This window comes from Clarias gariepinus, chromosome 15 (assembly GCF_024256425.1).
Source record: "Clarias gariepinus isolate MV-2021 ecotype Netherlands chromosome 15, CGAR_prim_01v2, whole genome shotgun sequence".
Taxonomy (NCBI): Eukaryota; Metazoa; Chordata; class Actinopteri; order Siluriformes; family Clariidae; genus Clarias; species Clarias gariepinus.
This window is the reverse complement of record NC_071114.1, coordinates 23,063,646-23,302,319: the sequence shown is the minus strand read 5'-3', so window position 1 is coordinate 23,302,319 and position 238,674 is coordinate 23,063,646. Positions and strand designations below refer to the sequence as shown.

The 238,674-nt window shown below is 38.4% G+C and overlaps 7 protein-coding genes across 15 annotated transcripts; 1 reads left to right on the top strand and 6 right to left on the bottom strand.

Moving 5' to 3' along the window:
- The first annotated feature begins 7,773 nt into the window (after positions 1-7,773).
- On the top strand, positions 7,774-15,803 carry gpr137bb (G protein-coupled receptor 137Bb). Its single transcript, XM_053512441.1, has 7 exons — positions 7,774-8,426; positions 10,867-10,916; positions 11,638-11,860; positions 12,131-12,280; positions 12,437-12,565; positions 13,390-13,511; positions 14,912-15,803. Exons 1-7 carry the CDS (start codon positions 8,025-8,027, stop codon positions 15,009-15,011), a joined length of 1,176 nt encoding a protein of 391 aa, XP_053368416.1. The 5' UTR covers positions 7,774-8,024; the 3' UTR covers positions 15,012-15,803.
- A 1,490-nt stretch (positions 15,804-17,293) lies between these two features.
- Positions 17,294-33,456, bottom strand: ero1b (endoplasmic reticulum oxidoreductase 1 beta). Of its 2 annotated transcripts, none has more exons than XM_053513315.1 (16): positions 33,062-33,456; positions 30,813-30,932; positions 30,108-30,191; positions 29,928-29,969; positions 28,061-28,137; positions 27,849-27,922; positions 27,577-27,697; positions 26,943-26,989; positions 26,782-26,793; positions 26,515-26,541; positions 25,046-25,138; positions 24,476-24,722; positions 22,376-22,445; positions 21,854-21,940; positions 20,420-20,553; positions 17,294-19,411 (listed from the first exon to the last, which is right to left on the bottom strand). In XM_053513315.1, the coding sequence occupies exons 1-16, from the start codon at positions 33,236-33,238 to the stop codon at positions 19,351-19,353; spliced, it is 1,473 nt and encodes a 490-aa protein (XP_053369290.1). In that variant the 5' UTR covers positions 33,239-33,456; the 3' UTR covers positions 17,294-19,350. The 2 variants fall into 2 exon arrangements, with proteins under 2 accessions (XP_053369290.1, XP_053369291.1); XM_053513316.1 differs by lacking the exon at positions 33,062-33,456 and adding an exon at positions 31,907-32,903.
- A 985-nt stretch (positions 33,457-34,441) lies between these two features.
- Positions 34,442-38,838, bottom strand: si:ch1073-365p7.2 (GTPase IMAP family member 8). The gene is made up of 6 exons (XM_053513524.1): positions 38,782-38,838; positions 37,271-37,951; positions 36,390-37,187; positions 35,884-35,967; positions 35,141-35,281; positions 34,442-35,040 (listed from the first exon to the last, which is right to left on the bottom strand). Exons 2-6 carry the CDS (start codon positions 37,920-37,922, stop codon positions 34,925-34,927), a joined length of 1,791 nt encoding a protein of 596 aa, XP_053369499.1. The 5' UTR covers positions 37,923-37,951; positions 38,782-38,838; the 3' UTR covers positions 34,442-34,924.
- A 3,493-nt stretch (positions 38,839-42,331) lies between these two features.
- Positions 42,332-77,381, bottom strand: mctp2b (multiple C2 domains, transmembrane 2b). Of its 4 annotated transcripts, none has more exons than XM_053513440.1 (23): positions 77,313-77,381; positions 61,821-62,299; positions 60,909-60,965; positions 59,957-60,077; positions 56,990-57,132; positions 56,806-56,882; positions 56,606-56,717; positions 56,444-56,476; positions 56,186-56,353; positions 55,175-55,305; positions 54,688-54,874; positions 53,691-53,784; positions 53,509-53,611; positions 53,178-53,280; positions 51,794-51,895; positions 51,615-51,689; positions 51,407-51,526; positions 49,331-49,444; positions 48,546-48,584; positions 47,440-47,549; positions 47,216-47,325; positions 45,101-45,198; positions 42,332-44,012 (listed from the first exon to the last, which is right to left on the bottom strand). In XM_053513440.1, the coding sequence occupies exons 2-23, from the start codon at positions 62,208-62,210 to the stop codon at positions 43,962-43,964; spliced, it is 2,538 nt and encodes an 845-aa protein (XP_053369415.1). In that variant the 5' UTR covers positions 62,211-62,299; positions 77,313-77,381; the 3' UTR covers positions 42,332-43,961. The 4 variants fall into 4 exon arrangements, with proteins under 4 accessions (XP_053369415.1, XP_053369414.1, XP_053369416.1 ...); XM_053513439.1 differs by having other exon boundaries at positions 77,278-77,370; XM_053513441.1 differs by having other exon boundaries at positions 56,444-56,473; positions 77,278-77,370.
- A 5,105-nt stretch (positions 77,382-82,486) lies between these two features.
- LOC128543449 (myocyte-specific enhancer factor 2A-like) lies at positions 82,487-117,260 on the bottom strand. 3 transcript variants are annotated; one of them, XM_053513879.1, is made up of 12 exons: positions 117,117-117,260; positions 113,767-113,847; positions 99,037-99,211; positions 94,965-95,168; positions 91,289-91,426; positions 89,212-89,371; positions 87,486-87,542; positions 86,245-86,399; positions 85,736-85,756; positions 84,663-84,780; positions 84,454-84,562; positions 82,487-84,347 (listed from the first exon to the last, which is right to left on the bottom strand). In XM_053513879.1, the coding sequence occupies exons 3-12, from the start codon at positions 99,088-99,090 to the stop codon at positions 84,047-84,049; spliced, it is 1,317 nt and encodes a 438-aa protein (XP_053369854.1). In that variant the 5' UTR covers positions 99,091-99,211; positions 113,767-113,847; positions 117,117-117,260; the 3' UTR covers positions 82,487-84,046. The 3 variants fall into 3 exon arrangements, with proteins under 3 accessions (XP_053369854.1, XP_053369853.1, XP_053369855.1); XM_053513878.1 differs by having other exon boundaries at positions 117,126-117,260; XM_053513880.1 differs by lacking the exon at positions 85,736-85,756 and having other exon boundaries at positions 117,126-117,260.
- A 3,780-nt stretch (positions 117,261-121,040) lies between these two features.
- Positions 121,041-136,786, bottom strand: lrrc28 (leucine rich repeat containing 28). 3 transcript variants are annotated; one of them, XM_053513507.1, is made up of 11 exons: positions 136,710-136,786; positions 135,711-135,818; positions 134,412-134,612; positions 134,296-134,336; positions 133,980-134,017; positions 133,744-133,881; positions 130,176-130,382; positions 129,399-129,501; positions 127,624-127,799; positions 126,528-126,687; positions 121,041-121,485 (listed from the first exon to the last, which is right to left on the bottom strand). In XM_053513507.1, the coding sequence occupies exons 3-11, from the start codon at positions 134,577-134,579 to the stop codon at positions 121,416-121,418; spliced, it is 1,101 nt and encodes a 366-aa protein (XP_053369482.1). In that variant the 5' UTR covers positions 134,580-134,612; positions 135,711-135,818; positions 136,710-136,786; the 3' UTR covers positions 121,041-121,415. The 3 variants fall into 3 exon arrangements, with proteins under 3 accessions (XP_053369482.1, XP_053369483.1, XP_053369484.1); XM_053513508.1 differs by lacking the exon at positions 136,710-136,786 and adding an exon at positions 136,415-136,459; XM_053513509.1 differs by lacking the exon at positions 136,710-136,786 and adding an exon at positions 136,296-136,411.
- Positions 136,787-139,295: 2,509 nt separating this feature from the next.
- igf1rb (insulin-like growth factor 1b receptor) lies at positions 139,296-229,328 on the bottom strand. Its single transcript, XM_053512742.1, has 21 exons — positions 228,239-229,328; positions 218,294-218,848; positions 169,189-169,492; positions 166,911-167,047; positions 166,680-166,824; positions 164,675-164,883; positions 164,457-164,583; positions 163,633-163,874; positions 163,378-163,545; positions 160,641-160,845; positions 156,725-156,990; positions 155,909-156,042; positions 154,895-155,060; positions 154,649-154,739; positions 154,244-154,314; positions 152,910-153,139; positions 152,696-152,803; positions 151,769-151,928; positions 151,324-151,453; positions 149,589-149,723; positions 139,296-145,231 (listed from the first exon to the last, which is right to left on the bottom strand). Exons 1-21 carry the CDS (start codon positions 228,336-228,338, stop codon positions 144,844-144,846), a joined length of 4,071 nt encoding a protein of 1,356 aa, XP_053368717.1. The 5' UTR covers positions 228,339-229,328; the 3' UTR covers positions 139,296-144,843.
- Positions 229,329-238,674: the final 9,346 nt, after the last annotated feature.

The window sequence follows — 238,674 nt, the reverse complement described above, 5'->3', positions numbered from 1 at the left end:
ATGGCTTATAAAAACTCAAACCTTGACCTTGACTATGATCTTAAACAGTGTTAAACCATTAGCCTACATTATGTCATAGCCATGTCATAGCCGAATTATGAACATTTGTCAAAGCTTAGTCCCCCACTTTAAAAATCTCTCCATTCCCCTGACACACGCATGCAGACACACACTCCACTGTTTGTTGTTTGTCCTTTTAATCTTTCCAAGTAAGTAACTTCCTAAGTAACTTCCCACCACCAAACAGGTGTGAGCTTTGTAAAATTATCATTGCTTTATAAATGAGCACCAACTGTCACCACTTGCCAGGCAACATGGCAACCCAAACAAAAAACATGAAGGGTGGCTTAGCACTGTCATATTGCTCCTCCAAGTTCTGGGATTGATTCCTGCCTCAGCATCTGTGTGCTTGGAGTTTACATGTTCCCCCTGTGCTTGGTGGGTTTCCTCTGGGTACTTCAGTTTCCGCCCACAGACCAAAGACATGCTGATTAGGTAAACTGGCATCTCCAAATTGCCCATAGTGTGTGAATGAGCATGTGAGTGTGTGCCCTGCGATGTTATGGAAGCTAACACATGCTTACTTTGCAAGAATTGTTGGTGTAACTGTAACTGTTATCCTTTTTCCAGTGTGTTCACTGCAACTGGAATTGGAGGAAATGACAGCTCTAGCTCCACATCAGCAACATACTAATGAGGATGCTGGTCTGTGGGATTTTCTTCGTAAGAGGGGTGTTCCTGAAGAACATATTGACCAAATGCAACAGGACAGGGTAATTTTATGACAAAAATAGTCCCAAAGTATTATGTATTAAAAACACTAGTAATTATTATTGTATATTGTACGTACAATTACATAATCCACTAAAAAGAATCAATCAACTGTCCTATACATTGACATCGGCACTGCCTGTGTTCTCAGTAATAAGGTTCTCAAGACTCAAATTTAGATAAATACATAGTGTACATACTGTCAGTATTAAAGAAACAATACAATTTAATAAGGGCTGTGTTTAGTTTTACAATTCATTTACCTTTTTTTTGGTTTTTTGCTAAAGAATATGAAATTTTATGTTTTACTTTTCCTTTTGGTTTACTTACATGTAAATTTCTAAGGTATCTCATGTTACATAGGCTTCTTTTTTTGGTAAAATTGTGAAATGTAATTGTAGAAAAAAAAATAGCAAAAGCCATTATTATAAACATTGTAAAGTATACTTCAAAACAAACTGACACATTCCTTTAAAACTAACTTTGCTAAGTTTTTAATTTACAGATTGATACATCAGTTGTCAGAGAACTAGATGACGCCTGCCTTGCACGCTACATACCACTGTATGGTGTAGCAGTGCCCTTCCTATTTTCTACTTCATCAATGAAATAACCAGCAATAACTTTCGGATTGCTATTTGTGGAGTAAGCATGGAGCCATATGATCATGCGTGAAAACCCATCAATTGCGCCATTAATACATATTCCATATGGTTTGAGTTTATCATAGGAATCTAGGTGCCACAAAAAGTTGGGGCCTGGGTTTCTGTAAAGACGTCGTCTTAGACGATTTCGGCGCCTCAGGTGAACTCCACGAGGATCCAGAATTTTCAGCAAGTGCCTGATAGTTCTCTGAGATACCACAAAGCCAGCTTGGATGCATTTCAAATGCATGATTTTGTATCCATAAAGCATTCCATATTGGTTTAGCTGCTCCTGAAGGAAGAGAGCCTGTTCGAGAAGGTCAGAATGTGCTTTCCTCCTGAACAGTCCTAAGCACTTTAGATACCTACGCAGTGTTGACATACTAATGATAATATCATCCAAATTACTCAATGACATTAATATCTCCCAGTGTCTCAATCCAAGAAAGAAATAAAAGCGAATTAAATTTGGCAATATTTGCTCCATTGTCTCTGTCTTTTCAGAAGCAATGACCTAACCCCAATAATTATATGTGATAATAAGTCATAATTATGAGATACTAAGTCATAATTATGAGATATTAAGTCATATTATGAATTAGTAAGTCATAATTATGAGATCAGGATGTCATAATTATGAGATATTAAGTCATAATTATGAGATAGTAAGTCATAATTATGAGATAGTAAGTCATAATTATGAGATCAGGATGTCATAATTATGAGATATTAAGTCATAATTATGAGATAGTAAGTCATAATTATGAGATAGTAAGTCATAATTATGAGATCAGGATGTCATAATTATGAGATAGTAAGTCATAATTATGAGATATTAAGTCATAATTATGACATAAGTCCCGTGATTTTTTTTTTCTTTTATGAATGCAATGAGCTTCCGTAAAAAACAGACTGATTAGTGACTTCAACTGCTGACTGAACCGTTATTTTTAGTAACTGGCGTTTAGTACAAACAAATCATGACTTTTGATGATTAGTATTACTGTTGTTATTTTTATTTCTATATACACTTATTTTTAGAGTGACGCTAATTAAAAGGGCGTGGTTGATCACAATCTTATTAACTAAGGCTGTGTGTATGGAGTATGAAGGTCCCTAGTGTGTAAATAAGCGTGTGTGTGTGCGTATGTGTGTGTGTGTGCCCTGCAATGGATTGGCACCCCGTCCAGGGTCACCCCGTCTCGTGCCCTGAGTCTCCTGGGACAGGCCCCAGGCCCCCGCGAGCCTGTACACAGGATAAAGCGGGAGAGACGATGAGTGAGAGAGAGAGAGAGAGAGAGAGATGATCAGTGTTCTGCACTTTGCTCAGTGTGAGGAAAAAGTGCACCACATGTCTGATTAGTGTGTTTACTGTGAGACGAAGCAAAGATACATTTAAAAACAAATACAGCCATTCTGCATGTATGAATGCTATTCTTTATCTTTATCTGTTGTTTACCTTTTACTGTTTATCAATTTGTGTGTGTGTTTTGAGATATATCCCAATTACTGAGTACAATTACACAACTACAATCAATAAGTATCTATATTTATAGGCCGGTTGAGGGTTTCTTTCCCTTTTAAAAATCAAAGTATTTGACCCCCTAACATTTTTGTGTAAACTGTGCATTAATAATACACATACATTTGTGGGGTTTTTTTTGTTTGTTTGTTTTTTTTTTTGGGGGGGGGAGCCTGTATAAAATAGGCTATGAAATAGGTATGAAACAACATTCAAAATTTAGATATTAATCTCAAATTGTGCAAAGTGTGCTCAAAACCGGGTGCATTGCCAAAAAAAAATTCTGCAAATTTATGCAAGGTGCAAGGTATTTTCCCTCTGGAAGTGTTGTCCCCTGGAAACGTTTGTTGTTGTTTTTGCTTTTTCAGGTGCTAATGTTGAGGGTCGCCACAGCAGTCCAGCTTTTATGCCAGATGCAACCCTCCCATTTTATTCAGGCTTGGGACCAGCATTGCACAGACTGGGGTTTGGGCATGGGTTGGAATTGCACCTGGGCCTTTCACATGGCTGCTTGCCTTTGAGCTGTCCCATGTAAACTGTATTTCTATTAAATAGTATTTACATCTCTTATTTGATGAATCTTTTATCATTATCGTGTGTCTCGTTTTCATATCTGTGCCAGCCAAATTTCATCCTCAAACACAGACACTTTAAGCCTATGCCATGATTACCTCACAGTGTTCTCCAGAGGCAAAACAATAAAAATGTGGAGGAGCTATAGAAGATTTCATCTTGATGCATTGTTGGGCATCAGAATTGAATAAGTAATGGCTCTAATATTCAGGTTTTACTGCTTACCAGTTATTAATCCCAGTAAAAATAAATCAACATATAGACTAAATACACAATATGAGAAAAATAACTGAGGTGTTCATCAGAAGTAGTTTGTAGTGCACTTTTTATATCAGGTACTGTAATAAATAAGATATTGTACAGTCTTATACAATCTAATAAGTATCTTAACCAGGGGTTCTCAATCCTAATGGTAAAAGATCCAGATGTGATTTCTATTCAAAGGTCTAGAACAGTTCATGATAAGGAAATGACTTTTATTAAACTTATAACTTATAACTTATAACTTACAGTAACGTACATTCATGTTAAGATAATCTGAGACAAAGTAAATTCAAACATGTAGAAAATGTCACTGTTTGACTCTGATCAGATGTTGAAACCAAAACAACTCTAACTTTAATCAAAATGCATAAATGTCAGAAAGATGTAAACTATAGTCTGTGTTAGTGCAAAATCAATGGCACTATTTGCTTGCAAATTGTTGCTTGTGAACTAAAACTTTCCACTGCCAATATAAAATACATTGTACATTAGTGTAATTAGAAGACAGCCTTCTTCATAGCGATGTACACGTTTATCTAATCATACATCAGAGCTGTTGAGGGTTAAGGGCCTTGCTCAAGGGCCCAACAGTGGTAAGTTCCTGGTGGTGGGGTTACCTGGAACCTTCCGGTCAGTAGTCCAACACCTTAAATGGTTTAATATCTAATGTAATATAATATCTAAATGATTTTTAGTAAAAGCTACACGATGCCCTAAGGAGCCGTTTACACATCACGTCTATAAACGTGTGGAAAACGCCAGGCAGATCTCTTCCTCTTTCCATAGCCCTTGTGAGCCGGCCTTAATGCTTCAAGCAGGAAAAAAGAGTTCAAGAGTGAAGCTGATTCTGAATAACTGGGATTTTTAATCGTGGAAAACGCACGAGCACCGCAACGGAGTCGCGCCCTAGTGTGAGCGTGCTTGTCGCGCGGCTAAACCTTGGCACATAAAAAGATGTGGCCGCTAGAGGGAGACACTGAGCTGTTCTTTGCACGTGTGGATCGTTGCCATGACAATGATGTCAAACAAGAACCATTTAGTCTTAATCTCGGGCCGGGAGCGCAATAACGACCCACACAAAAGTTTTCCCCCCCAAGGTACGAATCATACACTTTGTTACATTCTATTATAGCATTGCTACTTTGATGAGGTGGGCCTTGATCTAAATTTTAGTCATGCTCTCCTAATGTTAATCAGAAAGAATTGGCGTATGCTCACTCACTCTCATCTTCTATACCGCTTTATCCGGTATTTAGAGTCGCGGGGACCTGGAGCCTATCCCAGGAGGCACAAGGCGGGGTATACCCTGGACAGGGTGCCGATCCATCGCAGGGCACACACACATACACACACTCATTCATAGATTACGGGCAATATGGTAATGTCAATTAGCCTAACCTACATGTCTTTGGACTGTGGGAGGAAACCGGAGTACCCAGAGGAAACCCACCAAGCACGGGCAGACTCCATGCACACATGCAAACTCCATGCACACAGAGACGGGAATCGAACCTAGACCCTGGAGGTGCAAGGCGACAGTGCTTATTATTAATATAAAAGAATCAATACAATTTTAACTCACCAACAGAAGAATGAAATTAAATCATCTTCCATATAATAACCTTATGTGATTTCTCTCATAACTGATTGGTGATGTGTATCATAATAACATTGCTCTACTACTAGTATTAATAATAGTGGCATACAGTTAACAATGGTCATTGTCTCAAAGCAGCTTTACAGAATCCAAAGAAAATTATGGAAGTGTGTATGAAATGTGAGAAAATGTGTATGATGAGCAAGCCGAGGGCGACGGTGGCAAGGAAAAACTCCCTGAGATGACAATAAGAAGAAGCCTTGAGAGGAAACAGACTCAACAGGGAACCCATCCTCATTTGGGTCATAACAGATAGCAGGGATTGATCTGCAGTTATACTGTGTGTTAAGCAGCTGGAAGTTCAATATAACAGAAGATGTGTTTAAGTTAATATGGAGTCCAGTTTGTTATTAGAGGCTTGGGTACGTTACTAGCTCAGGTTTCTACCTTAATCAGCTATCTAGATAACAAAAGCGAACGCAGCCAAACTAGAAAGCGAAAATAAGGATGTATCATCGTTTAAAAAATTTAGCCCTTAAAAATATCACACATTTATTGTGATGCTTTGAAGTAAAATGTACAGTAAGCTGAACGGCATGTCTAATCTTATATTAGTCAATTAAATGATTTTTTTTGTGGGAAGCCAATAAACATGCAGTTAATGTAATTATACATAAGAATTATGCAGTTCTTAACATCACACCATCCTATAACCAATTCATCATTATTTATATTTATATCAATTAAGTTTTTGTGCTTTTTTTACAAATTAATGTCAGGCATCACTTTTTTACAAATTTTTACTCTCACAATGAAATGACACTTAAATCCAAAAATCACTAATCGTTCATAACTAGACAGCTATTATTGTTGTGAGGTGATATACACATTATGTATAAGTGCAAGAAAATGTGACAAACAACTCAGAGGCAAAAAAAAAAAACAGCAAGAATGCAAGAAAGATAAAATACCCTTGCTCTTGAAAGGACGTTTGATGTAACGTTGGCGTCAGGTGTCTGCAGGCAAACACACACTTTTCTTTGGTGCTAATCAGTGATTTATATCTTTACTTGTGAAGAAAACCAGATGTAGAGCTGAACGTCTCACCACCAGTCTAAACTTCTCTGTGATCTACACAGTGCTGGTATTTAAACCCAGAGGATCTAACAGTGCTGGTATCTCACTTCTATGCATAAGAAAAAAAAATACAACTAAAAACAAGTTTAATCGCATTGCTGTTGCTGTGAAATCTCTAAACTAGTTTGGAAATCTATTAAATCTGTTAAATTAGCTGTAACGGCACATTGCTTTCACAATTCACATAATCAACTGAATGGAGTCCAACAGCATCTAAGTAAAGTCTAATGTGTCCTCATTGTAAATACACCAATTCTTGCAATGCCCCAGGGTTTGTTGGAGAACTTAGCTAAACAAACAGCATTGAGAAGACCAAGAAACTATCAAAACAAGCATGGGACAGAGATCTGGGATTTATGGAAGAATGGTGAGAAGAACTCCAATATGAAATTCCATTCTGCGATCTCAGCTCACATATGGGAAATATAATGTGGGAAAAGGTTTTCTGCTCTAAATAGGACCAAAATGTCATTTTTATTTGGTTGAACCCTATATTTGCTGCTCACGTGTTTCTGAGTGAAGCATGGTGGTGGTAGCGTAATGATAATTGGAGTCGTGGGCGTGCTTTACATCACCAGGGATTGAGAACCTGGTGGACGTTGAAGCCAAGATGGATAGACTGCAATACTAAAAGAGAAACAGTTCAAGGTCAGTCTCCAAAGAGGTTCACCTTCTAACAGAATGGTGGTCTGAATTACACTTCCAAAGCTACACTGTATTGGGTAAATACCAATAACCTAAATGTGTTATAATGGCCTGATTAAAGCGCACACCTTAATGCTATATCTGTCCATGCAATCTGTGCTATTTTACTAAGAATATTGGGCAAAAGTGTTAGGTACATCCTTGTACTGTGGCATTTAATTTCTAGACTGTGCATGTATAGTTCTAGCATTATCGAGATCCTTCCCAAAGGACTTATGAGTGGCCCAGGACTACAGTAATGGCTCATTGCTGACGCTTGAAAAGCACAACATCGCCATCTGATGGTTTTATATTGTCATTAAAATGTGCGCTGCAACCATTGGAGGCTTAGTATCCTTTGATGTGGAAAATAATCAAAGGCAGCCCCCATCCCTAGAGAAATAAAGCCATAGCAGCAGGGAATGATGTGAATCCTGTCACATCTTAACAGTTGCGCACACTTAGACACACACACACACACACACACTGGTGGTGTGTCTACTTTCTCTCTCGCTCTCTTTGCATAGCTCCACCAATGAAAGAGCCCTACCCAGATCACATGCTCCTGGTCCTCTCTCTTCCCGGCTGCAGGAAGCCATGCTTATCCCTTTCATGTCTCCTCCTCCTTCCTGCCTCATCCTTTCTCCCTGTTCTTCCCCTGCCTTTCTCTCACACATTTATAGGTCTTGGGCAGGTGCGTGAACATGGACATAGAAACAGACGAATGCAACAGCAGTGAGAAGAACAGCTCCGGAGCTGTGATTTTTTCGGGGTGAGACCAGACCTTAACCAGCAGCCAGGAGAGAAAGACAGGGAGTGAGAGTGGAGAAAGATGGAGGACACTCAGCCGACAGAGTATGGGAAGGCGGATGGTTCGAGGGCATCAGGATCCAATGCATCCCTCTCCCCGGCAACCTTAAGCCCAGCTGTTCCTCCATACGTGAAACTGGGTTTGACGGTGGCCTACACGGCTTTCTACTCATTGCTCTTCGCCTTCGTCTATGCCCAGCTGTGGCTGGTGCTACGCTACCGGCACAAGCGTTTCAGCTACAAGACGGTGTTCCTGTTCCTGTGCCTGCTGTGGGCTGCTCTGCGTGCTCTGCTCTTCTCCTTTTACTTCAGGGACTGTGTGACGGCCAACGCTCTTGGGCCCTTCGCCTTCTGGCTGCTCTACTGCTTCCCAGTGTGCCTGCAGTTTTTCACGCTCAGCCTGATGAACCTCTACTGTGCACAGGTGAGACGACAAGGAATAAGGGGTGGACCTTTCTCAGAAATGCTAGAAGAAGAATATAATATATAATCAAAGCATTACGATAATGCAGGATCAGTTAGGACAGAATTAAGCCTGTTAATGTTTAAGTTATTATTCAGTTATTCAGTAACATGCTTATTACTCAGTAGCTAAAGGGAAAGGGCTGTAATTATATGGGCGAGTAATATCCTGGAACTTAAAGGCTGTAAAAGTGGAAGAATGACCAAAAACAGCCTTCTAGATTATTCAGGAGCTGAGTATACTGTATGTTGCTTTTTGATTGGCCTACTTTTCAGAGCAAACCTACATGAAATATTAATGACATCACTAGGATTATGCTGAAGTACAGTGTTGGCTTCAGCCAGCATCAGTCACAATTTCCAGAAAGAGTCATCTGTAAATAAGGGACGTGCATCTATCACAGTACAGGCCTTGAAATAGAGTATGGGACTACAGTACAAGTAAATCGCAGCGTAGTTTGGCTAAAACGTTGTGCCAAAAAAAAAAAATCATGCAAATTTTTAGTTATCTATTTAGAGATTTGGATGTTCAACCAGAAATTGTCAATGGCCTAAAGATCACTGTTTTTAGTTTTGTACTGGAACTATGAGCCTCATTTAGCAACCACCTGAAGGAACCTTTACGATATTTACGATCATGCAACCTACAATTTTAAGCCATCACACACTTGCATTATTTTGCTCATTGATTTCGCTGAGGGGAAACAGAACAATATTTTTGATTAACATTATTGTTTCATCAACCCTGTGACACACATCTTAAGTACTGTAGATGATTAGAGGAAATCCAGGACATTGAAATATTGACAAGGACATTGAAATACTGCCCATATTAAACCGCTGCACTGCTTTGGTAGGATAAATATTTCACTTAGCATTGATGAGCGGAATGAATAATGATGATTGGATTTTACCCTTCAATATGGTAGACAAGGAAATAGCTGGAGCTAGAAAAAGAAGACAAATGTCTGCAGCAGCATTGATGGGTGAAGGTATTACTGAAGAAAGTGGTAAATGCCATGGTTGTTTCCATTTAGATTTACTTCTCATCGTCTTTGCCATATTGTTAGGTCAATGGTAAGATGAGCTCTAACCTTCCCACTGACATTACACTGTAAAATCCCCAGTATTGATTTAACACTGAGCAGGAGATATACACCACCAATCAGCCATAATAACATTAAGACATTCATTTTTATTATTAATTATATACAGCAAATTGTCAACAGAATTATGGACACCCAAGGCTTACCCATGCCTGTTGGGCCCAAAGGTCAGCGTACAGTATCTAATCCCACAGAAAAGCCAATGCAGCCCAAATCACAAAAGAAAAGTCAATGCTGCAGTGCACCACAGCCCCCCGTGCATGAGTCACAGGCGACCAAGAGCCCCAAACTGCCAGACCCAGCCTACAAACTCCCAGACCCCAATCCAATCAAGCTCCCATGGAATGTGCCAGACAAATAAGTCTAATCCACAGAGGCCCGACATGCACAATCCACAGCACCCAAAGGATCAGCTGCCAACATCCTGTGCCAGACACTGCATTATAATATTATGGCTGATCAGTGTATAAACATTGTAGGGTCTTAATCTAGCACTCTAGTTCTATCAAACTCCTATGGAGTCAAACTGGATCCAGAAATGGCCATGTGGTTGCAGGCTTTCATTCCAACCAAGCAGACGCTACACCTGTTTAAATGGTCATTTTTGGCTTTTAACAGACTAGCAGGTGTAGCCCCTGCTTGGTTGGAATGAAAGCCTGGATCCACATGGCCCTTTCTGGATCCAGTTGAACATCCCTGCTCTAGTTGGTAGTTCAAATCATGTGATTTTGCCCTGTACCACTGTCAGTCGAAAGAAGGAAAGGTTCAAACCTGTTTTCAGTTAGGACTCCTTGGACCTGTCAAATTTTGAAAGGAGTGAGTTTTGATCTCAGGTTGTCTTTTAGAAATCTCAAATTGGCCTGCTTATATGGTTTATGAGACTAACACACTGTCATCCATAAAAATGGACATCGGCCATCTGGAAGTCATGGGGAATCATGATCTTCCTCAGCATGTAGTTTTGGTATCACTCCAACACAGGAATAAGACTCAGGTTGGAGGTGTGGCCCGTGGCCAAGTTTGTCGAGTTGTCCATTCTCCAGCTTACTGACTGCTACGCTAGACTCCATCAGCTTCCACTGCATGATCACGATATTTAGAGTTAGCATAATATTCTAAATTTGCTAATAAATTATCATTTTACTGTTGGTAACTGAAAATAAATCGATTCTACTGTTAATGAGGCGTAGCAAACATGTTTTCATGCTTATACGGGAGACTGAATGAGGTATTGTATAGAGTGGTTACTTTCTCCCTCCCCCCAATGATACATTTTCTCATTAATGTAATTCACAGGTTTTCTTTAAGGCCAAGTCAAAGTATTCTCCTCATCTGCTCAAGTACAAGTAAGTGCCCATTAGAATGGCAATGCTCTTTATTTTCTATACACTAGTCCTCGGCTTCCATGATTACCCACACTACAGAGGACAGATCTCTTTAACCAATTCATTCATAGTACTCGTCATGGTACCTTGCACTTTTAACTTTATCTGTGCTTTTAAAATATTTATTATGTATACACGCTTTAAGAAAAATTATTAGCCTAGATTTAATAATTATTATTTATTATTAGCCTAGATATATTAATCCAAATCCCTTTAAAGAGCACTTTAATTAACCCTAACAAATTGGCAAAAATACAAAATCGATCAATAAATAAATACTATCCACTGAAGATATCAAATGTGTCATGAAATTATGAATTTCCAAGTACTGTATTTCAATGATATGTTAGATGATTTGCTTATATGTTTTCTCATAGAGCCACAATTAATGTTTAATTATATTAATCGCAGAGTGTTCACATAATATTTATATGAATTTTTATAAAATATCTATTCTTCTCGTCTTACGGTTTAGAAGGTAAAAAAAAAATCAATAAGGAAAGCCAAATAAATACTTAACTTATTCTAAGGGTATAATTAACATAATATTTTTATGTTTTATTACAATGCATGTAGAATATGTTGAGCAAGTCCACAGCTTGTTCAGCCTAATACAGTATACTGAGGGATTGTATAGAGTGGTTACCTTCTCTCACTCTCTCGCTCTATGTCTCTCTGTCAGGTTCCCTTTGTACCTGGTCTTTGTGGGTGCTAGTCTGCTCTTCCTCTTGGTGAATCTGGCTTGTGCTCTGCTGGTTAAAATGTCGGATGCGCAAGTTAAGACTATCGTCTTGGTGCGCGTCACCATTAACGACTCCCTTTTCGTGCTCTGTGCCATCTCTCTCTCCGTCTGTCTCTACAAGGTGGCCAAGATGTCACTTGCCAGTATTTATCTAGAGTCCAAGGTACAGTATGTGTCTCAAGAGAGACGATTAACACAATCAGGGAAATGCATTTACTGTATGTAAAAAAGTGGTATTGCAAGAGTTTGCATCTCATTATATTGCAATATACAGAATATTAAAAATGTAATGAAATATCAGAATGACAAATGCTTGTACATACATTTCACAAAATCATAAATTATATCTTAAGCCAACTTATAAACATACACGTATATTCTTCCTAATTGGTTATTATGTGTAACATCATCTTCCCATTATTGCTGGTTACAGGGGACCTCTGTGTGTCAGGTGACCCTGATCGGCATCATGGTGATTCTCCTGTATACATCACGCGCCTGCTACAATCTCGTCGTCCTAGCTTTAACGAATATCGAAAATATCAATTCCTTCGATTATGACTGGTACAACGTGTCTGACCAGGTGAGTATCACTTTGTTATCAATCCTGTCCTCCTCCCTCTTTTAAAACACACAGGATTGTGTAAGTACACACAAAACAATGACTTTAATGCCTCCTTTTGAGAATGAAACACACTCATAAACAGTACCTTCTGTTGTCTTGTCTCGGATCCTGCAGGCAGACCTGCGGTCCAATCTGGGTGATGCTGGATATGTGGTGTTCGGGGTGATTCTCTTCGTCTGGGAACTTCTGCCCACCTCGCTGGTGGTTTTCTTCTTCAGGGTTCGCAAGCCAGCACAGGACAGGGTGAGACATAAAGGCTAGACGTGTCAGAGAAAAAGCAGAAATGCAGTCAGTTATATTAATACGATTTAAAGTTCACCCATAAACACGTTTGATGTTTGTATTTTGTTTTCTTGAGGCTAAAAATGTGTGTTATAGCTACTAATGTAGCATTTTAGAAACATTAAAGTAAGAATAAGTTGAGTAAATCAGTTGGGGTGTGCTGTTATAGGATAAGAATCAACAACAAGGTGAGGTGAGACCACTCACTAATCTAAAGTAAACTCATTATTTATATTTACATTGTGTTTTTATGGTTCAAGTTAAACTGGGACTGGTGATGAAATTTCTCATGAATGAAGGTATAAAACCGACATTTATAGAAGCACAGTACTATGGAAAGATTAGACTCTTAGCTGCAGTTAAACATAAACATTAAAAAGAAGCCCATACGTCCATGAATGAGGATCCCAGACGAGGTGGCTTAGAGTGCACTGCAGACGTTCTCGTGAACATTCAGCGAGTGGAACGCGTGATCCTTAAAAATCGATAGATACCGTGCAGAAGAGATACATCTGTGTGTCTGTCTTTTTCCCTGACCACAAAGTTGATGGTTCCGCACTCGTCTTGCAGGTTTTCATAACATGTTAAAGGGTTCTTAACCTCATATAAGTAATTTCAAATCTCCCTAATTGTTTTCTTTGCTTGATGCAGCCCAATAATTCGACCCTTCTTAAATAGTGACCTTTTTGGCCAGACGGTGTTTATACTGTATACAGTATATTGTTTTTCCATGAAATTGAAGGACTAATATCATACTTACTTTGTGTCTCTTAACTCCTGTCTAGAGTGCATCTGCCATCCCCAGTCACGTCTTCTCCACCAAACGCTACTTTTTTGACAATCCTCGACGATATGACAGTGATGATGATCTGGCCTGGGGATCCTATCCTCAGAATTCGTCAACAAGGTAAATACAGCAAATAGATCACATCACATTCATATCAGATTCAACATCCTACAGGGAAATTGCTGTGATTTTGAAGAGATGTTGGTGCTGATACCTGATCGGGTGTTATGGGGTTCCTCCCCGAACTGTTGCTACAAAGTTGGAAGCAATCAATTTACTAGAATGTCTTTATATGCTAGTAGCATTGCATTTTCCATTCACTCTACAAAGAAGCTTAAACCAGTACCCAGTTCCAGTATGACGATGCAACTTTGCACAATGCAGACTCTTTGATGTCATGGTTTGCCAAGGATAGAGTGGAAGAACTCAACAGCCTGCTCACAGCCCTGACCCTAACCCCCACTTGAACTCTGACTGGCCTTCTTGTACAACACCAGTGCCTGACCAAACTAATGATCCTGGAGCTGAACAAGCTCAAATCCCCATAGCCTGCAAGAACATTTCAGGTGTCTGCTTACTGTAAATTAAATCTTAGTTTTGGCAAATTGTTGTAATTGTATATAAGGAATAAAAGCATGAATGCAGTTTAAATCAGAAGAAATCGTTTGCCAAGTACATTTTAACTCAGTGTTTTACAATTCCTGACTTAATTAAAAGAGGTTACAGTACACTGCCAGTGGGTCAGACAAGCTTCTTACAATATGGTGCCTCATATCGTATCTCACTTCTCCTGACAGAACTGAATCAGGTTTGTAGGTCTCCTCGCTTGCACAGGCCTTTTCAGTTCTGCCCACAAATTACCTGTTGGATTGAGGTCAGGGCCACTCCAATAAATTGACTTCATTGTGCTTAAGCCTTTTTTGCCACAACTTTGTAAGTATGCTCGGTCATTATTTATTTGTAAGATCCATTTCCAATCAAGCTTGAACTTCCTTGCTTATGTCTTGAGTTAACTGCTTGCTTCAAGATACTCACGTAATCGTCCTGCCTTATGATGCCATCTTATTTGTGAATTGTGCCAGTCCCTCTTGCAGCAAAACACACCTAAAACATGATGCTGCCACCCCCATAGTTCACGGTTGGGATGGTGTTCTACAGCTTGCAATCCTGCAATTTTTTTCCCTCCAGACAAAACCACAACATAATTTTCTGGAATTTCCCAAGCTGTTTAAAGGCACTGTCAACAGAGTGTATGTAGACTTTTGACCCACTGGAATTGTGATATAGTAAATTCTAAGTGAAATAATCTATGTGAAAAATACTGTATTAGGAATATTACTTGTGCCATGCATAAGGATGTCCTATGTCCATGTCCTACCCAACTTGCCAAAAGTATAGTTTGTTAACATAAATTCTGTGAAGAAAAAAATATTTTTTTTTAAATGACTTCAACCTAAGAATATGTAAACTTTCAACCGTATATGTATATACTGTACTAAAAAAACCCTTCTGTTTCTTAGTTTGTCGTCAGACTGCTATGATTGGGGCAGCCGAAGCAGCAGCTTCCTCATAAACCTGGGTGGAGAAAATCAACGATCATCACCAGGCCTAAACCATTAGCCCAAGAGCGCAGAATATTGCTATTTGTACATCCCTTGATGCACTGCACTTTAACATGTACATCCACATAAATGGATCTTTACGGCTGACTTACTCTTCCCGGTCACACACCAGCCAGAAAGAGGGTTCGCGCTAAGTGAATTGTAAGGAAGGCATACAGTATGTTACCATGGTGATCACGCCTAAGCGATGCATAGGTTACCATGGTAACCCGGACCGACTGCATCGTAATCTCTCACATTGTAACTAATGTAAAAAGGTACACTAATCAAGATTTCAGGTGTCACGGCTTCAATCAAAAAGCCACAAACGTCACATGTAAGTTGTAGTTTGTTACCGTAGTACACACTTGTAGCCAAACCTAGTAGAAATCTGTATGCACTGTAATTATTCTCGCTTGCACACACACACACACACACACACACACACAGGATACACATAGTTCAGTTTCGATTATCTTATGGAATCAAAGAAATCATAAAAAAATCTTAATTGGAGTACCTTTAACTCTGCCAACTCTAAATTCACTTTACTATCATATACATGAGTAAAAATATCCACCGTAAAATAAGCTATTATTTACAGCATGAACACGTAATTTGCTATATTTGTGTTGACAGTAAACAATAGAAAAAGACCCGCTCATGTTCCAGGAATAAACGTCTTCATTTCTTCTGCAGTATTTCAGGCCTTTTATTCATACGCTATTTGTGAAAATAAGCTTTCAGTTGGTTTGTTGGTTAAAAGTATTTTGTTGAGCACAAGATTGTAAAGATTCACCAATAAAGAAATATTTTGATGTTTGAAACGGAAATCTGTCATTTGTCACCAAAGAAATCTAATAGCGATGCTGTTGGGTGTAATGAAAAGAGGATATCTTTATGGCCTGGCCAAAAAAAAAAAGGTCATTGTTTTAGAAGGGTCAAATTATTGCATCAAGCAAAGAGAACATTAAAGTGACTGGAATTGGGTTAAGAACTGTCTAACACGTTATTAAAACCTGGAAGGATAGTGCTAAAGGCAACCCTTTGTGTGTGTGTGTGTGTGTGTGTTTATATTTTATTAGTTTACCCAAAGCAAAAAAATGTTAATGCAAGCAGTAACACTTCACTGTGGAACATTTTTAAAAGGCATGATCAAACACTCGATTCTGGTTGGTCAGAAAGTGTTGGTTAATTTTCCATATGAGCAGCTCTGACTATCTCAGGGTGCAATGTTTACTGTACATTAACGTGCTCACTGTAATAGTGTTCTATTTTTAACAACTTGCACAGGGATGGTTGATAGGGCTGATGAAGCTTTCTGGTAGATGTTTATTTATATAACATTTTGGGAAGGAGTTTCCAATGTCAATGCTTCGTACCTATTTGAGTAAGTATTGCTGTAACTGTTTAGAAACATGAAAGTCTTTGAGAGAGCGTGAGAAACAGGGAAAGAGAATGCAAGAGAGAGAGAGTGAGTGGGAGAGAGTAAGCGAGAGTGCGAGAGAGAGAGAGAGAGCGAGAGAGAAAGGGAGGTGGGGAAACCACTGAAGCAGCTATAACTGAAAACAGGAACTAACTTGTTTAACAGATGTTTCACAACATACACCATTAAACAAAACTGCAAATTAATAAAATGTTTAAATGTTTAACATCCCTTTTTTGGGGAGGGGCTGACTATTAATCCACAAGATCTGGCACAGGTTTTACGTCGGATGCGCTACCGGTTGTAACCTTCCCTTTTTTTTTTTTAACTGGGCTTGAGTTCAGCACTGCATGCAGTGGCTGAGTTCTATGGGGTATGGATCTTGCCCAAGGAACCAACAGTTGTGACCTGGCAGTGGTGAGGTTCAAACCCTAGGACCATTTGATCTGCACCCCAGAACCCCAACCGCCTGAGGCAGCTCGGCCCCCAAAGTTCTTTAATTAATTAAAAATGTAATCACTGGCAAACAGAAAAAGTAAAGCAATTCGAGAAACATTGTTTTTGGAATATAATGTCATTAATTATTTTCCTCAAACATGATGCTGTGGAAATGCATTTTTTTTAAGTTTACCCCTAAAATACACCATTTCAGTTCTTTCACATCAAAATGTATGCATTATTAATATTTCCAGAGCATTTAACCCTTTTTTTTTATTTCCATGAGTTATCCATGACTAGACTATAAATGATAAATAATTGAGAATTCTAAAAACCTATGTGCAGTTTTGTAATTATAAAGAGTGATTTCAGACTGTTTTACGTTATTTCTGATTTTGTACAAAACTAATCACAATCAGAGGGCAAACACAGAGACGTCCAATGACCGAAAGATTTATTCCTCTTTTAAAATAAATAGATTCGACAAGTTCACAAATAAACCAATCAGTCATTATAATGCACATAGACAGGAAGGAAATCTGGAAAACAAAATATTTATTTAACAAATGGTGCATATTTAGGACCGATAAGAAAAAAAAGCATTAGATACCACATCACACACTCATTCTAAAGGAGCATATTTGCGGACTCTGCAGACTGGCTTGAGATGACCTTTGATGCTCTCAGGTCAATGTGTAAATGTTTAGTCAGATCCTAAGTGCTAAAAAAAAACTTTTATGTCCTTTAGCTGGGTTCTTCCTATTTTAAAGTGAGAATTATAATCCTTTCTTTAACACTTAAAAAAACGGCCAGTATCGCTAATTTCAAGCACAGAAGACAGAAATCAGAAAATGGGAAGGGATCACATTTTGAGTTGTTGTTTTTTAAAATTATTTTATTGAAGAAAACGTAGGAACTCTAAAAGACGCGATCTGTTTAGTAGAGAGGTTTCCTGTATGTAAGCTTTTTACAAATTGTAATCGCTTAGTAATGTTAAGGCAAACGAGTGGAACACGCAGGACGCTGTGGTGCTCTACGATCATGCAACACTACACACTCACACATACACACACACACACACACACACACAGCTGATCTCCTCTTAGTCTTATGTTGATTAGGTAGAGTGATTAAGCTGCCAGTCTATTAGACATACCTGGTGTCTACATTACTTCTTTTGGTTGTAATAGACAACCTAAAAAAAATAATATTGTTAGGGAAGGTACTATTGTGCCCCGTGTTGACGGACAGGACAGGGTACAAGTAGCTGACACACTGCAACAAATGAGTAATGAAAGTATATAAAATAAACTGGCTCAGTGTAAGAACAAGGATTCAAGTAGGTTAATCACCCTTCATGAAAAGTCAAAGTCAAATTGACTATAGAAACTAAACAACATTATAATTAACAGTTTTGCTTTTTATTGCATTTTTTTTTTGTACTTCGGTTTTATTCCATACATTACTTCTTGATGAATTTTTATGAAGGGTGACTATAGGTTTTGAGCTGACTGTATTGTATCTATGTGTACAGAAAATATTTGGCAGCTTGCACTCACACTTACAATGTGCTGAAATCACCAGAGAACCAACATGGGAAACGTGTTTGGTCCAAATTCCCCGTAATAAGAAAGAAAAAGAACTTTCTCTCTCTCTCTCTCTCACTCACAAACATACACACTCCTTCACAGATGAGTCTTTAAAAAAATAATAATAATAATAATAATGAAACACAAATAAAGAGAAAATATCTGACACAAATATAACTTTTTTTTTAAACTTAAAACTCTCAAACGAACCAAGCAAGTGTTTAACATTAACACTGAAGTTTTCACTGCAGACAATTTAAAGACAATTTAATAGACTGTAAGCATATTGCTTGTTATGAGTTGCTCCGAGTTGTAACATATGCTACATTTCCTCATTTTAAGACAGAAAAAGCCTATGGAACTATTTGGCAGCACTGCAAGTAAATATGAAAGACAATTATTAACCTGCCTGTCTCTAGAGATAGGAAACACATTAAAAAAAAAAAAAAAAAAAAAAGTAAAATTCCAAAAAAGCCTCATGTGTGTACATGTTCTTACTGACATACAAACATATTACATTCATACCTGCTCTCTTACACAACACACATACAGACACCCTAAAAACAGAAACAAAAACAACTACTTTTTGAGGAGCAAATTAGAAAGAGCTGTGAGGTCTGGGTCATCGATTAGGAAACGTGGTGCGTGCACTCTGGTCCTGCCTCTGATTCCTGTTTCCATCAGAAGCTGGCGGTTTGCCACGCTTGAGCTGCAGTGTTTTTATTTCCTGTTAGTCAGGCAGCAGAGAAAAGCAGAAGAGAGCAGAGGGATTTGGCAAGCTCAGCTGGGGGAGTTCCTGTTGGCCACATTCAACTCTACAGTTCCTGATAAAGGTCTCAGATTGTGGAAGTTGAGACTACTGCAGGGTCCTCTGGGTTAGCACCACCTGGTGGTCGAGGTGTGTGTTACCTTTGGTCCTTTAGAAGCGTTCTGAAGTTGTGTAGCTCTTTTATACTGGTGGAGAGTCTATGGTAAAGAGAGAGGGTGTGAAAGGGAGATAGAAACAGAGAGAGGAACAGAAAGAAATTTTTTTTTTCTTAAACAAAATCATACATGAAAAGCCTGACAGGAAATCCAGGACAGGGCCAGAGTGAGCCCTCAACTTGCACTCGCCTATAATTCCCATAACTATAGCAAAAGAGGAATTCTTAGCCTGGCTCTAAATTGTGACCATTTTGTTTACTTTTGCAACCATTGTTGGAGACTAGGCACATCAGCGCGACTTGCAAATATTCACAAATTCATACACGTCATAGATGTGCTCTTGTACTTAAACAAATATCACTATAGCTCTGCTCCTATGCCACTACAGACACAAGGAAATCAGTAGGTTAGCAGGAGGGGGGAAAAAAATAGACTTTTTTCCTTTTAAATAAAACAGCATATTGTTTTTTTCTGTAAAATTAGCTATTTATTATAAAATATTTATAACAATACAATTAATCATTAAATGACTAGAATTATTTTGCTGTGCATTTTAAATTAAATGGTGTGCCAAAATGATGTGCTGGTGCTCAGAACATTTTCAGTAAGAAACACAAGTGTGGATAGGGGTGCTCCGGTCAGGTTTTTTGGGGTCAGGTTTTTTTCCTCGATCACACAATTCAGAATCGGCCGATATCGATACCAATTGTTGGTCACAGGTTTGTGCGCAGTTTTGGGATCTGCCATTTAAAGGGTTCTATTTATTGTGTAGTATCATTTAATTAATAAATCTATTTATTTTTTAACTATTCTATACAGCAGTGCACAAATATAGTTAGGATTTAAGAAAGTATCATCTTAGACCCTCCTCCGCTTTCCCCCACTCATGCTTCTGTTAGGTTAAAGATGACTGATTTTTAGAACAAAGCTAAAACAAAGCTGGAACAAGGTCTCATGGGATTTTGTGTGCTGATAAAAATACACAGTGAGGCAGATAGACAGCATTACAGCATTTAATCCGCGTTTTATGAGACACCCTTTAACCCTTACCTCCCAAAGCCGTTAAGCAGTGCTACAATTTCCTGGCGTGTGAGCTGGAAGCCTTTCGAGGGACTGTTTTCTGAAAGATTCTTGATCTCTTTCTCAGAGAAGAGAATCCTGAGGGCCGTGCCCAGTCCTTGGGTCTGAGAAAAGAGAAACCACATCTGAGACTTAAGGGTGTGTTTAAAAGTTTGTATAAAGATTACCTAACTATTTTCCATAGAATGCAACTATTTGTAGACTAAAAACAGGGTTTAGTACGGCATCATTACTGACAATTTTAAGTACAGTACTGAAAAATCTTGAGCCACTTCTTAAATTTTGCTTCCAGAGACCCAGGCATTTAGCTTTTTTTTATGTAGTCTTGAGGAATTTTTCTCTAGGCCTCCAAGTTTTTTTGGCTCTCAGTCCAGTCCCTGTACCCGACCAGTTTCACAAGAATTTTTTTTACATTTTGATAAGCCACACAGTGACCTATGGATCATTAAAGTATAAAACATCTAAGTTAAGGCATGAACCAGTGAGAAACAGGTACGGATGATGACAGAAGATCAGGATGGTGATTAATATACTGGTGATGCTGGAACAGGTAAAAGGGGAAATGAGGCTGCTGCTGAGGTTGTTACATACTATATATACTCAGCAAAAAAAGAAACGTCCCTTTTTCAGGACTGTGTATTTTAACAATAATGTTGTAAAAATCCAAATAACTTTACAGATCTTCATTGTAAAGGGTTTAAACAATGTTTTCCATGCATGTTCAATTAACCATAACCAATTAATTAACATGCACCTGTGGAATGGTCGTTAAGACATTAACAGCTTACAGAAAGTAGGCATTTAAGGTCACAGTTCTAAAAATGCAGGACACTAAAAAATCTACCGACTGTAAAAAACACCCAAAGAAAGATGAAAGGGTCCCTGCTCATCTGTGTGAACGTGCATTAGGCATGCTGCAGGGAGGCATGAGGACTGCTGATGTGGCTAGGGCAATAAATTGCCATGTCCGCACTGTGAGACGCCTAAGACAGCGCTACAGGGAGACAGGACAACTGATCATCCTCGCAGTGGAAGACCATGTGTAACAACACCTGCCCAGGATTGGTACATCCGAATATCCAAGTACTTTTGATTTTGAGCCTCCCTTCATTCAGGGACACATTGTGAAACATTTTTAGTTTATGTCTTATGGTGTTTACTCTTTTAGTGTTTATAAAAATATTTACACATTAAGTTTACTGAAAGTAAAAACAGTTGAAAGTCAGAGGACGTTTCTTTTTGTGCTGAGTATATATATTGTTACATATAAAAAATACTTACTTCCCTTATACATTCTTTAAAAAAAATACATCTAAGATATTAAAATATAGATTTCTGAGGTTGGCATGAATGATGATCAAAAAGAGGGGCTTTCCAGAGGGAGAGCAACACTTGTACACAAACCTGCAACTTCCCCCACAGTCGACATTTACTACAGCCCACGCAGTCCATTATACGAGAAATGTTCTTAAAATGGAGCCTGAACTCTTCCTGGTGATGGAAAGATAAAACAACATGATGCTGAGCGTGTACAAAAACAAAACACTCTAAAATGATATTCAATAACTTGAAAAGTTTGCATATTTGAAACAAAAAACAGTCATGGTAAAACATCATCTTAAATTTTGTTAAATCATGTGAAGCAGGCTATCTAAAACTAAATAAACCAGATACAGAGTAAAAACCGTGGCGTATTTAAAGCCTCTCTAGTCAGAGAAACTGCGGCTTAATTCTGCCCATATTAAAACAGAAACAAGCAGCGTTCTTGAAAAGAGGAACTTCTACGTTCCTCTTATTAACATGTTCAGCATTAAAAATAAGTGACACTGACAAAATTCCCTCTATACATTACTTGTACAGCAGTCTGCACGTGTTTTGCAAGGAAAATTAAGTGTGTGTGTGTGTTGACAAAGAGTACCTACTCACCTTTAACCTTTTAGCTTCCAGTTCGTGGCCTGCAAACATGGAGCTCTCATCAAAGTGCATGGGGAAAGCTCTACACAGCGACAAAAAGAAAAACAGTACAGAGCAGTTTATTGCAAATTCATTCCATATCAATCCTAAATATCACAATTCATACATACTACCCTATGCTTAAATTAAATTTTGACAATAAGAAGGTGGATATGACAGTATCACAGCTTTTTTTAAAATACATTACCACTTCTAAATAAGTAGAGCATTTGTAGAGCAGAGACTATGGCATAAATTTCAGATAATACAAGACTAATAAAACATAAAAAATAAAATAAAATAAAAAATAAATAAATCTGTATTAAAGTAAAATGCATACATGTTGATATTGTGACGCTTTTCATAAGGAGACATTTATTTAACATTTATTGAGGAGACTCTAATATCAGTAAAAGTCAAGTTACTATGCCACTAACATTCCACTTTCTTGACAGCATGACAAAGTGCTTACCTAAACATTATTATCTTTAATAGTGGGGAAAGTAAGGACTGGTAAGGGACTATTAATAACAGTTAACATCTGCTATAACAAACATTGTTCCACGATATTAAACATAACTCTAAACATATAAAATACAAAAGGAATAAAATATTTAAAGATGTATAATTGCTGCAAAATGATCAAATGATTGTAGTTGTAATATAGCTCATGACCCAAGTAATGGTTATCTTCTTATAATAGCCAAGCATGTTTTATTACTTATTATATGTACTCTGATCAGCCATAACAATACCACCATAGAACAATAACAAATTAACACTGGTTATATACTAGTAAACTGGTGACAGGCTCATGGGTACCCAGGCACCCTGTGCCTGTCAGGCGATCCCACAAAAAATGGCTAATGCAGCGCAACTCGCTAAAAAAAAGTCAATCCTGGCCAGGAAACTTGCAAAGAACACAAGGCTGTTGAACAGGCCTAAAATTTCCCAGAGCCCAATCCGATTGAGCACCCATGGGATGCGCCGGGCAAACATATCTGATCCATGGAGACCACACACCACAACTCACAGTTCCATAAAAGATCTGCTGTCAAATCCCTGGTGCCACACACCACAGCAAACCCTGAGGGGCCGAAGCTGCTGGCCCAGAGGCACACACAATAACCAACACAAAACTGCTTTTGCAATGTTATGGCTGTTTTGTATATAATGTTTTATGATAATCTCAAATCTGATTATTACTCCTGCATATTCTTAAAGATTTTTATGATAGCAGCGTTTATTAGGGCAGCTCTGGCCTACAATTCTAACCAAGCTAAAGTTGTCAACCACTTGTAGTCCCAGTTTATTATTCACTACATTACCTTAAAGCATATTATTTAGGACTAAATACATTGATTTATTTTCATTACTTTATATAAAAATGTATGTATAAGAAGGAGAAACAAGTGGTTTTGGATCCTGGGAGTGTAATAATGATGAGTCATTTTTGAACGAATCTTTAACATGACTCAGAAGAATGAGTCATCTTGGAGAGTGATTCGTTTATTTTCTACTAGGCGCGTGGGCACAAGGCATCGCAAAACCTCCGTAGTTTATGTACAGGAAACAGAAACTAGTAGTTACCTTTGAAACTTTGGCCCAATTCGTTCGGTCTTTTGTCATGCGACTCCCAAAGACGCTATGCAATGCAGTACACAAAAAACTGAATTGAACAGTTCTCAACGAGTCTTTAAGTCCTAGTCATTAGTTCTTTTGTCACATATGCAGTGCAATAGATATAAAAGACTGAACGACTCAGACTGGAAGATATGAGAGGTGAGCAGCTCATTCTGTTTATCATAATATGTCCTTAGCTGCATTGTAATATCATTAGTGGAACAAAATATAGCCGAAATTTGTGTATGTAGACGTGTTGGAGGCCTGATTATTAAAAATTTAAGTTTTTATTTTATTTCTGAACAAAAGAACGAAATGAACTAAATGACTCAAAAAAAAGATTCGTTCATTTTGATAAACAAGATTTAAAGAACCGAGTCACTAAAATTATTTAAACTTTCCATCAATAGAGTGTAAAGCGGTAATCATGCTCTTTAATCATGCTCTCACTTGGTCTCGTTGAAGATCTGCAGGAGTAGCTCTTTGGTAGTTGAGTCTTCCTGTGAGTTGCCCGTGTACAGGTTAATAAACGAACGCCCGAAATATGGCGCCACTTTGGACAGCGCTCTCAGCTCAATCAGGTACAGGAAGTAAAGGTTCTTCAGCCTGCGTGTTCCCTCGCCCTTGGTTTCAGCAGAGTCGAACCTCCGACGAAACTCGTGCACATTGGGTCCCCACAGAGCCTTCCCCCAGCGCTCTGTACATGCACACACACATACACACACATACATACACACACGGAAAAGTGAGAAAACAGAAAACCAGGTCAGCAGCAGCAGTCGCATATAAAAATGCATAGCAATGAGTTTAGCTTCACCTCAAAGTAAATCATGCAAAGAAAATATGTAAATAAAAACTTTGCATTAAAATTATTACAAGAGTTTAATCTGCAATATCAAGTTTCGACATCATACATTCAATAAACATATCATTTCTTTTAAAACATCTTGATAACACTATACAGTTGAAGCATATAAGCGAATCAGCAGTATTATTAAGAGACTGTTCTTTGCCTCTCACCATCCAGCAGGTATTCAGCACACAGGTGGATATTAATGCTGCTGTGGAGGCCAGAAATGAGCCGGTAGAACACTCTCTTCTCCAAACACAATCCTACAACAGAGAACCAACCACGTTTTATTATACCAATGCATCTTTTAAAAGCATGATCACAGTCACCATTATAAAAAAAAACAAGCCCAATGATCTCAAACTAATCTTACAGATAATCCAAGTGTAGAGAGATTAGTGGTCGGTTGCAACTTGCCTTTAAGACACTTTAAATGTAAATCGCTAGTCTTAAAATTTTTACAGGGTTGCATGAAATAAACACTCCTTTCTTATAAACAGCTCTGCTACGTTGACTTGAAAAAGAAAATACATGAAACGGCACTTCTGTGCGACATAATACAGCCTGGCATGAGGAGGAATAACTGTTTCCACTTCACGTCATGTGTGTTACGCTTCCTCTTGCACCAAAAAAATGTTGAAATAATTACAATTTGTTAGTTTTAATTACTTTTTGTGAAACAAGTTATGAATTAGTTTATAACAAGGGTGCGTTGTTGTTTCTTTGCTAACCTCTTTTTCTCCCCCTTGCTCAGCATGTTACTGAGAAACCTGTTTTGTCTAGTTTCTGAGTGCTGATACAGGAGACTTTTTCTACAAATGATAAATAAAAGACCATTTAACAAATAACTATTACAATTATAATTTTTTTTCTTAGTTAAATAACATTTTGTTTGTTTCAACTGTTTATTACTAGATTTTGTGGAAATTATGTGGAGTCACTTCTATTGAGTCCTTGTGAATCCTGGTTACTATATTAGAAATACTTAGAAACAATACTACAAATTGAAGAAAAACCTTTCGGCCAATCCGATTTAACATTCTGTATAAACTTCTTCAATAAATGCGTAGTGGAGATATAAAGTTAAACCATGAAGTGTCTATGTTCATTCATCAGTCCAAAACATATAAAATGCATTTTTAAAAAATGTAGTGTTTCTCTTTATTACCTGGTCAAATAATATTCTCACTAAATACAAGTTACTTAATTTAAAAAGTAAGCAGTTCTTATATTTTCTGATCTGTTATGAAAGCACAGGAAAACTCAGTTCTTAAAACCTTTACTGTTCTCCACGCTCTTCACTACAAGAGTGTGTGTGTCTGCCTTTGAGAATACGGGTAATTTTAGTAACCCAGCTGCACTGTGTACTAGAGCGCTACACAAAATCTCTATGAATAAGGTCTAAATTGATGCTGCTTAGAACAAGAAAATAAAATACCCTCTTTGGGAATACGCTTAGACAAACTTGTCTAAATATTTAGCAGGGTGTTGAGTGAGTGGGAACAGTGAGGTTTATTATATGCAAGGTTCATAATATCTGATCCGTCCAGTGGTTTGAGGTGTGTGTGTGTGTGTGTGTTTAGCTGTGGTATATATTTGTCTGCTGGAAATCTGCTGATAATGAGAAAGATCCAATTACCTTCCAGCCAGTTGTAAAAGCCTTCACCTGCGTGAATAAAGCAAACACAAACTGTATGTCAAATCTCCTCAGACAGAGCCAGCAGGTCAAGATAAGTGTTTTTTTAAGGATTTGATCTCTTCTGTCCATAAAACGGACTTAATCCTGGGTCTAAATACACTGTCAAGTCTACAAGTTTACAATCAAATGGCAGCTGAAATTCTGCCACACACATGATCCAGAGGATCTAAACAGAAATGTTTTAAATATCTGCAGATTTGTACTCACCATCATCATCGCCTAGAAAAAAAAGAAATATAAGAATTTAAAAAGCAGAATTTTAATTATATTGTCTTTAAACAAGAAATATTCTGACAGTCCATTTTCTTTAAAAATGTAAAAACAATTCAGATCTGAGGTCTTAGCGCAAAAGCAAACAGGAAACTCACCACGACTTGGGGCCAAGGGGTTAAGAGGCCGATACACAGACCGTGGCCTAAAAATAGACAACAGATAATTAAAGTGAATAAAGCTAAATTAATAATTAATATGAACACATGGAATGTATGTGAAATAACAGAATATTTACACTGGTGTACCATAAAGTTGGTATTATTTCTCATTGTTGTTATTGTAATTGTTATAATTATTATGTAAAATAATGACTTCAAAGCTTTTACTTAATTATTTCTATTTTCACCATTATCAGACATAAAGGGTGATATTTCAGTACATTTTACAAAGGGTAATAAGACATGATGTGTTTTTTCTAAACCTGACTCAGCCTGTTTTGTTTAATATTTAAACATTTTTGTTACGCATGTATGCTGTTGATAAATTTGTCCCGTTTAAATAAAAGAGCACGTTACTTCTGGCCCACTGTGCAAGTTTTTATGAGATCGGAAACGGAGACTTACCATTAAACCACTGGGTTAAATTATGGTTATGATGTCTCTACCATGAATAACTGGTATAATATCATATTTGGTGATATGGGCCATAATTCTGAATTGAGGCTGGATTATTAGATTTAATTTGATTATTACGACTCAAATCTTATATTTAATGCGTAATTTATCTCACTTGAAGCAGTTCTCCTCATAGATGCTGTTCCACACTCTCCAAGCAGAGGGTCCTTTGTACCCTGTGTACCGTTCGGGATTCAACAGCAGATCCACATACTCGGCATCGGGAGATGTCTCATCTACAAACAGCCCAGAACAAGAAATAAGAGTGTGTCTAGGTGTTAAGAGCAAACCAGGCAGATTAACTTTTTTATGTAATACCACAAATATAATAACTCAAACTTTTATCTGTATGAAAAAATTTGTAATACAAAACTTGTGAAACATTACCATCCAGGCCACAGAAGTGATCCTGAGCATCGTCATGGTGAGCCCAGTCCTCAAAAGCCTCTTTACTTTGATTACTACAGACAAAGAAATAAGGTTTGTCTAGAGCCACAAAGATTCCTAATATGAAGCTGTAATGATGTAGTAACATATACAACAAGACAAGATAGAAACAGCAAGGTATGTTATGTGTGTTTTGTGGGTTAACTACATACCTCAGTGTGCTGTTAATGGCACCCAGTTCATGGGCCTGTTCACATTCCTCAATGTCTCTGTTCGCAACGATAGAATACTGTCAGGACAAGAGACAAATGTCAGAGCTACATGTATGACTGCAGGTAAGATTTAGATCCATAAATAACATTACACAACGTTTCCTATGATTACAGCTGTGATTCAATATCATGCTTGGATTGCATGGGAGTGGTTAGAAGTGGGTGCTGGTCCACGTGTTGAATTTGAATGGGTTGTTAACGTTGTTGGTAAGGCTGGGTTGCAAGTGCTGGAGACTTGAACCAAGCTGTTGAGACTTCTGTGTATGTTTTGCCATTGCTGTTTCCAAGTAACGAGAAACCCTGCATGCGCTCAGTGTTTTTTAGTTTAGTTAAGCAACAACTTGCAAGGTGGGAAAATATGTGTCATCATTAGTGTGTTTTCTCCCCTTGTTTATTAACGTGATTTATCGGTCAGTATACTACATTTGTAGTTCTTTTATATAGAATCCACAATGCAATGGTCTGAAACAGATACAAAAAAGATTTGCATGGCACAAGCCTCACCCTGGGCTCGGTGTATAATTTTAACATGGATACTGTAGATCACGTATAACTGCTGCAAGTTTCACACTGTACTGTTTTTATTATTTCTATCAGTGTTATTTTGTATCATTTGCAGTCAGATCTATTGATGATTAATCTGTGCCTTATCTGAGCTACACTGTTCTCTTTTTGGTAACAATGCAGTCTTTTGCAGTTTGGGAAAAAATTGTATTGTCTTGCACTTTGTGCACACATTTGCACACGTACATTTAGGCAGCTCTGTTGTCTGTAAATTTGGTTACGCATATTCTCGTGAACTCCTGTGTTGTTTGACGCAACTGTGATCCTGGGAGATTGTGGTTTCAATTTTACTGTGTACCACACCAAATGTAAAGTATAAGGTTAAAATGCTCATAAAAAGCTGCTCAGATTGTACCAAAGAACTGCTGCTTTGTCTTAAGAGTAAAGAGTCTATTCATTATTAGCATTCCTTCTTCATGCCATCTCACAGAGTTTTCTAACATCTCTAGCAAGGTTAAGTTGAAATCAAACTGTACATCTACAGCTCGATTTTCCGGTAAGGCTGCTTCATGACAATGTCTGCAAATAAAATGAAATGATCTATACGGACAATTCACAACCTCACTTTAACAACCCAGTCGCTGCAAAACATGTAAACGGTCAGCAGTGAAAATTCCCAGATTGGTCTAAATGCTTTGAACTCAATATAAGTGACCTTGACTGTTATCAAAGAAGCAGAAGCACTCTGGACACACACACACACGCACACACACTACAGGACAAACAGTGAGAGCTCTCTAAAAGAGTGCTGTGTGCTGACGTGACACTAAGTGCTACAAAGAGTACACCTATCCTTAGGGTTTTGCTCCATTACACAAATCTGGAGGCTTTTAGCAAACAAAACACACTTACTGTCCCAGTTGACCGTAAGACAGAAACACGTCACTTTTGTTTTATTTTCCACTGACTACGAATGACAACTTTTTTTTAAATATGCCAAAACATACATAACAAAACATATGCATGTATTATGTGTAATTATGTATATATTATACACGTAGAATTAAGAAAATCATCTGAATATGATATGCAATGTGATCATGATGATAATCACAGCCATTGAAAACTGAGTTAAACAAACAGAAAGTTTCAAAAGTCCTAAAAAAACAATTTCTAGGTAAATTAAAGAGCTATACCAGTTCTTAATAGATTGTGTCTCTATTGCATGCATTCAATTGTGTCATCATTCCCATCTACACTTTGTTAACTAAAAGTAGCATTTTTACTCCAGAATTTCTCTCACCTTATTATAGTTGCCCGATTTAATTCCCACTGGGATCTTGCTCTGTATAAAGAAACATAAAATATTTACCAGGTCTACCGCAGCAAAAAATAAACTTAGCCCCATGCAAATTAAAAAGAGACAGACAAAAACCCAGAGAAAGAGGCAAATAACCCAAAAATGGGTTTATTTAACCCTAACCTCTGGGCAGGGCTCCACGTGGCAGTCCTTGATAGCGCAGTGGCTGTCGTCGGGCCAGAATGGGCATGGGCGCTTCAGGTTCACCTGTCAGGAGAGAATCCATATGAAATGACGACAGCTTTTTCTGTTCTATCACAGTGCCCCAGCATAACTTGGGAAAAAATTAACATGGAGAAAATTAATGATAGATTCGACCCGGATTACCGTTATTGAGATATTTAAGCTGGTATCTTTTACTGATCTCTGAAACTTTGCCACTTCCTGTTAAGCATCTCTGCCGTGAGGTTGCTTTTTCTGCACTGCACCCTATATTCTTACCTACACCCATACCCATGCATCTACCAGCCTTTTTAAATTACTTCTCTCTGCTGTGGCTAAATTAGATCAATCGTTTAACATCTGGAGACTTTCTGATGATGGAAAGAACAGAGGAAGGAAATCAACCGGTGTAAACTTGTGTGAAGTTGCAACATGTTGGTTTTAATTCTGCGAAAGTATAGCCAGGTCTGGGATGTTGGCATTAAAGTAGTTCATATTAATTGAACAGATCTTCTGTTTTAGTTTGTCCCTTTCCTTCATTCCAGAAACACTACCCGATCGACACAAGGAGTGGGAATCAGAACCTGTCTTTATGTGAAAAAACAAACAACAACGCTATAATAATGCCGTTACAAAACTGAGGTCCGGTTAGTCCGTTCGACTTACCCTGTAATATCTAAAGTAGTCTCTTTCAATGAGCTTGCGTATGAGAGGAAAAATCTTGAAGTTGTTGAAGACATCGATGCTCTCGATGTCGCAGAAGCAGTCGTCCAGAACACCTGTCAACTTCAGGCAAAACACAAAGAATTACTTTCTTTTAAAACAAGGAAGAGAAACAGATGTTCATATCCACCGTATACATTTAAAATACGTAAACTAGATTATGCGTAATTAAGCTGATAGATTCAGAGAACCCTGAACCCTGACAAACACCCTTTCCCTTTTTACATCTGATACCAACTGCACATGCATTATACATAGACAACTGCTTGCTGTTAGACAGGCGTGGTATTCGATAAGCACCTAAATAATTTACATCTTCATCTAATCAAAGTAACAGGCTTAAACGCATCTTATCCTGCCTGAACAAGAGCATATATAATATAATAATTATAAGCATATAATAATTACATATATGATCTGAAGCAACTGTTAAAATGTAAAAGAAAACAAGGTGATGCCAAATACGAATAAAAAACTGCACAGCAAAATAATAACATTAATATATCCTCTTGAGACCCGTGACGGCTTTGCCTCGTCTGCTTATTAGCACTTTATAACTATGACAGCTGGTCAACGTGTTCAAACAGGAAAGCATATGGGAGAAGATTAAGACGCAGCTGAACACAAACTTAGGTCTTTAATGCGAAATCTACAGCATGTCAAAGGTGTGACTGCACAGGCATTTTTCATTTATTTATTTTTCCCTCAGACCTAAAATGACTTAAAACAGAACATCAAACAGAACTTCGAATCATCTAAAGTCAGGATCGTCCCAGAACGGTCGCTTTCAGACATTTGGGTCACCCTGTAAGATATACAAAAACATACAAAGCAGTTACGAAATAGAAAGTGTTCTCATCCACTCACATTACCACCTGAGAAACTCTTAAAACATGTAAAGAATTTAGATAAAACTTTGTACAGTACAACTCATCACTATATATCACCGTCACCACAGACCCATTCCCCATGCCCTGGACTTTCTTCTCACAGTGTACACAGGTGTCAGGTGCAAATGTTTCTGTGTGTCGCCTTACACCGTATGTGATCTGGCACAGTTTTAAAAGTCCAACCAGGCTGACAGTCAGCACGCTTGTCCTCCATGAGATGCGCCTCGTGTCCGGCATTCCGTTATTATCATTAACGCGTCCTGTCCTCTCTCTTATATGAGCGCGAGCTTCCCAGCTGTCATCACCCCGTACAGGAGTCATGCACACACGCGACGCGCGCGGCCGCTTTAACAATCAACCACCGCGTGCGTATCAAGCCACGCCTACAAACAAGGAGCTGCCCCCGCCCTCCTACTGTAGTTTTCACAGTTCGGTATGAAACAGCAAAGATCAGCGAGTAAGTGAGGTTTGCGGAACTACATATCCCAGAAGGGTGCGCGCTACCGAGTCTGTGCTCAACCAATCAGACGACTACACGCTTAGTAAGCGCCACTACAGACCTCTGAGTGCACTGCTGTTAGTGAAATATTTCCTTTTTAGTTAAAAAAAAAATCCGAATGCATTCGTTTGACATTTATTCTCTTAAAAAAGCAAGAATTTAAAATAAACAGAGATTTAGGTATGAGCAAATTAGATTTTGTTATAAGAGAGATTTAGTTATGAGCAAATGTTTAGAATTTGCAGATTTTCTATAAATTGAACTGTTTTAGCACAGTAAAATGTTCAGCTCTTCTCTTTAAACAAATTATGAATAAAACCTCTCAGATAGATAGATAGATGAATAGATAGATAAAAATAGAGACAGACAGACAGAGATAGACAGATAGATAAATAGAGGGAGAGACAGACAGAGGGATACAGATAGAGAGACATACAGACAGACAGATAAATAGATAGCTAGATAGATACCAACAACAATTGTTATTTAGCAGAATGTAAATGCTAGTTAGATGTTAGATGTATTGTTATTACAATTATTATTGTTAATTATTATTATAGCACAAATAATTATTTCTTTCATAAAATAAACGCAAACGAAAAGGTTTAGAGGACAAAACAGAGCTAGCTAACTTGTGTACGTGCACCAATCAAAGGAGTGATGACGTCACATGCAAGCGGCGATGGAAAGTGCGAGAAGGATGCGCTGAGTGACAGCAGCACTAGCCAAACACCACCAAAATAAACCTCAATAAAGTGAATAAAACTCCTGTATATATCTTAATTCATAGCACATGTACTCACATGACATAAACAGTTCTGGTCCACGCTGTCCGGTGTCACTTTACTGACACGCTTCTGTTGTTGTGTTTTGTCTTGAATGTTGTTGTTGTTGTTGTGAAACCATCCCCACACAAAGTCTCCGAGGAACAAACAGAGAAACAGTAAAATCCCAACAGTGCGCACTGTGCGCTTTACCATTGCTAATGCCGAGATCCTATTATCACTGCTCGGTACTCAAGTTGCAGGATGCTAAACTAGCTAGCGAAATAGCTAATCAGTATTCGCAAATATTAGCGAGTATATGTCCAAATACTCCCAATTATTCTACTTTAGATTTTTTAGCAAAGGAAAAACATGGACTGAAGTCCTTTAATCGGAAATTCAACTGTAAGAATAATAGGCGACTGTTTCCGCAATGCTACACACTCAGTACGGAAAGCGAGAAAGTTCATTTCTTAAGCGTTTGGAAAAAAAACCATCCTATTGGTCAGACTTGCAACCTACTCTGTGGTGTAAACCAGTTATTAATCCAAACCCTTTTTTTTGTTGCCAGAATCATGTTCTAAATTATACTGGAAAATATCCTCTATTTCCCAGTGGGACTACAAAGCTTGCTATTTGGATGGATAGATGGTTGTTGTTGGTCTTTCGGTTCCTTCTGTCAAGGGGACCATCGCCACAGGAGATCATCCGATCCACACACAACTTTTACGCTAGACCAGTTCCTGATGCAACCCTCCTATTTTATCTAGGCTCGGGACAGGCACTGCAACCAGTGGCTGGGAATTGAACCTTCTACATGGCAAGCATGACTGAGCCACCAACACCCCCAGACGGATGGACGATACTGAATTAAAATTTCCATGGTATTTCGATAATATTTATCTGCAATATCAGACACAATGCCTCTGTTTTAATCCTTAAATACTTGTTTGTTCAGGTGGCTCTCTACTAATCGTACCCATGTACTGGTCCACTTGCTATAACCATTGCCATGACGTCGACATCTACGTGGTCTTTCCATTACTCTGTGATGAAATTTACACTGCCAACCAATTCGATTTTTTTGTTCGAAAACTACTTGTAAATAAACATTTATATAAATAAATTAGCCATAACATCAACACTACTAAACAATAATGATCACTAGTTATACACCAGTAAACTGGTGACAGGATCATGGGTACCCAAGGTTCACCCATGCTCAATTAATAAAAAAGAAAATACTTGTTCTACATTGTCAAAGGTTCTCACTAAACAAACTTTCTAACCTCCTTAGCTTTCTCTCAAGTTAGTGTCTGGGTCATTGAGCTATCCTTAGCTAAAACATTGATGTAAATGCTTCAAGATTAGATAAATAGCAACAGAAGATCACATCACAACTGGCTCCTCAGAGGCTCCTAGAAATCCATTTTTTATTTTTGTTTCCAATTTTAAAACATTAGTCTAATTAATGAAATAATAAAATGCTGTTTAGTAAAAACTGAATGATTTTTAACTGATTAGATGCTTTGCAGAAAGTATACAAAACTTACAGGTATTTAATAAAACAACAATTATTTCACCACTTATATCTAATCCTTCTGTTATGTTCAGGGTCAACAAACATTAATGTCTTTTTTAAACAGCTGGATTTAGTAACACAAGTATAAAAAAGCATTGGCAAAGTATACAGTTACAATCAAAGAGGCATATGAGCTGAACTATTTTTCTACTTTGTCATTTCTCTTTATTTATTGCATCTATGAATAAAATCTACAATGATTTTAGCAACAAAAAAAGTATCATTATTTGGGACATTTTACCCAGTTTGAAAGCTTATTTTGAAATGTTTCTGATTGCTTTGGTTTTCTTTTCCCTCATTTTTTCAGACACATCATTCAATTAATCTATATAAGCCATTTCTGATGCTTTTCCAGATAGTGGTGAAACATCAAACCACTTTAACACCTTCTGCTTGGAGCATTCTAGCTCATCTTGATCTGGAATGGAACCTGTTTCTGCAAAAACAATAAAAGGTTTAAGTGACCCTGGCAGGTAATGGCATTTGTATGCACATTGGTTCATGGTTGTGTTTCTAATCAGATATACTTCTTTTACCACATTTGCGATCCTTTAACATTTCCTGAAGTGTTCCCAGCAGGGTCTCCTCTCGCCTGCTCCATTCTCGATCAAACATCTCTCTAAACTTATCTTTGAGTTTTAGAGCATGTTTCTCTTCTTCTTTAGGTTCACCGTGCCCTATTTATGAAAATGTATGTTAATATAATACCATTATTATATATTATAATACTATAATATTATGTCATGACATGTGTATTCGGTAAAAGGAACCAGCATTAATTTTTTTTTCTCAATTTGAGTTACAGTGTCTCTTCTATTGAATCGGACTACACTGGCCTGCCTTCACTTTCCATGTGCATCAGTAAACCTGGGCCACCCATGACCCTGTTGCCAGTTCATTGGTTTTCCTTCCTTGGATCACTTTTGGTATGGTTTGACCACTGCAGCCTGAGAACATCCAACAAGAGCTGCAGTTTTGGAGTTGCAGGTCTTGTTGGATGTTCCTGGTCTGCAGTGGTCAGGACATACAGTACCAAACGTAGTACTTAGTGGTGGTACTTCATTTGTTACTGATGTTTGTATAAAAACACGTGTGCTTGCTGATGTATTGAATTTCACAAAGGAGAAATGTAATTTTAGAGGCATGCTACATGTGTGCTTACTAGCATATTTAGACAAAGAACATAATATAATAATATAAGAAATAACATAATAATATAAAAAATATATAACATAATAATATAAAAAATACAATCTAACAGTGGAAACGGTTTACTTACTGTTAGACGTCAGCTCTGTGTCTGATGTAGCGCCTTGATTGCCATATGTGATTTTTCTGTCAAGGTCTGGATGCATCATGCTTACTGTAAAAGTATATATAAGTTAAAGTATATATTATGTACTAGATGTGCCCGTGACTTTGTTTGCATGAAATTTAATTGCACACTCATGAGCGTATATTAAATTATGTACAATTAAAATCAGCACATCTTCTCTTTCTGTAGGCCAATTGCAATGAAACAAAGCCTATATGTTACCTCAAGCTCAGACAAATACATCTGTGGAAACCCCATTAAAATTAATTTAGTAGTTTTTATGTAATGCATGCACAAACAAACAGAGAAAAATTTTAAAAAGCATCTTGATAATATTTTTTTGCAAATATCTTTAATGTAAAGATATGTTTTACAAAAAACTTTACAGTTTCATTAAATGTTTAGATAAGTTAACATCAACAAAAATATATTAAGTTAGTATAAAGCAGAAAAAAGAAACAGACACGTACAGTTGCCTGGTAAATCTATGCTCTTATCGCCTCTGACATGAGCACCTCTCCAGTAATCCTTGCTTAACTGCAACAGCTTTTTCAGAAATTCGTTATCCTTTCTTTTCCATTCTTCATCTATTAATAAGACAACTTCTTTCACGTCTCCTTTATCATCACTGACTTCTTTTGACTGCGTGTCCATTTTGCCATCTCTCTCTTTGATTTTTTTGTTCTTAGCACTCAGGTGAAATAAGGTAAAGTTCCTGAACACCATTTCATCAATTTTCTCCAGCAGTTCCTTGACCTGAGCGTGATTGTCTTTTTTCTCATTGTCAAAGACATGATATCTGTTCCCACATTTCTCAACTAGCACCTGTAGGTCCTCGCCTTCGCTCTCAATGTGCTGTTCTATGGTCATGTCTCCAAGCATATCACCTGATGTGAACAGTATTATGGTGTGTCTCCACACTTGTTCACCCAGTAGCTTCATGTTCTCCTCAATGACATTCCTCTGCTCTTCTTTGAAAGACGTGTCTGCTGGAATAACTAAAAGTACAGCATGTGGGGTGTTGTGCTTCTGGAACGCACCGTCCAAAATCTCAGACTTGATCCAATCTGGGGTGTATTGAGGTGGAAAGTACTTCCACCAGCTTGGTGTATCAATCACAGTTACTGGCCTTCCAGAAACGTCTCCATGTCCTATTTGATATTTAGACGTGCTTTTGCCAGTAACAGCAAACACCTCTTTATTTAGGATCATGTTTCCAGATGCACTCTTTCCAGACATCATCCAACCCACCAGCATTATTCTTATCTCTATTGAAAAATGAAAGATTTGCACTTATAAATATATTGTTATTAAGCTTGTCCCATTAAAGACACAAAATATAAGGACTTACCTTCTTTATTGTATTTTTTTAGTTGTTCTTGAACGCCCAACTGCCTGTCTCTTGCTCTCTTCTTTACACTCTCTCTCCACTCCTCTGACTCCTGCAGTGTTTTTGGATCAATTTCAAAACAAGCTGCGTTGTTTTTTCGGAGCAGGTCTTCAATCTTGCCCAGTAATAAGCAGACTTGTGAGACATCATGTGGAACTGTAATATCAAAGAAATGAAATCTGTGCCCGCATTTTTCTTTCACCCACTGTAAGGCTTCTCCCATATATTCTTCTGCTTCTTGAGTTCTGGCACCTGTGGAGTGACCTTTGGCGAACAACACAAGGACATGTGCCCAGATTGTGTCACCAAGAAGGCTAAGGTGTTCCTCAACAGATTTTCTGTGTCTTTCATTAAACTCAAGGCTAACGTCTATGACAAGAAGGATTGCATGGGGTCCAGGTTTGCACAAAGACACCCCATACACCAGCTCGTTTTTAAGAAAGGTTGCAGTGTCACTAAGTGGGAAATCCTTCCACCAGCCAGGAGTGTCAACCAACATCAGCTCTCTTCCCTGCACATTGCCCTGAGATGATTTGCAGTAAACTGTCCTTTCATTCGTCGCAAGCAAGTCTTTTCCGAACACAATGTTTATCACAGAGCTTTTCCCAGACATCTTTGGTCCATACAGCAGAACTCTAAGTTCTATAAGTGAGAAAGACAGACAGATGGAGAAGTGTACTGATTAGCAGAACGGATTACTTATTTGAATCTATAGATTAGATTTTGTTGCACTTGGATAGAGCAGATTGGACTGAAAATACCAGATTGGTCATTTTGAGTGGCAAACTTTCAGACTGTTTATGTAAATCTCTATGTAAATCTGTCTTTAGGGGCAAAGTACCTATTTTTAAATAATTCAAACAGAGGCCCAGAGATATCATTTCTCTCCCAGGTGTGCTTTGGACCCATATCCAAAAATCAAAATTTTTATATTTTGGAAGTGATCCATTGGAATTGATGCTAATCTCATCTGACATTAGCACTTCATTTTAAACAGGTTTGTGCATACTCAGGAATATTAAAACATTTTACTGTGTTAAACAAATATGGCAGGTGTTTAAAATAAAAACAAGTGGTGTTTATTGATTGAAAGTAGTTTTTTATCTGCATTGTGAAGATGGAAAGTACAGATTTTTGATTTGCGTGTTTCTTCATGCGAAACAGATTTGTGGTGCAAAATTTAATGGAGATTTTAAGAAGGGCGGAGTATCAGGAACGTAAAGCATTATGCAGCAGGCTGTTATTTATTATTGATTTTAAAACCTCATGTTAAAAAATCATGTTTTAATCATGCCATTGATAATGAATATTAATTAAACAATAGATGCACTTTGCTATTAGGTTAGATGCTTAATAACATGCAATAAGAGTTACTCTGAAAAGATCATTCTGCAGACAATAAAAAAGTTAATATGGTCATTTCTAATGCGAAAAATTCTAAACGCAAAGAAAATTGCGTTCGCCGTTCTTACTGTCGTCATGTTTTCTTCCATCTTGTTCTTGTTGTTTTTCTCCTTTGTTTCCTCTTCCAGACGGTTTATTTCGTTTCATTCTGTGTTTCAGATCAAAGCAAGATTACTACTGCTACTGCACTACTGCTCTTTACAGAACAACAGAGACCTTGCTGGAATAAGACCACATTGACCAGATTAGATTTACAAAAGAAATGTCTAAATTAGTTCATTTCCAAAATGCATGCATGTAAACACCACGCAAAGCTTCCTTATTATTATTGTCCTGCTTTCACTTCACCTTCTGTTATGGTGATATTTAATTGCTTTAGCACACTCGGTGCAAAGTGCAGAATTAAATTATTGCAGAAGACAAAGTGCAGAAACAAAATTTACACTACAAAACAAACCGTGTTACATAACTGACGCAATGAAGCTTAAAGGACTTTAAACTGTGCTTATGTTTTATTGTATACAGGATACTGTTCCTAAGCACTAACCACTTCCATAGTAAGTTTATATGAACTTACCCCAGTTTGTCGGTCCCTTTAATTTCTGCTTGGCAATTTACTCTCAGCAAATTACACAGGTGCAACATGCACGGTTCACATTTGGCACTGAACCCTATAACAGTTTGTTATGTACAGTATTGTGCCAATGAAGGAACCACCGAATTTGGAGTGGATAAGAGAAATCATGGTTGTTCAAGCCACCATAAGCACGATCCGTAAGCACGATCCGTAAGCATCTTACTTACTTTTACTTTGCTTACCAGCCTGCCACTGGAGTAGAGGATGCCATCGTTCACTTACTGCACCGTTCCCTCTCTCACCTGGAGACTGCTGGGAGCACTGTGAGAATTATGTTCTTTGATTTCTCCAGTGCCTTCAACACCATCCTTCCCACAATCCTGAAGGACAATCTGGGGTACACAGGAGTGAATCATCACCTCACAACATGGATACTGGACTACCTCACCAACCGACCACAGTACGTGAGAACTCAGGGTTGTGTGTCGGACATGGTGGTCTGCAGTACGAGGGCTCCACAGGGAACGGTTTTGGCCCCGTTCCTCTTCACCATATACACTGCAGACTTCACTCACAACTCCAGCAACTGCTTCCTGCAGAAGTTCTCCGATGACTCTGCAATAGTCGGCCTCATCACTGACGGCGATGACAAGGGTACGGGGAACTTAACAAGAACTTTGTGGACTGGTGCCAAAGGAACTGCCTCCATATCAACACTGGAAAAACCAAATAGCTGGTGGTAGACTTCCGCAGGCACCTTGGTGTTCAGAAAGAGACTGAACAGACTGATTCGGAGGGCCAGCTTTGTTCTAAGATGCCCTCTGGACCCAGTGGAGGTGGTGAGTGACAGGAGAATGGTGGCTAAGCTGTCATCCCTGTTGGATAACATCTCCCACCCCTTGCAGGAGTATCTGACAGCACTGAGCAGCTCCTTCAGTGGCAGGCTGCTGCACCCACGATGTGGGAAGGAGAGATTCCGCAAGTCTTTCTTACCAACTGCTGTCAGACTGTACAACTTAGACTCTGACCACATACACACAAGCAAACACACAAACGAAGAAACACACAAAGTCAAATACACCATTGTAGTTATGTGCAATATTATGACGGAACATTTTAAACTTGATAGTGATGTGCAATATCTTTAGTCATGTGCAATACTATGGTGGAACCTGCCATTTTTTCTTTCTGTCTCGGGGAACCACCATAACTGGGCAGAGTGCAATTTAAAACAGTTAAAACATTTAGAATATTATTGTACTGTAAATGCCTGTCATTCACTCTATGTATACAAATACTAATTGGGTACAAACATATTACTTAGTCAGCTGTGTTTACTTATGGTCTAAATATATATTTATGTAAATATTTTTTACTACACAGATGTCCATATTCTATAGACAGTTTGTATAGTATACATTTATACTGTTAGTATTTTTTATTTTATTTTAGTTCCCCTACTTTTATTTTATTTTATTCAGTTGTTTCTTCATTTTTACCTGTGTACTGTCCACTTGCTGCCTTGGCAAAAAAATTTCCCACTTGTGGGACTAATAAAGGTTTATCTTATCTTATAAACAAGCACTAACAGAAGTATTTTTATTAAGGATCAGGACATGCGGAAGTCGAATTGTGAGACAAGCCTGCTTGCCACCTAAAATGTAGAAGCAGCTGGGAAGTGCACCTCCTTAATAATGCATTGCATGTTTGAAACACAACCATCACAGTTCCCCTCCGAGCGGGCCAAAAATGACTTACTGTATATAATTCCTCCTCTGACTGGGGGGAGGCTTTATAATGGGCCCCTGAGATGCGCTGCATGAGGTCCATGCTTGACTCTTTTATTACAGCTTTAAAGCGATCCTATTATGCAAAATTATTTTTTTGATCATTTAGAACATTAAGTCATTTAAGTCTCTTTTGTGTATGAGAAAAAAATAAATCCTCTCCCTTTTTCTTATTTAAATTTGCTTTGTCTTTTGTATATCTTTATTAAAATTCCTGCTGTTTTAACAGTGACATTTATAACGTTCCTAATAAAAAAGCTGGTAAGGCCCGCTTCTGGCTCGGGGCTCAGCCCTACCCAGGGGTCGCCATTTTTTGCAGCAGTGGGCATTGTTTATTTATGGTGGAAATGTTCTGCCAGCTATGGTACATTTTACATAGAACTGCTTTCTCAGTCCAATTTGGTTTTACGAACGTTGGGTTTACTAAAGGTCAGATGAGGATTCTAAAGCTGTAAGTATTTATATTTTTAATGTTATTGTGGTTAAGCTCACTCACTCACTCACTGTCTCTACCACTTTATCCTGTATACAGGGCCGCAGGGGGCCTGGAGCCTATCCCAGGAGACTTAAAGCACGAGGAGGGGAACACCCTGGAAGGGGTGCCAATCCATCGCAGGGCACACACACACTATGGGCAATTTGGGAATGGCAATTAACCTAATCTGCATGTCTTTGGACGGTGGGAGGAATCTGATGTACCCAGAGGAAACCCACCAATGCATGCCATGCACACACCCTGAGGCGGAAATCAAACCCAGACCCTAAAGGTGCAAGCTTGTATGTTGAATTTAGACACAGAGTGAGGCAATATTGCTAATTGTAGCTTATATTGGGCTTTAGTAGGAGTGTATCCATTGTGTGTGATTACACAGTAACTGGGCAGGGGTAGCTCAGTGATTAAGGCATTGCCCAACCTCCCAAACCCACACCACCAAATTGCCACTGTTGGGCCCTTGAACAAGGCCCTTAACCCTCAACTGCTCAGATTTATAATGAGATGAACATTTGATGGCAATGTGCTCTGAGCCACGTTACTCATGGCAGCATACTGCGCTTAGAGTCTTCAGTAAATGTCACTCAGTGTTACACCATCATTCACGAGAAAGTTAATTACCAGTCCCAGTTTGACTCGAACGTCCCTTTCAATGATTTGGAAAAAGCATCACTATTTAAACAATTTATCATTTGCGATCTGTGATTCATGTAAACATTAATTGTAAAACATATTCAATGTCCACAAGGAATTTGTGCAGCTTGACTTTGAGTTTATTGTGCTCTGGACTCCGTACAGCGAACAGTGAGTCAAATTTAGTGAACTTCCTTTGTGCAAAAGATCAAGGTTTACATTACATACATTCATCCTGTATATACCCAGATAATAAAGAAAAGTGAGTCTGTAATGTGTTGTAGATGTTGTTACATACAAAACAAAATGATTGAAAAGTATGATCAATGGTAAACAAGGAAAACAAATGGCAATGTCCTCAGTAATCCAGAACACAACTCTGTAATACATAGAAATGTAATTGTTTTGGAAAGTGCAGCCTAAAATCACTTTTATTTACAATTATACAGCATACAGTACACATAAGGCACTGCTTCTTAAAGTTTCGTATAGATCTGGAATACATACTGTATATGTACACGTATATATTTTACAATCAGAATCATAATGACACATGCTCATTAAAAATCCATAAAAGTACAAAAATATACAAATATCTGAAGTGTAAATCTCTTATAAGTTACAATAATCTATAGATCATTGATGAATAGTTTAAAACACCACCACGAAGGCCTTACGGTGAAATCCACATACATTAGCCACATGTACTGCTACACCACAGAATGCATCCTGGCCCGACAGACATCAGGTATTGCAGTATATTGCACTCTATATTCTATTTTTAGAATCATTAAAAATCAAAGCACACTTAAACCAAGGCTGTATCTACAGCACATGTTATACACTTTGCAGTTTAGGATGTAGCCCATAGAGTCTAGCAAACTTAGATCAGTGTTTACTGACTATACAAATAATACACTGTAATAATAATAATAATAATAATAATAAAACACAAAAACATAATAAAAGTCTGCTTAGATCATTACAAATCCTTCTCAGAATTAGTTTCTTTGGTATTAACCTACTAGTAGACATACCAGTAGGAATATGTTTCAAAACGTTGCACAGCAAGCAGAATACTAGACAAATTTATATACAGTGGTACCTCAGCATATGAATTTATTTCGTTCCGGAGGCGAGTTCTTAATGCTATTTTTTTCTTTTTTTTTTTGCAAAACACATTTTCCCATAGGAAATAATGTAAATGCAGATCATCTATTCCAGCCGCCTAAAATATTACCAATATTAACCATTTCCAACACTATAATCATATTTTTGCATCTAAAAACAAAATATTTAGAAAAGACATAAAAATAAAATTAAATAAGTATATTTTAAACCTAATTTAATCTTAATTTATAATTAAAAAACAAAATTGAAATTGCCTCCGTTTTCTTCTTCCTTTCATCCTTGATAAAATTTTTGGGACAAACATGGTGCTATGTCTCTACTAAATCTTGCACAAAATGCAAAAAGTTCCAGAACTAAATGTGCGTGTAACCGAATGCCAAAAAAGCTCCGCCTGCCGAGAGAATTTCTTGCTAAATTTGAGTTCTTAGGGCGAAAATTTGCATTCATATGCCGAGCTACCACTGTAAATGTAACATCTGATTTCAAAATGAACAAATCATTGAAGCTGTTTTAAGATAAAACACTCTGGGATTTATATAATTATACATTTAAATAAGCAGGGAGAATCGATGGGGATTTTAGTGTCACTGATACTAACTGTCTCTGAAGATGAGCTCGGATCCGGATCTACTGGACAGCTCGCTTTCTTCTGACGTGTTTCGGCTCAAAATACTGTTCCTAAAAAATGACAACGAAACAAACAAACAAACAAACAAACAAACAAAATAAAAAAAAAAAAAATTAAACAGAAGACAAAAATAATAAGAAGGTGACTGTAGAGTGAAAATAATTCAATCAAACTGAACACCTTCACAGTCGTGTCTGTGAAATCCACAATGACAATTCAGAGCAGTTTATGTGAATGCTTCACAAATAATTCTGTTTTCACTTTATAATTGTCATATTTTATGTCCTAGAAATTTACATGACAATAAATTTGCTTCTAGATAAATCCTCACTAAGCATTCAGCTGGCGTTTACCTGGAATTTCTTCGGTTCTTACCGTCTTATCATAACTAACATCAGTAAGATTTTTGGTATCACAGTCGCAAAATGTACATGAATTTGACAAATTTAGCTACAATGATTAAATGCACAGTGTATATACAGTATAACAATTGAGAAAGCATACACTAGCACTTAAGAGTTTGGGATGAAAGTGTGAAAATGCCTGGTACCCTCATCACTATACTCACCATGATGCCATAATACAATTTATATGTTTTATGTTAGATCACTAAACATGTGTGATCATGTGTAAACATGAAAAGGAACCTTTTAAGCACAATATACAGTAAGCTGGATTACAACATGTAAAAACACAAATTTTTCCAAGCTGTAATGTGTCAAAACAGGCATAACAGAGCACAAGTAGTCCTGAGCCCGAGGTGGTGGAATGAACTTCCTCCAGGTGTCTGTACAATCAAATCAATGGCAATCTTTAAGGCTTTAATCTGTTTCTTAGGAATTTGGGTTAATACCAAATATAATTGCCCACAGCATTTTTTTCCCCACAAAGCACTTTTTGTAAGTCGCTCTGAAAATAAGCATCTGCCAAATGCATAAATGTAAATGTAAATTTAAAAGACAAAGCAGTTTTTAGTGAATTGGAAAAAAACAAAAGAAGAATATATTAAAAGTGTATGATGAGGAATCTGGAGTCAGTCATTCTGAGCTACTGTATGTGACATGGCTTCAGGCAGATGAGAGAGAGAGAGAGAGAGAGAGAGAGAGAGAGAGAGAGAGTGATACACTGAAGGCCTTACCTTTTGGACATCTGAAGGCACCCTGGAGAGGAAATCCATCACTTCATTGTTATCAACAGCATATGGATTCCGCAGTTTCTTCGTGAATTTATTTATACCTACAACGCGGCAACAAAACAAAGCAGCACAGATCGGCATAAATTGAGCCTCTTGGCCATATGGTTTCATGGTATATGATGATCAATAAATTATCAATAGTTGTTTAATGTAGTGTATAAAATTGTGCAAAACTCTTAGACACCTTAACCCTGTTAGATTTTTTTTTTTTTTTTTTTGTGGGGCATTTTAGCATTATTGGGCCCAGTGTTTATGGCGCCCTCAGCAAACTTCTCAATAGGGCCTCGGCCAAAATTTAATAAATAAATTAACATAATTAATAAATAAAGAATTTTGCTGTCATATACAATACATACACATAAATAACATTATACTCATAAATTGATGACTTTAAACTTTTGTCTTTTGTCCATTTGTCCTTTTCTTTCCCTTTTTTCTAATCTGGTCAACTAATTGGTTTGACTTCATTTATTTTTATACAATGAGCATCAGGACATGATCCACCCCCAATTATGAGTCAGGACTAAACCCTTGCAACATGAGTGTGTAGACTGGTTATATATTATTATGAATGATTTTGCTTCTGTGAAACTATACAGTATGAAACTATACAGTGTGAAACTATAAAGTACAACAAATGCATGTATGTATTCACAGTGTTATGAATGAACTGTAATTTATTATTTTCTTTTCACGCCTTGCGCTCTGTGCCGCCCCTGCACGATCCTTTACTGTGGTACCGCCCATGTCGCCCATATCTAAATACACCACTGACTGGGTCGATAAAAAAATGTTATAGTAATATTGTTATAAATATCCGTATGGGTAAAGGAAGTAAAATACATTACATTTCAGAGTAAAGATAAAGCCTGTGTGTTAGAGATTTCCTGCCAGAATATTATGAAACACAACAATTCAGGCCTTTTTAAGGCACAAAACAGACCTGCGACCACTGAAGCATTTTTAAACAATAAGTCATCATATGAAATATTGACTTTTTTCTATTATTTATTGTTGCTCTTAGATGTTTTTTTATAGACGCATTATTTCTGAACGCACCTTTACTTTAAAATACTGCCCAGATTATACAATACTGTACAATACTGTCCAAATGATCATTTATTTGTAGTTAAAAGCTACAAACAGTCTGTACTTTCATGACTGTACTAAAAGGTCGTCAGTTCACATACTGATGATCAAATCCCCAGCACTGTAACCATCTCATTAAAACGGCTAGTGATAGAAAGGCAGAATAGAAAACAAAGACTGTGAGTGACTTACTGATTACTTTACTGACTGATTGAGTTTATAGAACCATGAGACCATGTGGGGTGCATGTTAAAACTCATTTCCATATAATGATAGATTTTTTTATATCAATTATTTTACAGTTCCAGGTGTAGATTGGGATAATCGGAACAGGACTGATAAGTGCAACTTTACTGAATGAAAATTAAATAAACAGGAGACAGAACTCTTCATCACTGCGGCATATTCAAATCATATCTACTGTATAAAGTAATAAAATGCAACATACAGCTTTACTTGTGCAAAAGGGGCTGAGTAAACAGGAAATAAGTCACAAGTTTCTGTCCTTGTGGTAAAGGTGGGGGATGAGTTAAGCAGATTGTTAGTTCTGATTATTACAATCCATCCAACTTTAATTGGGTAGAAGCAGTAAATAAATAAAAAACACCAATAAATAAATAGATAAAATTGTTCTTATTTTGTTTACGGTAGTAAAGTCAGCATAAGAAACAAAACCATCTACACTTAAAATGTGCTACAAACTTCACATCCATGTAATGTGAACTGTCTGTTTATTTTCCATTATTAAGAAGGATATTGTGCGTTTTTCCAAATGACAATGTTTGAAAATTTAAATCCCCTTTGGTTTAACCTAAAACTGAAAGCAGTGCGCTGTAATTCACCAGCGCTGCCCTGACTTGCAGCGACACTCATACTGAAACCGCCCCAGGCTTTATTACCACACACACCGCTAAGTCATGCAGCAGAAACTACAGGAAGCATTGAATTTCTTTATGTGTCTTATCTTACCCCAAATCAGTATAATGTAGCGCAGTGGGATGATGTATGTGATCACTGTGACAAAGACGAGAACCAGGAAGGCCAGGTTTGATAAGAACGGCACTGACCAATTAAACATGCTGGGGGAAAAAAAGAGAAGGAATACAGTAAGGAAACGAGAAATATGCTATGCGATTGCAAAAATATCGGAATTTATTCACACGTGGTCGAAGAGGAAGAGACTCATTACTCACTTTTTAATTCTCTCAACAAAGCTTGCGATTTCCTCCAACAAGTTTTGGACAGTGACGACTATATCCTGGACCATGTGGATCTTCTCTATTAAACCTCTTCTCTCGGATTCCTGTCCAAAAATAACGTTAAACAGCTTTGTTAAATGATCCCTTCTGATTGGTCAGATGGAGTTGGGGAATTTTTCTAAAAACAGCAAGACTGACAATAATACTGCTTGTATTGTATCTCATGTCACAGGTTTATATTAACACATTTGTTCTATTATGGGATGGCTTTTATAGTAACAGTTCATTCACATGTGACAAACCATACACATACAGTACCCTGATGTGAATTTCTAAAAAGCTAATGTACAGTACCAGTTAAAAGTCTAGACGCACGTTTTAATTCAATGTTTTTTCTTTAATTGCAATTGTCATTTTAATGCATGAAGCCCCTTCTGGAATATTTCTTGCAAGAACATGTTTGTCAAGTGCATTTGCAAAAACCATCAAGCACCATGAGGAAACTGGCTCTCATGAAGTCCGTCCCAGGAAAGCAAGAACTAAACATCATTAAGAGTTACCAGCCTCGGAAATCACCAATTAACGAACAGCACCTCAGATTAGAGCCGTTATGAAGGCTTTACAGAGCATAAGAGTCAGACAATGTAAAACAATGCTAAAGGCATTCAATAATCTTTGAAGCATTGTTTTACATTGAGGAAGGAAATAACAATCAGGAAAAGCCACTGAATTAAAAGGCGTGTCCGATCATTTAATTACTGGTAGTGTAATTCAAGAGTGTGCTGTTATTGAACAATGACACATCATAATTCATACACTTACTCACTGATACAAAGAGTAATATTTAAGGAAGGAGTCTCCAGTGTCAGTGTTTTATAATGGACAATTTTTTTTTTTGCCTTCACAGTTATCAGAAGAAAGGTTGTTGCTGCATTTTTTTATTTTATACGTTTATATAAGATATCCTATAGTTTAAAAAAAAATTTTTTTTTTTAGAATTACTTGTATTGCAGAAAACATATGTTAAACATAACTTAAACAGATTAAAAGTATGTAAGTATTATAAGTATAATATATAATAAAGGAGGAAACTAGCCTACCCTCTCGTCTTCATCTTCGTCATCACTTTCCATAGTGTCCTGAAATGAAAAGGGGAAACATTACATGTGTTAAATAACATTTTGCGCCACATTTTTAAATCAATGTGAAAATAAACTTGGAAACAGTTCCTGAACTGAAGTCTAGGGGGCAGCAGCAGCTCAGTGGTTTTTAAAAGCTCAAGGATTTTTATAATTTTTTTTAACCCCTTAACCTTTAACCAAGCATTTTTAATTCACATTAGAAATTGCTTGTAATACAACTACGAGCCAAATATAGCAATTTAGCTGTTAGAATGCACATGCTATATAAGTATTCAGTATAGAATTGTGGTTGAAATGTCAGAAGATAGATTAATTTTGGGTTTCATTGGTTTTAGAGTGTATTTCATATAGCGACATTCTATAATGCTTAGTCACATTTCACTGTGCATGGAAAAGGTGTAAGCCTTTTATTATAGGCAAGACACAATAACATAAAAAGCTGAGTCAAGAACCAGGGAAACCAGTAGGACATGTGTACACAAGAGCTCTCTGTTAAACCCACCAGCACACTACAACATGCTGAAACCTCCACCAGTGGCATACACAAGGCAATTATGTGGTTACAGAAAAAAAGATGAACAATCTTGTAAAAAGTATTTATTATATTCCGTTCTCTTCTCCTCTATATCTCTTACATAATGTGCATTATTTCATTTTTTATAACCCTATGAGAAATGCTTAATAAGCAAGAAAGATTCGAATCATTAAACAGTGAGTGTAGTGGCGTTGATATTGGCACACACCATTTCCTGGCTGCCTCTCTCAGAGGCGGCGTGAGCATAGTTCCATATGAACAATATGACCAGGAACAGAGGCAGCATGTAGAACTCCCAGTACCACACTGTGAGCACGAAGATCTGAAAGAGAAGACAGGCTACGTGAGTGAACGAGCGATTATTCCATTCGTTTATTCCTCCTTAGCCTTTGGCATAATGACCGACATCCTGACCAAGTAACTACGTCTTAGCATGAAAAACATCTCTTCCTGTTTGAACGGATCGTGATCACGTATAGAACTCCATCAGGTGGAGGTGGCCTTGCTGTAAAATGAAAGACGACAAACAGTGACTGGATTCGCTATCACAGGTGATGAGTTGGTGTTTTCACTGCTGTCTGTATGCGTGTACGTGAACAAACACAGCCAGGCTGGAGCACAATGACGGCAAATGACGCAACAACAAACCTGGCAGCCAACTCGTAATTCTGTAATTTCCGGATAATCTCTGTGAATAATTACAACGTGACAAGTGATTATATAAGTAGGGTGACGTGTCTTCATTTCTTTTCTATACGATGCAAGTATGAAAAGTTTGATCACCTGCCGATACCCAATTCTGTTGCCATGTTATGTAAAAGTCATCCAAATAAATAAGTTTGACTGTTATTAAATAATGTCCTGTACGCTTTCATTAAAATCAGTGACTAGGGATGTTTATAGGGTAAAAAAAGCATAAATCAGCAATGTTTGTTTTGTACAATAATGCTCCGTGGCTCACAGATCTATCTCTTTATGTACACAAGGGGGCGTAGTTGTAGTTCAAAGTTTGAAATGAAGTTATTGACCTTCTGGAAAAGAAAGAGCCAATCAGAATATATCTTGTCAGGATGCGCAATGTTGAGTGAGTAGTGTTGCCAGATTGTGTAGTTTTGTATTTTTGGAAAAATGTCTGTTGGGCTAGTAATGAATATGAGCTTAATTCTTTTAAAGATAGTATAATACTGTGTTTAGCTGGAGTAGCTCAGGGGGTAAAGTGTTGGACTACTGATCGGATGAAACCCCGGCATCGGCAAGTCGCCACCATTTGCTTTTAAATAGCCAGATTTTCAGTTTTTCTAATGAAGTCTTGAGAAACAGTTCGTTCAGAAACACATTTGACGCTCGTCTATAGCCAGTTTTTGGCTCTCGTTTTTTAGGCCAGTCCCTGACCAGTTTCAGAGAAATGTGTTGGTTTGTTAGGCCACACAGTCATCTATGAATCATTCCAGCATTCAAAAATCCATCTTAAAACATGAACCTGTAAAAGACACGTGCAGATGATGACAGATAATCAGGCCGGTGATTAGTATACTGGTGATGCTGAATGGTTGGAACAGACGAGAGGGGAAATGAGGCTGCTGCTGAGGTTGTTACATAAGCAACTAATTTTCATATTGTTAAAATACTTAGCAGCCTGTTACAGTAGAACATTCTGTCATTGGGTAGATCCTTACCTATCTCCTAGGTGACTAACTGCGTATAAGTACCTTTATTCCACTCAGGGTGAAGACTTTTATAAACTGTATAAGTCTCAGTCAAACACAGTTGGGAAGGTTTTAATGAGTATGTACTGATAATGTTTGGCTGGTTTTCAGCTCTGGCTAGCCATTGTGTACATCATGATCTGAACACCTTGGAGCAAAAACTATGCAAGCGTGCTTGGACAAAATGGTCCAAATGAATAATGCCATAGTCCATGCCATTGGCCCTTTTGTCTGATTTTTTTAAACGACAAATGACCGCAACAAATAATATTAACTATAGAATTACAGTACAGTGCTGTTCACTAAGAAGTCAAAAGGTTTTGGTGAATTTTTTATAACAGCAGATCTGACTGTACTAGCACCCATAAATCTAATAAGAAATGTATTTACATAAACGTATCTGTTTTAATATATGAATTTCTCTATTGCTAAAGAAGTCTTCAGTGTCAGGGGAGTCTCCAGGCAAAGACTTCTAGTTTCTCTAAAACATGACAAGATTCTTTTATTTTGTCTCATAAACTTCAAGAGAGAGAAAACCAAGAAAATTCTTCTTCTTTCCCGATAACGTTTGGACTCACCACAAATGCAAAGATACTCCGCTGGACGCTCTCCCACTGGAAACAGCTCTTAATATACTGCAAGATTTGACTCAACGTTCTATAGATGTTCCTCACACGGAGGACATTTCTTGCCAGGACCTGAACAGAAATGAAAGGTTTGTAAATAGTTTTCAGAGACAGAAGCACTGAGGTCTTAAGGCCTCTAATGATATCACTAATATTGCACCTTTTTGGAAAACTTTGGATTGTCATCAAGGAATTTCCTCTCCTTTGGGTTGAAGGTCCTGATGCTTGCTTTAATCTAATTAATGAATAAATGCGGAAAGGAAACATCAGTCTGCACAGAAGTAAATGAACCGGCACAAATATGGTAGAGATGCAGGACTTGGAGCAAATGAGGCTTACTGGATTAAAGATGATCTCAAGCTCTAAGAAAATGCTTCCTTTGGATAATCCCCCCAGGTCCTCTTTCTTCAATGGGTAAGAATTCAGGTGATTGTTACGTATCTGTTACAGAGACAAACACGTTTTCAGTCCACTATTATAAACGGCCAAAATGTGGTATTGATGCTAAAAAGTGTCTCACCGAGGTGAAAAACTGAATTTTCCACATAGGATCATATAACACCATTTTTAACAACACGTAATGGTTCTTATCTCCCGATCCATGCTTCATTTTTTGTAAAAAAATACAATTTCATGCTCTTTTATGTAGTGTCTGTTCAGTTTTTGAATTAAAAACTTTCAATCATCTTAACAGTCATTCAGATAAAACTTGGCCAATTTAAATTTCACACAAAAAGACATAAATCTGAAAATTATTCTAAAATGCAAAAGTATTCAGATATTGTTTAAGTCTTTACCTAATACCGAATTAAGCAACAATTTTTACAGGTTATTTGCCTCTAGAAGCTTACGCCAATTTTAGTATCAATACTTATAAAGAAATATGAATAATTCGCATTTTAAATGATTATTGTTTGAAGCGGGGCAGTATAACACTGAAAAATGACTATTTTTGGGACACATATAAAATCATATCTTCAAAATGGCGGAAGTTTAGCATTTTGAAATTTTTTGCGGAGCAAGATTGGTCACTTCCATTTCGTGACGAAATCAGCGTGCAATACTGTAGATGAAAAAAGACGAGAATAAAACGTGGTTTTAAAAAAATGTAAACATGTGTCATTATTTCCGTCAACATATAATTTTGGCCCCGATCCGCTGCGATTTAAAATAAAAAATAAATATAATTAGCTGAAAACATCAGATAAAAAGATACATCTTAAATGAGAAGATAATTAATTTTGTGTTTTTGGTTTTGGCTAGACTGGCTTGACTGTAGTGTTAATTAATAATAATTTTATTGCTAAAATGTCTAAATTTGACTAAAACTAGACTAAAATGTCCAAGACTTTTAGTCGACTAAAACTTTACTAAACAAAAACAGGATAAGATTGACTAAATATGATAAAAACTAACAGGGAAATTTATTCCGGGACTAAGACTAAGACTGAAATTGAAAATAGCTGATGAAATAAACACTATTTGGCAGACACATTTTTGGTATAACATTAAAAAAAAGCTCCAATACTGCGTTTTAACTGAAACCTTTTGCTCTTTGAGTCACTCCAAACTGTCTCCAAACCTCTAAATAAAACAAAGCTGCTGCATTCATACACACATGATGTCATTTATTGTGGTCCACCTAATCCGGTCTTCACTTCTTGACAACTGTGCTCATTTAGCAAGACTGTAAAATAAACTGAAAGAGATTTCCCCTACTTACCGAGAGTAAAGGAATGGCCACTTTCCCCAGGAAGTCTGGGGGCTTGTCTCCATCCTCATCAAACACTGTAACTTCCAGCACATCGTGAACGTCTTTGACCGGACTAAACACAAAGACAGATACGTTAACGGATTTCCGAACAGACGAGGATTGAAGCACTCGGAGTGATTGTGTTATCAGAAAAATAATCATCTTCATCAGTACCACACCACCCAGTTGTTGATTATCTTCTTATACCATCGCTCCCAGCACTTCTTGTTACGTACATACTCTACACTTACGCTTGATCCGGTGTTTAACAGCTGATGAAAGCATGAATGGTGCTACTCACAACGTGAAGACTTTATTCCACTCAGGGTGAAGACTTTTATAAACTGTATGAGTCTGCAGTCGGTCGTTTCCCAACTCCAGCACGCAGAACGGATCGCTCTTCCCTACGAGCGCAGATATTTAGTTTCCGGGACAAGACAGTCGATCAAAGAAAGTGTGTGTCTGCATCGCGACTGGACATACCGTTTAAATCTGCAGCCAGGAGATCCAAAGCCTTAATCACTTTGACCTGAAGGAAGCCGATGTCCTTTAAGTTCTTTAAGGAGTTCCTGAAGCTCTAAGAAACAAATCGATTCAGAGTTAAAGTGTGAATATAGAATTATAAAGCGTAGAAATAATAGAGGTATTAAATAAATAATGGTAGACATCCTCATAGTGAGATCATTTGTGCCACTATTTGGTGTTCGCCTAAATAAATACATTTGATTACAACATGGTACATTTAATAGTTAAATATCGCAATCGGCCAAAACATGATATTGGTGCAAAAAAATGTCTTACCTACTGTAGGAGAAAAAGTGAATCTTTAGACAGGAACAGCATTTGTCATAATACTCAATGCTTCTTATCTCCTCATCCATGCTTTGTTTTTTGTAAATATGCATACGCATTTTTAAATGTTTTATAAAAAAAAACGCATTTGCTAAATATAATTTCATGCCATTTTATGTAGTGTCCGTAACCTTCTTGAATTTTAACTGTCATTCAGATGAAACTTTTTAGAAGCCAATTTAGATTTCACATGAACAGACATAAATCTGAAAAAGTGTATTATTCTAAAATGCAATTTGACATGGTTACGGACACTACAGATTTTTTTAGGTGGAAAAAAATCCTTAAATATCGCTTCTAGCAGCTTACACCAATTTTAGTATCAATAGCTAAAGAAATATGGATCATTTGCAATAAAAATTATTACTATTTGAAGCGAGACAGTATAACGTTGAAAAATGGCCATTTTGGGGGAAGGATTGGTTACTTCGATGTTTGCATAAACTTTAGAAATAGCTTCTTGGGCACAAACATTTTCTGCATTACTGTATAACATTAAAATAAATAAAATCAGCACCAACACTGTGTTTTGGCCGAATGTGATTTTTTTTGCCCAGTAAATCATGTGGCCCTGGTTTTTTTTTATGTACGCTATTTAAAGCGAAGGAAGAGCTGTATGGAAACTCACATATTTGTTTAACATGTTCTCTCTCTCGCAGGGCTCGTCCAGTGGGGGCGCACACAGGTCAGTAATGGACACGCCGCTGCAACTCGTCAGAGTGATGAGGAAAACCACTTTGCCTCGACTGTGGTCCAGGCTACATGTAAACAACTGGCGTTTGTCCACCTTCAGCGCGGATATGTCGACTTCACACCTGAACACATCACACACACATACACACATGATCGATAATGCTGCCAAGTCATATCTAAATCTTACTTAACAAAAATTTAAAACTGAGCAAGAATACGCAACATTTACCAACTTTTCCCCATAAAAAGCCAAAACAACTTACACAAGCTCTTTGAAAAACAAATGACTCCTCGCTAATTTAATAAAGTCCTGAAAACATGAACCCCTCAATCTCCAAAGGACATAATCTAAACAACGATCCGCACTTTATTTGCAGAACAGTTTACAGAACAGCCATCTTCAGCACATTTACAGCACTTACTGTCCGTAGCATTCCTCGCATCTCCGGCCATCTTTTCCCCAGACGCTTATCTCCAAAAAGTTTGGCCCATCCAAGAACTGGTTGAAGTCAAACCTCTCTCTCCACTGAGGGTTGGCCTTTTTGCACTGATACTGTAACGATGAGATACAGTATAAGATGCAGTTAGGAATGAAAAAATCTTCATGTAGTTCTATTTGTAAATTGAAGTAACAGTACTATTGTGCAAATTACATAATAAAACCCTTAATATGTCATTTAACATAACTTTACAAAAGTTCTTGTTAAATTCCATAATTGAATGGGTAAATTGGTCCAAATCCCAAACATTCCCCAGTAAGTGCTCCACCTACGTGCTATACGGTACATATCATACATCATACTCACACAAAAAAAGGTGCGGAAAAATATAACAAGCCAGAAATATGTAGAGTACTGTGCAAACGTCTTGAGTCAGACTTCTTTTATTCATCATTTGCTTCCAAAGACCCAGACTGTCTTATATTATTAATGCAGACTTGAGATACAGACTTTTTGCCCTTCATTTTTAGCAAGTTTCGCCATTCATATTCAGTCCTGTCCCTGTACCAGAGGATTATTCTTTCTTTGTTAAGCATGAAAACATTCTCAGATGATCAGGCCTGTGATTAGTGCAGTATACTGCTGATGCTGAATGCTGAGCAGTCGGAACAGACGAGACAGGAAATGGGGTTGCTGCTGAGGTTGTTACATAAACAACCCATTTTAAATGGTATCTGTAGGCACTTTGTAGCTTGTCGCTGTAAATTTTTATTATTTCATTTCATTTCATTTGATATGGAGAAATGAGGGATGGCTCAAGACTGACTTTTGTATAGTACTGTATGTCTTTGCGCATGAAAAACATCTCTACGGTTCATTTAGTGACTGATCGTGCACATGCTTGTCGCTTCAACCTCGACATGCAACTTCCTCCATCTTTATGCCAAGGCATGTGAACCAGATAAAAAGTATTAATAACACTTCTACTAATACCTTGCTCTTGTATTTCTGTTCTCCGAGTTTGAAACGAACAAACACGTCTCCGGATCCGTCGTCAGGTAGATTGCGTCCCTCCACCAGCGTGATGCTCAGGACTTCAGACCACAGTTGGCTCTTCTTCATAGATTCGGCCAGACGCCGCGTCTGCGGGGACGAGCTCGACTGCAATACAACGACAAACGTCATGCAGCGTTTAAGGGAGTTTTTTGCTTTTCTTATATTCTAAAACAAATCAGCTTTCAGGATTCTCACCTTCATACTTCGCTTTTTCTTCTGAACCCACTTCTTTACCAGAGGGAGGAGAAAAACAAACAATATGCATAAGTAACATCGGTTCAAACGTTTCACTGATAAAGTCCATTAACATGAAGGCAGCCAGAATAAAAAAAACTATCATGTTTTGTAACCGCTTACATTTTTCTTGTTTTCTCCGTCTCTTACTGAAAGACTAATGTCAATGATAATCACACCCATATCAGTTTCCAGGCTGTTAGGATCAGTGAGCTGTAACACCATTTCTATTGTCCTGTGAAAAGACAAACACACAGGCATAAATTTGTGTTCTGAATCATGTAGGAGCACACCAAATAGTCCCGATATTTTTATCTGCTTACTTCTCAAATTCAAGTTCACTCAGGAGCACGCTGCTGGAGCCCATGAAGTCATCCGTGGTCAGATCTCGGTCATAGACCTAAAAAATCCCGATACTAAACCGTTAATAAGGCAAAATATAACTCTATTAAAAAAAAAAAAAAAAAACCTTACTCTAATGCATACAAAGACAAAAGTTGTGGATACCTTGATGTGCAGTTTCTTCTGTAGGTCACGGATGGGGAAGGAGAAAAACTCATTCCAGGTTGGGTTGAGATTCTTGTAAATCACTTTGCTTTTATATAACGTCTTTCCCTCCAGCTTGAATTTGACATATGGGTCACTTGTACCTAAAAAACAGGCAGTTTGCACCAATCAAGACTTTCATAAGAGAAGCAGTGGTTAGTGGAAAGAGAGCTGTAGTGGTAAAATTTCAGGACTGCTAAAGAACTAGTAATTTGTGTTAAGACTGTGGGTTACTGATCAGAAGGACCGCCAGGTTGCCGCTGTTGGGCCCTTAAGCAAGGCCCTTAAACCTTGTAGGCTCCAGGGTGCAATCGAATAGATGAGCCAGTGCTCTGACGTTATGTATGCCGATAATGTGCCATCGTCTCCCCTCACTCCTTAGATAGAACCGTCTCGTCTCAGGGAAACAAGCTTGGAACTCCTGCTGATTCTGTGTTTTGGTATGTTGTATTCATTATGCACTTGATTAGGCTTTGTTACAAGTGTGGGATAGCCAGTCCGTGTAAAATAGTCTTGCATAAAACTGGTGCAAAAAAGGTCGGAGACAACTGGTCTAGGCTATAATGGCTAACTAATTCCCTATGTTATAAAAGCTCTTACTGATTCCATATGCTATAACAGCTACACATTATGCCTTATGCTATAACAGCTATAACCCGATTCTCCAGCCGTCTCTCTTGGGGGGGATATTACTGAGTATTCCCCAAAGACACAAACTGCCCAAAAGTCTAAAAGTACCACTTCATCTCTAACTGCATGTGCTACGCCTGGAGACTCCTTCCAAACATTCTACATAAACACAAATAAATGATTTTGTGTTTGATTTTGTGTGTGATTTGTCTCGCAGCTGGCACCGATTTCAATCTGACTATTCAAAGTGTTGTGGTGTAAGGCAGTTTATACGATTTGTTTTACTACCGAGAGAAGCTAGAATGTTAGCATTCAGTGGAAATTCCTTACTAAAGCACGTACAACGAATGTGATGCACAGAAGGATGTGGTCATGAGCCCGAGGTCGCTAGTGCTAAAAACTATCTATGATGCAATATTACACATACAACTATTATACCAGCACAATAAACACATAAACACAATGTGATATTAAAATCAGAATGAGTGCATGAGCAATAATGGAAATGCCCATAAATATGATGCCAAATTTATCGACACATTTCTCAGCCGTGTTTAGTGACTCTGGCGTGTTCATGCTAAATGTATACACAAATGCAGGACGTTCCAGGTTCGAAGCTAAAGGCCAGACATCTTATGATGATGAGGAACGAATTGCATTTAATTTCTAATGCCGCTTGTCTTCATTTTCAATGCTGCTTTTGATTTCTTGAAAGGCTTCCCAGTCCAGTCAGCACGCAAACAGCCAGATCACCCACTCAAACCAGGAGCACTTTAAACATGCAAAGATGACTTATCTCTAAATCCTGGATCCGTTCAGGAAAAGAGAGCAAACAATTCGGCCCGGGTTGTTTGCCTCACTAATTTAAACAAGCCGTTCATGTGAAACCAGCTTCCTTTTACAGAGCAAACTAGGCAAGGTAAATAAAAAAGGAAGGATAAGCACATAAACCACATGCTAGAACCACAATAGATTACACAGAGCAGATGAAGCATATGTGGGAAAAACCTTATTATGAGAAAATCCGTCACAGGTTAAAAGGGAAAAAACAAGAAAGTCATAATGAAAAAGGGAAATAACTGCAGGAGAAGTAGACTTTGACCTAGGTGGCGCTCTTGTGTGTGTGTGTGTGTGTGTGTGTGTGTGTGTGTGTGTGTGTGGACAGAAAAAAGGGGTGAGGCAACAGGAAGGAGGGTGTGTACACATGTGTGTGTCTACTCTGTGGGTGTGTACTGGAACAGGTTTTGATCTGCTATGTGGAATGCTGACTATGAGAATGAAGTGTGTGTTTGCACTTTCTCTAATAATACTGCTGAACCTGCCAGTCCCACATAGCTGGTAGGAAAATTTGCATATATGGAAGGGTTATCATAGAAACAATACAACAAATGAATAAATATTGCACGAATAAAATGAACACGAAATATAAATATAACAGGAATAAAATAAACTTAATATTTAGTTAGCGACATCATCATCAAATTGCTTTGAAGAAAGTGTTGAAATGATTCCCCAGCGGTTAGGGGGCAAGCACAGGAATCATTTAACCGTTCTAAAGGGAAAATTCCTCCCGTACACGTGCAGTGATTACACCTGGAAATGCCTTTATAATGGAGTAATGATGCTTAACTCAATAATTCAGCCCAGATTCACACTCTTGTAGCCAATCAATATAAAAGGTTTCCTTGTTTAGGATATTTACGCTAATCAGGAAAATAAAGTCCCAGCATATACAGTATCCGTGCCTGCGGGGAACAAAGGCTAGCCTGTCTGGTCAGATCCCAAAAAAACAGCCACAAGTTGCTGGTAGTAAGGTATCAGAACACTCAGTGCATCACAGCTCGCAGTGTATGGAGCCTGAGCTACACAATGTTAAGGTTAATGTTAATGATGCTAAGGGTGTGTGTGCGGTGAGTAAATATTAAAACCATGCACACTGGTATCTAGAATAACCAGCGGCAAGCTGCTCATGTAAGGCTCATGAGTCTCATTCGGCAGAGTTGTGTTAGTTAATTCACCTGCATCTAGTATCTTGTACCCGACTATGACTCTTATAATATGTAATACGTATTAATATTAGATTATGCATCATTATATCAGTCTTTCTTTCGATCAAAACAGAAGAAAAAAACAAAAAGATTTGCTTATTCAGTCTGCAATTTCTATCCCACATTTTTGTTCCTCACGTAAAGCTTAAATGTGAGTGCTTGTTTTTCAAGGCAGTCCTCGGGACCAGTGCTCCCCCCCCTCGACCCGCTGGATGGTACAGTAAGTGTCGCTGTAGTTTCTGAATCTTACCACAGCGGTCTCTGATGACGAGGCCTCGGCCTTCCTTCAGGTTAATGGAGAGCAGGTAGGATTTCTGAGGTTCCTTATGATTGTCGCAGACACTCCCGCTCTCCCCGGCCATGTCATGGACCTGAAACCAAAGCGAGACAGAACAAGATCTCATAAATGCTCTTCACGTTATATCATTTAGCATGCTAATGTTTAAACTCTTGATCCTTTTAACTAATTCAAATCGAACAAAATCTTCAGTTCACAAAGCTGTATACAGTATAAACAAGGCAACATCTCTACCTGCGTCTGCTGATCATACAGTCTGTTAGGCTTTCATGCGACTTGTTTAGTGAAGAGGAATTAGGAACTACCTCCGCAGAGAATGACACAAGCAACACTGCTCTTACAAATATGGTGAAAAGAAGGAACCTTAAAAAAAACAAATGTATTTACACCACCTTCCATATGGGGGAGTCTCTAGGACTCCTCCCAGGTGGGAATTTTTTAATAAGCTGTGTATTCTTCTCCATGTGAGTTTTTTTTTGGAGCCGCCCCTAATGATAATATTCTGTGTACTGAACATCATGTCATGTTTTAATATATAACTGCTAATGTCCATTAGTCCATGCAGCTGTAAAGCCATGGTGTGAACATTGTGTGGATTTTACGAAGTTACGGACATGCTTCATTACCAGCCACGGGAACTGAACGCTCTAGTGATTGGCAGCCAGAAATTCCTTCCTAGATCAAGGTGACTTTATGCTCATATCCATATATCCATATCCAAATCAGGTCTTATTAACTCATTCATGATTATATATATATATATATATATATATATATATATATATATATATATATAATAAAAATAATAATATAATAAAAAATGAAAAAAATATATATATATATATACATATAAAATAACAAGTATGCAAATAAATACACAACTGTTATTTACTATGTTACTCACTGTATGTTGCACAGGGTCATGGGGAGAATCAGGGACATGTCTTTCAACCCGTTGTCTCTGTTAAATCAAAAATAGACATGAGTACGACTCCATCAGTATGAACACATCACTTTTTTTTTAAATGGTCAGAAATCTCTTGATCAGTAAAAGGCAAGAAATCCTGTTAGTCCTAATCAGTTCTTTATTAAAAAATACCTTCACTCCAGGAAATGTTAAGCCATTGGGCCGAAAGCAAAGAGTCTAAGGAATTCTGTTTTTTTTTTCATACAACTTTCCCTTGCTCTTTTATCTGATTTAAGTGTTAATTATTAAATTAAACAAACTCGATAAATGTGTCTAGACTACAAATAAAAGCATTATTGAAGATTATGGGAAAATTAGGAAAGGGTAGACGAATAAGGCCTTTCTTTTACCACACAATCATCAAACCTGCACAAGGAGTGAACAAAGTAAAAAACTGTTACAACAAATTAAGCAGATAAAAGTTTGTTATATTAATCACAGTATCTGACTTCACCCTTCACAGCCGTGTTTTTTAAGGAATTTGCAAAGGTGACTATGACTATTCATCATGCAGCGCATTAACATGAGAGAAATTAACGTAGGCTTTGGCTAAAGATACTGTACGTCAATAAGGTAGTTTTGTAATGTCAGGCACAAATGACTTTTTGCAGCACATGATCAAGGATTTCAAGTCTTATAACCGGGTGAGAAATTCCGAAGGCTAATCATCCACATCCACAGCGTCTGAACATATCTGGAGCGTCGGTCTAGTGAACAGGATCTGAACATGATTCTTGATAACCTGCATTTCTAGATATGCCAGTACAGATCATACTCATAACTGTCAGAATATCACAGAGCCCACAAGTTGTCTTTAATAAAATCTGAAATTATTAACTGATACTGCACCTCAGCTGAGTTTTCTGGAGGGTGCTCCATCTCATCTACGCAATCTAAGAAGTCCTGTTCCTCATCAAGACCGCCGTCCACAAAGGCCTGCGATATGCAGTCAGATAAGCCTTTAGACCCAGCTGGCCAATCGGAACGCTGGGCCCAGCCCCCAGCCTCTAAAACAGGCTGATTGACAGGTGTGGAGGCACTGGGGACGCTGAGATGGCGGGCTGGTTGGGACGGAGAAGCAGCCGCAGAAGAGCTCGTCTTTTGCTCTGAGGCTCGCTCTGGCCTGACCTGCGACTTGATGTGTCTTTGGCTGTTGCCTCGGACGTAGTGGATCAGCGGCTTGGCTCTCTGGCGCAGGTTACCCCATACTGTCTTTTTGGATCCTGTGCTCGGTTCCATCCGAAGGGGATTTGTGTGTGTGTGTGTGTGTGTGTGGGAAGGGGGAGAGATCAAGGCTTCACAAACAGTGGTGAGATAGTGATCAAGGCCTGTAAAACAACAGGTTTTCAGAATCAGATTACAGCAACACTGAACATATACTGTACTGTAGGTTAAAGCCATAATATGCTGAAACACAAATATGACCTCGTGAATAAATAAACAGCATGATGAACATATCTTTATCTTCGCTAAATACACAGAATGGTGTAAGGAGACAAGGTTGAGGCTGATTTCTTTCCAGCCCAGACTGTAGATTCACACAGTCGGTCAGTGACAGTCATGTAGTGTAGTGGGTACACAAAGTCAAAGGGCTCGTAAAGTCATTAAATTAAAGTAAAAAAAATCTAAGTAATTAAAAATGAGTCTACGACACACAACAATGAAACAAAGTGGAGCTCTTTTACGAGCTGCGTTTTCACAAAATGTTAAAAGCCTTTAGGAGAGAAACAGAAAGTAGAAGCTAAACATTACTAAATCAAAGTACACAAAGGGACCAACAACAGAATGCATTTTTGTGTGTGTGTGTGGTTTGGAAAAACAAGAACTAGCCGGAGCGTTTCTGTGCACTGCGGTTTGTGGAATATTACTTAAAAGGCGAGTGGATCCACGTTCGTACTCATTCGTGTGTATACTGTACGGGCTCGGCTCAGGGTGGCACCCATACTGTACTGTAGATGGGCGTAAGATGAACCGTCAGAAAGTCTTGCAAAGTCTGGGGTGAGAGTGTGTCAATCATCACAGACAAAAGGGGGAAGAAACAACTCACTTACTTTAAAAAAAGGGCTGCTTTGGCCCTCTGGCTACATTTGCATCTATTTACATCTATTTCAGTGCCATGTGGGGGTTTAGCCGTGTTCAGGGTTCATTTTAAATCCAGAGAACCAATTTATTGCAATAATGACCTTTTTTTATCATCAGGTTGGAAGATGTACTCATCGTTCTTACAGCGTGCTATTTTTTTTAATGATTACAGAGTACAAATGTTTGCCCTGTGATGGATTGGCACCATGTCCAGGGTGTGCCCCACCTCATGCCCTCCTGGGATATTCTCCAGCCCCCCCACCCCACCCACCCCACCCTGTGTACAGGACAAAGCGGTATAGACAATATAAGTGAGTGAGATTATGAATTTGAGTTCTCTAAGTAGGCTCCCGCGGTATATGTTACTGTTATAAGACCGGATGCTAAAAGGCATAACTTTTTTCTTTTATAATACTCCAGGCAAGCTACTGATGTTTTTACCTTTCTGTTTAACACCACAACAAGTCATCTATTTTTCATTTAAAACGTTAGCAATTCAGATGGCTAATCTGAAGTGAGCTATTTGGTTAGCTTAGCTTAGCACACAGGTTCTGTTGCCAAATCTCAAAGAATCCCAACCTCTAATGATTGCGAAAGATTTGAGCTAATTAAGATATTGCACGGGCCACAAACAAAACTCATGCAATGTGCCGCTAATCTGTTTAAATTATTATTGTTATTATTATTATTATTATTTAGTTACAGAAGAGTTAGGAAAGTAATGAGTAAATTAAGAGGCATCGTAGGGAGGAAAAAAATTTTAAAAAGGCATACGAGGATAAAAAAATTCTCCTTTTTGACACGAGAGCACATCTGGATCAGTGTAAAAAGAGACACGTACCAGACAAGTGCTTTTTGTTTTGGTTTATTTCTTTGTTAAATTTAATAAATTAAAAGAAAAATCATAAAAAGAACAACTGCAAACTTGTGTAAGATTAAGTAATCCTGCCTTCTGCATTAGACTCTGTTCCAAGAATTCAGTCATTTATAACTGGTGAGAAATCTAAACCATGATCAGAACTTACAAAGTTGTGTTCCTAGAGCAGTAAGCATTTAACAATATAATTAATTATTAAACCTCATCATCAGTCTAAACCACATTTATGTATCATTTATTTATTTTATTTTTGTTTTCTTTGTCATACCTCCCGTCTTTACCTGATAATTCCCAAAATCTACTCCATTATCATTAGGTTTAAGAATTTGGTCTCACCAACAGTTAGATAAATCCTAATGTGGGTAAAATGCAGTCCAATCCTAGATTGCAGAGGCGGACTTTAATTCACTGTGTTTTACCTGAAGTTTAATTATTAAATCTCAGAGTCAGTGTCAGGTCTAAAATATGCTTACGCATCAATTCTAGTTAATGTTTAATAAAACCGTTGTTAATAATGAGATTAAGTTACTACTGCAATCTCTGTCTGTGGGCAGGTTGAGGTGACAGACTGCTGATTGGAGAGTCCTCAATCCGAGCCCCAGTATTGCATCTGTCCAGCAGTTAATGAACGATCCGGTCACTCTGGTGTGTTTTTTTTTCTTGCATTTATTATTTTTCTTTCATGTCTCAAGGAGCTCTGTAGGAAAGTCTCTGCTTTAACATAAATTTAACATGCTGAGAGGTATACTGTACGCACATGCGACATTGCAACAATATGGATGTGAACATGTTGTGAATATTGTTCTAAGCCCAAAATTGATACACAAATGGAATTGAACTGCTAAAGTAATTAACAGGCTGATTATTATTGCTGAAGAAAATGTATTATAACAGTGTTTCCCCTTTAATAGTACAGGCATGGAGGGTGGCCATGACAACATGTTCATTATTATTATTTATTTATTTATTTAATACCATTCAAATACAGTAACAATCATGATCGGAAGATCGGCGGTTCGATCCCCAGCTCCACCAGGTTGCCATTGTTGTGCCCTTGAGCACGGCCCTTAACCCTATCTGCTCCAGGGGCGCTGTATCATGGCTGACCCTGCGCTCTGACCCCAGTTACGCTGGGATATGCGAAGAAGGAATTTCACTGTGCTGTAATGTATATGTGACAAATAAAGGCTTTACTGAACTTAGCTGTCGATATAATCGATGTTGAAGCTACACTGTGGAATTCTCCATCCAGACATGCTTTTTTTCAGCTAACTAACTTGCTAAGCTAACTTGCTATCCTGGAACTAAAGCTAAGTACAGGCATCTGCTCACCGCAATATAGTTGGATCGATGTTTGACGTGCGAACAGAAAAATGACCCGACAATCCTCACTCAGATTGTATATCCCACTTACCCATTGTCTATACCAGTGTGGGCCAGGGGTAGCTTAGTGGTTAAGGCATTGGACTACGGTTCAGAAGATCCCAGGTTCAAACCCCACAACCACCAAGTTGCCACTGTTGGGCCCTTGAGCAAGGCCCTTAACCCTCAACTGCTCAGATGTATAATGAGATAAAAATGTAAGTCACTCTGGATAAGAGCGTCTGCCAAATGCCTAAATGTAAATGTAAATGTATACCGCTTTATCCTGTATTCAGGGTCGTGAGGGGCAATCTGGGAACGCCAATTAGCCTAATCTGCAGGTCTTTGGACTGTGTGAGAAAACCGCAGTAAACAGGGGAAACCCACCAAGCACAGGGAGAAATTCACGCATACAGAAACAGGAATCGAACCTGATCGGGCATCGAACCCGGACCCTGGAGGTGCAAGGCGACAGTGCTAACCACTACACCACCGTGCTGCCCGATTTTATTTATGTAATGTGAAAACCTAATGTGACCATGTATTTTAAAAGAGGAGAGAAATCCTTTTTCCATTAGAAAACTAGGGGTAACCTCTGTTTGTGTGCCAATCCTGACTACTGCGTGCTACAGTACCATTACCCAGGAATGGAGCGTGCGGTCAACTCGCTGCTGCTCCTCATGCTGCCCCAATATTTCCGCAGCCCTTACTGTATGTCCCCCTGACGTACGTGGCGTTGCTGTAGACGCATTACAATCGGGTTCGGGGTTCCTCTGCCTAACATACCTGTTTTTGTGACTTTTACATTGTAAGCTGATAATGAAGCTGCCATTACATTACATTCAGTGAGGTGTTTACTGTCAATAATTCTTATATCCGTATTATTATACATGCACCTAAAAATGCTTTTTTTTTCTTTTTTTTTTTTTTAAATAAAGGGCTTGGCCTTACCATTGCAGCATACTCATAAAATAATAAACATTGGCCCTTTTTACAGTTGCGAAATCTCCCATGTTGTTGTGAAAAATCAATAAAACACACATTTACGTTGCAACTACAATCATGCAATAGACACCGTGCTGCTTGGCCTCTCCATAGCAGCACTACTCTAAAGTATACTTATACAAAATTACCCACCAGGAGTCCATTGTGTGCACGTAAATGATTGTCACTGTGTCTGAAACATCTTGTAGGGAAACCCTGCAATACTTTCATCATTTTAGAGATAAAATAAGTGAACAGAGCTTTGCTCTACGCCAGTGGACCCAAATCTAACTTGTGGGGTTTAGAAATCTAACACAAGCAGGGTAACCAGTCTGACAAGCTAAGTGAGCCTTACTTCTTAGAAATGCTATCTAACATTTGAGGTTAAACCCTCAAGTTCACCACATTTAACACCAAGCGCAATGCAGCCTGTGCATCAGTGTGCATGAAGCATTCACCTCTGTGCTTTTTTTTTTTTTGCACTGGTGAAGTACATTTTAAATTCTGTAATAACAGTCAGATTATTATTATGAACATGCATAATCCTGAACATTTTAGCATTTTCTCTTATTTACAAACAATAGAGGACTTGCTGTAACTGTAGTTTAGATTATGGAGAAATACTAAACTATACAGTATACAATCTGTATACAATGAAACTGAAACACTGGCCAATTTGGTGTTGGAGGTTTCAGGGCTAAATTTGACCGGCCTGGTGGCCAATCTTCATTGAGTGCACATTCCACCGTGTAAAGGTTTACTTAGCAGAGTAATAGCACAGTTTTGCTTAAAATATGACAACGCATACACCATTATAGGTGACATATCAGTGTTCAAAAGAGAACAAATTGTTGGTGCGCGTCTCGCTGACGCGTCTGTGACCAAGACAGCAAGTCTCTGTGATGTATCAAGAGCCACGGTATTCAGAGTAATGTCAGCATACCACCAAGAAGGACAAACCACATCCAACAGGAGTAACTGTGGACGAAAGAGGAAGCTGTTTGAAGGGGATGTCCGGGTGCTAACCAGAAATATATCCAAAAAACATAAAACCACATCTGCCCAGCTCACTGCAGTATTAAAGGGTCACCTCATTTCCCCTGATTCTACCAAAACTACATGACCGGGCTACTATAGCCAAACCTTTGGTCACAAGCGCCAATGCGAAACATCAGTTTCAATGGTGCCAGCAGCGAAAATCTTGGGCTGTGGACAATGTTAAACATGGATTGTTCTCTGATGAGTCCACCTTCACCGTCTTTCCCACATCCGGGAGAGTTGTACGGTGTGGAGAGGCCACAAAGAAGCGTACCACCCAGACTGTTGCATGCCCAGAGTGAAGCCCAGGGTGGATCAGTGATGGTTTCACGTCACTGCCAAAAACTACCGAACTATTCTAGAGGACCATGTGCACCCAGATCTAAATATTATTGAGGTGTTTTGGAGGAGCGAGTCAGGAAACGCTTTCCTCCACCAGCATCACGTAGTGACCTGGCCACTATTCTGCAAGAAGAACGGCTCAAAATCCCTCTGGCCACTGTGCAGGACTTGTATCTGTCATTCCCAAGACGAATTGATGCTGTACTGTCCGCAGAAGGAGGCCCTACACCGTAAGGAAATGAATTATTGAGGTCTAAAACCAGGCGTTTCAGTTTAATTGCCCAACCCCTGTATATACATAGTGCATAGTGTATATATACATAACATAGTGTGTTATGTGGTTTGTTCAATTTAAGGCCTTAATCAAGTCTCACAAAAAAGTAAGAATAAAAAAGAAAAGTAAATTGCTGCTCTGTGTGCTGACGGTGTAAAAGTCATTGTGATTAATGCGACAGCATGACTTTACAGTCTGCTCTAAAATGAGCAGAAGATGAGCTCTATACCTAATGAAGGCTAATACAATTTTAATAGAATTTTAATTATGATATTAAAACATTCCATAAATTACGCTTAGATGTGTTAAATTACAATAAGAACGTGTATATGATGTAAGGTCTGAAGGATAGTGTACAGTACTAGTCAAAAGTCTGGATTTATTCCCTACATTCTAGAACAATATTGGATTTTTCTCAGTGGTTGGTGCTGGTGCTCTAATTCTGAACAGACCGGTGTACGTTTGTAGTTAAAACATGCCTTGTGGTGTTGCCACTGTGTGTGTGTGTGTTTGTGTGTACGTGTGCATACATGTAGAAAGCTTCAAAAAACTGTCAATTTTTCCAACAAAACACACATGGATAAATGAACAGGTTAACAAGTAATGCTTACTAATAGTTAGTACACTATGTATTAATATATTTTGTATATAGTACACTATATTGCCATATAGTTTTGCCATGTCCAAGATTATGGAACATGCCCTTATTATTATGGAAACTTACATTTTTCTAATAATACATCTGAGCAGTTATGGGCCACGCCCTAGGGTCCAACAGGGACAACTTGGTGGTTGTGGGATCTGAACCTGGGACCTTCTGAACCATAGTCCAATGCCCTAACCACTGAGCTCCCCCTGACCCCTGTTATGCGTTTCTCCCCCAAACTGCTGCCACAAAGTGGGAAGCACATAACTGTACAGATTGCATTCGTAGGTTGTAACATTGATGACTTCCATTCACTGGAGCTGAAAGACCCAAACCCGGTCCAGAATGAAAAGGTCCTTGTGCATAATGTAAGCTGGTTTCCTCCCACAGTCTGCACACATGAAGATTTGGCTAAATAGTGTTACGGAATTACCCGTAGTGTGCATGCGTGTGCCATGGGATGGATTGGTACCCTGCCCAGGGTGTACTCCACCTTGTGCCCAAAGTCTCCTAGAATAGGCTTCAGGACCCCTGTATACAGGATAAACAGTTTAGAAGATGAATGCTTAAATAAATTATGATGATGATGATGTGGATGAAGTTGATTATGTTACTTTGCTACGTCGAAGGCCTGGGTTTAATTCCCAGCTAGTGCCCGATCCCATGCAGGGCATCCTTACCGCCAGTCTCAAGCCTTGATATTAACAGGAGGGTTGCATCAGGGACGGTATGCGGCATAAAATGGCAAGTAAACTGTGTGGCTCGAATGGTCCACTATGATAACCGGTATTATTTGGATAGTAGAACATTTCAGCTCATAGCCTCTCTTCGTATGTAAGCCAAACCTCCTGTTTCCTGGTTTAGCCCTGTTTACGGCAAGTCCAGTCCGGTGCCAGGAATCCTGCAGCTGCACTGGATTTGATATAAACAGGACTAAACCAGCAACTTAAACACCAGAATAAGTTCTCTGAACTAAATCTGAAGTTCTACTATTGCATGTAATGGCAGGTCTTAACGGTAACATAAAAAGTGCATTGTTTTCTTCTTCAGAATTTCCTTTTACTCACTTCACAGGAAAATAAGTCTGCTATCAGCCAGCCCTATTGCGTGACTAGCACAAAGAAACTCAACACAAGCAGATCGAGCAGAGCAAACTAATTAAGACCACCAAATCTGAACAACTCTCTAAAGCACTGATGGGAAAACAACAGAAACAGAAAGGATTTTGATTTCTTTTTGTCAAAATCAGCGATTGAAACCAGCTGAACCAGGATGGTATAATGAAATGAATCCCAAAACGTGCACGTCATAATAAATTGTTCCTGTCGTTGTAGGTGTGGCGTCAGTGACTTCAGCGACGTTACCGTCAGAGCCGCTACAAAGGAAAGGCAACCTTTAGATCCGAGCTCTGTGCAGTGGTGGAAAAGATGTCTAATGGGTCAAACAACAAACAAAGCGTCGTCTGTTCTCGTTCAAATGATCAGATCAAAGCAGAACACAGGTTGAAGAGTTCGAGTGTTGTTTTCACAAATCATCCTGACATAATAAAAAGGCATTTTTATTTTAATAGTTTCAGATATAATAATACATCAGGGAGTTTGTACAGTAGTCAAGTAAACCCTGTGAGAATGTAAGAAATGCATGAAACAAACACAACCCATTATTCATAATCATAACGCGTTCCTCTCCCGTACGTCTCAAATGATGTTTATTAATTTTCTATAACAGCAGGTCTGACAGTGCTACTGACAAATTAAGTGTGTGTACTTAATTCATTTACTTGGTGTTATTTCTTTAATAACAGTTCACTCACAGGGACATGGATGGTGGACAGATCTTCGAACTCGCTGATATGATTTTCAACAGTAAGTTTTTGTATGAAGTGATGTTGATTTTGGAAGGAGTCGCCAGTGTCAGTGCTTTATAATTGTAAAGCTACTTGAAGTATTTCAAAGTAAATAAAGTACTTTCTTGTAAACAGAGACAATCTCGAAATATTTTAGTATTTAGTAACAATTTGTGCACTCTTCTTAAAAAAAGCTGTTATAACGCACCTGAATGATGAACTTGTTTTGGGGACGTTTCACAATATTGTAAAAATACTATAAGGGTTCATAAAGTACAACGTTTTGTTTAATGTTGGCAAACTGAAGTGGTGTAAGAGGAATAAATCTTCAGGAGTTGCTGTTCTTTAAACAATTTCCTGTCATGTTTAACATTTCATGTCAGGTGCATCACTCCACCCTGTCCTTGATTATTTTCCTATGCCACGTCTTGTTTCGTTCACACCGATTTTTTTGCCACCTTGATATAAAATCACAGGCTCTCCTGCAGTTCTTCTGCTTTCCACATGCTGGTTTTGCACAATTATTATTTGTATGGTTATCCACAGTTATAAAGTCTGCAGAAAACCTTAGATTTACACTACCAGTCAAAAGTTTAGACACACCTTCTAATTCCATGGTCTTTGTGATTTTGATTTCTTTCTACACTGTAAAACAATGCTAAATGCATCCAAAACATGCCAAAATCTCCTTTGAACAGTTGATGTGAGATGTATCTGCTACTTATGCTTCGTAAAGCCTACATAACAGCTCTCATCTGAGGCGCTGTTAACTACTTGGTGATTTCTGACTCCTCTGCAGCATGAGAGCCAGTTTCATTATGGTTCTTGATGGGTTTAGCAAATGCACTTACTGTTCTTGCAAAAACTATTTCAGAACAGCAGACCATGTCTTAAAATAACAACTGACTGTTGTTGTTTTCACATACAGCAATTACCTAATGCCATATGTTATTTCATAGTTTTAAAAACCGTAAGGTTTAAAAATATAGAGAATAAATCCAAACTTCTGTCCACACTTTTGACTGGTAATTTAAGTCTTTTACTATATTTTTTTCCCCCCCCCCCCCCCCCCCCCCCCAAAAATAAAATTTTGTTTTGATTTTTTTCTTCTTTTTTTTACATGCTATAAAGACTTTTAACATTTAGCATTTATTATTTTGCAATAATAATAATAAAAAGAAATTATTATTATTATTACTAATAATAATGATAATAATATGCATGCTTGTTATAATTTTGAAACTTTGGGGGCATGCTGTTTTTAAGTACTTCTAAGTATCAACTGCTGAAGTGTTACAGTAGAGGTGTTTATTATGCATTGCTGGTGATGAAAATGCTAATAACTTATTCTAAAATAAAGATTCAATTTTGATTTGTTTAATTTTTTTATGTTTCTCATGATTTTTAACATTAAAAAAGTTTTTTGTACAACAAAACTGAATCTCTACAAAAAGACAAATCAAAGCAAAGTGCGTATTCACATGATCACAACCACAACTGCACGCTGATTGATCTAATGGGACAAAACTGTTGTAGGCGGCAAACAGATTTGCAAAATCATATGTACAGTAGTTTACACTGTGTTAAACACAATACAGACATAATATCCACATAATTATGCTTTTTAAAACCACTGCAACCAAAAAGAACCAGGCACAAAATATTTACCAGTTTGTAAAACTTGTTTTTGCCAACTGGATTTATCTCACTTTGCAGACTCAAACTCAAGCTTCTCAAGTTAATAAAGTTAAGTTCAGTTTGTAAAAATTGGGCATAAGGTCTTCTTACGTTTATAAAGTTAACATGGCTTCTCACTAATCATCGTTAGTCTGTTCATTTATGTTGATGTCTCAGCTTATTTTGCCAAGTATAGCGTGAATTCTAGTACTTTCGTTTTCGTCCTGTCCCTTAGTGTTCAGTATTTTTGGTTTTAACACTGATCTTGCTCTTTGATTACGATCTGTGTTGTGACCTGCCTGTGTTTTGATCTCTGCTGTGGACTGTAGATATTTGATTCCCTAATTAACTTTAGTAAACACACTTGTGTTTACTCTTACAGTCATGAATGAATGCATCACTGCAATGTGCGAGCGATAAGCAGGGAAACAAACGAGGGATATAAAGAAGGGAACTTTCCCCATCAGACATATGCTCAGTAAAGTGTATTTAAGTACATATTTGAAATTTTGTGTGGAAAAAGTTTGTTTGCAAAGCACTGTAGGACATATCCTGCGTATCCGGAAACATATTGTGTATCTTACAAATGGCTTTAACTACAGTTACCCATCATCGTCTGCTATATCAGCCATCCCTACTGGTCTAGTTATATCATTTAATCCAGGGTCTAACGCCAACTTAGAAATTATTAGCACCGTCCTAGACAATGAAAACAGTGATGTGTGAGAGGGATATTTTGAGCTTAAATACTGTATATTGAGGTATGTGTAGGGGTGTTTTTTTTTTTTTTTATTATTAAATTTCACTTAGGTTTCTTCTTATTTCCTACCCGAGTTGGTCTTGCCAACACCCACCCACATCGAACTCTCCATCACAGAACGATCTTTTGGGGAAGGTAAAGGTTATAACCAACCTCTACATCTTTTTATGCAGGGTCACAGGGCAATGTAACATCCTCATACAAAAGCTAAGACCTTCCTTTTTTTCTGAAGTGCCTTTCCCCCGCCCCCAACACTAAATGCTACACAATTTTTGGCACCCATATAAGTAAAGTTTTTTTCCTATAATGCACAACATGCACTATTTGCCACAAAACAGCTCCAAATCATTCATGCAGTTTTTTTTACATACAATTATTAACTGGTATAAAGATTTTGAGGAATGTTTTTTTTTTTACTTTAGTGTGTAATGTGCAATGGTCTAATCTAACCATTTTATCCCTTTCCTTAAAGGATATCCCACAGTACGTTGTTTCTCCATTTAATCCATCAACAGCAGCTTTTCCTGTCCAGCTGAAGACAAGCAGGCTTGGAATTTGAGACTGTGAGAAAGTTAGACTAACAAAACCAATACCAGTCTTAACTGCACCCATGCATCTTAACAGACGTGAAACATGTTAAAATCAACAGAAACAAGCATGTTGCTCCACCCTGCACTGTTAGTGACATCATCCAACGCACTGTAGATTAATAACACTGAAAAACATGAGGGTGGAGGGGCGTCTGGGTATTAAGGGCAGGGCAATGCATTTTTGGATTATTATAATGCCGGGGTAACACCTGGCCCATCGTTTCTGAGTGGAAATGCTTTGCATAAGAGTGATGAGGCCTACTGTAAGCTCCTTAGGCTTTAAACCTTGCACATAAAGCACATAAAACGTTGGTTCACAGGGAGTACGCTATGTGTGTGGAAATACTGTGGATGAGCTGTGATAAGTAGAAACAAGAAATGTTGATTTTATTTATTTATTTTTTTCTTACTGGGAGAGTGGGAATGGTTTCCGTAATGTGGCAAATATGTTCTTGTAAACTTTAGAAAATCGAGCGAGTCATCTGTTTGAGGAGCCAAATAGAGCGACTGAACAAAAACATTTGATATGTCAAAGTAAAATCTAGACCCACAGGTTCCCGCGGTAACGAGACAGGCCCAGGTTGGAACCATATTTGCACAAGAGTTTCTGCTGGTTGGTACTGCAACTTTAACAAAAACACTGGTCGCAATTACTTTAATGGTTTCCTGTAAAATTCACCCCGATTAAGCATGTCTGATACGGAAAAGTTTTTCACTAGAAAAATGTTTTTGAGATAAAATCACCTTTCAAAGTTTCGATTTAACTAAAGTTGCTTTCTCAAGATGTAGGATAGCTCTAGAGTTCATGCTAGCCAGTTAGCATAGTCGTTTATTCCATAATTAGGTTATTATTCTGGGTTTGACCCTACCAGACAAAGTACAGATTAAGTATTGTGATCCAGTGGTCCAGGAAACACTTTTAAAAAACAACAAATTTTAAATAACAACAAAAAAAAAACGGGGTGTAGCAGTTACAGTAGGCTAATCAACATCATGTTAGCTAGCACATCTTAGCCTGACCATCATGTTAGCCATATATCTAAACTAACTATTGTAGCACTAGCAGCAGAGCCCATGGAAGGTGATTTCATGACGGGATCAGTCATCATTGATTTTACTGTGAACATGACACAGCCCTTCAGCACATAGCGGTTAGCAAAAGACAGGCATTATGTCATTAACTCAAATTGGTGTGGGAACAATGAAAGACAGTGAGGAGAAATTACCAGTACTTCAGTATTTGTTCTTCATTACATGACAACACTGATCATGTGCCCTATACGCCACCTCATCACACATCATCAACATCAAATCACATATTCATAATGTTTGTTAATGTATTATTTTGTAGTTTGAATATTTCACAAGCTGCTACGCTTTTCCTCATCTAGAGTTTATACAGAATGCCCACCTCTGAGAGAGATCTCAGGAGAATGATTCGAAGGCTATGCTAACCGAACCTTGACCGAACCATATATAACAGGATACAACCATAGAAGATCACAATGCGTTCCACTCCCTTCAGGCGAAAACAGACACCTAAAGTTACAGATGTCACCAAAAATAGTTATGAGATGAAGATAAGATAAAACGTCACTTGATCTTCTTTCAACCTTTAACAGGTGTTTTTATGGGGAAAAGAATTACCGGATGCATGCTGGAGCAACTAAAGCCCATGATGTACAATCATTAACTCAAAAGTCAAACAAATCTAAAGCCTGACTGAACCTGAGTAAATGAATGATGTGGCTCATATTACACACTTCACCTGACAATGCCATATACAGTGCATCAACCAAACCAATAAACCCTGCTGTTTAGTGCAATCATTCATCCTGGCCAACACGACAAGCTGTTACAGGGTGCTACTTCATCAGGGCATGCATAACAAACAGCCATAACAATGTGATACCACCCCTGCCAGGTGAACTGAACAACACTGATCACCGACCAGTAGCAGTAAACTGGTGACAGATCATGGACACCCAAGCCTCATCTATTGGCGAGTTATCTGGGAATTTGCACATCAGCCTCTGCTTCAAACTCGAAAAAAGCCATATCCAACTACAGGGGACATGGGGATCAACTCTGGAATCACTTCTTTTGTCTGACAGCTTTGCAGGTTACACAATAATCGTTCAAAGTGGATTTAACTAAGTGAGAGAGAGGTCTATAACCTTTAATGAAAAAGGGTCCATCAATATTCCTGATAAATAACAGTTAAATCACTACTTCTATAAACAACAGTTTATAGTTTGTGTTATAATTCATACTACAACAGTTTGTCTGGGTTAAGGCAATAAATTAAAAATATAGATTGTTTTTAAATAAAAAAAATTATTTCAACTGTAAAAGAAGCAAAAATATATATTTATCATCTTGTTTTTTTTCTAGCCATACGTAGCCAAAATTGCAAAGCCCTACCTTCAATAAGAATTATAAAACAGATGTTTTATATAGTTTTTCTTTTTATTCGCTACTCTGGAGCTACTTGTACAGTAATAAGGAATGAGTACCACCGAATGTTTGATAGGTTCAGGATGTTGTGAGCAGTTAACTTTCCTTTATACACTTATACAAATTGATTTGCATACTGTACTTACATCTACATATTTTGTGCTTGTGCTCTATAAAGGAATTGATAGAATGATAGCAAGGTTTTTTATTTCCACCTGATTTCCTCACTAAGGAAAAAGATGACACGCAGAGACACCGGGTGAATAGAGATGTCCTTGTCTGCATGTGCTCATGAGAATGCACTACGGTTAGTCAGACAGGAATGCAAACTTGTCTACAGTCAGTAAGAGCGACTGCATGTGAATATCATTGTTACATGCGTGACAAAGTTCTGAGTCACGTACACTTCTCCACCTTAATGAGAGGTTTAATGTAATAGGGAAATCTCAGTTCCCGATCAAACGTATGTCTGAGTTATGATTGAAAAAATTGTTTTGTCTGGTGGTTCCATGCCGTGAGAATAAGAATCATATTAGAATAATGTAAATAGAACATACGTAAGTATTGTGTTTGTCAAAATTGTCAAACAGTGACTAAAATATCTAAAACTGCAATTTTATAATGGGATTCTACAACATGTCTAATGTACAGAATAAATGACAAGCTACTGGTCCAGACTCCTGTTTTTACCTTTTCCTTTAAAAAAAAAAAAAAAATATATATATATATATATATATAGCCTATATATATATAGCCTATATATATATATATATATATATATATATATATATATATATATTGCATATAGACATGCAAAGTGTTTCACTGCTTGCACAAGCTCTTTCACACTGATCATATCTGGTGATTAACCATAACACATTAACAATTTATCAGGAGACTGGATGTGACGTCACACTGACAGTGAACACTTTTTAGAGCCTAAGAGAAAATGTCTATGTGTATGGATAGCACACACGTCTCTGGTGTTTGGATGGAGTGTGTGTGTGTGTGTGTGTGTGTGCAAACAGCGCATGGCTGCGTGATGGTGATCACTGCTCATGAAAAACACAATTTAAGAGATAACTGCACTAACTTCACTGCACACGTGAATATGTACAGTAGATTTGTTCTGTTGTGTGACGCCGTCAATCAGCCGCTAAAACTGCAAAAACACTTCAACCAAAACAACAAAAAAGTAAACAAACAAACAAACAAACAAACCCGACATCGCTGTAAAAGTAGACGAAAGAAAACGAGTTACTGTCTATAATCCCGGCGCCGACGCTTCCAGGTGTGTGTGTGTGTGTGTGTGTGTGTAAGAACAGGTAACTAAAAAGGCAGAAAGCAGTCAGTCGTGTCTCCGACTCTTACCTTCATGTCTGTATCACAGGAATAAAGTGTCCTACCTGAGGTCCAGCGTTTAAAGCCGTTTCAAAGTCATCCTGGTCATGTGTGTGTGTGTGTCTGTGTGTGTGTGTATGAGAGAGAGAGAGAGAGAGAGAGACACACACAGAAACAAACGCACGCGGCGGAGCAAGAGTGTGTGAGGACTTCCGTGTTAAACTACAGGACGAGCAGCACTGAATAGGATACTGAACCCTGTGATACTGATCTCAGTGATACTGAACCCTGTGATACTGATCTCAGTGATACTGAACCCTGTGATACTGAACTCTGTGATACTGAACCCTGTGATACTGATCTCAGTGATACTGAACCCTGTGATACTGAACCCCGTGATACTGATCTCAGTGATACTGAACCCCGTGATACTGATCTCAGTGATACTGAACCCTGTGATACTGATCTCAGTGATACTGAACCCTGTGATACTGAACCCCGTGATACTGATCTCAGTGATACTGAACCCCGTGATACTGATCTCAGTGATACTGAACCCTGTGATACTGATCTCAGTGATACTGAACCCCGTGATACTGATCTCAGTGATACTGAACCCCGTGATACTGATCTCAGTGATACTGAACCCCGTGATACTGATCTCAGTGATACTGAACCCTGTGATACTGAACCCCGTGATACTGATCTCAGTGATACTGAACCCCGTGATACTGATCTCAGTGATACTGAACCCCGTGATACTGATCTCAGTGATACTGAACCCCGTGATACTGATCTCAGTGATACTGAACCCTGTGATACTGAACTCCGTGATACTGATCTCAGTGATACTGAACCCCGTGATACTGATCTCAGTGATACTGAACCCTGTGATACTGATCTCAGTGATACTGAACCCCGTGATACTGAACCCCGTGATACTGATCTCAGTGATACTGAACACCGTGATACTGAACCCCGTGATACTGATCTCAGTGATACTGAACCCTGTGATACTGAACCCCGTGATACTGATCTCAGTGATACTGAACCCCGTGATACTGATCTCAGTGATACTGAACCCTGTGATACTGATCTCAGTGATACTGAACCCCGTGATACTGAACCCCGTGATACTGATCTCAGTGATACTGAACCCTGTGATACTGAACCCCGTGATACTGATCTCAGTGATACTGAACCCCGTGATACTGATCTCAGTGATACTGAACCCTGTGATACTGATCTCAGTGATACTGAACCCCGTGATACTGAACCCCGTGATACTGATCTCAGTGATACTGAACCCCGTGATACTGAACCCCGTGATACTGATCTCAGTGATACTGAACCCCGTGATACTGATCTCAGTGATACTGAACCCTGTGATACTGATCTCAGTGATACTGAACCCTGTGATACTGATCTCAGTGATACTGAACCCTGTGATACTGATCTCAGTGATACTGAACCCCGTGATACTGAACCCCGTGATACTGAACCCTGTGATACTGATCTCAGTGATACAAAACCCTGCGATACTGAACCCTGCAATACTGATCTCAGTGATACTGAACCCCGTGATACTGAACCCTGTGATACTGAACCCTGTGATACTGATCTCAGTGATACAAAACCCTGCGATACTGAACCCTGCAATACTGATCTCAGTGATACTGAACCCCGTGATACTGAACCCTGTGATACTGAACCCTGCGATACTGATCTCAGTGATACTGAACCCTGTGATACTGAACCCAGCGATACTGATCTCAGTGATACTGAACCCTGTGATACTGATCTCAGTGATACTGAACCCTGTGATACTGAACCCAGCGATACTGATCTCAGTGATACTGAACCCTGTGATACTGATCTCAGTGATACTGAACCCTGTGATACTGAACCCTGCGATACTGATCTCAGTGATACTGAACCCTGTGATACTGAACCCTGTGATACTGATCTCAGTGATACAAAACCCTGCGATACTGAACCCTGCAATACTGATCTCAGTGATACTGAACCCCGTGATACTGAACCCTGTGATACTGATCTCAGTGATACTGAACCCTGTGATACTGACCTCAGTGATACAAAACCCTGCAATACTGAACCCTGCGATACTGATCTCAGTGATACTGAACCCCGTGATACTGAACCCTGCGATACTGAACCCCGCAATACCTAATACAGTGATACTTAACACAGTGATACTGAACCCAGCGATACTTAACACAGTGATACTGAACCCAGCGATACTTAACACAGTGATACTGAACCCAGCGATACTTAACACAGTGATACTGAACCCAGCGATACCTAACACAGTGATACTTAACATAGGGATACTGACCCCTGTGATACTGATCTCGGTTATACTCGGTTAACACCGTGATAATGAACCCAGCGATACCTAACACAGTAATACTTAATACAGTGATACTTAACAGAGCAATATTTAACACAGCGATACTGAACCCTGTGATACTTAACACAGTGATACTGAACCCAGCGATACTTAACACAGTGATACTGAACCCAGCGATACCTAACACAGTGATACTTAACATAGGGATACTGACCCCTGTGATACTGATCTCGGTTATACTAAACCCCGCGATACTGAACCCTGTGGTACTTAACACAGCGTTACTTAACACAGTGATACTGAACCCAGCAATACTTAACACAGTGATACTGAACCCAGCAATACTTAACACAGTGATACTGAACCCAGCGATACCTAACACAGTAATACTTAACACAGTGATACTGAAAACAGTGATACTTAACACAGTAATACTTAACACAGTGATACCTAACACAGTGATACTTGAAAAAGTGAAACTGAACCCAGCGATACCTAACACATTGATACTTAACACCGTGGTAATGAACCCAGCAATACTTGACACAGTGATACTGAACCCTGTGATACTTTACACAGTGACACTGAAAACAGTAAAACTGAACACAGTGATACTAAACCGAGCGATACCTAACACAGTGATACTTAACAAAGTGACACTGAACCCAGCGATACTTAACACAGTAATACTGAACCCAGCGATACCTAACACATTGATACTTAACATGGTGATACTGAACCCAGCGATACCTAACACATTGATACTTAACATGGTGATACTGAACCCAGCAATACCTAACACATTGATACTTGACACAGTGATACTGAACCCTGTGATACTTATAGCGATACTGAACCCTGTAATACTTAACACCGTGCTACGAAACCCAGCAATACTTAACTTAGCAATTCTGAACCTATTTCTACTTAAAGCAGCAATAGTGAACTTGGTTATACTGAACCCAGCAATACTTTACACAGCATTACTGAACACAGTGCAACTGAACCCACTGCAACTTAACAAAGCAATAATGAACCCATTGTCATACTGAGCATAGCATTACTGAACCCAGTGCAACTTAACCCAGCAATACTGAACCCAGCAATACTTTACACAGCATTACTGAAGCCAGTGCGACTGAACCCAGTGCAACTTAACACAGCAATACTGAACCCAGTGCGACTAAACACACTGCAACTTAACACAGCACTACTAAACCCAGCGATACTTAACATAGCATTACTGAACCCAGTGCAACTTAACACAGTGATACTCAACTCACTTATATTTTACTCAGTGATACTCAACCCAGCCATAGGTAACACAGCAATACTGAACCCAGCAATACTGAACACATTGCAACTTAACACTGCAATTCTGAACCTATTGAGACTTAACACAGCAAGACTGAACACAATGATACTAAACATAGTGATGCTGAACCCAGTAGTACTAGTAGTACCCAGCAACAATTAGCCAGTAGTACGTATCCCAGCAATAATAAACCCAGTAATACTTAACCTACTGCTACTTAACAAAGCCATACTGGACCCAGTTATACTTTACTTAGTAATACTGAACCCAGTGATACTTAACCCATCACTAATGAACCTACTAATACTAATCCGTCTGCTACTTAACACAGCCATACTGAACTCAGTGATACTTTACTCGAGGAAAAACACACATACTGAACCCAGCAATACTGATCACTATGATATTAAACAGACTGCTGAACCCATTAAATACTGAACACAGTGACACACAGCATATTCTTTAGGGGTTAGTTTTTGGTAACACTCCATATTCAAAAAGACCTTTGAGTCGTAAAATATTCTTTGCTTGGAAAAAATTTTGCTTTATATTAGCTGAAGATTATAATTTGGGAATGGAAATGCAAAAGCTCCACAGCACAGTCGTTTAGTCACGTTAAATCATACGGAACCTTTAAAGAATTTAATTGCAGGCGATTCAAGACTTCCTCTCTGAGCCATATTAAGTAGTAATTTACTAATTCAGACAGATTAGTTTTCTCAACAGAAGCTTTCAGAAATCCTGCCATGCCCAGACACTGTAATGGATGTAAGTGATGTCTCTTGCTCACTACTTTGCTGCCCCCTGCTGGCCGAAATGTAAACCTGCATGCATCCTGATGCTTTTTGTTGAAATAACACAGCTGTCGATAAACATCCATGAAGGGGCACAAGTAAGATTTAAAGTAACTGATTGTGAAGCTAGAAAAGAAAAGTGATTAAAAAATACTTAAAGTTTAATATCTGTTTTTTTTGTCTCACTTTCATTTCATGCATGCAGTTCCACTAGATTGCTCATTAATTCTGTATGTTTTTCTTCCAATAAAATAGCTATCTATTTCAAGAAATCAGTTTTCTCGAGATCAATAGATCTATTCACCATAGCCAGTAAACTCTTTTTTGATGCTTGTCCCCAGCATCAGACCACTTATCCAGCACACAGCACACACTGCTGCACCACACTGTTCACATGCGAGTAATATAATAAACCTTAAGGTTTCTCTAAAACAACAAAGTGCTGTGAACTGACTTTTCTATTTGTCTGACTTTTAAGTCAATAATAAATAGGTCACCTTGTATTTTACACCCACTAACATCCTTGTGCGGTAAAATACCTTTATTCTGTGTGTGTGTGTGTGTGTGTGTGTGTGTGTGTGTGTGTGTGTTTAATTCCAGGGGAGATAGGTAGCAACCAAAGTAAAACTTGAGTGTTGCATCTTAAGTCAATATTTTTTAAGCAGCAGTTCTTTAAAGTATATATTAGTAATAACACACATGGTACATTGTTAGGACAAAAATAACCCACATCCAAAACAACAAAAAAGGAGACAATCATGGTTTAAATGATATATTTCTTTAAATGGATCATAATCAGCTACCTCATATTATGGATTTGTACATTATATACATCACTCTATAAACAGTATAGCAAATACATTGTCTAATTAATAAATAGAGCCTCAGACAACGATTACTTAATGTCCATGATGTGTTTGATTAAAAGGAGGCTTAACAGTAAATAATGCAAATAAATAATTTCCAACATTGAAAAACCTGATGTGATGACCAGAAAGCAGAGAAGAAGTTACACTTCTACACATGGCTGTAGGTTTGTGGACACCTGAAGTATCAAAGGTTATTATATCAGCAAAGCGGGACTACAGTATATCTAGAATGAGATGCTGAACAAACACGTGTGTGTGATGGTTGGGAGTCCAAAAAGTTTTGTTCACATGATGAATGTCTGGATACTGAAACACTCCAGAGAGCAGATTTCAAGCTGGACGGTGGCTTTTCTGAAAAGGTAACTGACTTGAGATGAACTTTTCCTATACAGATCTCTGTCACAAATGTCACACTTGAGGTCTTTTGGTCCCTGTTTGTGTGTGTTTCCATGAAGCCCACAAGGTAACATGATGTCCCTTTGCTTATTTTGTGATTTACGAGTGCACTTATTTATGTGCTCCATCTACAGTACGAGTCTTTTCCACAAACTTTCGCCACACCGATGGAAACTGAACATCTGTCCAAATGATGAAGAGAAAAACATTTATGGATACAGCTGGTGCTATATACAGTATGTATAAGCATTTGAGAATATAATGACACTGAATTAGCGATAGAATTGTGTCTAATGCTTAGTTATTCCTTCTGTGCACATGAGTCTGCACTTCCTCCAGAGTGCAAAATTGATACGTTCAGCACAGCTTATGGCATCACCGATGACAGAAGTGATCACAGAACAAAGGTGCTCCTAACCCTTTATTGCACTTGAACCTCAAGGGCATAGTAACTGGATACTGAGTTTAAATCCCCTGCACTAAAATATGATTACAGCATGCACTTACAGCTTATTCATTATAAAGTCCAAAGAACAATGGATTGTAACAATGCTCATGTTTGTTTGCATATGCTAGCATGAAAAAAAAAGAATGAAAACACACTTCCTTGCAAATAATCTAGGCCCAGAGCACTATAGAGCATATTTTAAAAGCAGGCAATTATTGGCTCAAGTTCATGCTTGTTTGAAGACCTATAAAGACAATTAAAATAAAATTGTAAAAACATTTACAAATATCAAACTCTTTCAGCTTGATGTCTTACTACAAACATCATTAAAAGTTTAACTTCAGTCCCTGATTTAAAAAAAAAAAAAAAAATAGTCCTACAGCTTTTTCATTAATTTGATTTTCTGCTGATAAAAAGGTATGACTTGACCATTTGTCATCCCTGTACAACCCTGTAAAAATATTATTCCTTCAGGACACACCCTTCCTTCTTGTGTCCTACTGTATGTCCCCATAGTTCTTGCTACATACACTTAAAAGGGACAATGGCAATACCGTTATTTGCAATAAATAGTGACCAGGTCGGACAGCCTATTCATATCGAGTGCTATGTCACCCAGCTCTCCGTGCGTAGCCGTTTCAGTGATGGACCCCTGATGCCCTCTGATGGCCCGCTGCCCTGGCCTGGGGTGGGCACAGAGGGATGGGTGTCTCTACGCTGCTCCTCGCGCTCGCTCCCCTCATACGAGCTGCAGGACGAGGCGAGGCTTTCAACTGGAGAGTGGAGAGAGGAGGAGGGTGGGGCGGAGAGGAAAGCCATCGGAGGAGAGACAGGCTCAGCTTTTATATCCATGACTGGAGGAGACCTGGAGGATGGCTCTGAGACATGGGATAAGGAACGAGAGACTCTGTGGGAAGAAGAAGATGGGATATTTTTGTACTTTAGATGATGAATATATAATGGAAAGATCAATGAATAATCATGGATGGATGTTAGGACAGAAACTCACTCACCCCTGAGAAGTTTGAGTATGTTGCCATGGTGACCCTGAACCCAAAGTCAGGCTGTCTGGTATGCTGAAGCCATGTAGGTTACTGAGCTCTGAGCTGTTTAAGCCATAATCTGAAAGATGTTAGAAATAAGTACATCACCAATAGAGCAACTGATTGACTTCAGTACAGTGAACTTTATGCTGTACAAGAAAAATAAAATGTGTGCACACCTGAGCTGTATGCTGATGTCATATTGGGGAAGTGCAGACTCTGAGGGTGCATACTGGGTGTTGCCATGGATACCACCTGTGTGCTCAGTGATTGGCTGGATGGTGGAGTGTTCATCCTCTGAAATGCACATAAAACAAAGAGGTGTCTGGATGAATAAATTGCTATCTGTACATAACGTTACAATGTTGGACAAACAGAGCAGTTTCAGATGCAGGTTATTGAGACTGCATAATCTGTAGCATAGCCGTCATTTCTGACAACAAGGGAACTTTGCCCAAGGTTTCCCTAAATACACTCATTGATTATGTAAAATAATTGAAAAGTTTTTGTTGAGCTACTAGTATAAAAAGTGTACAAGTGTAGTGCTGTAACCCAGAACATGTTATAATAAACCAGGAGTGTACAAGCTGTGAGTTAAAATGAAAAACAGACCTCCTTTAAAAGTAAAAGTAAAAAAATTCCCGCTATGACATAGGACCAAATGTAAAAAAGAAAAAACCTTGGCTCCTGATCTCGTCGTGTTTTCTTTTTCCAAACATTAATTCAGATTTAATCTACAGCTTCAAAATAATAGTACAAGTCCTTTGGATAAACTCAATGGCACAAAAAAAAAAAAATCAGACCTTAAAGCACAATTTCAGTCATGTTTTCTTCTGAGTTCAGAGCAAAGTTTGTGCATTTATTATGCCAGTAATGTTAACTTCGCAGTAAGTGAAATCGTTTTTTTGTCCAAGCATGCAGCTGAAAGCATTTAAAACTCACCTATTAGGCTAAACCTAATGAATATCAGTAATTGCTATCAAGGTATTTTTTATGTCTTTATTTTAAAATGCTTTTTTTCCCCTTTTTTTAAAATCAGATTCTAAGAATAAAAACTTTCCATACCTCTTGAATAGCATGAACCAGTTTCCTAGTTATTTCCCTGACATTTCTCTACACTGCATAGTTTAATGGTCTTTCTGCGCTAATGTACGAAAAATGAAATTAATGATCAAGACATGAGCTGGACTAACTGTGGCCTCTAGATGCTTTAATGAGAAAATAAGTTCAAGTCATTTATCTTTTAACTTACCAAATTTCCCTCTTCCTCTGGCTGCTTGCAAGACAGAGTGAAATATATTAAAGAAATGAAAAGAATGCTGTTTATCAGATGACCTTATCTTAGTGTTTGGTTCTGAACTAAGCAACCAGTAATTCCTTCCACACAATGCATTTCACAGTAACTGAGAAAATGGGTACAATTCTTCAGTTCCAGTCATGCACAACCCTAACGAATGGACTTAATACTACTATAATGTACTTTTTATTTTTTTTTGAAAGAATGGTCTTTTTAGGATGCTTTTTAAGCTGATTTACAATAGCTACACCTCTACACAAACGCACAATTCCCATTTTGAGACAAGTTTGTGCATGTAATACAATTTTTATTGTTTTTCAGTCAATATGCATTACACCAAAGTGGAAATTGTGGCGATTTCGCAGACACGTGGGAGGGTTTGCGTAGAACGTTTTTAAAATAAATAAAAATAAAAACAGTAGTATTGGTTTATTAATGTCCTGGATATAATCTAGAGATCTCACCAGAGCTGGTGAGATTTTACAGGATGGTGGAACAAGCACTCGGAGCTCTGGCTTGTGTCCGATGCTCGTGAGGCTTCCTGTAGGGGGTGCTGCAGATTTGGCTGTCGGGCCTCTCGTCATGGCGTTCTCTCCCTGAGCACTGATGTATCCATTAACTGAGAGCACACACACATAGGAAGCAGCAGGACATGACAATGACAATTATTTAGTCAGTCTATTATACAAACAATTTGTATAAAACATTATTTTAAAAAATTATATGAATATAAATCAGAATAAATATAAGCCTTAATCAGATTAATCAAATGGATATAATAATTGTGAAATAAAATCAGTAGTAGACTAATACTAGTACTAATACTAGTAAAAGAAATATTGCACCATGCTATATGACCAAATACACACCAACATTCATTCATTCATTCATTCATTCATTTTTAAAAAAATGAATTTAATTAAATTTTATTAATCAAAGAAGCTAAAATTTATAACTGAATGACCGCAACACATTACACATTAGAGTATGTGAGTCTGGAAAACATTATTAACAATAAATAAAATTGGAACAAAAATGCAGCATTATGGATAAACTTTATCTAAAAAAGAAAAAAAAAGAAAAAAAAAAGAAAACATTTTTGATTGGCGTAATGGATTGCTAGAATCTTGGAGTTCATAAGAGTCAAGAGTAGTATGTGTAAAGAGATTGCTCTAATGTCTGGGGAACGACATCTCACATCCTGGCTGCATCTATCAGATACAGGGATTAGGATCGAGCTGGCTGGGTTTATTCTCTCTCTCTCTCTCTCTCTCTTGCTCTCATCCACGTTCTCCCTCCCTCCCTCCTGTTCAGACATTCACACGACTCTTAAAATGACTTTTCACTGTATAAGCGTATTCTACTGTATGTGTATGTGCTATAGTGGTGTAGCATTAAATCTGCTGTACTGTATGTCATTTCTATGGTGTTGAGCTGTACTGTATCATGTAGATGATGTACAATCTGGAAAACATGACCCAATCCGGCAGCTTTAAGCACAGCTTTAACAAAAATTTAAAACCTTGCTATAGTTTCATCTGTCTGTCTTTTAGTCATTAACTTATAAAAGTCTTAAAACAATCATTGTAATCATCTTGTGTATCAAGTATTCATTTCATTATTTTAATTAAAACTGGATCAGAATTAGTTGAATAAAAGTGCACATACTGTAAGCATACATAAACGTACAGGAAGAAAGACTAACCTAATGAAGAGGAGTGCACACCATTGGGCGTGTGGTCTGAAGAAGCGTGTACACCAGCTAAAAAACACATTTAACAGGATCGTAAACACAAAAACAAATGGCTGTTGTGTTCCCCTAAAGAAATGCATCTTATCACTGTATTTAGGTCATTAGTTACATGATAGCAAGGCTTGCTTTGGTCTAATGGCACATTTATGATCTAAAGTATGTCTTCTACAACTGGCTCACACAATTAACCAAGCGAAGCATGTACAGTACTGAACATTTTTTTATGAAAGGTAGTTTAAAAAAGGATGAGGTCAAACAACAGCATCAGAATCAATTTGGTAATTTAACTTAAAAGTAAATGATTAAAAAATGTACAAATGTTGTGCTGAGAACTACAGTGGTTTAGCTTCAGGATGGCCGTGACTTCTGTTTTTAGCACTGAGATATATATCATTTGAGGGGAATTTCCCACATACCCAAATTTAATCCGGGATAGATACAATCTTTAGATCAAAGGAAATTGCAGGGAGATCATCAGGAAGTTTAAAGTTTGAGTTCAGCAGTTGAGCCTGTCGCAGTTCCAAAAAAAATCACAGCCGTCTATTTTAAAATTCTCACCCACAATCGAAAATTTGAAATGCATTTGACAACAAAGCATCATAGCAGTTTATACGCTATTCTACGGAAGATGATTAGGGACACCGTAAACCATTTATTTGAGTTCTGACTTTTTTTTCTGCATTTTTTAATCCTTAGTATTCGAAGGTGGGTTTGAGCAGTTTGTAGGCCCAAAAACACGCAGACTTTCTGCAGCGTTGATGTGGACCGCTTTGAGTCGTCATTACTGGAGTGCTTGTAAAAGCCTCTTATATGAGGGTCGAGCAAATCCAACCCTGTGCACTAAACACTGTGCATTAATAGATACTACGCTGCCTATGGTGAGGGGTATTACAGAAGTGTGTGGGAGGTTCAGAGCTTCTGTTGTCACAGGGATCTTAAAGATATTACACTACAGTAGTTAGTTCCGTCTAAGCAATCTGATTACAAAAAAGGGCCAATTATGTCTACGAGTGGTCATAATAGATAGCAACACTTGGACGTTTAACTATGTTAAACGTTTAACTATATGCATACTATACTACACTATACTCCCTCTCATGTGATATTGCCGTTGCTTAGTAGGGCACTGTTAACAAGTGAGAAATATTATGTTTGTCTTGTCAAGTCTTGACAAGTCATAACAAATTGTTGGGTAAAGTAGGTACTTTGTAGGTAAATAGTGTATGTTTGTAGACAGTTGGAGATAGTGACTGATAGAGAGTCATGAGTTGTGAAGTTTACCTACGCAAAAGGTACATCAATACTATAGGTAATGATTTGTAGGTCACTTGAGGCATGTGATGTTACGGAGTTGAGCCAGCTTAGTCAAGAATTTTAATTTGGGAAAATTCAGCATTCTGTTGCAAAAAGTTCAGGAAGGTAGGGAATCCCTCAGTCTATCTTTACAGATAATTTTTTCTATTTTAGATTTCCCCTACTGTGTGAAAAAATGTGAGGAAATCTTTTTTTATGCTCCTAAACAACTCGACACAGTTAAAGGCAAGCAGTTAAAGTCTATTAGCTTTACTCACTTACTATATTAAGAGAATGCATTACAATCTTAGTTTTCAAAAACTGACAGCATAAATATCTGTATTTGAAATGTGCAAAGCCAGATTCTCCCTGATGAGGAGCAGACCTGTGAGTCGTGCATGTACAGATCTCTGCAGCGTGTTGGAGGATGGAGACAGCATGCCGCCCTCACCCAAAGCTCCCATGTTGTTGTAGGAATGGACTCCGTGCTCGGAGACTGGTAATGCTAGAGGCATGGAAAAGCTCTGCTGAGACAAAACAGCCGGCTACCGGACAACCGGTGTGGAAAACAAATTGAGAAATTCAGTTAGAACAAGATTTGGAAGGTATAAAGCGTGGCAGGGTGCGACGTTATAGGAAAAGGATCAACAACAACAGAAGTGTGATGTGGCCTGACGTACAGTAAAGCACAGCCTGAGGCTGATTATTTTTCTTTAAAACCACATCCCTAAAAATGTATTTCATTTATACAACAGCAATTTGTCAACAATTACATACAGTGTTGCTTGTGAAAAAAATCTACTGTGGAAAAGTTGTATTTTTTTTTATTGAATTGAAAATATAAATATATTCTAGATTTATTACATGGAAAGTGAAATATTTTAAGCCTTTTTTTGTTTTAATTTGATTGAACAAGGAAGATGATCATCTTTTCATGTTTATTGCTACATGTCGTGTTGTGTAAAAATTAATAAAATTAGTTATTACTTTTACAGTAACACAAACAGTTTCCTCGTTCATACATGAGCCAGTTTTTTTAAGTTAAGATAATAAAAAAATGTAAAAAAAAAAAAAAAAACATCTTGGAAAAAAGTTGGGAAACCAAAAAGCACTAGTCGTTTTCCTGACGACTTTCTGGAGCCCTCTTTAAAAATGTTAATTAAACATCTCTTCACATAAAGTTTCCTCATCAACAATTTTGTGTTATGTTGGTAAAAAAAAAAAACATCTTTTATTTTTTATTATTAGGCTTAGAATATGTGGAGTGCTGCTTTGTAAGTTGTGTGTGTAAGTTATTACTCTAGAAACTATAACATATTAGAATGAGGGGAATTAATATAAACCTGTGATCTGCCTTGCAACTGGAACTACTGGCAAGATTCAACAGTGCTTGTAACATTTATTGATTCATAAAATCTTTTATAGTCCATGTAATTCAATTGTGCAAAAAAAAATAAAAAAAAAACATTGCCTGGCCGAAAAAAAGTTGCATTTTCAAAAGGGTCATATTATTGTGGCCTGCATCAAGCGGATTAAAATTATTGCAATTTGGTTAAGAACTGTACAACACATTATCAAAACCATATAGAAAGGTGGTTAGGAAAAAAAATAAGATAACTTAAACACTTGATTAAACTGTAAAAGTAGAAACCGCAGCTGTGTTTAATAGTTAAATGTTTATATAAAATGTGTTTCCACACACACAGTGTAATGAACACTGAACTCAACACTGGGATTAAACAGCTGTGTGACCATTAAAAAAGGCAGGGGTAGCAGTAGTAGTAGTAGTAGTAGGCAATGGACTACTGATCAGGAGGTCTCAGGTTCAATCCCCAGCACCATCAAGTTGCCACTGTTGGGTCATTAAGCCACCCTCGACTTCTTAGATATATAATGAGAGAAAAATGTAAGGGTAAGGGTGTCTGTCAAAAACCGTGTTCGTGAAACTAATTGGAAAAACGACTTCAACTTGCTAGAGAAAATAAAGATTGGACTTTGGAGCAATGGAAAAATATTATGCAGACGGATTTACCCTGTTCCAGAGCATCATGTATATCACAAGCCTCTAGATGCAATGTTATGGTCTGGGGCTGTTATCTGGCAATAAAATGAAATCAGCTGATGACCTGAATGTAATGAATGACCAGGGTATCACATCTAAGGAGTTTTCTTTCCTGATCGCATAGGCATATTCCAGGACCCAAATTGTGAAGGAGTGGTTCTGAGAGCATGAGGAATAATTTTCACATATGGATTAGCCACTGCATTACATTTACATTTAGGCATTTGGCAGGCACTCTTATCCAGAGCGACTTAAAAAAGTGCTTTAAAGTTTCCACCATTGGATAGATGGTTACCAGGTTAATGCATTATGCATTGTAATCAAAGCTAAATGTGATTGAAATAAATATTAAAGTGTGCATCGTTTGATACAGAAACATGATTTCTTGAACACACCATACCATTTTATGATTGCGCATCATGTTATCAAACTCTTCATTAATCTTCTGGTATTTCTCCTCTGTGTGTGGGGTGAGAACATATGAGCATGAGTCCACTTCTGGGCTATCAGAGCCACGATGCTCCTTCTTGTTAAGGGCCTGGAGGGAGAAAAAGGATTGATGGACAGTAAGAGTTAGGAACAGTTACAATCCAAAAAAAGGCACCAATTAAAAGTAGATGTGTGGCACACATCTTTATCGTTTTATTACAAATGCACTATTATTTATAAATATCATTAACCTAATTTTACTTGCAACATGTATTTTCTCTCACTCTCAACACCTACAGTATATCTATACCGCTCGGTGACTGTAAAGTGTCCCTTACCAATCTTTCTGTTTCACTCATCTTAAATCAGCTTGTCTTCTAGCCAAGAACCCACAACGTTCTCTTTCTTGAAAACTTTTGTGTGTTCAAACTTCAAAGATACAGCTTTACTTATAATATAACAAAATGCTGACACTGGGGAGTTTTTCCCCCAAAAATGTTAAATGATATGTCACTAAATAATCCACTGCTTACGTTTAAGATAAATTCATGTGGAGTTGATGCTGTAAGCATCCATGTGTAAGTTGTTAATATAGAAACAATATCCTACTAGAACGAGCAATGAGCTGTGCAGTGCATTAATATGAAGAAAACAGTTCTTCATATCTGCACCTTCTGACCGAACAGAACTGAGAATTCAGCAGTGCTTTGGCGTAGGCAATAAAATGATAAAAAACATGATATGGCAATAAAATAATAAAATAAGCAGTTTTATATATACTTGGTGCATAATCTCACAATACAAATGTTCGAGATTTTAGATACATTTGCCTATGGTAAGGTTGCAAATTGCACACATTTTCTTAACATGTTAACATTCCCTTATCAATAAATTCTATCTATCTATCTATCTATCTATCTATCTATCTATCTATCTATCTATCTATCTATCTATCTATCTAAAAACTACTATCATTGGTAAGTAAAAATTAGAGATACTTCAGGGAAATATTACCATTCATATTATTTTTAGGATTATTTTATATTACCTAAGTGAAATATAAGTGCTTATTTAAATAAATCTTGCTCTCCCTCTCTCTCTTTTACCTTTAAAGGCACTGTTTCATCGCTGTTTGAAACAGGCTCAGCTTTAATATTAAACACCAGCTATATTGTTAAGCATTTCACGGAGGGAAGGCAAATCATGCCATTATCCATAATATTCAGGCTGCAAATACTAAGCACTACTTGGTTATGAAACGCAAGGCCATGCAAAATCTAGTGAAGTAAAAGGATAGATATTTGCTGGACAATGTAGTGGAGTAAAAGTAAAAAGTGAAGCACAGATATGTGAAATATATGCGTAAGTACAGAAATTTTGGTACCTTCCACCTCTGACTATAACAGGCCGAATATCAGCACTACAATTCATACTGTAGCTAAACTATTTATTTACATAACGTCTTTGACTAAAACTAGCCTAATATTAATTACCAATCCAAGACACATTATTCCAGCCAAAGATTATAAAAGTTTGCCAAGTTCCCAAAAAATTGCCAACATTGTTGTCACTCAGCATTGGCTGCTTCTTTTCCAGAATGTCAATACCTTATTCCTTTCAAACCTTGAACTGCAACTGCGCCCTCTTCTGCTGTATATATTAACAGGCATGTGAGCTACAGAGTATTATTATCCAAAACAAACATTTTTTTTTTTCATTTTTAATCTGTTAAATTCTTAACGCCAATCAATCAATCAATCAATCAAAAATTCATTATTAAATTCCTTAGCCTACACACAAGATATTTTTACTTGCTATATAAGATTATATATTTTTTTAACAGTACGCATTTCACTAAAGGTTGTATTATATCAGCTTTGGTGTGCTTTTTATTCATGTGAATCTGTCCTCGTAGTATTAAAATAAATACACAGGAAATAAAAGCAACAGATGAACTGCAACGGCTTTATAAGTAACTCTGATTATTATTATTTTTTTTAAATGTGCCATTAGCAGTGGGCAAACACACGCCGGGTCTGCCAAAATCGCACGCCAAGTTCCCTTGGCTGAATGAAGCTCAGGTTTCCGTGTGTGTAATTTGGATAGCGATACGACTTTATTTTTAGAGTCCACCAATTAGTAGCACTTCCTTTTGATGTGTTCGTCAACACATGACTTACAGTAAAGGATGCAGTCTGCTCGACTTGGTCACAAGTCCCAACAGGCGTTACAAAAAGTACATATTGATTTTGTGTACGTGTTCATTTCTGCCAAATTCAGCCATCTCTTTGACTGGTCATAAAAAAAGAAAAAGGCACACAAACTACTCTTCTACTGTTCTTCTGGATGTTAACATACTCTTTACAACACTTGGGTCCTATGCTAATCATTTATAGATCTCAGGGTGCTGGTGCCAAACATTAACTGTTTTACTTCTTCAAAAGGGATCAATGCAACATCCTTGTAAGTGACATTTATTTGATCGAACAACAGCAGCAATGGTTTAGGAACCGCAGAGAGTACTGGCTCACTTGCAAGGACAAACGGTAATGGACAGGATAATTTGCTAATAGCAAATGGAGCGAATGCTTGTGAAGGTCAGGATGGCCAGAAATGCCATGTTGTGATACTGGTCTGACTGACAGACTGATCTTTAATTACTGAAGCATCGAGGCTAAATGGGAGGACAGACCGTGCAGAAAATATACATTGCAGCAGCAGCAAAAACAATATGCAAGCCCACATATATTGCAGTTCCTTCTGCTTTATTCTAATATGTTTATCTATTTTTTTCATACAAGTCTGATTTTTTTGTTTCATACGCCAACTTAAAACTAAAAAAAAATAATAATAATTACTAAACATTGCAGACAAAATGCAACTGTTAATAATTTTAAGCAGACTATTTTGTTTGAGTGCAAAAACTTCCCATTTGTAATTTTTATACATTATATTAGGACAGATTATAAGGAAAAACAACAACATGCCCTTACTTTTGTCCATAAATATGTTCAAACATGCATTTCAATTTCCCTGCTTCATATGATGTCATAGAAAAACAGGAATGGGGAGAATTTGCATAGCCATAGCTAATGAACAATTTGAATAGCTATTGCTTTTCAGGAAAGTCCAATTTCCATTGCTTGCGTTCAATTGGCTAGAAAAATGCACTTCCAGAAAAAGGACATTAATGGGCAGGGGTGTTGTCCATTAGCTCATTTGCATTGAAAGTTACAGACAATGAAACAGCATGGTTAAAACAGGGAGGAAACAAGGAAAATTCAGGGATGCCAGAATGCATCATCTGAGTGGTATTTCAGCTGGAACACAGTCTAAAGACCTCCAAGACTTAACTTCTAAAATAAAAAAGTATGATATGGGACCTTTAAAACAGCAAATGTCTACATTTATTATCCCAATACTCGAGCAAATGAAACAGTGATGATTGAGTAAAATGTAGATATACTTTCTGGGGCAGTGGTGGCTCGGATGTCAAGACCGTAGCTCAAACAGACACGAGTCCAGACGTTTGACTCAGTGTTTTAGCCAACCTTCTTCTTCCTTGATGCTATAACACGATGATGTCAGATGATGATGCTGTATAAAAGTGAACATGTTAAACATCTGTGAGTCTTTGAGCCACTCACCTCCACGATGTCCGAGTTGGTCCGGCTCTCGTGAGGCTCATTGTACTCAGTGTACTTGAGTAAAACCTTGTCCATGTCTGTGCTGGCGTACTGAAAGAGCTTATTGGAGCTGTTGAAGATAATGAGCGCGATCTCACAGTCGCACAGCACACTCAGCTCGTACGCCTTCTTCATCAGTCCAAACTTCCTCTTAGTGAAGGTCACCTACAGTAGAGCACAACAAAAAAGGGATATATGAAATGCTAGGAAAAAAATCTATAGGGATTTTATAGACAGTACTTAAAAATCACTTTCAAATCTCAGAAGTGCCACATACCCAACAAAGGAAATAAAAAGACAAGATTCTTTGCTGCTCATGGACTTCGAAAGTTCACCTAAAGCATGCGAATTATTGTTTAATAACCAGATCGATTTATTAATCAGAACAAAATTAAACCTCATTATTAAGCAATGTGTAAGCCACAGTGGTTCATGTTTTTAGTGCCTGAATTATTACAGGTTAAAGTAAAAATTTTAGATAATGCTGGTTTTTGTCCAAACTGTTACTTTTAAACCCCAGTGTTTAGAATAGACATGTGCTGATGTTCAACACCACAGCAGTTACACAGGCACACCCAGTGCTTGTTCGAGACTCGAGAATTCGTGTTCATGCTGCAGCGTCCTGCCCTTGGAGATAATAAGTGTGTAATGGCCTCATTAAGAGAGTCACGAGAACCCAGTTCCACGTCTTCTGTTCGCGCCAGTGTGACAGAGCACAGCTGTCAGGGTTGCCAGATCTCGTCATGTTCCTTGCCAATTATCACCCCTCCCTGAGGAAGGCTAAACCTGCCACCACTTCAGTGCCGAGGCGGGGACGGCACGGCGCTGCGCGAGCGCTATCATCTGCGCCGGGCTGGCGCCATCAAATTCATCGCGAAAGACAGGTCCACGTCATTACTTTACAAATGCACGATTTAGAGAGGAAAGCACTTTTTTGGCCTTTCTCTAGCCATGCAGTTTAGCTTGTTATGAATCCCTGCGCTCAGCATTTCATAACACTTCAGTGACGCTTGACTTTGCTGTCAGCACTTTGTGGCCTGCTGAGTGTAAGGTTGCAGAGGGATGAACATTTTGGGGTAATTTCCATGGAGAATAATATGGGATATTAAATACAGCATGTTGACCGAAAATATTATTTATCAGGAATGTGTTACTCGTCTGTCCTATGACATTATTATTTATATGCACTTACTCCACAAGGCTGAAAATGTCAATATGTGTGAGCGAGTCAACTATAAATATCAATAAGTCACATATAGACATGCCCTAGCTGCCAACTAGCATGCATGCAAATATGTTAAATTATATCAATAACAAAGGCACAGTGCCACTGATCTGAAGCAGCACTTTTACGGAGCACCCTGCTGCTGTTTATTCCCCTTTGTTTAACTCTACCACTCGGCTGAAGACCACAAGTCTGGCTTGACTGACCTCAATGTTTCCAGATATGATGAATGTCTTTGTTTAAATATGAACATTGTTCTGCTTTTAACAGCAAGCACTTATTGATAATTTACAGCACTGTGTTTGGGTCAGATATGAAAAAGCCTTAGGTAATTAAATAAAAAAGATACATTGGGAAAAAAAGACTGTAAAATATATATAATGCTGTATGAGCTGTATCTACAGTAATATACCATTCCCTGATGTGTGCGTATGTGTACCCACACATTTTATGCTTCTCAGAAAGAAAATTCAACGTAATTAAAAGTGTTTAATTGTCTAATCGTAAGTAACAGTGTTACTATTATTACTGACTGGTCCTTAGTCGCAAAATGTAACTAAAATAAACATTATCAAATACAAATCATTTTTTTTGGAGATTTACACAATACCCCTATACAATATACACTTTATTCTTTGTCTTTCTTCCTTAATGTAAAAGTCTGTCTCAGACAACAGGGACGTGAGAGTGGAATGAAATCATATAATATTCATGAATGTTATTAATTTCATGTCAAACGAACAGCCTTTGGACACAAAAAGGACATGTCTCTACTGCTAGCCATCTATAATGTGAGAGACTCTTCTGGCTGTAGGCATACGGTTAATGAGTGCAGTAAATCCTCAGACCAGGAAACGTCTTATGCTCAAAAGTGAATTAGGTAACTCAGTAAAAGACATAAGCCTATGCAAAAATGGCATCTTATGGTCCTACTGGGATCAGCATCAGTGATTTAGTAAGTGGAATGGGAGACTGATTGTTTGATAGATTGATTGATTGATTGTGTGAGTAAACAAGTGAGTGAGAGGAGAAGTTTGTAAATAAGTAAGTGAGTGACTGACTGACAGAGAGAGTGAGCATGTCACTGAACAAATATGTACATAGGTAAGTGAGAGAGGGAGTGAAAGACCAGGACAGTAAGTGAGTGAATAAGTCTAGGGTTGAGTAAGTGTGCAAGTGTGTGAGTTTTACGTGCATAGATGGGTGAGCAGGTCAGTGAGTGAGTGAGTGAGTGAGTTAGAGGATAAGTAAAAGAGTATTAGTGGGAAAATTGGTTATTGTGTGAATAAAGTGATTTAATGAATACGTGAGTGAGTCCATAAGTGGTTGCTTAAGTGAGTGAGTGAATAGTCGAGTGAGTAAATGAATGAGTGATTGAGTAAATGTGAAAGTGAGTGAATGGTAGATGAGTGAGTGAGTGAATGCTTGAATGAGTGACTGAATGAGTGAGTAAATGAGTGAGTGAGTGAGTAAATAGTGGAGTGAATGAATGAATGGTGGAGTGAGTGAGTGAATGAATGAATGGTGGAGTGAGTGAGTGAATGAATGAATGGTGGATGAGTGAGTGAATGAATGAATGGTGGATGAGTGAGTGAATGGGTGAGTCAATCATTCAGGAAGAGACTGAATGGTTGAAAGAGTGTGTGAGAGTCTAAGTAAGTGAGTGGGATATTTAGACGCCTGGTCTGGGAGGTGCTTCATGTCTAAAAAGGGCGCAGTGTATATCAAGCACATAATAAACCAAACTTGTGCTCTTCCAGACAAGATAGGGTTTGTTGTGCTGGTGTGAGGATTTATATTTAGAGCACAAGGCAGCTTGGGTGAATTCCAGCTTGGCTCTGCGGCTTCATTTTGAGTGATGGCCATCAGGGGTTAGAGAGAGAGAGAGAGAGAGAGAGAGGGAGAGAGAGAGGGAGAGAGAGGGTATATGCCTCGTCAGGCTGACTCTGACGGCTAATGAGAGATATGGAGCCGTTCGTTCCTCTAATTACTCCAACCACAGCACAGGGACAGCAGGTCCAGTGAGACCCAGGACAAGAGGTGCAGTGTGTGTGTGGGTGAGCCTCCTCCCAGTGCCACAGAATCAGTCTGTCTCATACTCGCTTCACAGCAGCCAGGGGAAAAAAGAGGGGTTAGTGAACAAGAGCCTAACATATCAGTACACAGTGATATTCAGATTAGATTCCTCAGTTAGCTTCTCTGAAGTGTCCATCAAACTCGGTATATGCAGGGAACTGTAATGCAGCGTTATAAAGTTTACTTTACATTTTTTATGAGTAAATGTCATGATTTAAAGGCAAAACAGCACGAAACGGCTAATTCTTTGCTTCTGGTTGACAAACTGCAAATCAGGAATGTGCACTGTATCCTCGAAGCACATACACATGCATACACATGCATACATTCATATAGTCATGTTTACAGTTAAGGAAAATGATCTGTGTTTTTTATTTAAGAAAAAAAAAGTAAATCTGCAAACTGAGAAAATGCGACTAGTCAAAAAAACATAAAGCATAATTAATAAAATAAAAATATTCTAAGAAAGCAAGATACAGGGTGATAGGAGGCACTAAAAGCAAAAATCAGCACACAAGTGATTAAAATTACATCCCATATAGGAGAGACGCAAACTTCTGAACTCATGTTTGAGAAATATAATTGTTAATAAAATATATCCTATATAAATATGTTTTGTGCAGCGGAATATAAAGACAAGCCACAACATTTTATGATCTAAATACAGATAAAACTAGCCAGCCAATAAAAAAAGCCTTGTTATTCGTTGTGAACATTAGCACGGTAGCTCACCTGTCTGTTTCGCTCATCGACGATGCGGGTGATCTGGATCTTCTTACGGCCCATTCTCGCCACCTTGGTCTTCAAAGAATATCAGGAGTTACTGGTATGTAATCTGGTTGTGGACGTTTTTGTCAGCTAGCGTGTCATTAGAGGGAGGTAACTTTTCATTGGTTGTATCCAATCCCTGTGTAAAATGGAGAAAAAACACCAATGAACAGAAATAAGTGCTTTGTAAATCTAAAATGTATACAGTACTGTGCAAAAGTCTTGATCCAACGCTTATTAAATGATGTAGATTAAATGAAATGAAAGTAATGGGAACTAATGTTTTAATTTGACAGACTGAAAAGATACAATTTATGAATTGGTTGCTTATGTAACAACCTCAGCAGCAGCCTCATTTCCCCTCTCGTCTGTTCCAACCACTCAGCATTCAGCATCATCAGTATACTAATCACCGGCCTGATCATCTGTCATCATCTGCACCTGTTTCTCACTGGTTCATGCCTTACGTTAGATGTTTTTTTTATGCTTGAATGATTTAACTGTTACTCTGTGGCTTAACAAACAAAAATATTCCTTTGAACCTGCTCAGGTACAGGGATTGGACTGAAAATTTAAAATAAGTCCTTTAAGAAGCCTGGAAAACTATTTCTCAAGTCTACACACAAAAATACAAAACATCTGACTCTTTGGAAGCAAAATATGAAGAAACAGGGGGTGGGGGCACAAGACTTTTGCTCTCTACTGCACATCAAATCATACAAATATATATATGGTTTCCAGTGGGGCAAAATTGTTGTAATCGTTGTAGCAAAAATCCCTTGCTGATCCGTCGTGAAGGAAAAATTAATAAGTCATTTAATAATACCCCAAGATCACACTCGGAGTTGAGTTAAGTTTTATATTGAGAGGCAAATTTGCAGTGAATAATATGGAAATTAATAATTACACTTCAGAATATATTATGCTAGCTGTAGTATATTGTCATAGATCGAGGTCACAGACACAGCATAAGAACAGACAATGAAGATTTATCAAAATGTATACACACAAAACACAAACGCAGGAACTAATCAGGAATATCATCAGAAAAGGACAAAAGAACAGAAAAGTCAAAAGAAAAGCAAAACCAATGACAATTATGAGAAAACCGTGACCTACATTGGCAAAATGCTAGACTCTGATTAGATGGCTATTCTTATTTCTAGCCATATGAAGCATAATGGCCTTTTTAGTTTTCATTTTTTTAATTGTCTCTTAATCTCCCCCTTGGCAGTAAGCACTTACTTCGGACCACGCTTTGACCTCTTCTACTCAAAAAATCATGCAGCAGAGTAAACTATGTTCAGGTAGTCTGCCCGTTCCTCTCCAGAACATTGACTCATGCATGGGTGTAATGTGTCCAACACCTAATAAGAAATCTGCCTTTCCTTACGTAAGCCATATTTAGATCATAAATTCACAGCCTCTATAGGTATGACCTTATAGACAATGCATGTACAGTAGCTTATCATACACTGTGATTTTGTATAATAACCAGGTACATCACCTTGCTTTAGCTCAGGCCAGAACTGTGAATGGAACAACTCCAAAAGACTTATTAACTAAGGAGCAGAAAGACAAACTGAACTTCCTTATCAAAGCAAAATGAAGAGATGGGCTTTGTGCGTGAAAGTTTACGGTTCCTCAACCTCCTACGCGGTGTGAAAACCAAACCATGGTTTACAATAGCAGCCTTCAATGAGGACGGCAAGTTCGTCCAACAATGAGCAATACTTGCATAATCAGCGGCTCAAGCCAAGAGTGCCTACAATGTAATATGTCATTTTCCACTCAACTCGTTCAACCTCAACTAAAAAACCAGCAACATCCCACACACTGAGTCCTGCAGACGCTCCATTGTTCCACAGTAATTACTGTTCTGAGAGTCAGCAGGAGCTGCAGGAATTTACTGCGCTCTGAATGTAATTGAAAATGTCAGATGAAAACAGTGGGTTATATTTGGAAGTTTTAACACTTGGCGCCTGACGAATGTTTTTTCGGTCGGTGGTCTGAAACCGAACCGTGAGAGACGATCGCATCTCGGGCGCGTTAAGAGTGAGCAACAGCGGCTTCTGTCTCAACCGTTTTCACACCTTCCCTCTCATCTCCTCCGTTACCAGGGCAACAGATGAGATGCCATTAAACAGGACAGCCAAGTGTGGTTAAGTATGACGGGGTGTGGCTGAAACAGAATAGAGAGATTCATTAGCATATTCACACATGTACGCTATGGATTCAGACGCTGTTTTGTAGAATAATGTAAAATATTGTGGTATGTCTCGAGCAGTGAGGAGTCAAGGAGAGCATAGTAGGTTAAATGAGAACAACTCGTTTTAAAATGTAGGAATTTTAAATTAGAAATAATTTGATTACTGCTCTGTATATCAAACCATAACTAATTTCATCTTCTTGTTCATACAAATAGTTTAAAATGTACATTTTCACATATACTCACTCTAAATGTACTCAGTCATGTTTTCTTCTCACAGTTTTGTTAAAAAGTTTTTCCAATAGAGTTTACAGATAATAAATCTTATAAACAAATAAAACAACTTTTAGTTTCAGACACACACACACACACACACACACACACACTGTGCGCCAAATCATCACACGCTGAACTCATCTAGTTGTAAAATAATAAACTGACCCATTTCTAGCTTCTTTTATACTCATAATTATTTAACTCTGAACTGTTCCACATTTTGTAGTGTTGCGAACTAGACTGAACTTTACTTGATCAGGATTATACTTTGCAAATCTACATAAAAATAACTAAGAATATTGAAGTAGGGGAAACAGCAATATACATTATTAACATACCCTGAGAGCTTCATGTTACTGTAAGTGCTTTCCTTCACCCCTTGGTTGCTTCTTTAGCTAATCTCATCCTAACATGGTCACTGACTTTCAGTAAGAGTTAAATCCTTGCCATAGTCTTTATCATTTGTAATAATAGATTTGGGGGCGCCTACTACAAAATAATTTAGAAATGGTTTGAGGAACATGACAAAGAGTTTAAAATTGATCAAATCTAACAAGTCTGATTCAAGATCGCCCCACCTTGAAACTTAAAGGACTAATAGGATCTGCTGCAAGATACCAGAATCCATGGCTTGATAGATACACAATATCAAGCAATTGATTTTATCGGCGTGTATTCAAACCATAGGCCTTTTTCATTACACACAGGTAAACTTGACTAATTATATGACTTCTGATTGCAGCTTGTTGCACCAGAACTAATTCAGAGGTTTACAGCAATTAGGGCAAATACCTTTGTAACCGCAACTGTTTTTTAAGGTTTTATTGTCATTCCTCCATAAAGACTAGAAGGCTATAAAGTCCATTTCAGTTTCAAGCTGTAACACAACAAAATGTAAAAGATATTATGTCGATTATAAATTACTTTCTTTCTTCGCACTAAGTTTGTAACTCTTTTACAAAAGAGCAGGTAGAAAGTTTTGCGCAAAGTTGGAAGGCTGACTTAATTGTTAGGAGCGGATAGGATGTTAATACGCATTTGACCCATATACTATATATATACTGTATATAGTTTCAAACAGACCTATGCTACTATTTTATAACACAGTCTTTATAAAAAAGGCATGCTTATGATGTTTTAGACCAAACACGCATTTTGCACAATGGTATTCCTCTCTCAATTTAGAGCCACATAAGTTTCAGTGGAAAAGAGAAACAGCAAAGCGAAAGAGCAAACAGCAAAAAGACTCCAAGCGCACCATGGCAGAATAAATCTTGGATAAAACAGTAGAGAATTTCTACATATTATTTTTTAGGGCTTTGAGGATTCCAGATTTTCAGTGTATACTTGAAATGTTATAGTTTATATTATCACAAGTAAAAGTATGCACGTATTCAGGCTGTGTGTGAATTCCTGCCACTGTGTGAAAAGCAACCACTGCCATAAGCGTAATTCACACCTCGCATGCTGTCATTTAGTGGAAAAAAAAAAAAAAAACCTCAGAAGCATGTGCTTCACAATCTGTTAATAAGCTCAAAAGTGTTCTGATCTGGGAATGTGTATCTCCATGATAAAGGTTTAACATGTGGCTGTTAGTTAACTTTTAGGTTTCTCCTAAGGTTTAGGTAGAGATGAAGTAGCATCAGAAATTGTGAGCTTGACGCATAAGTCGAACAAATGTGCTGGAATTTTAGCTTACATGTATCGTAACTTATTTTTCCATATTTGGGAAGGATGAAATCTTTCCAATACCTTCAAAATCAAACTCTTTCTGTTATGATACAGAGCAGCTGAACACACTGGGTGGAAGGCGCTCACTCGCCCCCTTTCATTTACTGTACAAGCTTTTACAATGCACACATTTACGATTAGTCAGTGTTGATGTGACTGACAGCAGATAAAGCAACAACAACCATTCTACATGCAGGAAGGCTCTATCTTGGACCTTTCGTGACAAATAGTTGTTGATTCGCCTTCTTTAGAATCTGCGAACTCTTCTCAGGAGCCATGAGAAAAAAATCCCCCCCCCCAAAAAAAGGTGTCATGTATGTAGACTTAATATACATCAAGTGCAAAGCTGTGAGAGAAGCTCCACGAACTAAGCGAATCTACCATCTGCATTTTTCTGAGTATGATAAAAAAATCCTCACGTACATCATGTACATCAGATGAGCCACATGGGAGGGAAAAGAATACAAAAAAAAACAAATCGTGTCATTCAAAAAGCACTTTCTTTAAACAAATCTGATCCAATACACCTACAATGAGCTTATCAAACGCCACACTTCCTGATTACATCCTATTCCTTGGCATATCAGCATTCTAGGGTCGATTAAGTTTTATTTCTTGCAGCGTGGTTTATTTACACAGCTACACGAGGGAGGTGTAATCTCATACACATTCAGCTCATAAACACACTCGTGGGCTTTTGGGGGAAAAATGGATGCAGCATGCTTGAGCACACTGACGACTGTTTGCTGAATTAACCACAGTTAACCATCGCTATGAAGTGGCTATGCTTTTTCTAAAAATGGACGCACGCTCTAAATTCTGCACCAGTATGAGTTGGCACACTGAACTAACTGCAGGATTAGAGCTTCAGAAAGAGGCATTTAGAAGAAAATGAAAACTGTTTCGAGAGTTTAGTTATGGTACAGGAACTATATACGCTGAGGGTTCAATTTACTCCCTCACTTCACTCACCAGTACCGGTCTGGGACCACGTGTGCGTCCTCGGAGAGACATGAAGCCATCGCGTCCTTCTTATAGCACATGCTAGCTGAGAATGTAATGCTTGTAGCAAGTAGCATCGTTTTATAATGTAAAACTGGCCCTTAGCAGGTGCAACTTAAAGAAACTAGCTACAAATGCCGTTTGCTGAAACTTTAGTTCACTACTACATGAATAAAGTTTTGTTTATGTGTGTACGTGTGTGCATGACCACCTTGCTAAGGTATTATTGAGATACAGGAAGAGGAAGTGCAAATATGCATTTACTATTACAGAGAGCAAAACGCTGTCCTGTACATCAAATCAAGATTATTAGCTAGGTCACAAACTTGACTGATATTTTAATGTAGCGTTATATTTGCTATATTATCCATGGCATTCCAATGCAAGCAAATTTTACAGTTAATCAAATCAATTCTTTCAACACTACTGTGCACAATACAGGATTCTGTTGCTTCATCTACAGTAAATCTGATCTTGTTTCTGATCAGCTGGCGCTTGTAAAACCAGACAAAGTCTTCTAATCTATTATCACTTTACACACTATTTTTACACGCTGGTTAAAAAAAAATTATAAACTCGTTTCTTGCTTAAAGAGAAGGCGGAATCATTTTTAATCACTTAAGAGTTTGAAAATGGACAGAAATTGCATGTCCTCGGACTGTTAGAGGAACCTGGAGTACCTGGAGGAAAACCACCAAGCACGGGGAGAGCGTGCAAACGCCACACACACATACAGACCGGGGGCAGGAATTGAACCCACGACCCTGAAGGTGTGAGGTTACAGTGCTAACCACTACACCATCGTGCTGCCAACTATTAAACTATATATAAAACAACATTTTACAAATCATTAGGTTTACTCAACATAAAGACCAACTTTACACCCTGACTCTGGACCAAACATACGTTCTGCTGGTCCAGTTCACAACAGTTCCATTACACAGAACTTACAGAGGACTGCAGAGAGAAATTGTCTATCTTATATAATCACATGCTGAATTATACTCTCCTGGATGGCTGTGCACATTAGAGACACGTAAGAGACAAAGACTGTTAAATCTCCAGACAATTAGACAGATATTTATCGATATGCACAAGACAGAAGCTGTGTTTTTGCATGTTTATGAGTAACTTTACTTTATAAGTTTATTAATTCACTTCTGGCGACATGGTGGCTTACACGCTGGGTGGGTTTCTTTTGGGTATGTCGGTTTCCTCCCACAGTCCAAAGACATGCAGATTAGTCTTACTGGAATTCCCAGATTGCCCCTATTGAGTGCATGTTGACCGCCTACCACGGTCAACACGGATGTAAAAATGAGAATAAATACAATAATCACCATTGGCCTCCACGATCCCTACCTAGACTACAGAGGTTCCTAGATGGATGGATGGATGGATGGAAGTTCACTATACCTAATGTAATCTGGTAAGAAAACTACACACTTTCTCAAGAGCAGAACGCATGCAAGGTTGGCATGACGGGACATCAGTGAGACATGACTAAATAAAATGACTCCGCTGGTGAGGACATGTCTGTCCTCAGTCATAAATCATACTTTTTTTTGTTACTTTGATTCATTATACAGTAAATGCTGCATGGCAGCTTCATGCTAGGCCTCACTGACTAATTAGGCATAGTGCGAGTGTTTTCCACTATAAGTGGCGAATGACAAAGCAATGCTCAACAAAGATGAAAAACATCTGGTCTTAATTTGGAAGGCGGGAAAAAGTGTAATTACATTCTCACAGCCTTCAGAAATTCCACATTATTTACACATTTTCCAAAATTAAATAAAGAACACCTGCATATCTAATTAGCTCGGCATAATACAACACGGTTTAACTGCTGTATAACCTTTTATTAGTGCGGCACACAAAAAAAGCTTTTCTCTAACACAAGAGACTGAGCTCATGATGGAACACACGGTCACGCTGACCCGAGCCGGTGACTTTTCCGTGTGTTTAGAATAAAGCTAAAATTTACTGGCTCTTTCCAATTAAATTTCCACTAATGTGCCCTCGTTGGTCTCTGTCTGTCTCGGTCTCTTCTCTGGAACTGAAACAGATGTCAGGATTAGGCCATACGACAAGAAAGCACTGATAAAGCCGAGTTATTAAACTTACAGCAACAGCAGCAGCACTTTAACACCCACTAAGACAAGTCCATTAAGAGCTGATTTACATGAACATCACCATCTGACAAAGATTACCAACCAAAAAAAAGGAGCTAATGTGAAGGGCGTTCGAGTCAAACCGGGATTAGTGATGTAATTTCACATGAATGAAAACTGATTGACATTTACAGAAGTCTTCAAGCACAGTACTATGATAAGATTCTTAACCACAATGAAAAGAAGGCTGTCCTAGTGATGGGTCGTTCATGGACGATTCATTCTTTTGGAACGAGTCTTTAACGTGACAGAAGAACGAGTCTCGGACAGTGATCTACTGGGCGCGCATGCGCAAAGCATCACAAAACCACCGTAGGTTATGTACAGGAAACAGAAATGAGTAGTTACCTTTAAGTCTTTTGGTTCGAATCATTCGTTCTTTTGTCACGTGACTCCCATAGACACTATGCGGTGCAATAGATTCAAAAGAACAAACGACTCGGAATAGTAGATATGAGAGGTGAGCTACTCATTCTGTTTATTATAATATGTCCATAGCTGCATTGTTATATTTTCATTACTGAAACTATAGCCAAAATTTGTGTATGTAGATGTGTTGGGGATGTTTATTAAAAATTTTACATTTTATTTAATTTCTGATCAAAAGAACAAAATTAACCAAATTGTCTCAAAAAAGACTTGTTTATTTTGATGAACGAAATTCAAAGAACCGAGTTGCTAAAATGATTTAAACTTCCGATCACTAGGCTGTACATCTATGAGGTGGCCCACTGCAGTTACCATGAACATTCAGGGAGTGAAACATCCAATCCTTGCAAATCGAAAAGACATACCTGTCTGTGGGAACGATACACACAATCATTCACCAATACCACTTGCACATTACAAGAACCAGACTGGAAGTTACTGCCTCATCCCTGAACAGTCCTGATCTCACTCCAAGCCATTTCCACATTTGGGGCATTAAGTTCCTCACTGGCCAAAGTATATGGGAGTGCCTGGGAGGCCAGCATTTCAGATGCAAAGCGGGCTATCTGATCATGGTTTTGGCATACTGAGAATCAAAAGTCCTATTTTGACTCGAACGCCTCTCTTGTAATATTATATAGAGAGACACTGAGTAAAAATTATTAATGTATTATATTAATGTGTTAAAAACACTAATAAAATACAGTAATTACACTAAACACTAACATACAGTAATAAATATATTGTTACACATATTTTTGTTGGATTTGTCTTCTTGAGGAATTCTAGGATTTCCCTTTTAAAAACCTTTAACTATACAAATATGCAGTGATGTATTTGTTTAATGCATAAAATAGTCACATACAGAAAAGCTATAGATTTTCCTTTATTACTTTTACAGAGAATTTAAAAGGGTTTCCTCACTCGTGGAGCCTCCTGTTATGCCTCCTACAGATTTATTGCCCGACTTATATATAACTCGGCTATAACACTCATATTGTAAGAATCTACAGTAATCCTCCAGCATTTTCAAGCTTAATCTCCAGCACATCTGTAGCACACTCACAATTATCATGACATGTTTCACTGTACCAAGAAAAAAAAAAACACGAGTTTTCTTCTTTTTTTTTTTTGCAATACAAACATACTGCTGCAGTGTGCTTCTCATCACAACTGGATAAATTAGTTTTTTTTTTTTTTTTTCCCCCAGGATGGCTCCAGCCATCTTATGGAAAGTTGCATAAAACTTCATAAGACCAGCTTTGGTACTATATAAGACTCCATCTGCTGTATATGTCATTATACAAAATACAACACTGTATGTTTAAACATTTATTAACGACTGCCCTCATACATCCATTGCGTGAGATTTGAGGCAACAGATGTGGATCGATATTTGTTCTTTTCTCAGTACAGAGAAAAAAATGTGTCAAATTTCCTGTTTGTGGTTATCACCCATATGCTACAAACAGACTGCCTCCAGATTTGATTGAAAGATGCCAGTGTATTGCTTTAATGGCTACAGTGGTATTGCTTAGTGCTTCACTGTTCTGATGTATACTGAACATTATTCCTTTAGTAGGAATTTTTAGGTTCTTCCTCACAGCTGTCGCTGTCACAAACAAGCAGGAAGAGAGACAAACAAGAGCAGGACAAGTGGATTTCACTTAAAATGCCGTTTATAATGCCGTTTATAAATATTAAACAATTCGATTCGATTTAATGGATTTAATTCAAAAGGCGCTTTAAAAAGGGGACCTATTATGCATAACTCACTTTTTAGTCATGTTTAGCCGTTCAGATTGGTCTCCAGTATGTAAAAAATACAAAAATAATGCAAGAAAAAACCCTTTCCCTGCTTTTCGTCCTTTTTCCATTTTTGTACTGGCCAGAGCTTAAACTAGCCAATTAGATTTTTTACCATGTTGTGACATCATATAAGAAGATTCCCTCCGCTGATTTGGTGCTCAGCTCTGATGTACTCAGACTAGCGTGGCTACGAAGCAGCTCATTTACATAAACATTAAAATGGAGTACTGTATGTGGAAAAGGAGTGAAGTCAAGAGTTTTATATATATTTAAGAAAAAAGCATTATCTAAGGCTTATTTCAGCCGAAGCATTACCAAACAAAGCATTTGGGGGATTACCAATATTGTGATTTTAAAACCTTTAAAAAATACATAAAAAATAAAACAAACAAAGAAAAAACTAACTTGTAAAAAGAATTGCTCCAGAATACAGTACGATTGTACACATTTAAATAATTATCCTAATATATTAACAGTCTGATTTTGTTAAAATAAATTCATGGGAAGCACTGTGGAACTTTCTTTTTATGTTAAATGGTTTCAGGCTGTTAAAAAAATGTCTAGTCTAGTTCCTTGGAAACTTTAGCCGGTCTGCTAAACAGTTACAGCACTAATTAAAATGTGTTCTGTACAACCCGATTTAAAAAGAGATTATGCATTTTAAAGTTGCCATTATCATCATCTTTTTAGATGAAAACTCGAAATTAGATCTGCTCCTGAAGCTTGCACTGATTTTACCCTGCTGCTTCGATCTCCCAACGGCTCATGAAAAAAAAACTTTACTTGTGCTTTTGTATGTCTATTCCTGACCTGAGCTTGTTATTACATTTAGATATTTAATGTTACTTAAATAATAATGTGTATATTAATCAAAATAATGGTCTTAAGGAGGCCTTCAATCAGACCAGAGAGATGTTCCTACAACATCTGACCACTTCAGACTTCACCACATCTTTTGACTCGGCGACCTAATTATAAAGGATAAACCTTGGATTTTACTGGATTACTGGATTACTGTTTCCTTCCAGGTAAAATTCGGACCTCTTCGCACTGAGAAGCCTCTTTTTCATGTTAAGGCTGAATAAACAGTGCTAAAGACTCCCTACTGCGAGCACAGCCATAAATGCAGCTCTGGGCTGTAGCCTCTCTTCCTCACACTCACACACACAGATAGACACATAAACACACATATACACGCACATACACCCACCATACCCCTCAGTCCTCCCCGCCCCCCATGCACTCTCTGTATGAATTTACACACTTTCCTGAAAGTTTAAGGTTTAAGATACTCATTTAAGAGAATGTGAGCAAATGACGACTAAATTCAAATTTATGTCGAAAGCTAAAATGCGAGCTTAACCCTTAAACCATTAGGGTCAAGCAGTGAATTATATCTCGGCGCCACAATGAGAATGATGCAGGTAAACAAATTGACAGCATTAACTGTCCATGATACACCACTGGCATTACTGGTTTGTCCTCCCTATATTTTAGCAAACATAAACTAAAATTATTATTACTTTTTTTTTTTTTTTAACTAATGACCCCCATATGTTCTTGTTGAACATCCCATTCTAATTTGAAATCCTATTTGGAACGTTGCTCTGGGATTTAAGCTCATTCAACCACAAGAGCATTAGTAAGGTCAGGCACTGATGCTGGCTGTGGAGGCCTGGGGTGCAGCCAGCGTTTCAGTTCATCCTAAAGGTGTTCAGTGGGCTTTTAATGACAGCTCTGTGCAGCAAACATCACTCCATTCTTCAGAGAACACCGTCATGCTGGAACAGGTTTGGGCTCCTCAGCTTTAACGAAGGTGAACTGTACTGCTAAAGCATACAAAGGCAGTCTAGACAATCATAGAAGTTTGAGGACGACCCACGTCCATGCCTGGTCAAAGTCAGACATCCACATGCTGGGTGCAGTACAGTGTATGTAGGGTCATTATCACACAACTATCTCAGATGTCTTACCCACTTTAAGTACGCTTAAGCCTTTACGTATTTTTTCTTTTCATGTACTTATACTTTGTTTGAACAAAGTGTGCTTATGCTATTTATAGCCATGTTTGTACTTAGTACACCTGCTCCTCCTTAATCATTGCTGATGATGTTTAGCGAAGGCAGCTGAAGCATTAATGCACTACCTACTGTAGGGGGCATTCAATCTGTCACTCAAGCTGCATGAATCTACAAAGTTGTTCTCTCGGCTGTTCCCAGTATTCATATTTGCGAGCAGCACTAAGGGTGCCCTGCACCCCCAGGCGGCTCAGTGAGGGGCATTAGCTGGGACACTGGGAACCAGGGCCAGACGAGGAGCCTATCACTGAGCCACCACATAAACTCACACTTGTTTTGTGCATTTATATATTCTGAATGGTGCTGATGAGCGTGGCAAAACGTGGTGTGGACGGCAAAAATGAAAACTTATATTATACTTAATTTTGTTTTTGCCTGCTACTTGACTTGTTCCACTTATAGCAATGGTGTTGGCATGACGTCTTGGGTCATTATGACCAATCATTGGTTGTCATCAAGCGAGAAAAAGCGAGAGGCTATTTGTACAAGTTGTTGCTACAGGACATACTGTATGAGTAAGTGGAAACTTTACACTCTTTATAGAATAGCTCTAAAAAAAATTTAAGCACAAACCATCTCCTAAAATCCTCCTTTGTAACTAGCAACGTTTGCATGATTTGGTAAATTACTCCTATTGTAATCGTAACCCTGCCAAGCAACATGACATCACTTCTGACTCTCACAGGTCAAAGGTCTCGGTGCAGGTTATTACCAGAGTAAATAGGATTGGCCTGAAGAAGAGGATTAGTGAATGACAATTAGATCAGGACTGAGCCATACCGTACACAAGGTCAAAAGAGTGATGGCCCTAAAACAAGTCGCGAAGTGAAGTAAGTCTGAACGGTCATCAGAAGTGAGGCGAGTGTAAAGGTAATATTTTAGGAGTTACTTGCTGCGTAATTAATTATAAAGAGTGCTCTTAGCCATAAAAACATCAAACGCTGTGCTGATCCTCTTAGTTGCAAAACCTGGATGGTATTAGAAAACAGACCTGAGACATCACCTTATATTCATCTTAATAATAATTAGAAAGGTTGAAATGATATTTTTAATACACAGTATAGCTTATGGAATTGTTAATCACAGCTTAGGAAACGATATGCACCAGCTTCAATGATTTAAATAAATAATCTATACTAAATAGACACAAGCCTTTGGGGATTTTAGAAATAGGAATCCTTGTTTAATCCTGAGCTCAGGTTGTCCTGTGCCTGTTATCCTCATGTCCATGTGAGTTTCCTCTGGGTTCTCCGGTTTCCTCCGAAAAAAAAACACTGGGCAGATTGGAGACACGTGCTCAGGATTGAAATGGTTTGCCAATTTGTACCTTTTACAACTGGTTGAAATTAGGGATTTAAATAACATATTTCAATAAATAAAAATTATTTAATCACAGAGGCCTTTTATGGTCATGTACATTATTATTTAATAAGTATCGCAAGTTCTTTTGGATCGTCTGATACAACACTGTGCCACAAGCAGCTCAGAAACCCTACGAAATGTTTATTCATTTCCATTAGCTTCTCCTACAGTCATTTTCTTATAAAAAAAAAAAAAATCTGTCTGAGTCCAAACATGTCTCCCTGTATATACATATCCATTGCAAGTGGAAACTGAATCTGATACTAATCTGACAGTCGAAAAACATGAATATATACCACATCAGAATATTATGCAAAATAAGACGAGAGACCGGTATTTCTTGTTTTATATCAAAACTTATCATTTCCTGTGAGTGAAAAAAAAAAGGAAGAATTTGATCTTCGCAGTGTGAAACTGCCCAAGGAACCTGAGCTTTAGACCCCGTGCCTCAGTTGCTTTAGTTGCACTAAGCGCCGGTCAGGCACAGCTCAGTGCTAATAAAGTGCAAAGCGTTTTTTTTTTAGGCTCGCACCAGGGCATGGTGCCAGACCTCGATCCCTCGGGTTCGGACGCCAGCGCTGGATCTTAACAGTAAGGGCAGTAAAGCCCACTCAGGTCGCCTTCCAGATCTAATACACAGCTTGATTTGGCAAGCACAGAGGTTTCTATTTCCAATCCACAAAAGCCGGCTTCATACGACTACAGGAAGGCAGATTAAGGAGCTAATATTTGGAGACAATTTTATTTGATTTCAGTGTTTATTGAGTGTAGTTTTTGACTCGCGGGGAACCTAATTAGCATCAAACGTGCGGAGCGGCGGTCAGACGGGAGGCAGCCAGAGGGTTCGGTTTCAGAGCCGAAGAGGCAGAGGGAGGCGAGAGGGAGGCGAGAGGGAGGGGAGACCGGGGTTTAAATTCAGAGATGAATTAATTCCTAAAGTAGTGTGTGTCTGAATAATGTTAAATGGTAGCAAAAAGCATTGATCATATACGTACATATGTATATTAAACACGGGTAAAGTTAATGACTAGTTACACCCGACCTCATATGTTACACAGCAGTAGTAGCTCAGTAAGTGAGTGTGTGTGACTGCGAGGTGGCGATTTAAAGTCTCAGGGCTACCAGCTGAGCCCAGTGTTGGGTCCTTGAGCAACAACTGTGACAGCTCTGGAGTGAAGACTGACTAATATATTTTACTAAACAACATTTGCCATGTATTTAAATGTAAAATTGAAATTTTTTTCTTATTACACTACAATCAATGTAACCTGTTTAGAGTTTCTTTGAATCTGTTTAAGTATAGCTCTTTAATTCAGTTTTTTGGAAAATCTTTAACCCTAAAAGAAACCCTCATAAGAAAGTAATTTGACATACTTTGATTGATAAAACTGTGACTTTAATTATATTTCATTGATTTATTGTTCACATTGTTTTTTGCCATCATATTTAATTGACAAAATCACACAAAAGGTTAAGTGGAATGTCTACTGTGTAGCAAATATACTTTCAAGGTAAAGTGATAGTAACTTTTACAGTCATGTAAATGTGATGATGAAGCTCACCTATTACAGACCCTATGAAATAAATGCATTTATTTTAAGTAAATGTTACAAAAGATTCTTACCAAGAAATGTCTGGCAGATTATACTGAAAGCTGAAGTGAGGATGCAGCGATCTGGCGTCTTTTGGTCTTCCTGATCGATATCTTCAAGCAAATAAAAAGAGGGAGAGAAAATTTTAAAATGTTAAAGAATGACATGATACTTTTTATCCGTTTATAGTTCCATGTTGCTCAGAGGCAGTTTGATCCTATTATCACTTGTGTTAAAGCAGCTATAAACACCTTTATCTCTGTCTCCTTTTATCCTCACACAAACTTTCAACTTTCAAAAATTTGCCATTTTATTCAGTTTTTTTTTTTTATTAGACTTAGATTATGTAATAGAAATCACATCCAACTAATAAAAAATTGGCTTTCAAAAATTACTTAAACATTAAACAGCTTTAATGGTCATCAGTGTTGTTCATGTCTACGCATTTCTGTATCACAATACGCTAAAAGAAAATTATTCTGCTTTTTCCAACAGTTTTATTCATAAAAGTCCACAGCCTTTTACAAACGCACAAAACAATATAATGCCTTTAATTTGGAAAAAAAACAGCTTGTGCATGTTGTAAGTGTATCCTCAGAGGTACTTTTTTCAATTCTTACAAAATATTGCAACACTCATCTGGTGAACTGAGTTATAGAATTTCCTTCTGATTAACACAGCTATCCTTGTGTTAAATGGGGGAAAAACTTGATCTTGAGAGCAGGAACAGTAAAATCCTAGCACAAAGTGTCCGTGCTAAAAACATGCTGAGTGTTGAATACGTAAGAAATAAAATACGATGTGGTATGTTGTTATAAGAAAGTAATCAAATGCGAGACGGTGTGATGCAGCCAGAGGTGAAGGAAGGCTCGGTCATTTTTTATTTGCACCCTTTCCTGGAGTGTTTTATTCCTTTTATACCGCAGCAATTTGTCAGCTTTTTTACATTTTTTTAGAACAGCATGTGGTACGTTTTATCCTTGCTGCATGTAATGTTGTGCTTCTGTTATCCATTACATTACAGCAGCTGTAAATAGTCATTACCTCATTTGAAGTTAATGAGACAAAAAAATGCAGCTTGTTACCAGAAAAGCTTTTTCGTTCGAAAGACTTTCTCATAGCAGAAAACTTTCCCTCTGACACTGGAGACTCCTTTCATAAATTCTTATAGAATGCTTTACCGTAATTATATGAATTCACAGTTCCTGTGAATGAGCTGTTACTATAGAACATAAAAACTGTCAGAATGGCCAATAAAAATCTTTCAACACCTCCTGACTCAGGATGGTAATGATTAATCATAAGTCAATTAACTGCTGATAAAAATTTAAACAAAAATACACGTCTTAACCGATAATGTTTTGCGTAATATTTCTCCGTAGCTCTATAATATTTATGAACTTGTACACCACAAGGGGGCACAATTGCAATTCAAGTTGCACAGTATTAGACATTGTATTTTTTGCTGCCTTGTTTTTGAACGAGGACAGAGACAGACATATTTTTTTACAGGCTTATTGTTTTTGTATTGTTTGTTTAAACTAATAGGGCGTCATTAATTTGTCTCAACTAACTAATTTGCTGTAATTTTGCCACTAAAACAGTTTAAAGAAATGTTAAAGTAATTTTTTTTTAATGTGCATCAACTATCAGTTAGGGAAAAATGCACAAAATTTGACTCCCTACTCCTGACCAATTACATTCAAGAACTATTATGTTGTGTAAATGATAATTGGGACAAGCGTACTGCAATTCTAGCAATAATAATGGAAAGAAACTCATTGCATATTCCATATTCATAACTTCCATAAGAAAGAGCAAAAGTGAATTTAAACTCAACGTATTGTGGTATATGCTTGTGTTAATATACACTCTGTGCTACCTCATGATTTAGAGCATGCACTGTGCTGCACGTCGTTTGTGTGCAGCGGGCATCACTCAGTCTAATCAGATTGGTCCTGTGCTCTAAATCTCGAGCAGACGGCGTGAGTTTCAGCCCTAATGTAATAGACTCACGGCTATTAACCTCATGGAGCATCAGGAATAACGAACACAGCGTACAAACACACTCGAAGCCAAGGCTATTTCCAAACCGCACGAATCTAAATAAAGGCTCTTGAAGGCTTGTTGCTATTTTTATTTCTAGTGAAGCCAAATATAACTACATCATTAATGAGGCACACAGCGGATGCAGAATAAAGCATTACGACTGCCAGATCAATGCAAGCGTCTGTGTGTGGAAGGCTAGGGCTTGGCAAAAACATTCAAGACTTTAAGACGCTTTCATGAGACAGAATATTTTGCATAATATTAAAAAGAAAAAAAAACCAGTGTCGTGTCAGGTATTAAATGCATTTTTTAATTTAGCAAGACAGAGTAATAGAACTGTGGATTCAGTGTTATTTTCAATTTAGAAAGATAATGTACAGAATGTCCCCAAAAGTCTCTATACACACAGGAAATGAACATAATTAAGCAATTAGTGTACACGCACGACACCAGATGTGTTAACACAAGCGCGTCACGAGTGGGAGAGTCGAGTCTGTGAGTGTTTAAGAAATGGCAATCATGCAAAGGATGTTTAGTAAATAAACTGACATTATACTAAATAGCGTTAATGTTGTAGTAATGTATGGAGACTCACTAGATAGAGCGTAATTTGCGATACTGATATCACATCGTCACACCGGACAGACCCAGTGCGGGGGCATCATTTGTGGGAACGGAGTTGCACGATTTCACAGCAATAAGTGTCAGATTATGATATATAAAGCACACTGGGAAAGTAATTCACAGCATCATAAATTCACCACAGTGTCCTGCTAATTCATCACGTGTCATACTGCTGTATCGTAAAATGGAAATGCGCATGATGCAAGAGTTTAACATGGTTAGACATTTAAACATGCATTTGGGTTTAATCATAAGACGTTTAAGTAACAGAATTTTTTTTTTTAATATTACAGATATATGTAGATAAGCTGAACTTGTTATATGTCTTTAGATTCCTTAAAGTTAACCAAAGCTCCTGATGCAATACTAATCACTCTGATATTAGAGGAGTAATAAAGTCTAATCATTTAATTTGATATTACATTAATGTTCCACAATATTCAGTAACTAAATTCGATAGCAAAGTTTGCTCTAATATATATGATAAGGAAAAGTATGTTTAAGTATAAATAACATGCTGGTGAAAAAAACAACACAAAAAACCTTTTTATTATCGGAAAAACATATCATGATATCGATACTGTTGACGATATCGCCTGGTCCCCGAGCAAGCGCGTTTAAACACACAACTCTTAGACAAGACAAGACTTACACAGACATACAGTGTCTCAGTCACACAACGGCAGTTCTAACACCTCTTCTAACTTACTTTGCTTACCGTCTAACGCAGAGGGACGTTAATAAGAGACGCCGTGGGACTGGAAACGTCCTGAGCCATTCTTCAAAACGACCTCTCGTCCACTTCTCTTCCTAGTGTAGCCTTAACAAGCCGAGCACTGAGGCGCTGATGCCGTGCAAGCCTCCTCCCTCACTCTGTGTGTGTGTGTGAGAGAGAGTGTGTGTGTGTGAGAGAGAGAGAGAGAGAGACGCCGTTTTGCCCTTTCACGCATTGTCTATTGTTTTGCTGTGAGCTCTCAGTTTTAGCTCGCGCACAGAATCCTGGAAGGCACAGCGTTTGAAATTGTTCACACGCGCCATCAAGTGCAGCACGATCCCAGTCGCGCGCTCAACAAAAGCCATGGAAATGTTCTCATGAACTCGCGCGCGCATCTGGCGGGAATTTTCATACTCCGGATTCCATTAAGTGCAAGAACTAAGTACAGAAACTCAAGATGTTCGCCCTGCACTTACACAGCACATTTGGTGAGCCGTCCCGTTCCCCACAGAAGTTTATGACTCGATAATAACCTGTCTGACTGTCTGAACTCAATCCAAATCTCGGGAGCGTTAAAATAATAACAGTGATAATGATGATGATGATGTCAGCTTGGACCTTAATGTGCACAGTCCTGGAAAGGCATGTCATGGATTGTAAAATCACTCCGCCAGCATATAAATAATGAACATGATTATTGTAGGAATTTGAGTTTTGGATTTGTGCTGGTCAAGTCTACAGATTTTTTTGTTTTTGTTTGTTTAAAAGCCCCATATTTTACTATTAAAAAAAAAGAAAGAAAAGATAACACAGGTCTCAGATCCAAAGTGTGTCTGTTAATTCTCCTTCTGAAATACCCCTCAGCTAACACCTTTTGATTTCATACCTCATACTCTATTTATTGCACTCAGCTCAGTGGATAAGGCGTTGGACTGCTGATCAGGAGGTCCTCAGTTCTAACCCTGATTCTACTGTTCTGTCTTAATTGGACCCTTGAGCAAGGTCTTCCACACCTAGATGCTTAGATGCAATCGGGCATCGAGATGGCAAGTATGAGCGACAGACACAACGGATAAACCTCCATTCACCCAAAGGTGCTGGGTGGCATTTAGACAGTCCATTTCACCTCCTCCAAACGCGATGTTTCAGTGTTTATGCAAATGAGCTACTTCTGTGTCACACCCCTCCATGGAAGCTGGAAGAGGGTATTCTCCTATATGAGGTCACAATAAGGAAGACCTAATTGCCCAGGGGAATACTTAAATTAAAAAAAGGATCTTTTCCCCTCACATTTGTAGAAGACCCATCTGAATGTCTAAAAATGCCTAAAAATATGTTTTGAATAATAAGCCCCCTTTAAGGGACGAAATGTTTGAAATCTCCTACTTTAAATCATCTTACATTTCTTCATCCATTTTACTTTTAAACAAATAAAATCCTTTGGCAGATTTAATAGTTGACCACTTCATGTATTACATTTGTCTCAGGCTTGAAACGCGACCTGGATAATTGATTTATTTGGGAAGTTTAAATGAATGTTCAGGGGAAAATCAAATTCAGCCAGTTTCCGAACAACCCTAGACATTGGACGCAAAAACCTGCCTTGGCTGATCGACTACATACAGTACAAGCTAAGTGTTTCATTCATTCTGCTTCATCTCAGTCAGGGTGCTATTTGGATCTGAAGCCTATCCAAGGAACAATGAACACAAGGCCAGTATAACACTCTGAATAGTCCATAACAGAGCACTGTACACATACTGTACTTATACATGGGATGTGGGAGAAAACTAGAGAACCCAGGGAGATCTTACATGGATGGGTAGAGAACATACAGAACTCCATATATACAGTAACCTAATCTCTAGATCGAACTATTTTCCCTGGAGCTGTGAGACAGCAACACAGCTGACAGACTAAGTGATATCAGTGCAAATTTGATATTCCACTAAACTATTTAAGTTCATTTAGTCATCCTGGTTTCTTCAATAGAGGCTTTATTCGAGACAGGGTCACAGTGGTATCTAGAGACTATCCCAGGAATGCTGGGCGGGGGGTACATCTTGGATGGGGCACGAGTTCACACTCACACACTCATTAACGCCTAGGGGCAATTTAGAGACATCAGTCTACCAGCATGTTTTGCAAAGTGGGAGAAAACCAAGACTCGCGCAGCCACAGGACTCCAGGGTGGGTGAAAAGTACCTAGGCATTAAAAATTGGTGCATGTATTTATTACAAATTTATTAAAAACAAATTGTACATATACACTACTACACATGTTTTTCCTATTACATAGAAAAATGAAAGCAAATCCTAAAATAAAATTTCAACGTAGGCACCGGTGGCGTCAACCAGTTTCCTCAAATGGAACGAACAGACTTCTTAAGGAAGTCATTTGGGATATCCTCGTGATCTGTGCCTTCAAGTCCTCCAGTGTGTGAAGCTTTGGAGGTCATTCATGTTCAAGTCCCAGCCAAGATCCTGGAAAATGCTGGTCTAACCAGACAGGCACAGTAGGAACAAAATGGGGTGTTGCACCAGTGATACTACAAGTTTTATAGGCATTACATATTGTATTGTTAATTTTTTACCCTCAGTGTAATTAAGTTTGATGAAGATTTATTTTGTTTTTCTGTGAAGGACAAAGTTCTGATTCATCTGTTGTTTACTAGCTGTATTTACCTGTGGGCTTTTTCCACCCGGTGCCAGATTGGCCCATTCCAGATCTTTGTATGTATTAGAAAATCAACTTAAAATGTATTTATCCTTAATCTGCCCAAACTGTCTTCTTTTCATCTTTGGGATGATCAATATAAACACCACTGTTAGACTTGAGCTCCAGAAACCACCAGGTATGCTATGGACAGTAGAAAGGACAGGTCTGTACATAAGCGTAAGATACAACAGAATGCTTTTAAAGTTCCACTCCTTTTCCCCAATTATGTTTTCTTTTTTACAAAACAAAAACGATTTCTATTCTTGGTCTTTTTTTTTCTCCTTCTAACCGACCAGACCCAATTCATCGCCCATAGGTTTACAACGTGTGTGTGTGTGTGTGTGTGTTAAAGAATGAGACAACACCATGTAAGTGATTGAAAGAACAAAAAAAAGCGAAAAAAAAAGGTAATAAAAGTCATCAACATGTCTGCGTGTTACTTTAAAATAAAATTTAATTTCTGTTGGAAATGAGCAAGCCTTTACAGGATCCCATATGCATGTAATGAGCAGATTAAACTGTAAATACAAAAAACGACAAATGTCGTAAATTTTAACTTCCAATATTAAGATGCAACAATGGTCTAAAACATTTAATAAATGTGGACTAATTTTAAACAGGTCAATATACAAATATTCTTTAACAGTAACTTGAACTTAATGCTTCCAAATCTCCAGGAACTTAATGGAAACATGGTGTTTCATCTATAATTAATGACAAGTGTCATTTCATTTCAGTCAAATGTGCATGTGGAAAGCTTAAGCTGGAAAAATCAATGACAAGCCACACAAAATCCTGAATGGCTTTGGATGTAGATATGAATGTGGATTGTGGTTGCGGCCACGAAGAACATATTTATTACTGGACATCCTGATGGATTCAAGGAGAGGTTAAGCATAAAATAAATAAATGAATGCAAAAAAAAAATACATAATGGTTTACTGTTTTTGGTATGTAAAATTAGCCTTTTTTTCTAAACTAAAATTCACTTTTAAAGTTACTTGTTGCTGTTACATTTGACAGACGAAGACTTGGAGAAGATCATCTTGGATGGCTGATCATCCATATTGGAGTAAGGGTAAAATTATGTAGAAATAATTTGAATTGTATAATAGCATGTATATTATCCGTTTAGAATATTCTGTAATGCTTAACTGGGTCAAGGGCAGTCTTAAAATCATAGGCCATCAGGGTCTACAGAAAATATACAGAGATCAATCCTTACAAGAATAAATATTTTCATTAAGATGATGTTTTATTTGAATTCAAAAATACTCCATATTTATCTGGAGTTTTGGGGAAGATCCGGCAAACATGAAAAGTACTTAAGCGCTTCTGTTAGATCAGTGAAAAAAACCCTTCATAAAATGAAGTTGTTTTTATTTTGAGAGAAAGCACCAATGCTGACTATTGAAATGAGGCCATACGTACAAGGGACAAGTGGACCCAAAACTTTTACTGCCTTGGATGGCATCAAAAAAGTCTAAGGTGTCCACTGTTAGTCTGAAAAAGGTATCACAAGGTTCTCCTGGCACATCCGTCACGAGAGCACCATGATGGATGAAATGGTGGTATCACCCCTGCAGGTCAAACATCTGCAAACACTGGCTGGAGCAGCAATACGCTATAAAACTCACCGTCGTTCTGTTGATAGAGAGAGGAGGAGGAGGAGGAGGAAGAGGTTGAAAGAGAAACAGAGAATACGGGAAAGAAGCTGTGAAATGGTGACATGAGAAGTTTCACCTAGACATTCCTGTCTCCTCTTTCTCAACACGTGCAGACAGAAACACACACCGATCCGTACTGCTGCTGACTACCACCAAGCTCTCTAGCTGCACCGGACTGGTCCAGACATAACTGGCCGACCGATTAGATCTCTTAATGCATGCCGAGGACCTGAGATTAGGCAATTAGCCGTGCTGATTGTGTTAGGATGGGTTAGGATGGGAGATGTTGATACAGAAATGCTGGTGTCTTGTTACTAATGGGCTGAGACAGACAGAGGAGCGAGACGAGCCCTGGACAGCCAGCTCATCATTTACCAACACGGATGTTTAGAAGAGGAATCAGGGCACCGGAACTGAGACGGTCATAAACACGACCTGCAAGTGTGTATGAGTCAAGTATTGTAAGTAACAAAGAATAAAACAAACAGAAAACCTCTGTGCTTATATCCCTTTGTCTGATGGTATGAAACACTTGTAGGCCTTTTCATAAAATCTAATTAATAATTCCTCATAATAATAATAAAACTGTAACAAAGTGCTGTACTGTATAGTCTTCCTTAAAAAACCTAATCAGAAATTATAACTACTCTAAAAATTATACAAAATGTACACAATAATAATAAAGCAACTTTAATATTTCTTAATGATTCGATGCACGTTTGCAACTTTTTGATCTGATCATGAATTTAAAATGTCATCCTTAAGTGCTTCCAAATACAGGTATAACAAGGAAAATCATATGTAGCATTCATATATATACAGTGGTGTGAAAAACTATTTGCCCCCTTCCTGATTTCTTATTCTTTTGCATGTTTGTCACACTTAAATGTTTCTGATCATCAAACACATTTAATTATTAGTCAAAGATAACACAAGTAAACACAAAATGCAGTTTTTAAATGATGGTTTTTATTATTTAGGGAGAAAAAAAATCCAAACTTACATGGCCCTGTGTGAAAAAGTAATTGCCCCCTGAACCTAATAACTGATTGGGCCACCCTTAGCAGCAATAACTGCAATCAAGTGTTTGCGATAACTTGCAACGAGTCTTTTACAGCGCTCTGGAGGAATTTTGGCCCACTCATCTTTGCAGAATTGTTGTAATTCAGCTTTATTTGAGAGTTTTCTAGCATGAACCGCCTTTTTAAGGTCATGCCACAACATCTCAATAGGATTCAGGTCAGGACTTTGACTAGGCCACTCCAAAGTCTTCATTTTGTTTTTCTTCAGCCGTTCAGAGGTGGATTTGCTGGTGTGTTTTGGGTCATTGTCCTGCTGCAGCACCCAAGATCGCTTCAGCTTGAGTTGACGAACAGATGGCCGGACATTCTCCTTCAGGATTTTTTGGTAGACAGTAGAATTCATGGTTCCATCTATCACAGCAAGCCTTCCAGGTCCTGAAGCAGCAAAACAACCCCAGACCATCACACTACCACCCCCATATTTTACTGTTGGTATGGTGTTCTTTTTCTGAAATGCTGTGTTACTTTTACGCCAGATGTAACGGGACACGCACTTTCCAAAAAGTTCAACTTTTGTCTCGTCGGTCCACAAGGTATTTTCCCAAAAGTCTTGGCAATCATTGAGATGTTTTTTAGCAAAATTGAGACGAGCCTTGATGTTCTTTTTGCTTAAGTGGTTTGCGCCTTGGAAATCTGCCATGCAGGCCGTTTTTGCCCAGTCTCTTTCTTTTGGTGGAGTCGTGAACACTGACCTTAATTGAGGCAAGTGAGGCCTGCAGTTCTTTAGTTGTTGTCCTGGGGTCTTTTGTGGCCTCTCGGATGAGTTGTCTCTGCGCTCTTGGGGTAATTTTGGTCGGCTGGCCACTCCTGGGAAGGTTCACCACTGTTCCATGTTTTTGCCATTTGTGGATGATGGCTCTCACTGTGGTTCGCTGGAGTCCCAAGGCTTTGGAAATGGCTTTATAACCTTTACCAGCCTGATAGATCTCAATTACTTTTGTTCTCATTTTTTTCTGAATTTCTTTGGATCTTGGCATAATGTCTAGCTTTTGAGGTGCTTTTGGTCTACTTCTCTGTGTCAGGTAGCTCCTATTTAAGTGATATTTTGATTGAAACAGGTGTGGCAGTAATCAGGCCTGGGGGTGACTACAGAAATTGAACTTTTAACTGTGATAAACCACAGTTAAGTTATTTTTTAACAAGGGGGGCAATTACTTTTTCACACAGGGCCATGTAGATTTGGAGTTTTTTTTCTCCCTTAATAACATAATTTTCATTTAAAAACTGCATTTTGTGTTCAATTATGTTATCTTTGACTAATAGTTAACGGTTTTTGATGAGCAGAAACATTTAAGTGTGACAAACATGCAAAAGAATAAGAAATCAGGAAGGGGGCAAATAGTTTTTCACACCACTGTATATATATATATATATATATATATATTTATGTTCCTTTATTACTGTAAGTTTTATCTTTAATAACATGTCTGCATGTTAAGTTCTCTAATTAATCTGGCAATAAGTTCTGATACACTAAGACACTTTCAACCTTTTTTGTATTTAGTGTACATACAAATGCCGCAAAGTATACATAAGCGATGTGGCCATCAATTTGAGCGTTTGTTTTGTTTTATACTGTTAAATTAAGTTTTGCCTCTTGAGCCAGACCTTTGGGCCACCCTGTATAAAAGAGAATTGAAAAGGTTAGAAACACCGCAAACTAGGGAAGGTTACCAAAATTCAATACTATTATGGCACTGTCTGAATTGCTTAGATAACATTAATTTAATTTAACTCCAATAGGTGTTGTGGACTGTAATCAGCATTGTTCCGTTTTATCAGCCTTTTCGCAAATCCAATACCATGCCAAAAAAATTATATACAAATTTCCGTAGGGACAAATTACTGGAACTGTGTCAAGAACCCTTCAACACATTGTCAAAACCTGGAACGATAGCGCTGGACTGTACTGTAATTGTTGTGGAAGAAATGTTGTAGGGAAAAAAAAATCATGAATTGAGATCACTTAAACACTTGGTGATGTTGCACTGTAAAAAAAAAGGTTTTCTGATTAGTGAGACTAATCAGAAAAAAAGACTTCGGTTTTCTAGGGAGCATACAGATTGGACTTTGGAGCAGAAGGTTAAGTGGTCTGCTGAGTTCAGATTGACCTTATTCCAGAGTGATGGGCGCGTCAGGGTAAGAAGGGCAGTGATATACCCATCATGCATATTCTGCATATTGACCACTGTACAAGCCTCTGTAGGCAGTGTTATGATATGAGGTTGCTTCAGTTGGTCAGGTCTAGACTCAGCAACGCTATGTGGCAAAAAAATAAAGTCAGCTGATGACCTGAATGTACTGAATGACCAGGTCATCACATCAATAGAGCTTTTTTCCCCTGATGGCACAGGCATATTCCAGAACTCAAACTGTGAAAAAGTGGTTCTGGGAACATGAGGAATCATTTTCACACACAAACTGGCCACCACATCATGTGCTGTAATCAAAGCTGCACATAATCAAAGGTGACTGAATGAAATCTGAGCGGGTGTGTGACTTTTTTTTTGTTTTTTGGCCAGGCAGTGTAGATGCAATATATGGAAAAAGAACAGCGCAATGGAACACAGAGGAATTAATGAAACATCTGAATCTGAGAAATAAATGGGAAGAGCAGGAAGTTGCAAGAACAAAAATGCAAGAACAAAATACAGTAATCTTCCTTTCATCATCCTAGTCGGCTAACGTTATAAAACTTCCGCCACCGGATTCCTCCTTCATTCTGTATGTGAGTTATGACTGGGATTGTAGCAGGTAATGTTTAGCAAACAAAAATTCTTTAATGAAAATAATTTAATTTTACTATAATAGATGTTGTGCTGGTGACTTAAAGAGAGTTATTTTCTTCAAATGTTATCAAACGGTCTTGAGTGTGTAGACATGTGGTGGAGCTGAAAAATAAAACTAAAGCTTTGCTATAATTACAGTATGTGTAATGTCCCTGCTTTTCTTTCTTATTTCTTAAAATTGATCTTATGAAATTGGTATTGAAAAATAGAACACAGTATCGAAGTCATGGTATTGAATAATGTGTCCAGTATCAAAAACTCTGAACAATGTATTGTTCAGCCCTTATTACCTCCATCAAAACTCTTAGGAAACGTGACTGCACGACTAAAGATGAGATTGCCGCTGATTTCATTACTGCTTTAATGCACCCTTGTTGACTTTCCTTTTTTAACTTGAGCGCTTTTTATTAGTTTATCATTTTTCATTAGTTTATCATTGCAAGCGAAATTGGCTGGATGAGTCCTTGGAGGCCTGAGGGTAGTCGACATAACGGACCGTTTCAGGAGAATACATTCTGATCGCATTTAATTTGTCGCAACAGTAAATATAAATAAATGAATATGTAAATAGATAGATAGATAAATAGATAGATATTTCAATAATTTTTTTATTTCAAAAAAAGGGAAAAATCGGCTTTTTAATGAGCTAATAAGCTACAGTTAAAGCATTGTTTTGGATTTCTGTTAGATTTCTGCGTAATTACACACACAAAAAAAGTGTTTGATGCTAGAGGTGGGGAAAAATATTGATTCCTTAATGTATCGTGACTTTTTTTCCGCGATTCAATCCATGTATCGGCACAATTAATATTTTTTTAATAAACATTTAAATTATGCATGTTTGCAGTTCCTCTATAATCCTACAAAATGGTGCGCTCTAAACTATTTACACATTGGCAAGCAGCACCGCGTCTAAGTGTGCACAGTGTGTGGTGGGGCAAATTTACTAAGTTTGTATAAAATTGCAATAGTTCGTATCGGTACAATATCATATCGGGAGGTCCCTGGAGATTCCCATCCCTATTCTCTTCTAGATATTTTTTAGTAGCTGCTCTTATGATGGAGGTCACACAATCTTTTAAGTGGTGAGAAATGAGCTCTTTTAGAATGAAAGAAGGGTGTATGTGTGCGTGTTGTGACGTCGGTACCTCCTGTGCACTCCAGCGAGTGCCGTGTCTCTGAGGGGGAAGAGTTTGGGGTAGACGATGGTGAACATGGGCTGACTGCAGCGGTGGCAGTGACCCAACGGACAATGGAACAGCTCTAACAGGCTGGTGGGCAGCAGGAATGTCGGCATGATTGAACAGTCTAAGTGGAGAGCAAATTAAGAATCATAACGAGCAATAAAACACAGAATCTTTGAAGTTTCTACAGTCATTTCTACAGTAGTAGCTCAGGCACAAGGACTCGTATGGAGGGCACTTCATCATAAACTAATAACAGATCATATTAAAATATTCCTATTATAATAAAATTATATAAAGAATTATATTGTAAGAATAATATATAAGATATATAAGAATTACATTATATTAAAGTTATTTAATATTTAGGGAAGGAGTCTCCAGTGTCAGCACAAACTTTACTTATTGGAGAAACATCTCACAGTGTTAAAAAATTTACCTACAAACACACAAAAAGTATGTAAGTATCGTTTTGTAGTTTAAAAAATGTAATTGGTAAAAGTTCGCTTTATTATAAAATAAACAAAATGCGTAGAAACAAGTTGTTTTTGGAAAATAATAAACTTCTTTGTGGTAACAGTAACTACACATTATTGTGCTGTCAGTTTTAAATATTGCTGTTTTTAATACTTTATTTTAACATGCAGCACCCTCTTAAATGTGAAACCCCAGCCTCAAAACTGTTAATTCACACACACGCACACACACACACACACACACACACACACACACACACATATATATGCACTTGCACATTAACTCGCACGCATTTCTTTTTAGGCAATAATTAAAAAAATAACATATTCTTGTAACACATCTATATATATATATATATACACACACATACATACATGCATTACATGAATATGTTTTTAATTTTGTTTTTTTATTATTATTTAAAATAAATTGTGCGTGAGTCAGTGTGCAAGTATCACCCCTTAAAGCGCAAACGGTTAGGGGCCAACAGTGGAGCTGAAACTGCCAACCCACTGGACACTAGAAAGTTTATAGATACAAAGTATTAATGGCAGTTGTAAACTCATGTGGGTGCGAGTCTCACCCTTCCGGTCCTTGCTGTACGCTACATGCAGTGTTCTCATCGCCATCTCTTCTAATGGCAGCACCCGGTCAACCACAGTGCCAACTGCCTTCACTTCAGATGGCAGAGGTACGTTCAGGTCTCCGGTGGTCAGGGACAGCTGTGTCATGTCAGAGACATGTGGAGAAACACCACAACTGTATAGACACACAAATACACAATATATGTAAAGCCACTGTTCATATGCCACTATTCCCTCCATCATGCGAAACAAATGTATTAACTTTCGTTAAACACGTTTTAGCGTGTTTTAGTTACTCGAGTTAATGTGACGCACGTCTGCCTCAATGCAATAACTGCAAAAAGCATTTGCAATTCTTTAGACTTGGGCTTAAACTTGTTGGTTGGTCATAATAATATAATAAACCAAACATTTCTCCCATGTCTACCCCCTTATAATGGAGGGGGCAATCACAAACCCAATGTAGGTTTTTTAAGAAGATAAGTAATAAAACTGGTCAAAGTGTGAACACTGGTGCTCTATTCACTTAAATTTAAACATTCAAATGGATCTCTAGTGTTTGTGTGTGTGCAAAACATAAAAAGCTTAAAGAAAAAAAAAAACTTTCCTTGCTTTTTGTCATTTGTCCATTGATCCACTGGTCAGAGCTTAAACAAGCCAATTAGATTTCCCCCCTATTGTGACCTCATATAAGAAGATGCTACTTCAGCTCTGCTGTTCTTTGATGGGGCGTGGCTTAGGAGTAGCTCATTACTCATTTACATAAACACTGAAATGGAACATTTGAAACAGGAGTAAAATAAAGGCTGACCACGTGAAGTAAATCCTGATGCATTTTGTCTCCTATACCAAAAGTATTTTTTTAGTTATTAAATATGGACAAGTCATACTTTATACACATTTATGGGCACATTTATAGTACAAGTATGTGATACAAGTAACTTTCTGTCATTATTCTCTTTCAGAAAGTCACAGGTTCAAACCCCACCGCCACAAAGTTGCGACTGTTGGGCCCTTGAGCAAGGCCCTTAACCCTCAACTGCTCATATGGTTAATGAGATAAAATGTACGTTGCTCTGGATCAGGGCATCTGCCAAATGTCATAAATGCAAATGTAAATGTCTTTCCTGTGGTGGAAAACATACTGCACTCCTTCCAAATATAATACTTACTTTACAATGTATTAGACATGTTTCTCTTCTAATTCTGACACATCATATTCTACATTTAAGGAACATTTTAAAATGGTAAAAAAAAAAGTCATTTTGTAATTTAAAAAATGTATTTGGTGACAGATCGCTCTATTATAAAATGAACAAAACGCTTAGAAATAAGCTGTTTTTGTAAAATAATGAACTTCTTTATGCTAAAGCATGCATTAGGTAGCGTAGATTATAAGGAGTTAAAACAGAAACATTATTATTGCAATGACTCCATTAATATAATCGAGTGCTTTAGTTGTACAAAAAAAATCAACACCTTCTGAGGAACCAGATTTGATGACAGCACTGCAGAGTAATGTGTAATAATTCATAAGAGACAATCACATTCTGGTTTGCAAACGAGAGCCATGCTAAACAGTTTAGCAGGGAAAGAGGGAAACTGTCAGTGGGGTTTTAATTTGCATATCCTTACACGGTAATGTGTATTTCTTCTGGGTAACACTTAAGGGATCAAGTTTTTCTGTGATGTTTGCATTTTATATTAACATCACATTATGCTAAAGATAGATCATCACAGTATAGTCCAATTAGCAAGCTGCTCAGATTCTCACCCGTTACAGCCGATGACCTTGTTATACAGGTAAGACGGCAGGCCCTTCAGGTGAACGTTTTTGTCCACGAAGACGAACTGCAGCTCCATGGAGCGACCCAGATCTGCATGGGAGAGCCACAGTCGGTTTGCAGTTGAGTAAGGACGACATTTAAAAAGACATCCACCTGTGCTGAAGCTGAATAGCAACATTCACATAGTGATCAGCATATTTGGGTCAAAATCCTAAAACAAGCGAGTTTACTGTAAACCTGAGATAGATAATGGCATGCTTTCCCTGGAGACAGAGAGCCTCTGTAGCTGACCAGAGAGAAAGACAGGTTAGACAGACAGACAGATGGAGAAAGAAGGAGTGACATAAACTGAGCAAGGAAGAGACAGACCGACAGAGATATAGACAGTATGAGAGCAGAAGCACTGTGAACATCATTATGAGAAGTATTTCAGCCTCATTATCACCCATAATCCCCTGGGGCCCCTCACAGCGGGTTGCCTATCACAGCACCTGCAGCTCCACGTGACCCTCTCACTAACTCGAGCACAACCAACACATTAGAAAGCCTTCTCACTAGGACACTGAACCTATAGAGACATCACTCTGAGACAGTGAGGAAGAGTTCGGAATCTTGAGCGAGCAAGTTCTTGCTTAGTTCATGCTGCACTTGCATAATCTGGCAGATTCCCAGACTCTATCACTGCTTTTCATTACGCACACATGTACCTTACATACGGAATGTATCCCATGTGAGAGATCATGTGTCTGGACAGCAGCTCTCACCCACAGGCAGTGATCTAAGGCAGTTCGCAGCAATGGAAAGCTCGTTGAGGTCCGGTAGCTGACACAGCTGACGCGGGAGGCACTGCAGGAGGTTCCGGTCAACGGTCAGACACTGCAGAGATACACACTGGTGCAGCTGCTCCGGGAGCGTCCTTAACAGATTCATGGACACGTCCAGAGTCTCGAGCTCCTTCAAATCCCCCAGCTCTATTATGATAATAAATAGACGCAAACAAACACACACAAACACATGCTTAGCAATGAGAAGGATTACATATACATTAAATCACTGCAATTTTTCTCCCATATATGCCAGTTGTATTATTATAAAAATCAAAGAACAAATTATAACAATATATTAGTAATTTATGATAATACGGTGCACACGCCTTCAAAATTAGTGTAAGTAACAAATGCCATGCCTCCTTGTTAAGTGTAACTGACAAGAGGCCATTCCTCCTCTTTTAGAGTAACTGACACAAAGGCCACTCCTCCTCTTTTAGAGTAACTGGCACAAACGCCACTCCTCATTTTTTAGAGTAACTGGCACAAACGCCACTCCTCCTCCTTTAGAGTAACTGGCACAAACGCCACTCCTCATTTTTTAGAGTAACTGACACAAAGGCCACTCCTCCTCCTTTAGAGTAACTGACACAGAGGCCACACCTCCTCCTTTAGAGTACCTGACACAGAGGCCAAACCTCCCCCTTTAGAGTACCTGACACAGAGGCCACACCTCCTCCTTTAGAGTAATTGACACAGAGGCCACACCTCCTCCTTTAGAGTAACTGACACAAAGGCCACATCCTCTCCTTTAGAGTAACTGACACAAAGGCCACTCCTCCTCCTTTAGAGTACCTGACACAAAGGCTATTCCTCCTCCTTTAGAGTACCTGACACAGAGGCCACACCTCCTCCTTTAGAGTAACTGACACAGAGGCCACACCTCCTCCTTTAGAGTACCTGACACAAAGGCTATTCCTCCTCCTTTAGAGTAACTGACACAAAGGCCACATCCTCTCCTTTAGAGTAACTGACACAAAGGCCACTCCTCCTCCTTTAGAGTAACTGACACATAGGCCATGCCTCCACCTTTAGAGCAACTGACACAGAGGCCACACCTCCTCCTTTAGAGTACCTGACACAGAGGCCACACTTCATCCTTTTAAGTAACTGACACAGAGGCCACACCTCCTCCTTTAAAGTAACTGACACAGAGGCCACACCTCCTCCTTTAGAGTACCTGACACAGAGGCCACACTTCATCCTTTTAAGTAACTGACACAGAGGCCACACTTCATCCTTTTAAGTAACTGACACAGAGGGCACATCCTCCTCCTTTAGAGTACCTGACACAGAGGCCACACTTCATCCTTTTAAGTAACTGACACAGAGGCCATATCTCCTCCTTTAGAGTACCTGACACTAAAGAAGGCCATGCCTCCTTTAAAGAACAGAGGCCACTTCTCCTCATTTGGAGTATCTGACACAGAGGCCTAACTTTACTTCTTTTAGAGTAACTGACACTAAAGGAGGCCACACCTCCTACACCTTTATTGTAAAGAACACAAAGGGCTAGCCTTCTCCTTTAGTGTAAAGGCCACAGAGGTCAAACCTCCTCCTTCAGTGTAATTGACACAGAGGCCATGCCTCCCCCCTTTATAGTAACTGTCAGATATTACTGACACACACATACTTGTAGCAGATGTATGATGAATTTATACTGATCTGAACTGAAGAATCTTTTTCCCTCTCAGAGTTTATTGCTCACAAATTAAAATAGCTCTCTTTCTGCCTCTCATTAGCAGCTGCTGCTGCCCCCTGCTGGTGATAATATTTCAGTCACAGTAACTTGCAAGTCAAATCCATGCAAGTATGTGTTCCCAATAAGAAACATAAGGTTACTTACTTAACCATAAATCAAAGCATCTTTCTGAAAGATTTTCCAAGCACTGCGGTTAAAAAAACCACAAAAGCATATTGTTCCGTGACACGCAGCGTTCTCGCCGCACAAAGCAGACGAGCTGGGAGGAAGATTAGCAGGGTGAAATGAAATAAACAGAAACCACATCTGACAAAGCACAACACACTGCTTCAGACTGAAAACAAATCAGCTTGGAATGAGGATGTGTCCAACTGCGTCACAGGTTGTTCTTGGAGTACAAAACCCACTCCTCTTCATTACAGCTAATGACTGTGGGAGATACGAGGCTATCTGTGCAGCATTTTAGTATTAACTCATCATCCTCTGTTCCTCATAATATACTATTTTAAAGTCATGACATTTAAGTAGTTTGTTTATAAAATAATTAAATAGGTTAAAAACTGGAACTCAGTCAAGTCTAAGATCTTAGAACAACTAAATAGCGAGACTCATTAGCCTCGTAGCTCTAGTGCAAAAACTTTGGATGCTAAACCTGTGTTGGCTGATCACACTCTTCTGGGATTAAAGGAAACCTAGCAGATGAGATTAATGTCTATTGTAGATTAAAGGACTTGACAAGCACAACAGAATCTTGGCAGTGCAGCCAATCCTGTGGTAAAAGAAAAAACAAAACACCAGCCTGACATACCAGCATCCATTTATTCCTGCGTAGTTTTGCTCACAGTTACTAAATTAGGAAAAGAGAAAGGAAGTCTGCACCAGTCCTAAGACACTCGCTCCAGAAACACACAAGTACTCCGGGCTTTTTGGCAGAAGCGTGTTTCTGGATCATGCGCCTCTGTCTGTAAGCAAATACATACGGCTCACAATTCGCTGGAGGAAAACCTGGACGTCTGACTGCTCAAATGCTTCCCAAGCAAGGTAGAAGAGATTGCGCACATGTAAAACAATTTCTCTAGCACGTCTAATTTTAGATTTTGTGGAATAGTTTCATCGCTGTTGTCAGAGTTTGATGCGTTTACACCTGACCGATTCTAATTCCAGGGGTGCACAAGGTGCAATCATTAGTTTAGCGAGCCCACTAGGCCAATAAACGTGCCAGTGCTCAGTAGGCTCCGATGTACAGTCCTGATTTGATTCACTTTTATTTTTACCCATTTTGATTTTAAATTCAATACAATGGCCCCAAAGATAAAATTTCTGATTTGTCTTAAGCAGCTACTGTACATTCCATACAAATACTAAAAACTGGTAAAGGTTTGTCTAAATTATGCTGTTGATTGTTTAAATGTCATGTCCCATACAATGTATAATATATATATATATATACTGTATATATTTTTTGATCTTCCGCACCACAGCCCAGTCCAGTAGGTGGCTGTATTGCTCATCAAAGACCTTCTAAACATGATATATGCATATTTCCTCACACTCTGAAGACGGTCCAGCACTATCCTTCCAGGTTTTAATACTTCGTTGAGCAGTGCTTAACCCAATTCCAGTCATTTAAAAAGTCCTTAGTTGTTTTCTTTGCTGGATACACCCCTCAAATTTTTTTTACAGTTACTAAGCCGTGTATTTCTGCTTATTCATTTAAATTTTGTCTTAGGTGTAAGACAAAGTTTAGTAAGTAATAAACAACATCACAACGTTGATTGTGAAAATCTCCCAACTGTCCCAAACCTTGTGGAAGACATTTCAACTGGTTGCTCGACAGTCGTAAGTGGCGTAATGACCGCAGCCGGCCAATCTCGGGGCAGATCAGCTGCAGGGCGTTATCACTCAGATCCAGCGACTGCAGCCTCGCCAGGTTCCCAATAGCTGTGAGTTCAAGCAGAGGCAAAGTACAAAGTGCTAAAACTTTGTAAAATACCACAGGACCAATAACACCAAAAAACATTTAGGAAATTTTACACTACCTTGTGGAATAAAAGCGATGTTGTTTGAGTGGAGATATCTACATGAAAAAGGAGACATTGCAAATTGTCAAAAACAGTTACATACCCTTGAGTTAAAGAACTTAAATATTAAAATGAGATTCAAATCAGAAGGAAGTCCCATTTCTGCCTATAAATGATCGAGGTTTATTCAGTGTTGGATTGTTAGTGACATCTGCTGGACAAATAATACTACAGATAAAATACAAAGCTGTTTGCAACTGATCCCTTAAGACATAACCAAAGACATACACAAGTCTTACACAATAAAAACATTACAGAAAATATGAATACTCACAGCTCAATCAGGTTGGGGAGTTTCTGTGCAAGATTATCAGGCTAAAAAAGACAAAAGAGCTAAGGTCCAAAGCTCAGTCACTTAAAATGTAAGCAGTCTTTATGTGCAAAGCGTACCAGTGTCGTGAGCGAGTTTCTTTTCATATAGAGCCTTTCTAGGAACTGCAGTCCTTCATCTTTTAAGAGCTCCACAGGAAAGATGTTTAGGTTCCTGTAGTTGAGGAATAGGTTCTTGTGCCGTTCCTGTTTGGCCATGACGATGGCCTCGTGAAGCTCTGAGGCCATGCTTACAGAGAGGGATGTTCCCTCCTTCACTTCCTGTTGTATCATTCATTAAAATGCTTTAATATTTGCTTTAAAAAAATAGCATTAATATTTTTTCTTAAAGCACATATCAATCAACTTGCTGTGCAACAACAAAACCCAAGAACGCTTAAAGGAGCGTTTTTTTATTTTTATTTCTGTCCCCCTCTGCTGCCTGTGAGGTTAAATGCAATTGCTATAGAAAACACTCATGAAAAACACTTTTCAAAAATGAGCCCACTACATCTTTTAAAACTACATAAAATATCCACAGAAAATATTCTCTTGCTCTTTCTTTTCTTTCATTATACGTACTTAACTCCTAACACAGTATGACTGATAATCGAGCCCTGCTATCTGATATCACCCATATGAGGATTGGTTCCCTGTTGAGTCTGGTTCCTCTCAAGGTTTCTTCCTATTGCCATCTCAGGGTGTTTTTCCTTGCCACTAGTAATGTTACTATGACACAGAAGCTCCGAAGCTTGTATCAAGCAGAAGGCGACAAATAAAGCTTCGTATCATGTATCGATTCTCTAAGAGTCACGTGACCATGACAAAACGAAGCCTTGTGTTTGCCGGAATAATGTGACTGAATCATTATAATGGAGATATTTGTTCTTAAATTCATATATCAAGTTTCAGCAAAACTTTTTTTTTAATTTACAATGGACTTGACATTTACTTCTTATATACTACCTGAAGATGAAAAAAAAACACAAAACCTTTTGGCAAAATCTAGTTGCTACAAATAATTTTAATTTGCCCACTAGTATATCATGCATATATTATATGGTTAAAATGACAATTAAAGCCTACTTGACTTGATTTGACTCAATTCACTCGCTGATAATTTCTAGATGGATTACAGACCTGGCTCTAAAGAATAGTGATTACAAACTGAATTACTACAGCATAATTAAAACATTAGTTCATCTGTACAGTGCATGTGTAAATGCTAGCTTTGGCCTTAACATAATATTCGTCACCTCACTTCTTTAAAGCAAGGCATTTTGTCCTCATGGTTCGTCATAAAATTGAATTGTTTTGTAGCTAAATAAGAGTTGATGCAACAGGCTTAGGTCTCGTCCTACTCGTTCTGCACATCCTTACTTTCTTTAGTCTCCTCCTCCCTCCTTTCTCCGTAATTCTTCCGACTGCATTGTAGGACCTGGTGCTTCCTCAGAGATGGTGGACTGTGATGGAACTCCAGGCCACAGCCTACAGGTGGGACGATGAAGGAAGCATCAGTAAAGGTTTTGGGAAATCTTGTTCATTAAAGTTTCTGAATCTACAGTATTAGCTAAAAAGAGATAAACCTCAGCATCACTTCTCCTAATCAGTGTCTTTATTTGTATAGTTTGTGGTTTTGTTGATTTTGGTTCCAGATTAATCTAGCTTTAAGACTTTTGGGGGGGGGAAATCTGATGTGGATCGCAGAAATTAGATATTTGTTTGTTTTGCCTTTTAGTAAATTAGTAAATAAACACACTGTTTAGGGTTAGTGTGAAAATACATACATTACTTACATAAGACCCATAATGCACTTCTTTATATATCAAACAAAATTGATACCCTTGAACTGAACATAATAAATGTACATGCAAATATAAACATGTATTATAACTATATTTACTAATACAGACTCAACAAATATATTTCTGCCAGGAGTAACTGTAAAGTATAAAAACCTCAGACCTGTTTGCTAGTTTATTTAACAACAAGGTGGACCAACCGGATTTAAGTATCACACATTAAAAAAAAAAATAATAATAATAATAATAATAATGCCTGTTAAAAAAATTACACAAAACTACCGTGTTCGAACTGCTTAGCCTTACTGTTTATACCCCGACAAACCCCGCCCACGACATTATAATTGGCTAGCAGTCCACATTCACAGGCGTGCCTTCGAAAATCGACCAATCATATCCCAGAACGCCAAGGGTACGCTCTTCCGGGTCCCGTTCCAGGAAGTACAGTTTGTCGGAAAACGGATAGGAAATAAAATAGCGTATCTGACTACAAACAAGCCAAGTGCATTAGACCTTTTCAGAGTAGCAGTTTTAAAGGCAAAGGAAAATAATTACGAATGCATACAGTTAAACTTACATCCCGTAGCTGTGTGTAATGACAGCTAGCCCTGCAGGGTCGGTTGGTTTTGGTCTTGGGCCTGTGCGCCAACAAACGGAAACGTCACAGCAGGGAAGGCAGCGATTGGTTGAAGAGATCACGTGATTTACATACTCACAAAGCTTAAAGTTCTCAGTGAATGAATGCATTATGATGACGTTGATTCTTCTTTTTATTCTTCTTATACATTAAGTTCTTCATTAATCGTCAGAAACCAAAAGTATGTTGCCCATCACAGCCGTATATACTTCTTCACACACACACACACACACACACACACAGTTGTATAGAATGCCTTTATGTACTATAGAAGGAAGATTTTTCTTTACATATATAATTGGAACTTGGTGGGTTTCCTCCGGGTACTCCGGTTTTCTCCCACAGTCCAGAGACATGCAGATTTCTAGACATGCTAATTGCCGTTCCCTTACCCGTAGTTTGTGAATGAGAATGTGTGTGTGCGCCCTATGATGGATTGACCGGAAACGTACCCCATAATAATAAACCCAGTAATGCCATACCTTTATAATGCTTTCAGTTTTTAATATTTAATGTCTGTAGTGTGAAATCTGACCCAAATGAGGATGGGTTCCCTGTTGAGTCTGGTTCCTCTCAAGGTTTCTTCCTATTGCCATTATAGGGAGTTTTTCCTTGCCATTGTCACCTTCACCCTTGGCTTGCTCATCAGAGACATTTCATTCATCATTCATCTCATTATTATCTAGACACATTTTTCTTACACATACACACTTCCATAAATTTTCTTTTTTAAATGTTCTTTTCATTTTTGTGAAGCTGCTTTGAGAGAATGACTATTGCTAAAAGCGCTATATAAATAAAATTTAATTGAATAGAATAAGTCTCCTGGGATAGGCTCCAGGCCCTATAACCCTTTATACAAGATAAAGCGATAAAGACAGTGAGTGACTGAGTGATGTTGCCATGTTAATATAGCAATCAATTGCTATATTAAAATATTTATAAAAGTTTTTTTTCCTGAGGTGTGTATACATTTAGTTTGGCTGACTGTATAAACTCATGTGCCGCCTAATTTGGTAACCCTGTTCAATGCAAATATCTTATCACATGGTAGCAACTCCATCCATTTATGCATTTAGATATGGTCAAAATGGTCTGCTCTAGTTCAGACGAGGCAGACGGGCTGGTCTAAGTATTTCCGAAACTGCTGATCTACTGATTTTCACACAACCATCTCTAGGGTTAACAGATAATGGTCTAAAAAAATATATGCACTATCCAGTGAATGGCAGTTCCCAGGGTCTTGTTGATTGCAGAGTTCAGAGGAAAATGGCCAGACTGGTTTGAGCTGATAGAAAGGCAACAATAAGTCAAATAACATCACATTACAACCGAGGTCTGCCAAAGAGCATCACTAAGCACACAAACATGTTTAACCTTGAAGCAGATGGGCTACAGCAGCAGAAGACCACACCAGGTGCAATCACTGACAGCTAAGGAACAGGAAACTGAGGCTACAATTCACATGGGCTCATTTAAATTGGACAATAGAAGATGGAAAGACATTGCCTGGTCTGATAAGTCAATTTTTGTTGTCAGAACTTAGCATAAACATGACAGCATGGACCCATCCTGTCTTGAACCCATGCTTCAGGCTGCTGGTGGTGGTGTAATGGTGTGGAGGATATTTTCTTGGCACACTTTGGGCCCCTTAGTACCAATTGAGCATCATTTAAATGCCACAGCCTACCGGCGTTGTGTCGCTTATCATGTCCCATCCCTTATGACCATATCACAAAGCTAATCAGGTCACTGTAGTCAAAAGGCCTCCACAGTCACCAGATCACCATCCAATGGAGCACCTTTGGAATGTGCAGCTAAAAAATCTGCAGCTGGGTGATGCCATCATGTCATTATGGACCAAAAGCTCTAAGGAAAGTTCCCAGGACCTTGTTAAATTTATGCCACAAATAATTAGGCAGTTCAGAATGGAAAATGTGGATCTCATCCATTTTGTGTTGTTCCACATGACACCACCTTGTTATTGATTAGTTCCCAACCTCCTATAGCAGATTTGTTTAGTAAAACCTTTATTTTTTAAATCAGATATAAATTAGTTTGCCCCATACCATTTTGTCCCAAACGCAGACATTGACACATTAACATGTTCACCGACATCATACAGCCTTGCATGTTTACATACTGCCAGGCCAAAAAAGTCACATACTCTTAAGATTTGTAAGTGTAGTGGTTAGCACTGTCACCTTGCACCTCCAGGGTCTGGGTTTGTTTCCCATTTCTGCATGGAGTTTGCATGTCCTCCACGGGCTTGGTGGGTTTACTTCCGGTACTCTGGTTTTCTCCCACAGTCCAAAGACATGCAAATTAGGTTAATTGGCGTTCCCAAATAGCCCGTAGTGTGTGAATGAGTGCGAGTGTGTGCCCTTCGATGGCTTGGTGTTGACTGGTTCTTAACCCAGTTCCAGTAATTTTAATTTTAAAATGACCGTACTCTGAATAAATATGAATAATTTAAACACACATGCCAAGAAATTGGTACATACACAAATAACACAAAATGACAAAGCTGGTGAGCTGAATTTATTATTATTTTTTGTAGCAAATATCACATCCACACTTGCGCGCACACCTAAAAAAATCCAGCAACGTGCCACTATGAACAAAACCTTCATCATATAGCCTATATCAGTCATATTCAGTGGGCACTTTTTTCCCCTTTCTTTTTTTTCTGCAAAACATCATAACATGAAAATGTTTATAAACCTGTTTTTTTTTTCCCCAACTTGGAACCACAGACCTTCCTCACATTCCACTTTCTCTACACGCAACAACTTGAGTTTCATATCTACTATATATATATTCTATCCTGTGTTAAATATCTTTAAACTGTATCTTTTTTTCTATTATAACCCCATATTTAAATTTATCGTTTACAAATATCAAAATGGTGATTGTAAAAAAAAAAGAAGAAAAAAAAAAGAAAGTGTATAAAATTTTGCTTTAGAGCTCTAGGTGGAGCGTCCACATCATTGCCCCATACTTGGTGAAAGATGTGTACCAGTGGAGTACAATATATGAGGTCCAGATTCAGATATGGAGTGGGTGAATAATGAGGAGCAGCAATGTGATGAGCAGCAGAGCAGAGAAGCCCTGAGGAAACCGAGCCTGTACATGTGACTGGCCCTAATGGTGACTCGACATAGAACCCGGAACAATATTACAGATTTGGATTGAATCGAAGTTTAATAATGAACAGGTCTTAAAAGATTAGGATCATCAGGACAATGCTTTTTTTTTTTTTGGACTGCCTTCCATCAATCCATCTTGGCTTGCAGTTTCAGGATCAGTCCTAAATGACTTTGACATTCTGTGTAAAGCAGGCATGTGTAAATAATCAGTCACATATTTAACTAAAAAATCCTTAGTACTCACTTATACATTTCATCTAGGGGATCACTATCCTTAAACGCCTCACGTCTTTTAAGTGCTGTTATGTTAAATAAATACATATTTTCACATGAGCCACCAATTTTAACATTTCCTACTATTTCAAGATCTTGGCGTTTCGCTTTTGTGCACATCTTTACCACGAGTACAGTTCAAGCGATTTGAAGGTGAAAAGCACAACGGGAGAAATCGGCATTGGGAGCAACTACTACATTTAATGATAAGTTTATGACAACGGTGTGCAGAAGTATCGATTCTGATCGAACGGATCAGTTTTGGCATTACCCGTACAAAACGTTTAAGTGCTGTTTGGTATTTTTGCAATTATTTTAAGAGCTACTGTAGCATCTGCACACGGTTCCTTTGTTTAACTGTATTCTTTTGGCCTGCTGTATTTATAATGCATCATGGAGCAGTGTAATATACTTGGAGGTTAGTTGCCATCTACCTCCTTTAACTTACATGAGCTCACAAACCCTATGATTGGCTAATGTCACTATGCGACTGACAGGAGTTGGACAATTTTTAGTTTTCAGGCATGTGATATCTCTGGCTTGGTCAAAATTCAGCAATTTTTATGAGATACAGTATATTTATATTTTAATAAATACAATCATAAATGTTATAAGCAAAAACTATCAAAAATCAAAAATTATCCCCTTAGAACATCACAAATATAAAACCAAAAAATGCTGTTCACCAGAGTTTTGTTTCTTGAAATAGAATACAAGCAATATATTTGCACCAACATTGAAACTAACTATTGAATACTGTTTGAAAATCACCACTGTCACAGTTGGTCTCCACTGTGTGGTTTATCTTCAGTGCTGGTTTCCCCTTAAATAAACTGTTTATATGTCTGTGCACAGTGCTCTCGTCAATGGAGTCATCTCCGTGGGAAAAAATAAAAATAAAAAAATTATGTAGCGCAGAGGGAGACCATCAACTGCGACAAATGGGATTTTCCAAAGGGGATCAAGAGTCGGATTTTAACGATGGTGCAAATCCTTGGCTTGTAATGGAGGAAGAGTTACTCTACCAACATGTGCAATTTGAATGACCTGTGTAAGTTTTTTAATAAAAAAAAAAAAAGAAGAAAAAAAGTTACGCCTACTTTTGATACAGCCAACGCATCATTACCGTGAAGACATGTCAAGACTTATGATAAACATACTGAATAAGAGCACATGCCTTATTTTAAATCTGCTGAGGAAAGAGAGGGCAATGATGAGGACTAACAACTAAACGATAGGTGTGACAACCTGTTTCGCTTTAAATCCAGCCGTTTGTTAGCTGTATAATTTATGAGGACGAGCATCTTCTTTATGAAAGTCAGCTCTTATATATATATATATTCAAATTTCCTTCTATTTCAATAATTTCTTAAAGTGGTTCTGCGTTCTGACACCCAGCACGAAACATCTAAATTCACCAAAAGCCGTTCAAACAATACCGACTCATAAGCCACCAACATACAGTCACAAAGTTCTCGGCAATCAATTTTCAATTCATGTTTGAATTCCAACACAATACTCAGTAAGGAACTTACAGGAACAATAAAGCTTAAGAGAAAACATTGAACTTAGTGAACAATTGCTTGGTAAAAAAGATAAAGAAAAAAAAAAACAGGAATAAAGGAGCGTTTCAGTACCATTTCCCCCCCATCTTAGCAAAACAAAAGAGGCATAAATTAAAATGTCAACAACATTCCAGCACAATTGAAGCTAATTTATAAGGCCTTTTTTTTCTCTTAAATAAATAAGAAACAATTGGAAACCGTATAGGGATATAAGAAAGCAGCCAGTTTGTCCGAACATCCACGACACCAGCGCATCTCCACTGCCAGGCCGTGTGGTTGGTTGTGTTTGAGGTTTACTCAGATACACAGAGCAGTAACAGCGTCCATTTTTTTTTTTTTTTTTTGGCAAGGGGTAAAAGAAATTGGATGAATTTTCTTTATATACAGGTTCATATAGTAGATTTATAAAAAAGGGTGAGGTAGATAAACGCTTGAAGGAGAAACAAAAAAGAAAAGTTCCAAAGACATGGAAAAAAAAAAATCTCAAACACGTTTTTTTTTTTTACAGTGATTTTAAACATATCACAAAAAATTAATCAAAATAAATAATGATACAAATGGAAAAGAGAAAAAAAAAGAAATAATAATAATAATAAAAAACAAAAAAGATGGCGAGTGTCAAAGTTTTCTGTGAAATGGGTGAAAAGGACCACTTTTATGTTTCGATAATTTCTGCATAGATTTGCCTGATCATCTCTTTATTAATGTTTCTTAGGATGATTTTTATGCTAACGGGCCATTTGGGTTTCCATAAGCATGGTGGTGGGTGTCGATAACTGACTAAATAACAGCCAAATCTTCTAGTTACACAATAACCAAATATAAATTGTAAAAAGTGGGTTTAATAATTTATATATTTATGCACTGGAGCACTATGAGACTGTAAAAAAAAAAGGAAATATTAAATAGAATGGTGTATAATGACCTGTTTAGCATTAAACAAACTGTGTGCTTCGATCACACACCCCTTAAATTGCATGGAGTAAATATAGTAAGTAAATGTAAGACGATGTTAAGGCAAAAAAAAATAAAAAAAATAAATAAATAAAAATAGGAATGCATCAAAACAGTTTTCAGTTCCTGGTTCAATGCCATGCTTATTCTTTACATTCAGGGCTATAAAAATGCTCCAATATCAACATATAAAACACTGTCATTGCATGTGATGTGAGCCTAGTGCACACAGGCTGAATGACGATATTCCAGACATGTCTGACTATCTATAACAGCAAACAATGCTTCTCAAAAATACCAAAAGCGTATGCAAGGAGCAGTTCTGTTCTGCGAGGAACTGAGAACAGACCTTTTTAAACACCATGACTTTCATTATGAGTTCATTAATAAAAAAAAAAAGAAATTAGAAATGAAAGAAATTCTAAAGTAATTATTTAGAAAAGAAAAAAGTATTGATGCATCCCTAATGAAGCAAAGAAAATAGAGCAAATGTCATTTATTTGGAAAAAAAAAAGATTCCTTTAATCCGAAATGTGTAAAAGAGTTGCATCATAGTGGGAGAAAATCTTTAAAAGTTTAAGGTGCCTAAACAATTAAGATTTGGATTTGGACCTGAGAATCTGATTTTATGAGACACAGTGTTTAACCACCATGATTTCCACAATGAGGTGAATTTGTATGGTTTTCATTACAATGACCAGGATGGAGGAAAAAAAGGATTAGGGGCAGAAAATATAAATAGTGTATTTTTTTTTTTTTTTTTTTTGTTATGCAAAGGTAAAAGATGGTAGTGGACGCTTAAGGATTTAACCCGAAGAATCTGTTTTACATATAGATTTATATATATATATATATTACAACCAATAAAAGAAAACAAGAAGAAAATAGCAGCTTCTTTCAGTACAGACATACAGAAGTTCATTTGAACCATAAAAAAGGTAGAAAAGTGACAGATGTATGATGCGTTTGCTTGGTGGTCCAACATCTGACCGACTGAGAAGATGGCGAGGGGGAAAGGTGATGAAAAAGGGGGGAAAAAAACAGCTCTCTTTTTTTTAAAGACTCGCTATATGCCTTTAATTACACCGTGCTTGCCTTTATCTCTGTCAGGTACATATATTTTTTTGCCATGTGGTTATTTGCATGTTAGACCCTTTTAGGATATGAGCAGCCCCTCCTGTTTGTTTCTACACGTGGCTGAAAGTTTTGCAGTAGATTTAAACGTACAAGACGGAAACCTGGTCGAGAAAATAAACAGGAGGCAAACTGGTGAAAAACCTTTCCATTGATTAATTAAGCACAAAAAGAGCTGAAAAATGGGTATATACACACAGAAAAATCGATAGATATATACACACCAGTGTAAAAAATGTGGAGTGTCATATTTGCTTTCGTGTCAAAGACGGCAAGAAAAAAAGTGTAATATTTAAAAAAAGGAAAAAAGATGGCAGGTTTGAAACTTTCTGCTCTACTATTGAGTAGATAGAGTGGGCGGAGTCTCACGGCTCGTTAAGCGAGACTCCTTGTTAATGCCGCCACCCGGCTTTAAGCCGCACTGTAGCCGCTCCGGCATCCCCCCCCCCCCCAACACACACCCTTTTCTTTAAGAGCTACCATGACTTTGGACACCTAAAACACAAAGTGCCTCTCTGTTGGAATAAAGATTAAGTTGGATTAAATTTTGCTGTACAATAATGCCACCTCACCAGGGCTGATTTCACCAGACAAGACCATAAATGGGAAATTCCTTATTTGGAAATGTATAAAAGTAACAAAACTGCTATAAAAGGAGGGAGTGTACGCTCCTTGGAAGTTACTGTGTGTTTTGTTTCGTGTTTGTAATTTTTTTTTTCTGTCAGTGTTTGCCGTGCTTCTACAATGATGCCGGTGAAAGTTTTGCCACCTGTCTGTCAGTCAACGCAGGTTGTAACACAAAGAGAAAGGACAAACTGCGTCACTGAGGTAATGAAGAGAGTTTGACAGCCTCGGCACTTTACTGTCCGAGTTTCCTGCGTGATGTTTTGTTCCAGAGAGGATGACGTGGTGATTAGACAGAGTGGAGAAGGAGTTCTCCAGAGTGCCAGCGAGGCTTAACGCGGTCTAAGGTTAAATCAAAAGTGGGACAGGTTGGCATCAGCATGCTGACGACTGAGGCAAGGGTAACGTGCGCTCGTTTTTCCTTCCTCCGTTCATGTGTGCGTAAGGCTGTGCCTCATTGAACGGGCTTCTCAGCAGCAGCACAGGCCCGTTGGTGTAGCGTTTGTCTGTGCCCGAGGAGGGGGAGAAGGGAGCGGGTGAAGGCACTGGAGCCTTGGCGCATGGCTCTAGCGGAACGTTCTCCATGGTGCCCATGTTCTCCAGGTCCAGTTCCTCGGTGTCTGGCGGCTTGTTTTCTTCGCTGTAGAAGAAGCTCACCTCCTTGAAATTGGGCTCCAGATCGTCCTTGATGCTGCTAATGATCTCCAAGAAGGTGGGACGCATCTTTGGGTTGTACTGCCAACACATGCGCATCAGCTCAAACCTACAGACAAACACACACACGCACATATAAAAAATATATTTTATAAAATGATACTTTACCCCTAAATAAACATTTTATCTAATCCATTCCATTTACCGTCTCGATCGGGATAAAAAAATTAATAAATAAATAAAAAGAAAAGAAGAAAAAAATGAATTTGCACAAGTATCCATATTTACACAATGATTACAACAGGTGGCAGTGTGGAGGGGAGAACCAACCACAGACGCGTGCGCGCGAACACACAAAGCAACAACACGCCAAACGCAGCTGCAATGATCTCATGGCGCACTCCGAGGCCTGTTGCACTGCAAAAGCAAACAAGGCATGTGTGATGAAATCACATTGCCAAGCCATTGAAAAGCCATAAAGATGTCTAATAATTGCAGAGAACCCATAAGTCCATAGCCCTGTTCTTATTTTGAAAGAGGGAATAAAAATTAAAGAAAGGTGGCTAGCACTCACTGAGGGGCATTCCAGTTCACCACCTTTAATTACACACAAACATGCTAAGAATATCAGAAGAGTTTACAGACTGCTGCAGTAAATACCACCCTTATCCCAGTGCTAGATTCATTTCACTAACTCGCACTCACAGTAACAAACACTAGCACTGGAGCATGTACACACACATGCACATCAGCTGACAACACAAACAGCGGTTACAAATACACTCTTATGACAGACACACGATCTCTGGCAAATAAAAACAAACACCGAGTCCGAATGCGGTACACAGTGCAAAACATCATACTTTCAAGCAGTTCACTGTGGCCCACCGCTGAGACAGTGGACCCAATGCCCTGAGCTTGTTTTTCCCTGCATGGCCACTTTATAAGTTTCCACTGAGGAGGGAGGTGGAGGTGGGGAAAGAGGCAGCTGCAGCAAGTCCAGCTCAAAAATGACTGCACACACAGTTCAGAGGAACCTGTAGAGTGGGTTTGTGTGTGTGTGTGTGTGTGTGTGTGTGTGTGTGTGTGTGTGTGTGTGTGTGTGTGTGTGTGTGTGTGTGTGTGGCCATCTGTAGCCAATACAACAGCACAGACACACAACAACAAGCCCCAAACCGAATGCATACTGTACGTAATCCTGAGTGTACATGAAGATCATGTGACACTACAGTGAAAGAAATATGGATTAAAACAGGAAACCAGTAAAAATAATAATAAAAACAGTAAATAACTAAGCTGACCAAATGATTTACTTGCAAATTAACACTTTGCTTAAAGTGTAACAGATTCTGCCTTATTAGTCAAAAGAGATAGTGATTATTAGTGTTTTTTGTTTTCCCTGCGAGAAACAAATAAATCTTCATTCTAAAAAAAATAACTGAACTGTTTTGACGTCTTTAAGCCCTTCAGCACATTATCTTTAAACAAGCACAAACTCAATTATTACACATTTATGAACAACCTTTAATATAACCTTTCACATTTCAGATTCTGTTTGTGAACCCAATCTGTTTCAAATGCCCTTTTTAGCCTCCTATACATCTACCTACTTAACAAGAATTCAGTACAGTACAGAACATAAACCAACAAAAATCTTTAGTTTAAACAAATGAAATGATTATAATTATATGTCACTATAACAGCTAAAGAAAGTGTGAACTGCAAAAAACACAGCTACATACACAAACACCTAGATGTCTATGAGTGGGTACTCATGAAGCACTTTTGGTTTTTTAGTTAAAAGTTAGCTTCGAGTAAATAAAACTTGAATTTATATATATATATATATATATATATATATATATATATATATATATATATAGTTGTGCATCATATTACATCTTTTGACTAATACCACATTTAAATACAAAAGACAGTTCTGAATGTGATCCAGGATTCTGTTTCTCTCATTGAGATTTTTAACGTGTCATCAGTTTAAATACGGACCAAATACAGTAAATATTATATATATACACACACACAGTATATACATGTTTTTTTAAACATATGAAAGTCTCAGCTTTTTGTCTTAACTTCTATAGTCCTGTAGTCAGCCTCAAATCTGATGAGCGGCCTTTTGCTAAATAATTTACATAAATGCAGGTAATTGGATAAACTGAAACAGAAGATCTGCTACAGAATCCTAGCTGGCTCATGTTTAAGTAAATTAGACTGGGTGAAATATGGGCAGCTTTTATACATTTATCAGCTCTACCTACTCCACCTACTGTAGGTGGCAATAGAAGTAAAATGCTCAGCTTCTGTGTAAGCAAATGAGTAACAAACAATGAAATAGTAAATATTTAGATGGTTGATAGAAACAGTTAATGCAGAAATAATACTTTGATCATGTGTGCCTTACAAAAGGTTACACTATGAGTGAGTTTAAATAAATAAATAAATGCAAAAAAGGGCAGGCTGCCCATGAAGGACTGTAAGCTACACTTCATTATCGTCACACTGGCACTCCAGCTACTGCTCTCGCTTTACTAACACATACATGCATGCACACGCACAGCTTCATGATGTCAGTCCATGCTATTTAAAACTCGGCTGGATAGAACGTCAGTGTGTCTTGTGATATGGCTTTACCACATGCAAACACGCAGAGGTTGTGTGACCGCATGTCAGACGCTCTTGTCTCCTGAAGCATAGACATGAGCACTGAGTGAACTGGCAGATGCATAGATGTAAAAAATCTAGATGGCGCATTAGTTGTTGGCTAATGTAGGTTCATCAATCAGAGTTCCTACATTAGGAAAGGAAGAGAAGTGCTCGTTTGAAAAAAAGAAAAAAAAATTCTAGTGAGACACAGGACTACATTACTAATTTTATCAAACTTCACAATCTACTATTACTGATGTCGTAGGAAGTATTCAACAGTATTAAACTGTAATCTTAGGTCTGCACCCATCCTTAAAAAAAAAAGTATTCTCTAGCTTTGATGCATCTTAAATCCAAACGATAAAGTACAGTATGTTGGCCTTTTCACTTTGGCTTCATAGCTGTTCTGATTTAAATTAAACTCCAACTGAAAGACACTTCTATGTTTAGATCTTATGTTCATAACCTGAAGGAGCATCTACAGTAGCTTTTGTAGATCTGTGACTTGAAGTTGAATGTGTTAAAGAGACGATGAAAGAAACATATCATCATAAAACAGGTCTGTATGCTGGAAGGTGTTGAAATGTTCAATAAATTGTTGGTTGATCTGCACTTCTACGAAGCTGCTAGTCTAACTGACGTGAGCAGCACGGCACAGACCAGAATTTGGTCTAAATTTAAGTTCTATTGATCTCAAGTCCTATATTTAAAAGCAGATACAAAGATGTGCATCCATCTAATGATCCCTATTCTTTTTAGAAACTAGCCTTCCGGAATTTGAACCAGGATGAAATTTATGTGGCGATGTTTAGGTTACAAGGTGTATACAATTCTGATATTCTGATGGTTCACATTCGTCATGGCATTTCTCCCACATCCGTCTTTATTGAGAAGCTCCTGTTCTGTGTAACATCCCAGGCATCACACGTTGATTTTAATACCTACTTTCTTTTGCCAAATTCCTTTCAGTCTGGCTTGAACTAAGTCCCCAAATATCAAGTAATTACTCTTTCCTTATCCTTCCACTGAATAGTCAAGAATAGAGGATGATGAAGATGATGATGATGGCGGTTATAAGTGCATAGATGCATAAAAAATCCCTTATAAATAAATTTTAAAATAGCGTCACATTAAAACAGTAATTCAGATTTGCATCACTTTAACGTGATTATGTAAACCCAGCTGAAGAGTGAGTTTGCTTTACAGGACACGGCTGGTTGGTGACCCTCTTAATACATTAGTATCAGAGCTGACATTGCAAAAGAAATCCCCAAACACTGAATGACAATATAAAACAGTCTCACAGTACAAAACTGTGCTTTGTGCATGTATGTCCACTGTTTGTCTCATAACCCGTGGTTACTCTCATACACATTCATTTTCACTTCACATTCCCTCCATTGTAGAACACAGCTATAAACTCTAATTCTCATTTTTATAGTTATTATTTTTTCCTAGATTTTATAATTTTGTTGATGTGGTTTCTTCCTTCCTTCTTCTTCTTTTTTTTTTTTTTTTACAGTGAGCAACTGTAACAATGCAAAGCAATTTTTTGGGGGGATTAATAAACTGCTTTGATTTTTTAATTTTTCTTTAAAAAAAAAAAAAACCTGCTAATGTATTAACCACACATTCCCAAGAAGAAGCAAATAAAAGATGCTGGCTCCAGTAAACACTCTCTGCTGACTTAGCAAATAATAGATCTAAATATGCTATACACTGTTGAGGAGATGCAAGCCACGAGATGTGTAGTTCTCACTGATGTTTCTTTAAAAAACTCAAAGGAGGAAAAGACGACTTACATCATATCAGGGCAGTTGTCAGGTTTGTCTAGCAGTCCTCCCTCCATGACAAAGCGCAGAACCTGCTCATTGGACATACCCTGATAGGGCTGCTCAGCCAACGTAGCTATCTCCCATAACACCACACCAAATGACCTGCAGGTAGAGATAGAGAGAGAGAGCGAGAAAGAAAGGTTAACACACCCACAAAATACAGTTTTAGTGTACATTCACATTCTTTTGTCTCTGTATTCACATCGAAATGTAAGAACATCCTTATGCAGTGCTGTATAGTAATGAAGAAAATGTGTTAAATCTCTTACTGTACTATTTAAGTTTATGCTTTTTTTTTTTTTTTTACTTTTACTACATTTTAAAGTAAAACGTTCCACCTACTCCTCCACTACATTATGTGACATTTGTTGCTCCTTCTTACCTATACTGTAAGTTGAAAAAATCTGAAGAAAAGTACTTTAATACCTTTATTAATTGTTGATAGCAAAACTGGAGCAATATTTGACCTTGAATATCTTTACTTTCTCCTAAGTAAAAGAGATGTTTTCCTCATCCCCCACTGTACTTATAAACAATTTATTAAACACCAATGTGATGCTGGAACCTTATAACTCCCATCCTTCATCAGCAGCTGGTCTTGACAATGACACCATGATGCTAACTTTCTGGTATCAAATAAAAGATCAGTGACATCTATAACATGAACTGTACATACCTGACAAATAAATAGGATTTCCTCCAGACTACACTTAAACATTAGCAGAGAAAAAGCAAGTCTAAGCAGCCATAAAAGAGAACTTTTAAGATCTTGAGAAATACTGTTCAGATCAGCTGCGGTCACAACGGTGAAAACCCAGATGGATTTCTCAAGCAGGTTTCCACAGAAAGACTGTTAGATGAGGGTCACACAAGCTTAATGTTTCTACCCCATGTCCACTGTGATGAGGCTTGCTTGCCAACTCTGCTTGAAAACATATAGGAGGAATTCCCCTCCATTTCCCATCATATATATTGTGGAATGTGAAATGTGAGTGTGTGCAATGTGAATTTCTGCTTAGCTGTATGCTTTTGTCCAATGTTTATATATAATGTTTTTAATAAAAAACCTCAGAAGGTAGCAGAGCTTTATAATAAATTTTATTTTACAGAGTGAAATTTTTATTTCATTTGACAAAATCTTTAGGTTGCTTATACATAGCCTACTGTACATAACCTCAAATCACAGATTGTTACTAAATAACGAGCTTTCAATTAATATATTATTTAACTGGTTTTAAAAGAATATATTACTTTTTATATTAAACTAGCTATGAAACAACTTTATTTAAAGGACTTGTCATTTATTTATGATATAGCCAAAAAAAAAAAAAAAAGGGAGGGGTGAAGGCGGGTAGGTCTGGACAGCTTTTTCCCTTAATAAATAAATCGGCATAAAAAAAACTGCATTTTGTATTTACTTGGGTTATCTTTAAGTAATATTAAAGTTTGTTTGATGATCTGACTAATGTAACTGTGACAAATATAGCAAAAATAATATTTAAAACAAATACTTTTTATGGCACTATAATTTTCCAAAATGGTATCAAAGCATGCAATTCTTCATCATATTCACAGTGACAAATTTTGTACACCTTCTAAACAAAATTCAGACAGTATAAGTTTGTGTAAGTGTCTGCCACCAGGGCACATCTCATACACTACACCCATTGCTGAAAAGTAAATGTATGGAAAGGAAACTTACCACACGTCAGACATGGTGGTGAAGACGCCGTCTTTGAGGGATTCTGGAGACATCCAGCGCACAGGCAGCAGGCCCTTCCCACCCTTTCTGTAGTAATCCGTCTCGTAAATGTCTCGCGTCATGCCAAAATCTACAAAGCCGGGACAAATGAGGTGAGATTCCACAATTTCTATATAGCAAAGCCTGTTGGGAAGCCAAACAAAACATGAAGCTTATAGGCTTAAGTTTGCACAAAGCTTACTGATTAATAGGAAAAAGAATCTGAGTATGGATCAGCCAGACGGCCATGTTCATTTGAACTGGTTGAATATAAATAAAAACACATCTGACGCAGATGTTGCTGTCTAGCTAGAAGATACATATTTATTAAAAACTCTTTTTTTCCATTGTACTTGATCGTGGTAGACAAGGGGGAAGGGGAAAAAAAAAAAGATTCCGAAACAACCTCCAATTTTGACAGTGAAGTCTTCAGCCACCATGCAATTTCTGGCTGCTAAGTCTCTGTGAACAAACTTGTTGGCATTGAGGTAGGCCATGCCGTCTGCAATCTCTCCTGCCATCTGAATCATTTTCGTCAGTGGTGGCAAAGGCAGGCAGGATGTGTTCTGAGGATGAAGGAAGGAGGAAAATGAGAAAGGAAGACAGACTCAAGCACTTATAAAATACATCACTAACCAGTTATCTGAATGGTCAAAGATAAAATGGGATCCTAAAGTTACACCTTTTACATACAGTGGGAAGAACTAAAGAAAGATATAAGACAATAAAATTCTGACTGCAGGAAAAAAACCTGCTATATTATAATGTCACAGCAGGTCATTGGCTCAAGGGGTTGAGGAAGTAATTTTATCATGTTTTTAATGTCATTTGTTACTCCTGTGTGTGCGTGTTCATAACATGTCGACATGATATTTTGTATAACCTTGGGGAATGGTCTAATCATAAATCCCTTATCCTGAGCCTCTGCTTCTAGGGCGCATCCTGTCCTGTTATCATTTTACTCTCATAAGAGTTTCATGGCTCAAGAAACTCTGCCAATGGATTGGCTGAACATTGTTGCTGAAACGCGATTATATAAAAGAAAGAATTTAACTACGACACCTGGCCCTAGGTCTCACATAAACACACACACACACACACACACACACACACACACACACACACACACACACACACACACACACAATAGAGACAACAGTATAGGAATCTTTCATATAGTGTGTCTATGATGTCCTTGACACAAATGCACTTGAAAAAAACCTGTTAGTCTGTGATTGCTTCACTTCTGAGCTTGTTACATGTCTACAACATTTTTTTTAAACATAAACACAGACTTAAAAACACTAGGATGCTTATTCTGAGGGAAGGTTACCTTAATAGATCGTAGTGTACGTAGATAACTCTTCAGATCACCCTGTGTCATCAGCTCCATAATAACTAGAGTAGGCTGTCCCTGAGACACCACACCAAGGAGCCGCACCTGTACCCATCACCAAAGGAAAAAAAAACTTAAAACACAGAAAATAATATAATCTAACTTAAACAGCTAAGTAACTGTCAACAAACAAATATATTATCTTATGTACCACATGGTGACAGTTGAACTCCTTCATGACGGAAGCTTCGTTGAGAAATTCAATTCGCTCGTGCATGCTGGCGGACTCGTTGACTGTTTTTATGGCCACCCGCGTTTCAGGTTCGTCCTTGACAACGCCCTTGGCGATGCCCTCGTACACCATTCCGAAGGAGCCTTGACCCAACTCTCTGCTCATGGTGATCTTTTCCCGTGCTACCTCCCATTCATCGGGGACATACACTGGCAAAATGAAAGCAGAACTTAATCTAACCAGGATTCATAATTTCCCAGATCTTCCTACAAATGCTACAAAGGCGCCCGGTCTCCAACAAGGCTAACGCTGGTAACAAATAAGAGAGGTCTGTATTTACTGTACGAGTCTGTAAGTCTGACACACGACTAAATCATCACACTCGGCTCAGAGCAGGGCGAGTTGTTTAGCTTGACGCGGTATTAGACAGTTTTATTGATTCGTTAGTTACATTAGCACTATAGCTCCAAGTCCAGAACTGAGGTAGAAGTTTTTAGACATCACATGTATTATTGGGCTTACTGACAAAATTTAAGCCAAGTAGAAAATTGCGCAAATTTAGTTTGCGGCCAGCGTATTCCTTAAAGAGTTACAACTCGCATCAGATATTGGTAACATCTGAAAATAAAGCAATAAGACTAATCCTCTCCTGAGTATAAAATTGCATAAGAGATCCCACACTATGACACATTCTCACAACTGGAAAAAAAACAAGTCAGAGAAAAAGGTTATTATGGACTGATGATAAGCATACACGCAAACAAAATTAGACAGTTTTCCTCTCAGCTTACGGTTATTGCACTCTCTTCATGATACTCTATTTGGCCAAAAGTATGTGCACAATTTCCCAATCACACAACCCCTTGTGAATATCCCATTCCAGATTGAGGCACCATTTCCTGCTATAACAGCTTCCATTCTTCTAGGAGGACTTTCCACTACGTTTTGGCTTTGGCACATGGCTGCATGGATTCCCCAAAGTACAGCAACAAGAGCTTCAGTTAGGTCAGGTACTGATTATCAATTTTTCTACCTGAGCCTCCAATAACAAGAGTGGACTTCGTATTAAACCACTGTTCCTGTTTTACTTAACATAGAGTATTATTAGCCTCCTAACACAGTGTGACTTAAGATCAATCCCTACTAGCTGATATCATATGGTTTTGATTCTTTAACACTGTGCGACAATGACCATTGTTAAAAAAGAGATATATAAAAAAACTGAACAGAACGGAGCAGATATTGGGCATAAAGTGTATTTTTTCAAATATAACACTATTCCCGTTTCTCCATCAGCTTCAGATTTCACTCACCTTCGGTTGCACTCAGGTACTCCGGGTTGACGGAGGCATACAGGACTCCATTTCCGAGTCTGTCGTTGTTCCTACGAATTTCAAATTGAACATTTCTTATCCGCCAAAAGCCTCATTATATTAAACACTATTTTCGAACAATTGCTCTGTTTTTTTCCCCTGATGAGCTAGCCTAATGAAACTTTACCCCGGTTTACCCTCACATAAAAAGAAATAGCAGACGGCAGTGTTTTAGGCAAACCCCTGAAGCTTGCACTAAAAGTGTTAGAAAAGAAAAACAGCACTTCGTTAGTGCTGCGCTAATAAACATATAAAGGGGAAAGAGAATTACAAAAAGTACAAAAACAATAGTTTTGATGCTAATTGGAAATCGTAAAAACTTATGACAGGCCATACATTCCATACCTTTTCTTGGTGAACACAAACCAGGTCACTGCAAGGCCCACCAGAACCAGCAGAAATGGGATGCATGTTAAGAAGAGGAGTTTCTCATAGTCTGTATTTTTAAAAGAAAAAAAGGGGGGTGGGATGACAAGGAGGTCACATAGAACACTACAATTATACAAAACCCAGCAATTATGGAGAAAACAGTGCTGTTAACAGTACATAGAATGCCGTCCTTTTATGAAAATGACCATAACAATCTCTTACTTTCAGGTTGTTGGATGTCCAAGGCTACGGGTGGTGTCCATGAGCCATTCCTAGCCAATGAGGAGGCCCTCACGCGGACAGAGTAGTTCCCAGGGCCTAGGTTATTCAGCCGTACACCTCGATGCTCCTTATACTGTTGACGGGACACACACGTGTGCTTCTCCAGCTGAGACACAACACAGTCACAAACATCAACATAAAAAAACAAACAAAAAAAAAAACAGCCAAACAAGTGTCATTAGTTATCTCTAATGTTTTTCTAATAAAATATTTGCTTTTTATGTAAAATCATTGAGATAAGCAACGTTACGTAAACAGCATTTATTTAGAAAACATAACTGCAAATAAAGCAATATATCTTATAATCTAGGAAGCAGATCAGCCGTGCCCTCAGGAGGATCTGGTGCACGTGTACATCAATCAAAGCAGCACCAACCAATCATGGGCATCTGGACTTTATTCCTGCTCTCTAACTCTGTGTCTACAGCAGCTCAAAAAAGATGTGATTATCATGTTCTGGTGTCATGTGTCCTAGAGAAAGCACATAATACCGCCCTCGAAAATTTTCATTTTTAATCCCAAACAAACAAAAAAAATTTATCTTGTGCAGTTTAGAGAAAATGTTAATTGTCCATTTTATAACTGATATTTTAATTAAAGTCACAAAAATGTAGCTCTTAGAAAAAAAACTCTTAAGAATATATAAATCGGTTAAAATCGGTAATTCAGACAATTCAAAAATAAATAAAAAAAATGCAAAGTAGAAAAAACTGCAACCAGTGCTTCTCTAGCAACAACATTTAAAACGTGTGATGCAGTCAAACGTGGCCTGGCTTTTCTATATTTTTCTCACCTAGCTGTAAAGTAAAACTTCTACTCTTGTGGAAGGAAAACAAATGTTGCAAAACTTGCAATACTTTGTTTTGGGGATGTCTCAGAAAAGATAGCTAAGCATGAGCCAGTCAATAAAGATGTAACAGCTTATAATATGTGAAAATGAAAGGGATGGAGCACCTCGCCTCCGATATGGAACTGGATCTCATAGAGCAGGATTAGGCCATTGGGATGTGCTGGTTCAGGCCACTTCACAATTACAGAGTCATCTGAACTGTGGCACGTCACTGGGCCAGGGATGTCGTCAGCTTTGTCTACAGGAGGCAAAACAGAGCACAGCCCATCAAAATACACATTGCGATAAATGAAGATAAAATACTAGGGATGCACCGAAATGAAAATTCTGGGGCGAAAACGAAACCGAAATTTTTGGATGCACTTGGCCGAAAACCGATACTGAAACCGAAAATGGCTTCATTAAAAAACATGTTTAAAATATTTTCTTTTTGTTTGTATTAAAAAAACTACAAATTAATTAAGCAATCAAACTTTTATTGATAATAAATAACAGTAATAAGGCTGTTTAACAATAACAAAACTAAATAAAATTTCTTTCTGGAACATATTGCAACTTTGCTGTCCTCATCTGAAACTTGATGAGAAGTGCTTCCAAACCGCCGACATACTCCGTGTTTGATGCCTAATGACAGCGCGAACGAGACGGGAGGATGGGAGAGGCGTGGCGACAATTTCGGCTTTTATTTTCGGCGCTTTCTTACGTTTCGGCCGAAATCGATAATGCTATTTCGGCCGAAATTTTTCGGCGGCCGAAATTTTTCGGCGGCCGAAATTTTGGTGCATCCCTATAAAATACTTCTCGGTTTGGACACTAAATGAAAAGTAACTGCGGCTTTTGAGCAGCTAATTCACTTCTCCTGGCAGACCAAATGCAGGTACAGTACAAACATTAATTATCTGTGTTTACGGTCATCTTACCTGCTGGTTGGGTGCGGGGGAAGGCGAAGGCAGGAGCGCTGCACTGCTTGATCTCCTCGTTGCAAGCATGCAGGTCGATGCGGTACACGGTGAAAGGCTGCAGGCCTTGAATTTCAGTGCTTGTTTCTTCTAGCCTTTTCTCATGAAACTCCTGCAGATGTGGTTTTGAGGTAGAAAAGCTGCCTTCAATTGGGTTCTCCTTGGCACCCAGCTGGAAGGTGGAGTTAGCCACACCGTGCAAATCCCTGCGCTGACGAAGCTCTGGTCTGAAAAGAAAAATCCGCATCTGTGTTGTGATAAGTGGCAGGGGTACGGGTCAAGATAGTTTATCCCTGTTATTTCCTTCCCAACAGTGAATGGGACTTTGTAAATTATCGTCCTTGTGTGGTTCTTATTCCATTTCGTGCATAGATGTGACTCCCCATAACGGAGGCAGGATTTCACAACCTCTCCCGCTCAACAGCAACCTGAAATCTCTTTGGATGTGTTTTCTTCTGTAGTTGTAAACACATTACAGCTCTACATCTGCTGCCACTCTGAGGATGTTTGTAACTTTCACGGCTATCCAATGCACAGAAAAACACAACACTGCAGAGGAGAACTAAACATCCATCTATTCTTGGCTAAGCAGTGCTGCACACTCTTTCACAAGTTAGCTTTTAGCTCTTTGATCCATGTGCCATTGATCTCTTTTAGAGCATGCGATATGTGATAAACTTTAGCTGCATTGCTTTAGCTTTAATTTGAAAGAGAAACTGAAAATCCTTATTGCGTTTTTATACCATTTTCCAGGACTCATTTGTACTGGTATAATGTCCTTTTGAAGCATAGAGTAATTTTATTTCATGATTAGATGAGGCATTTTAACACATTAAAACACATTGAGTTTATATGCATGCATGATGGCCAAGGGAGTGGGGTGTCAGCCGCCTGGCTGCTCTAATCCACTCCAAGGGAGCGAGTCACTAACTTCTTTGCCAAAGCAAGCACGGCTCTGTCCTCAGATGATCTGGCAAGGATGCTACCTTCCCCTCCACCCCTCCGAACGTCCTCCATATACACGTACACACTCGCACACAAACACAAGCTGCCACAGCTGGTTTCCATTCCTTTAAAGTCTCTCACACTGGAGCACTTTGTCGATGCAATGCATACGAACAGAGTGTTTCTCACGCCTGCTAGACATTCACATGCCAATGTACCACAAAGATCTGTCCAAGTTCCGCTTTGCACTCCTTTCAGGCGCAAACATACTCGTTCATTCATTTCCCTCATACCGTCATTCAATTTCTCGTCCCCTGATCAACCTCAGGCAGTCTCTCTCTCTCTCATCTGTTTTTCCTCCACTTCCTCCACTCAGCCCCTGCATCTTTCTTTCTCTCCAGCTTCAGCTCCCCAGCTGCCCCCCTCTCCTGTGGAGAGGCGGTTGTTCATCAGACCCACTCTCCAGCTGGAGGGGATATTCCCTTCATTTCATCGCTATTCCAGATGGCATTACTGTGCATTTCCTGGCAGCCAGTCCAGCTCGAGCTGTTTGGGGGGGCTGCAACTGAAAGGATATCATTTCCTTTGCTCTAAATCTCTGTCTTCTTCTCAGGAATTCGAAACTTGAGGCACTTCCTTCTATCTCAGCTTTCAACACAAAAAATAAAATAAATACCACATGTGCTGAGTAATGGCAGAATTGCAGACATGTTTGGTAATTGGGTGACACTGACCAACATGGAGGGGGGGGGGAAACAAAAACTTTTTCTGGTACAACAATGTAATGTATAGGTTCAGAGGTGGTCCTGCATCCTCAAGTCACTTTGTTCTTATTTTGCTTTAAAAATAAATCAAAGTGTTACTACATCACTTCTTAACATAAACATTCAGTCTACTTCACCAGAACCAGCCAGCCAAGCTCTAGATCAGAGAATTGAAGGAGATGCACATTCATAATTGTATATGAGAGATTGTTTGTGCACTCACCAGCTTATACACAGCTGGCAGGTAATGTGACACAGATGTGGTCCCTCATACAGTCCAGAGCATGCCGTGTGTTAGTCCTCAGCAAATAGAACACTGAAGCTGTGAACACTTCATGTATTTAGCAGACTTTTGTCTGGCACATTTGTCCCAATCGATAGTTAAGACGTTACTAACCAATGATGTATTAATAATTAATAATGAATAATAACCAAAGGCAAATTTTCCCCTTGGTTTAAGTTTCAGTTGGACAATCTAGTGTTTTCCCTAACACTGATTTATGTATGGTGCCCATCACAGTAGCAACACTGACCACCACATACTACTTTTCTATTTTTATTATTTTAAGTGGGACACTTTGCGTCACAGATGTTCTAAAATACACTTACTGTCAGTCACAAGTATGCGAGTACGGTCTGCAGTACTGAGAAGAGAGCAACTGCCTGCCAAGACCTACATTCAAAACCAGTCACGGGCGCACTTTATCTCCTTAATAATTTCTTCTAATACATTCCGAATTGTTGTTTTATTCATGCCTAAAGCGAGCTACAAAACTAGCTAGCTTCTAAAAAAAAAAGGCTGAATAATGAATCCCTAATCAAGGGCACTGTTGGGTGTGTTAAACACTTGACTGTATAGCCAACGTAGAGCACTAGCTTTAGATTTAATGCCATTTAGAATTCAAGCCCAGAGCCCGGAAGTTAACGGTGCGGATATTCTACAGTAGAATATGTGGAACTATAGAGAAAAACTTAGGAGGTGTACAGGACTGTCCACAACCTTCATGGTTTATTCTCCTCATCTTTTGGGCACAAAGTATGAGTAAGAATTTAAAACCACTTTCACCCCTGTTAATTAAACTGACAACGGTCAGTCACTAACTGTTGGTCACCAGTTCTGCCAGTCATGGTTAGTTAGTTTTACCAGGTGCAGAAGGGTATGTGTTGGTGGAGCAAAATAACTGGGTAAATAAACAAACAAATCATAACCTGTTTTGTTTTAAACTATACTTAACATTGTAAACAACTTTCTTAAACAATTCTTTATAAAAGCAAAAAAAACAAACATGACTTATAGGGTGCTATTATCTTTGGTGACTCTGCGCTTCGACTACCACTTCCCAATAAGCTGAGACATACAAAGAAATTTACTACACTGTACGTGCATACAGTTCCATTTAAAAAAAGTTTTGAAATGGTAAGAGCGATGATTTTGTTTTTCCTATACACAAGTGACAGTTGGTATCGGTATAAAAAAAACTTTTTGTAACAGATCAGAATTTTAGCTTTTCCTGATATTTACAACTTTTGTGATTTGTTTGAATCACAAAAGTTGTGTAACCTTGAAAATGTGAAAGTTATTTTTGTATGTAAATTTTCCACTGAAAAAAAGTTAATGTTATAAAACTAAAAAAGTTACAAAAATGTGTCTATGCTGTCAATTATAGTTTTTCAAACTTTATAAAAAATAAAAAAAATAATAATAATAATAAAAAAACGAAATGTATGTATGGACTTTACGCCACATAGTGTGTGTTTGAGTTAAAATAGTTTTTCAGACCATAACAGTTCTTTGCTTCTTGTAACTACTTGATTTTATGTGAATAGTAATTTTGTGAACTCAAAAAGTTATGTGATTTATTTCTGCCATATAATTAATTCATATTATTAAGCTTGCAGTAAGAAAGACAAAGTATGAACTGCAGGCTTTTATTTATTTTTTTATTTCTTTCAGCCTATCCTAAGGTTTACTGGGTTCATTCTCAATGCTAGTTTAATGCCAAGGAAAGCCAGGTCAATGACGCATAAATACCAAACATCCCAAGGTTAATCTGTCTGGGTGGGAACAAACAGGAAGGCTCTTATGATAGCTTATGCTCCACTGTCACTGCGTTTAAGGACAAAACCAAGACCGGATTAGAAAAATCATTTTTATTCCTAAAACCTACCTGGGGTGGAAGATGGTGTTGTGGAGGAAGTCCTCAAAGGCCTTACTGTAGAGGGTGTCACTAATTTTCATATTCATATCTTCGTGAGATTTAGGGCAATCGCAGCACCCACTTTTGTTCTGTGCTCCTGGGTCTGAATCGATAGCCTTTATGTTCCTGGCGAGGTCCGTCAGCCCTGTGGAGTATCTGATGGGAATCTTTAGTTCTGTAAAAAGACAGAGGATGAAAACATTTAGACATGAGATATAACCTCTCAGAAACTAAATTCTTTATGGATACAAGGCCTTCACAGAGATGGATGAAATTATAAATGAGTTTAATATTAAGCAAAGTTAGCATTAAAGCAAATAGTCTTACTGTGCTTAAACACAGTACTACATTTTTTGTAACTTAAAAAAAACAAGCACTGTGTTTAGTGACCACTGACGGGTGAAAAAACATTGATTATCTCATTACAAATAAAAGAAATGTGTGGAAGATATTCGGTAACAAGTAAACATTTTGTCCCTGATGTTGATGTGCTAGAAGCAGCAAAAACTGTGATGGCAGATCCATAAATGCAGCTCTTGTGGGATGTTCCCAGGCTGCAGTGGTCCAAAGAAGGAAAACCGGTGAACTGACAACAGGGTCATGGGTGGCCCAGACTCACTGATGCTTGAGAAGAGAGAGAAGGCTGGCCCCTGAATTCTGATCACATAAAAGACCTACTGTGGCTCAAATTGCTGGTTCTGGTAGAAAGGTGTCAGAACACACAGTGCCTCATAGTTTGTTTCATATGAGGCTGCGTAGCCACAGACTGGTCAGGGTGCCCTCTCTGACCCGTTTCCACCAACAAAACACCTATAACAGTCATGTGAGGAGTGGAAGTAGACAAAGGAGCAATGGAAAAAGGTGGACTGGTCTGATAAATAATGTTTTTTTTTGTAACATCATGTGGATGACAGGATTCGAGTGATGCTTACATGGGTAAGAGAAAGAACCATGATGCACCATGGGAAGAATGCAAGCTGAGGCAGAGGCAATGTAATGATTTGGGCAATGCTCTGCTTAGAAACCTTGGGTCCTCTGTTCGTGTGGAGGTTACTTTGACCTGTACCACCTATCTAATCCACCTTACAACTTGATGGACTTTAAGGAGCTGCTACTCAAAGCTTGGTGCCAGATACCACCGCACACCTTCAGTAGCCTATTGGAGTCCATGCCTCAACGAGTTAGGGTTGTTTTGGTGGCACAAGCGGGAATTACTCCATGTTTATGCATAATAAAATAAGATTCCTCCTAACTCTGTCTCAATATTTTTTTTATCACTTTGACATTCAGAATTTTAAATGCTGCAGTTTCAATGGCTCTCTGCACTTAGTTTTCTATATAGGTAACAAGTGACAATGAGTTTTTGAACCTAGACATTGTACACCATCTGCCGAAAACTGCTGTTTCAAATGGGTCAAATTATTGGCTATCATCAGGCAAAGACAACGTTAAAATTTCTGGAATTTGGGGAAGAAATGTGATCAGGTAAAATGAAAAAATAAAATAATATATATATATTTTTTTTAAATCATGAATTACCATGATGATTGTAAATCACTTAAACATTTAATATAGTTATTAAAAAAAACAACAGAAATCACGGCTATGTTTAATAATGAAAGTAAGAGCATTTCCTTGTGCACAGTGCCACCCGAACTTGAAGGAAGGGGATTAAACAGTTGCGCGTTTACAGTAACCAGGGAAAAAAGCTTTAATTTGAAAGGGGGCATTAAGGTTTAACATTGGAACAATGAAAAAAGATAAGTCCAGTCCAATTTTGTCCAATTTTCAGGCCAATGGACATGTCAGGGTAGGAACGGAAGCACATAATTTGATGCACAGTGGCCTCTGTACCAGCCTCTGGAGGCAGTGTTATGTTTTGGGGCTGCTTCAGTTAGTCAGGTCTAGTTTAAGCAACGTTATGTGGCAATAAATGAAGTCAGCTGGTGACCGGAAAGTACTGAATGACCAGAATATCACACCAAAGGACTTTTCGTCTTGCTCAAATGAGCATATTTCAGGACTTAAACTGTGAAAGAGATGTTCTAGGAGAATCAGGAATTATTTTTATACCACATTGAGTGCTGTAATCAAAGCTGTCGAGTAAAATATTGAAGTGTGCAAACTTTCTTTTTTGCCCAGGTAGTGTATAATTATTGGATTATAATTAATTACAATTCATTAATATTCTTAAAATTAATTTAAAAAAAATCATATAATTTAGTTTGCAGTTTTTTTTTAAAAATGTTTATCAAAAGTAATTGACCAGTACAACCCATGACACACTTTACTTAAACTATATGAAATTCTTAAAAGATTATTTACTCTTCACAGTGACTCATTATAGTTGCTTAATACTAACCAAATAAAAATACAAATATATTAATAAAGAAATGTGCCACAACACTAATGGATAAACATTAAAAAACATGACTAGAGAACTTGTGGTTTAATTCCTGAGAGCCAATAAAAACATCTACCAGCCTATTTTCGCCAAGTTGAGTTACTTACAGTATGTTTGTTTCATTTAGGGTCAAATTTAAGTTAAAATGTGTTATCATGACTAAAAGAAAATACATTTATAAAATACCAGAAACCTAAAGAACATATTAATTATTAACCAACTCATAAGTACAGTCTTGGGAATAAAATTAATTTCTCAAAGGTACAGTATGAGATGTATATGTTACATGGTTTTATGCCAGACCTTTAGAACAGTAGTTGTGTTGGTAGAGCTCACTGTCTTCTTTCAGCGGCTGCCAACGGAGCAGATAGTAGATGTGATTCGAATTGGGAGACACAGGAGGAGACCACTGAACCACCAGACTTGTGGATGAGTTGGAGTAGGCACGGATATCAACAGGCATTGTAGGTACTGGAGCAAGGAATATTAGGTTTATTATTCACACTATTTCATAGATCAGTATTCTGTCTTAAATAAGAGTACACATTCACTGTTTACCTTTAGGTTTGGTGCGAATATAGACCAACTTGCTCTTGGCCCCCAGAAGATGTGTGTCTATGTCCAATACTATGAAAGTTACAGCCTCCAAAAAGATGGCATACTGCGTCACGGGTTTGAGGCCTGCCAAAAGGACTTCAGGATTTCTGTTTTGGTCCAGAGGCAAGTCCACATCAACCACCTTCCAGCTGTCGGACCCACAACCATCCAGATCCTCATTCACAGAGATGTTCTGAAAAGGCCTGTCATAGAATGAAACCATCACACAGATCTTTATAGAAGTGAAAGTGATTTAATGTGGATAATACATTTGTGCAAGGATAAACAAACACTGGGGCATGTTGTCTTAATTATCAACAATGAGGAGATGAAGCATAGAGTAGTCTTACTTTTACCAAATATTAAACATTACGAAGTTTGTTTGAGACAAGCTGGGATTTGTGATAAAACTTTCTGTTGAACAAAGGCATAATACTCATCCATATTTACATAAGACTTTAGGCTTAGTACAGTGAGGAGACTCTTAGCTGCAGTGACTTTTAAATGGTGCAAACATTTTAAAGAAAGCTGTTCATCCGTGAATGACGATTCTAACAGAGGTGGCTTAGGGCCCACTGCAGTTGTTCTCGTCAAAATTCAGTAAGGGAAACGCCTAACCCTAACCCTTCTTAGAAGGCAACTACAAACACATTTCTACCGATTCATAGTTCTGAATCGGACACACGTGGGTGTGACAATTAGGTGTCCATGTACTTTTGGCCATATGGTGTAACTGCTAAACCAGGTGTAAAAATTCACCAGGTGTAAAAAGCCAAAAGACTCACGCTTCTTTGTAGTACACTTCAAAACTGATGAGTCCTCTGTAACCTGGTGGTTGATAGCGTTCCCATGTTAATGCTATGGTGTTACTCCCAGTGCTATTGCTTAGCACTTTCAGAATTTTCAGTTTACCTGGAACACAAAAACATTTCAACAAATGTAAATCTAACCAATCCAACATCTAGTACTAGGTTCTAAAAGAGTTTGTAGTTTAAACACTTACAGTTTGCACTGATGCCGTTGTTGCGGAAATCCTCCTCCACAAACTTCTCCTTGATGCCCGTTTTCAGCCACATCTTACGAATCTCGGACTTGCACAGTTGGGGGTTCCGAGAAAAAAACAGCTTTCCAGCATGAATGGTCAGGTTGTGCTGTGACCAGTCCCACAGGAACTGGAGTTTCTGGTTATCAAACGCTGAGAATGCATACATGCTGCAGAAGAGGATAAAACTATCAATCTTCTAAGAGGAAAAAGAAGACAAAGACAAAACCCTCTGTTGCCATCATCTACAATTTTCCACATGAGACTGGCTTGGTTCATGCAATTTTGGTTTCATTTAATTTGATCTAACAAATAAAGCAACAAAATTAACCGTACAAAGATATTAGAGTGTACTTGTTTAATGTGTATCAGAATAATTAGGCTACAGTTAAAGTCATACACCTTAACCAAATATATGTAAACTAAGTTTTTACAACAACTGATATTTAACCCAGGTAAACATTCCCTCTCTTTGGTCAGTTAGGATCAATATTTTAAGAAAGTGAAATGTCGGTTTGTTAAATGACATTTGCTCCTAGGTGTGTGCATGTTCTGGCCAAATGGGATCCTACACAAGCTGCACACAGATATATCCAGAAGTTTACATACACCTTTGCCAAATATATTTAAACCCAGTTTTTCACAATTTCTAGCATTTAATTTTAGCATACATTCGCTCAGGATCATTACAGTATAGTTTAATTTTAATATAAAGTTTAGAATAAGGGCTTTTATTTATTTCAATATGTTCATAGTGGTTCAGACGATTACATACACTTAAGCACAAACCCGATTCTACCCCTTACCCCTACACTTAGCCCTACCCCTCTGTTTGGCGCGTTCACGTGAAGGGGTAGGGGTGTCTCATTTCTCTTTTGGTTGGAGGGGTAGGGGTAAGGGGAAGGGCCAGATAGCCCTCCAAACAAAGATTTTTCGGGACCTCACTTTAAACGAAGGGCTAAGTGAAATTTTCAACATGGCTGCTCACTCAAGCAAGCAGCTTAAACCATAAACGTAACAAATTTTTGCCATTAATAAGGATTTTTATGACAAGTTTTTATCATATGTATATTACCTTTAGTCTTGTGTTTGTGTTTATGGTAATGTTATGTAAAGAAACGTTTGCAAAAAAATCGCAAAAGTTTGCTAGCGGATAGCACCGTTTGCAAGATATTACAAAAATATATTTTTATGTCATATACACTTTACTGCATGCTACAAACAAATATGAAAGTTCAGTAGCACGGCAGTTTGCCAAGCATTTGATAATGCATTGTTTGTTTTGCTTACGGCCATATGTGTACATGTAAATGAACGGATACGTATGATGACGTATAACAGTGTTGTAATGGTGTCCCATTTCTTAGGGGAAATATTTTAACCCTTCCCCTTTCCACTTCGTTTCAAGGGACAAGGGGAAGGGGCGAGGGGTAGGGGAAGGGGTAGAAAATAGAATTGGGATTGGGCTTTAGTATCTGGTAATATGGCCTTTAAATTGTTTAACTTGGGTGAAATGTTTCAGTTAGCCTTCCAGAAGCTTCTTACAATACATTGCTGGAATTTTAGCCCATTCGTCTGGACGGAACAGGTGTAACTGCGCCAGGTTTGTAGGGCTTCTTGCTCCTGCACATCTTTTTTGATCTGCCCACAATTATTTTTTTATTATTGCATTTAGGTAAAGACCACTATAATACATTGACTTCAGTGTCCTTAAGCAATTTTGCCACAACTTTTAAAGTAAGCCTTTCTTAAGCCAACTAAAACTTGCAATATTTATGTATAGTGAATAAGACAAATTATTATTTGCATCAAGAAATCTCAAACATAGTTTTAGGAATCAGAAATAATTTAAAAAATAATTTTAAAACATTTTCAACAGTAAAATAACTATAAAAACTTCAGCGTAAAGCAATATTTCTTTTCTAATGCCAATAAATATCGAAACCCACAAGCGCGTAAAGCTTACTTATCGCAGAGCTCCTTCCCCATAATGTGGTTTAAACTTTTGAGGAAGGACAGCGAGCTCAGAGTGGGAGAATGAAAAATCCTCACGCATCCTGTCACCGTCTTGATGAGGCCCAAGAACTTCTCCAGCTCGGATGCTATGTTGTCTGCAACACAGATAAAGGACTGAGTGCCACCCAAAATCCGAATACAAGTGTTTTATGCAGGAGTGAAGTATTATACAGATACTTACTGCCACGGCGGATGTCGATGCGCAGGCTGCCGTTAATAACCGTGCAGTCCTTCAGGGACTGTGCAGCGTCCACAGAGTCGATGTCTTTCCCTTCGCATACCTTGTCGCACAAGCCATCACAAGCGCTGCAGAACATGCTGTAAGGGAAAAGAAACACTGCTCATATAGGGGGATTAAAATTAGAGCTGTTATACAAGATGGACTAATCCATTAATGCAACTGGATTTTTTTTTCGGGGGTGGGGGGGGGTTATATTTGATTACTGCACTAAAGAAGGAATTTAAGGGTGTTTTCACATTTGGCCACCGGGATCGTTTATGAGAACACTTGACCCCAAAGTCTAGTTAATTTTGATTAGTGAGAACACAATCAAAGTATTTTCTCTAATTTATAACTAAACTTACGGATGACTTTTAGGCTCTGCTGTATAACCATTTAATGCAATTTAGGTTATCTTTTGATTTTACACTATTACACAAATTTCCTCTGGGAAGTAAAATGCTTTGAGCTCTCTCTCTCTCTCTCACCCTTATTGTGTGTATAGATGCATTATTTATGTCACTCAAAGCATGACAAGTTTTGAAACACGTATAACCTATTTATTACTGCTCTACTTTATTATTGCGCTTATGTCTGGCTGGGACTCCCCAACAATTCTGTCACGCCCTCATTATAGCAGCAGTTACCAAATGTTTGTCAGTAAAATTTCAGTCTAAATGATTTGATTTAAGCACTCCGTTTGTGGCTTGAAGCAGGTTTGTACAAAATAAATGTATTATTAAGATGACGCTAACACTTCACTCAGTAATCTGTCAGTAATTACAGGAAGCCCCCTGTAAAGCCGCAACTAACCCGAGTTGGGAAATGCTGCCCTAAATCACACTACAGCTGTTTCTCCCGGCAGGGGATGTGGACTGCACTGGAAACCCTTTGGCTGTGTAATTTGCTATGGCTCTAAACGTGTTACACTGCTACCTCTCCTGCAACTCATACCTTTCAAATGTACAGAACACCATGACAGTACAGACCATGACATGGAGATATAAAAAGCAAGATGGTGACACACATGCACGTACACACAGAATAAACACTTATGCTGAGCCCAGGAATAGATGTTTGTAATGCAATACGTGCGTAAGGGGTATTTTGCAGCTCAGGCTGTATAGTCACACCTTTACCGAGGCACGTCTCTCAACAGCTATTTTCAACTATAGGTAGAGACCTATAACTTTAAAGTAAACAGCATGTGTATCTGGACAGAAATGAATTAGCGTTAATCACTAATTACATAGAAAAATAAGAAGCCCGGTGCTTCCCCCCCCTGGCTGGCCTGCTCCCACACTACATTCCACTGCCTGTGCAATGACGGTAAATCATTTTTATCTTGATTTTGTAATAAAATTGCCTTTCATTTTCTACTCCCAGGCTGTGTGCTCTTCAAAAATGCTGGTGGGGGGTGAGGGCAGTTAGCACGTTCCCTCCATGTGTTACACTGCCTGTGATGTCGCACGAGCAGCAGTTCATATAGACGTGCCACTTTAGGTCGTCTTTGAGGAAGCAAATGTCAAAAGCCCTCACTCTGTGTGATTAGGGAGAACTAATCACTAAATAAGAAGAAATTTAGGGGATACTGTAAATGCGTGGATTGTACCTGTCTTAAAAACTTAACTTTTTAACTCCAAAAAAGTGAAAACTGATCATTTTGAAATACTGACAGGGGTACAACGATATAATGGTCTGAAAAGTAGTAAAATAATTTATTATTACTGGAGGTGATTAGTAGTACGGTCGCCTTGCAGGGTCTGGGTTCGATTCCCGCCTCGGTGTGCATGGAGTTTTCATGTTCTCCCTCGTGCTTGGTGGGTTTCCTAAGGGTACTCCGGTTTCCTCCCACAGTCCAGAGACATGCAGATTAGAGTTACCGGCATTCCCAAATTTCCCGTAGCGTGTAAGTGTGTGTGTGCGTGTGTGTGCGCGTGTGCGTGTGCCCTGTGATGGATTAACACCCCGTCCAGGCTCCAGGCCCACTTTGACCCCGTACAAATTATTACAATACAAACACCTATTCCTGGCTCATCGTTCATGTTTATTCACACTACTGGTCCGGTCCCATGTCGTACAAAGCTGCAAATTAGCAGAATAAGGGCCAACTGAATTGCTGCTCACGTGGTAATTGCGTCTAGAGATGAAAATCACTGGATACACAGTGCCTGGGCAGCCTTCACAGAAAGTGTCGGTTCATCACCGCTATAGATGCTGCTTCACATGTCTGACTTACCTCTGACTGTTTTCACGGTTAAACCCAGGTGGGCACTCCATCATGCACTCGCCCTTGTGGATGACGAAGCGCTCGGAGTAAGACAGGTGGATCTCGGAGCACGTTTCTAAAGTGATGCAGCGCCAGCCCTCAAACATGTACGTGCCTAGAGGGCACTGCTCCACGCAGCGACCTTCATGGGAGTAGTGCTGGCAGGCGGTGCAGGCCGTGGTACTGTCTGGTGCTGTGCAGCTGCCCAGGCACTGTGCGTGGCAGCACTCTCCTGATTCCGTACATGCCCGCTGCCCACATCGCTCTGGGCACACTAAAGAGAGAAAAAAAATTGAAAGGAGAGGAGACAGAGAGAGAGAGAGAAAAAAAGTTAGCGTTCACTTTAACACCAATTCCCGCTGCGATCTCTGATCTATCTAGTCCATGTGTTCCTTGAGAGTTACAAGGGCAGCATAAAAACGAGGTGAGGATTTAAATAGACTTATAGCTTTAGCTATCAAAGTGCAGCTGAAGCCACAACAAATCCACCGCAGTCATTTGAGAGGACTGTTTTGGTTTTGCCAGAGGCGCCAGTGGCACTGCAAGTGAACAGGAAAGCCAGATGTTTCTCGTACGAACCAAAAAGAAAAGGTGGTGCTTATGCTTTTTAAAAAAGATGAACAGAATTTAAGCAGCCTGCATTGTTCCTGAATAAAAAATAAATAAATAAAAAAACAGCAGCAGGAAAAGACACTGCATATTTAAACATTAGAGCTCCTAAAAAAAACCATTTCCCGTGCACGTTTTGATCAAACAGCTTCAAACAAAGCAATGGTTACATAACACGGAGCTTAATATGCAGCTCACTGATCTACAGCAAATCCATACGCATTCTTTCTGTAAGTTTATTTTATTTCTTTTCGTTGTTATGGAACCATGAAGGAAAGAAAAACATTAGAAAATTTTTTTTTGATTTATATTTAGTCTGCAGTAAATAAAATATAATTTCCTGAAACACAGAGACTATTCTATCCCTATACTTGGGCTTAAACTGGTGGTACATTTGCATAAGAATCATTCTTAATTTTACGCACATGTTGTTTAAGACTGTAAAAAAAATTATGCATTGTAAGATTATATGTCTGAAGTTGCAGATCTGCAGATCGGCCAATGTCGAACTAAAAGAATAATAAAATTAAATAAAAATAATATGCATAATGTGCAAATATAATTCGATGTCGCCACACAGTTTGTACATTCACACTCTATGAGCAGCATTGTCGACAAACCCGCTTGCGTATCTTGTATACATCTGGAGGAGTAAAAGCAAAGTCCACTAGATGGCACATCAGAGCCAAAACATCCCTGTTTCTCAGGTTTTAAAATTGAACTGTAACGTTTATCCTTGAAACTTTCTGCCACTGTCTGATTCCAGGCTTTGAAAAGTCTAGAATAAATACTTAAAATTTATATCATACATCGTTTGACTGTGACCATACCTAACTGCCATCTCTCATTCTCTTCTGCTCTCTCTCTCCCTCTACCCGTCTCTCTGTCGAGCTATATATGATGCCTCTGAGCTTCTAGTGATCCAGACCCCCTCTGCCCCCTGGACCTGACTGAGTCATCCTGGTGTGCTGCTTCTGGTTGGAGATCTCATCGCATGGATGCCCCGCGTGGTCTGCCTGGGATGCGTGTGATGACTGGGGACAATTCCACTTTTTCACGAAGACGGTCCTGTCCTCGGCTGATGCAGACAGTTGTTCTCTGAGGACTTGTGACTTCAGTCACTCGATAGTTCAGGACTGGAGTTTCCTACAGTATACCTGAGCCTCCAATAACGAACTGCACTCCATTTTAACTTAAACACACCTCCTGTTATACTGAACTTCCTGTCTCACACAGTATGATGCAGATCAATTCCTGCTATCCGTTTCATCCGAATTAAGATGAGTTCCCTGTTGAGACTGGTTCCTCTCAAGGTTTCTTCCTATTACCATCTCAGGGAGTGCCACTGTCGCCGGCGTCCTCGGCTTCGCTCATCAATCATCATTCATCATTCGTCTTACTTTGATTTATACACGTTCACATCTCATACAAACTTAAATAATTCTTTTGATTGTGTAAAGCTGCTTTGCGACAATGTCAATTGTTAAAAGCACTATACAAAATAAAATTGAACTCAATTGATTTTATTAAACTGGTTCTTGAAACAAGATGCATAGCTGTTAAGGCAATGCAAAAGGCTCATTAAAAAACTATATGCACTAAATGTAATTAAAAGAAAAAAACAGACAAAAAAAAAATCAAAATCAATCCTGAGCACGGCATGGTACAAATCAAACTTGCCTAATATGAAAGTGCCTTTAATTTCTAAGGATGTCCTAAAGCACAGTATCACCGCAGGATAAATGTGGCAGCCACTTGTGTACACACAGTTAAATGGCTACAGATAAAACTAGAGTAGGCAGGGTTTTACAGTAACAGGCTGCAGGGGCGGGGGGGTAGTGGGGCGGGTGGCAAATGGAGAAACTGTTGTAAATAATACAAGATGCTGCAATGTTTTTTGGTGTCTAAAAATCAGCTTTTTTTAAAATAATTTTTATGGTGAATATTTGGTGGAAAATCTAATAAATATTAGGGATGGGAATCATCATAATCGTCCTGGATTGATATAAAAAATTTTTATTTTGTTATGGTTTACTCTAAAGCTTTATACAACTAAAATCTAACATGAATAATTCACTGTAGTACATTCTCTAAAAGATTAGTTCTACACTTTTTAGTTTAACAATACAAAATAACTTTTTATACTGTTAAACCAATACAGAAGAGTAAAGTAGAATTATTTGGTAAATAGACTAAACCAAAACAAAAAAAGGCTACATTTCATACTGAGCGGCACAATTCATAAAATTATTCTCTACTCCCACAAAGGATTCTGTGCCTGCTAATGTGTGAATAGTTCAAAGTGCACCAACTGTAGGATTAAAGAAGAACTGCAAACATATTCAATTTAGAAAATGAATTAATGTTCGCAAGTTCGTAAAGAATTTTAGCTTGATGCGTCTGCTGCACTTTGATACTCTTATTCGCCAGGCCCCAAACACACACACACACGAAGGACAAACACACACGCATACATGACTCAGAAGTTCTCTGTTTATTATCAGCGAAAGAAAGCATATTTAAGCTTCTGACCAGGTGTTGTGTCACGTAAAGAACCAGTCATTAAGATGTGAGAGTCATAGAGAGACTCATTTGCTGGTTAAACAAAGAGGGGTTCCAGCGGACACTATTCTGAGCTATATGGATGTTGATTCTGAACACAGGACATAGTTATAGGAAGTGCTACTATATAAGGAATCACGATGAAGGAGTTGTTTCATAGCCACAGAGGCATGGGGAAAGATTATACATTATATTACATCGGACAAGAACAAACATACAGTACACACTAATAGATCTGAATTTACAATAATGAACTGAATTTACATTAAAAGGACGACAGCAGGGTCACAACGGACGAGGGATGACTTGGCAAAATGTTACTAATAAGACATTAGGGCTAGACGTCCAAGGTATGCCAGTTAAAATCAAAACATGTACAGTATATATGAGATTATTCCAGATTCACAAGTAGTTTGATTAATCTGATGTTTTATTTAAAGAGGGATCTATGAATTTTTTTTTTCTCCCACCTAAAATTCATAATTGCATATTTTGATGATAAAATGCAAAGCTGCAACACGGAAAGCTCAGCAGGTCGGAGGTTTGTGACTATTTTCAGTATTGTTCAGCCTTTTCCTTGGCCTCCCGATCTCTCCCTAATGATCGTCCTCTCGGGTGTCCATATGTACAGATCTAAAGCACTTGCAACCATGGGGAGGCAATTACAGATTAATGCTCTCTGGTTTACACAGAGAAAAATACTGCATGCTGCAGAAAGCAGTGTTTATAAAACGCAGAAAAAGCACAGCCCGCATGCTAAACACCAGGGTTTCTTCCTCCTCGTTAGGATCTAGTTCCAACTTACACACAAATCCAGTCCACAGATTCCACTGAGCCAGAACTACCAACCAGATCCCTCTGCTATCATTCTAAATAAGAGCGCATTGTAAAAGGAGAGAGAGAGAGAGAGAGAGAGAGAGAGAGAGGAAAAACTGATTCAGGTCAGAGCACCAGCAAGAAAAACACCATCTTTAACACAGAAACAGTCTACATTTAAATGAGCTCCTGCTCCTCGCTTCTGATGAACATCGCTCTCAAGATATCCAGGAGCACTAGTGACATGCTGTGAGCTCAGATATCAACTCAGGTGACACCAAGATTGAAACTGCAGGAGGGGGGGTGGACGGTGGAGGGGGGAGGGAGGAGGAAAAAAAATCCACCGTGGCGAATGAGATCGTCCGACAATTGCCCTCACAACACACTCCCTCTCAGTTCATGTGAACTCAGATGACCCCTGGAGGATTAAACCCAAACAAAGTGCCGAAGCGTCATCCTGCTGTAATGAAGGAGCTGTTGTGTGTAAATTCCTGACAGTAAAGCTCTAGCGGTTCTCCCCCCGGAAACTTTCCTATTGTTAATATATAAGAGGGCGATAATGATAAACAAGTGTTCTCTTGGCATTAGTGATTTTGTGTGTTCGTGCGTGTGTGCGTGAACGTGCGTGTAAACCTCACACAAACCCTTTCATGCAAAACTTGAGTAATTTAAATATTAAAGTCGATGATGGAAATACTGCTGTGCTGAGAAGTGACACAGAAAAGGTCACTTTGAGTTCTGTCTCATGTGTTTTGGTAAATTATAAAGTGGTCATTAAATATCTGTAAATCAGCTGAAGTAGTAGACAGTAGTGTTAATTGTCAGCTATTTTCAATTTTAGTCTTAGTCTCGAGATAAATGTCCCTGTTAGTTTTTATCATATTTAGTTAATCTTATCCTTTTTTTGTTTAGTCACGTTTTAGTCGACTAAAAGTCTTGGACATTTTAGTCTAGTTTTAATCAATGAAAATGTAACCTTTTTGCAAAAAACATTATTAACTAACCCTACAGTTAATCTAGTCTAGCCAAGACGCTTTTTAAAGGTTTTTCACAAAATAATTATCTTAACATTTTAACATGTATCTTACCATCTGATGTTTTCAGCTAATTATACTTACTTTAAAGAATTTCACACATGAAACACACATACAACTACATATGAAATGCATGCGCAAAGTGACACCTATGAGATGCGCACACAAACTCTCCATGCACACAGTTTGTGTGTGCGCACGGAGAGCGCATGTGTGTGTGTGTTTGAGAGAAGTTTGTTCCGACGCCTCTTAAAAATGGGCCCAAATATCATCTCTTCCCTTTGGCCCGAGTAATACCGCTGTCATGACGAAGAGTTAAAGATGACTGAGCTTGTAACACGGGATCACTGCACGCGCAAATCACTCCTGATATGCCACGTGCCCATGACCCAGTAAACACTACTGCTCGCACCATTATGAATGAACACCGCATTGCAGCAGATTGTGATATCATGAGCATACATTTACACAGAACAGTTATGAGTATATTAGTCGCAGTAAAAAACTGGAATAGTGCAAACATTTTTAACAAGTCCGTACGTGCGTGAATGAATATCCTGGCCGACGTGGCTTGGAGTCCACTGCAATCATTTCTGTGAACATTCAGCCAGCGGAATGCCTGATCCCTGAAAATTGATGGATATCTTGTGGAAGAGACGCATCTGTCTGTGTGAACGCTACGCACAACGAAACTAGCAGTCCGATCGCGGCTCCGGCGGACTGAGACAACTTTCTATCTTGGAATCTAAGCACTACTAAAATGCTAAATTAACAGAAGTGCGTTAAGTGTAGCAGGGGATTATATAGAGAAATAAAGGTAGTTTTTACTTCCATGACTGTGTTCAGTTATTCGACTTATGTACTATCAAAAGTCCCGGTTTGACTTGAATGACCCATATACGTTACAATTTCTTTTTCTACAACAAAAAACACAAATAAATATACTTCTATAGATATGAAATGAAGCAGCAACATTTATTTTTCTTAAAAAGGCAACACTATTTTATTCCTAGCAAACGATTTAGACTATGCATGATTGATACAAGCCTAAAAGGAATCATGACACTGATGATATTTGCATCACATCACTCATATCTACCTGCCCTTTCTTGTGTCTCATAATAATCATTGTGAGCTGATGACAGCGGAAACAGCCGAAAGAGCTATAGGAGGGGCGAGCGCGAGAGTAATAACAAAAGCGTGATCAAGGGTTAGAGGTTGTTAAAATTAAGATAACCTTGAGGCAAGTTCCAGCAGGCCAAACAGAGATTTAAAAAGAATAATAAATAAATAAAAAAAGACGATGCAAAGTGGAAATTTTCCACAGGGAATATTTGTTACTTCTCAAAAGCTTTTTTTTGTGTGTGTGCATGAGGGAGCTGCTGATAGAAAAACATTCTCTAAAAAAAAAAAAAAAAAAAAAAGTAGGAAGATGTGACCATGATACAACATGAGTGCAAAATACCTGCATTTTAATTCCGTACCCAGTTAAAGGAATGAAACAAAGAACAATTGTTACAACACACACAAGTTTTTTTTTTGTTAGCAGTAGAGGGGGAATTTCCACGAGGATGATTCGCAGTATTATTAAGAAAATCTCCACAAACAATTAGCGTAAACAATCCCAGGTTATATAAAGCATTACTGCATCCCTACTGCTCTATAACCCGCAGCTACACAACACAAGCAAAAGTAAGTGGACAACTGACTCCCACTCCGACCGAACACCTGGTTGTTCCTTAAAGATTTGACACAAAGTTAGATGCACAGAATGGTCTGGGATGTCCTAGTATTAGAAGGCTCGAAATCTGTTGCAACAGGACAACACTCCTGTACACAAAGCAAACTCTATGAAAACATGGTGTGCCACAGATAAAGTGGAGGAAATTTCAAGCTCACTAAACACTTATTTTTTGGGGGGGATGTACTGGAACATTGAACTTATTTTAGGACTCCTTCCCTGACCTCACTAATGCTCTTGCGGTTAAATGATCACAAATCCACCACAGCCACACTATAAAATCTAGTTGAAAGCATTTTCAGAAGAGTCGAGTAGAGGAAAAGAAAGAAAAAAAAGAGACTAGATCTGTATGGAGATGTGCGAAAAGCACAAATAGCTGTGATGATCAGGTGTAAAGAACTTAGAGAGTACTTACCTAACAGAGAGGTGAATATAGAAAAACATATATGGAATTGTGTAGTAAACAACAAAAAATGTTAAATAAGCCAGAATATATTTATATTTTGCATTAACCAGAGTAGCTTTAACCAGATTTAGCTTTGATGTCAACTTGGCACACTCATGGCATTCCCATCAGGTTCACGAGGTAGTCACCTGGAATGGTTTCCAGTTTACAGATGTGCCTTGTCAAGAGTTTCTTACCTTTTTAATGTGCTTTGGACGATCAGTTGTCTTGTGCAGAGGAAGTTTGGGTACAGACTAGCCCTATAAGTGTTACTACAGCTATAGTACAGATCCCCATTACGGCAAGAAACCCTCAGTTAAGTAAAGAGAAAAGACTTATGAAATACTTGTGAGGGAAAATATAGGTCAGTCAATCTGAAAAATCTCTTGAACCTTTGAACAGCCTAAGTGTCCCCGCCAAAACCGTAATACAATGATAAAACTAGTTCTAGTCCTGGGAACATCCCAGAAAGAAGACCAAAAGCTACCTCTGCTGCAAAACAATAAGTTTTATTAGAATGAACAGCCTCAGAAACCTCAGACATGTTTCAACATCCACTGTTCAGAGGAGGCTACGTGAGTCAGGCCTTGATGGTTGAATTGCAACAAAGAAACAATTATCTCAGAAGAACAACAAACAGCAAAGACTTTCTTGGGCCAAGAAACATGAGAAATGGACATGAGATCAGTGGACAACTGGCCGTTGGTCTAACGAGTTTTGGTTCTAACCACCATGTATGGTTACTCATTTAAAATTGAGGGCATACCTAACCAGCATGGCTACCATATTTTTCTATGCTATGTTATGTAAGAGCCATTGGTTCAACAAGGGCAGTGATGGAGTGTGCTGCATCAGATGACCTGGCCTCCACAATTACCTGATCTAAATCTAATTGAGATGGGTTTGGGATGAGCTGGACGGGAGCGTAAAGGAAAAGCAGCCAACAAGTACTCAACACCTCTGGGAACGCCTTCACGATTTGTGGAAAACCATTTTAGGCGACAACCTAACTGACAATTCCAAGAGTTTGCCAAGCTGTCATCATAAATAAAGATGGTTAGAATATATATATATATTTTTTATAATAATAATAAATAAACAATAAATAAGAAGGTGTATCTAAGCTTTTGACTGCTACTGTACATACACCTGAGGGTTAACAGTATTGCCTATGGTACTACCCATGAAAAATGTATGCAAGACTTACCATAAACTCTGCTATACTGTAGGCCTTATATTAGTCTCACAGAGTACTGGATAAATCATTTATTACATCAGGAACATGACATTGTTGTTTCTTGTACAGAAAAGTGATACAGGCCCGGTATCAGATGTTGCTGTGGCAGAAATCCTGGAAAATGTTCAAAAATGACGTTCTGTGTTTTGGCTTAAATGACTATCTGCCAATAACACTTTTGAAAGTCTCTACTTCAAGAACATAAATATATTTCATCATGCTAAAATGTTTTGCCTTGCCTTGCCTTGCCTTGGGTGTCTCGCCTGCAGATATTTGGTTGTGTAAGAAGGAGCCAGTTTAACAACACAGTGGTAAAAAAAAATGTCAGTCTGCCTAGATATGTCTACGAGCTTGATCTTTCTCATGCAGCCAAGAGGTTATACTCCAGTCCAATTACTCTGGTTGGATATAATAATAGGGAAGTAACAAAACGAAACATTATGCAACAGTTCGTCGCTGATTGGAACAACTGGAGTAATCCAATTGGATGAGAGCACGGGGAAGTTTAGTTATATGCATCACTCTACGTCCCAGGTGTTCTAACAATCATTAATTACACTAATTGTCGGTCACAGTATGGGTAAGTTGTATTACGTCTTTACTGTCTGCAGTCCTAAAGAGAGAGCAGCTACCTGCCAAAACCCACATTCAAAACCAGGGAAGAACTGTCAGCAAAAAAAAAAAAAAAAAAATGCAAACATTGTCATGTTGAAAAACACTTTCCCCTTAATAACAGCTTCTAAACTGTTCCAAAATAGCCTTTATAATGTTTTATTTACTCCTAAGGCAAGCTACAAAGCAAACTAGATTCTAGCACAAGACTAAATACCATATCTCTTCCTAACCCATAATCAAGAGCACTACTTGGTGTGTGGAACAAGGGATTGTACATTATAGTGAACTAGCTTTTGATTTAACATTATTTGGGATTCAACCCCAAAACCTCAGAAGTTAACGTAGCTGATATTCTAAAGTGGAATAAGTTGAAATATGAAGAGAAACGTATAATATTTATTGAACTGTGCACAACCTCCATGGTTTATTCTCCTCATCTTCTGGCTACATAATACCGGTAAGAACCTTAGACTACTTTCACTCCTGGTAAGTACACGACTCTTGGTCACTAACTGTCGGTCGTGGTTAGTTAGTTCTGCCAAGTGTGAAAGGATATGTGTTGGCGAAGCAAAATATCTGGTTAAATTAACAAAAATCTAAATCTGTTTATAATAAATGGTGTAAATTTGTGGAACTGTTGTACAGTCGTGGCCAAAAGTTTTAATAATTCAATTTGCATATACTCCAGAATGTTATGAAGAGTGATCAGATGAATTGCATAGTCCTTCTTTGCCATGAAAATTAACTTAATTCCAAAAAAACCTTTTCAATGCATTGCTGTCATTAAAGGACCTGCCGAGATCATTTCAGTAATCGTCTTGTTAACTCAGGTCAGAATGTTGACGAGCACAAGGCTGGAGATCATTATGTCAGGCTGATTGGGTTATAATGGCAGACTTGACATGTTAAAAGGAGGGTGATGCTTGAAATCATTGTTCTTCGATTGTTAACCATGGTGACCTGCAAAGAAACGCGTGCAGCCATCATTGCGTTGCATAAAAATGGCTTCACAGGCAAGGATATTGTGGCTACTAAGATTGCACCTAAATCAACAATTTATAGGATCATTAAAAACTTCAAGGAAAGAGGTTTAATTCTTGTTAAGAAGGCTTCAGGGCATCCAAGAAAGTCCAGCAAGCGCCAGGGTTGTCTCCTAAAGAGGATTCAGCTGCGGGTTTGGAGTGCCACCAGTGCGGAGCTTGCTCAGGAATGGCAGTAGGCAGGTGTGAGCGCATCTGCACGCACAGTGAGGCGAAGACCTTTGGAAGATGGCTTGGTGTCATGAAGGGCAGCAAAGAAGCCACTTCTCTCCAAAAAAAAAACATCAGGGACCAACTGATCTTCTGCAGAAAGTATGGTAAATGGACTGCTGAGGACTGGGGCAAAGTTATATTCTCTGATGAAGCCTCTTTCCGATTGTTTGGGCATCTGGAAAAAGGCTTGTCTGGAGAAGAAAAGGTGAGCGCTACCATCAGTCCTGTGTCATGCCAACAGGATCCTGAGACCATTTATGTGTGGGGTTGTTTCTCATCCAAGGGAGTGGGCTCACTCACAATTTTCCCCCAAAACACAGTCATAAATAAGGAATGGTACCAAAACACCCTCCAACAGCAACTTCTTCCAACAATCCAACAACAGTTTGGTGAAGAACAATGCATTTTCCAGCACGATGGAGCACCGTGCCATAAGGCAAAAGTGATAACTAAGTGGCTCAGGGACCAAAACGTTGAAAGGCGGGTGGACAAACAAAAACTCACTAATTCTGACAAACTCCAAGATGTGATTATGAAAGAATGGATTGCTATCAGTCAGGATTTGGCCCAGAAGTTGATTGAGAGCATGCCCAGTCAAATTGCAGAAAGTCCTAAAAAAAGAAGAGGTCACACTGCAAATACTGACACTTTGTATAAATGTCATGTAATTGTCGATAAAAGCTTTTAAAACGTATGAAGTGCTTGAAATTATATTTCAGTACATCACAGAAACAAATAAAACAAAGATCTAAAAGCAGTTTAGCAGCAAACTTTGTGAAAACTAATTTTTGTGTCATTTTCAAAACATTTGGCTACGACTGTACAAAAGCAATATTACACTTGAGGTCGTGCTGGATGCTGTGATGCGGCCGTAGGCACAAGTGAACAGCCCGAGCGCTGAAGACATCACAGCTGTCCTGATAACCAGCACATTAGCAATCCTTGACAGCAAGTATAAGCTGTCAATAACAGCTGCAATGCTTATGCTCCAGCGCTGCGCTTACACTCACTGTACACATAATGGTAAGCAAAAGTTTAAAATGTTGAGCATGAAAAAAAGATCTCATGTAAAGATCTTTACCACAGGTCACCAGACAGAGATAGATGCAGATAATGCTGACAGCCATTATCTTTTTACCATTATCTTATCTTTATTATTATTTTTACAATTTGTCCATCATAAGGTTTATCAATAACACGTATCCTTTCATACTTGGCAGATAAGCAGGTTATGGATGTATAGGTACATGGGACGTCTTTCACTGTAACTGTAAATAACTGGAATCCTTCTCTGTAAAACCAGCATTTACAGAAGTTTTGCCAGCATTCATGTTTATTGTTCAAACATACATACTTTAGCCTAGTTGAGATGTATGAAACCATGGAACACTTTATTAGGAATACCTACACATGTACTTATTCATGCAATTATCTAAATCAGCTAATTATGCTGCAGCAGTGCAAGGCATCAAATCATGCAGATAAAACCAGCGGCTTAAGGCTACAGTAATGTTCACACTGATCATCAGAATAGGGAAGCATGTGAGCTCAGTAATTATGACTGTGGCATGAGTGTTGGTGCCAGGCAGGCTGGTTTGAGTATTTTTTATAATATATTGTATAACAGCTGTGACTCTGAGGACTTGACTTGGCTGCAGTTGCTTGATAGTTCAGGACTGGAATTTCCAGTCCCGAGTCTCCAATAACTACCTGGACTTCATATTAACATCAATTAACATCAACTGTTATAGCTGAACTGGCTGCCACCTTACACACAGTATGAATGCAGATCAATTCCTGCTTTCTGCACCTAAATGAGGATGGGTTCCCTGTTGAGTCTGGTTTCTCTCAAGGTTCTTCCTATTGCCACCTCAGGGAGTTTTTCCTTGCCACTGTCGCTCGCTCACCAGGGACGATCTGGCCATTATGATTTATACACATTCACATTTTATACACATTTTGTATACAAACTTAAATAATTCTTTTGATTGTGTAAAGCTGCTTTACGACAGTGACAATTGTTAAAAGTGCTACATAAAATTGAATTGAATTGAATATAACTTCTAAGCTCCTGGGATTTTCACACACAACAGTTTCTCGAATTTACTCTAAATGGTGCAATAAAGAAAAACATCCAGTGAGCAGCTGTCCTACAGAAGGAAGTGCTTTGTTGTTGATGGAGATTAATGGAAGAATCGAGCTGATGAAAAGGCTACAGAAACACAGAAAACCACTCTGTACACACATGGTGAGCAGAAAAGCATCTCAGAATACAAAATACATTGGCACTTGAGGGGGCTCGGCTCCACTTCTATAAGCTAAAAAACAATGCATGCTCTCATGCTCTGAATACGCATACTCTTTTGGACCACAATGTTTATGTTCTTCCTTTTTGGGAGACAAACTTACACTTGACATCGCCACCAAGAAAATGTCTTCCAAGCAAATTTGTTTAGTCAACATCCTGTATTTAACGGATGTTGAAAATTATTAACAGAGCTGCTATACTCCCAAAGCCTTTTGACGATCTCTTAGCATTGACTAATTCCTTGACGTGCTCCTCAAATAATACTTTACTTTTCCTTGCATCAGACTGTGCAGCGCCGTGGAAGTCGCAGGAGAAGTTGAAAACCATGAGCTACAACAGCTGCAATGCAGGCACCGCATTAAGCTTCGCATAACATGCGCTGCATTCTTTCTCGAGTCCACTTTGGCTGATCGTTTTAAAGTAAAGCCACACTTTTACACATTTAAAGCCCAATTCGAATAGGTCATGCGTTAATTTTTCTATCCTGTTCATGGTAGGAGGTTTTGTAGCTTGTTTGTGGCGGCACAAAATGAATTTTTTTTTTCCTTAGCTAACATATAATAGGGGAATCACTAAATAATATTTGCTCTAAAGCTTTCAGGAAATTTGGTATCTACATAATGCAGAATATAATTCAGCGGTACTACGTATCCAAAAACTGCCTTATATTACTTAAAAGGCACCTTTTGTGGAAAATTCCCTTTTTAGTCATTTTTAGGCAGTCAGATGGCTCTCCAGCTTGCTTATACAAACAAAAAACATGAGAGGAAAAATCCCTTTTCCATTTGTGAATTATTGGCAAGGACTTAAACAAGCCAATATTTTTTTTTACCCCTGTTGTGAGCTTATATAAAGATGATACCCTCCACCAGCATGTTTTTCTGGAAGGTGTGGCCCGGCAATATTTCTGACACTGAAACCCACAGAAGTGGGAATTGAACCCTTGACCCTGGAGGTGCGAGGCGACACTACTAACCACTACGACACTGCGTCGCTGTGTTAACTTATTAAAATATTTTTTTTGCCTGTTGTTCATTCCTGTGGCATCCGGTGCATCCGTCGTTTCGGTGGAAGTTACCCAAGTTGTCGGCACGATTGTCATTCACTCACTATGGCCAATTTGGATGAAGTAAACTGAAAAGCATTACTCCAATGTGAACCAGTTCAGTTAAATAGAAACCTCAAAACAAGGTTTTCAACAGAACCTGGAATCTGTTCAACCCTGGTGATTCATCCCCTGGTCAAGACCTTGTGGTCTCCCTGGACAACAATTAGATCACTTCTTTTGTTACTGCCTGCAATGTTGGGGTAACTCTGGATGATCAACTGTCTCTTTCTTCACACCTTGCTAACCTTACTATCAGAAGAAGTCACCCATTTCTTTCTTCACAGGCTACTTAGGTGTTTGTTCAGTCCCTGGTTATTTCAAGACTGGACTACTGCCCCACTTCTCTGCTTCCTGTAGCTGCTTGCATCAAATTTAAAACCCTAATGCTCGCTTACAAAACTAAAAATGGCCCAGCACTCACTTACCTCTTAGCTCTAATCACACCTCACAACCACGTTCCCTGCGATCCTCCAGCACTGCTCGGCTGCTCCTACCATCTCTCAGGACTCGAGGAAGATGTGCATCTAGACTCTTTTCTGTTCTGAGCTTACTCTAGATATCCGTACAGCTGAGTCTCTGGCAATCTTAAAACGACAACTCAAGACGTACCCGTTTCTTTAGTACAAAAAATTCCTAACAGCGTTTTGACTGATGCTACTTCATTAGTAACCTAGTAACCCAGTGTACGGATCTTTCCAATGACAGAAACTTTAAAGCACTTTTGTAAGTCGCTCTGGATAAGAGGATCTCCCAAATGCCTAAATATGAATGTAATTCTCTTTACTGTTCTCGGGCTCAAAACCAGCTTTGATACTTCATTAACTGTACAGAAATCGGAAGAACGGAGGTAAAAAAAAAAAAAAAAAACAAGCCTGAAAACAATCAAGAAAAGTTGTACTCTTGAGATTACAAGACAGAAAAATAATAGTACATGTCCTCACTTGTCTCCTGCTTTCTAACATCTTTGAAAACTCTCCAAAAGGCAATAATAATCAGACACAACAGAATTTCTGAGACCAGAGTTTACACTCAACATTTAGTAAAATCTGTCGGCATGCTGGCACGTATTTTCGTCATAACAATATGTCACAAACTGTTAGAGAAAACTGAAAATGTGATCTATTCATTGCAAATCATCCAAAGTCACAGCTGAATGCAGATAAAAACCGGGCTGGAACTCCTACTCTTATATTATCATATTTGATCGCAATCATTTGCTGTGTGTGTGTGTGTGTGTGTGTGTGTGTGTGTGTTAGACCAGTGTAAATGCCCCAATAGAAGCAGTGTAATTAGTCATATTTCCCAAACTATTAACAAGTCAGTCATTTAGACCATGATGGCTGTGACCAGGATGGAACAGTTAATAAATAAACAAACAACCAATCAACAAGTGTGAACAAATCGGGGAAAAAATGATTAGCTAGTCCATTAGGCAAAAAAGTAACAACTCTAGTGTGCTGCTCAGTGCCATGTGTTGGTTGGCAGGAGACAGGACTGGGCTACAAAATGGCAGTTTGTTATCTCTGAACAGATTCGAACGCTGACGGTTTTAAAAGTCATTAGCGAAAGTTCCGGCTCTGAGACGTGGCGCTCGCATGTAATCGTACCTGGCCAGCAAAGCGTGAACTTTATTTTTTTCTGCAGATGTGCAGCTATGTGCAGTAAAACCGAGAGGCGCATGACAGCTTTACACTTGGCTTGGCTTGGTCAGTGTTTCCATACCTGCATGCTTCTGAATCGTGGTGATCCACCACCAGCATAATATCGCAAACTAACCATCAACCTCCGGTAGTTTTGCAAAGGTCAGTACAGAGTGCGGTTTTGAGGAAGGACATATTAGCAAGGAGATTTCTTTGATGTGACAGGGAAAAAAAAAAAAGATTCTAATCAGACTGCCTGCATTACAGGAAAAGCTCACGTGATGCGCACCTTTATTTCGCTGTCCATCAGCTCTCTCTCTCTCCCACACACACATTTATTCAATAAACTGTAAATCCAATCAGAATTCGAACACAGAATTTCCTATTTATTTTAGCAAACGCTTTAAATCAGCATGGCCTGCTGAAAGTAATATGTAAAAGCGGCTTTTATTGAACAAGCCTCTTTGCTCATACCTTCACAAAATACACACACACTGGCAACCAACAGCATCATGGCACAAACAGTAGAGCCATGGAACGCGCACCTCAAATCTTTTATTTTTAGTCAACAGCGTCACCTCGGCCTCGCTTCCCTATTAATTCAGGAAATTCTCCAAGTTCATTTGAGGTCTGTGCAGCTCTGCTGATCTTGGCTGCCACAAAGCAGCATGTCTAAGGAAATGAGGTTGCACTTGCTGGCACAGTGCGTTCTCTGCCTCTCTTTTTCTCTCTCACCTTTATAAATTCACGTGAGGAATTAAAGAAAAAAAAAAGCTCTTTTTTTTAACAGATAAAAAAATTTAAATAAATTATTATAAAATCAAGAGAGATTTCATTATCACCAAAGCCACAAACAGCTGCCCTAACCTATGTCAAGAATGAAAACAAACTGAGGATCAAGCTCAAGTTTCCTCAGTCATTTATCTCCTGTGGCAGTGTGTCACTTATCGCTCATCATCAACCAGAGGGCCTGTAGCTGCATGAGAGAAATGAAGCGCAGTACAAAGGTGGCAGAGCATTGTAAGGCACGTGTCAAGTCAATGGATTAAAAAAATAAAAATAAATTCCAGAAAAGCAGCTGCGGCTAATGTTAAGCAGCCTCACTACTGGAAAACACAGCAAAACATTTCCACTGACATGTTGAGGCATGGACGATAAACAAAAAAACAAAAAAAAGAAAAGAAAAAAAAAAGAAAATGAAAAATCAATTACAGTTTCCTCAAAGAGAAAGCACAAACATTTGCTACTTTCCTGGAAGTCCTGCCCACTTTGACATCAAACACAAGCCATCTGTAATTACAGCACGAGCACTTTTAACACAGTAAACAAATTTAAAATGGTGCAGTAATAAGAAAATCTGACTTTTTATACAAATAAGAAATTGAAAGAAGAAGAAAAAGAAGAATAGAGACATACAATACAATACCATTAGAAATGGACAGAGCTCACTGCCAGAAACACACCCGATGTTTTTTATTTGCCATGCTGTATGGCTGTGTAGATTCTGATCATTTTCACAGTGAGAGGGAGTTTATTCATTCCCAAAAGAGGTTATTCATTCCCAAGAGCACGTCATGAAGTGCTCTGTGCTTGTTTGTAAAATTTGCTGTAAGAATGTTTGGCTGAATTTTTGTCTTCGAGCATCTTTCTCTTTACTCTCCATGCCCTTAACTAAGGTGTGTTATGGAATGGAGAGTTCACTAAACCCATAAATCAGCGCAGCTTAACAATGTGCCTATGATACACTTACTTTGCTGACCTAACATGTTTTGTTTGATTGTATACAACATGTTTCCAAAAATCTGGCAGCCTGCTATTATTAATTTGCCCAAAAGTATGGAAATTATGTAAAGATTTATGTAAGGATTCATTTTTCCATTGTTTGATAAAGAAGCTCAAATTAAAGGAGGAGTCAGGGATACTGGAGAAGGAGAGTTGATATTTAAACAGCAGCCAAACAAATACACTTCTCTATTCAGCACGATGTCGGAAGCTCCACCCCCTGGTTAAAATTTTACTACTGGTGATTTCTGGTTGTTTTTTTTCCCCTTTCTGGGGTAAATTGTTAGTCTCTATGTTTAAATGTTAAAAATGAAACATTATTATTACCAGTCACCTGTTACATTGTATGTTAAATGTGAAAATGATTACATCATTGCTTTTTCTACATGGTGCCGTAATGGTAAGCACTGTCGCTTCACACCTCCAGGGCAGAGGGTTTGAGTACTGCTTTGGGTCTGTGTGCATGGAGTTTGCATGTTCTCCTCGTCTTTGGTGGGTTTCCTTCGGGAACTCAGGTTCCCACAGTCCAAAGACACGCAGATTAGGTTAACTGGCGTTCCCAAATTGCTCATAGTGTGTGTGAGTGGGTGTGCAAGTGTGCTGCGATGTATTGGCACCCTGATCAGGGTGTATCCCGTGAACTCGGGCTTCAGGCCCCCGCAACCCTAAAACCCCGGTATAGACGATGAATGAGTGAATGAATGTTTACATGTATATTAACTGTCAACAACAACAAAAAAAGTCAAGTACACAGTTTTGGCAGCTGAAACACAGCACAAAGTCATGCAACAGTGCGAAACATGATTGTGTGGGACATTTTCTGAATTTGTGGTTTTTTTTCCCTGTGAATGTTATGAATCGTGGAAAGCAGCTGTAACAAAAGAATGATAATCTATAGTTCATCATTTCTGTTTCTGCCACCCTACCTGATGTAATTAATGATTTGTAATAAATAAATTGTGAAATTGTTGATGCTTATTGATGGTAAAATTCACGCCTTTATTTATTTATTTATTTTTTTTTTGTTCCAGGAAATGAAAACACTTCGTCAACAATTTACAAAACTTGATGAAAACAAGCTGCTGGCGGGAAAAACATGTATCTTTCTCTCTTTTCTCAGTCCCTTGTATTATGTGCATGAAGTGGATGGAAACTTGGCCATGTGTTGTTGTTGTTGTCCTGTTGTGGTGAAGGTGCAGCAGCAGTCTGGGGTGCAAACAGGGTGATTTGACTTGTCCTGTTTGTTTGAGCAAGTGCTCTGTTATTAGCTCAAGTGGCAGTAAGGGAGTCGGTCCCAGTGCAGGGTTGAAGCTGAACACTGTTCATTACAAGGCCCTCGCACTGGTCGAAAACAGTCATTAATCACAGCCGAGTTCGTGGGGGCTGCTCAAGTGTTATAGACTGCTGGCTGTCCAGATTTGTAACAGCTGTCCAATTCGGGGGGCTGCCTCGCGTCTCCCTGCTGACTTTAGTAAAGGTATTTTTACAGTGTGTATTCCTTCACAATCTCAGTGTGGGTCCATGAGTGGATTAATATTTTTTCAAGATGTAAGTGTTTAGGGATGGAAATCATAAGATATGATTTGTATCGCCATTCTGCAAGTATCTTGATTTTATAGATATCCTGATATTTATATTTCTTTTTTTTCAGATCTTAAACAAACATGGCAAATAATTAGCTTCAACCAAACAGGAAGCTGAGCTGCCTGCCAATGTCTGAATAGTTAACAGCGCCACCTGTATGATTATAGAGGACCTGCAAAGTTATACCACCTCAAATGTATATGTAAAAAAAAATAAAATAAAATAAAAAAAACATGAATTGTCATATCGTGATACTGAATTTTTTTTTTTTCCTAGTCTCTAATCAACATGCTCATTAAAGCTCATTAAAATAGCAATCTGACCACAGTTAGCTCGCATAGAGGTTTGGATCAGCTCGGTTTGCCGGGCTAGACAACTACAAACACAGAGCTCCTCTACAAATAAAAGAGGTGCAGGTTATAAGAGTTGTAATAAAACCAGACGGTTTAATTTTAAATATGCTGTAATCTGGATCTACACAATGGCTTCACTTTAATAGCTTCAGTGCCTGCATCACCTCTCAGCTTTCATAATCATCAGCTGCTGTAGCACACTGAAGTACGACGGCTATCTATCGATCAGGTGGGGGGTGGGCATTTAAAAAAAATGTATTCACAAGAAAAGTGGTTGCATCTTTTCAAACTAATTTAGTTTATTTCATTTTTAACATTTCACACACAGTGTCCCAAACACGTAAATTTATTTCCTGTATTTGTTCCTGTAAACTAACGTACGAGCATAAGCGCGAGTGTGTTCCTGGCACTGGGCTGCTGGGATGGTGGGTGTCTGTTTGCTCTGTTCAGCCCACTGGCTTTTGACAATTGATGATGTTCAAATAACACGGTGTGAGGTGACCAGGTCCTGAAGCTTTGGCACAACAGGCACAGCTTCGGGCTGGTACAGCAGTCACCTCTAATTTCCTGTCTCCTGTCTCTGCTTTATGGCAGTGGAGTCCTTACGACAGACACGGATGTCAACTATAACTAATAATTCACAACAACTGTTGCTCCTACTGATTACTACTAGTATTTCCTTTTTAAGCCAACACTGATATTTTGATCTGTTCTAGTGCGAGTGAGAGTAAGTAAAAGGGAAGTCAGGGTTTGACACAGTGACAGTAAACAGCAAGCATCTTGAACACGTCTGAATCATAAGGACTTGATCCATGTACCAGACAGGTGCTCTGTTCCTACATGCACAAGAATGTTGCACAGGAATGAGTAATGACGAGCAATTGCTCTCTTTCCTGAGGATTAACGTCATTCTTGTTTTCATTTTCTCAGAGTAGACGCAAGCTGACAGTGAGAAGCGAGCTGGAAAGGTATCAAACTTATTTGTGTTGAAAGGTTTTACTTTTTATTTTTCTCCTACCGTGACCACGCTTTGTCCGAAGCCATTGCTCGAAGCAATGATCACATGCGTGGATGGACAAGGTACATCTCTAAGCCTGTGATTCGTCATCAAAGTAGAGGTGTGGCCAAGCTGAATATTTAAAGCACTGGCTAGACTTTATTAGCATGCTAAACTCACCATTCACAACTGGTCTACTAGTGTATTTCTTTCCTCACTGTAAATAAACAGTTTAGGCGAGACTCACAGCAACAACAAAGTCACTTCTCTCTGCATTTTGCTGCAGATTCCTGCAGTCGATGAATTGTCAGAAAATCTCAACATGCCCAACTACATCACTGTTAGCAGTCGAAGGCAGAGTTGTGTAGACGCAGATTTCAGTTGGGGTATCAGGTATGTATGACGGTGAAGCATACGAGATGATCCTCGAGTCAATGGTGAGCTGACTCCACACACCATGAGGCGGGAGACAAAGAGAGTCGATTCAGAACAGAACAGACCGGCAGTGTGCTCGGCCAGACGCTGGGGAACTGGAGAGGCCTTGTTCAGGCAGAACATGGCAGTCTCTTTGTACACACTGACGAGTGTGTTATGGCGAAACTAAAAGGGAAAAAAATGGACTGTTTCTGTGTCGGGCAGTTTGGGGAGGGCAGTGAGTTGAACATCAATATTGTTACAATGAGATAGCTAGTCGTGGCATATGACTGGACGGTTGACGCCTCGGTAAATCGTAGTACAGATTAAAATGGCGCGACCTACAATCCCTTCCACCAGCATCTTCTTAAATCACACAAAAAGAAAAAAAATCTGAGAGAAAGGCATCACCCTCTAAAAATCTTGATTTATTTAGCTAAATGTAATACTCAGCTAATGTACACCTCAACCTGTTATATCAAGCCATAGCTTTTGCATGCATTAATGCAGTTTTCTACTGCCCATGTGCTTAATTTTATTGTTTAAAACTGCATCCTTACCCATCATTGTACTGGTTTGCGAGGGACTAAAAGGATTGTTAAATTTTTTTTGAAAAGACATTGTCATCACTGATTAAAGAACCATAACTATAAATTAAGATAAAATAACATCAATTGTTCAAGCATGACAAATGAAATTGCCAATATAAGCAAATGATAGCCCAGTCTGTCAAGACTCCAATGCACATGAGCTTTCAAGGAGTTTTCAGAGTGGTACTGCATGTAGATTAGCTATAACAGGAGCCTATGATCAACATGAACACATTAAAACTTAAGAGCAAAAAGACCAGGTGTTTTTTTTAATTATTATTATTATTATTATTTTTTTTAATCTTCAACAGTCCAGTTTGGGCGAGTCTGTACACAGATTCCAGATTCCTATTCTTAACGGACACAAAGTGAAGCACAATGTTTACTTCTATTGTTGTAACTCACCCACCTTAAGGTTGGAGGTTTTGCAAATGCCGAGATGCTTTTCTGCTCACAATGGTTCAACACTTTTTTTTTTTCCTAGCAGCTGAACCGATCTGACCCATGACCCCCCTCATCCACTCTCATAATTTTTGCTTACTCATTCTTTAAAGTGAAAATCTCAGATCGTCATCAGTTTACAAAATACTCAAACCAACTCATTTGTTTCCAACATCCATCCCCCAGTCAAAAAGATTGTTTACATTAATAAAACTTTTGATGTTTGATATAAAAATTAACTGAAGACACTGACCTGTGTCTGCATGATTTTTGCACCACACTGTGTGAACAGCTAGATGTTCCTAATAAAGTGGTTAGTGAGTTTACTTAGCAACTGATCCCGAAAACTATCATTATAAAAAGGCCCAGAGGCCTGAGTAAACGTTATATTGTGAAACTGATATGTTTTCAGATTGAGTTGTTCGTAGTTCAGAATTCGAGAACGGCTTTTGATTCCATTGCATCTTTTTAAAACTCTCAGAGACTTGGCGACTGTCACCATCTCTCAACGTGGGGGTTGATTCCTCAGAGGACCGATTTATTCTGTCACCATGTTGATTGCTCCTCTGTGGCATGTGAGGCCATCTAAGGCCGTAAAGGCTGTCTGGGAGCAGCGAGCACACAGACGTGACTCTGCTGGAGTCCGGCGTGTCTTTCATGTGCAAAGTAGCCACCTTGACCCAGCAAATGCTACAGCGAGTACATGAAAAACACCAGGCCGTTTCCAACCAAACACTCTGTAAAGCCACAGACGGACCTGAGGGCGAAGATGCTTATCTGTCTGACCTTACATACACTTACATGTCTGGAAAGGACTTGTTTTATTACCGTTTTGTAATGGAAAATAACAGACAGCTGAATAACAAGCTCTCATGAATCTAAGTAACGACAGAGTAAGAGGAGAGTATGACACACTGCCAGTTAGGTAGCTCAGTACTCCCTTCCTGAAAGAGAGAGAGAGGAAAAAAAACTTTTGGGTAACAAAGGCGGGAAAGAAAGAAAGAAAGGCCTTATCAGAACTGGGTGTTATCCCAGAAGGAGGCGAGGAATATAGCACAGTAGAAGAAGATTTTGCCAAGAGAAACCCAAGCTTTTTTTTTTTTGCTTTTTTTCCACCTCTTGTCATGGACTGTTCCACACACTCACATTACACACACCATACTGAGCTATCAGCTGACCTGATCTCTCAGGACTATGGGAACTCACCTGTGCAAGCACTTTTTAAACTTTAGATCTTATGGTACCAGGCCTGAGACTATGACTTGTGTCCTTTAGTTCCTAAAATTTTGCATCGACAGTATAAACGTAAGAGTTGTACAATTAAACAGATTACAGGTTTTAATCTATCTTTTTTAAGGTTGATTTATCTGAAACAGACATTTATTTTTTTTCCTTTATGGCTGGTTGGCACAATACTACCTTCCACTGAACTGGAGTATGGAGCAGAAGACCAGTGCTTTTGTATGAGACATTCGGTCTAAAACAATCCAGAAAGGTTTCACATCATTTCAGAGTTTATTAGATAATGTAAGTAGTTTTTATTACGACAAATCTGTAAGAAAAATAGCTCCTTAAGAAAAATTAATGCCGGAAAAAAAATCTAATCGAATCATTAGTCTACCTGTGTGTTAACTAACAGCTTCTATCTATTTCTGGTTTCATGTGATTTTTAAATCTGTACATAAAACAAGTAGAAGTCAGCAAGTGGTAACAGGAAGGACTAGACGTGTTGGTGAGGGAGGTCTCTAATTTGAGTGACAAACAGCATTAAACGATACTTTAAACAGAAAAGAAGCCATCTCAAATTTGACCCTGCTGTGACCTCAACATCCTTTGGATCAGTTTGAAAATTTAAAATAGTTCAAATTGCAAGGCACGTTAAAATAAAGAAAGCCAGACAGCTCGCTTTAGCTGATTTACCAGCCGTTGCTAGCGCTGCTATGAAATCCCACGCATGACCATGTATCGGATACACGTGCAATCTGAAAAACGTCTAATTGTTACGTTTAGACAGCCCTGAAAAATATGATCTGTGTCAAAAATCTGAATCGAGTCACTTCAGGCTGTTAATTTGAACACAGCCTCAGTCCATCTGCTGGTCAGAAGGATAACTTTACATAAATCATGCAGACATTCAACCACGAGCTCTTGAGATGTCACACCAACAGTAATCTTGGACAGACAAACACGGACGACCTGAAAACTGAAAGCTGTGCTGAAGGGAAGAAATCCATCAAAAGGATGTGAAATTGCAGACCACAATCACCATACGAACCTGGGTGGGAGGACCGATCAATCAATCTGTATGAAAAATCTGGTTGTAGTTAAAAGAAATCCAGAAGAAACTCCACAGCTTATACAAGAGAATGTAAAAACATTTTTAAAAACAAATTTATAAGGCCATCAAACCAGGCCTGGTTAGCAAGGCAGGTGTTTATTCTCTGCCAGAAAACTGTTCTGTTGAGAGAACATACCTGATGAATGAATGTGAACCTAAAGGGTCTGTCTGTGTGTGTGTGTCTGTCTGTCTGTCTGTCTGTGTGTCTGTGTGTGTGTGTGTGTGTGTGTGTGTGTGTGTGTGTGTGTATGTGAGAGCGTGTGCGTGCATGGGGAAACCGCTGTGAAACAATGTGCTACACGTGAGGAAATCAAATTCTACTACCAGGATTAGTGTAAGAAAAAAAAAAAAACTGGGACAGAACATGCATCTTGGAAATGAATAAAAATTCCCGTTCTAACATATCTGAATGGAAATACACCTGATCTGGGAAAAAGTCAAATAAGTTCCGATCTGCTGGTTCTCATTCAAAAAAATTAAAATAAATAAAATAGTTTGAAGCAGTTTGTAAGATATACACTTAGAGACTGTGGACAAACAAAGCAAGAGAACTAACTGCTCATTCTATGAAAGCACAAGAAGGACAACCTGTACCACCCAGTCATGCAGAGTGTCTGAAGGAAAAACTAACACATTACATCACCGTATCTGATCTGAGCTGCAGGCATGAAGACATGCCCGAGGCTTCGTTTTCACCAAGCAAAAGCAATACAATCAAACAAACCTGGAACCATTTTCTTTGCACATTTGAGTATGTCTCTTTAAATAATTGCAATTTTTAAATCAATCTTATATATTTTTTTTTTATTTCAGCACTCTCCAGATCGTTTTTTTTTTTTATCTCATCCATCATTTCTTGATCTCACCTGAGATTAATAATGTCTTTTTTTCCCTTATTAAAACAGAGAGGTATAAGATGAACGACAGAATGAAGTGTTCGCCTCACTTCATTAATTCGATTTCCAGCAATGTCCAGGAGGCCATGAGGTCTGGTCTGGAAGGGACGCCCACGACAGCAGCGTACAGCTGAGCGATTTAACACAACGCAGCACACATGCATAGTGTAGGACAGCAGCTCAGGAATATATCTGTGTAAAGGGCTTTACTGACATGGCAACGCTAAGAACTGCAGATATAAAGGCAGTTATGTGGAAGCACATGATGTCAACACATTAACAGGTGCGACAAGGGACACCGTGACCGCAGGACAACCGAGTCAGTATTCTAAAAAGTAGAAAAGGGGAAATGTTTTTAAAAATAAATTAATTAATAATAATAATAATAATAATAATAATAAAAGGAACTGGCAAGCCCACACTACTAAAATTTTATAGTTTAGTGTATTCACTCACTCACTCACCGTCTGTACCACTTTATCCTGTACACAGGGTCGTATGGGGCCTGGAGCTTATTCCAGAAGACTTAGGGCACGAGGCGGTGTACACCCTGGACAGGGTCCCAATCCATTGCACACATACACACTCATTCACACACTACAAACAATTTGGGACGTCAATTAGCCTGCAGAGTACATAGAGGAAACCCACCAAGCACAAAGAGAACAAGCAAACTCTCTGACCATAGAGGTGGGAATCGAACCTGGGCCACGGTCCTGCATAGTTTATTAGCATTGAATAGAATTTTAGTTGTATATCAACTTAGAAACCAGATTTTGAGACAGGTGTGCATAGTGCAGCAGGGGGTAGGATTCAAAACAATTAGCCTGTACTGTTTTTTTCCAGGCAGTTATAATCAATAATAGAAAAAAAATTAAATTACTAGCACTCGCCAGACACAAAATCTGCTACATATAAACCAGTTCCGTTCCGAGAGCTCCAATTTGTGCACAAGTCCAACAAACCAAATTTGTTTAATATGGTAATTAAATGTAAATAAATAAGTAAATAAAAAGCATTACTGAATCAAAATAATAATAATAAATAATATACTGTGACTTATAGAATTGCAATACGAATTAAGTCAGCATCTAGGTATCATGATATTGCATCAGGTGGTCCCTGGTGATTCACCTACAGTAGTGCTGCACAACTGACCGCAATTATTATTACAGCTGACACATGATTGGTAAAGAATATATGTGTAGTTTGTTGTATACATTGTATATATTATTATATTTTAGTGCAATTATCTTGTTTATTATTTTTGTTTATTCTTGCTGCTGGTTTCTGAGAGCTACCAAACAAATTTCATTGTACTGCTACAATGGCAAAGTCACTCATCTCTTATCCTATTGTTTGTTGTGATTTATTGTCAATGTTTGCACGCTCTTAGAGCGGAACAGCAATCTCTCAGGACTAAAAAAAAAGAATCATCGTATCTTATCAAATCTTATAAAAGATTGGAATTCGAGATAAAAAAGAGGTGCATTTTTATACAGGACTAAGATATGCCCGTAAATTCGTTCGCATGGAATTTAATTGCACACTTATAAGCGCATGTTACAACACGCCATCTATTGAATTTTGTGAAAATTTTGTGCACGGAATTAAGGTGAGATTACGTTTATTAAGTATATTTCAGCCGCACACTCATAAGCGTGTATTAAAAATGTACAGCCCCATCTGTTGAATTCTGCAATGAAGTTATGATTTTTTTCATGTTATAAGAGCGTTTTCCATTTAAATTTCAAATTAGCTAACCATCTTCCTGTGGGCTGACTGCTATGACACAAAGCCCATATGTTACCTTAAGCTCGGCCCAATACACCTGTAAAAAACCCCATTCAAATTTGTTCACTTGTTTTTATGTGATGTGTACACAAACAAGGTCCAGAAGTCCAGACAGACACGGTTAGCTGAAGATAAAGTGGAAGATCTCCACTGGCCAAGACTCTATTGTCTATCGACTAAAGGATGGACTCTAACTTCTCCAAATATCGGTACCGGACCTCACAATTCCTCTTGTTGCAGAACTAAAACACAAATCCCAAAAGCTACACTGAGAATTCTAGTGGAAAGCCTTTCCAGAAGAGTAGAGATCACAACGCTGTATTCACGTCCATGTGTATCTGTACCAGAAAAGAGTAAGTCACTGGAGCATGCTATCTCCACTTAAAATACCTTGAAGTACTTTTCACACATTTCAACAACTCCAGTGAATTGAATGCGTTTTTAGACGGCTATCATACTGCTTATCATGTAATAAGACACACACGTGTGTATCAATACTGCACAGAGCCATATGCAACCCAGACCTACTCGGGGACCACTTTCCCCTCAACATTTTAACGATTTTTTTATTTTATTTAATTTTTTAAGAAAAAGCAAATCTAATAATGCAAAAGTATTTTTTTAATCTGGTAGTACAAGTACAAGCACAATACTGTAAAAGCTCAACTGCATTAAATATAGTCAAGGGAAAAAAAAAAAAGTAAATAGCCTGAAGGTGAGCTTAAACGATAAGAGACTGGATGATTCATTGCTATTCTGCCTGCGTCTTGACACGGCAACTCAAAAGCGAAGACCTAGACAAACGCACGCATTTGGGATAATCTGTTCATAAACAAACGTAGATGAATAGTCTTGTGGACAGCGCCTCGTCTGTCCTTAACTGGCGCCAGGACTGGAATCAGGGTGTGGAGTCATAACAAGCCGAGTCTGCGCTGCAAAACAGAGCGTCACTGCGGCACACACACACACACACACACGCCTGGGAGCTGGAACTCCGTGCCCACTACCACACACTCGTCCTCAATCCCCCCCTTCTTTCTCTCTTTCGCTCCCCCCCTGCCTCCCTCATTCATAAAATGGCTTCTTCGCTCCTCCAGCTGCTGACATGGGATTTACGGATAAAGGGCAGAGCGGAAGGCTGGTGTGCTTGTTTTTCCATTCCTATTGCTCCTGTTCTGCACAAGAATGTCTGCCCCCAGCCCCACCCATTTCTGTCAGAAAATCACCTGCAGCCCTCGGGCTCAAACGATCAACGTTTAGATTGCTAAATAACCATATGTACGCCTGATTCGTTCCTGTACGGATAACGGATACAAACACAAACTGACACTGAAGCTTTCACGGGGGAGCATAAATATTTTAACTGCTAATTACGGTGAGCTAGCAGGATAGTGCGTGTTCTGAAATGCATACAGGAGTTTCCTTCTTGTTTAGGTTTCATTTATCAACTCTTTCTAAGCATAGGATGCACCATATCAAGTTTTCCTTGGGTGTGTACATTTTATAAACGCATACCACTATTACCCTAGTGGTTGTAACACGTAACTGCAGGTGAACTACTGATAAATTCTCATTTATTTCTCAATAAATAAGAAATATAACGTAAAGTAAAATGCATAAAGACCGATTGGGATTATATCCCTTAAAGATTAGGCACACACTGCGTTTGCTCAGGGAGGACCGTGGTGACCTTGTGCCGAGTGTAACAACTGACTCATCAGTTGATTTCCTTCGTGCGGTACGACTACAGCTGATTTCTGTAAGGTTTGACATTTCCCACACAACTCAGCATGTCTAACCTGTGTTTATCTCGCTCACACTATTGTACCTTTCCTAAATACGTCATTGGAAACAATGACAATGCCAACGCAAGGTTTCTAAAAGTGACTCGGGCAACAGAAGACAAGCACACGGACAAATGAAAATGAGAATTTTTTTTACATAAAAAAAAAAAGAGCAATCCAAGGACACTGCTTTCGAAAAGCAATGATAAACCGGTATGCAACAGAATTGCTTATCTGAAAAGTTTATTTTCTTAGACCTTTTGACTAAGGCTTCCCAGTGTCTTTAATGTGTTTGTTTAAAATGAACATGTCCCGACTGATTCATATACTTCTCATGTAATAAGACACACACGTCAAGCATTTTTCCTAGAGTCTCACTGCCTGCTGCACCACACACTTGCCCTCTGCGTGTGCATAAAGATGCACATATCTGTTGGTAGGAACTATATTTCTACGCATAATAAACAGTAAAAATATAGCATTCTGTTTAACTTAATTTAAACAGAAAGATTAAGCTCTTGAAATATTAAGCTCTTGTATTCAACATTAGTTTTTAAATGAAAAAAAAAAATGTTAAAAAGAACAGGCTATATTTAATTACTCATGTTCAATTGTTGAATAAAACAATGGTAGAAAATTTTTGACTTTTTTATTATTTTAAAGTACTAGGTTCTTATAATAGTAACAAAATCGGGAAAAATTTATTATCGAATCGATATGGTCATAACATCGTGATACAGGATTGCAAAATCAATCGAATCAGCACCCATGTGTTATGATACTACTGTATGGGGTTGTAACAGGCGAGTGATTCCCATGCCTAATAAATAGGTAGGACAATTTCTTTATTCGTTCATTTATCCATCATCTATACAACCTACCCATTACAGGGTCATGGAGCCTGAAGCCTATCCCAGAAAACGTAGGGCACTAGGTGGGGTCAGGATGCCAATCCATCGCAGGGCGTGCACACACAAAACAGGTAATCTGGGAACGCCCAAATTCGGGGTACCCGAAGGAAGCGCACCAAGCACGGGGAGAACCCTCAACAGTGCTAACCACTACGCCACTGTGCCACCAGGTAGAATAATTGCTGGACATTATTGTGACATTCAAAACAGTACACTCCAGCACGAAACTGTCACTAGCAGTAATACTCCTGGAAATACACAAACAGTTAGCATCAATTTAAACACTTTAGCGAGTGAGGACAAAAGAGCTAGCTCATATAATGTCAGGCCCGCTTTTCTGATGAAAATTTATGTGTAATCTCTCTCCACAGGTCAGTTTTGCAATGTCTGTTACAGAAAACTGTTACACGGTTCTACACTGCTTGTTAATCTATGTTAGTTGTCTGCTATGTTTAAACTTTCACGCAAGCTGAACACAGGACGGGGCAGCACATAGGTGGGTTTGGTCATAAATTCATGATTATTTCACACATGGCGCAGTTTTTAATGCTGAAACTAATTTTTCCTTCTAAATATGGTAAAATGGCATTTTTACAGCGTTCCGCTTTTATGACGCATCAACTTTTTAATAAAAAAAAAAGAAAATAATAATAATAATAAAATAAAAAAAACACATGCATGCGATTCTTGTCACCTGGTCAGAAACACACAATTTAAAGCAGATCAAACACGCCGACTTCCTCACGTGTTTAGACGGAATCAACAGCACCGGACATGGAATGCGCCTCCAGCTGCCAGCAATAAGGAACAAATCTCACAGATCTAAGTAAGGCTAGAAAATGAGCCCTTGCTCTCCTGAAGCACATCAAAGGTAGTCTCGCTTAACTCGAAGTGTGTCCCTCGGGCTCTGTCTTCAGACAGGTTTTAATAAAGAGACAAAGAACCTCATGCTAATAATTACACCCTGAGCACAATCTATAAATCTGTGCAAAGTATTAGCCAGCAGGGAAAAGTCAGCAGTCAGGCTGCCACCCCAGGATCTGGGAAGTATAGAGCACTCCTCTTTATTAGGAGTTCAAAAAGGTGTGTGTGTGTGTGTGTGTGTGAAAGAGAGAAAGATGTGGGGGGTTTACTTGTCTGACCTCGTGGTGTCAAGTGTAAACAGTAGTAATGCGCACTTCCTGATCCTAGCCTGCTAGCCTCTTAAATCTGTCCATCTTTTTTCTCTAGGGATTTTTTTTAACCTCATTTGTGAGGTCACATCAAACGAGGAATAAAAGACAGCTTTTATTGGTGTCACATAAACTGAATAAATCTGGTTATTTTTAATAGGTGCTATTCTCATGGGAAAGCTTGAAATGTTCTTGGTTGGGGTACAGCAGTTAACACGGTCGTTAACAGTTTAATCGCCAGGTCACAGCTGATAAGAACTTCTATGTGATTAAAGCAATGACTTTATGAAGAAATTAAATGTTCGCGTTATCAGCCTCTCCCGTTAGAGAATACACTGAGGATAGTGATCTAATTAACGATTACATGTTTGCAGCATTAGTGTTCTGACATCAATTTCAGCACAAAGAAGAAACAACCAAAATTGTGCTGGTGCTTCGGCTGATTACATTTGGAATAATTAGCATCCGAGTTTGGACAATGAGCGAAGCCATTGCTAGCTATTACATTAAAATCACATCACATTTACATCGATTATTAATTATATAACAGTAAACTAGGGACAGGATAATTCATTGGCACCCAAGATCCATTTATGCCTGTTGGAAGCAAAGACAATTGGGAAAAGCCAATCCAGCAAAACTTGATGAAAAACAATCAATGCTGATCTTGATAAAAAGGCACCAGAACATCCAGTGGTCCACAGCCTGCTGTTCACTAGTTCAAGGTTGTTCTTAATCTGAATTCCTGCAAAATCCCTCAGATCTCAAGCCGATCAAGCACCCAGGGGATACGGCAGACCATGTAGCGCCATCTGGAAATCCACAGCACCCAAAGGATCCTCAGCCAACATTCTGCACTCTTTCAGAGGCCATGCCGTGCCATGACCTAAGGGCCAGAGCTGCCTCTGTGGCACAATGGGAGGCTATGCAATACTGGGATGTTTTATATTGCATTGTTATTGCTGATCAGTGCAGAACATTCAAACCATTAACATTAAAAGCCCTTAGTGCCACAAACTTACACCTACACCAATAACTTTTTTTCATAGGAATACATATAAAGAGAATTAATTAATTCCCAATCACTACGAACTATTTTATTTATGTTGTTTTATATAGCAAAATAAAACAAAGTAAAAAAAAAGCCTTAAAAAAAAAAAAAAAAATACATAAACTATACAGGAGAGAGTGAAGACTTCATTTTTATATGTATATTTCATGTCCCTTTTTTAGGGAGACTTGAAGAGACGTGTGAGACGTGACGGAATGGAGGACAGAAAGATGGGTAGAAAGGAGGTTAGCGTTTATAAGCAGAGTCCAATCCATAATAACACTGGGTAGTTCTTGCTCAGGGGTTATCTCTCTTTTGTTTCTTGACATTTGGTTCATATGTGGTGGCCGTTTTTGCTAAAAACCTATCCAGAAGGATTTGTTTTTCTGCACTGCACAAAAAAAAAAAAAAGAAAAGAAAAAACAACACCTCTGCATTATCATTCTTAGGGTGAAGCACTCATTTGTTAAGATGATACTTCTCAGCAAAGGCTTCAACGACACTCTACAAAATTAATTTATCATTTCTTGGACTGAGTAAAACTGATGACGGGGGACGATGCTCTCGTGCCTTTGCTCCGCCAATAGCGGCAGCTTGAGATGGCAGTTTCTGAGGAGGAGTTCATGAACGGAGAAAAATTTTTGGTTGTGAACCGATTTGTTCGTGCTCAGGGGCGTTTATGAGCTGAGGTTCCACTGCATATTGTTTTGTATATTCATATCTTAATGTCTTCAAAAAGGGTGATTATTCGATCGAGTTTGAAGTGTGAGAAATGTTCTTTAATCCTGAAGAAAAAGTGTGTATGATGGGGGAATAAAAAAAGAAAAGGCATAAATGAAAAAAGGGTAAGGACCGCGAAAAGGCCATTAAGATTTCCCTGGACAATTTTCTTTACACAAGCTGTTTCCTGTGCTTCGGTGACTTTGTAAGGAACCTGATTTTCTACAGTGTGGTCACACAAAAGGGCGTTTGAACGGTTTTAATTTCGTTCTATTGGTTTCCAGTTCCCAAGACTGCCTCTTGTCTCCATTTCCTAATATACTTATATAACGCTAACAGAACAATTGTGATTTTGCCGAGTTCTCCCTGGTGACCCTTTTCTCTGACCACATCTGCAAAATGAAACGAGTTTATTACTGGCAATGACAAATTCATAACTGCTGGAACACCAGACAGCCAAAACAAAAAACATTTCCCTAAAGCTTTGGACAACAGTGTTAAAAAGCCCAGATACACAGCACTTCATTTATTTCTTTGTGGTAAAGTCTCTGGTTTGTGTAGTGACAATGCTGCGTTTTGGTCGATCACTCAGATTTGTGTAAACCGTGCCGTGCTGCTTTCCACCTCCACGCCATCTGAGTGGCAGGGAGAACTTCCAGTTCTGCACACTTTATTGATTCTTCACACTTTCCTTCCAAAATCAAAATCTCCGTTACACCAGCATCAAACACAAGAGCGCAAGTGTGCTTCAAACTTTTTACTACAGCAGCCCTGAAGTTCTAAACAAACTAGCAAAAGGAAAAAAACAAACAAAAAAAAAAAACAAGGCAAATTAGAAACAACAAACTGCAACAGTACTAACAAAACCACAAAAGTGCAAAAAGAAATATTAGAAAACAAAAGGAATAAAATAAGAAAAAACGAAAACAAGTCAGACAACAGAACGAGTAGTAGTACAGTGGCGACGCTGGTGTCTACGTCAAGTATTTCTTGAATCTAATTTGCATGTCTGAAATAACCTTAAAATTATGCTTCAAACAGGAAGGAAGCTACCGAAGCTACTGTGACCTTGACCCTGGTGACCCTGTGTGGATTAATGCTGCATTGGACTGAATATGACAACTTGTATTTCTGGACATCCAACCTGAGGGGGAGGACGGGGGGACAAAAAAAAACTCAAGCCTGAATTCCTACTTATGGACTCTAGATGGTGACCTCAACCCCACATTCCTCCTACTCCAGCATGACTACCTTAACCTTGCTTTGTGCAGCATCTGCATCAATGCTTTTTTATTTTAATTTTAATTGTAGCTCAAACACTTGGAGATCAACTTCACCAAGGACGTGGTCGCCGGAGCTGTTTACTTCCACTCCTGTCAATGCTTGTGATTCCACCAGGTGCACATTTCATAAAAGCAGCTTTCTGTTCCAAATCCACTAACAATATGTATCTATTCTATTTTTAAAGGAAGTCACTTCTTTTGGAAACGCTTCTGAAAGCTGTTTAACCCACCAGTTAGGTAGTGCCTTCCTCACAAATATTCATACTAAAGCCAAAAAGTCTTCTTTAAAAAAAACAAATATAAAAATAAATAAAAAACATTCCTTCTGTGGACAAAACAAGACTGTCATAAATCTAGATCTGCTGCTGGTAAGAGGAAGTGATGTCGACTTTGTCTGGAAAGAGCAAACAAATGCTGGAAACACACCTAGGGTTAGACGGAATAAATAACTTCTCACTATAATAAGACCAGAAACATCACGTTGAGTTGTTTTCACTTACATGAAACAGATGTTAAACTACGCCATGTCGGATCGTGAGCAAGTACATGATTTCTCAATAAGCACCTCCTGGCATTCCTTGTTTTTCTGTTTTGTATTTGGTTGTTCTGTTGTCCTTTTTTCAATAATTTCTTTCCCCCTCATAATGCTCGTCAGTTAATACTCGTGTTGCTACAGACGGACGTCATCGGTCGGCATTACACCATCTTCATCAGGGTTAAAAGCGCAGGGAGGACAAAACCATTTGACTCATTTCGTTACTCCTCATAAAAGGCATGCAGCACTGTGCCAATTCTCCAATGCGTTCTACCATGTCAGTGAGGCCAGACATCTCAATGCCAGAGCATGGCCTGAGAACTTTAGCACCTGCGTCTGGTAGCAACGAAAGGGTAAATATGGGGGGAAGAAGGAAAAAAGGCAGCCATACGAGTGAGGGATCGCACAGAGCCAGCAGATGTCTTCTACACAGCTTTTAAATAAAAGCTGCAATGGTCTTTTTGGGCACAAAGTAACATGTAAGAGCATATCTTCAGCCACGGTGACTAAACATAAACTCTGGGTATTGTGTCCTTTAAAAGGGAGGAATCTGTTTAGCTCATGGTCTCCAGTAAAATAGAAAACTGGTTAGGTTTATTTTCATTTTAAGACTTTGGGTCTAATACTGCAACAACAGTATAATTAGGCCATAAAACTAAATGTCATCTGATAATTGTAAATGATGACAGCAACTAAACCTGGGTTTTGTCTTTCCATGTTCAGCATGCGGGGGACTTTTTTGTGAGGGAACAAACCCCAAAGCTTAAAAAGCTTTTTTTAAAAAAAAAAAAAAAAAAAAAAAAGTTTGCTCATATTCCTACCTAAACGGCACATCAAAAAGAACCTTCTCACATGTTAACCAAAGACTTAAATTTCAGGAGAAATAACAGCTTAATTGAGGCCCTGAGTACATGAGGCTCGAAGACAAGAATTTCAAAGGCCCGCAGTACAACAACACAAAGATAAAAGTGTGACTAATATGCAGCAGTTTGTCAGATAACTTCCCGTCAGACTGCGCCCACAAAACAAGGTAAGGGAAAGACCACAAACATAGCAAACACTTCAGGCTGAACAAAAGCCACAGGTGGAGAGGTCGGGTAAGGACGCCACTCTGCGCTATTCAACGCTTCAATGATCGTTTCACTCTCAGGTGAAAAACTACTCTCCCCCCACCCCCCCCATTCCTTCATTCAAATCAAAGCAGCCTTTCAGTAATGCACTAATGCTACAATGATATTCTAGCAAGCTTTCAGTCCGTCCCAGTCGAAACCGCTAAGACCAGATCATGGGTGGTATATCCTACGGATTCCCCAACAAACACCACAACTTCAAAACTAAAAAAAATCTTCAACTGTCAAGTTTCGCTGAGCCAGTACCCACTGTAGCTGTAGATTCCACTTATCTTCACTTATCCTGCCTATTTACTGTAAGAGCATTTAATTCTTCATAGACTAAACTCAAAATTAGCATCTAGATTAGGCATCAATAACTGGAGGATCTCAGTTCAAATCCAGACCAAATAAAAGTTCTATACAGACCCTGATGCTTTTTTGATTAAAGAGAAAAATCAGTATACCAGGAATCTAGTAATTTTTTTCATCATGGTGACGTCACTTAACAGAGCCGATCAACGCAATAGTTTACCATTGGCGTGCAGAAGAAACAGAAACGAAAGTGCGATTTATCACTCCATGGAAGGGAAAGTAGACTAGGGTTGTGCCGATAGACGATACTATTGTCTATCGACGATAGTCTCGTCTATCGACGATAGTCAGCTATATGGACGATACAGATGTCGCCATTAAAAACCCACGTTTCAAGAAAAGGAATCCCGTGACTTGCCACGGCAAGCTGTGAAAATGCCCTTCATTACCTGTAGGGGGCAGTCGTGTTTCAGTCTGAAGTATTGTGTGTCTACTGAAGCCGAAAATGTGTTCTCTCTCCTAGTCACCCATTGACAGCAAGCGACAGAGCTCATAAACATGTCGAGCTCAAACTGTAAATACTGATAAGTATTAATTCTTCATTTTCTTCTCTCCTTAAATGATGATACTTCTTCGACGGCGCTTTCTTCATTCAGTATAATTATTATTAGTAGTACTGCTCCGAATTTATTATTGTGATTTTTCCTTATTATTGTAACGCACCCGCGCGTGTGTGCAAAAAAACTACAATGAGGTATGATATGTTAGCCTAAAACAATTGTTTTATTGTGTTTATGCGCTTTAAATATACACTAAACAATAAACACTGCCTTGTGCAAAGTAAAAGTGAGTTGCGCGTGCAACTTTTTGATCAAAAGGCTGATAAACGCGTGCGCAGATATGAGCAGATTTATCGATAAAACAACAGACATGAAATGAAAAAAAAAATAACCACAAAAATATGTACTACTCTCTGAATACAACGCGACAGCACGCAGAATCCCTGGGCTTTGACTTCTATCGTGTATCGGCGATCTTACAGGCTGACGATAGGACGATATGACAATGGGCATTATCGCGCAACCCTAAAGTAGACTATGAAAACTTTACCTTCAAAGATGAAAAGACAAATTAATATAAACATGTATACAAGTATATATTCTTTCTGCAGGAAATTTAAATCCAGTTTGTCTCATATGTTCCGAAACCAATGCAATAATAAAAGGCAGTAATGTGAAGCGCCACGATGAGATAAAATACGGACGTTAGAGCAAACGTAAGATACCTGAACTGAGAGCCCAGTATGACAGAGCAACCAGAATCCTTTCACATCCATTTACATTATTGATTTTAAAAAATGTTGTTTGGATTCCATACAAACACAAGGAAATAAACAATGCCATAAAAGTTCAACTTGTCCACATGTTTAACATAGTTATTGAAAATTGATAAACAACATTATTCAAATGTTATGGAAATTTTATATTGCTCAATTTTAATAGACTTACAAGAACTACTCAGCAAGCACTGTTTCTAACCTCCCTGAAACTCCCTAGCTTGATCCCAAATAAAGTCCCACAGGTACGTGCAATTCAGTAAACGGACATCTGAGACAAACAAGAAAACTATAAAAGGTGAAAACTGCTTTCCTGTCAACAAACACGAGTGTAATTATGTTAGTCAAATCTAGGATTGTTTGTGTTGACTGTAAATTCTATTTCAACACTTCCTGTATGCATAAACAGTCTAGCAATCATATTTATAAATAAAAATAAATAAATAAATAAAAATACTCGCTATTTATTAATTATGACATCCAGACAAAGTTAATACAATATATAAATTGTGTAAATTATAATATTAAAAAAAGACAAAGATAGATAGATAGATAGATAGATAGATAGAGAGAGAGAGAGAGAGTGAGAGAGAGAGACCACTGACCACTGAAATTTAGCAAACATGATGCACTGTCATCTATCTGCTCATTTAACCACCGTCCTGTTCACCTCATTTCCAAACATGGGCAAAAGCTTAAAACTAACATATCTGTTGTAAACAGCTGAAGGAGTAGAGCCTTTGCAAAGTCATACAGCTGCTGGATGAATAAAGAGACACCCATAAGTTATTTATCAGTTGTATTCCTACTAAGGACAACCAAATACTAAATTTCGAATGTAATGGCATCCCCCTCCCCCTGCCCAGCCAACAGGTCTGCTCATGATCATGAACTTGGACCTAGACTTTGCGCGAAAGCATCTTGGCATGTTGTCCCGGATATGTTTGTAGTCTTCAGCTCGATTTTTATCTCAATCTCTGCAGACCTGCTGCGAGTCAAGCTCAACCATTTGACTGTGCCAGATCCCATCTGTTAATGAATCACAGATTTCCTAACAGACAGGAGACAGCAGGTGTGACTGGGAAAGCACAAAAATGTCTCAGCGCAACCCTCGGCGCAGGAGAATCTCAAGGCTGCATGCTTTCTTCAGGCTTTAAACCAGAGATGCATCTGTGAGCATAACATCAGTGGCTTGGTGCTCTCTAACATGGGGTCAGTCACATTTCTGAACAATTGCTATATGAAGACCTCCGAGGTGCAAAGACAACACCACAGGGGACATTCCTTCTGAGACAGTTGATAAAAAAAAAAATTTCCACAAGCTCTAATAATTAAATTTTACACTAACTTTAACGCTAGCCAAATGCCTGGCCCCTTCACATCACAGGAATAAAGCAAACTTCGACAGATAATCAGAAAAGTATAAGGAATGGTGGTCTGTTGTCCAACAAGCCTTCAGGACATCCATCCTACCAGACTCCTCTCACCCTGGACATCAACTCATTCTCTCCAGCAGGAGACTCAGTGCTGTCATAGTTATCTCAGAGTAGCAGAGACCTTCCCAACCTTTGGTGATGGAATTTCAAGATGATGGTTGTTCAGTTTTGTTTTAATTGTTTTATTCTTAGTCAAAGGGCAGAAAAAACATACAAAAACCACCTGATCTTTGTAATTTTGTGTAATAGGTTTATTTGAGGTAAGACATGAAAAAAGACAATCCTTACCATCAGTAAACCTTTGTTAAATTTTTTTTAAATTTTATTCCAATGTTTGTTTTTTTGGAAAATTCTTGATTTTAATCATAAGGACTTCTAAATTTGCTTCACTCTAATGTGCGAGTAAAGCAGTAAAATCAGCGTAGCCTGTTGTAGACATTACGTGGATGAACTCAATGTCCCATGTCCTAAATGAAGGGAGTGTTTCGAATAAATTAGACCCGTTACTGTAAATTGAAGCATGCAGTATTCATGTGACGAGTAAATAAGGGATTACAAGGCAGGCGCAAGTTTCAACAAGGCTGAAGCTGATTCATAAACTGATCTAAAAAACAGCATGTAGTGATGTTATACGACAGTTTATTCTGGATTGTTTTTTAAAGAATTTCCAGATGTCTATTCTAAAGGCAAACGTTCTTGTAAAGCTGTCTTTCTGAAAGTATTTGCACATACAGTGCTGAGAAAAGGTATTTGCCCCTTCCTGATTTTTTTTTTTTTTTTTTTGCATATTTGTCACACTTAAATAATTCAAACCAAACTAATTTTAATGTTACACAAAGACATTCCGAGTAAACACAAAATGATGATTTCATTTACTAAAGGGGGGAGGGGGGGAGGGGGTTAGGGGAGCTGACCAAACCTACCTGGCCCTATGTAAAAATGTAACTGCCATACATAAATTAATGGAATAATGAATTCTGCTCTCTATCAGAAAATACTAAAAAAAAGAATAGCAATATAATTTGCATTTATGTGATGCAGCAGCACAATGATTTAAAACACACTAGCAGGTCCAGCGATAAATAAATGAAAAATAATAATAATAAATAATCTGGGGTTGGTAGGGTTAGAGTGCGGACTTAAATTCGATTGAAATCCTTAAACAGGCCATTCACACTCGAAAGAAGAGTGGGCCAAAATTCCTCCACAGCGATATAAAAAGACCCATTGCCAGTTATCGCAAACGCTTGATTACTTATTTACAAAAGGGCCAGATAGGTTTGGTCCCCCAATGAATTAAATAATCAAAACCTGCATTTTGTATTTTCTCTGGTTATCCTCGTGTAATATTACAAATTTGTTTAATAATCTAAATAATTTAAGGTACATATATCCAAAACAATTTATCAGGAAGGGGCAAATATTTTTTTTACAGTACTGTTTGAATTCGACCACGGCTTGAGAAAAATTTTAACAAGTTAGTAAAAAAAAAAAAAAAGGGGGAGTTGTACAGGGAAGATTGGTGGCCTCACAGACCAAGAAGGTAATGTGATCAGACTGCCCTTGCATTGATCTTTAGAGAGCTATAAAAGTCGTCGGCTAGAATATATAGCTGACGCTTCAATTATCTTTAATTATTCTTATATCTTACCGGAGACAGTCAGGGCTCGGGATTTGATCACATCCGACAAAGCGGAACAGCAGCTAATCCAACTAGCGGATTCTCCTGCTAGGCCCCTCCCATCTATATAAATCTGTAAAAGCGCAGAGTTGGTCGGTAACGCCTTGAGCGACAGGTTGCCGTGTGCTTCCTGCACTGAAAGCAAACTGAAGCAGAATGTTGCCCAGATGTGTCTACATCATGAATCAAAGCCAGCGAGAGAGTGATTAAGTGGCAGACAAAATACCATCACAACTACACAACTTTATTTAAACTACTGACAGTTTTAACAAGTATGGACATATTTTAAAACAATAAATACTATTAATAGCAAAGACAACAAGCCAGTGGGATCACTAGAACACTAAGGGCATAGAGCTACAGCCAAGTTTTGATGTGTGCCAGGAGAGAGTGAGACAGCTTCACCAGTCAGCCAGTTGGAGCTACTCAATTAAGTGCTGACAAGCTAACAAGACTCAAGTTCCATGTTCCTCTTCAACAGTGTCAAAAGCCAGCTCTTTACACTAAGATTTTTTACACATTAGACAGGTGATTTTGTTGTCACAGACATAAATAATTCGTATCCTACGTAGCCATTTTAGTGTCTAAAAATAATTAACACAAAATATTAAGTAAAAATAAAAAAATAAAAATTTACCTGCACTTTACCTTGAAAAAAAAAGTAAAAATAAATCACGACAGATAAGTGTTTCCATTTGTGCGCGCAGGCGCTGTCTGTGTGTGTGTGTGTGTGTGTGTGTGTGTGTATCTAAAGTAAGCTCCCCTCTCCCGTCTTACACAGTTACCCTTCCTCCACTCTTTTTACACATACGTGCGTACACAACGGAAACTCTGTTTTATAGAAAAAATAAACAAAAAATCTCTCTAATGACACTCGATTGAGTGACACACTAACGAAATCACTGCTGCAAAGTAAAAATAAAACAAATTAACCTGCACTTTACCTTTGAAAAGAATCGCGACAGAGCAGTGTTTCTGTGTAGGGCAGAAAGAAAGAGTGTGTGTGTGTGTCCGTAAAGGCGCAAAAGTAGGAGGTGTCTGTGCGTGTGTGGGGCACGGTGTCCAATGACGCGCGCGCACACAGACACACAGAGCAGGCTGATTCAGAGAGAGAAAATGGATTTTTAACCTCTCTAGTAAGACTTACTTTTGCTTTACAGGCGCGCTGTATACACACGCATACAGACACAAAATAAAATGTGTTTTAAGCACACACGTGGTCACAGTGTTATAGTAAACAGTACATGCGTGCATGGATGTTGATTATACCAGTGAGAGGCGCACACTAAGATCGAGCAGGGAGACGATTACCCACAATTCCGCACCACAAGAGAGAGAAAAACTTTGGCTCAGTTGTGATCGCGTGATGCACGGCTTCAAAACAAGCGCATGCGTGATACATAATACTCATAATTTATCTCTTAAAGTTATGGGAGACAATGGTACCAGAGTATAGAAAGTAGATCACTGTTTAGACAAGACATCACTGCTGTCGGTCTCCTTTAAAATCTTTTGGCACGTGCCAATCTCCACCTCTGACCTAGACAAACATAGCTAAGAAAGTAGGAAGGCTAGGAAGTAGGAAGTGGAGAGGATGTGAACACTGGCCAGCGGGTGTGTATACCCATCATTTAGGATCTCCCAATATGATAATTCACTTTGTATTGCAATTTTGTTAATAGAACAATGTTATAAATATTCTTACTAAGTTTTCTTGCCAAAATTTGTCCATGGGTTTGTGGGCCAGAGCTTCTGAAGGAGCACTGAAGGGAGGGGGTATTGATTCGCCTGGCTGTCAAGTTCCAACATCAACAATCTCCAGCATCACTGACAATTTTTAAATGGACAGAACAATTTTTTTTTTATCCCCAAAAAAGGAGGAAATGTATGGTGCTAATCTATCTGTTTAACTGTTCCAAAACTGGGCTTAAATGCAAAGAGTTGGTGCATTTTGCTGTAAGGCCTAAGCGGGTAATTAAAGACACACGGAGAAGAAAGGCCAGGCAGACTGACGGGGAAACCACCACAAGCCCTTCAAGAAACATCTGTGCCCAAGAAAAACAAGGTAATTACATAGAAGGCAAGAGGAACTGCTACATAGTTTTCCCCTCTCAGAGAGAGAGAGAGCGCGAGTGTGTGTGTGTGCACGAGCGAGAGAGACGCACTACGTCTCCCATAGTAACATCCCATGATGCACTGAGGCAGAGACTGGCTGTATCTTTCAAACCTCTGTGAACCTGCTACGCTGTACTTTTACATATATATATATATATATATATATATATATATAGCCCTAATAACGAAAATGTATTCATTCACTAGCTTTAACTTTCACACTGCCTTATTGTTCCTTATGACCAGAAAACACTTCACGCCACAGTTCTCTAAAAGAATTTTTCCTGCAGTTACTGTGTTACCCGCTGTAAATATATAATAAAAACCCAGTTTGAGGCAGTCTTGTGCACACACAGGCCTTTAAGTTCATAACTGATTGACCGTGATGGTACACCATTAAAATTCACTACACTGCCAGTGATGTCAACAGTCTCGGGCATTATTCTAGCTTATCTTGCATCAGGCAGTGGTACATTCTCTATTAGTGGTGGACAAATGTTAAATTTATTAGCAATTGCACCAGGCAAGTAGAATCCCCAGGGTGCTGGCCAGAAACCCAAATGACTTGGCTACGAAGTGATTGCTAACGTAATGTAATAAAATATGGTGAGCTATTTAAGTTTAGTAATACAGACTAAGAGAAATGGACAACTATATAAGGTCCTGGGACGTGGATGAATTCAAATAGTCTTGGTCTTAGTCCTCCTCTAAAAAGGTTTCTTTGAACATGGCACATTTTCTCCAAGATAGCAAGTCACTGCAACATTTTAGCTACAATCTGTTTTTTCCCCCCTTACATTCGACTTCAGAATGAGAAAGTAAGGAGTCGAGCGATATAAGGCTTTGGGCATGACTTGTACTTGTTGCTGATTCTGATTCATCCATCGTCAGTACACAGTAATTAGTCTGATTGTGCCTTGACTACTGTGTGTAGTTCAAGTAGCTCACTACAGCTAAAGCACAAACACCATGAAGCATGCTAGTCAAAAAAAATGAGGGCGAGTAAAAAAACGGGCTTATTTGAGTCTATTATTAAAAATGGAAGGAACATGTGGGAGTCTAAACCCTGTCCCTGACTGGTAGCTAAGGTTATAAAAGAGAGAGAGTTGTAGAGTGGATAGGAACCAGCAGGTGACCAAATTAGGAAGCAAACTGGAATATTAAAATAAAACAAACATGCAAATCATATAAATATAAGCATAAATAAACTTCATTACTTGGTACACATCATGTAGTCGATTTAACAGATAAACACGTACACATAAAAGACAAACAAGTGATAACATATTGAAGTCAATAAATAATATTAATTTAAACAAAATTGGTGTAGAATGGTCAAAGGATTTGGCAGCAGAAATATCAGAGGAAACCTGGAATAAAGCTTTACTTAAAGTAAAAGGAACAACCTCCTGTACTCGCTTGGGTTCAATTCAATTCAATTCAATGTTTTCCATAGGCTTCAGTTCAGCAAGGTTAGATTATCAAAAATATATGAAAATGTAGATGATGCATGTGAACGATGTCACTCTGCTAAAGCAGACTTTGCTCATATGTTTTAGGCTTGACCCGGACTAGTAGAATTCTGGACAACTATATTTAAAATCTCGTCTGAGGCATATGTCAAGGATATCAGGCCTAATTTTGAAATGGCTTTGGTGTACCTGAGCAAGGTGCGGTCATGTCCAAAAACTGTCAAGATGCTTGCGCTTTTGCACATCTCTTGGCCCGTAGGAATATATTACTTAATTGGAAAATTGTGATGCTGGTTTTGAAATTGGAGAAAATTAAATATTCTCTTAGAGGATCCATTAAAAGTTTTCATTTAGTATGGACTCCAGTGATCTTATACTTTGAAAAGGGCACACCTCTTCCCCATAACAAATATCGAATGATGCAACTAAAAAGCCTGGTGTATTTTTCAGCAGATAACGTAATCCGACATAATGGGCTAATTATGATGTTAATCATTTCAATACTGTTAGTAATGTTTCAACTTTTATTTATTCATCATCATTATTATTATTATCATCATCATTACTATTATACTTTGTGGGTGTTCTGGGGTGGGTTGTGTAAAAGAAATTAAAAAAAAAATTTAATCAATCGGAACATTGTTAACTATTTTTGAAATTCTGTTCTTCCTTCAATAAAAACATATTTAAAAATAAATAAATAAAAGAAAGAAACTGAAGCCAAAAAACAACTTGCTTCCTTCAGCTTTCAAATGATGAAAGTGAACAGTATATATGAATATACAGGTCCTTCTCAAAAAATTAGCATAATGTGATAAAGTTTATTATTTTCTTTAATTCAAGATTCAAGATTCAAATAACTTTATTAATCCCAGAGGGAAATTGCTTAATGTACTCAAACATTAGACTTTCATATATTTTAGATTCATTACACACAACTGAAGTAGTTTAAGCCTTTTAATTATTTTAATATTGATGATTTTGGCATACAGCTCATGAAAACCCAAAATTCCTATCTCAAAAAATTTGCATATTATGAAAAGGTTCTCTAAACGAGCTATTAACCTAATCATCTGAATCAACTAATTAACACCTGCAAAAGATTCCTGAGGCTTTTAAAAACTCCTAGCCTGGTTCATTACTCAAAACCGCAATCATGGGTGAGACTGCCGACCTGACTGCTGTCCAGTAGGCCATCATTGACACCCTCAAGCAAGAGGGTAAGACACAGAAAGAAATTTCTAAAAGAATAGGCTGTTCCCAGAGTGCTGTATCAAGGCACCTCAGTGGGAAGTCTGTGGGAAGGAAAAAGTGTGGCAGAAAACGCTGCACAACGAGAAGAGGTGACCAGACCTTGAGGAAGATTGTGGAAAAGGACCGATTCCAGACCTTGGGGGACCTGCGGAAGCAGTGGACTGAATCTGGAGTAGGTACATCCAGAGCCACTGGATACAGGCGTGTGCAAGAAATGGGCTACAGGTGCCGCATTCCCCAGGTCAAGACACTTTTGAACCAGAAACAGCGGCAGAAGTGCCTGCCCTGGGCTACAGAGAAGCAGCACTGGACTGTTGCTCAGTGGTCCAAAGTACTTTTTTCGGATGAAAGCAAATTTTGCATGTCATTCGGAAATCAAGGTGCCAAAGTCTGGAGGAAGACTGGAGAGAGGGAAATGCCAAAATGCCTGAAGTCCAGTGTCAAGTACCCACAGTCAGTGATGGTCTGGGGTGCCATGTCAGCTGCTGGTGTTGGTCCACTGTGTTTTATCAAGTGCAGGTTCAATGCAGCTAGCTATCAGGAGATTTTGGAGCACTTCATGCTTCCATCTGCTGAAAAGCTTTATGGAGATGTAGATTTAATTTTTCAGCACGACCTGGCACCTGCTCACAGTGCCAAAACCACTGGTAAATGGTTTACTGACCATGGTATTACTGTGCTCAATTGGCCTAACAACTCTCCTGACCTGAACCCCATAGAGAATCTGTGGGATATTGTGAAGAGAAAGTTGAGAGACGCAAGACCCAACACTCTGGATGAGCTTAAGGCCGCTATCGAAGCATCCTGGGCCTCCATAACACCTCAGCAGTGCCACAGGCTGATTGCCTCCATGCCACGCCGCATTGAAGCAGTAATTTCTGTAAAAGGATTCCCGACCAAGTATTGAGTGCATAACTGAACATAATTATTTGAAGGTTGACTTTTTTTTTGTATTAAAAACACTTTTCTTTTATTGGTCGGATGAAATATGCTAATTGTTTGAGATAGGAATTTTGGGTTTTCATAAGCTGTATGCCAAAATCATCAATATTAAAACAATTAAAAGGCTTGAACTACTTTAGTTGTGTGTAATGAATCTGAAATATATTAAAGTCTAATGTTTATCAGTACATTACAGAAAATAATGAACTTTATCACAATATGCTAATTTTTTGAGGAGGACCTGTATATACCACATCATGATCACCGATATAACGTGAACGACGGCAAACTGGTGACTGGATCATGAGCGACCAGGGCTCTGGAACCAAAGGCCAGCTGGTGTGGTCCGATCCAATGAAAAAGTCAATGCTGCACAAAAACAGCGAAACAAGTCATTGTTGGCCGCGACAGAAAGGCACCAGAACACAGAGCACCACAGAGGACGGGGCACAGCAGACACAGAGCACTCCAAGGCCTCGGATCCTGCCTCCAACCTCCCCAGTCAGATGGAGTGAAATCACCCATGGCAATCCGATCAATCATCCACAAAGACGCGCCGGACAAACAATGATCCGCAAAGAAAACACAACACCCAAAGAATCCGCTTTTTAACAGAAAATAGAACCTAGGTGGTTTGAATGTTAATGATATGAATGTTTTTTTTTTTCCTAATCAGTGTATATGCATTTGTGCAGCTCTTTCTTGCACTGTTATGACTGATGGCCCGCATTACTTGTGGTTACGTGACTTAGTTGATCCTCTTTTGCAAATTAAATGTTCAAGTTGTAAGACTGGAGCCCCTATTCCAGTTTTAAAGTTTTAGCTCAGACACATGCTGTGCCAAAGAGATTGGACTGGTTGTCATTCAGTGAGAATCTGATATTTTTTGATAGAAATATATCATTAAAAAACATTTTAATTCCCGGGGAAGGGATTAATTTAATTTGGGGATTTCCTTAACAGACCCTTTTTTAGACCAGCTACTTAGAGCTCTTGTGCAGTCACACCGTCATCTCATCTGCTTTACCCAGCAATCAAGAAAACACAGGCGAATCAGGTTATCTGTTGTATTATAAATCTTCTGAAACACAGACTTTGTCTCTTAAATTATCTACACCATTTTAAGATCAAGTACAAGCATTATAAAGAAACCTCAGACAATTATTCATATAATTATTCATATAATACACTCTATATATAATACACTAATATGACATCACTGTAGAGTAAGCTCATGTGGGAATAAATTAATATGAAATATGAACAAACCTAAATTGTTTCTCATCTTCCTGTAAATCTCTTACCCTTTTTTCCTTGTGTAACACTTTCCTGTGTCTATTCCACTCTACTATAGTAATCCACTCCCTATTTAGTACAAAAAGAGCATTAAGGCTCTTCTGTATCAGCTGACGTAGATTGTTTGGACAATGACCTATTGCAGTGCTTTATGGAATTTCATAAGTGTGCTGGATATTCTCCACCGTGCTTTCAGACAAGGCTTACAAAATGGCAAATCTCCAAAAATAGAGCACTGGAAAGTGCACAGGGTGTGGTTTCAGACATATGGTTAGTCCTGCTGCACTTTTTATCACCTCAGATCCCTTAACAGCCCTCGGGTTCGGTTCCACTTTGTTTGTAAGTCATGTTTGTCAACAAAGACGTGTATACATTAGCCAAAGAGACAAAAGGCTAGGTTTAATTAAGGCAGACACACACGGATAGTCCTGAGCCAGGTGGAGCCATCTCGCCCGATAAAACCACTTAAAGGGGTCATACAGGCCTACATGCACTTTTTTAAGCCGTTTGGACTGAACTGTGTGTTAGGAGTGCGTACACAACCACTCTACGATGATAAAGAGCCGTCCAGTGGTTTTCTTTTCATTTATTACAATAACATGCCCCTCCTGAAATCAGGCCAATCGCAAATGCCTTGCCGTGTGACGCCACACCACAAGAGGCCGCTCCTACACTAGTTGATTGACACTGGTGTTTTAGCAAAGACCCGCCCCGAGTGAGAAGAAGCTGTCGGCCATTGTTTTTCGCCGCTGGAGCAAAAAAGCGCCTAAGCGAGTGTTGTGTACAGTTGTTGGGTGTAATAGCGAACATAGCAGTCGTCATTCACTACTTAGGGTTAGTGACCTAGGGTACCTACCTAGGGTTAGGTATCTGAGCCACTGAGGACGCAGTGGCTGAATTTAGTTTTTAAAGCTAACGTCCCCGCCGATTTACCTAAATGCATTCATGTTTGCGATAATCATTTTTCACCAGACTGCTTTATAAACGTGGGTCAATATAAAGCAGGTTTTACTAGGAAGCTGCTCCTGAAAATCGGATCTGTACTAACGCTTCGTGTTCCTGCTTCATCTTCACCAGGCTCAGTGAGTAATTCCTTTTACTATGACTCTTTGCAGATCGCCTTTTCTAATAATCACGATGAATGCGGAGTGTAAGTTAACTTATACTCTCATAAAACATAGTTATGGCTTCTTCTCTATGTACATCCGTCTCTATATAATCCCTAATCGCCCGTTTATAATAAACAATGCATTAAGGTGATTGTCTAGTTGCAAACTGTGTACGTAGTCAAAAAACTATATTATGCTTACCTTTGTTACGTTAGATGGTTTATAACGATGTCTGTCGAAGATTAAGAAGTCATGTAAACACATCAGTAAACACATCGCGTCCGTATCTCTCTCGGTAAGCTTCTCCGGTTTTTGTTGTTGCTCGCGGCAGCGCAACAGCCCGTTTTTTCATGCCCATGCAGTGATGAGAAAGACAAATCGAGTCGATGCATGTCCATTCTTTTAATTTCTGCGTTGTCAGGCGATATTACAAACTTCCGCGTAGGTTCCGTACTTAAATCAAACCAAAAACGACTGAAGAAAGGCTCAGGCTCCATAATCCAGCGTTTTCCAGTTTGGACTGCATTACCCACAAAGCACTGCGTTGTGGGCAATGCTTTGTGGGTAATGCAGTCCAAAGCATTGCCCGCACTGGACTACACTTCCGTGGCTATACCCCACGTGTGTTGTGAAGACACGCCCCACAGAACTGGGGGTGGGGCTCAGCAGAGGTCATGAGCATTTAAATTAGCATGTACTGAAACAGGTTGCTGAGAACAGAGCTAGTTTTTACCAGGTAAAAGTAGTGTTTTTTTAACACAATCATTTGAATTTTTCATTAACGTATAATACAAACTTTTCATTAGGACCCTAAAGATCATATTAACATTTAATGAAAAATGGGATGTGTAGGACCTTTAAGGAATCACAAAGAAAGAGGACTACTCAAGACAACAAAAGTGTGTAGAACATAATAAACAATCTTTTTAGGTTTGGATAGCAGTTCTCATGTAGCAGAAAGTGTAGTAAACTTACTGACAGTTCTGTCAGCTCTTACCTTTCTGGCAGTGGTTGGATGACCAGCAGCGGTAATTTGAGTGATGACTGAAGTTGGTCTTGATGCACTGCGGATTCTCCTCCGCGAACCCTGGGCAAACATCTGTGCACTCCTTGGCATTCTTGTTCCCAGCAATGAAGTTTAGGTCTGCGTTCATGATGAGAGACCAGTCGACAGAATCCAAGTAACAGAGCTCGGGATTCTTCTCGATGCGCACGGCGCCGCGGGTGATGTTGTGCAGGCTGTGGAGGCCGATGTCTGTTAAGCTGTTCATCTCAAAGATGACCAGCGCGTAGTTGTAGAAGAGATTGCGGCCTCGGATCACCGAGAGGTTCGGAAAAAGCGTGCTCAGGCTGGCCAGTCCGGGCACACGGAAGAGGAGCAGGTAGTCTGTGATCATTGTTAGCTTGGGGAAACTGAGTGTCTGAAAGGCCATATAATTGGCCGGCTTGTTTCCGATGAGAAGGATCTTCAGGTAGCCCTCGACCACCGTGCAGTTCTCCAGCTTCTTAAAGTCGCTGATCTCATTTCCGATGTCAATGCCTGGACTACAGACTAGAGCAAGAAAGCACACGTGTTGGATTATACTCAAGCAAAGAATGACAGTGTATTTTTTTAAACAACTTTATCTACTTACAGTATAACTTTTGTGCATATAGGATTTACCACAAACAATAAGTCTGACACATCTTCCTCTCTTAAACGACATTATGACTGTTTGTATAATAGCACTTGGTAAATTTCAATAAACGGTTACCAATTCACAGTCAGAATTTTATTGACAAACACTTTTGACTGACGAATTCATGAAAAAATGATTTGCAAAACTGTTTTACATCAATGCCTGTAGCTTTAACTGCAACAACAATTCACCAAACCAAAGCACATTCAAATCAAAAGCAATTTATACTTCTAACCAAGGCATAATCACACAAATAAATTGCTAAATTTAGATAACCCTGTTATTTTTTTAATTCTAATTCAACAAGGACAGTAAGTTTGATAATTCAGAACATATTTATTGATAAAAACACTTCTGAATAGGGGAGTCTGCAGGCAATCTTTTGCGCTTTCTAGTTTCTCCATCACATGACAAGGATTGTTTCTAAAACAGGCTATCTACTACTACTACTACTACTACTGTTTACCCTTGTCTTATGGCCAAAAAAAAAAGTAAAAGGTAAATTAGAAAAATATAAATCTTCATAAATAAAATCATAAAAATAACTGCAAGTTGAAAATAAATAAATAAACTACAGGTACAAACTCTTGCCTTAGTGCAAGTGTAAACAGAGCTAATTGTTAAAAGCAAAAGCATGCGGTAGATCAATCCGTCTAGTTGTTTTACACTCATCTACTTCACACCACTATACAAACACAGCTGGCTTTATCACTTCGACTAAACTCCAAATCTCTTGTTTATATTAGATAACCCTCATCCTGTCCGGCTGCTGTTAGGTTTCACAGACAAGAGGCTACCAGCTCAGACACACACACACACACACACACACACACACACACACACACACACACACACACACACAAATACACACACTACCTTAATCGTTGATCTAGATGTTTGAATTAAAAGAAAAACAAAATGAATGTTTAAGTACCAGGGGTTTCTATAGATATGAATTCTTGCTAAAATATGAATCATGATTTTTCTACATGAGAATTGAGATCAAAATTCTCTCACGCTAGTCTTATTTTTTTAACCAAAACATTTACTGCACTTAACCCGACTTTTTCAAGTGCATGTGCATGTTTAAGGCTTTTACCTTATGCTGATAAAAATAATAAAGATCTATACTAAAAATATTAATGTATTAATAATATAATAAATATATAGCTGCTATATTCTACTATATAACATTAGAAGAAAATGTAATGGTTTGACACACACATTGAGCCAATCAGAAACAGTTCGTACATCCCCCTGCAGCTTCTGATTGGCTGAAACTGTCCCTTCTCCAGTATCCAGCACCAGGAGTGTGATCTATAGTATCTGGGATTATCATCAAGTGAAAAAGAGAAGACAAAAATGCAGCTTTTTTTTTGTCACAGACTTTCCTCCGACCCACGTGAAGTCACCGACTGCATCTTTTCGAACTGCTCGCTCACGCACCGTTGGGAGCGGCGTAACACATTCGGAAGACAGTGCTAACCGCTCCTTCGATTGCATGAGCTCACACACGCCCTTGATTGGCTGTAGAGCCGTCATTAAAGTACCTCAGCCAATCAGCTCTCTCTAGGCCTCTGGCTGCATGCAGAAATAGGGTTAGAAAACAAAAAAAAATTTCTTTTTTTTTTCTGATTAATTGTGCAGCTACAGTACCAGAGCAAAACCGGCCAAAGCATTGTTTCTCCACAGGTAGAGTGTGCTTTGGCGAGTCTTACTGACATTTGCTCATGCTCTGCAGAGAAACACAGTTCTGCATGGTGAACGAGCAGCTCTTTAAAAAAAAATTAATAAATAAAAAAACATAAGGAATAACCCTTAAAACTAAGGGTTAGTGCAGCAACACAGCACTGGAACAATAATTATTTTTAAAAAAGCTTATTAAAAGCTAGTGATTAATGTGGGAGCACAAAGTACCTCTCATCCCTCCCCTTTGCGAGAGCTCGGCCGATTAGCTCTCTCTAGGCCTCCGGCTGTAAAAGGTTATCACCCGGGGATCGACCAGCGATCCCCGGATGATAGGGCGAGCACTTTACCACTGCGCCACTAGGAGGCCCCCGAAAATGGATTTTTAACCGCTCTAATGAGACTTGCTTTTGCTTTATACGCTGTGCACACATGCATGCATACAGACAAAAAAATTATGTTTTACACACACGTGGTCGCAGTGTTGTAGTAAACAGTAGACACGTGCACAGAGGTTGATTATACCAGTAAGAGACTAAGCAGGGAAGACAATTATCCACAATTCCGAAAAACCGTTATGATACATGATACTCGTAAACCAAGACCTGTTCGTTTTTTCAAGTCAAAATCTATTAAAAGTCTTGCGGAAAACTCACAAACCGCGTTACTCGCAACCTGAGGTTTCACTGTATATTATAATTTTTAGAATATGCACATACATACTTATATATATATATATATATATATATATATATATATATATATTACAGTATATATGAATAAATAATATAAAATGATGGCGCGTTCTGAGGGCTACCACAAATATATTTCAGACCTGTGTAAACCACAGACAGGCGTGAGTAAGAGAGTAACAGGATATGATGTAGACGTCTATAAGGTTATAGACATCATTATTTCCTACTAATATCGAACCAGTCACAGCCATAAAAAGAAATAATGGTCCTTTTAGATAGTGAACACGTAATTCTTTTAATTGAGGGCAGTGTGATTTAATATACTATCCATACAAAGCTATGATTCCTTTGTAATTCTTCTATGTCTAATGTCTAAAACCATCTAACCATCTAAAAGATGGTTAAAAAGTTTGTTTTAAAGCAATTCGTATACTGGGGTGCTTTCTGCTTCCTCAGTAAATTAACCACAAACTAAAAGTTTGGACTTTTTTTTAAAGAGCAGAGAAAGGCTAATAATTTTTTTTTAATCACCAAGGACAACATTAAACGTTTAAGAAAAAAAATAAATAATCAAATATCAACTCTAGCATAAATGAACGAGTTCGAGAAAAGCAGTGGTAATAGTGAGCTGAGTCACAGAAATTGATATAATAATAAAAAAAGCAAGCTAGGGGGTCACAGGGTTCGAAAGCTAATCATGAGCTGGGATGTTTGACATTGCGTTATGGTTAACCCACTGAGGCGGGAGTGGAGGCCAAATGTTTACACATCTTAAAGTGACAACGCAAAAGTGAAAATCCCTACGAAGAAACTCGACTAAAACAATTATTAAGGATGTTGCGATTAGGAAGAATGCAAATTTAACCAGTTCGGACTGGACAATGCGTCTCATGCACGTGAGGAAGCTTTTGGGTTATACACAGGTCTTTGATGGAGGAGCGCTGCTGCCCCTCAGACCTGAGACCGCTGGGGTTTAACAGTAAAAACCCAATTGCACATGCTCCACAAACTCCTCACTCTTCCAATCAACAGAACCAAGTCTGTTTTGCTACGCATGGTGTTTTTACATGTTCTATTTTAAAACCTGTACCCCCCCCCACCCACCACCACCTTGATGAGTTGGATGAATCAGGCAGGCTTGTTTGCAGTTTACTTGGAAACATGGAAATTGTGCGGTGGTGAAACATGAAGAGAAAAACAAAACGGCCCCCCAGGCGCTGACCAAGTTATTGATTAAAAACAGACATCATCATAATCATCAGCTAGGCTGGGTGGTGGGCGCGCACAAAAAAAAAAAAAAAAAAGCTGGACTAATTTTCTCCTTTCCTTGGTTTGTTATTAACAATGGCAGCTTGGTGTTCACGTGATCTATCGATGCCTTTTGCAAATCTGTTGAAAGTGAAAGCTGAAAGATGGCTGTAATCAGACTTCCCATTATTTACTCCAGCTAACGCGAGAACTTAGGCTGACGACAAGCTGAAATGGTGTGAGCCAACCAGCAATGCCAAAAGACGCACAAGGCAGTACTACATTAATATACTTTGGCGTTTCTATACTTCTGTCTATTTAGTTGGCTGACGCTTTTATCCAAACTGGCTTGCAAGTAAGAACAGAGTCCAAACGCACAGCAGAGCAGATGAAGGTTAAGAGTCTGACAGTAGCTGAAAGGTTGAAAGATGAACTAAATGTCGAGAAAATTAGCTCTAAATTAAGTGAAAAATAAACATGAAATGTCGAGCCAAAACCACAGAGAAGCTGATTGTTTTCCAATAACAGCATGCTACATCACAGCAAATTTCAGACACTTGCTATCAGAGTATTAAAAATGGCAGGTCATTCATGTTATCTGCTTACAGTCATGGTTAGCAGCACAAAGTCATGGAACATCTGCCAAATAAGTCAGTGGTTCTCATCACCACCATTTCAGCAGCTATAACCAGTTGTCTTCCAACCAGCCTCTTTTATTACTCTCTTCAATTAAGACAAAAACCATGCAGCTTGTCTCACGTTACAAAGTAAACCACAAAGCCCTCTATCCTCAAGACTGCGAAGCACTGACACTTAAGCCTCAAAGACATCAATTAAACATGTTAATATGAACTGGTTATTACTACACAAACAATAACACATTAGATCAAGTGCTTTGTTATGAACCTGAGATCTGCCTTACAGTCAAAACTCCTTCCAAAACTGCTGGGGTCGAAAATAAATCAATACAATTTGACGAATGAGAATTGAAAAAAATCAACAGTTCTGTAAATTAAAAAAAAAAAAAGTTAAAATTTTGTTGACCAGGAAGTGCAAAAAGATTAAACTTACTTTGACAACATTTTAAACAATAGGATAGCTTGTAGTCAAGCTTTGCATAAACCCAACAAATCAGTAAACAATTCTCACTTTCGCAACTGATGCAATTTCGCAGACATTTACGAAACGACTGGGCATCTGTTTAAATCAAAAGGTGACAAATGTAACCAGATGTCATGACTAAAACGCCGCTTGACCTGAAAAAAACCCCCACATTTTATCATCTATAAATGTCTCTATTTTGAGATAAAGAAAGCACTTAAGTCCAAAACTGAAAAGCAAACTTTTGTGTCTTGAATTTGAAGATTTTTATTTTACCCAACAAAGCCCCTATAAACAATGTATTGAGGTTATTCTCACTTTTCTTGCACAAAATCAAACAATTTTCCCATACAGTCGAGTAAGTGTTGACCTGGTTATAAGTACACAAAAACCTTTTTGGGATAGATAAAAGCTTTAACTGTGTCTGTCTGAATGTCCGGCAAAAACTCCAACACTGGCTGACACAGAAACAATATAAAATATAGTTGCAAACAATGATGAGCGAGCCCAAGCATCTTGGGCCATCACCACCTGGGCGCACCACACAACCTGTTTGTCCTTTGAGCATGTTAAGACCTACAAAAAGCCATTGGCTACTTGTGGCAGTGATCTGTCAAAGACAACGGACTCTTAATTACTTAGACATAAAATCTGCATTTCTTTAGGGTATGGAATTGTCATGTGACATCTATGTCAAGCCGCCTTCTGAGGCCAACTGTGAGGGAAAACGATGGAAGCTTAAGAAAATGTATATGGGTTAGCTGATGCTTCACTATACTGGTACAACAGAGTAAAGGAAATTGTAATAAAGGTGGGAGAAAGATATCCAAAGTAGATCCTGCTGTTTTCCATTGGTTAGATAAGAACTCTGTACACTGTGACTGGTGTACTTGCTTGTCATGTAGATTACTTTATTTGGGGTGGCACACAAAGCTTTACTAAAACCTTTCTTTTGGGCAATATTTTAGGTAGGACATGAGGAACATGAGAACATTTGTTATGTGGGATTAACTTTGAAACTGTGGATGAAAAGGTGCAAATCATCAGGAAAGCTACATTCAGCATATGCAGACCATAAATTTGGATCCATCTCGATCTGCTGAACAAGACACACCCCTTACTGAGGAAGAAAGACACACTCAGATCCAAGATGGGTCAAATTCTTTGGGCTGCAAGACAGAGCAGACCAGATGTCATGTTTGATGCAAGCTACTTGGCATCAAGAATCAAAAATGCAACTGTGCAAACAATTCAGGAAGCAAACAGTTGTGTGCAAACTTAGTTCAAAATGACATTTTTAGACTTATCAACACCTTGGGAGTGACAATACTCTTAAGATTATTGTACTCAGTGATGCCTCCTTTGGAAATCTTGCAGATTGAGGAACTCAGGGAGAACATTTAATTGTTCTAATGGGTGAAGATGGAAAGTTCTCCCCTCTTTCTTGGCAGTCAAAAAAGGCAAAAGGATCGTGCAGAGTAGACTTGCTGGAGAAACACTGGCAATGTCTGATGACATTGATAATGCCATATTTCTGGCTACATTGTATTCTGAACTGAATACTGGTAATGCTAACCATACACCACCAATGATATGTGTCACAGACAATCATTCACTTGTTGATGCTACGTCTGGAAAAAAAGCAGCATCAAAGATCTTATCCAAGTAGAAAAGATCGAGTTGGTGTTGTGGTACTTTCTCTCTAAACCACTTAGTTTGGGACAATGGACATTTGAATAAAATATGCACACATTTAAGCACTTTCACGAAAACCTAATGGGAAAAATAAATAAATAAATACAAATAAATGAGGGCTCTAATTTTGAAGAGAGGGTATGGGAATGTTAGAATGTTAGAACTAGAATGTTCTAGGGGTTACGGAGTGAAGATATAGGTGTTGTGTGTGGAAGCCTGAAGGCAGTCTGTAATAAAAGTGTTATTGAGTAGTTCCTGGTTTTTTTCGTTTATTGTTTAACAGTGTGCGTGTGTGCGAAAGCACGTGTGTGAGTGTTAACATTTGTAATGTTGGTGTATGTGTGATATTAGTGTTTGTGCGTGTGCGCGTGTGTATGAATGCGTGTGTGCATGTTAACATTTGTGATGTGTACGTGTGTAGAATAGGCCAAAGGTGCTGGAAAAAAGGAAACAAACTATGATGTCACTGAACTTGATGTCACTGAAAGGGTCACTCAATATAATGTCACACAATGTTATTAACCACATTTAAGGCAAGTTTAAGGCATACTCTCGGCTGACCCATTTGAGATATCAAAAATCCCTTTACAATTTTGCATCAATGTCTTTAGATCACATTGGGTTGGTGGCGATCGTATAAATTCCCAAGGAGGAGTATATCAAAATCCATTGGGTGCGTTTTGGCAAAAGACACAAAATAACTGACTTCCTGTTGAGTTGGGCCCATAACATGCAGTTCGGCTCAATGAGCTCTAAACCGAGTTTCATGTGCATCAGCAAGTGTGTATGTGCTATGCAGCAAAATCTTGTGTGGGGGCCTGTGAGGGCCCTGTGCCACACTGCTCTCAATCATCCTAATGGCAGCAAATTCCAACCTGTCTCTTAATTTTCATAAGTTATTAAGTATGTTAAGACCCCTTAGGAAAAAAAAAGAGGGTCCTGCTTGGGCTCTAACTATATGTTATGAGAATATTTCTATTTTATTACACACTGCAGGTTTATATCTACATTACTGCAAGCAATATTTATTTTTCCCTTTTTGTCTTGAGAAAACTAATCCAAATATTTTCCTTCGAGATAAATGATGCTTTCTTATTTTAACATTCAACCATAATAATTAAACACTAGGCATGTTAATGATTATTGCCATTAACAGCTTTACTGAATAAAAATGTATTAACAGATAATGCTTGTTTTGGATAATAATGCTCCGTATGTATCAAATTAATTTATAGACCACAAGAGGGAGCAGTTGCAGTTCAAAGTTTAAACAAGAACGTATTGATGATCAGAATTGATCTTGTTTTCAATTCATTGTTGAATGTGTTTTCGCAATAATGCCCAAAATTTATAATGATGCAAATAAAAGCATAAAGTGGCAGTTTAAACGGTTTGTTGAAATTTATAAAGAAATGACACTGTGGTTTTACGCTCAGTTATCCTTTTCTCAAAATAAATAAAAGTTTGGAGTTTTCTCTAGTTAGACAGTTTTCTACCAAACACCACTTTTCCTGTTCCACTACATGTATTTATGAACAATTTATACACTTAACTTTTCTGTCATTATTGCATAAATTCTGCGAGGAAATGTAAGCGCTTTTCACAAATAGTTTCACTTTGTCTCTCCCCCCCAAAGTTAGACAGTTTTCTACCTAAATTAGTCAATCGTCAAACCTGACTCAACAGCATTTATCTAGAAAGAACTTATGTCCTGATGTTCTTGCTCTCATTCTCTCTCCTTCTCTATGTTTTTGCATAAAATCCTCAGAGAAAAAGAAGCTGTGGAAGCTGTCCCCAAACAGGTTATTTTAGATAGTTTATCATCATATTGTTATGTACCTGACCTGGGGTCATCAGATACAGTTCCAGTCAAACGTTTGGACAGAAGTTTGGATTTATTTATTCTCCACATTCTATAACAACATTTATAACATACTTTTTTCAAAAGTATGACATAACAGATGTCATTGCATAATTAAATAACAACAGGCAGTTTTTATTGTAACACAAAGGTCAGCTGTATTGGAATAGTTCTTGTAAGAACAGTATTGTCAAGTGCATTTGTAAAACTCATTAAGCACCATGATGAAACTGGCTCTCATGAAAAACCATCCCAGGAAAGCAAGACCAAAACTTCAAGTTCATTTAGAGTTACCAGCCTCAAAAAGAGAGCATAAGTAGCAGTCATCTCAAACTTAACTGCTTAAAGGAGATTATTCAGCATTGTTTTACGATACAAATCAGAAAAGACAGTGGAATAAGAAGGTGTGTCCAAACTTGTGACTGGTAGTGTATATCTCACTCACTCATCGTTTATACCACTTTATTCGGTATTCAGGGTCACCTGGGTGCTGGAGCCTATCTCAGGAGACTTAGGGCATGAGGCAGAGTAGCCCCTGGACAGGCTGCCAATCCACTGCAGGCAACACACACACTAAAACCAATTTGGGAACGCCATTTAGCCTAATCTGCTTGTCGTTAGACCGTGGGAGAACACCCACCAAGCACGGGGAAACTACATGCACACAGACCCGAGCGGAAATCAAACCCGGCCCCTGGAGCTGCAAGGCAGCAGTGCTAACCACCAAGCCACCATTAGTGGACATCTGATAAGACAGACTTTAACAGGGAATTATAGAAAACCTTCAAAAGGAGGACATTTTATCTCCCAAAAGCGCTGATTTCTGCTCAGCAAGCAATTCCACTCAGATCATCAGACACAAGTCATAGAACAAAAACAGCAGCTGGAGAACAAAGCCAAACTTTTCCATTAGGATTCACTGAACTTTTCTCAAAGTGTTTTAACTCCCTAGTGTGTGTGTGTGCGTGTGTACTTACTTCCATCATTTGAGGACCACTGGCAGTGAACTGAGAGGGACAGCAGCAGCAGTGCACAGAATAAGGACAAATCCTTAGTCCTGGATGTCCAACACCTCATTCCTGTAAACACTGAGGGGGGGGAGTAACTAAAGAAAAAAATAATAATGGCACCTATACAATAAATAGCCAGCTAACTGATTATAATTGTCTTTCAATTATCTGTCTGGACTTTTCGTGTCCTTGGTAACTGGGGGGGGAAAAAAGGTTTAACTCTCTCTCTCACACACACACGCGCGCACACACAGTCTCGCTAGCTTGGCTTTTTTAGCCTGGTGCGTAAAGGAATTTCTAACGGAGACCAGCTAGCTTAGCCGGGTTTAGCTCGCCTTTGACTTCAGCATGGAGTTCGGTCACTGAGCTAGCTGGATACTGATACTCGAAGTCGTTTTCAGACGCTAGCCGATGTATATCCGAATTCCCGCACAAGATGACGAATAAATTTGAAAGCCCGCATCCTCTGACTCCATTTCTTTGCGGGGCTAGCTGAGCACCGAGCCGAACCGAGCTGAGCTGAGCTAGCCGCCTTTAGCTGGTCCAACGGAAAATGCCCGTGCGCTCGGCGAGCTAACGGCTAACTAGCAGAGGGAGACGCTGGATATTGAGGCTCGCGCATACACTAGAGCGAGGCGCTTAATTTTCATCCGAACACGGCAACTTTTTTAACTTGGTAACTTGTCCGGGTGAAGCCTAGAACGACTTAGAAAAAAAAAAGGCAAAATGAAATAATCCAGAAAATGTGTGAAAGCAGTGTGGAAATAATCGCCGTTTTCTTTTGCCTCCCTCTCCTCTCCGCGTCTCTCCTCGCGTTCCCACTCGGGTCCGTGATTTTGAATCGGTAGCTCCTCTTCGGTTAGCAAGAACCGCTAGTTTCTGACGAGCTAGGTGTTTATTTTCCACGCAGGAACGAACACTGAGCGATTAAACACACGACAGAGCTACAGCGGTGTGCTGCTCGCTGATGTTATTATCTCCATCACCGTTATGATCTCCGATAAGCGCTGAGTAAAGTGGAGCTCCTGTTATCGCAGCTCCGGCGCTGTAAACAAGCCTCGATTTCTCATACTCACTCACACACATACGCACATATACACACACCGCGTTAGTGGGTTACGTTGGATTCAGGTGATGGGAAAATCCTGGAACGGATCGCGAATAGGATTCGTGGGAATGTTGAGCTGAGTTTAAGATCACAGGTCGAAAACAACACTTATATACCTAAACGTGAGGATGTTTTGATGACACTATCCACAAGCAACAGTTTTAAAAAAAATTGTTGATTTTTGTTTATTTAGTTTTTGATTATTGTAATATAAGTTATATTTTGAGATGCACTGTACAGATTTCTTTACATCCATCCGTCTGTGACTTACATTAATAATCTGTAGACCAGACTAGGAACCAGGGAGGACACTGGTGATTATCATTGTATTTATTCCCATTTTACAATGGTGGAACGACCTCTGGTCAACATTCAAACACTATTTTTGGGAACACCAATTAGAATGTCTTTAGACTGTTAGAGGAAACCGGAGTACCTGGAGGAAACCCACCAAGCATGGGGAGAACAGGCAAACTCCATACACAAAGGCGGGTTGGGAATCGAACCCATACCCTGGCGGTGCAAAGCGACAGTACTAACCACTCAGCCACAATAAGTGTATAAGAATTTTATTAACAAATTTGTTTATAACAAGTGTCTGAATTTTAAAACCAGAATTAAAATATTTATTTAGTTAAAACTGTGTACAGCATAAAAAATCCCTCAAAATAAATTAGTTAAAAAGAAGATACAATTCTTTTAATATGTTCTTTTAATTTCTCTTAAACATTTCTACAGAGCCTATGAACGTCTAGATCATTGATCAGTTGCAAAACAAGGTAATGAAGGTGAGAATAATCCTCACGATTAACCACAATGTTAGTTTAAAAGAGCTTAAAATAACATAAATATGTTTGAGTCTGATGCTGACACTTAAATGTCATACAGTGAAACCTCGCGAGTAACGCAGTTTGTGAGTGTTCTGCAGACAAAGGATTTTTAATAAATTTTGACCTTAAAAACACACACACACCACACTTTCCACAGAAACACTGCTTTGTTGCGGTTCTTTTCACAGGTAAAGTTCAGGTTAATTAGTTTTATTTTTACTTTACAGCAGTGATTCCGTTAGTATGCGCTCACGCGAGTGTCATTAGCGATGTTACTTGTTAATTCTTCCGATAAAGCAGTCTTTCCATTAGTTTTTTTTTTTTTTTTTTTTCAAAGACAAATGCTATTATTTGTACAGAGACTGTATTTTTACATTTTTAAACCCTCCCCAACCAACCCCGAACATACTGCCTAATATTAATGATGACATTGATTAAAATATAAAGATGAATATACAATAGTTAAATAACAACGGGAAAAAAAAAAATATATATACATATATATATATATAAATAAATAATAATAATAAAAATAAAATAAAATAGAATAAAAAAATAATAATAATTAAAAAAAAGAAAAAGGAAAAAGAAAAAAAAATAATAATAATAAATATATACATATATACATATACATACACATATACACACATATATATATATATATATATATATACACATATACACATACATATACACACACATACATACACACATACATAAATAATTACAAATGGAAAAAGTTAAAATAAAATAAATAAATGAATAGATACATGAATAGATAACTTAAACTGGATACCATAATCAGGAATATTACAAAGTCAAGGAAGTACCTTTATGGCAGTAAAATATGATAATAAGGGTTGCCAGACATAAGAGAATTTATGGGAACCTCTGATTGAATATTTAATCTTTTCTAGATGTAGGTATAACATCAGATCCCGAAGCCATTGTGATACTTTAGGTGGATTTGTAGATTTCCAATGTAATAAAATTTGTCTGCGAGCCAATAAGGATGCAAAGGCAATGATATTTAGTTGTCTTTTAGTCAAATTTGATTCATCACCTGGAACACCAAATATTGCTAATTCTGCACATGGCTTTAGTGGTGCTTCACACACTTTGGAAAGTGTATCAAATATAGTTGACCAGTAAGCAGTAAGTGTGGGGCATGCCCAAAACATGTGAGTCAAGTCTGCTTCACCTGTGTGACACCTAATACAGGTCTTGTCAAAAGCAGGATTAAAGGAGGCAATCCGTGTTCTGCTTAAGTGCATACGGTGCAATACCTTAAACTGTATTAAACTCAGTCGGGCACAAGTAGTACTACCGTTCACTCTAAAGAGGGCATTCCTCCAAAATTCCTCTGAGAATTGCATACTGAGCCCGCTCTCCCACAGTCTTTCCATTAGTGTGTATGTGTTTGAAACTCAAATAAAAGAGGAAGGAGGTTTACCGTGTAAGATGAGAAAAGGGAGGGATAGGGTTCTGATTCCCCCTTTCCTCTTACTTTAACTTCACACACATACACACACACAAACACCTATCTGTCGGGATTTATTTTTACTTTTTCTAAAGGTAAAGTGCAGGTTAATTTGTTTTATTTTTACTTTATATTTTGTATTTATATACAAATAATAAATTTAAAGAATACAAAGAATAATTTAAGTTTCCATTATTTCTTACAGAGGAATTTGCTTTGATTGAAGAGTGTTTTGAAATACAAGCCCGCTCCTGAAATTAATTATGCTCATAATCCAAAGTTCCACTGTACTTAAATATTTGTGACACTGTATTGGCTAAACATTGCCAAACTGTGCTAAAAACACTACACTTTCAGTCCCGTCTTGGTGCTCTAGAATATTGGCTCACGTTTCACGCTCAGTAAAGATGTAACCAATCATAGATGAGCCCCAGGTCTTAAGCAATCATAATGCAAAAGGCACGATTTCAGGAAAAAAATCAGGAAAGCATAACAACCATAACCTCTAATAAGCTTGCGCTTTGGGTAAAAAAAAAATCAAACCCTGTTTTTAATTATTTTTTCAATTGAAATTGAAATGAAATAATAAAAAATAGAGTACTTGGAAAGACATCTAATTCACATGTGATTTTAGAAATGGAGATGCTCCACACATTTTAGCAAAAAAAGAATGCACACACATATACACACAGGTCCAAAGTAAATATGATGAAGCCAGTATTTATGCCTCAGCATTTGCATGTTTCTTCTTCAATTCTTCAAATATTAAAGTCATCCCTGATCACATGAATAAGTGCCCCTTATTTGTACTATAAGTGTTTTATATACTGAACCCATAAAGGGACATGTGAGCATGAAAAAATATACAACTTATATAAAAAATTTTTTTTTAAATATAATATCAGTCCCAATTGTGCAAAGAATAAAATAGAATCAAAGATTTCAGATATTAAGCAATGTATGATGATAGTACTCCACATTTTTAAATGCAGTGGGGAATTTAATCGGTAAGTAAATTGTACAATAGCGCAGCTGCTTCCTAACAGTCAGTATCAATGTTTGGTTTAAATGTTTGGCTAAAGTAGAAGCTGTTTATGTTCCTATAACATTCCAATTGAATGTTCAATAATTAATTTTTATTTTCTGAATAAAAGACACATTGCTTTTGTAAAACATTACAGCTAATGTATTAGAAGTCAGATTCTATTATCACGTATGTTACAGCATATATATATATATATATATATATATATATATAATAGTACTTGGAAAGACATCAACATATATATATATATATATATATATATATATATATATATATATATATATATATATATATATGCTGTCATTACCTCACCAGCTTCCCTATTGTTCCATCTTATCTTACTAAAATCATATTTTTAAGAAAAAAAGCTTAGGTTGTCATGTTCATGGGAAGGCAAAAAGTGCACTTTTCTGATGATTTGCTTGTTGTGGAGAGCTTACTGTCAAAAAGCACTGACACTGGAGACTCCTTCCAGAACAATTTATATACATTTTACCATATCAGCAATCTAATTATAAGATTCTCTTATTATTAGAGTCTCTGTGACTGTCCTGTTAAAACAGAAACATTGTTGTAAAACATTGTTGTATTTGAATGGGCATATTAATATAAACCTGTGATTTGTATTACAGGCATCACTACTGTCCGAGCTGCTGTTATGGAAAATTAATTAGCACCTACTTACTAATAAGATTTATGAATTTGGCAGTACTGTGGCATATTATAGATAAAACCTGTTAAAAGACAATGTTCAGCACAGAACCACAATAGCATCCACAAAGTCTATGATATGAGAGATAATTTCTCTAATTCCTTGTTTTAATTATTCTATTTCTAGTTTCCTATTCAAAAAGTCCCTTCATACAAGCTCTTTTGAAAGTTTAAAAACTCTGTTATTATTGTGGAAATCTTGCATAAAAGCTTTCATACTCTGTGAAACAATATCCCAAACTAAATAAGAAATGCTGTATTCTGCTGTGCAGGACTGCAATCCATTTGAATCCAATAAAAAGAATTCAGCTAACATTACTTCACATCAAATCTAACTAAGCACTAGATGGGTAATTTCCTTTAGATATGCTCTATAACATTCTAAATGAGGACAAGTGAGGTAATTGAAGAAAAAATAAAGGTTACACTTAATGCAGTGTATGATGTTATAAGGCAAAGGAAGCACAAATGCAGTAAGTACACACATTCTTCATTCATGATTGTGACGAACAAAAAAGAAGCACCTTAAACCCAGTAGGTTGTGATATTAGTGTCTTATTGGTTTAAATCACACTACCGGGTCTTCCAAGAGTCCAAAGACATGCTGTGTATGTTGACTGGCATTTCAAAATAACTTGTAGCATATAACTGGGTGGGGAGTGAGTGTGTGCATGTGCTCTGTGATGGATTGGCCTGGCCTCGTGCCATAAGTTTCCTGACCCCCAGTGACTCCGGATGGATGGATGGATGGATGGATGGATGGATGGATACTTTATTGATTTCAAAAGAAATTCCAGATATCTAGCAGCAATAGAGACAGTAACACAACGACAGGTTCGTAGATGTGATTGCACACTGTATATTTTACATCTAGTCACTAGGCATAGGGTAAAGTGAGAACTGACCAAAAGCTACCTGTGCAATGCTAAGAACAAAAACTACAAGATGTATAAAAGCAATATAAATAAAGCCTATAAGTCACATGGTATAATAATAATTTTTAAAAGGCATACATGAATAATACTGTACTAATAGGTGAAATGAAGTGAAATGCAGTGCAACCTTGACGTGCAATTGTATTTATGACAAAAGGCCTCCAGGCCTCCTCTGATAGGATAAGCGCTACATACAATAGATGTATGGATTGTGACATGTCTTCAATGGAATTACCTCTTCAATGGAAAGCCTCCTATTTACAAAGAAATACACTGATCAGCCATAAAATGAAAACAGTTTTGTTCAAGACTGTTGCAGGCGTGGTGTGGTGTTTGGCACTGTAATGTTAGCGATGGACCCTATGGGTGCTATGGGTTCCAGGATGGGGTCTTTATGCATCAGACTTGTTTGCCCGGTGTGTTCTATGGATGCTTGGTCGGATTAAGATCTGGGGAATTTGAAGAATGTATCAACAACCTTTCAACCAACTTTCTTTGCTTTCTAAGCCCAAGACACAGCAGGCTGTGCAGCACTGGGTGAATTTGATTTAGTTCACCTGGTGGTGGTGTTAGTGTTGTTGAAATCTTTTGCTATCTAGCTAACTAACCTGATAGATTTAAATTGTACAAAAGTTTTTACAGATGTAAGTGTAATTATTAATTTTAATAGTATACAAGTATTTATTATCAGAAAAATAAATACTTGTATACTACTGACTTTTGAAACTGTCGTTTGTAAGGATGAAAAGTAGACAGCTACAAAATGTAGCAATCAAAGCTGCTTTGAGACACCAGACAAGTCTTTTTCTTCTCCACTCGTGTGAATTAATAACCTTCTTCGTCTTCTGGGATTGAAAACATTATTTTTCTTGGAAACTGAAAGAACAAAACCTATTTTGTTGTGGCATTATCTTTTCACTTTGATTCAGGTCAACGGTTTATTCGGTCCTTTTTCTATGTGTCCTCCTGAAATGACTTTCTTAGAAATTGTTTTTGTTGCTTGTCTGTTTATAAATTTAATCTTATGTAAGGCTTTTTTTTTTTAAACCACAGGTATTAATCACAGCGTCGGTCATTAATTCAAATAAAACTTTGTCTGGCCCAACATTCAATGACTTACATTATTTTTTCTACCATAAGGAAATTAAGTGCATTATGTACATTGTGTGTGTGTGTGTGTGTGTGTGTGTGTGTGTGTGTGTGTGTGTGTGTGTGTGTGTGTGTGTGTGTGTTTGATCTGGCCCTATAGGAGTGCGTAAATTCAGTAAAAAGATACAATAGGTTTGAGTAACGTAATCAGATACCCAGGCAACCCCGCGTTCAGTTTAGTAATAATAATTTAGGATTAAGATTCAGTTATTTGTCACATGTACTGGAGAGGTACATGTACATGTCTTAATTAGGTAGTTAAGGTCAGAGTACAGGCTCAGCCAGAATACAGCACCCTCAGAGCAGATAGGATTGATTACCTACCAATTACTTACTTGGTGGGTTTCCTCTGTGTACTCTGCTTTCTCCATGCTGTCCAAAGACATAAGGAATAGGCTAACTGCTGTTGCCTGTACCATGTGCATCTGTGTGCCCTGCAATGGACTGGTACACTGTCTAGGGTCTCATGCCTAAAGTCTCAAGGGAGATAGGCTCCAGGCCCCTATACAAGATAAGTGATATAGAAAATAAAGATGAATACTAATGTATCGAAGAAGCTCGATCGAACATACTATTTACTTATACAGCTTATACAGCAGCCGTTATGTTCAGCACATCATCTTTTCTAGGGATAATCTTTAGAATTTAAACCTTTTAAAAAAAAAAAAAAAAAATCCAGCTTACTTTTACTCTACAAATAACTTCAAACTAAGTTACAGAAGTGACTCATGCATGACTCAGCCCATATGGACTACAAATATAGGAAGCTGACTAAGCCTGACTGAAACTGTGATCATTTAGCCAAATTTAGGTGCTCTTCTACTTAACATCTAGAAGCCTTAAGGCTGAAAGCCGAACAAAAAAAGATTCCGTGTTATTTCAGAATAATGCATTATTTATATTTAACATATCCGTGCATATGGACTTGGGTGAAGGTTATTTTTATTTCTCTGGTCTGGACTCGCTGGTAGTAGGACATGATGATTTCTGCTTGAGAGCAAAAGCAGAATGACACCAGAAAGTGGCACTCAAAGTAGGTGGGCCTGCACGCTGTCATTCCTATGAGTCAAATGCAAGCGGACAGGCCAAACACCCGGGGAAGCGGAGGGGGATGGGGTAAAGCTGGCATACATACTCACACAAAGACAGACACAGAGGCAAAATTTGGGCTCAGCGAAAGCTTCCATCACTGTACTTGTAGTCTTGGGTGGTCAGTGATGTCCGGTCCTTTGTTTAATGTCTGTGTGAGAGAGAGACCGTGTGTTTGTTCTTGTTTTGTCCCACTAATTCTAGGAATACAAGTGGAGCTCACATACATGTGCCAAGCTACAGCATTAAAATAATTCTTTTGTGCTCTACATTTAGGCAGAAGAAAGTCTTTAGTAATTATGTAGATAATCAAATCTGTCAGAGATTATACGTCAGAAAAACAAAACAAAAAACCCAAAACAAAACAGCCTTCTTTGTTTTCAAACAGCGAGGACCACCAACGTCCAGGCAAATTTCACCCCGTTTGCTCCTCTCTAGTAAAAAACGTGCTCTATACCACAATATATACAGTATATGTATATATATAGAAACTAAATGTAGCTCAGTAATGTGCTTTAACCATGCATTCTATATTTGGCCTTGGTTTTCGCTAACAGGTGTTTTTGTAATTTCCTTCTCTAATAATACTAGCCCAATGCACACTATTAAAACCCTATATCTATATATCACGCTATAGAACCCTCATAGAACCCTAATAGAACCCTAATAGAACCCTATTCTAATAGATTGCTCTTCAGTGGTATTTAGAAGCGAATTAATTTCCTTTTGAGGCCTCTCGAGGTTTCTTCTTCGTGTCATCTCTGGGTGTTTTCCATCGCTGCTGTTCCATTACGGATCTAGGTCTAAATCCGGATTTCTGTAAAGTTGCTTAGTGACAGTCTATTGTTAAAAGCGCCATACGAATATAATTGAACTGAATTGAACAAATTCTTTGATGCTTGGAACAACCATCAGAGTAATGGTATTGTACCTGAGGGAATAAATATAATAGTAGGTAAAAAGTGGTCATGATAAATATTGATTGTGTAATATAGACTATTTAGTGTTTATTATTCTTTATGTTTTGTAAAAAATATTGACATAAATAAATTGGACTTTTCGAAATAAAATATTTTATTATTTTTGAAAATTGCTACACTTTCACTCAATCATAATCTTTACTGCTTTATCCTGTATTCAGGGTTGCGGTGGGCCTGGAGGCCATCCCAGGAAACTTAGGGCACGAGGAGGGGTACACTCTGGACAGGGTGCCAATCCATTCATTGGGAGGAAACCGGAGTATCCGGAGGAAACCCACCAAGCACAGGGAGAACATGCAAATTCCACACTGAGACAGGAATCGAACCCGGACCCTGGATGTGCAAGGCAACAGTGCCAACCACTACACCACAGTGCCGCCTAAAAGTGATACAATTTTCTTTTTTATTTGCAAAGTCTGTTAGCAGATTTTAGCTGAACAGCAGGAATAACAGAGGAGGGCAGGTTATCAGGGACGGGACTTGTAGGACGATTTTCACACACACACACACACACTAAGGGATTGGGAATCACTGCTGTCTGGCTCACGGATTACATACATGGTCTAAATAACGGATTACATTTTTCACAAAGTAACTAAATAACCGAGTACTTAAATGGCGGACCTAACAGGTTAGATTACTCGTTACATCAAAAAAGTAATCCAAGTACTCTAACGTTACATCCCAACACTGCACGTCACACACATATGGCATACTTATTGTTGTTTTTGGGCATGGGTGAGCCTAAAATCATGGAAAGGAGTAGACATTTTTTTAAAAATAATATCAGTTTTGTAGTGAGCTTTGCCTTTGTCTACTTTGTAAATAGTCTGTTAAACTTTATTGCTACTAAAGAGGTCTTAGCCTTTCGGGGAAATGCAGTGATCATTCTACAAAAGTAAGCCATATAGACTAGAGTATGTGCATACACACATATATGGATCAGTCATAAGAGTAAAACTATTAACGTTAAAACCACCTAGTCTTTTGTTTCCCCTTGTGCCACTGGGGCAGCTCTGGCCCCTCGGGGTGTGGCTCTGCAGGGTCTCTAGATTGTGTTGTGATGTCTGGCACCA

What these genes read in the sequence shown, in the direction of transcription:
- gpr137bb (XM_053512441.1), top strand. Translation starts at nt 8,025, where the DNA reads ATGGAGGACACTCAGCCGACAGAGTATGGGAAGGCGGATGGTTCGAGG. An exon ending in GTATTTATCTAGAGTCCAAG is followed by an intron (nt 11,861 to 12,130) that starts GTACAGTATGTG and finishes TGCTGGTTACAG; the next exon opens with GGGACCTCTGTGTGTCAGGT. An exon ending in GGTACAACGTGTCTGACCAG is followed by an intron (nt 12,281 to 12,436) that starts GTGAGTATCACT and finishes CGGATCCTGCAG; the next exon opens with GCAGACCTGCGGTCCAATCT.
- ero1b (XM_053513315.1), bottom strand. Translation starts at nt 33,238, where the DNA reads ATGGTAAAGCGCACAGTGCGCACTGTTGGGATTTTACTGTTTCTCTGT. An exon ending in GCCATTAACAGCACACTGAG is followed by an intron (nt 27,923 to 28,060) that starts GTATGTAGTTAA and finishes CTTTGTCTGTAG; the next exon opens with TAATCAAAGTAAAGAGGCTT. An exon ending in CTTTTACAACTGGCTGGAAG is followed by an intron (nt 25,139 to 26,514) that starts GTAATTGGATCT and finishes TCTCTGTTGTAG; the next exon opens with GATTGTGTTTGGAGAAGAGA.
- si:ch1073-365p7.2 (XM_053513524.1), bottom strand. Translation starts at nt 37,922, where the DNA reads ATGTCTGGGAAAAGCTCTGTGATAAACATTGTGTTCGGAAAAGACTTG. An exon ending in CATAGATTTACCAGGCAACT is followed by an intron (nt 35,968 to 36,389) that starts GTACGTGTCTGT and finishes ATACTTTTACAG; the next exon opens with TAAGCATGATGCATCCAGAC. An exon ending in GTTAAAGGATCGCAAATGTG is followed by an intron (nt 35,041 to 35,140) that starts GTAAAAGAAGTA and finishes TTGTTTTTGCAG; the next exon opens with AAACAGGTTCCATTCCAGAT.
- mctp2b (XM_053513440.1), bottom strand. Translation starts at nt 62,210, where the DNA reads ATGGAACCGAGCACAGGATCCAAAAAGACAGTATGGGGTAACCTGCGC. An exon ending in ACGGAGAAAACAAGAAAAAT is followed by an intron (nt 56,477 to 56,605) that starts GTAAGCGGTTAC and finishes CCTCTGGTAAAG; the next exon opens with AAGTGGGTTCAGAAGAAAAA. An exon ending in ACGAAGATGAAGACGAGAGG is followed by an intron (nt 47,550 to 48,545) that starts GTAGGCTAGTTT and finishes ATTTTTGGACAG; the next exon opens with GAATCCGAGAGAAGAGGTTT.
- LOC128543449 (XM_053513879.1), bottom strand. Translation starts at nt 99,090, where the DNA reads ATGGGCCGTAAGAAGATCCAGATCACCCGCATCGTCGATGAGCGAAAC. An exon ending in CCAACTCGGACATCGTGGAG is followed by an intron (nt 91,427 to 94,964) that starts GTGAGTGGCTCA and finishes TTCTCCCTCCAG; the next exon opens with GCCCTTAACAAGAAGGAGCA. An exon ending in CATACTCAAACTTCTCAGGG is followed by an intron (nt 84,348 to 84,453) that starts GTGAGTGAGTTT and finishes TTCTTCCCACAG; the next exon opens with AGTCTCTCGTTCCTTATCCC.
- lrrc28 (XM_053513507.1), bottom strand. Translation starts at nt 134,579, where the DNA reads ATGGCCTCAGAGCTTCACGAGGCCATCGTCATGGCCAAACAGGAACGG. An exon ending in CCTTAGATCACTGCCTGTGG is followed by an intron (nt 129,502 to 130,175) that starts GTGAGAGCTGCT and finishes TCTCCCATGCAG; the next exon opens with ATCTGGGTCGCTCCATGGAG. An exon ending in AAGGTCATCGGCTGTAACGG is followed by an intron (nt 127,800 to 129,398) that starts GTGAGAATCTGA and finishes GTGTCTATACAG; the next exon opens with TTGTGGTGTTTCTCCACATG.
- igf1rb (XM_053512742.1), bottom strand. Translation starts at nt 228,338, where the DNA reads ATGAGGTGTTGGACATCCAGGACTAAGGATTTGTCCTTATTCTGTGCA. An exon ending in CATCGACATCCGCCGTGGCA is followed by an intron (nt 166,825 to 166,910) that starts GTAAGTATCTGT and finishes TCTGTGTTGCAG; the next exon opens with ACAACATAGCATCCGAGCTG. An exon ending in AACACCATCTTCCACCCCAG is followed by an intron (nt 156,991 to 160,640) that starts GTAGGTTTTAGG and finishes TTTTCTTTTCAG; the next exon opens with ACCAGAGCTTCGTCAGCGCA.